Source organism: Oncorhynchus mykiss, chromosome 3, assembly GCF_013265735.2.
Source record: "Oncorhynchus mykiss isolate Arlee chromosome 3, USDA_OmykA_1.1, whole genome shotgun sequence".
NCBI classification, from domain to species: Eukaryota; Metazoa; Chordata; class Actinopteri; order Salmoniformes; family Salmonidae; genus Oncorhynchus; species Oncorhynchus mykiss.
The window spans coordinates 32,223,741-32,501,922 of NC_048567.1; the positions used below are offsets into that span (position 1 = coordinate 32,223,741).

A 278,182-nucleotide genomic window follows, 5' to 3' on the forward strand; every position below is an offset into this window, starting at 1 on the left:
TGTTCTCAGAGGAAGCCTGGATGTTATCGAACCCCGACGCCAACGCTATCCGCTAACCTCGGCTAACTCAATCCCCCGCGCGGGTCAGGTTCGGCTAGGGTAGCTCGGGTGGCGCGTTCTCCTCGCCCAAATGAAGTCTTAATGCTTCTGCCTGAATAACTCAATCAAAACAGGGCCAAATTGCTCCACTGCTGCTCTGATGGACTTTGTTGTTGGTCTCGGATCAGTCTTTATCAGAATTGAACGTTGACAAGCTCTTTAACCTTTTGGGTGCCTACTGCCTTGGCGTCCATTTCAGGCACGTTACAGTAGCTTAACCTAACAGCAGCCTTTAATCCAAACCTCACGGTTCACTTGGTTCTGTGTTCTAATTTCATGAACAACTGACAAACATGGTTTATTCAAAGCTTGAAATTTAATTACATGGCATTGCAGTCCCTCTGCTGTGCACTTTGGGCCCTTTCAGAGGTGCCTGGTAGCTCCTCCCTGAGATGAGGGAAGTCTTTTTAATGACTGTTTATGCCGACAGAGAGAGTACCTTGGAGAGCTCTCTCTATACACTTGTTCAGTAGGGCCACACCCCGAAGGGAAAGCTGCTTCTTCCCTGATGTATTGTAGCAGAGAGATTAGAGAGCCCAACCCAAGCCAGTTCCAGAGATACATCCATCTGTTGTCCGTCCGTCCGTAGAAACATGGTTCGACGTGTACTCCCCACCGCACAAACACATAGGAAGTACTGCAGCAGGATAATTATAGAGGTGGGTAGGAGCAATGGCTGCTTCATTGACACACTATATTTCCATACTACCTCCTCTCCTTCTCCAAACACTGAGTACATTTACATGCACAGTAATAATTTGATTCTAAAATCGATTATGGCAGTAGGGCGATTATGGTAATAGTCGTGTATAAGCGGCGTACAGTCAACATCGAAGTAAGCATACGCCGATTATAAAACACCTGGTCTTCTGAGTAATCTTTAAAAATTATCGGGACATGGAAACAGCTTCATTGGCGTTCCAACCCGTGTATTTGATCTGCACGTGCCAGCATCAGTAGCGCAAGCCTCCCTCTTACGCGCGAGTGAAGTGAGTTTGGAGAAACCGAAAGTACATTTTCTACATACAAACTTCATATGTCCAAACTCAGAATCAAAAAGGCTTCTCTGCGGTTTAAAGGTTCATTTTGATTGCTGATTCTCTACACTGTGTCCCATCGGGTAGCCGAAATTCAGATGTGTCCATGTCAACAGGGTTATTAGGGAAATCGTTGTTCTTGCAAAATGTGTAAACGTTTTAAACAAACTATTATATTCCCCTGACCATGCACAATCATCATATTATTGTGTGCATGTAACCGCACTGATTGTAGGAGAAAATCAAATGATCCTCCCCTCTTAAGGAGGCGAGGAGAGAGGAGGTGAGAAACCAAGGATCCCAATTGAGATTCACCCTCTGTCACTCTCACACCTTCAGAAAATGAGCTGTCAACCAGGCTGACAGCTATGGCTGTGGGTTGGATGTGATTAGAGGCACTTGAGCTAATAAAGTATGATGCTATTATTTCTCTGGCGCGGATTGTGTTGTTTTGCATGAGTGGAATATGTTCAGTTGAATTTTCCACTGTTTCTGTTGATTCAACAAAGGACTTCTCCCACTTATAGCTTTCCATGCATCAGAAACAGGAACCTAAAAAGTTTCCAACGCTGTTGAGAAGCTGGTCAAACAGGTTGGATTTACATGACAATAGTAGAGTTTTGATCCAAGGAGAGTCACACATTAACGTCTGTAGTGGTTGCGATAATATTGCATTAATATTATCGTAACCTAAATTAATAGGACTTTACGTAATATAACTACATTTGATACTGACTGCCTATCTAACGAAGATTCATATTATCATGTGCATGAAGTTTGATCGTTGGTCTTGTTTTGTCAGTTGGGCATATTTGGTAGGATCTTACTCAGTCTATGAGGAGACATTGCAGACTTGCACTAACTCATAAGGTTGTGCAATACCTTGAACTGCCTTGATTTATAGCAACATTTTACTGGGTTTTTGTGCTTGTCTCCTTCATATGGGAGAGAGTGAGGTGGATGGGGGGAGTGAAGTGAGTGAAGCACTCTCATCTGGGTTAGTGTTGCGTCACGGAAGACGAATGCAGTGAGAGGACCTAGGCCGACCTCTGACCCCTTTTCCCTTCTTTCTTCACCTCAGAAGAATGTGTTTCTCCTTAAGTACTAGGCAGGGTGGACTAGGGTACAGTACTTTGTCATGTCCATCAGGTGCCAAATGGAAGAAAACTGCCTGAAATAGGGAGGGACTACCTTTACTCGTCCAATGAGAAACGTTGATTTTTTTGTTTGAAACCATTTCCATGAACATGATCCAGGACTTGAAGCCTTAACCTTGATACTAGCCTACAACTTAGGACAGTCCCTACCTAGTAACACGTGCACATCATTTGAGACAGACTTCATAAATGAATAATGCAATGACGTTTTACATAACATCTTATGAGGATCTCTAAGCACAGTAAAACACCAAACACGAATACAAACTAATTTGTCCCTGGTCAGTCAATTGTTTTGAGGCCTACCTAAGAATGATTATTTTCTCCTTGAGACACAGATAACTGACGGCATTAGCTAGTTATAAATAACTGTTTGTGATAGTTGTGTGGTGTAACAGTTAGCCACATCCTGTTTCGGTCGCTTGCTGAACGTCAACAGGGCTCCGATAGGAGGCCATCAGTCAAAGGTAGTCCCTGTACAAATGAGATTTTTTTTTTTTTTAGCACCATGGAAAATCCTGCGCTTCGAAAATGGAAAATATTAGTTGATAAAGAATAGAAAAACAACACTGTGGTTAATGCGTGGGTGTTGAGATGGCAGTGTTTTTACCCTGACTGACAAGAAGAGAGGAAGCTACTGCTTTTCTCTCAGAGAAAAGGTACATTTGTGGCATACTCTGCTGAGGTGTTGGATTTTCCCTCCCTCGACAACACTTCTCTGCCCCAAGCTATTTTATTGTTTCTCACACGACGATGGAATTGAAGACTGGCATTAAAGTTTGATCATTTAATTGTAACATGCTTGTTTGCCGTTTTTTTTTTTTTTTTTTGTCCCACGGAGGCGTAACTAAAAATAACCTCAACGTGTAAAAGCCTGTTTAGCCCGGAGCGGAATCACTGGTAAAAACAGCCGGCTTAGGTTGACTTTTTTCCAGTAGGAGTTCCTCATGAAAGGGAGGTGAGCCCCAACTCTGTGCATGTGCGCATGCGTGCATACGTCCGAGCATTCTATTCAGAATTATTCTTTATGTTTTTACCTGTACCGAGCTGTTTAAGTCAATCATAATTCACACACTGAACTCGTTTATCACAGCTCATATCCATAAACATTCATATTCATAGAAACACCGGAAAAATACACTATTTAATCTTGTACACACTTCCACTGCCACCATAAATGAAAGGATGCCCTCATTAGTTAAGCCCCCGCCCCCTCCTCTCTCCCTGTGTGTAGGGTGGGGATGTCTGTGTCTGTGTGTTTGGGGGGTTGCGATATCTGTGTGGGTAGGCTGTCTCCACTGTATGCCTGTTTATCCAATGGGCTAGTAGCTGATAAAGTAGGCCCAGTCTGCCCAGGTCTGTGAGTGCAGAGTGGATATGAGGAGGTGGTTGACTTCCTTTCCCACCTCCAGTGATGTAAATAGTGACCTCACTGAGTTCCAGACTGAGTGGCCCTCCTCTCTCTCTCTCTCTCTCTCTCTCTCTCTCTCTCTCTCTCTCTCTCTGTCTCTGCTTTACATTGGGGTGCCCTGAGGAGCCTCTTGTTTGCTACCAGTCCTAGGGCCCTGGTCAGTCACTTCCCCCCAATGTGCCAAAACACACAGCAGATAAAGAGAGGGGACTGCTCTCTGTCTGCCCAACTGTGGGAAACACGCGGGCACAGGATCTAGAACGGGAAAGACAAAAAAGAGAATAAGGGTGTGTGTGAGTGTGTAATTGTATCTAAATTCCAGAGTGGTGATTCACTGAAGACTCGTAAGAAAAGTATATTTATTGCTGTGTCAAAAGAGATTTAGAATGAGTTATATCTTTTTCACCTTGCAGTTGTGCTGCTGTTGAGAAAGTGGAGATATTACTCTTACATGAACCCGCAGAAATCACAGTGACAAACTTTTAACCACCAAATATCATGTGGTACAGCCACAGAAAATGGTGATGATGATGATGTTGATGAAGATGATGAAGATTACTATTGTGACGATGATGATATAATGAGAGGTATGTTTTGGGGGGTTTTCGAGTAACAATATCTCTCCTTTTATCTCCACAGTCAATGAGATCATCCGAAACGACCTGTCCAGCATCTCAGTGCATCTCAGTACATAAACTCTCTGCAGATACAAAAAGGGACAGAGGCAAAAGGACCCCAAACCAAAGCTCCTATATCCACATGAGGAACCCCTTAACAGAGAGCTTTCACATTACCACTTCCTCATTGCTACATTTCCCAGATGCCTGATTCGCTTGCCCCTCATGACGCTGCAGAACGATTGGCCGACTGGTGGTCATTAACAGGAAACTGCAAAGCTCCATATGAACGAATGTTATAATATAATGTGAGACGGCCTTAGATATAATAGGTGGGACTGTGAGAATTACTACACTTGCCTTAAATGACAACTCTTGCTCTTCCATGGACCAAACAGCTCAGTAAGACTGAATACTTGTTTCTTTACTGATTGCCTCTTCTTTATGTGTGTTGGAATCTAATATGCGGACAAGCCAATGGGTGTGTCATATGTTGGTCAGAGCGTCCTGGCAAACCACAGCAACCCAAGCGGTGCCTTACAACATCACTCACTGACTAGAATGCAATGTCACTTCGATCACGTCAATCATTCGTTTACAGGGAAACAAAAAATGGCTGAAAAATATGTAGGGACGTGTGTATAGGTTAGATTTGTGTATTAGTTTTTTTTTTATTATGTCCTTGTCCATTTATACTGAATGTTGTGTATGATATTCTTTGTATAAACATGTATTTGAAATGTACTTATGCCTTAGCTCGTCGTTTTTTTTTTTTCAATGCCTTCCTCTTTCTGATGATCCAATGTGTACCACCTCGTTGCTAGCATCTGTCTTGACACCTCGTGCCTCTTCTTTCCTTCTGCTCTGGCCTCCCTCTTCCCTTCTTTCTAAAATATGCACAAATGCTTAGACAATCAGGAAAGAGCCTACTGTACACTTTGCAGGAGAACGACTGGGGTTTGCATGTACATACCATATGATGATAAGGACCATCTAAGACAAAATATGTCCCTTGCCTGTATAATAAAGCTAGAGAAGGATGGAGGCTTCAGCTTGGGAATAATTGATTTCTTCATATCAAAGGATTTTTACCTTGGAAATTATTGTTCAAGCTTCTTCTTTGCTATTAGAGACAGTGGCTCAGTAGGCTTCAATCAGTATGTAATGCACTTTGCCATAGTAGCAGTAACGGGTTTCTCTTCCATCATGACCAAATGTTATAGGATCTAGATTCCTATACTTGGTGTGATAGGACAGACATCCCTTACTGAGCCACGGGGTCTCTTCTTATAAAGGTTGACAGGTCTGCAATCTTTTTCTACGTCGTCGAGTACAATGTCTTTCTTCAGCATGCAGAGAATACTAATGATATATATGATTTCGCTTCACGACACCGTTAACTAGCTTCATGAATAAATGTGGACTGTAGGATAGCATGGCTCTATGTAACAGATTGACGTATCGTGCCTTATTCTCCATTGTCTCTCTGCTACAACATGATTGTAACTCTTAATCATTTTCTATCCAGGCACAAAGGTGAAACATATTTCCTCCCTAATATGAAATATTTATGGAAATTCAAATGGTGTTTTATGTACACTCAATGTGTTCTATAAAAAATAAAATGAATTAATAAATGACATAATGTTGACCATACTGACATGTGCATTGCTGTTATTAGGATTTTAGTTTGATTTTTATGTTGAGTATTTTACACACACACACACACACACATGCAGTGATACTCTAGCTGTTTTATATTGCAGTCTTTACCAGATGGCATTGTCCCTGAATTTATGTGTGTGCTATAAAAAAAATCCTTTCCCTTTTGGCACTAATCATTACCAGAAATCATACATGGTGTTTTATCCCTCCGACTGTCTGGAATGACATAACATTTTAACATATCTAATTCACCCTCAACGTTGAAACAATATTTTCCATACAGCGACACAGAATCAATAACTTACCAATTGCATCTTTCTAAGCACATTGAACTCGTTCCCTCCCTTATCCGCCCATGCTCCATATGGCTAAGCTTTAGTTTCAGACTTTCTCTATAACTCAACAGCTTTGTGTTATACTATTTTTGACCAATGTCAACCTTGGATGGTTCCAACCTGTCCCCATATGCCTAATAAAGCTTGACATGGACACAGCAGGACCTTGACGTGTATGGGCTATATTCAATTATCTTACCATGGCTTTATGCAGAGATTTAAACTCTGGTGATTTATTTATCTCTCTCTCTTACAAGGCACAATACAGTAGCATGGCCTATGTATTAACAAAATGGTGAAATACAATTCAAATCTATGGACAATATTTTTGAATTTTTACATAGGCCGTTCTTTTTTTTGGGGGGGGGGGGGGGGGGGGGGGGGTTGGAGATGCAAAAAGGTAGTTACATAAATGAACTGCGAATGGCAGGCGTTGTTCGACATCATTCTTCTTCTTATGCAACTCAAGCCTTTGACCCAGGATTCAAGCCTTTACCTTAATTCAGACTGACCTGACGAGCCTGGCGAGCCTGGCGAGCCTGGCGAGCTGCGGTACTCGATCAAACATGCACTTCCTTCAGGTGTGTGTGTGTGTGTGTCTTTGCAAGGACGTGTATAGCCTCCGGTACGGTATTGCGTGTGTGGAGTGGGTGGTTATGGGAGTGGCATGGTGTTTCTCACCAAGGGAGCTGTACCACGCTCCTGTGTACCACCTGCCAGTCCTCCAGACTTTTTCCATCCAGCAGCAAAGTTTGGAATGGCCCATTGTCATAGTGACAGAAGTCAGGCGGGCAGGTCTGGGCGGTGCTCCCCTGTACACCCACGGCAGTCCCAAAATAGCCCCTCTATTTCCAGACGCAGTCACGCCTCTTTTTCCTGGCGCCCGCTCTCACCTAGATCTTCCTCTGCCGGAGCCAGCTCCCCTTTGACACAGTTGAGAAATCATTGCAATCGCTATCATTTTATTGGAGGACCCATATAGTTGATTTAAAAGAAGAATCGAACTGACAAACTAATAGCAATGGTCCTATCGTGTTCACGTTGTGAGGCATTTATTGATGAAGTGGCCTTAGACAGCGTGAGATAAATCAACAGATTTCACCGCACCTTACGTGGCTTGATTCCGTGTGCTTCCTTTGTCAGTGAAAAAAGAAAATCGTCATGATTCTAGCTCGTGCCATTTGGTTCCTGGGGTGCTCGTGCACCCTTCACCGGGCACGGGGCACTGCCTAGAAGTTCCAGAGGGTAGATTTACAGGTTATTTTACAGCTCTGCTTCCTCTCTTATTGTATTCCTCACCTAGCCCTTGATTTCGGCTTTCATAAAGTGAATGCATAGCTAGGAACGGTGGTTCGGCTCTTGCCCTCTCTTCTCCTCTCCTTTCCTCCAGCCCAGCCATCTGCAGATCGTAAATCCGGGATATAACTTACCTCTGTTATGAAGGGCATGTTGAGAGAACCATGAGGGCGACGTTAAGAGATGCTTTAAGAGATGATTGCTTGACCATGCATACAGTTGGTCTTTGATATTCTGTCATTCTAACCAATAGAGATGTTTTTGATGTTTTTCTATTTTGGTTAAAGGGGACAACTGCATGGATATTTGTTCCATGATCACAGTTAGAGACATAAGGGTATGTCGCTATGCAAATTTAGCAGGATAGTGGCGATATTAATGCTGGTCTCTGATCAGCATCTACTGCCCATGAAGAGGATGAATGATTATATTGCCCCTTATAGGAGTGGGGAAGGAGGGGCTGAGGGTAGATAGGGACTGCCTGTGTGTGTGTGTGTGTGTGTGTGTGTGTGTGTGTGTGTGTGTGTGTGTGTGTGTGTGTGTGTGTGTGTGTGTGTGTGTGTGTGTGTGTGTGTGTGTGTGTGTGTGTGTGTGTGTGTGTGTGTGTGTGTGTGTGTGTGTGTGTGTGTGTGTGTATGTGTGTGTGTGTGTGTGGTTGTGTGTGTGTGTGCGTGTGTCTGGGTGGAGGGGGTATCCACAGGTGCACTCTCTTTCCACATGGGCCCTCTGGACACGTGACAGGCCCAACAAATGACCAACTGACATGGTCACATCAGTACGGTCGCAAAGACGAATCCATTTTTAAAAGAGACTTTAAGAGACACTTAAAAAGACAGAGCCAGATGGACTGGGGGAAAAAAAACGTGTGTATGTCTTTTCTTCACCTGCAATCATTCAACTTGACTCACTATTTCTCTCTTTTGCGATGCCTGAAATGTCATGCAAGGGTTTATACAATTCTGATGCGGACATACTGTTGTGCTTGAGGAGACTTGAATCGAAAATCACTCAAAAAGAGTTCATTTATTGATATTATCATAAGGTTTCAGTGTGTCAATCGATCCAATAAATGTCATTCTGATATCCCTCCTGATTCATTTGTGATGCTCTAAATTCATGTGGATAAAAACGCTGAAACACTCACACACACTGTACCGTCATCGACCCTGCCATTTGCACATTAGCTTGTCTACCGTGCAGTTCTGTATACACTATGTACAGTGCCTTGCGAAAGTATTCGGCCCCCTTGAACTTTGCGACCTTTTGCCACATTTCAGTTTTCAAACATAAAGATATAAAACTGTATTTTTTTGTGAAGAATCAACAACAAGTGGGACACAATCATGAAGTGGAACGACATTTATTGGATATTTCAAACTTTTTTAACAAATCAAAAACTGAAAAATTGGGCGTGCAAAATTATTCAGCACCCTTAAGTTAATACTTTGTAGCGCCACCTTTTGCTGCGATTACAGCTGTAAGTCGCTTGGCGTATGTCTCTATCAGTTTTGCACATCGAGAGACTGACATTTTTTCCCATTCCTCCTTGCAAAACAGCTCGAGCTCAGTGAGGTTGGATGGAGAGCATTTGTGAACAGCAGTTTTCAGTTCTTTCCACAGATTCTCGATTGGATTCAGGTCTGGACTTTGACTTGGCCATTCTAACACCTGGATATGTTTATTTTTGAACCATTCCATTGTAGATTTTGCTTTATGTTTTGGATCATTGTCTTGTTGGAAGACAAATCTCTGTCCCAGTCTCAGGTCTTTTACAGACTCCATCAGGTTTTCTTCCAGAATGGTCCTGTATTTGGCTCCATCCATCTTCCCATCAATTTTAACTATCTTCCCTGTCCCTGCTGAAGAAAAGCAGGCCCAAACCATGATGCTGCCACCACCATGTTTGACAGTGGGGATGGTGTGTTCAGCTGTGTTGCTTTTACGCCAAACATAACGTTTTGCATTGTTGCCAAAAAGTTAAATTTTGGTTTCATCTGACCAGAGCACCTTCTTCCACATGTTTGGTGTGTCTCCCAGGTGGCTTGTGGCAAACTTTAAACGACACTTTTTATGGATATCTTTAAGAAATGGCTTTCTTCTTGCCACTCTTCCATAAAGGCCAGATATGTGCAATATACGACTGATTGTTGTCCTATGGACAGAGTCTCCCACCTCAGCTGTAGATCTCTGCAGTTCATCCAGAGTGATCATGGGCCTCTTGGCTGCATCTCTGATCAGTCTTCTCCTTATATGAGCTGAAAGTTTAGAGGGACGGCCAGGTCTTGGTAGATTTGCAGTGGTCTGATACTCCTTCCATTTCAATATTATCGCTTGCACAGTGCTCCTTGGGATGTTTAAAGCTTGGGAAATCTTTTTGTATCCAAATCCGGCTTTAAACTTGTTCACAACAGTATCTCGGACCTGCCTGGTGTGTTCCTTGTTCTTCATGATGCTCTCTGCGCTTTTAACGGACCTCTGAGACTATCACAGTGCAGGTGCATTTATACAGAGACTTGATTACACACAGGTGGATTGTATTTATCATCATTAGTCATTTAGGTCAACATTGGATCATTCAGAGATCCTCACTGAACTTCTGGAGAGAGTTTGCTGCACTGAAAGTAAAGGGGCTGAATAATTTTGCACGCCCAATTTTTCAGTTTTTGATTTGTTAAAAAAGTTTGAAATATCCAATAAATGTCGTTCCACTTCATGATTGTGTCCCACTTGTTGTTGATTCTTCACAAAAAAAATACAGTTTTCTATCTTTATGTTTGAAGCCTGAAATGTGGCAAAAGGTCGCAAAGTTCAAGGGGGCCGAATACTTTCGCAAGGCACTGTAGTTGTGTTGAGCTTACAGTAGCAGCAGACACGTGGGCTGCTCTTAATGGGGCTAGTCAGAGTTCAGGTGGGTGCTTAAGACTCTCTCACTCCCTCTATGTCTCTCTCTCTCTCTCTCTCTCTCTCTCTCTCTCTCTCTCTCTCTCAGCAATGGGCTCTCGGATTGAGAGGACTTCATGTCAATCACTGGAGGCTTTTAGACGCCTTCTCTAAGCTCAATCTTCGTTTCCCCCTGACACTGATCTCACATTGAGGATCCGGAGGAAAGGGGAATGTCCAGCTATTCATTTTAATGATCCCTCTATATTGATTGTTAGCAGGGTGGGGGCGGGGAGGAAGGGTAATGATTCTTTGCCTTAGCAGGCCGATCACTCCTCTTAACGGAGTAATCCACTAAATAAGCACTCTAATGGATGCCCAGCATGACCTCAGGGTGACCTGCTGGCACACCCCTGGTGGATTGGCTTCCTGACAGAGAGGAGACTATAGGATTTCTCAATAGGAGGTTTTAGTCTGGGTCACTGTCAGAATACAGTAAATGAGATGGACAGCACACCAAAAAAACAATCTTTAATTAATCCAAATTGCTCTGCACGGACACATTTCGGCCGCAGCATTATTCAGCATATAGAGAATCAACATAGCCAGATTAGCTCAAGACGCCTGTTAGACATGGAAATAAAATGCGTAGTGAACGGCTCGGGCTCTATTCAATATGTATCGCTGAAACAATAGAAATGTAAAGGTCATTTCTGATTGAGCCCACGTATGCATTGTTTATGCAGTCTCGGCAAACACGGGAACTTGCCTTTAAATGCCATTCACCCTGTAGCGCTGAACTTTCGCGATACAGATTGAATAGTGCCCCTAGTCTTACCTTCACAAAAATGTATCACAAAGAGAAAAACAATTAGGTAACTTAAGAAAATAGTGTCTTCCATCACTACTAACCTTTGCCATCAATAACTGTTCACTTGTCCTCCCATTCTGTGGTCCAACAAGGTTTTCCTCACCTGATACCATTTGGGATCCAGTAATTCCCCTCACATGAGACATTTTGTGATCCATCTCAAATCGGTTTTGAATGCCCTGCTTCTTGGCCTTCAGCAGACGACTCGCAGAGGACTCACAAGGAAGTGCCTCCGCGTTTTAGAGAGCCAGTAAACACAGAGGTATTTCCTCCTCTGTCCGCAGCTCAGACATTCTGTTTCATAGTCCCTACTGTGTGTATTGTAGCACAGAAAACAGTCAGAATTTCTCAAAACAGCCGACTATTATGTTAACAGAAGCCCCTGTACTCTCTGTGATGGGACTGTGTGTGTGTGTGTGTGTGTGTGTGTGTGTGTGTGTGTGTGTGTGTGTGTGTGTGTGTGTGTGTGTGTGTGTGCGTGGTTGTCTGTGTGTGTGTGTGTGTGTGTGTGTGTGTGCGTGTGTGTCTGTTTGTGCACGCGTGTGAATGGTGTGTGTGTGTGTGTGTGTGTGTGTGTGTGTGTATGTGTGTGTGTGTGTGTGTGTCTGTTTGTGCACGCGTGTGAATGGTGTGTTTGTGTGTGTGTGTGGTTGTATGTGTGTGTGTGTGGGTGTGTGTCTGTTTGTGCACGCGTGTGAATGGTGTGTGTGTGTGGTTTTGTGTCTGTGTGTGTCTGTTTGTGCACGCGTGTGAATGGTGTGTGTGTGTGTGTGTGTGTGTGTGTGTATGTGTGTGTGTGTCTGTTTGTGCACGCGTATGAATGGTGTGTTTGTGTGTGTGTGTGGTTTTGTGTGTGTGTGTGTCTGTTTGTGCACGCGTGTGAATGGTGTGTGTGTGTGGTTGTGTGTGTGTGTGTGTGTATGTTTGTGCACGTGTGTGAATGGTGTGTGTGTGTGTGTGTGTGTGTGTGTGTGTGTCTGTTTGTGCACGCGTGTGAATGGTGTGTGTGTGTGGTTGTGTGTGTGTGTGTGTGTCTGTTTGTGCACACGTGTGAATGGTGTGTGTGTGTGTGGTTGTGTGTGTGTGTGTGTGTGTGTGTGTGTGTGTGTGTGTGTGTATGTGTGTGTGTGTGTGTGTGTGTGTGTGTCTGTTTGTGCACGCGTGTGTGTGGTTGTGTGTGTGTGTCTGTTTGTGCACGCGTGTGAATGGTGTGTGTCTGTGGTTGTGTGTGTGTGTGTGTGTGTGTGTGTGTGTGTGTGTATATGTGTCTGTTTGTGCACGCGTGTGAATGGTGTGTGTGTGTGTGTGTGTGTGTGTGTGTGTGTGTGTGTGTGTGTGTGTCTGTTTGTGCACGCGTGTGAATGGTGTGTGTGTGTAGTTGTGTGTGTGTGTGTGTGTCTGTTTGTGCACGCGTGTGAATGGTGTGTGTGGCCTCATGGTTCACGAATGGTAGAGCAGTGAAGCTTGTCACTCACAGATCTTCATTGTAAAGGGTTTAAAAACTGTTTCCCATGCTTGTTCAATGAACCATAAACAATTAATGAACATGCACCTGTGGAACGGTCGTTAAGACACGAACAGCTTACAGACGGTAGGCAATTAAGGTCACAGTTATGAAAATTTAGGACAATAAAGATGGCCTTCTACTGACTCTGAAAAACACCAAAAGAAAGATGAAATAATAATAAATAACGAAAAAACAACTGCCTGAGTTACACCGGGAACGCACAATCCCTCCATCAGACTGTCCGCAATAGGCTGAGAGTGGCTGGACAGGCTTGTAGGCCTGTTGTAAGGCAGGTCTTCACCAGTCATCACCAGAAACAACGTCGCCTGTGGGTACAAACCCACCGTCGCTGGACCAGACAGGACTGGCAAAAAGTGCTCTTCACTGACGAGCCGCGGTTTTGTCTCACCAGGGGTGATGGTCGGATTTGCGTTTATCGTTGAAGGAATGACTGTTACACCGAGGCCTGTCCTCTGGAGCGGGAGCTTGTTGTCATTGCAGACAATCTCAACGCTGTGCGTTACAGGGATGACATCCTCCTCCCTAATGTGGTACCCTTCCTGCAGGCTCGTCCTGACATGACAATGCCACCAGCCATACTGCTCGTTCTGTGCGTGATTTCCTGCAAGACAAGAATATCAGTGTTCTGCCATGGCCAGCAAAGAGCCCGGATCTCAATCCCATTGAGCACATCTGGGACCTGTTGGATCGGAGGGTGAGGGCTAGGGCCATTCCCCCCAGAAATGTCCGGGAACTTGCAGGTGCCTTGGTGGAAGAGTGGGGTAACATCTCACAGCAAGAACTGGTAAATCTGGTGCTTTTGATTTTGACCCACCTTTGTACAGGGACACATTATTCAATTTATGTTAGTCACATGTCTGTGGAACTTGTTCAGTTTATGTCTCAGTTGTTGGATCTTGTTGTGTTCATGCAAATATTTACACATGTTAAGTTTGCTGAAAATAAACGCAGTTGACAGGGAGAGGACGTTTCTTTTTTTGCTAAGTTTAGTACACTCTGATAGTACACTCCTGACGTACGTAGGTTAGAGTGTCTGTCAGCTACAATTGGTTGATAAGGGGTGGGAGAAAGATGACATTAGAAGTAGCCATCTACTTTGTAAACCCATACTGCACTTAACCGCGAGGCAACCCTGTCATCTCCAAAGATTGTTATTTAATATAGCCCATATGAATGTCTTACCATAAAAGCCTTGCTTTTTTTGCTAGGTGCCTACCTCAAGCGTTGCTTTTAACTTTTGACGACCGTGTACATTGTTGCACAAAAAGAGTAGCCAAGGTCAAGACAACTGTGTAATGGGCTAAATGGAAAACAAAAGTCTCTAGCCTTCCACAAAGGGCCCAAAATGATACTATGAAGTTGCACTCAAAGTGTTTTTGATGAGTTTGGACAAAGTGGTAATTTTAATGCCTGGGAGTAAGCCGACCTTTGAGCATAAGACTTTCAAATGCAGCCAAGCAGGTGGAAAGAGTAGAACGAAAACAGACATGACATAATCATATAAATAATTGTGCATAGCAGGATTCCCATAAGAACCATATGTTTCCGTCCGTCAGGAAATATAGTATGTCAAGCATCACAGTGTTAAAAAAAAGAAGAAGAATTTAGCAATATTAAAAGTCAGTCGCCTCCAGAGTCTGGAGGTGAATCAAATCTCATTTGGCTCCTCTGATCGCTCAGCATTCCTTTAATATTGTCTTGAATCATTTAGAGAAATCCCTTTTTGGTCTCGTCCAGACATCGGCTTTCCAGTCCTCCCTCTCAGGCTTTTACCAGACGTGGCGTAAGGAGGGGAGTATGGTCGATTGCATAACGCCAGGCGAGACCTGATTGTCCCTAGCCTTAACACAAAATTCAATCATTCTCAGCATTCTCCTATCCCACGTCGGCCCATTAAAGAGCAGTGGGAGCTAGGATTTCCCCTCATATGTTTTCAATTGAAATTAGGATCACAATGTATGCTGTACGCAATAATCAAAGGGAGCCAATAGAGGGAAACGGAATGTGTGAGATTTGGGTCAAGAGCGGGCGACTGAATGAGAGAATTGGTTCGAGAGACAATAGGAGAGAGAGAGAGAGATATGGCTACTGCTACTGCAATGACGAGAGAGATGGCCACTGCTACACCAATGACGAGAGAGATGGCCACTGCTACTCCAATGACAAGAGAGATGGCCACTGCTACTCCAATGATGAGAGAGATGGCCACTGTTTCACCAAAGCACCCACCTTCACGTAGGTCAGGCAGTCCACCTGCATTACAGTTTGCACATTCACAGAAGGAATAGCATTCCTAGAAGCAATGGCATTCACAGAAGCAATAGCGTTCACAGAAAAAGCATCCTAATTTGCCAGGGCTCTCTCTCGACAAATAGTGGATAAATAAAATGAATCACTTCACATATTACTTAGCACCTAAAGTTATCTAACCTCTGCTATTGATGGGCCCCTGCACACTTAAACCACTAAAGCCACAAAGAGACATAAGAGCATATGTATGGTAGGAGACAACAGGAGATGATGAACCCAGATGTCCATTGGGGATCCTTGGGGGCCGCTGGGGTCTGAATCAGGCAATGACTTAGTTCCTCAGTGCTCTCTATCTTTAGGGCCTGTAGAGAAAAAAAAAGCACACACCTGCACCCGCTCTCACTCTCACTAAGTTACTGTGAGTGGGTGGGATTCGGAAAATGATCGAGACGTGACTCTAGCGGCATGGGGCAATACCCAAGAGACATGCACAACTCCTACGGTACTTTGAGCAATTTCAAGATGCATTCAAAAAGCAGAAGGAAGGGCAAATCGAAAATGAGTAATGTAAAAAATAACAGAAGTATGGTCTCCGGAAATATATATATATTTCCGGAAATTAGGATCACAATTTATAGACAATTATCCTTCATCATTATCAATTTGATCTAGTGCTATTAATACAATTATCTTGAATATGGCTTATTATGAAAGGGCTATTTTCATGGTACAGTTGAAGTCAGAAGTTTTCATACACTTAGGTTGGAGTCATTAACACAAATTTCTTGTTAACAAACGATAGTTTTGGCAAGTCGGTTAGGACAACTTATTTTTTTTTAAGTTGTATTCATAGCTAAATACTTTCCCATTAGATCTTGCTGGCAGATTGAAGGCGTATGTGATATCCATAGGTCTGAGCTGTATTCCAGGAAGTGGACCCCTGCTCTGTTCAGGTCTCGCATCTCACTCTCAGTTTGTGTTACCATTACCTTAGCCTGACATCTACTGGTCAAAGTATTTACAGTTGAAGTCGGACGTTTACATATACACTTAGGTTGGAGTCATTAAAACTCGTTTTTCAATCACTCCACAAATTTCTTGATAACAAGCTAAAGTTTTGGCAAGTTGGTTAGGACATCTACTTTGTGCAAGACACAAGTCATTTTTCCAACAATTGTTTACAAACAAATTATTTCACTTATAATTCACTGTATCACAATTCCAGTTGGTCAGAAGTTTATATACACTAAGTTGACTGTGCCTTTAAACAGCTTGGAAAATTCCAGAAAAGGATATCATGGCTTTAGAAGCTTCTGATAGGCTAATTTACATAATTTGAGTCAATTGGAGGTGTACCTGTGGATGTATTTCAAGGCATACCTTCAAACTCTGTGCCTCTTTGCTTGACATCATGGGAAAATCAAAAGAAATCAGCCAAGACCTCAGAACAAAATTGTGGACCTCCACAAGTCTGTTTCATCCTTGGGAGCAATTTCCAAACGCCTGAAGGTACCATGTTCATCTGTACAAACAATAGTACTCAAGTATAAACACCATGGGACCACGCAGCTGTCATACCGCTCAGGAGGGAGACGTGTTCTGTCTCCTAGAGATTAATGTAATTTGATGTGAAAAGTGCAAATCAATACCAGAACAACAGCAAAGGACATTGTGAAGATGCTGGAGGAAACAGGTACAAAAGTATCTATATCCAGAGTAAAACGAGTCCTATATCAACATAACCTGAAAGGCCGCTCAGCAAGGAAGAAGTCACTGCTCCAAAACCGCCATCAAAAAGCCAGACTACGGTTTGCAACTGCACATGGGGACAACGATTGTACTTTTTGGAGAAATGCCCTCTGGTCTGATGAAACAAAACTAGAACTGTTTGGCCATAATGACCATCGTTATGCTTGAAGGAAAAAGCGGGAGGCTTGCAAGTCGAAGAACACCATCCCAACCGTGAAGCAAGGGGGTGACAGCATCATGTTGTGGGGGTGCTTTGCTGCAGGAGGGACTGGTGCACTTCACAAAATAGATGGCATCATGAGGTAGGAAAATTATGTGGATATATTAAAGCAACATCTCAAGACATCAGTCAAGAAGTCAAAGCTTGGTCGCAAATGGGTCTTCCAAATGGACAATGACCCCAAGCATCCTTCCAAAGTTGTGGCAAAATGGCTTAAGGATAACAAAGTCCAGGTATTGGAGTGGCCATCACAAAGTCCTGACCTCAATCCTATAGAAAATTTGTGGGCAGAACTGAAAAAGCTTGTGCGAGCAAGAAGGCCTACAAACCTGTGTCCGTTACACGAGCTCTGTCAGGAGGAATGGGCCAAAATTCTCCCAACTTATTGTGGGAAGCTTGTGGAAGGCTACCCAAAACGTTTGACCCAAGTTAAACAATTTAAAGGTTATGCTACCAAATACTAATTGAGTTATTGTAAACTTCTGACCCACTGGGAATGTGATGAAAGAAATAAAAGCTGAAATAAATCATTCTCTCTACTATTATTCTGTCATTTCACATTCTTAAAATAAAGTTCCTAACTAATAAAGATCCTAACTGACCTAAGACAGGAAATTTTTACTAGGATTAGATGTCAGGAATTGTGAAAACTGAGTTTAAATGTTTTTGGCTAAGGTGTATGTAAACTTTCCGACTTCAACTGTAAGTATGATTAGGATTACAGTGATGCTTTATATCCATGCTGGTGAAAAATAAACCACAGAAAGTTGATAATGAGGTCAGCAATTAGTGCAGAAATACAAAACATGTACATACTGTAAGTATACATTTTAATTGACATGAGCCATACATAATTACAGTACATTACATTATAACTGCAGTAAGGTCGTATACAAAATAATGTAACACAAACGTTGGTAAAGAATAAACATAAATTATCTTTTGGTTGACATTTGCAGTTCTAGAAACTCAAAAATGAAGACACTGTTTTGTCCCAGTAACACATTCCAATCATCACTATTATATCACTGTACTTAATTACCCTTCAAGCAAAAAAAGGCATTCATCTTCTTTAAAGAAGATTTGTAAAAAGCTTAGCAATACAATTTGATCATCTTTGTGGTCTTTGTAACAATAGAAGTCTAGCCTGAGACATCAATACACTGGCCTCCCACGGTGTTTACCTCAATATAGGCAAACTGAGTCGTATTCATTAGGGCACACTGTATAGATTTCGTATCTTAATTTTAGCCAGTTTGCTACAGCAGGAAAATAATCCTGCAACAACAGGCAATTTGAATTATTATTTGGATTATAATTAATGGGCATTTTTGTAGGGGATGATATTTTTTTCATAAGGGAAAATTAAGTCTGAAATGTCAAAGTGGAAATTGCAAACTTCAGAAGCCTTTTAAACCTTTTAAACCTTTTAAGTTACTGCATTGCAGAAAAATCTATCTTGCAACAGGGTGATCAAATTAAGGCCCTACATCTGAGGCAAAACGTTTTGAAACTTAACTCAACAGTAAATAAACACAAGCGATTTGGTACCATTTAGTTCCTAATCTGAGGATGTGCTTCAAAGAGATCCTTCCGCAACCATAGGGAGATGTTTCATTGCTTACGCAACAGACGAGATACCTCAAAATCAGTTTAAAGAGGCAAACTCACATGATGAAAGATATATTTCCAGTGTCAACCATTTTTGTTTTCTACAGTGAGTTTCAACAGTAAGCCATGTCTTGATCCCTACTTTGTGCACTTGGTGTTACAAGGGTCCCCTGATTTGAAGAGTCCATAGACACTGACCAAGGGAAACATGGACAGGGCACCCAGCATGGAGCCAAGCTGCACTACCGCTCCACACCAGACGAGGGCGCTGTGACCCTCATCCCGAAGGATCACCCCAATGATCACCTTTACATAGGAGAGGGTCAGGACAAACAACATCCAGGCTATGACCTACAACAGAGTGTAGATAGACATTACAAACAAAACATTATAATTGTGTTAATATTCACAGTACATTATAGGATCATCATTTAAAAATATAAAAAAATAACCTTTATTTAACCAGATAGGCCAGTTGAGAACAAGTTCTCATTTACAACTGCGACCTGGTCGTTGTAACTGCATATTGAACAACATGGACATGAGTTTGAATGTTTACTGTCGTTTAGGAAGCCTTTGTTTGACCTCAAACGTCCCATTTTCACTCAGAAACACGTCGTTCTCAATGGCCCAATGAAATCAAATCGAAGTCATGTTGTGTTCAGATCATATCAGCAATCTTACAACTTAACACATGTATTTTCTCTATTCCATGATGTAATAACAGAAAGAGCCTTACTATGAGTGCGGTGCCTGAGACGCTGTGGACCAGTAGAGGACACGGGCTCAGTGCAGCCATGGCCATGATGTAAGTACCAAACCCTGTCCCAACTATTGTCAGAATCCCAATCAGCACCAACGACCTAAAAAAGAACAAGGAAGAGCTACACGGTCAGTTGAGGAAGTGGGTTGGAAAATTCAAGGCGTTCAAGGATTGTGTAAATTATCCGCTGAAGTATTGCATGTTTTAGGATGAGACAGTGCAATGTTATTTAATGCTGTTTATTCTGTATTTTCTTATAGAAATCAACTTGATTCAGTGACTGACAGTCATTCTGTTCCAGCCATTACAATGAATCCTCCCCATGTCTACCTTCAACAGCCTTCACTGGTGACTGCATAGATCTGAGATTCTGTGTTCAGCAAATGATTCATCAGTCAGTTATGCTAATCCAATGTCGGGCTTACCTTAAGGGCAGGAACATGGCAATGAAGCAGGCCACGGGGTTGGCCACGGCTGCCATGGTGGCCGCCAGATGGTAGGCCTGGTTCCCGTAGGGCAGACAGGAGTAAGACTGCACTGAGGGCAGCACTGCATTGGTCAGGGCATTGACCCAAGCCAGAACCACAAAGATGAACGCCAGCTCCGGCCCACTGTAGAAGCCCGTCCCGAAGGAGCTCTGCCGGGCTCTCTGCTGGCTCTCCGGAGAACTGATCATGGCCTTCTCCTCTTGAGGTCTGTGAGACAGGGACAGGGCTTGGTCGCTCTTCTCCTCTGCCAGGCCTCCGTTGAAGTATAGCTCGCACTTCCTCTCCCTGGCCACGGCCGGGTGGTGGTTGAGCAGGAGGAAGGCGGCCAGACACACCACCATCATGGCACTGAGGAAGAGGAAGAAGACCTGGGCCGAGAAGTTAGCGGGCTGGTATTCAGCCTGGAGCTCTCCATTGGCCCCTACAGTGGTGTTAACCCCTAAGGTCCCATTGGCTAGGCTAGCCACTGTAGCATTCCGACAGTGAACCACACCCACCCCCTGCACCAGAGCCACTACGGCAGGCACCAAGCCACTAACGCCCTCCCCTACAAAGTACGTAGTGAGGTACTGGGGACCGAGGCGCATCATGAAGGGCAGGAAGGTGACCGAGGAGGTGCAGTCCACCACAGAGATTAGGAAACAGAGCACTAGAAGGGGGACACTATGCGTAGCGCCCGCTAAGGGCACCGTGTGCTTCCAGAAGAAGGCCAGGAGGAAGGTGGCGACCACTCCCAGGCCCACTATGGAGTAGATGACGGGTCGCTCGTCCAGCTTGCCCGGGCGGAAGCGGTGCATGAGGGTGACGAAAAGGGGCCCCACATTGGCCATCTGGATGAGCACAGTGAGGTAAGAGGGCAGGTACCAACCCTCTGGGATTTCTGGCACGATGAGGGGCAGCTCCACCCATATCCCGTTGATGGCCACCCAGGAGCCCATGCCAAAAAGGCATGCCAGCACGTGGGTTAGGAGAGTCATGGTGAAGGGCAGGGGCACAGCCAGTAAACAACTTGCATAAAGGACCTGAAACACACGAACAATGCACATTATTAAAAAGCATACCCAATGTATGCATGTGGATCATGTACTGATATATTATTTTATTTCGTTTATTTTTTATTTTTAGGGTGTAGATCAGCTTTAATATTGCAGATAGATTGTAGCTTCCATCAATGTAATTGTCTGCATCACTTCCAATCCCACATTTTTTTTGTGCAAATATATATATATATTTGCACAAAAAAAATGTGGGATTGGAAGTGATGCAGACAATTACATTGTATATATATATACATACACACACATACACATATAAATATATACATACTTTATCTTTATTTCCTTTATTACCCTCCAACCCTCCCCCATTTGGAGCAAACTAGTGAACAACATGAAGTGATATTTGTTGGGGTGTTGAAAGGCATAATTACCAGCACACTATTCCTTGTACCAGAACACAGAACTAAATCAATGTGCTGCTAAAATCCCTATTCTCAGCTCTGCAACATCAGCGCAAAGACAACATTATATGAACACATTTCCCTAGTTTCCTTGGTTCTCCTCAAGGTTAACCTACATGTAAATGTTGGTGGGGTCACACACGTTGTCATTGGTTACAAAAGCCAGCCTGTCTGCTATACAGTATGTGACCATAAGACTCAGACTCAGCAGCCTTCCCTCCCCCGTCCCCCCTGAATGTTGAGTCTGGCACAGAGTACCTGACCTTTCACACACAAACCCACTGGTCTCAGAACAGCCCATACAGACAGGCTGAACCTACACTTCATCCTTTTCTGTGGAAGTACACCATGGTAAGAGGGTGTTACTGTGACTTCTGTGGATTCATAGTTCCCTGTAATTCAACGTCTGTAACTGAATAGTTGATGAGTCACCTCACTCAGTGTATGGAGAGAAACACTGTTTTTATTTACATACATACCGATACACACACACACACACACACACACACATAAACTCAGAGTTTACAGAACTACTGTATGCTCACGGGAACTCAACCCTAGTTCCTCTCGTCCTGGTTCTTCTTCAGCTTGAATCCATCCTACACGGAAGAGATCATCATTCCACAAGCCTCTTTTAAGTCCATCTGTTCCACCCTGTAGCTGAGACATTTTGATAATTAGGCAATATGGGATGTGAGTGATGAGGAAATAGTCAAAGCAATAATACCACTGGTTAGACTATTTCCACAACCCATGTTGCCTAATTAACAAACTGGCTCAGCTTCAGTGTGGAGCAGATGGACTTACAGAGGCTTGTGGAATTACTTTCCAATCATGATCTTACCTTGTGATGGAGTGGGACTGCCTATTATATCTCCTTCTCTCTTGGGTAACTTCTCACTCCGTTGTGATCAGAGCATTATTTTTATTACATCAGCCAGCATGTGTGCCCATTCAGTTCATATTCCCTCCCCCCGTCTTTATCTCTCTTACACACACTCTCACATACACGCACACACACACACTCACGTGACTTCTGTGTCTCCCATTCAACTGACAGAACAGGCAGTGCGCAGGCTCCTCATCTCTATGACACTCTAATCCCCCGGGTTTGAAAGGAGCCTCTTTCGAAAATGATTTATCCATGTGCCCTGTCGCTCTGCCTCCCTGCGGCCCCAAGAGCACTAGAGCAAGCTGCAGTAGCAGTGGGGAGGGGGGGTCAATTACTGTACCCTCCCCCTCGCCTCCACCCCTAGAAAATATGACCTTGGCTCTGCCCCCACTGAACAGAAAATGTTGGCTGTAGTGTGAGAGAAAGAGAGAGAGAGAGAGAGAGAGAGAGAGAGAGAGAGAGAGAGAGAAAGAGAGAGAGAGGGCGAGAGAGAGAGAGAGAGAGAGAGAGAGAGAGAGGGCGAGAGAGCGAGAGAGAGAGAGAGAGAGAGAGAGAGAGGGCGAGAGAGAGAGAGAGAGAGAGAGCGAGAGAGAGAGAGAGAGAGAGGGCGAGAGAGCGAGAGAGAGAGAGAGAGAGAGCGAGAGAGCGAGAGAGGCAGCTGCCTGGTACACTACTACACACTAGTCATAAGAAGCTGTGTATTTATAATTGATTGTTGGAGGGCAGCTCAGACTACTCCAGATTGGTTTTAGGAGAATGTTGCAGTGACCTAAAGGGGTGATGATGAAACAGGTTGTTACTTTGCCCCCTGAGTAACCTATTCAAAGGAAATGCTACTTTGACCACTTTGTGTATCTGTAATGTCGATGACCTTACTGTAATACAACACACCCAAAACACACGAAAAGGCAGGATTGACTCGTTTGCTCAATCTTCTTCCCATCCCATGTTCTCTCCAACAGCCTCGAGTCCTTGGAGAGTCATTAAACGTGTCTGCCCCATAGAGATTGATCCATTGTGTTTATCTCTATGTTCCACCCTCTAGTATGGTGCCTATATAATGTTGTCACAATCATATTGTGCTGTTGATCTTTTTCAAATTGTTCATTTGACACAACACCATTTTGTCTGGGGTTCAATCCGAAACCATATTACAGCGAGATTGACATTTAAAGGTGATTTCCAATTGAGCTGGCATCTGTTTACCTGGAACGTTGTCGACAAGGCTTTGTTTGGAGTACATCATGCCTCAAACCTTTTCTCACAGTGGGATTCAGTCAGCTAACATTTGCTTTCGTTTGCTCTGGTTTAACAATTGTCTCCTGATTCAGATGAGTGTCGGGCTGTGGAAATTGGACCCAACACTGCATTATCTAGCTGGAGCATATGAACCAGTCTAATGAGAAAAAAAATGATTATTACCTAATTGTTCTTCCATTGTCCCCGAACAAAAACAGCAGCTATTTCCTCAATCTCTTACAACTTGTTTTTTTTTGTGTTTTTTTTGTGTGCCAAAAACCAGATGGGTGCAGCCTATAGTGAACATGTGTTTCTTCACAGTGAAGAAATGGCCGTGAAGTGCACTTTTGGTAAAATACAAACGTTTATAAAAATCACACATCAGTGTAGCAAACTCTTGTTCTGTGAAACAAGTAATTAAACTAAGTCATTTTTTTGTTTAACCATTCACAATAAATCTTCAGTAGAAAATCAACATATGGTGCTACTAAAACGCTATTGAATATACGGCACATCGCCAGTAGACCAGTAGATGGTGCTAAAAGCATCTGATTTCGTTTTTCTTCCTTCACCTCACATTGGAAGTAGCCCAGACAGTTATACAAGAGAAGGACAAAGTGATATGAAGACTGATGAGAATGTACATTCATCTGCATTTTACATGACCATGCAATGCAATGGCAATTGTATTTCAACTACCCCATGTAATTCCAAGGAAAAGCGATAACAACACCCATACTGTATTTCACCCATTTCAATTCGTTTGGTATTGTATAGCTGTAGCCAATCCCCAGCCATAATCACGGTGACAAAGAGACCATTCGTCTTTTCCTTCCTTGTGCAACCCTTGGTAAAGTTTCCGTATGTTGTTGACTGTAAAAAAAAGACATGGAAATAAGTGCAGTCAAGTTGGTTTCACACAGGCTACTCGCTAGAAGAAGGAAAACCAAAGAACACCAAACTTCATATTGGATGTACTGCACTGTACCACTAATTGCTAGAAAAGGGGGTATACAACTTAATTCATGTGAATTGGCATTTAAATCCTATGAGGTAGGTCATCTTAGGTAAGATGGGGTTAGTTTGGGACACCTGCAAATACATACAGTGCAGCGTGGTAAAGGAAGAAACATAGAAAAGTCCTCAATTATCTTTGAAGAGACCTGATTAACTTGTTGCAGCTCTCAATCCAAAATGTTACGTCATTTCTCCTCCAAACACAGTCAAATATGCTTCTGTTAGTCCATCCCAATTACCGTGGGAACTTGATAAATGATAGTAATGCACACCTGAAAAGTAATTGTCATGGGTCAAATCAAATCTAGAGAAAGACAGTACAATAAAAGTGAGGATTTTATAGCTCAATAAGCAACCAGGAAATATACCGCCCCCATTATATACCTATACCAGTGATCCCTCAACCTCAGATGGCAATGTATCATGATGGGAGTCAACACCTAACGCAACTATTTTCAAAACATGATATAGTAGCTCTTGACCTACACATTTCCAAACCTGACCGAAACACCTAACAGGAAGCGCCTACCTGACTCTGTAAGCTTCTTCTCAGTCAGACAGAGTTGGATGCAGTTGATCCGGTGTTTGAGTCCCACAGCTCGATGTGATGGTTCTCTGACAGAGTATGTGTGTGTGTGTGTGTGAGGTTGCCATGCTGATACACTACGGTCTGGAGCGACCTTGTGCAGGTTGCTGATGTGTCTGTCTGTTAAAATAACAGTGGGATGGTGCTGTGTATGTATAACTACTGTATCAGAATGTCACGTGACACTGGAGGGCTTCGCTGCACTTTGGGAGCCAATGTCCTGGGCTACAGAGGCTGGAGAGGGGTAGAGGAGTTGGGTGGCTGTGGAAGTGAGGTAGGGTGGAGTAGCAGGGTTATGCCCTCCCTAATGGTTGGAAGGCTGGGTGTGTAGCACAGCTTAGCCAACCATTCAACGGCTTCAGACAGCGGCTTGTGATGTTTGACTTCAGAAGGAGGGGGGCTGCAGGGTAGCTTTTGTTGGGCCTGGTTGGCCTGGAGCTTGATTAGATGGGAGTTGATTTGAGTGCAGAGAACGAGCACCCCTCCACCTTCTATCTCAACCCCCCTCCTCTACTAAATTAAGGCCAGATAATTATTCTCCTGAACATTTCCTAAAATAATTTTCACCCTGATTTGAGGCTTCTTCATTAAAACTTGAGCATGCTCGAGCATGCAGATGCATTTTACTGAGTGTCTATCATCTGAACCTGCCACCAAGGAGAAAACATTTGTAACAATCTTTGAAAGAGGGTTAACACCCACACTACCAAACTTATCACATTTTTGGTGTTGGGAGTTACTGACCCCAAAATCAACATTGTAGAAAAAATGTAAAAAGAATCCTGCACACATCCGTTACCTCTGCACATTTGTTGTCAACATTCTTTGTCACATTTATATTTCACAAGTTTTTATTGCAGGGCGTATACTTTTAATTGTTCTCTGCTGATGTTATGAAAACATACTGTTTATTATTTTACTATTTTATTTTATTAGTTTTTAGCATGTGCTGTGAATTCCCCAAAACAAAAAAAGTGACAAATAAACTAACAACCACGTTTGTTCTCTGAGCCCTCCCCATTCATCCTACATACCTAGGTTAGCCTAGGGTAGCCTAGTGGTTAGAGTGTTGACTAGTAACCAGAAGGTTGCAAGTTCAAATCCCTGAGCTGACAAGGTACAAATCTGTTGTTCTGCCCCTGAACAGGCAGTCATTGAAAATAAGAATTTGTTATTAACTGACTTACCCTGCCACCCACAGGACTTATACTTCTTGTCTGATAAAGTTCTAGCGTTACAAAATGCCTATTTACTTACTATTTGCAATCCAGGCTGGTTTTGTCAGATTCATGTGCCATGGGATTAAGGTGGATGTCAGGCAGCTGTGAATCGTGAACCATCCTCAGTAACACAGTTCACTGGTCTCTCATTAAGTTAGCTCTTTCCTGTCGTTGGGAAGGGATCCAAGCTGCAAGGCATTGTTCGGACTGTTCTTTACTTCATTACCAGCACAGTGAGAGTGTTGAGTCTGCCAAGTAGGACAAAAAAACTCACACTCGACTGTGCAGACGAAGGAGCCCATGATTGGCCTGGAGGAATTTGCTCTCATCGCTCTTTACGTTTTTTAATTTATTTATTTATTTCACCTTTATTTAACCAGGTAGGCCAGTTGAGAACAAGTTCTCATTTACAATTGCGACCTGGCCAAGATAAAGCAAAGCAGTTCGACAGATATAACGACACAGAGTTACACATGGAGTAAAACAAACATACAGTCAATAATACAGTATAAACAAGTCTATATACGATGTGAGCAAATGAGGTGAGAAGGGAGGTAAAGGCAAAAAAAAGGCCATGGTGGCAAAGTAAATACAATATAGCAAGTAAAACACTGGAATGGTAGATTTGCAATGGAAGAATGTGCAAAGTAGAAATAAAAATAATGGGGTGCAAAGGAGCAAAATAAATAAATTAATTAAATACAGTAGGGAAAGAGGTAGTTGTTTGGGCTAAATTATAGGTGGACTATGTACAGGTGCAGTAATCTGTGAGCTGCTCTGACAGTTGGTGCTTAAAGCTAGTGAGGGAGATAAGTGTTTCCAGTTTCGGAGATTTTTGTAGTTCGTTCCAGTCATTGGCAGCAGAGAACTGGAAGGAGAGGCGGCCAAAGAAATAATTGGTTTTGTGTGTGTGCTACAGGTGGGAGATGCTATGGTGACCAGCGAGCTGAGATAAGGGGGGACTTTACCTAGCAGGGTCTTGTAGATGACATGGAGCCAGTGGGTTTGGCGACGAGTATGAAGTGAGGGCCAGCCAACGAGAGCGTACAGTGTCCCCCCCTTTGAAGAGGGGGATGACTGCAGCTGCTTTCCAATCTTTGGGAATCTTTGGGAAATAGAGGTTGAACAGGCAAGTAATAGGGTTGGCAACAATTTCGGCAGATAATTTTAGAAAGAAAGGGTCCAGATTGTCTAGCCCGGCTGATTTGTAGGGGTCCAGATTTTGCAGCTCTTTCAGAACATCAGCTGAACGGATATGGGAGAAGGAGAAATGGGGAAGGCTTGGGCGAGTTGCTGTGGGGGGTGCAGTGCTGTTGACCGGGGTAGGAGTAGCCAGGTGGAAAGCATGGCCAGCCGTAGAAAAATGCTTATTGAAATTCTCAATTATGGTGGATTTATCAGTGGTGACAGTGTTTCCTATCTTCAGTGCAGTGGGCAGCTGGGAGGAGGTGTTCTTATTCTCCATGGACTTTACAGTGTCCCAGAACTTTTTTGAGTTAGTGTTGCAGGAAGCAAATTTCTGCTTGAAAAAGCTAGCCTTGGCTTTTCTAACTGCCTGTGTATAATGGTTTCTAGCTTCCCTGAACAGCTGCATATCACGGGGGCTGTTCGATGCTAATGCAGAACGCCATAGGATGTTTTTGTGTTGGTTAAGGGCAGTCAGGTCTGGGGAGAACCAAGGGCTATATCTGTTCCTGGTTCTACATTTCTTGAATGGGGCATGTTTATTTAAGATGGTTAGGAAGGCATTTAAAAAAAATATCCAGGCATCCTCTACTGACGGGATGAGATCAATATCCTTCCAGGATACCCCGGCCAGGTCGATTAGAAAGGCCTGCTCGCTGAAGTGTTTCAGGGAGCGTTTTACAGTGATGAGTGGAGGTCGTTTGACCGCTGACCCATTACGGATGCAGGCAATGAGGCAGTGATCGCTGAGATCTTGGTTGAAGACAGCAGAGGTGTATTTAGAGGGGAAGTTGGTTAGGATGATATCTATGAGGGTGCCCGTGTTTAAGGCTTTGGGGAGGTACCTGGTAGGTTCATTGATAATTTGTGTGAGATTGAGGGCATCAAGTTTAGATTGTAGGATGGCTGGGGTGTTAAGCATGTTCCAGTTTAGGTCGCCTAGCAGCACGAGCTCTGAAGATAGATGGGGGGCAATCAGTTCACATATGGTGTCCAGAGCACAGCTGGGGGCAGAGGGTGGTCTATAGCAGGCGGCAACGGTGAGAGACTTGTTTTTAGAGAGGTGGATTTTCAAAAGTAGAAGTTCAAATTGTTTGGGTACAGACCTGGATAGTAGGACAGAACTCTGCAGGCTATCTTTGCAGTAGATCGCAACACCGCCCCCTTTGGCAGTTCTATCTTGTCTGAAAATGTTGTAGTTTGGAATTAAAATTTCTGAATTTTTGGTGGTCTTCCTAAGCCAGGATTCAGACACAACTAGAACATCTGGGTTGGCAGAGTGTGCTAAAGCAGTGAATAGAACAAACTTAGGGAGGAGGCTTCTAATGTTAACATGCATGAAACCAAGGCTATTACGGTTACAGAAGTCGTCAAAAGAGAGCGCCTGGGGAATAGGAGTGGAGCTAGGCACTGCAGGGCCTGGATTCACCTCTACATCGCCAGAGGAACATAGGAGGAGTAGAATAAGAATGTCTGGAACAGAGAGTAAAAGGAGGTTTCTGGGGGCAATAAAATAGCATCACGGTATAATGTACAGACAAAGGTATGGTAGGATGTGAATACAGTGGAGGGAAACCTAGGTATTGAGTGATGAAGAGAGAGATATTGTCTCTAGAAACATCATTGAAACCAGGAGATGTCATTGCATGTGTGGGTGGTGGAACTAATAGGTTGGATAAGGTATAGTGAGCAGGACTAGAGGCTCTACAGTGAAATAAGCCAATAAACACTAGGGGATTAATCCAAACAACAAAAATAAAAACAATAGATATAGTTATAGAGGCCCAAGAAGAAAACATAATAATAATAATAATAAAAATAAATAAATAAATTGTCCGATTGTCTATTCAGATAGCAGCCGATAAGACAGCTAACGGTTAGCAGGCCGCAGATGGGCGTTCAGGTAACGTCGCGACGGAGGAGCCAGCCGGATAACTCCTTCGGGTAGATAACGTCGGCAGTCCAGTTGTGAAGGCCCGGTGGGGCTCCGCGTAGGCAGTAAAACGGGTCCGGATAGGTGACTGCAGCCCAGGAGTGATTGATGGAACTCAGGAGTGATTGACGGAGCTGGCTAGCTCCGGAATGATTGATGTTTGCTCCAGAATCGACGAAAGCCGATAGTCACACGGATAGCAGCTAGCTAGCTGTGAGATCCAGGTATGAATGTCCTGAGTTAGCGGTTGAAATCCAGGGACATGGAGAGAAAAATCGGTCCGATATGTTCCGTTCCAAGCCGCGCTGCGCTGCGCCGTACAAAACTGGCGATAGATTTTCGAGCTAAAGGATAGCTGATGACCACAAACCGTGGTTAGCAGAATACTAATGATTTGCCAGTAAAGAAGCTAACTAGCTTCTGAACTAGCTTCTGGATTAGCTTCTGGCTAGTTTCTGGCTAGCTTCTTGGAGTTTCTGGCTAGCTTCTTGGAGGATTACAGATTTGAGGTAAATAATACTTTTTTTTATAAATATAAATTGGTGAGGCGGGTTGCAGGAGAGTGTTTTGAAGATGAGTTGATGGAAAATGTAAAAAATTTATGTGAAAAAAGTTGTAAATATATATATATACGGGACACGACAAGACGAGGACAAAAGATGTCTGAACTGCTATGCCATCTTGGAGAGAACATTGGAACGCTTCAGCTTTACAGATTGAATAGAACCCTAGATCAAAGTGTTTGAGAGAAAACAACTACTATTTGAACCCAGGCCTGGTGGGCACTCGCGAGCTGGACACAAGTCCAGCCACAGAACACAAGTCCAGCCACAGGGCACCATGGTGGTTTCACTTCAGGCCAAGCCGGTCAAGCAGGTCACTCTCATGACCTGAGTTGGTGCTGGCTGTGTGTGTGTGGAAACACAATTTACCGTTTTCTTCCCCTTCTCTCTTTCTGCCGGGTCTTGTGGCTCCATTTTGCACAATACATATTAGTGCGTTTTGCCTGACATGCATTAATAGGACGTTGGACATGAAGGGTCTGAGTTTGGAGAAAGCCAAAAACAAAGGTTACAGAGTAAGACGACCACCTGGGTATTATGTTAGATGTCGCTCTTTCTACACTCGTATTAGGTACAGGAACAAAAGACATGATAATTTGAGACTAAGGATAGCTTCTTCCTCGATTTTATGTGTGCATCGTGACCCAGCATCCTTCAGTACCCGGTTCATGCTAGCCGATGCCATCAGGATGTTTTCCTGTCTCTAAATTATTTCACAGAGTACTAACATAGAGTACACTATGCATACACTTATGAGCCTCCATGTCACTTCTCTGTAACATTTAAATATGAGAACATGGGCACATTTGAATTAAAAAGGAGGTTTTGAACCCCATGTGTTTAAATGTAGCAGTGATGATGTCTCATGGTCAGAAATAAATTATAGGAAATCAACGCTAAAAAGTAAGTGTGCAATAAAATATGAAACATTATCTTAATTTCATTACAAATGGTTTATTTTACAATGGACTTAAAACATTATTAGTTTCATTCTTCTACAGTGTTCCTAAATTAGATACCAGAACAAGCGCTGGGTATAGAAATTGACATGTACAGTACAGAAAGATAGGGGTGCATAGCAGTAGAGGAATCTGGATATTGTGTTTTACAGTACATTGAGATTCTGTATTGCCCAACATTCTCACATTGAAGCGTAAAATGACAATGGAATGAATCGGAAACAAAGGAGTTCGACATTTTGTTTTTTGTTTTTCTTAATCATAACTGCATAAGCCCAAACCTTATTGTGTACACACATGTAAAGTACACAATCCACTGCTTTTGTCATGTAAGATTGTACCTTTCTTGGACCAGTCTCAATAAAAAAACGAAAACCCATACTTAACACATGCCCACACACACACTTGCTAACAGTGGTAACACACACACACTTGCTTACAGTGGTACAATTTACCAGATATACAGTAAACCATAGAGAAGGCAAGCGCAGTACAAGATTAAGCAGGGACAAGTCCAGATGCCACCTATAGACAAAATATTTGTACGTTGTCCATTTTAGGACATCGTCAGCCTCACACCTCATCTGTCTGAGGTAGAGTTGAGGGTGTAGACTTTCACAAGCGGGTCACATGATATACAGTTTTCTTTGGGTAGCACCGGCACAGTCATGGTGAGCGGCATCAATCCTCTGTCTGACAGTTGTTGTATGCAGAGGTGTAATTGTTTGAGACACACGTGGGGAACGTTTGCTATAGGTGGGACATTTTGCTTTTATGCCTAGGCTCAAAAGGAGGAAAGAGACATAAATTAATGTGTTGCTTTGCCTAAAATAGTCAGAATTAAGACCGAATGGAGGAAAGAAAGCCAAGATCTCATTGAGAACTACACCTTTGTATTTTGGGAGGGCCACACCCTGTAAAACCCTACAGTTGTTCATCAGAAATCAAATAAACTCCCGTCTATTTCTCTAGTCCTAAACACTGAAACTAAGTGAATTAAATCACAAAAAGTGACACACACATACAGAACCAAACCAAAGAAAAAGTGCATTCCATGGGGAGAAGGTAATGTGTGAAGAACACAACTTGCCCTTCAAATGTCCCGCCATATAAAACCTCCAGTGGCTTCTCAGCGGTGACATAAAAAGTACATCTACAATCTCACAGTAATGTTCCACGTAAACATTCAACCCTTAAACATCAAAAGGCAAAACCAAACCTGAGAAAATAATCTCAACAAAACAATGACCCATGCCCATCTTCATACACGTTTTGACCTTAAAATGTAGCATTTAAAACAATACTTACAGGACGTTAAAAAGAAACCTTTACACTGACAGTGTAGCGTCTGTTCAGGTTGAAGTTGTAACATGAAACAGCAATGTGGCCCCGCCAGCAGTGTTTCCTTAGCCTGGTCCCAGATCTGTTTGTGCTGGCTTGCAAACTCCTATGGACGCTGTTGGCGAAACAGTACAAGCAGATCTGGGACCAGGCTAGTGTTTCCTATTATGTCATGGGGAAATAATTACAATGGTGAAAGATGATGGAGCCATTGGCTCTGTAGGCTTTGGCATCATCCTTTGGACGGCCTGTGTCTTGTTACTAAATACAGCGTCTACTAGCACACCTTCACGTACTTGCATTTGAGCGCATTTTACAGACCCACTTACTTCAAAGGAGAAATGCAGTACACACAGTAACATAAGGGAACTAATTATGACGGTCGCTGATGAAACCCTGACTTCATGTAGCTTAGAAAACGATGATCCAGTTGCTGCTAATACACGCGTTTGTTCTTGCAGAGTTTTGAGACTTAGCTTCAGGCCACACCATTGCTTGATCACAGCTTGCCCTGACATCGTTATAAGGGCACAGGGGTAAAACAAATGTTGTAGATTGTAAGCTTTGTCGATAGCCGTCATGCGATTCGTATCCATGCAGACTGTTCCAATATCTTTATCCTCGGATACTGTCATATTCGGAAAGCCAGTATCGAAGTTGTTCAGATGATCGAAATGATGACTATATCAATATAACGACTCGGAGAGGAGAGTAGTGGGTTATGTCCAGGTTTAGGTCAGAGGTCATGTCCAGATCCCTAGCTGACCAATCGAAGGCTCTCCAGAGAGCCTGCAAACACAATGTCCAATAGTGTATCTGGCCCTTTTGTATCACTTTCTGAAGGTTGTGGAGTTTGTGACTGAGGCCTTGTCTTGTTGGTCTCTCGCTCTCTCTCTGGACCCCAAGGCGGTAGTGGAGCTCTTCACTGTAGCGTTCACATGATGCGCGTTGTGGACATACCTTCCTCATCATGTGGGCAGTCTTTCAGCTTCCTCTGAAAAATACAAAAGTCATAATTTGTATTTCTTTCTTTCACCTTTATTTAACCAGGTAGGTCAGTTGAGAACAAGTTCTCATTTACAACTGCGACCTGGCCAAGATAAAGCAAAGCAGTGTGACATCAACAACAACACAGAGTTACACATAAACAAACGTAAAATCAATAACTCATAAGAAAATAAAAATAGAAAAATCTATGTACACTGTGTGCAAATGTAGAAGAGTAGGGAGCTAGGCAATAAATAGGCCCTAGAGGTGAAAATAATTACAATTTATCATTAATACTGGAGTGATAGATGTGCAGATGATGATGTGCAAGTAGAGATACTGGGGTGCAAAAGAGCAAGAGGGTAAGTAATAATACGGGGATGAGGTAGTCGGGTGTGCTATTTACAGATTGGCTGTGTACAGGTACAGTGATCGGTATGCTGCTCTGACAACTGATGCTTAAAGTTAGAGAGGGAGATAAAAGACTCCACCGTCAGAGATTTTTGCAATTTGTTCCAGTCATTGGCAGTAGAGAACCGGAAGGAAAGGCGGCCAAAGGAAGTGTTGGCTTTGGGGATGACCAGTGCAATATACCTGCTGGAGCGCATGCGGGTGGGTGTTGCTATGGTGACCAGTGACCAGTGAGCTAAGATAAGGTGGGGCTTTACCTAGCAAAGACTTAAAGATGACCTAGAGCCAGTGGGTTTGGTGACGGATATGTAGTGAGGGCCAGCCAACGAGAGCATACAGGTCGCAGTGGTGGTTAGTATATGGGGCTTTGGTGATAAAACGGATGGCACTGTGATAGACTACATCCAGTTTGCTGAGTAGAGTGTTGGGGGCTATTTTGTAAATGACATCGCCGAAGTCAAGGATAGGTAGGATAGTCAGTTTTATGAGGGTATGTTTGGCGGCATGAGTGAAGGAGGCTTTGTTGCGAAATGGGAAGCCGATTTGAGATTTAATTTTGGATTGGAGATGCTTAATGTGAGTCTGGAAGGAAAGTTTACAGTCACCAGACACCTAGGTATTTGTAGATGTCCACATATTCTAGGTCAGAACCGTCCAGAGTTGTGATGCTAGTCGGGAGGAAGGGTGCGGACAGCAATTGGTTGATGACCATGCACTTAGTTTTACTGTCATTTAAAAGCAGTTGGAGGCCACGGAAGGAGAGTTGTATGGCATGATGCTCATCTGGAGGGGTTTTAACACAGTGTCCAAAGAAGGGCCAGAAGTATTCAGAGAATCACCAGCAGCAAGAACAACATCATTGATATATATTCAGAGAAAAGAGTCGGCTCAAGAATTGAACCCTGTGGCACCCCCATAGAGACTGCCAGAGGTCCGGACAACAGGCCCTCCAATTTGACATACTGAACTCTATCTGAGAAGTAGTTGGTGAAACAGGCGAGGCAGTACTTTGAGAAGCCAAGGCTATTGAGTCTGCCGATAAGAATGCGGTGATTGGCAGAATCGAAAGCCTTGGCCAGGTCGATGAAGACGGCTGCACAGTACTGACTTTTATCGATGGCGGTTATGATATTGTTTAGAACCTTGAGCGTGGCTAAGATGCACCCATGACCAGCTCGGAGACCAGATTGCATAGTGGAGAAGGTACGGTGGAGAAGGTATGGCTTTCGAAGATTTTAGAAAGGCAGGGCAGGATGGATATAGGTCTATAACAGTTTAGAGTGTCTCCCCCTTTGAAGAGCTGGATAACCGCGGCAGCTTTCCAATCTTTGGGGATCTCAGAAGGTATAAAAGAGAGGTTGAATAGGGTAGTAATAGGGGTTGCAACAATTTTGGCAGATCATTTTAGAAAGAGAGGGTCCAGATTGTCTAGCTGTCTAGCCCAGCTGATTTGTAGGGATCCAGATTTGAATCCCCATCATGTCAGTTGAGGAGCTATCATGTTGAACTCATTTGAACTTCACTATAATTGCAAGTCCATTTCCATTCACAGAGGGTTTATTTACTGTACACACCTGATGGTGAAAGAGAATCGTCATCCCCCGCAGTGGAGAACTGTAGATCTGACCCCAGAGCAGCTATGGAGCTCCTGGGCCGGATGCAGCGGTCACCTGAGAGACTCCTCCGCAGTAAGGCCTGGAACATGGGCTTAGAGATGAGTTAACCATGATACTAGCCATCTCAATGACATGAATAGGTGAGCTTACCTTATTGCTTTGAGGACTACCATACTACTACAAAGGAGAGTGTGTTGTTTTTATCTATTTATTTGACCTTTATTTAACTAGGCAAGTCAGTTAAGAACAAATTCTTATTTACAATGATGGCATAGGAACAGTGGGTTAACTGCCTTGTTCAGGGGCAGAACGACAGATTCTTACCTCGTCAGCTCAGGGATTCAAGCTAGCAACCTTTCAGTTACTGGCCCAACGCTCTAACCACTAGGCTACCTGATGCCCCAACAGAGTGTGTTGGTTTAGGGCTAGTACAAAGTTACAGCGGCAAGCTTACCTTGTTGGTTTGTAGGCTTATACACAGTTAGTGATGTGACTGTTTCTGGGTCTGGTAGTACACTACGATGGAGGAGATCTTACCTTGCGTGTTAGGGGGCTGCTAGGAGCCGAGGCACTGCTGTAGAGACTCAGGCTGGAGTTGGACCTGCTGACCGTCAGGGTTTTAGATGAGCCTCCTCTCCGAGAGTTGTCGAACAAGTACTTCTCCTTTATCTTTAGGTTCGTCCGACCTTTCACTGTGACATAAGTAACAGATGTCAATGGTCATTATGAATCTGGCTTCATTTTTGGAGGATGTAGTGGATGCAATGCTAGTGGAAATTGATTGTATTAAAAGCATGGGGAAAGAGCTCTTACAGAGTTCTTCTTAGGTCCCCACGGCCTCTGTCCCCATGCTTTCTGGACGTTGCTAAATAACCAGCTAACAAACTTCAAAACGGTTTGGATGAAATGCCAACATCCAAGATAAGTTAAAACCTTATTTTTGAGAATTATACGGTCCTACTGCACTTTAAGTCTCCACTAACCTCTACAAGGGTCGTTCTTGACCAGGAATTCATCAAGTGCTGTCCAGCCTCCTCCCACCCGTACCATCAGGGTACTGCGCAGGATACGCACCATCCGCAACTGTTGGGAATCCCCAAACTACAGCAGAGACCAACAAAAAACATAACTGGTTTTAATAGTCTGGCATTAATCAAGGCATTAACAACCCTATAACCAACATTTTCACTGGGTTCAGTTAAACACATGTTCCTTGTTCCAATGACCTACATACAATCAAAAGGTCAAAGGTTAAAGGTCCCTCACCCTGTAGCGGTTGGCACTGATCTGCTCCACCTGGAACCTCTTGGGGCAGTTGCACTGAGACACCTGTCGACCCACCTGAGGGAGATACGGGAGTCAGTCAGTCAGACAACTTTCATCAAACCCAACTGTGGTTAGGTGTGTTACGTTGAACTGTATTCTGTTACACCATTGAAGATCATGGGCATGAAAACAACTCTGAGAGACATTTCACCTCCTCGTTGATCTGATCTGCATCTAGCGTCCTCCTGTAGGGATCCCGGCTGGGATGGAGGGCACTCACAAACTCATAGTAGTCAATGAAGCCGTCCCCATTCATGTCAAAGATATTGGCCACTGCATTCATCTCCAGGGAGTTGGTGGGGAATTCTAAAAAGGTAATATGTGGATTTGTTCATGTGGATTTGTTTAAGTTTTCGACTTTCAATCAGTGATAGAAGTTCAAATTTCAATAACATTTTAATAACAGACTGATCAAAGTTTTATGCTGATTTAGTAAGGCCATTGTTCTCTTGTTTTATACATGAATCAAATCAATAATGAATGGGCGTTGAGTAAATGAACGTAGGGCTTGAGGGACAGATGCTGAGAGGCTGGGAGTGGGGATGGGGGCAGGGCTTACTGGATGCCAGGACGTTGTCGATTAACTCCTTCTTGCTGATTCGTCCGTCCTGGTCCCTGTCGATGTTTCGGAACACATCTAGGATCCGAGACTTGAGGTGGCTGATCCACTGCATGTAGCGCTTTCGCCAGACGTTGAAGTCGAAATTCGCAAATTCCTCCATCTGTTTGTTGAGAATCAATAATATTAGCGACAAATGACATTAACACTGTACAACGAGTAATTTATGTCCGGTTTTGAAGCTATTGAAAGGGAAACTAACGAACTAGAGCTAACACATCGGTGGCAGTATGTTGTGCCAGTCACCTCTTGGAGTCCCTGCTCGTGCTGCTCCAGGCGGCCCTGTCTGGCCAGAGCCAGGAGCCAGAGTTTCTGCCAGTGGCTGACCAGCTGACACAGCTGAGGGGTCTGAGGGTCCAGGTTCTCCAGGGGGAGAGGGATTACTGTAGGCTGGAGTTTCAGAGTGGTCCTCCTCTCTGGAGCAAACACAGAAGATGAATACCTCAATTAGCTTAGTAGATACAAACTTCAAGGGACATTTTACATTAACATACATATATACATATTTTTTTTATCTCAATATAAAATAATTTCTGGGTAAAAAAAATATACAAAAATAGCAAAGAACAATTTCTCAAGCAAGAATTTATCAAGGACTGTCTAGGAGTGGTCTGATTGGGGGGAGGGGGACTGAAAACAAGCAGTTATTGACCGAGAGGTTTGGAACTCTCTTTAGTCTTTTCAGTAATTTACTGCCTGGTGATGTCAATAGGCAGGCCAAAACTCTTACACGAGAAGGGCATTATCATAATTTTCACAATTTCACAGTATTATTCCAACTTCATAGCGTGGAAATATATATAAAACACAGGACAATTACGTGTTTGACTGCATTGGGCCTTTAATGTAAAATTAGTCCATATTTCACATTATCCCTCAAAAAAACATGCACGTCAACATTTTAATATGGCTCAGATTAGAGCTGTGAGTAAAACAGTTATTCAATAAAATACAAAGTCCCGAAGCCAAGTGGTTGCTAACCCTAACCTTTCACTTACTTGTCAGTGCCTTGCGGCACGGTGAAGCCTGCTGTTTGGGGATCAGCTTCTCTTTGCAGGATTTTGTGGCATGTTCAACCTCTGGTAGTTTTCGGTTCAGCTCCTCCATGAATACCTGGAGGTATGAATGGTGAGTTATTAACAGTCTTAACAACAACAAAAATTGAGTCTGTAAAAAAAATTAAGTAGTATTTTGTGAACTAATACTCGCACTTGACTTTTTCCCCCCTTAATAGCTCTGACTTCGCTGATAGCTACTTTATTGTGGGAAATATATGTGGTTGTCCCACCTAGCTCTTAAGATGAATGCACAAACTAACTGTATGTCGCCCTGGATAAGAGTGTCTGCTAAATGACAAAAATGTCAAATGTAAATTTATTTGGTAATTGTATACTGTGTGAATTGGAACTGTTTAGCTGTGTTTGTTAGTTCTGTGCTCTGCATGGTTTGAGACTGTGTGTTAATATGGTTTGAGACTGTGTGTTTATGCACAATACCATGTGTTGGGCGATGAGTTCCTGGTTGTGTTCTATGCTCTCAGCCGGTGGCTCCTGGTCTCTGAGGTTGAGGGCCTCCTCGGCGGATGAGATCCAGTCCAGTAGGCGCTGTAGCTTCTCCCGCTCAGCCTCCAGAGCAGACAGGCTGGCCTGGATCCTCTGGCCCTGCTGCTGGGCCCAAGTCTGCACCTGAATCAGAGAGAGAGAGAGAGAGAGAGAGAGAGAGAGAGAGAGAGAGAGAGAGAGAGAGAGAGAGAGAGAGAGAGAGAGAGAGAGAGGGGGGGAACACCAGCAAAAAGTCTCACCTGGATTCTGTGTTGTCTACAGGGAATCAGCGAGACCACCTAACAGAAAATGACTAACTGCAGACTGACTGCAGATTGACTGACAGGCTGCTAAAGCAGCAACAAAAACATACATTTTCTTCAAAATGGATCAAACATTCACTGTTTTTTTTGGGGGGGGGGGGGGGGGGGGGGTAAATGTAAATATAACCTAGTGTAGCAGGCGTAGAAAGATGCCTGAGCAGAGTTCCCACTTCAGTTTTTAGGGGAACTCCGCAAAGGCTAATTTAAATACCTACGAGAAATAAGGCTACAACGTTCAAGTCATAGTTATTATATTTTTGTCCTACGTAAAGTCCCAAGTAGGTAAGAGTGGACGCACCTCTTCGTAGCGGGTCTTGGTGACACTGATCCAGGACTTGAGTGTGATGATGGAGTCTGGGTGACAGGAGGACAGGATTTCCTCATTCAGACACCGGATGCTCTCTAGCTCCATCTCCTGGGAGCGCAGGGAAGTGATTGACTCCTAGACACAGGGCATAAACACAGAGCTCATTACACCCCCTGTCTACTGGGTAATGCCATCAAAATATACTATGAGTAAATACAAAATGCTTGGTATCTTGAAAGTCAGTAAAACTGTAAAGGTAAACACAAAACTGAAACCACCTTCCTCCAGCCATCTGAGTCCATCACCATCTTTCAGTCTAGCCCTACCGCTTCAGCATGGCTTACCCTTAACCCCACTATCCTCACACACTCTTCTCAAGCACCCGCTATTTTCCACATACTCACACACACACACACACACACACACACACAACACCTGCTCGCTCAGTCATGCACCGACACATCACACCTTTTCCCTTCCTTGAGCCCAGACCCTACTCTTTATTCCATGTTTTTGTCCCTTTCTTTAGTTTGGCATTGTTTTGTTTTGATTTCAGTTTCTAGTTTTTCATGTCTACAATTTTAAAGCAACTTTGGGTTCTTGAAAAATGCTTTGAAATTTCCATGACCTATTATTATTTTTATTATTACTATAATTATTAATATAAAAAGCTAGATAAAGTATCAGGCTTTTATAACTTGTATCTTGCAATCGCTACAAGCCCTGATGTTAATTGTTATTATGCTATTTATACACCTTAATAATGGAGGCTACAGTCATATTAGGCCTACATGTCTACCTACCTCATGCTGTTTGCGGAAGGCCAGCAGAGCTTCCTCCTCCTCAGGGATGACCCCGTACCTCAGCACCCTCTCTGCCTCCGCCAGATGCTCCAGGAAGGAGTGGACCAACCTGTCAAACTTCTCAGCCTGACAGAGACACACATATGAAAGGACAATTGAGACAAACCATCCTTCAGAGAAAGACATAAAGCCTCAAGCACGTTTATAACAAGTCATAAATCATTATACCTGCAAAGCTTTAAGTAAAGTGTTTAGGAAGGATAGGCTTTATTGTCCAAGAGGTGGGAAATTGTCTCGGACGATTTTTGGGGGCTCATGCGAGATGTGAACTTTGATATACCCTGTCCACACGAGACAATTACATAACAAGATAAGTCAGTGTTATCATAAAATGTGAATAAGACAGTATGGTGAGTTACCTGTTGAAGGGCTGCCTCCAGCCTGGCCTGCTTGGATACGGACAGTTTACACACGTCCTCCCAGCGTGCCTCCAATTCGTCCATCTGTTCCTGCAACCAATGGGCATCAGCAGTGCTGCTCCTGGTCAGGTCCCTCACCGAGCGCTTCAGGGTCCTAATGCACCCGGCTCGCTTCCCCAACTCCTTCTGGAACACCTGAGAAACAAGAGAGTCCAAGAGAGTGTCAGCTGTCCGCTGTCTGCTGTCACACAGTTTACAGGTGAAGCCTCAAAGAAAGGCATTTTTATGGTGTCCATAGGAAAGCCTCAATATCGTATCGGATCACATACACAGAATGTCTAAAAAATGACCTTGTGCTTGTCGATCAGATTGTTGACCATGTCTTTTTCCCCACCGACAGGTACGTCTTCAGCCAGCTGTGGCTCTGCTCTGTATAACCAGTCATTCAAGGCTTGAAGGGCGTCTGTGAATCTGCCTGAAAACAGCAGTGCTTCCTCCAGTTTGTGTTGCCTGAGGAAAATGTCATTGGATTATATACTCTGTCAAAGTTGCCATGTTGCCCAAACTGATTCCGATCACAATCCACTCTCTATCCCTACCCTTGGCTTTGATGTTTGCAGATCCCTTCAATGTTTGCGAATCTATGATGTGGAAGCAAAATTGTGGATAGTCCACAACTATTTGGATTGAACGTATCCTATCACTTCAGGTCTACAGATATCAAAGGCCTAGGGGAAGAGCGAATTGGGACCAGTGTTTGAAATCATTTTAGGTGTGTGGAAATGCTATTTCCCTCATCAGTGCATTGTGTCCCTCACCTTTCCATGGATTTGCCACTGATGGTATCCCATGAGTCCCGGAGCTCAGAGAGCAGGTTCTCCAGGTGCTGTCTGTCCTGGGCGCTCTGAGACCTCTCATGAAGGCCCCGCCCACTCTTTAGAGTGGCCTCGTACATGGGTCGCTTCGAGCGCAGAAGCTTCTGGAAGTCCTAGGAGCACACATACAGAAAAATACAGGAATGAAAGGGATAGTTCAGTGAAATATGTAATTTTAAAAGTAAAAACTATGGATTTAAATTATACATTCCAAGCTAGAAAAATATTCACAAGAGCTATAATTATTTCTATAATTTCTTTAGGCCTACCTTCTGTTCGGTGAGCTGCAGTTTAATTTCCTCGTGGTCCACAGCAATCTCTTTATGTGTGTCCAGCGTCTGCTCCACCTCAGTCATCCAGTCCACTAGGAGGCGCCAAGATTCACTGAACTGAAATATTAGCGGTTTACACCCGCTTGTTATCATGAGAGCCCTTCTAAATTGGACTATTGAAACTGAGGCATTAGCTGTTTGGAGGGTTATTATGAGTTACTAGATAGAGGATGTTGGAAAAAATGACTATGTGGGGTGGAAAATACAGAATAGTTAATAATGACAAAAAAAACGACATTTCAGAGAATATCTGATGGTTCTGTATCGCTACCTGTTTTGCATTCTTCTTGACGTCCTCTAGTGTTCGGCCCCTCTCTGTGGCTCGCTGGTGAAGTTTCCTGTAGCGGTCGTGTACGGTCATGATCAGGTTGTGAACCACGTCACAGTCCTCCTTCCTGCTCAACTCGGTCAGCCTGGAGCCTGCACTCTCCACCACTGTCTTCTTCTCACCGTAGCAGTTCACCTCACTCACCAGAGTCTGAGGGGGTGGTGGGGGGGGGGTGGGGGTACACTATGATTTATCATATACATGCAGACATAATTCGCACATGCACACCCATATGCACAAACATACACTGTACTCTCACACACATAGACACACAAATGCATGTGCATATGCATGCTAATATGCACAAATACAAACTCACGTGCAGGCACAGACACACACACACACAAACCCACCCGATGGTCTTGAAGCTGGCCACAGACTGTGTCCAGGACAAAGCTGGGGACAGGAAGGACTCCTATGGCCTCCTCACACTTGGCCATCCTGGTCAGCAGCTCCTGGACATTACAGTGGAACTCCTTCGCCAGGCTCAACCCTTCGGTTAGCTTAGCCTACGAACAGAACAGATACCACACTTTTACTCAGGTCATTCACAAACATACTGTAGTTAATCATCCTGTTCTTAGGCCCCTAGTCGGTGTCACTTAGCCTGGTCCCAGATCTGGGTTGGAAGTAAACTGACTGAAAAAGGGAGGGACTACCTGAACTTATCCAGTAAGAAAGGCTCCTTTTCGTTTTCTGTAGCCAAAACATTGCTGCCTGCATGTGATGCCTGTATGTGATGTTAACAATGGCCAGAGGAGTTGGCTAAAGCACGTAGATCCGAGAGCAAGATAAGTCTCACTCTCACCTTGCGGTCCTGTACTTTCCCGTAGACGGTAGTCCACTTCTGCTCCAGGATACAGAGGCTGTGTTCCGTGCTGGAGCCCCGGGTCACGTTGCTGCTCTCCAACATCCTGCGGATGGCGTTCCTCACGTCTGTGTAGGCATGGAGCTTGGAGTCCATCTCATTACACAGTTCCTGGTGGGAGGGGGGGGGGGGGGGGGGGGGGGTACAGAGAGGGAAAGGGAAAGGTGGGATACCTAGTCAGTGGTACAACTGAAGGCCTTCAACTGTAATGTGTCTTCCGCATTTAACCCAACCCCTGAGAGGGGCGTTGCAAAGAGACACTAAAAGAGACTCTAACACATGTTAGAGTTTGGCATAGGCCTTGTGGTTGACGCAGCGGACTCTGGACCACATCCCCTTGCAATGGGGGATTGAACCCTGCTCAGCATCCACTATGTCCACTCATATACAGTACGTCTCCCACTTTCCTTTCAAACTGATATATATATATATTTTTTATGTACAAAATATTATTCTTTATGTATGCAGTCAAACGGTAATCTACTCACTAGTTTACTGTCCACTATAACTATGTAACACAGGAGAGAAATAGCCTATTGACTAATTGTCATCTTTTTGCAAATCGGTTGATATGAGGCTGCAATAAATGTGACACCGTTCTACTCTATTGATAACAATATTGAATATGCTCTCGGAGCCATCGCCATCAAGACCTTCCGTCTCCCCAGAGTCTGTGCAGCAGGGAGGAGCTCTACAGCACAGTGGCATTGTGACATTGAACAAAGAGGATGAGGGTATTTTGGGACAGGCACTGAGCATTAGCACCCGGTCCTCTCTCAGGATCCTCTGGGGAGTGCCAGTGTTGTAGTACTAAAGTCCAGTTTAGCGACTTGACTACAACACTAGGCCCAGCACACTGACACTGTGCTGTCAGCTCAAGAGGAAGATCATATTTTGGTACAGGCACTGGGCTCTAGCACCCTCTCCTGTCCCAAGGACCCTCGGGGAAGTGCAAACCACACTGACACTCTGTACTGTCAGCTCCGTAACACCCTGAGAGTGGTGTGAGACTGGTGGAGTGGTCTTGATGCACCCCAGAAGGCATCTGTCACTGAGACTAGTCCCAGGGAGAATAGTAAGAGAGAACACTATGTCAAACTGCCTAAGCTCATTAGAACCTAGGGGGATTGACAGCCATCCTCAGCCCTAATAAGGCTCCTAGCTTCCTGGCTGCCTGGGAGGAAGAACATCGGACAGTGTGAGATAAGTAATTCATCACTAAGCCTGTGTCCATCGCATTGCCTGCCTGCCGCTCCATCTTAAAGAAAGAGAGAGAGAGAGAGAGATGGCAGACAATAACATTTAGTTGAAGCTCTTAGAGCTGCTTGCTAATAAGATGAAAGCATACCTTGGGACAGGTTTACTCTGACTGGGATTCACGGTGACTTTTCTCCACCAGATTTTAAAGGTAAAATGTTACATACTGTACTACAACAGTCTCAATGGTGACCATGGCTTTATGTTTACACCGTTTTAAGCAATACCCTCATCATTTCCATGTCTTCACCATGTCTGGAACTTACTGACATCTAGTGGTAAAGAGGTGTGCTCACATAGGCAAAAGTTCTCACCAAATGTCGTTTTTTTTTTGTTGTTTATGTCTAATAGTTTGTACAATATTTTGCCTTTGCTAATTGTTTGCCATATTGCTATAATCATAAAGAGTTGACATTATTTTCCAAGACTGAGTTTCTGCACGGAGGCAGAGTGAGTTTGGTTTCTGTTATGTTTCTTGGTAACTCGTGGGAGGAGTCCATTTCAATCATATTAACATGCCCTTTGATCCAGCCACAGCTCACATCGACGAGGAAGGAATAGCACAGACGATCCCTGTGTGTGAAAAAGAATGGCTGCCAGTTTGTCTCTCTTGGAGGAGCACCTCTCTTGTCCCGTGTGCTGTGACATCTTCAGGAACCCTGTGGTCCTGAAATGTAGCCACAGCTTCTGTGAGGAGTGTCTGCAGAAATACTGGAAGGATATGGAGAATCCGCTGTGTCCTGCATGCAGGGCAGAGTGTTCATCTGAGGAGCAGGGTTTAAGCCTCGCCTTAAAGAGTCTCTGTGATTCCTTACAGAAGGGGGGTGAAAAGATCAGATCTGATACCTGCCGGCTGCATGGAGAGAAAATGAAAATCTTCTGTTTCGATGATAAACAGCCCATCTGTGTTGTCTGCTACACATCAAAAAAACATAAAGGTCATACCTGTTATCCCATTGAGGAGGCTGTGCCGGATTTGAAGGTGAGACCATTTTGTAAAGTTTCTGTTTACTTTGCTTTCATTTACCTGCCAATGTATCTCCCTCGGTGACGGAATAAAGGTCTTAATCAGCGTTATTTTGTGAGTTCAGTGGACTTTGAGTTCAATTTGAAAAGGCTTGTTGGGTAAAATGACAAATTCATGTTTGCCTGTGGAAGGCAATGACAAAAGACTTTGCACAAACGCACTTTCATCTTGGAAGTTGACAAAGAGAGCACATCACCAGAGAGGAAACCACAATCTACTCTCTTTGGCAACACGATTTCCCAATGGGGTCTTGTCCTGAACCCGTATTGAAAAAGCGTCTCAGAGTAGGTGCCTGGCTCCCAAGTGGATGGGCCTATGCCCTCCCAGGCTGGAGAAAATCCATAGATTAGGGCCTAATTAATTGACTTCCATTAACCGATTTCCTTATATGAACTGTAACTCAGTAAAATTGTTGAAATTGTTGCATGTTGTGTTCATATATTTGTTCCGTTTAAATTATACACCAGATAGGTGCGATGAAATAGTAGTACGGCTTGGGTATTCGAACCAGCGACCTTTCAGTTACTGGCCCAGGGGGTAACCTCCTGGTTCTATGTACATATACTGTTCCCCGAGGGGTTCAGTCCTTAACACCACCTTTCCAACTGTTTATCCCACTATCCCTTATTCTGCATCTGTCTGAATAAAGTACAAAACCCTTTAAAAATATATATATATATATATTTTTAAATATATCAGGGGAGAGCCCAGCAGGAGGTTAGAGGGCTTCAGATCATTCAACACAGGCAACCAACCAGCTGCACTACGATTTCTCGTTACATTTGTTGGTTGAGCTAATATGCCTAAATGTTGAGAAAACTAAAACCGGTACTGCAGCTGGTTGCCGAGATCAACACGTTCTTGTTTTTTTACAGTGTGACAGAGTTGTGTAACTAAAAAAAAAGACGTGTTCCAATTATCACTTCCAATCTAGAGTGAAATTCAGGCTGTGGTTTCCACTTTGAAGAACAAACTAGCAAACAGGAATGCAGCCAAGATGGGCCATCAAAGCTGGGAGGAGCACATCAAGGTAGCTATCGCAATACAATTTAAGCAACATGCGAATTGGAGTGAGCACTTGAGCAGTGTTGAAAAGTGAGCCGAATGTTTTCTACTGTAGGGCCAGGCCCAACGTGCAGAGGAGCAGATAAGGAGGGAGTTTAAGAAACTCCAGCAGTTCCTAGAAGAGGAAGAGACGGCCAGGATAGCTACCCTGCGAGAGGAAGAACAGAAGAAATCTGAAGTGATGCGAGAAAGAGCCGAGACATTAGCCAGAGAGATCACAATCCTTTCAGAGACAGTTGTAGCTGTCGATAAGGAAATGGAAGTGGACAACATCACATTCCTCAAGGTAAGGGGTCTGTCAAAATGTTTCAAATCCCATTGCTGTGAAACTATTTCTCTCACAGTTACCTAATAACAAAAGTGACGTTTGTCCTCATTATTTTTTTTATAGAACTACAAGGCCATACTTAACAGGTAAATCAATAAAAAATATATCTAAATATCTATATTTTTTTCCATTTCACTGACGCCATCCTTTTTTTACCATAGAGCCGACTGCACATTCCCAGATACTGCAGATACTGAGGTAGTATCAGGAGCACTGATTGACATGGCCAAACATGTAGGATCTCTCAAGTTCAAAGTTTGGGAGAAGATGCTTGAGTTTGTTGACTACAGTGAGTGCATTCCCCTCCCCCCCCCCAAAAAATGTGTTTCTCTACTGTCTCCCCCACCAATATAGTTCAATATTAATATACAACATCTCTGCACACATCCCTATAGCTCCTGTGATCATGGATCCGAACACGATGTCCTCTAAGTTCACCCTCTCTGATGACCTCACCACTATGACATACTGTGACGAGAGGCAGAGTCTCCCAGACAATCCCGAAAGGTTTCTTAACGTAGGAGTGTTGGGTTCTGAAGGGTACAGTAAAGGCACCCATTACTGGGACGTGGACGTCGGAGATAATGATAACTGGATCTTAGGAGTAGCCAAAGAGTCCATTCCACGCAAGACTCAGGTCAAAATGGAGCCTCGGAGTGGGTTGTGGATCATCAAATACATCTGTGGGAAATACAAAGCAGGTATAAAATCATACGTCCAGATCGTGGTAGACGAGAGCCCACGAGTGATCCGAGTACAACTGGACTGTAACAGAGGGGAGGTGAAATTCTTTGACCTCACCAAGAACACGACCCTGTGCACCTTCAAAGACAAATTCACTGAAAAGATGTTCCCATACTTTAACAGTGGAAGTGGGATTTGCCCACTACGCCTTTTAGGAAAGGCAAAAACTGGCTAAATTGCCAGGGTCAAGTGAGGACAAAATGTACTAACATAGGAAATTATGTAATGACTTCATGTACTGACTAGCTGGAGGGTTGTGAAGATAGTTAATGACTCAAACTCCATGTAATTAACAGTAAAACTCGCCTTTGATATAAGACACACTGCCATCTCAGAAGTAATGAACAAGTGTTTCAAGCAGTTGATACAGTATATTAAAAAATGCAATGTCAGTAACACAAATAAATAATATATGTAATTTTCCATTGCACCTTTCAATTCACCCTTGAATTTACAGATTCAAAGAACAAGTTTGAATTAAAGAGATCTACTAGTTGGGGTTATCCAGGTATGTAGATATCACTGTTGCTCGATGCCACACTGTAAATGTGCACACTCAAAGATTAGGTTCCTCTGAGCTGAGGCAAAACCTTGTAGAAATCATACAATTACAATACACATTGGGTTTTAATGAGATGCAGTTGGATGGGGAAAGTGTTCTCACCCTATATTATTATGAATCTCTGAACTTGGATATCGTTTTTTCATCAAGGCACAGGACAGTTTCAGCGGGCAGTTACTAGATAGGTTACTGCGGTGGGGTACAGTTGGTGTGAGGTGTTGGGTTGGCCTTACCAGATGTGCGTTGAGCCTCTCGCTGGCAGAGTCAGGCATCCCCCACACTGTCTTACTGGAGGACAGTCTCAGGTCTGTGTTCTCCAACCACTGAAGAAGGTCCTGGATCTCCATGGTAACATCTTGGACCTAGGGTAGAAAAGAATAAAGATGAATACATTTCTGAAAACCACATTTATAAATATTTAACAATCAATTAGTAATCTGTTACGACTGCAATATTTCTTATTAGTCGGATTCAGACACTGGCCCCTAGAGGGCACCACAGAGCAGATGATCATTCAGTACTGTGGACTAACGATATCGCAATGTTGGGCGAAAACCTACTAAGTAGCTAGACCTAAGACTTCTAATAAGTTTGCCATCTCTTTGCGATAGTGAATGAGAAAGAGAGATGGAGGGACCATGAAAAAATAACCTTTAACTTGCCTCTTGGTCTATTCCCCCATTCCCAATCTCTCCCCACCTGACTGAGGTTGTTCTCCAGCTGTAGCTGTCTGCGCTCTGTCTCACAGCGGACAAACTCCCAGCGTTCGTTCAGCTGCTCCAGCCGCAGGTGCAGACCATGAGGGCTGTCCCCAGTCCCCACCTCCAACAGGCACCGCCCCGCCTGGTTCAAAGACTCCACCGTACGCACGTGGGACATGACGTCATTACGCAGCACCTAGAGTGGGGAGAACATAGTACATGCATATCCAATATATCCAATTAGTATCATCCTTCCTCAAACACCCATAGGTGTCAGAAGCATTAAAATAGCATTGATCCCAATAAACTGTGTTGATTCATTTAAGTCACGAACCTTGTGTTTGGCCAGCTCTATCTCGCATGCCTGCAGGTCGATGCTGATTGGGCGGCTGCCCTGGAGGAGATCGGCTGTGTGGGAGAGCCAGGTGTGCAGCTCGTCCAGAGTGTTCTGGAACTGACCCAGACCCAGCAGAGCACACTCCAACTGATGCTGCAACCACAAGTAGTGAAAACACATTAACGCATTGTCCGACCTCTTCAATAACATAACCCTTAAAAAAACACTGAACAGGCTTCGGTTTCCTGAACACAGGCTAAGCATTATCCTAGACCAAAAAAACATCCTCAATGGAACTTCTCCATGGAAAGTGCTTCTTAATCCAGGACTCGGGTTGATCTGTGTCTGGGAAACCAGTCCCAGCCAATTGGATCCCACATATTGATGAGTGATTGAGTGGAGTCTGACCTGTCTGCTGACAGTCTCTGCCTCCAGGCTGTCCCAGCGCTGTCTGAAGTCACACAGGGGAGAGACGGATCCGGGACGCTCAGAGCCTGGAGACAGCCTGCACACGAAGCGGTGGTTCAGGCTCTCCACCTCGATCTTCTTCTGGTACAGCTCCCGTTTAAACTCCTGAGGAGAAAGGGGCACCTGGTTTCATATACTTTACAGAGCTGGCAACGTGGAAAGACCTGTCAAAGACTCAAAGGCTTAAAGTGACAATTATGGAATGTCTTGCTTCTCGCTCCCATGATAGACGATTGGTTTGAGTTTAGAAAAGAGTGGAAGCTCTTCAGTATGTTCTGTTTGCGTAGAGTAGACTGACCTTGAGATCACACAGTTGCTCTTTGACTGACTCCAGGTCAGTTCCTACCAAGAACTCCTCTGTGGATCTCAGCTCTGCTGACTTGAGCCACTCGAAAAGCCCCTGTGGAAAAAGGAACGGATTGTTTTTATTTGATTAAAAACATCATTCATTCATATACGCACATGTTTGTGTCACAGGAGACTATGAATAGTTGCTATGTATTTTGAAGTGGTGAAATAACTTCCATATTTAACAATGAAACATGCGATCCTGCGGACTTGCATAAGTGGTGACACTGAGGCTGGCTTCCCAGACCTCGGGTATAGACGGGTGTCTCTCACAGTTAATAGCATCAACACCATTTGTTTCCCACTGGCAGGGAAGTGCACAGTCTGTCAGTCACTCATCACCAACATTACAGGGAGCTAGAGTCTGGTTTCTGCCATTGCAATGGACATAAAAGACTAGTGGAGGTCTTTGTTGGCTGATTTCCACCGCACTGGGGGGAGTTAAGAGGAGAAGCGGCAGCCAAGCAAAGCTATGTGACAATACGGATATGTTAGTGACCGGCTCCCACACACAGACACGCACAAACGCATTCACGAATGCACGCACGCACTACACATGCACGCACACACACCGTACACACGCACCTGTATGGTGTCCTGGTAGTGTAGAGCCATCTGTAAAGATTCCTCCAGCGTTTTGTGACACTCACTCCAGAGTTTACTCAGGTTGTTCCATGTGCAGTAGAGCTATGGAGTCAGTGACGAAGTTGTTTCAAAAACACATTGGAAAATGATTGTCTGACGGAAAATGAATGTTAAAATGAATGTTACGGCCTCTCACTCCTCACCTCATCTAGGCTCTTGGTGACATCAGGTTTGTCTGTATCCCCACATGCTGACATCAGGTCCATTCCCAGAATGCCAAGCGTGTCCAGCTCCCCCTGTAGACTGTCAATGTCCTTCCTGAGTGTCTGTAAGGCGATATCGTCAGGGGTGAGAGGCCCCACAATGCAATTGGTAAGAAGGGAGATAAATAGAAGCAGGCAGCATAAAGTACATTAGTTGAAATACATCGTCTTGGATCGTCTTAGTACCTGGCAGAGGACGAAACAAACACATGACAGAAGATGAAAAAAAACACATTCACTGGAAATCTTAAGATCAAACCAACAGCTCCACCGGCCGCAGTTACCTGCATGGTCTCCAGGCTCTGGCGGATGGTCTCTGAGTCTGTCCTACTGGCGTTCAGGTCCAGGACAGCCTGTTGGGCATCGTTCAGGCCGGCCGCCACGTCACTAACATCGCTCCAGAACTTGAGAGCCAGGTCCAGCAGATTGAGCAGCCAGCCATCTCTCTCCTGAGCCTGCGTCTGAGCCTCCTCCCACAGCTGGGTCAGGCTGGACACCTGCTCCTGGATCGCTAGGGAGAACACAGAACACAGTCAATATAATACATTGTGTTTTAGTCGTTTAGCACACATGGCATACACATGTCAACCACATATAACAAACATTGCAAGTCACAGTGACATCTCTGCCTTTTCTCTCAAATTACGTTCTCTACACACTCCAAAAAAAATGGAACCCATTGTAGGTAACCTATGCAGCATCTCTGTCAAAGGTGTTTCAAGATAAATTCATGACACACAGGCAAGCAAGAAAAACACCTGCTATGTATTCCCCCTCTCCAGATGTCTGCTGCTAAACAAGAAAAGCTCCCTATTGATGGAAACAACTCACACAAAAGAAAGTTACACACCCTTTACACTCCCAACCGTTCAATGCAAAGAACCAACATGGGTGTACCTGTACCGATGGAGGCGTCCCCAGCTGCCAGCGTGTTGGCCAGGAGCTCGTCAGCCTGGGTCCGGACACTCCCCAGCCCCAACTCCAGCTTGGAGAGCTCAGCCAGGGTGTGCTTGTTGTCCTGTAGCTGCTCCTGGATGCGAGGGGTCTGGCCCTGCAGAGAGACTGGGGACTGCATATGGCCAAGCAGACGATCCAGACTCTCTCTAATCAGCGTCATCCTCTCATTCAACTACAGAGACAAGACACCATTGTGTTACTGTGTGTGTGTGATGGTCAAACGTTTACATGTGTATAGTCTATTCTCACAGTATGTGTTCTGGCAACACTGCTGTGTGTTCTGTATTTAAATATAAATGTACCATGTGTGTGTCTTCATGTGTGTCTATGCATGAGTGTGTGTGTGGGTGCGTGTGCTTCGGGTGTGTGTGTGTTTGTGTTGCACGTGTGTCTTTTTTAAAATGTTAACCCTTATTTTACCAGGTAACTTGACTGAGAACACATTCTCACTTACAGCAACAACCTGGGAAATAGTTACCGGGGAGAGGAGGGGGGATGAATGAGCCAATTGTAAGATGGGGATGATTAGGTGGCCATGATGGTATGAGGACCAGATTGTGAATTTAGCCAGGACACCGGGGATAACACCCCTACTCACGATAAGTGTCATGGGATCTTTAGTGACCACAGAGAGTCCGAAAGACAGTCTTCGTGCATGCTTGCGTGCGCATGTGTTCATGCAGCAGTGCGTGTTTAACTGTCACCTGTGTGTATCTTGGCAGGGACTCTTCCAGCAGATTGGCAGCCTCTCTGACCCTGTCCCTGATGGCCCTGTGCTGCTCCTCAGCCTCTGTGGCGCTATGACAGAACTCCTCCCCCTGGGCGGGACTAAGCTCTGACAGACGCTTCCCCAGCGAGCACAGCCGTGCTATCAGAGGTCTATGCTCTGCTATGGACTCCCTTAGGCCCTAGGTGAGAAACAGTTAGGTGTCATAGAAATAGATCCCGAGACACATAGATCTGGGTTGTATTCATTAGGGCACACAGTAGTAAAAAGTTTTAAAACTGAAAACTAAAAGGACAGTTTCTTATTGGACAAATTCAGGTAATTCCTACACGTTTTCTTCCGTTTGGTACCTAATGAATATGACCCAGATAACTTTTTGGGCATGGTAAAGGCATTGTAGAGTGCACTTAAATGTTTGAAAAACGAGGAGTCTCAATTCTATCCCTGAGAACTGTTGAAGAGGAAAGGTAAAACGGGTCACCTTGTCTCACTTTCCATGAACTACCTAGGAGAATAGAGATGTCTTTATGTACCTGTGGGAATGTTCAATGTTATCCTTTCAGGAAGTAGATTAAAGTACACTAATGAACGGAGCCAAACAATCTACAAGGGAAGAACAGTAGAACAGCACATTCGAGCAGAAAACGGAGGGGGAGCTATGAAGTCTAAAAGGGCACCATTGTTGAACGGGGAGAAAAAAAGACGACAAAAAAAGAATTGTCCCTCCACTCAAAGGCAGGTCTCTGGTACAGTACCTGTAAGAGGTCCTGTTGTTCTCGGAATGCCTTGTAGCTAATGGTGCTCAGGGAGAGCTGGCCAATGAGCGCTTGGGTTTCCTGTAGCCATGGTGACACCTCAGCAAAGCCCTCAGTGAACTGAACCAAGAGGGAGTGGGCATGCTCCAGCTGCAGGACCACATGGGAGTTGGTGGCGGATGTGGTGTTGCATTGTTCCTGTAAGGCATCCAACGGGGTCTGGGGAGATCGGATGACAACAGCTTTAACCTGTATGCTAGTAGCTTGTCTCATTTGTCTCATTTGTTTGAACGTTTTCTATTCAGATGATATCACGGGTAAGATGGTACAGTATGTACCTGCAGATCCCTTATTTCCCCTTCATCGCCGTATGTCTGCAAGATTTCAGCGATCTTCACCATCTTCTCAATGTTGAACTTGTGTTGCAGAATCTCCACCGCAAGGATCTTCATGCACACAACAACACAAAAGCAGGGCATTTTAAAATGAAGGTAATGTAAAATACTGGGCAAACGCACAAGCCTTTGCAAACCAATAAATATTTTCTATCTTCACACATCATCAGACCTCTACACAAATCTACATAGCTGGTTGTGAAACAAAACATGGCATACGTAGAGGTGGCTGAACAGGCTTGTATAGGGTGGCCCTAAGGGACAAAGTAGCTTTTAAAATGTTGTTCCAATGGGTCTCTTCACCTTCTGTTCATAGAGTTGGGCAGAGATAAGCTCAGGCTCCAGAGTAATGGCTTTGAGTTGCTCCAGGCCTAGGGCAGTGTCTCTGAACCAGGCCATCTCCTTCACCACAGCCTGCTCCAACTGACAATAAATAACACACACATGCAGACAGGTTAACAGAAGGTTAACACAAGTACACATTGCTGTCTAGTTGAAGTGTGTGCAGAGTTCCTACTACTTCATCCTTATCAGAAGACTATCAAAATGGACTAAATGCACAGGACCCGATGAGTAGTCATGACTGGTGAGTAAGCAATCCATCAACCTCATATCAATTATTGTACACAGGCAATATTGCTAAGCCCCGCTGCTTACCCTCTGTCTCTCTGCAGCACAGAGCGCCGTGTCTCCACCCCCAGTCTGCCCCCCAGCAGGCCCCAGCAGTTCCCTCTCGATGCGGCCCAGCCACAGGTGGAGGTCTTCCTGGCTGGAGGTGCAGCGGCTGGATGCCTCCAGGGCCTGCTCCAGTCTCTGCAGCACGTCACCACTGGTCAGGCTCAACACCGAGCAGCGTATCCTCAGGCTGTCCACACGCTCTTGCACCTGCTGGGCTTCCTCTTCTGTGGGGACCACACCAACACAAAGACGTGTAGGATTAGCATGTTGCTACCCTTAGCATGTGGATAATCTTAGCATGTTAGTACTCTTAGCATGTTGGTACTCTTAGCATGTTGGTACTCTTAGCATGTTAGTACTCTTAGCATGTTAGTACTCTTAACATGTTAGTAGTCTTAACATGTCGGTACTCTTAGCATGTTAGTGCTCTTAGCATGTTATTACTATTAGTATGTAGCACAGGAGGTGGGTGGCACCTTCATTGGGGAGAACAGGCTCGTGGTAATGACTGGAGCGGAATGGGTGGAATAGTATCAAATACATCAACCACATGGTTTCCATGTGTTTAATGCCATTCCATTTGCTCCGTTCCGGCCATTATTATGTGTTGTTCTCCCTCCTGTGGCATGTCGCTTATCATGTTGTTTCTCTATGTAAGTCATCTGTTGATGGATTTTGTGTATTGGTAAGGGTAAACACTTACAAACGCATTGATTTTGCAACATTCATTTATGTACCTGAAATCTTCTCCTTGAGGTCATGACCGCTCTGTTGAATTTTCACCAAGTCAGCGTTTTTCGCCTTGATCTCTTCCACCACAGCCTGAGGGGTATTCCAAAAATATGTCAGCCATTTTGTGTTAGATGATTTCTGCGCCCACCAGCCTCCACTGGTATATAAACATGCAGTATATGGCACAGGGTATAGGTCTGCATACAGAAGAAACTTATACATAGATGATGTCCTACCTTGGCTTCCTCCGTACCCTCGGGGAGGTGTAGCATTTCCCTCTCAGCATTGCGTAGCTTGGCCAAGTCCTGCTCCACAGAGATGAGCCATTGCTGCAGGCTGTCCACCCTCTCCTGGAAGAGCTTGGCCCTGGGCAGGATGAGCTCCAGATTTCCCCGCCTGTCAACACCAATACACAACACCCATTACATTACAGCTCAGCCACGCTGCCAACAGCATGATAGCATAGCATAGCATAGCATAACATAGCAAAGCAAAGCAAAATAAAACATAACATGACATAGCATAGCAAAGCATAGCATAGCTTAACATGAAGGGAGAGCACCACAGTTCAATGAGCTGACCTGTTCACCGCATCTACCAGTAAGGCCTCCCATTTGTGTCTGAGCGCGGAGAGCTGGACCCTGGCCTGCTCCCCCTCCTCCCCTGGGAAGGCCTCGGCCATATGAGGGCCCTCCAGCATCATGGTCTCCATACTATGCCTCCGGTCCTCCAGGAGACGCTGCAGGAGCTGTGAGATGATAATGGATACTCAGCCATTGCCTTATTGTTGTTATGACCAGGAGTTTTACCTGACCACAGTACCTGACCAGGGAAAACGCCAATTCTTACTTGTTGTCTTTCTGATGGTGAGACTCATAGATATTTTCTCAGTGATAAAAAAGTCAAAACCTGTGATAAGTCGGGGATGGGCTACTTTGGAACATTCCGTGTAATCTTACAAATGCTTGAAAATAGGCTACAACTATTGAGAAGTGAAGTGTAAAGCCAGAGATTACCTCAAATAGACGTATTAGGAGTTAGGACAACCCCAGCTCAGACGACTCCGGTCTTAGCTGCAGAGAGTCATTGCTACTTGCTAGCCCTGAGAATTTACATTTGGGTATACAGTATGTGCCTTTTCTTGTCTCTCCTGCCTTTGTGTGAGTGCAGTGAAAGCACCATCTCAAGTGTCAGGCCTGCATTGTGAGGAGCCAGGCAGGTTTCACCTCACCCACTGTACTCACAATGGGCGCCGGTTCACACTGAAAGGTGAATGGCTTAAAAAAAATAAAAAATCCTCCCAGGAATTGTACGAGTGAACCTTCCCTATTCAGCCCTGAATACAAGGGATTTAATAGAATAAAGGGAGCATTTTACTATTTCCATGATCTCAGTGCCATTTTCCATAGATAAAGTGTCCTCATGCGATTGATCAAACATTATAGTTACTTAGCCGTGGGTGCTGTGTGTAAGTTTAGATATTTTGTGTACCGTGTTGTAAATTAAAGTACCAGTCAAATGTTTGGACCCACCTACTCATTCAAGGGTTTTTCTTTATTTTTACTATTTTCTACTTTGTAGAATAAAAACGAGGAAGTAACACATATGGGATGATGTAGTAGACAAAAAAGTGTCAAACAAATCAAAATATATTTGAGATTCTTCAAAGTAGCCACCCTTTGCCTTGGCGACAGCTTTGCACACTCTTGGCGTTCTCTCAACCTGCTTCCTTGAGGAAGGCTTTTCCAACAGTCTTGAAGGAGTTCCCACATATGCTGAGCACTCGTTGGCTGCTTTTCCTTCACTCTGTGGTCCAATTCATCCCAAACCATCTCAATTGGGTTGAGGTCAGGTGATTGTGGAGGCCAGGTCATCTGACGCAGCACTCCATCACTCTAATTCTTGGTCAAATAGCCCTTACACAGCCTGGAGGGGTGTTGGGTCATTGTCCTGTGGAAAAACAAATGATAGTCCCACTAAGCACAAACCAGATGGGATGGCGTATCGCTGCAGAATGCTGTGGTAGCCATGCTGGTTAAGTGTTCCTTGAATTCTAAATAAATCACTGACAGTGTCACCAGCAATGCACCCCCATACCATCACCCTTCCTCCTCCATGCTTCATGGTGGGAACCACATATGCGGAGATCATCCGTTCACCTACTCTGGTTCTCACAAAGACACAGCGGTTGGAACAGAAAATATCAAATTTGTCCTCACTAGACCAACGGACAGATTTCCACCAGTCTAATGTCCATTGCTTGTGTTTCTTGGCCCAAGCAAGTCTCGTATTATTATTGGTGTCCTTTAGTAGTGGTTTATTTTAATATATTTGACCATGAAGGCCTGATTCACACAGTCTCCTCTGACCAGATGATGTTGAGATGTGTCTGTTACTTGAACTCTGTGAAGCATTCATTTGGGCTGCAATCTGAGGAGCAGTTAACTTTAATGAACTTATCCTTTCCTGTGGCGGTCCTTATGAGAGCCAATTTCATCATAGCGCTTTATGGTTTTTGCGACTGCACTTGAAGAAACTTTCAAAGTTCTTGACATTTTCCTGATTGACGGACCTTCATGTCTTAAAGTAATGATGGACTGTCATTTGTCTTTGCTTATTTGAGCTGTTCTTGCCATAATATGGACTTGGTCTTTTAGCAAATAGGGCTATCTTCTGTATGTCACCCTACTTTGTCACAATACAACTGATTGGCTCAAACGCATTAAGAGGAAAGAAATTCCACAAATGAACTTTTAACAAGGCACACATGTTAATTGAAATGCATTCCATGTGACTACCTCATGAAGCTGGTTAAGAGAATTCCAAGAGTGTGCAAAGCTGTCATCAATGCAAAGGGTGGCTACTTTGAAGATGTCTTCACTATTATTCTACAATGTAGAAAATAGTAAAAATCAAGAAAAACCCTTGAATGAGTAGGTGTGTCCAAACGTTTGACTGGTACTGTACCTTCTGCTCTTGCAGCTGTGCTTTCACTACTTTGACCTCTGAAGATGGAGGCTTCTGATTGGCTGTCAGCTCCTCTATCTCACAGACCCAGGTCAACAGTGCTTCCAGGGATTGATGGAACGTTTCAGAATCTGCAAAATCATCTCTCAGAGTCAAGACAGATCTCGTTCCCTGAGGAAAAAGAGAGCATGACACAGCATTAACACTGTTTATAGTAACTCAACCATATGAAAACATGGACACCATGGAACCATTCTGTAATAGCAGTGTTACCTTCATACTGTGCAGAGGCAATTGAGATAATGCTAAACAGTAAATCACATAAAAAAAACAGACCAATGCACTGGATATCTTACCCTCCAACGATCCAAGCTGGAATCTTGGTCTGAACTAGAATGTCCATCACTTTGCAGCTGGGATAGAAATATAAACGTCAACACAACAGCCGACTTCATTGCGCAATCTACTTTTCTGAAAAAGAGCACCGTCCTGACAAAAATATAACACATTCTTGTAGCACATGCTGCTGAAGAGATGTTAAGGAAATTGCAGAGCGGTAAAGATGAAAAGGTGAAGTTCAGGCGTTTAATGAAAGAATGGAATGGAAAGGGGGGAAAAAGGAAAGTCAAATCCTAGTCTACTGTACTGAATAATAATAGACACTTTAGAGAGGCTGTTTGCTGTTGAAGTTATATTGACCTCAGCGAGTTCCTCAGCTGCTCCAGTCAGAACCCTAACAGTCCTGGTGACTATGGGGTCTCCGCCCTTCTCTCCAGACGGGTACTCCGTCACCTCCACAATCTCTGTCACAACTGTCTCTGTCACTTCCGTCACCTCCGTGACCTCGCGGGAGGCCAAGGTCTTCCAGGACCAGGGGCTGCCCTCTCTAGAGTCTCTCCTTTGGAGGCTTCCTTCTCTGGAGTCTTTCCTCTGGAGGCTGGCCCTCCTCTCCGCTGAGCCTGGGACTGAGCCAGGCTGGGCTAGAGGGGATCTCCCATAGGGGATCTCTTGGACCACGGCCTTCCTAGTCAGGGTGCTGTTCCTGGAAGTCTTGATGGGGGAGGGGGTGCCTTGCCAGGCATTGTCCAGAGTACTGGTGGTGGTGACCGTGGGGGCGGGGGAGGGGTTGGTCCTTAGGGGTTTGTCCGAGGGAGGGGTGTTGCTGTGAGATACCTCATCCTCTACCTCATCCTCCTTCGTCCTGTCTGTCACCCTCTCCTCCTCCTCCTCCTCCTCCCTCTCTCTGACCACCTCCTCCCGCCTGGTCTCCCCGTGGTGCGTCAGGGGCGGAGCTTGCCATTCGCGCCGCCGCTGGTAGCACTCTTTCAGGAAGTCCTCGTCGGACCTCACCTGCTTGGACTTCTGGCCCAGGCAGCTGGGCCGGCTGATCAGATTACCCATAACCTTTCAGCCCAGGGGATAGTGAGGTAATAGGCAAGAGTGGGCCCCTCTGCCATGCATGCAGGAGATCCTTCAGATGCCTAGAGTGAGACAAGGGGGCTTAACTGTAAAATCATTCCTCTTTGACCCCCCAAAACAGTTTGATTTATATTATATGTTTTGTTGATCTCTGATGTTATTGCACCAACTTTGGATAATGGTAAATATCATTATTTGCAATGTGCACGACTTGTGAAAGCAATCATTAACTAAAATATGGTGAAAACTACTACAACTGCAGAAACATATCCATCTCTAACCACGTGCCACTACAGCCACAACCCATTTGTTGAGAGAGAGAAAGAGTAGTACAGTAAAATCAACTGAAGCACAGCAGAGCCAGGGACTCCTGGCTGGCTTACTGTGCAGACAAGCCTAGTTCTTTGTCATACATGCACGGATCTGGGCTCTCTTGGTCTTGGATGGTCTGCACCAGGCACCAGCTAAGACACTCTGGCTATTGAAATGTGTGTGACAGGCCTGTCCACTGAAAACAGAATGTTCAAGGATACCCACTGTTAGCAAACCCACTGTTGAGCTCTGGCAGGCAGGACCACTATTTAGGAAACTATTTAGCCCATAATCAAATATGACAGGCATAAAAACGCCCCCTCAGTGATGCATAGTCGGGGAATCACAGATAAAAGATGTCTATGATGACACAGGACACCGTTCCGCTTTCTGATCTTCTTGTGATGACCTGACATAACTGCAGAGACACTGGGCTCACGAAGCATTGTGAACAGGTTGTACTGTACATAATTGTGAATGGTAATAGCAGCAAGATTGCTGCCGTGACTGATCACTAACAAATCACATCATCACAACAATTTGGACTGTAAGCCACAGTACAGTCCACCATTTTCAAGTATTAAACATCTTTGCGTGGCTTACAGTGCATCCTTTTCCAAGAGTTCATTGGCTAATTCCAACATAACTGCCATGAGTTTTACCCATGACTAGGGACTCAAAGGGTTCAAAGGTGAGGGTATTTGTCCTGGCCTATAGGGGCTGAGGTGGGCCCATCAGGGGCTACCAGGGAGGGGCTCTGCTATACTCGGCTGCGACTGCTTCCTCTGAGGTCAGAGTGGATTAGTGCCTCTGGATCGACAACAGGTCATTCCAGGTCACGGCTGGTCGCAACTAGTCTCGGCTGGTCGGGTCAGATAAATTGAGGAAGTTGGCTCCAAAAAACCTGCCAAGAGGGTTTTCTGTTTTACTGGCTCGCTGAACCAGAAGACACCAAATTTTACAGTGCCATCTTTGCTGGCTGTATCCGCTCTTTGTTCTTTGGTTACAATGAATATTCAGTACTCACAGGTTAGGAGCTCGAAACAGTTAGCTGCATGACTAGATTCGGCTGCTCCCTTTGCTGGAGAGAAAACAGCTTGTTCGGCTTGTAGCAGAACACAAACCCCATTGTGCCTCTGTCAGCAGTTTCATGTCATACTGGAATTCTATTCTATTCTATTCATAATTCATAATTCTATTCCGTTCATTCTGCTTCACAGCCATGATCCCCATTATAAACCAGGACGTATCTGTCCTCTATGATATAATAAGAGTGTAGCTGAACTGAACATTTTGATTAGGCCGCTCTCTGTGCATTATTGTAACCACAGTAGTACTATGCACATGTCTGCAACGCAGATGATTTAGGCCATAGCATGGATCCCAGGGGGAACTCTGTGAATACACAGGATCAGAGAGGAGAGTGGCTCACAGACAAAGCCCCAGCCCAAGATCAATGATTACCCTGTTAGCCTTAATCACATCCTCGTATTCTCCAGAGGAGAGTGTCTGTGGCCAGGCGGCTGTGTCCATGTTCAGTAGGTTAACAAACCAAGGCAAAAAGGGTGAGGGTGTGCCATGTCTGACTGGCTATTGCACCTGATGTGCTCCCAAGTGGCGCAGCGGTCTAAGGCACTGCATCTCAGTGCAAAAGGCATCCATACAGACCCTGGTTCGATTCCAGGCTGTATCACAACCTGCCGTGATTGGAAGTCCCATAGAGTGGCGCACATTTGGCCCAGCGTCATCCGGGTTAGGGTTTGGCCAGGGTAGGCCTCCGTTGTAAATAAAGCGTGTAGCCTGGAATTCAAACTGAGACATCCTGTTTGCTCATTGTTTCACTTCAAAATAGCAGACAATGGAAACCGAGCATATCAGGTTGGATCCCAGGCTACCTGAGTGCGCTATCGTAAACTATTCCCATGAGACATACTGTATGTAGCGTGAAGATGCTGTGTGACATCCTGCTGACACACTTACTACATTAACAGTGAGATGCCATCTGAAAACAAACACAGAGGATGCTAATTACCGCATCAATCCAATCAAATAAAATCGAATTGTATTTGTCACATGCTTCGTAAACAACAAGGGTGGACTGACAGTGAAACGCTTACTTACGGCCCTTCCCAACAATGCAGAGAGGAAAACGTGAAAAATGACAACACAAAGAATAAATACACAATGAGTAACGCTAACCTTGCGATTTGCAGGGGTATGAGGTCATTGAGGTAGACATGTACATATAGGTATGAGTAAAGGGACTAAGCAACAGGATAGACAATAAACAGTGGCGGCAGCGTATGTGAAGTGTCAAAAGTTAGTGCAAAAAGTGTCAATACAGATAGTCCGGGGTAGCTATTTGGTCAACTATTATAGCGACCAAACTATCAGTTATGTATATCAACTCTACTGTACGAGGTAATTGGGTCATTCTAAGAGCCCATCTTCCAGGTCCATCAAAATCTCAAATAATCTGCAAGGACATACTGCAATTTAACTAAGAATTCAAACCACCCAGGCAATCAATCTACAACAGGTTAAATGATACTGTTTTGACACATTTTATTAAGGCCATATTGCTATATGATACAATTGTGCACAGTAGCTTGTTCTGCGCTGAAGCTGAATCCAGGCAACCATTTCACCGAACCCATATCTCAGATGACCTGGTCCAATCCACCACTTAACCTCTCTAGAAATGACCCTCGATTTAGACTCTGCCCTTTGTGTGCTCTCAAGGTCCGTCCCTGCAAGACCATTTCCCGATTAATCAAATTTAGAGTCGCAATAAAGGGCTACTCTGCAATATATGGAACATGCAATGAGACCTGAAAGGGCAGTGAAATGTCTGATACTGTTATCTCCATCATTACAAATGGAAATCTATGTATCCTATCACTGATGGACACTAGACAGTTTGAACGTGTGTGCGTTTCTTTTTCGGTGAGTGTCTGTGAGAAACCCACACCTACACCGACATACACTCACACACAAAAGAGAATCTGGTGTTTTTGGCACCATTGTCCCAGAGTGTATCCCAAACCAAAAAAATGCATCCATTGACGGGCAAAACCAGACCCTTGATTCCATTAACCACAGAATAATAATCATGAATTACAATCTTGGAGCCGCACAAAGACAGGCCAGTCCCAATTCACGGAGGGTCTCTATGTGGTAATCAAGATAGCGGTCTTCTAATTAAAGCCGACAGCTGTGCGTTCACAGATATTTTTTTTTTTTAAAAGGTCATCCGTTCGAGACTAAAACACAAACAATTGTATCAAACTGTTTTGTTGATTTAAACACCTCACATTGCACCTAGGAAATAATATGAAATATCTAATACATTAAACCCAAGATGAAAATTGTCTATGGTAAGACAACATGTGACGGTTGCATCCAATGGTGAAATTGTTTGATATTTTGGTGAATTGCATTTAAAACTGCACATGTTGGTTCTAGCACCACAATGCTATTTTTTTTTTATCATTCTGATCATGACAAAATGTAGCAAGGGTCCATAGAATTGTCCCAATTTCACATATCAAACTCACTACTTTCTTCCCGAATCAAATCTGTAAATTAGAATATTCTATCTTGCACATTACCATTATCATGAAGACATTATACTTACAACTGTGTGAAACAATCAAAAAGACATATTTCCTACGTGGGGAGTAAAAATAAAAACATACTTCTAGCTTCACATTCACTGTTCAGACTCGGAACTGTCCCTTTGAGCCAATGTGGACCAGTGAACCAATGGCCATAGCCACGTTGCATCATCACATGCTCTTCCAAGCTACAATCACAGAACAGTAAACTCCTACTCAACTTTTCTTACAAGCCAATCCAGGCCTGGTGGCAGTTTTGGCGGTTTGAGATTTAGGTGACGCACACTTACCCTGGAGCAGAGACGAGCACAACGGCTAGAGCAAAGGAATTCAGCTAGTCCTCAGTCACCATTCAAAAAGGAAAGAAAAAAAATCCTGCCTTGTTTGAGCATCCTTTGAATTGGCCTCCCTCCCTTCCCAAGAAGTCTCCTCACGCACATACACTCACAACTCACTCAGACATCCTCACATCAAAACACACTCTCTAAACAAAAACACACAAGCCCTGATAACCCATGCTTTCCGTTGCTCACAGCCACAGGCAAACAATGTCCTCCTCTCCCCTCTCACAGCACCCCCTCCTCCCCTCCCACCAGCTCCGCTCCTCTCCCTCTCTCCTTTGTTGTTGGAGCTCCGCTAGAGGAATTCCTTCCTTGTTCACACCACCAATAGGATGATGGTGCACCCGGATCAAGACAATGTATTTTCAACGGCTCAACTAGATTCCCTCGGGTTCCCAGCCAGAAAATGGTTATTGCATTGTGATCACACTCTGGTAGATCCATATGACCGCAGGCCAGAGGCACAATCTACTCCGCTTGTGCTCCTGTGCCAGACAGTTAGACAGCAAAGTGCTTCCCTTACCTTCCTCCTTTCTAACCCCCCCCCCCCCCCCCCCCCCCCCCCTCGATAGCCCCTCCCTTAGAAGGTTTTATTTGGGCTCTGAAACTCCATGCTGCTTGTGGTGGAAAAAAAAGAGAGAGTGAGAAAAAAGCTTTGTAAAGAGCTCCGGGTCGCCCTCCTGGAAACATTCACATGCCTCCAGCTGCCTCCAGCCCCTTCTCCTCTGCCTCTAGCTCACACAGCGCCGGCAGGGGCAAGCAACGCAAGGCCACAATAGGAGGGACCTTCACCCACCCACACCCATTCCCCCCCATCTCCATTCAGTCAGTGCAGCAGCCTTCACAGCAGCAACAAAGACAGCAAATTACTGTAAAAACATCTCTGATTACTTTTCTCAACTCACTTCCAGACCCATACAACTCCTATGAAAAACAAAGAAGGTAAATGAAGACGAAATTGAGAAAATTGGATGTTGGCAAAATAGACCTCTCTGACTCCTGGGAAAGCTATGACGGAACCCTGTGGAGGTCATTTATCAAACTACATTTGCATCTAACTACATCTCAACTATACAATAGCATCTACATGTGATTTGTCTTTTTACATTAACACTTGTTTTACTTCCTATTATATCTATTATAGGGAGACTAAGACTAGGGAAACCAACACCCCTGTTGAATGAAACCAGCTAATCACACACTCATGTGATCACCTGGAGATGATGTGTGTCGTGATCTCCCCTGGGATAAGAGCTGGGAGTACTACTAGCTGTGAGTAAGTGGACAGGTGCAGGGCAGCAGGTGCACTGGAAGCCCTGGAGGACAGGTGCATTTTAGGTCACTCCCTTCAAAGAGGTGTTTATTCCCTGAAGCCCTGAGCAACCTAATTTAACATCTCTGTCTGTCTGTCTGTCTCTCTCTCTCTCTCTCTCTCTCTCCTTATCTTTCTCTCTCCCTCCTCCAATATTCTCCCTCTCTCTCACACACACTCTCGGTCTCTCTCTCATGTACACGTGCAAGCCCCCTCCCTCTTCTATAATCTACAGTCTTTCAAAATCAAATCAAACTTTATTTGCCACATGCGCCGAATACAAAAAGTGTAGACTTTACCGTGAAATGCTTACTTACAAGCCCTTAACCAACAGTGAAATTCAAGAAGAAGAAAATATTTACCATCTAGGCTAAAATAAAAAGTTATAATAAAAAGTAACACAATAAGAATAACGAGGCTATATACAGGGGGCACCGGTACCGAGTCAGTGTGCAGGCTAGTTGAGGTAATCTGTACATGTAGGTGGTGGCGAAGTGACATTGGAATCAATGTCTCTAGAATGATTAGTCAGAGGAGAAAGTGCATGGCAGATTGAACAGGGGGCGAAATATGGACTCTTTCTGTGCAAAGACAGAAGGGGACACGAAATCACATGTCCCTCCCTTGTCACTGTGCCAGGATTAGCTGATTACCAATACACCATCTTTCTGTAGTGTAAACACAACATGTTTCACACTGATGCCAAGATACTGTCATACCAGTATTGCACGTCTTCATGTGAGATTTAACCTTGCTTAGGCTTATTTTCTCAGGCGTGAATGTTTGTTTATGACAGTGTACTTGACACTTTGAAAACAATGAGGGACAAGGAGTAACTGGGAAGGGGGTGATAGCATGAATCACAAAGGAGACTGAAAATGCCCTGGCTGCGAAGGAAAAGTGAATTCAATAGCGTGACCCCCACGGGGTCAAGTTATTTAACCCTGTGACTACTCCATCCCTGTGTGTCCTAAGTTAAACTAGCCTCACATATTAGGACCTCCCATACTTTACCTTCTCCGTCCCAGAGATCTGAACCTGCAGGCAATGACAGAAATGCACGGACATCTGCAACCGACAGTTCAGAGAGATTTATACTCTCGGCAGACAAGATCAAGCTTTCGAAATAATAGCAATACTCCAAGACAAGGGCTTGGTTGGTCCCATAAGAGAGCAGCAGTGTCTTCAGCTGTTGAACGAAGAGCAAGTGTGCCGGCCCTCCTCCTTCTTCCTGAGTGGGTCTGGCATGGATGAGACCCCGGTATGCCAGTGCCACTGTTCTAAACCCACAACACCTGATCCTGGTTTTCAGCTAGCTCCAAATCCTCTTCGAAATAATTGAATCGTTTCACCAAACCCGCTCTCCCTTTCCATCTCACACCATGGCCTTAACCACACGTAACCCCCGTTCCAAAAGACTGGCTGGTGTACAGTAGTTGAAGAAGCACTGGAACACTGGCTATCAATGGGGCTACGAAGCAACACACCATCAACAGGCTGGGCAGCCAGGCAATTGATAATTTCCCAGTTTCTCTACCATTAACCTCCCATCTGCCCCCTATGTTGTATGTAAGACTGGGAAGTGTAGGTTCTGATATGGGGGATATAGGGGCCTGACAGAACACGATTCCAAATTGGTTGCAAATGGGGCCAAATTTGATCACAGACCCCATGTGCTAGAAGACCTGAGAGCACTAAAGTAGATTAATCCTGCTGGCTGCCTGGCATGTCCCCCCTTCTCCTCCACAACCTTCCTTCTCTTCCCTCTCTGCTCTGCCTTCAAATTAAACAAGACCTCAGTGGATCCTCTATGGCTCCAGTAGCCTATGTGGTAATTAGCACTTTGGCAGCCACACCCACCCCTCAGATAGGGAGCCCTCTTCATGAGGAAATGAAAAAGGGGTCCCTTTTATGGGTCAAAACTAAAGCACCATTCAACACCATTACACACACACACACACTCACGCATGCACGCAGGCAGGCAGGCACACACACACACACACACACACACACACACACACACACACACACACACACACACACACACACACACACACACACACACACACACTTCCATGAAATGTGTGGGTTTTGGTGAAAAAGGAGTTAGGGGCTTCCCTGGGGTGCCTGGATACTGGAAATCTTAGTCACAGGGTGGAGGGATTCAACCACAAAATCAACGACCCAACCCCCTTATGTGATTGGTCTGTTCACAGGAAGATTCGATTGAAAGCTTCCACAACAAGTAAAGAGTCAGAACATAAAAGAAGCCGCTACATTGTCAATAACCTTTCAGCATTCCGACGCAAAGGTTGATGACAACAATTGTAAAAGAAACACAAAAACACAAACAATCCCAGGACCTGAAAGAAGTGGATAACCACAATTCAAAACATGATGAAAACACGCACACACACACACACATACACACATACACACCACCACACACACATACACACATACACACATACACACATACACACCACCACACACACATACACACATACACACATACACACATACACACATACACACCACCACACACACAATCCCTCCCCTCCTTAACTTTACCACTCGGTGATTCACAGCAATCAACACCAACCTATCTTCCCAAGTCATTATCTGCCGTCATCAGAGAGAGGGGCTTCTGTTTTCCCACTGTCATCAAGACAGAGGAGAGGAGAATAGGCTGCTATCTCTCACCCCTCTTCCTGGTCTGTTTACAGGTTATGTATGCAGGGCGTATTTGAGATGCAGACTCTGCAGTGGACCAAGGGAAATTAGAGACCTTTAGAGACAGAGGGACACAGACACTCTTTATCCAGCAGTTCCTCAATAGCGGGGGGACGGAACAAAGAAGAGGGGAACTTTTGGCCTTAATACGTCCCTCTGAATGGAGAGATCGCTTTTCTGAGTTTTGAATGACGCAAACGCAGCACTTCCTACACAGTGCCATCACTTCAAGTCATTTTCACCAGGTGGAACATTCAGCGTACACTTCTAGGCCGACTTTTTATTTTAAACAAATCAAATTTCTGCTTCACAGCTGTTTATGAATCGCCTTCACTTGGTTTATGGAGGCTGCTAGGCTGTACGGAGAAACAAGGTGCCGTTCAACAGCCACGGAATGGAATAAAATGTCCCGAAGTGGAGTGAAACAGTGAAGTACTATCTGATATTGTCGTTCAAAAGTCAAATGTCAAATTTTCCATTGCAAAACATTTTGCTACAGTATGTTCTAATGAACATGGCTCCACTGTCAGAGCATGTGTAAAGGAGCAGGTGTGTCTCTCTCCTGTGTATTGTTGGCGTGTTGGGGGAAGTTGTGTTGTGTCTCATTCATGCAGTTCACCGAGCTAACGAACGAGTTCCCACAGACCAGACTGAAAGCAGCAGTGGTGCAGACTAGCAGCATTAACATGACAAAAGGCTTATGGAGGGGTGCACTGTGATAAAGGCACAGTGCTGATAAAAGACTACCTGCATTTAACCCCCTGCCTACTGGGAGAGGCACAGGACCCCCCCCCCCCCCCCCCCCCCACACACACACACACCCTCAGCTCACCACTGAACATAGGGGTCTACCTTATAGCTCATTTAAAAAAAAAATTGAACACTGACTCCTTTAAGTTGAGTCATGCATGTGTCATACACACATTTTTGAGTCACACAAACAAAACAAAGCGTGACGATGGCATCATAATGCAAAAATGTTTTGCAATTGAATAGAGAAAAACTAGAGAAAAACAATTGGCTTTGGCTTGATGGATAAGTTCACCCGAAGGTCATGTGTATTTATCCAGTTTAAACCCTGATTATAAAATGAAATAATTCAGTTGTTACGCCAGTTAGCGTTGTAATCAATGAATCAATCAAACAAACTGTCACGACTTCCGCCGAAGTTGGCTCCCCTGCCTGTTCGGGCGGTGCTCGGCGGTCGTCGTCACCGACCTACTAGCCGCCACCAATCCATTTTTCGTTTGTCTGTTTGTTTTGTCTTATTAGTTTCACCTGTGTTTCTGTTTGGTTGAATTAGCTTCCCTATATTTAGTAGGTAGACCCGCCCTTGTTTTGTGCGGGATTGTCTTTATGTTACGTGTGTGTGCATTTTAGGTAGTGGTGGATTTTCTTTACTTTAACTTGGCACCCTGTGGTTTTTGGGTTGTCTCGTTGTGTGTCCCGCGCCCTGTATTTGTTGGGCTTATTATTTTGTTGTGCCTGAGTAAAGCACTTAACCTCAGTGGAACTCTCTCTGCGTCTGATTCCTGCACCCACCCAGTCCCGCGTGACACAATGGAACTTTTAGTAACACTAAATGTACCAAAACCTATCAATCACAATAAGGTCCTCCTTTCCCCCTGAGGTAACACAGTGCTCACAACCACACAAAAAAATAAACACAAAGAAGACAAAAAGGCTAAAGGAATGCAGAGAGGAGCGACATGATGCTGAAACACACAGTATGGCGATTGATTCAATCAGTGTTCATGTTGTAAAGAGTCTTGGTGTGCTCTTCAGTCTGGTCATATTGATGTTTCATGCTAGTCCGCTTTAAATCTGTGGATTAGGCTAGTTATCGGAGTCGAGGCCCTTGTTCATTATCCTAAGTCTAAAAGAACACTGTTACTGTTTGTGATATAAAATATCACCCTTCAAGACACACTAATTATTGTGCAACGCTGAGATGTCATTGTCCGCCACTAACAGCTAAAAAAGACTAATGGCTGGGGGAAACACAACAAATGCCTTTATGGCCAGACCACAGGACTCGGTAAGATCCTGTTTTTCTTTCCTTCTTTTCTCTCCATCCTCATCCTCCCATCTGAGTCTAATGTCCTTTTCAGTCTGTTCGCTCATGTGTGCAGTGGGCCTCCACTGCTGAGCGTCTCTCCAGCCTCCCTGTCCCAGCACAGCACAAAAGAGCTTGCCTGCCTGCCCCTCTCCCCAAAGGAAACTTGCTGCAGGACACGGAGGAGCTAAGACCACCACCTCGATCTCCGCTTGAGTCCGCCTGGCTCGAGATTCTTCTCTCTCACTGATTCCCTTGCTCTTTTTCCTTCTGTCTGAAGTCATACGCCTGTATGTGTAATGTGTCTCCCTCTTCGGACTCTTGCTCTGTTGTTTGTACAGTTTTTCTCTCGTTCTCTGTTTAGTGGTCTCATGCCAGCCCCCTGGGTGGGAGAGCATTTATTTCTCTGGGGCTTAGGGCATATTATTCGATAGTGATGCTCAGCCCAGCGCCATGGCGTATAATAGGGGCCAGTCTCAAATCACTGTTTTTCTTTGAAATCTTCTTTGGATTTCTCCCAGCCCACACGATTACCGTTAGACCAACAAGTTGCATCATGGGGGATGGGTATTGTCCAGTCTTCTAGCATCCTGTGAATGGATGATATATCAACATTGTTCACTCATTCTTCTCCTTCACTTAATATCCAGCCGCCTCTCCATCAGTGTATTTTACTCTGGGTAATTGGATGCGCAGCAACAGAGGATGGAGGACGATGTACGTCTTTAATGGTTCAGTGGATATCCATTGATGATGATGGCAATAGATTGATAGCCTCATTCAGCAGATCTCACTACAAGGATGTTGCTTTACTAAATATGCCAAGGCCCTGTTCATTCTACTGTTAACTGCGTAATGTGCACTAAACCTCTGAGAATAAATTTACGGGGGGAAAAGACTGATGTTTAGCAATGTTGACATAAAATGTATTTTTAATATATATAAAACAAATTACATTCAAGCTGTAGGTTAAATAGGTGAATGAGAGAAAGGTAAGAAAACGAGCAACACAACAACCCAACTGACCGTATGGTCCAGAGGAGGTAGCCTCATCTCCATGCTCTTCAGCCAGTGTCGCAGGGCTCGGATTTGACCTCTGAACTCCCCCTGCCATTGGCTCCACTCCTCTGACTCCCTCCTGGAAGCATACAAGCCCCACAAAGCTTGTGTCAATATCACTATTCATCTCATACATTTGAAGTCGGAAGTTTACATACACTTAGGTTGGACTTATTAAAACTTGTTGCGTACAAATGCATACAAAAAGGAAAATTCACCAATATGTGAATTGTTGAAGTTGTGATGGCTAGGTCTTGAATTTAGCCGTGGCCACCTTGTAGTTGCATTTACTAGGGATGCACGATATATCGGTGAACATATCGGAATCGGAAAAATGCCAATATTGATATTGGCCCGATGTCAAGTTTAACGGTGATGTGATGTCAAAGCTGACGTGCATACCTATATAACGCACACTGCCGTTCAAAAGTTTGGGGTCACTTAGAAATGTCCTTGTTTTTGAAAGAAAAGCACATTTTATGTCCATTAAAATAACATCAAATTGATCAGAAATACCGTGTAGACATTGTTAATGTTGTAAAATACACATAGGTTGACAATAAATGTGGCTCAATTCACAGTTGTTTCAGAGTCCCGCAATAAGAGCTACGACACTAATGTTCTCTGACTGTCACTGAGTAGACTGATACCCCATGTCATTGATCCACAATCCATAGGTAAGGCTGTACAGTGAAATAAGTATGCCCCCAATGCAATTCTAAAGTATAATACCTTCAGTGTGATTTCAACAGATTTTTGTCAAATTAACAAATGATTGTCTTTTGTTGATTTTATTTAACAACATTCCAACCTCGTTTAGCATGATCTATTCAATTATGGTATAATTCTACTATTTGTATTCACTTGCGTCACTGTCAATGACATACGTTTATTTTGAGGGCTAACCGCAAAGTCCACTATTGTGCCTAATCCTTATTGTGGCTAGCTTCACATAGATGGGTCCGACCACCATTAATTAAATAACAACTGTTTTATAAATTTGTGTTATTTTAGATGATGACACCTAGCTATATAGTTAGCTAGATAATGATTGCTACTGAAACAGATGATGTAGTTTTGCTATGTTTTTGGAGAAGAATATTGTTTGCATCCATGAGCTAGCTAGCTTTTTTTTTATGACCAGCACTGTAGGTGCGCGAGACTTTACCAGCATCATAGCATACGTATCGATGAATCGTTGTGACACATGAAATACGAGTGATAGCGTAATCAATGTGTAATAACTACACACAAAAAAGTATGGACGCGATAAATTATTATGTGACGTGCAGTCACATTCAAGTCCTGATTGGTCAACAAGCATTTTGACACGTCAAATAGTGTTATGTGACGTGTATCTTTTTTGACATGCAAAAAGACCCAAACGGCGTTCCATAGAAATCCTGGTTGAGAATGAAACGACTGAACAAATGAACAATGAAACAGCACAGCAAGTAAGTGAAATAAATATGTTTTGATTATGTTTTACAGGTAATGGGGACATACGTAAATACCAACAAAATAACTTTTTGGGCAGTAACCTTTATTTAACTAGGCAAATCAGTTAAGAACAAATTCTTATTTACAATGAAGGCCTACCCCGGCCAAACCCGGACGACGCCTGGCCAATTGTGCGCAGCCCTATTGGACTCCAAAGCATGGCCGGATGTGATACAGACTGGATAGGAAACCAGGGACTGTAGTGATGCCTTTTGCACTGTGCTGCAGTGCCTTAGACTGCTGCGTCCATACTGTATGTGTGTGTTAACTATGTAACTGTACTAGAATGCTTTAAAGGCCGCAAACATTTTAAATATTGGTTATCAGTAACAAGTTTTTTTGGCAAGGAAAATATTGGATATCGGTATCTGCCAAAAATGCTATATCGGTGCATCCCTAGCATTTACCCATACCCAGAGCTTGGTTCCTTGGATGTGGGCGTTGCCAATCCATACACACTTTCCTCCTGAAACAGACAACAAAAATAAGAATACATCAGAGATGATTAATTTGTGTATGCTTTCACTCAATATACAGTATAATACAATGAATTAGTGCAGCTGAATTGGTAGGGATCAGGACACTGAGTTTGCTCTCATCGATACATTAGTATAGTACTACCAAAGTTCAAATTCAGGTATTTCGTTTTACTGCTCCGTACTGGTAGGTCTGTTACAGCCCTGTCTTCCCAAAGCACTGCCTCACCCCATTCTCGGATGTCTTACCTCCTCGTCACCTCTCTCTGGGAGGGGTGGGAGGGACAGGGTCAGTGAAGGGTAGTCAAGGCAGTCATTAGAGGTATTCTGGCAGGTAGACGGCCCATCTCTCATATTGGCTGGATCTTCCATCAATGTCAAAGGCTAACATTAGTATAGAAAGAAACACACGTAGACATATAGATAGTCCAATAGAGCACAACTTCCACACAGACTGTATATCTAAGTCTCTATTAACATTCTCCAAGTCGCTGACAGAAAATGTATCCATGAAATTAAGTTGGTAGCTAAATCGTGATTGAGGGGATGAGGGTTCATTGTTTGCTTGTATTCCAAGACCTCTGATTCCAAGAGTACATGAGTTGAAATTACTTGTAAGTCAAACTAATAGTGCTCTCATAATGGTGAAATTAAATAATGCAGACAGTAGTGCTTGTAGACAGCAAGTAGAGGGCATTGAAGACACTACTTCATTCACCTATAATGATTCTACTATGGTATACTGTAACAGTGGTGTAAAGTACTTATATTGGTTCTGTACTCTAGCACTTTGAGTTTGAAAGGATACAATAAGGGTGAAGTGCAGACGGTCAGCTTTCATTTGAGGGTATTTTCATACATATCGGATGAACCGTTCAGAAATTATAGAAGCTTTTGTACATAGTCCCTCCCATTTTCGGGCATCAAAAACATTGGACAGTTTAACAATGCAGAAAAAAGTAATCATTGTTAATATTTGGTTGCATATCCTTTTCATGCAATGACTGCTTGAAGTCTGCGATGCATCGACATCACCAGACGCTGGGTATCTTCCCTGGTGATGCTATGCCAGGCCTGTACTGCAGCCATCTTCAGTTCCTGCTTGTTTCGGGGACTTATTGCCTTCAGTGTCCTCTTCAGCATGTAAAATGCATTTTCAATTGGATTCAGATGCGGTGAGTGACTCGGCCAGTCAAGGATTTTCCACTTTTTGGCCATCAAAAACCCCTTCGTTGCTCTAGCAGTATGTTTAGGGTAATTGTCTTTTTGAATGATGAAGTGCCATCCAATGAGTTTGGAGGCATTTGGTTTTATCTGAGCAGATAAAATATTTCTGTAGACTTCTAAATTCATTGTTCTACTTCTGTCTGCAGTCACATCATCGATGAAGACAAGTGAGCCTGTTCCACTGGCAGCCATACAGGCCCAAGCCATAACACCCCCTCCACCATGTTCCACCGATGAGGTGGTATGCTTTGGATCATGGGCATGTCTTTTTTTCTCCACACTTTCCTCTTTCCATCACTCTTGTATATGTTAATCTTTGTCTCATCTGTCCACAATACTTTTTTTCCAGAACTCTTTGGGGCTCTTTTAGGTGCTTTTTAGCAAACTGTAATCTGGCCTTTCTGTTCTTCAGGCTCATCAGTGGTTTGCATCTTGTAGTGTATCCTCTGTAGTCCTGCTGGTGTAGTCTTCTACGTATGGTAGACTTTGACACATCTACACCTGCATCCAGGAGAGTGTTTTTGATCTGTTGGGCTGTTGTCAGGCGTGTTTTCCTCACCATAGAGAGTATTCTCCGGTCATCCACTACAGTGATCTTCCTCAGTCTACCGGGTCTTTTGACATAATTGAGTTCACCGGTTGTTTTTTTTCTTGTTAAGGACGAACCAAACAGTTGACTTGGGCATTCCCAGGGTTCTTGCAATGTTCCTGATTGATTGATTTTCATTTCTGAGCCTTATGACGGCCAGCTTCATTTGCATGAACACTGCGGTCTTCCTCATGTTGTCACACCCCAACAACAACCTCCAAAGGCAATAGCAAAGTCTAGAATCAATACTATTCATCAACAGCTCCCCTGCATTCACTAACGACACAAATGAATACACCTGCCTAACGACACACATCTGTGAAGCCAATTCAACAAATACTTGCAGTACCTTAAAATGGGGGGGACCATGTACAAAAGGTGCTGTCATTTCTGTATGTATGAAAATACCCTCAAATTAAAGCGGACAGTCTGCACTTCACCATCATTGTCATTGTACCCTTTCAAACTTAAATTGCTAGAGTACAGAACCAATATAACAAAAAAAAATGTCACTGTCCAGTGAATGATGGTGCTCACTGTAAGTATAATACTTTAAAGTAATACTTATGTCGTTTTTGGTGGTATATGTACTTTACTATTTATATTTTTGACAACTTTTACCTTACTACAGAAAACAATGTACTTTTTACTCCATACATTTTCCCTGACACCCAAAAGTACTAGTTATATTTTGAAAGTATAGCAGGACAGGACAATGGTCAAATTCATACACTTAAGTATACTTTATCAATTACATTTACTTCTGATACCTAAGTACAGTATATTTAAAACCAAATACTTTGTCTTGTACTCAAGTATTATTTTACTGGGTGACCTTCACCTTTGTCATTTTTTATTAAGGTATTTTTTACTTAAGTATGACAATTGTGTCATTTTTCCTCCACTGTACAGAACAATGCTTTTAAGCTTAAGTATAAGCATACCACAATAAAATTACTAAACTAAAGTATAAGGCCTACCACAAAAAACAATGGCTTAAACTGAAGTCATATGAATCTTATTTGCACTCACTGTATATAGACTTTTTCTTTTTTTCTACTCTATTATTGACTGTATGTTTGTTTATTCCATGTGTAACTCTGTGTTGTTGTATGTGTCGAACTGCTATGCTTTATCTTGGCCAGGTCGCAGTTGCAAATGAGAACTTGTTCTCAACTAGCTTACCTGGTTAAATAAAGGTGAAATATATATATTTTTAAATGGAGCAATTTTGCATGAAAAACAGAGTATATCAGATGCTGCTACCAATACATTGGTTTATAGCCTTTAGTGTGAATATCTATACTGTGCCTACAGGTACACACAATGTAATCTTATGTGTTATGCTGAAAACAGTGATATGTTCTGTATGCTGTACGGTCACTGTGTAGATAATTCCATGGTCAGTGTGATTTACCTGGATATTGAAATGTAGTTGACAAGATTACCTTTTTAAAGCACATTTATTTACATTAAAGTGTTATCATCAAAACATACACCAGATTCCACTCACCATGCCACTCAACACAAAAATATGTTAATGAGCAAAACCAACCAGTTAGTTTTGATTAAATATCTTGTTACCACTTAAATCTGCATTTAACAAAACAAGTTTTGCAGAGCAGATTCATGTCCTATTCTCTTCTTCTTACAATATTTTTTTTCCCCAAAAATATTTATTACCAAGTTAATAAAACATGCAAAGCAAAAATGTATTATATAAGATATGAAAAATATGATGAAAAATGAAAACGAAGATTTACAGAAGTAAAACACTTCCTAGAAGCAGAACAGAAAACAAACATACTTGGTATGGAAAACATACCAATACTGGTTGAAAAGCGACATATGACAAAGCTTCAAAATCATTTTTGCAAAGGAAATATGTAAAATGTCAGAAAATGTCTTGAAATGTATTCATCCTATAAAATATGTACATTCATTCAATGTATTGTCGTATCAGATCAAATATTGCAATGTCATCTCAGCAACTATTTACTTTGGTTCTGACTGATGTTACATTGATGTTGCTTACAGAAAATTAAGATTACATTGCATTTCATCTTTATGGCGCTGACCATGTGAAAGCCCATAAACATAGTCATGTGTAAGAGGTGTAAATCCAAAATAGGGGGATTATGATCAATATTCAAGTACGAACGTTGGACAAAACAAAAAATTCATGGAGTTTGTTCCTAGTATGGTATCCCAGGGAGACTTCAGGGGTCACAAGCCTCAACTGTCTTCAAAAATGAGGGAGGTGCAATGGAAGCAAGGTACTCAATGGCAGATCTAAAAACAAAACAAAAATTATAATTTGAGACAACAAAACCAACAGTAAAAAAATATATTTAAAAAAATCTGAAATAATTGTAATGCAAACAAATAAATACATTCCAAATGTATTTGATGATTTAATGCTTTACATGGTGGATGATGAATTTACCTGAATTTCTGGATGGTGAAGCTGTTGAATTGGGATATCGTCCCTGTTAAGAGACTCATCAGCCATGCCCATCTGAGTCTCTGCAAATCCCCATCGAATTCTGATGGAATGAGACATCTGCCAAAAAAAAGGGAATCAATCATCTTAAAATACTGAGGTGAAAAAGGCATGATCCTAATCATCCAACTGATAAAAATGTTTGATAGCGCTTTCTTCCAAACTAGAATTGAAATGCTAGCGATAAAGGGGGAAGAGAAAAAAACAGAATCAGAGGAGAGTAGAGAAGGTGTATGGCTGTGATGAAAGGGATAAAAGGAAAGTATTTTACATTACTACATTACTACATTACTAAAATGACAAAATCAGAAAACTGATTTCAACTTACAAGAACCAAAGTAACATCCAGGATGCAGATCTTTGCCTCTAATGTCAGAGGAAGCATGGTGAAGCCTGACATCTTCTTAGGACAGTCTACCAGGAACACTTGACAAGAGGTACATGGTGGGTATAGTAGTCCGTAATGATGGGTATAATAGTTCATAACTTTGGAGTGGGCGATTAAAGAATAAGGTGATGACTTGGTACATGGGCCTGTCCACTGAGCAGAAAGGGCAATGTTGTCTGGGATGTAGGACACGGAAGCAGTTCATTAAACGTTGAATGTTGCAGTCGTCGTCCACTGTTTAAGTAGTGTTTTTTTTATTCTGCTCTGCGACTATTGGTTTTACTGTGCCAGATAACTAATTTCACTTTAAAATGTTAAAAAAAAACTCTGGGTCAAACTCTATACAGACATTCAGAAATATGAAAACATCTAAAAGTGTCACTATAATATCTATGTTGGCATATTTCATAGGATATTGGCAAACAGATAAAAGAAAGAGGACAAAAATATTCTTAAGTTCAAAAAGAAAAAGAAAACTGGAAAAATATATCTGTTCGAAGTACATATATTCGTTTCGGAAAGCTTAAGTATACAAGTTGTGTTAACGCGAACTATAAAATCAGTTGTGATCACTTTATATGAAGTAAAAACTAAATCCGATACTTTGCAATTAAAATATAAATTGACTTACTAATCAATAAAAATTGCAATAAAATGGAACAAAACATTACATTTATCTAATAGTTATAAGAAATTTTAGGCTGGAGAGATAAGGCATTGTTTTGGACATCTATATGAGGACCTGCATTTAATTACTTCCAGCCATTTCCGAATGTGACCACATGAGCAGAATAAATTAATTATTTGTTTTTCAAATGTCGATTTCTTTTCCTGTAAATTATGCGACTGTGGTATGCATTGGTATCATCATTGGGAAGGCTCGTTGTTCTTCTGAGCTGCATGGCCTGATCATTGCTAGAGCCATAAGGGCTTGGGCTAGCTCATCCATGTTGAGCCCATTATGAGGTCCTGCATTATATCTGCGGCCACCGTAACTGCTGGAGCTGGTGAAGGAGGAGGATGAGAAGTTCATACTGAAACCGGAACCTGTGGCATCAAAGCTGCCTCTTCTGGATCCTGTTCTGGATCCAGTCCTGGACCCGGACCGGGAGCCAGCGGCAGACCCGGAATTGCTGGCATTGTATGGGCTGTACAGCCCCTTGCTTGACTGTGAGGAGGCCTCCAGCAGTCGCAGGCCAGATCCTTCCTCAACCATGCTTCTGTCCATGGCATCTTTGTAAGATATTTTTAGTTTGGTTTTGGGACATGTCAGGTATTTGGAGTAAGCGCTCACATCTCTCAGCTTCTGAGCAGTTCGAGCATCAATTGTGCCCTTTCTGATGGATTCATCCAGTGAGACTCTACCCTCAACATCCGGTTCAATCAGCCCCCCCGTAAGGTATTGGACTTCCAGAAAACGTTGCCCAGCTTCATAATACAGCCAGCCTTTCTTCAGAGCTTGGGAGGCAGACATCTTCACTTTAGTTCTTGGGTCCTCAAATCCATTAAAAGCTTTGTGAGCCAGGGTGATACGGTCCACCATCACCTTGTCCACAAGCCCTTTCTCGGTTGCCTCAGTAACAGCGAATCGTTCACCAGTAGTTGGGTCGATTATGCCCCCTGTGCAGGCTTGTGCCTCAAGTAGTCTTTGGCCTGTGATATTGTCCACAAGGTTCCTGTGCATGGCCTCTGTGACTGACACCTTCTCCAAAGTGTCTGTATCCAGGATTCCGGCTACAGGGCCAGTCTCCTCCGTGGGGTCATTCCACATGATTGCAGGGGGTCTAATGGAGGGTATGGGGCTCATGGGATTGTATGATGATGAGGTGGAACCAGAGGTGGAACCAAAAGAGGATGACCGGGAGCGGAAGCCACCCATGTTTCCAGACAGCATGTCAGCAAACTCAGTGATGGACAGGTTTCCGGAGCGGTAGGTACTAAGTGAAGTCTGGTCAATGAGGCCTCGTGCGAGGGCATCATCAATGTCATACTGTCTTCCTGACCGTCTGTCGATGATCATTGACTTGACAACGCCATCAGAGGATGTCTGTGTGATCTCTTCCCACTCACACTCCTGCTCAGAAAGCTCCAGGTAGGTCTGATGGTCAATGAGCTGCTTTCTAAATGCCTCATAGACAGTCATCTCTTTGCCTGACTCTGGGTCCACGATGACCACTCGGCGTTTGCGGACAGAGGATTTGGAGGAGGTCTTTCTCTCGCGCTTCTTCTCCTTCAGGAGCAGGAGGACAAGGCCAGTAGCTGGGTCAGTGATGCACCTCTCCATTAGCCCAAGGTAGGTCAGGTTCTCCTCAGTGTTGGGATCGAAGAAACCCTTGGTGTCATCTGATGGATCTGTGAGAATCTCATTCATCTCCTCGTCGAAGAGGCCACGGTTGTAGGCCACCTCCACTGGCAAGCGATGACTCTCCTCTGGGTCAATGATTCCACCAGTGGCAATCTGAGCCTCAAGGAGACGTATTCCATGGTCTTTTAAGATGAGCCCCTTCTTCATGGCCTGGAACAGAGAGATTGTCTTTCCGGAATAGGGGTCTCTGTAACCTGTCACGGCACGCTCAGCAGAGAGAAGCTTGTCTTTGAATTCTGCCCCCACTATTCCCATCTTGATAGATTCATTGACCGTAAGTTTGAGATTTTTGATTGGGTCAATTACATAGCCTGTGGCAGCCTGAGCCTCCAGCAGTTCAAAGGCAGTTCCTGGCCTGATCATGTTCTTTTTCATGGCTTGGTAGACTGATAGACGGTCATTAGTTCCCTCTACATAAACACCAGCGATACAGCTTGTGCCCTCAAGGTATTTTTGGAGTCTGCGGCTAACTTCTTCCACTGAAATCAGACCTTCATTCAGCTCATTGACCGTCTGTTGGTCGATGATCTGAGAGCGTAACATCTCCTCTATGGTGATCTGTTTTCTAAGACCTTTGAACGTCAGTCTCTTGTCTCCCAGTGACAGCAAGCGCATCCCATTGGTAGGGTCAATCTTGCATCTCCTGAGTAATTGGGCATAAGAAAGTTTCTCCTCAGTGACAGGGTCAACAAATCCCTTTACGTCATCAGCAAGCCTTTCATTTGTTTCCTTGTTGATGTATCCTCTCTGTGTGGCAATGTCCGCTGGGAGGTGGAAGTAGAATTCAGGATCCATAATGCCTCCTGTGGCAGTCTGAGCCTCCAACATTTTCAGAGCATAATCCTCTTGAACAAGGTCCTTTTTCATTGCTTGGAAGAGAGATATTATTTTGCCACTGTAAGGGTCCTTGTAGCCTGTGACCGCTCTCTCAGCTGACAGAAGTCTGTCATGGATCTCAGGGCCGACCACACCCTTGCGGACAGCCTCATCAACAGTGAGTGTCTCGTTTCTCACAGGATCAATTATGAATCCTGTTGCTGCTTGTGCTTCCAAGAGACTAAGGGCAATTTCAGGCTTCAAGAACCCTCTCTTCATCGCTGAATAAATGCTCATCCTGGAAGTGGAGTCAGATATGACACCAGCAACGCAGCCCGTGCCAAACAGATACTGCTTCACACTCTGCATCTCCATAATGTCACGGATGTTTCTTTTGTCTTGCTTCAGCAGGTTGAATGTCTCCAGGTCAATGATACGGGAATTGTAGAGCTCCTCAATAGTGACCCTACGTCTGATTGTGTTGCAGGACTTAACAGTTTCACCTCGGATGATCTCTCTCTGCTCCATAATCTCAATAATGATGATGATCATGCGCTCTTTAGTGATACTGCCAGAACGATACTCCTCCATCAGCTTCTTCCTCTCTTGCTCAGGAAGTAGATTTGAGTTCATGATATCCCAGAGACTTTTTGACCCTCCAGCAAGGGACTCAAGTGAACTGGGGAGGTCAATTTGTGTTGTGGCCAGGTCATTCTGCGTCTGTTCCTCCGTGTAGAGGTATGTCTTCTCCACCACAATAGGGGCCTGTGGCTTGGAAAGTGGTAGAAGGTTCATGCCTGAATCAGGATCTCTAGTGCACTTCTCTTTAAGCTGTTTGTATGTTACTTTATCATCTGAATTGGGGTCTGAGAAAGCTTTGTTATCGTCAGATGGTTTCGAGAAGCTGTGTGTCATTTCTTTGCTGAAAAGGCTCTTCTGATAGGCAACGTCAATAGGAACGCGGTGGCTGTTTACAGGATCAATGATTCCTCCTGAACTCAGTTGGGCCTCCAAGAGTGGCATGACATGGTCTTTAATGATTAGATCTTTTTCCATTGCTTGGAAGAGAGAGATTGTTTTGCCCGTGAAGGGATCTTTGTAACCAGTGACTGCTTTTTCAGCAGCAAGCAGTTTCTCATGTAGCTCAGGGCCGACAATGCCTGCTTTAACTGCATCATCCACTGACAGGTACTGGTTCATCACTGGATCTATAATGAACCCTGTGGCAGCTTGGGCCTCTAGAAGTGACAGGCCTGTGTTGTGTCTCAGAAGATTTTTCTTCATTGCTTGATAGATGCTGATCTTCTCCTTTGTTGGTTCAAGGTAGACACCAGCAATACTGTCAGAGCCCTGTAGGTACTTGCTTACATTGACATTTTCGCTGACCTGTGTAGGTGTCTTTTTGCCTTGTTGGAGCATGTCAAACGTAGCTTTGTCAATGATTTTGGAATCAAACAGTGACTTGGCAGAGACAGGTGCTCTAAGCCCTTTGAAGCTGTCTTGCTCTTGTTTCTTAGCCTCTTTCTCATTTACAATGGTGATCACAATCGTGATGATCTTTTCTATTGTAATCTTTCCAGACCTATACTGCCTCATCAGGTCAATTCTCTGTTCCTCTGTAATATATTCAGAGTGGATCATTTCCCAGATAGTGAGTTTTTTCCCTTTGAATGGACCAGACTGCAGCTCCATTGTTGCTTGGCTCATGGCCTCTTTGGTTTGGACGTCTGTGTATGTATGCTCTTCCTTTGCATTGATTGCTTTCTCAGACAGAGGAAGAAGCTGAAGGCCAGATTTATTGTCAGTGACACATCTCTTGTATAGCTGTGAGTATGTGACATTTTCCTGTGTGTTGGGGTCAAAGTAGCCTTTAACATCATCAGTTGGATTATTCAGAATATGCTTCATTTCATCATCAAAGAAGCCTCGTTTACAGGCAACATCATGTGGGATGCGGTGGCTTTTCACTGGATCAATGATGCCTCCTGTTGCAAGCTGCGCATCTAGGAGTCTGATGCCCTGATCTTTTGGAATGAGTTCTTTCTTCATTGCTTCGAACAAAGACACAGTCTTTCCTGTGTAAGGATCTTTGTAGCCTGTAACACCTCTTTCAGCTGACAGTAGTTTTTCATGCAGCTCAGGACCAATGACAGTTGCTTTCACAGCTTCATCGACAGTGAACTTCTGATTCTTTATAGGATCAACAACAAATCCTGTTCCTGCTTGTGCTTCCAGCAGAGTTAAAGCAGGCCCTACCCTCATCATATCCTTCTTCATGGCTTGATAGAAAGACATAGTCTCCTTAGTTGAATCAATAACTACACCTGCAATGCAGTTTGTACCCTTCAAGGATTTGTGAACAGGCTCCATTTCAGACACCTCTTTGATTGTTTTATTGCCTGTGTGCAGCTTGTTGTAGAGGTCTTTGTCGATTACCTTGGACTCCAGTAGTTCAGTAGCAAGGACAGGTCCCCTCAGACCCTCAAAAGCGATTTCATTCTTTTTTTCCTTTTCCTCTGCCATGGTGATAACAATCTTGATGATTTTTTCCACTGTGATCTTTCCTGTCTTGTACTGACGAATAAGATCCTTTCTCTGGTCCTCGGTAAAGTACTCCGAATTGATGATTTCCCAGATAGTTACAGTCTTTCCTTTGAATTTTCCAAATGGCACAGAGACGGTCGTCTTGCTGAACACATCCTTGGTCTCCTCCTCTGTGTAGGTTGACGTGCTCAGAGCAGCCTTCTCAGTGATGGGCAGGAGCAGCAGTCCTGTCTCCGGATCTGTGCTGCATCTCTGCATTAGTTGATGGTATGTTAAGTTCTCCTGGGTGTTAGGATCAAAGAATCCCTTGGTGTCATCCGAAGGGTCCTCCAGTATCTTGTTCATCTCAGCATCAAACTGCCCCTGTTTGTATGCAGTCTCGATGGGCACACGGTGGCTGTTTATGGGATCAATGAGTCCACCAGTAGCTATCTGAGCCTCAAGCTGCCTAATGGCATGGTCTCTGTCAATCAAGCCCTTCTTCATAGCTTCAAAGAGTGAGATCTTGTTACTGGTGTAAGGGTCTTTGTAACCAATGACAGCTCTCTCAGCAGACAGCATTTTGTTGTGCAGCTCAGGTCCGATCAGGCCTTCCTTCACAGCCTCACTGACAGAGAGTTTCTTGTTTCTAACTGGGTCGACTACATAGCCAGAGGCTGCCTGTGCCTCCAGGAGGATCAAAGCACAACCAGGAGTCAGTTTCTTTTCTTTCATAGCTTGATATATTGCCATTTTCTGATTAGACTGTGTCAAGACACCCCCTATACAGTTCTTGCCCTGCAGAATTGTTCTTAACTTATCAGTCTGGCTGAGGTCTTGCACGGTAGCTTTGCCATTCTTCAGCTTATCAAACTCCTTTTTCGTCAAAAGGCCAACTTCATAAAGTCTGCTTGCAGGTACTTTCTCGCGGATGCCATCAAAAGACAATGTATCCTTCTTACTGTCAACCTCATCCCCAACACTTTGGCCATTGATAACCTGCTTTGATGTCTCCACCATGGTCATATGGATCAGTTCATCCTCAGGCACATTGTCAGTCTGGATATCGATTTCTCTGGTGTGGGAGATTGGCTCTTTATGGGCGACCTCGAGCTGCTGCAGTTTCTCGCGAAGTTTCTTGTTCTCCTCGCCAAGCAGCTTTTCCTGTTCAAGTCGTTTCCTTTCAAGCTCCTGCATCTCTTTTTGCTTGTTGAGCATTTCTTTCTCAGCCTCTTTTTGTTTGTTGAGGGCAGCATCCATGGTAGCCTGAAGTTGATTCTTCTCCTCCTCCATTTGCTTCCTCTGCCGTTCCTGTTCTTCTTTGAGGGCCTTGGCCTTCTTGACCTCTTCCTCAAACTGGCTCTCCAGCTTCTTCTTCTCCTCTTCAATTTGTTTCTCCTTCTTCAACAGCGCCGCCTTCTCTGTGGTGAATGTCTGCTGGAGTACTGTCTTCTCGTGTTGGATTTGTTTCTGCTGAGCATTGACCATCTAATTGAGAAAAAGGGAAAACAAGAACATAATTAGAACAATATGAGTTTCATTTATTTTTTAAATACTCCGTAAAAAACTCCATCAATCCACATACTGTGCAATATAGCAAAGGAATTACTACATTTTAGTACCATGCACCCCACTTATAAGAATCAGTCCCAAATAGTTAAAAAATATAGATATTAGATTGAATTATTCCTATGTTACATAATAGTATATACACTCTTCTCAGTAAGGGGATAACATTATGGGGAACACCACCAATAATCTACACTTTTATCCTGGAAAACTGAAAATCTCTGGAAGGGATATTATCTTTTTAAGCTTAGTGTACCGTAATAGAAATATAACTCAAAACAATACAACTGTGTAAGTGGTTATTTTTAGGAAAGGAATAGATAAAGAAATGTAATTAAATAATTTAAGATTGTTCATTTTCAGAGAGAGGGTTAACAATGACATAAGCTGCACTACTATGCCATCTCTAACAATACCTCTTTAGAGTTATTCTGTAGGTCTTCGGCCTCCTTTTTCAGTTTGTCCTTCTCCTTTTCTAGATCAGCGATGGCTTTGCGTAACTCATCAGCCTCTTTGTTGCTGCTCAGTCGCTGCACTTCAAGTTTCTCTACAACAGTCAATTTCTCTTTAGTTGCTAGCTCTGTCTGATGAAGACGGGCACTGATCTCATCTGCTTGCTTCTTGAATTTCTTGGCCTCATTCTCTGCTTTGGACTGAGCATCACTTAGTTGGGACACTTTGACTTTGAGGTTTTCAGCTTCGGCGGTGATCTCCAGCTGTCTCCTGCGCTCAGCTTCCAAGGATTTCTGGAAGCCCTCAGTCTCTTCCTCAAGACGCTGCTGCATCAGTTGTTTATCCTCAAGCAGCTTCTGGGCCTGCTCTTGAGCCAGGTCCTTCTGTCTTTGGAGCATCTCAGCCTCTGCTTTCAGTTTACATGCTTCCTGAATGGCAAGCATCTTCTCCTTTAGCATCTTCTCTGCAAGTGCCCTCTGTTGGGAGAGGTCAGATTCAGCGATCTGTCTCATGTGTGCAGCCTCCTGGGCTTCCACACTGAGTCTGGCAGCTTCTTCTGCAAGCTTCTTCATGTTCTCAGCTTCCTCGGCCAGGAATTTCTGAGTGTTATCCTTGTCCTTTTTGATAAGACGCTGGTTCTCCTGCTCAATTCTGAGTTTCAGTTTGACCAGCTCCTCCATCTGAATCTTGACTTTGAATAACTCCTCTTCCACCTGGGCCTTCTGCTTGACCGCATCACCGACTTCGTCCTTTAAGCGCTGCAGCTCCTCATCTAAGACAGATTTTTGCTTGTCAGTTTCATCCAGCTGAAGCCTGACCTTTGTGAGCTCTTTCTCTACCTGAGACTTTTGACTCACTGTTTTCTCTGCAAGCCTTTTGTGCTTTTCCATCTCAGCATCTGCTTGTTGTTTCTGTTTGATTGCATCAGCCTCAGCCTGCGCTCGCTTGGCAGCTTCGAACTCTGCCTCCTTTCTCAATTTCACGGCTTCCTCTTGAGCTTTGGCTTGGTTGGAAGCTTCGAGTTCAGCGGCCTGTTTTTGGCGTTCTGCATCCTCAGCTTGTTGCCGGAGAAGAGCAGCCTCCTTCTCTGCCTTTTCCTTGGCAAGCTCCGCCTGTTTCGCAAGCATCTTGGCTTTCTCATACTCTTCCTTGAGCTGTTTCTGCGTGAGGTTGTCCTCCTTCTGTTGGACAAGGACACTCTGAACTTGCTGTTCTGCTGCATTGCATTTTTGTGCTGCTTGTTTGGCTACGAGGATCTGTCTTTCTGCTTCCTTGTCAGCATCCTCTTTCTGCTTTTTGGCTTCATCTGCTTTCTTTTTGAGGCGCTCCACTTCCTCCTGCGCATTTCTGCACTGTCTGCCTGCTTCTTCCTCTGCAGCAGTGATCTTTTTGACCTTTTCCTCTGCTTCGCGCCTGCGTTTCTCCTCCTCCAGGGCAAGTTTCCTGTGTTTCTCAGCCTCTTTTTCAGCTTGGAGTTTACTCTGTTGTGTTTCCTCTGCAATGTTTTTCAGTTTATTCAACTCCAGCTCCAAATCAAGCTTGCCAGATGAGGCTTTCTCAAAGTTTAGCTTGAGAATGCGAATTTCCTCCTCAACCACTCGTCTCTGCTTGAGAGTTTCATCTACAAGTGTCTTTTGTCTTCCCAACTCATTCTCAGATGACTTCTTGAGTTGATTGATCTTTTCTTCAATATCTTGCTTGTGCTGGCTGGCTTGGTCCTCCAGAGCTTTCCTCTGGTAAGCTTCATCCTCAGCTTGTCGTCTGAGTCGCTCATTCTCAGCCTCTTTTTCTTTGAGGGCAATCTCTGCTTCAGTCTTCATGCGAGTTGCCTCGTTAATGGCAGCAAGCTTCTCTTTGAGGATCCTTTCAGCTTCAACCCTTTGACGAGCTGCTTCTTGCTCAGCAACTTGCCTTTGTCGCTTGGCTTCCTCAGCGATGGATCTAAGTTTGCCGGCCTCCTCAGCAAGGTCCCTCATTTTTGCAGCTTCAGATTCAAGGAGCTGTTTGCTCTTCTCAGTGTTGGACATGCTCTCCTTTTCTGCCTTGGACTTTAGCTGCAGGAGTATATTCATTTCACTCCTCACTTTGGCCAGTTCATCTTCGAGCTGTTTCCTTTGCTGCTCAGCTGCACTGACTTCATTCTTCAGGCGGTACAGCTCGTCATCAAGCAGGGATCTCTGTTGCTCAGCATGGTCGAAGTCTGCCCTTAGCCGGATTAACTCCTGTTCTGCTGAGAGTTTCTGCTGAGCAGTTCCCTCAGCTATCCTCCTCTGCCTCTCCAGCTCTTGCTCTGCCATATCTTTCTGTTTGAGTGCCGACTCCTCAGCTTTAGCCCTCTTCCTGGCCTCACGCTCAGCATCCTCCTTCTGTTTCTCGGCATCCTCCTGGGCACAACTCTTTTTGTGAGCTTCTTCCTCAGCCTGGAGCCTTAAGCGGAGTGCCTCATTGGCCTTCTGCCTCCATTTCTCTAACTCCTTCTCCGCCTCCTCCCTGGCCATATCAGCCTCTTCCTGTTGCTTCTTGAGACGAGCTGCCTCCTCCTGCAGCTGGATGACGGTGACATGCTCTAGTTTGAGTGATTCCTCCAGCTTTGATGTCTTTTCAACATAGGACATGCGTTTGCTCTGGAGTTCGGTGGCAGCACTCTTCTGTGCCACCTCCTGGGCAACCTTGATCTGCCTCTCCTTCTCCACTTCAGCTTGCTTCATGCGTCTCTCCGCCTCCTCTGCCTGCATCTTCAGCTTCTCAAGGTCTTCCAGAGCCTTCTGCTTCTGCTTGGCTGCCTCCTTCTCAGCCTCAGACTTTAACTTGAGCTCTTCCTCTGCCTTGCGTTTTTTCTGGGTCTCCTCGTTGACCTGTTTGCGGAGCTTCTCAGCCTCCTCCTGTGCAAGCTTCCTCAGCCTCTCGGCTTCAGACGCTTTTTCCCGGAGCTGCTTGAGCTCATCCTCAGCTGTAAACTTCTGTTTGACAGTGGTCTCCAGCTGGATCCTGATGATACGAATTTCCTCCTCAATCTTGACTCTGCTCTGATTGGCTTCTTCTACCTGTTGACTCTTGGACTTGATCTGCTGCTCTGAGAGATTTTTGAGCTCATGTAGTTCCAGCTGGATATTGTGCTTTTGCTTTTCTGCATCTACAGACACAACTTGTCTCCTGCTGACTTCCTCCTGCATCATGAGCTTCAGCTCTTGAGCTTCTTGCTCGGCCTTGGCAATGGCCTTTGCATGAGATTCAGCTAGCTGCTTCTGTTTGTTTAACTCAGCCTGCATCTCTGCCATTTTTTTCCTGTCTTCCGCTTTCATTTTCTCAGCAGCTTTCTGTATTAGTGGAAGCAAATGGTAAAGAAAATATAAAAAATTAAGCATGACAGGTTAAATGTTAATAGGTAGCTTAAAGATAGATATATGCTCAGATGTAAATTCATTCAGGAAGATGCTGTTAAAGCAAGATATCTTCGACAAAGACAATTCAAGGGAGAAACAAGTAAGATGGAAAATGGTTATGTAACAATTAATGTATGGAGACAAGACATCACAACACAACAAAGTGAGGAACTCATGTGGCATGCAACTGTATCTTTTTCAATATCGGTGTCCTTAAGGCAATTATTTTGTGATAAACCATTTTGCATAAGTGAAATAGTAAAGTGAATCTTTTTTTTTTTATAATCTATTTTCAGCTTGAAATTACTCAAAGTTGTTATTCAAAAATGACATCACAATCAACCAGCAACTAGTTAGTTGAAATGAATCTATTCACACGGTTAAACAACCTGTTATGATTTCTTGCACAACAATGCAATGTATTCTTTAGATCCCTATTATCAAGGAACTGGGCAGAATATGTGCAAAGGGGAAAGCAGGGATAGTACAAGGATTGTCTGAAAATGTAATAAAGAAAATAGCACCTAAAGCCCATGCGAACACAGAATAAACGAGACACGGAAGTAAGTGAATGTAAGGTAAATATGAAAATGTTTGACAGTTTAGGTGATGAATTGAAGCCTGAGGGTATGGAAGGTAAGGCACATAATGAGAGAATAGTGACTGGAGCGTAGTGGATTATTTACCTCTTTTAGCGCCCAAACAAGATAAGCATTCATCATGACAAAGCACTGGCAAGCAGTTAAGAGAAGCAAAGAAACAAACAAAAACATTAGGGTTAGAAAAGAACGGGAGACGGGGAAGTGTGTGTTCATCTGAAAAAAGAAAAGTTGAAGGACATGGCAGTCGGCCTGAAGCATACAGTGGGAGAGCTTAGATTGACATCTAAGAAAGAGTGGCCAATGAGAAAAATAGACATAGTGAAAGAAAGAACGCCCTTTAAAAAAAATATATTACGGCACACCTCAATAAATGACATGAAAATGAATAGGCCAAAATTCAAAATGCGTAAACCCCTATGAGTTGCTTCTCCTAACCCACTGGAATTTCCTCTCGTGGTCTCTTAATCGTTTGAGGATGCTCTCTTTCTTTTGCTTCAGGCTGAACATAAACGTGTCATCAATTCATTGAATTTTGTGACAAGGCCACTACTGCTTACCAAAACAGTATGCAATTGACATTGGTGTTCATATAATAGATCAGTATCTACTTGGCCCTGGATATTTTAAGGCACCATAAGAAATTAATATGATGAAGAAACTAATCTAATTGATAGTCCCTGTTTCCCATCTGAGAACCATGACACTTAGCACTAGGCTGATTTTTGGTAGAGCGTTCATATTTGCCGAATAGCACCGCATGGCCATCATTCTAAGAGATAGGACTTCCTGTCTGCTAGGTGCCCTAACATCCTGCGGCTACAGCACAGCATGCCAATGCCAACGTTCCAAACCATACTTTACCTCAAAATGAAAGAATATCATCCATACATTAATGAGTGTGTATGCATTTGTGCGTGCAAAAGAGTGGTCGTGCATTTGTTTTTCATTGGTTGTCAATGGGTTAGGGTTCGGATTTCCCAGTGTGTTGTCACGCACCTCCTCGTCCTCTAGGCGGCGCTGTGTGTCGGTGATAAACTTGATGTACTGACTGGTCAGAGTCATCAGCTCGCTGTAGCGGGTTCTTAGCGTCACGTACTGATGGAGAAGAAATGAAACAGGAAACCTTTGATTAGGTGCGGGGTTTTGTCTTAAACTACCGATCTAAACGTTTCTCCTAGCATTGCAAATGGTTGTCAGAGAATGACAATCTGCGCTCAGATTACACAAGTGGCACAGACCTCTTGAATGATGTTATCTGAGGCCGAATCCATTTTGGTTTTCTTCAGGGGTGAGAGAGGGTCCACCTGTGCTTTGTAGGCCACCAACTGGAGTTCATAATCCTAATAAAAAAAGAAACAGGATGTTTCAACACTGAAACCTTTATGAAGTGAAGACAATGGATGGATATGAATGTAATAATATGCTTTCCTCACTAATGTTGTGCATGCTTACCTTGATAGTGTCGATATATGCCTTAGCATATTTCTGACACTCGTCAACTTTCTCTTTGTTTTGCTCAATCTCTTCCAGAAGTTTCTATGTCGGGGGAAATAATCAGAATTAGTCTGGATGGGATTTCACGGTGTGCCTGTGTATGTTCAATGAGGAGAACTACACAACACACACCTTTTATAACATTCCTCGTCTCAGAAGTAGCATACAAAATAAGTCGGAAAAAAGGTGTCAATGATTTATTTTCACAAAGTTCCAGAACGTTCAGTTGATCAGCTAAGCACCTGGAGCCATGCAGTGATGTAACGGACCCCTAATATTCCCCCATCAGTACCTTCTCCTGGGCCAGTTGCTCCTTCAGAGTCTTGCTGTCGCTGATGGACACGGCCTGGATCTTCTCCTGCCTCTGCTTGGCCTCACCGGTCCACTGGATGAGCCAGTCGTAGCTCTCTCTGTAGTAACCCAGCTGGCGACCCAGCTGCTCCAGCTCCCGCTGACGCAGGTCCATCTGGGAGAACACAGCCTGCCAGCGGTCCTGGAGACCGGACAGGAGATGACGGTAGTGGTCCAACTCAGCGTCACGCTCACTGTGCACACGAGACATCTTCTCGCTCACGGCTGTTGCCTTTCTGAGCTCGCCCTCCAGAGAATCGAATGCAGGCTTTTCACCCTCCGCTTCAGCGCGCATTTTCTACAGGGAAGGAGACGGGAGGGAAGAGCAACAGTTAGATTGTTAAATAAGCTGTCAATAAGTGCAGCTTACGTCAACAACAAAAAATCTTTGAAAAAGTTAAATTTTTTCACAGAACAAGTTATGCATGTCTTGTTTCATCGCGTAAATAGTTTCTCTCTCTTTGTAAACCTGCCTTGTTTCCATGTTCATAATCCAATGATACATATATAAAACGCAAAAATACACGAGCGTTGGCTGTCAACAAACCCGTAATGAATCCCACACAGTTCATTAATGTCCCAAAGCGCATGTGTTTTTAATGTAATAAACATCACAACCTATCTACTGAGTAGCGTTTATGCAAAAGCCTCTCCAGCTCCCATGGCTTGGAAAAAGCGGACCAACTGTGTCATACAAAGAGGAGGTAAGTGTTCAGAGAACCGGGAACAAAAGCCTGGTTGTTCAGTGGAAACATATCACAAGAATAAAGGCTGAGGCTGTGCCCAGAGCTGCCCAGTCAGTTCACCTTGAGCTGGGTGCGGTACATCTCCACCTCCTTGACGTCATTGGGCACCGTTTGGACCTCGCGCAGTCGCTGCTCGTACTTCTTCAGAACGCCCTCGGCCCCCTGCGTGTTGCGGATGACCACGTCCACCGTCTTCAGCCTGAGGCAAGGAAGAGGAAATGTCAGTGGAGGAGGGATGGGGAGGGAAGTGGCGTGAGAGATTTAATGCTGCTTAAATAGAATGTTGTATTTTTCACTTGCTTGTTTGTTGCTTTTGTCAGGGCAATAAGAACCCCAAAAATGGAAACTGGCTACAGAAAGAAAACCGACAAGTCAACTCACTTCTCTAGATAGACAGAGGAGAGGATGTAGGCGTGGTCCATCTTCTTCAGGGTGAAGTCCAGTTCAGAGCGCAGGACAGGGGCAGTGCTGGACTGCTGAGGAGTGGTACTCAGGACCTCCTCGGTCTTCACGGCCACCTGGTCCAGGTTCTTCTTGATCCCCTCAAGCTCCACTTGGACTTTCTGAAACAGGAGAGAAACAAAAACGATTAAGATAAAGAAAAGGACAAATAGCAAAACAAAGAGAGAAAATCTCCTCAGATTACGAACTTCCACCGAGTGTCATAATGCTGAACGAGTCCCTCCTATCAGGACCAAGGAAGCAGTGTGTTCCTGAGCCTGACCTGTTTGTGGACTCTCCGGGGGATGAGCTGCCAGGGGTCTTGGTGGAGTAGCATAGAAAGGATCCCCACTAGGCCCACAGCCAGCAGAGTCCAGAGGAGCTGGATCAGCAGGCTGGGCAGTGGGCCTTCCAGCCAGTCACCCTCAGTCTCCATAGAGAAACACAGCCCAGGGACTTACTGAACACACTGAGCATATACACTACTCTATTTTCCCTTTCTCTCTCTCTTGCGCTCTCCGTCTTACTCTCATGACTCGCCTTCTCCTCTCTCCCTCTTCCCCCCTGAGAGGCAGCGCAGAAGGCGGCAACCATGCCATTCCACTCCCTCCCTCCCTCTCTATCTACCTCTGCCCCGCCTATCCTCCCGTCTACCGAGTCACCGTTCCTCTCTTTCCCGCGGCACTTGGCTCCCGTACAGTATGTATATCTCCTTTCCCAAGCCCCCTTCTTTCTCACATTTCTCTCCCCCACCGCAGAAAGCCCTATCCATAGCTGCAATCTGCTGTAATTAGGCCTCGCCGTCTCCTCTCTCGGTATTTCATTCCCTCTCTTTCTACCCCTCCCTCATTCTCTCTCTCTCTCTCCTTTTCTGTGTGGTGCTTTGTCCTGTTTCTGGTGCCAGTCTGTAGCTTGGTATCAGGGTTGGGGAGTAACGGATTACAACAACAAAAAATAGCTGTACGTTACGTTACCAGCTAAAATATTGTGATCCGATTACAGACACTTTCGAAAAAACTAGATTATTCTCAATGACATTCAAATCAGCATAGAAAAAAGGAACAAGTTCATGTTTGTTCCTCCTGAGCGAATCTGACCACAAGGCAGAGACAACTAGGATGACACACCAAATGCATGTGAAGGATGCAAAAACAGCAGGAATAGGCTTCTGTAGGCTCCAGTTCAAGCTACAGTACGTCTTCCAATGGTGCGAGTGCTGTCGGCATCCAAAGATGATCCAACTTGGGGGGAAAAAACGCTTGGACGTTAAGGACAGCAGATACCACTTCCTATTGGTGTCTACATGGCGCACTGATTTGAATCACACCGGTTCTCTCTCATTTAGCTATGTGCACCTTACGGATTGTGGTGGTTGTGGATGGCTGTTCACAAATGGACATGTGTATTTGAACACAATAATGGTTGAGTGAAATAAGTTTAAGCTGCCAATCAAATCATTGTTTTTTTGTGACAAGTAGACAGCCAGTGAAAATGTTGATCTTGCAAACAGCTGCAGAGTGCAGATCCCAGCCTTGAGAAAAAAAAGTTGGAGGGAGTTCCTTCCTTCTCAACTCCTCTGTGATATTGTGTTGTCAAAAACAAGTTGAATTTAAGAAGACCACAAGCGGGGCTTGTATTGCTGGATCTAATGTGTGCAAATTCAGGAAAATGCCCATAGGCCTAATGGACACATGGCTCAAACTCGCACACTTTTGATAGACTTAAACCTCTGCAAATTATAGAGGTATCAAAGTGTCACCAAAGAAAAATTGAAAACAATAAGCCTATAGCAAATACAGAATATGGTATACATTTTTCATATGCAAGTTGCACTTTTCAGTAGTGCTCATAGAACGCCATTCAACGAGAGCAGGATTTATTTTTAAACTCAAAGCAATGAGCCTGCATGACAACAAAACCATAAACAACAGAGTAGGCTAGTAAGTCCTTTGTTTTTGGGTTATGCTCAGGTAAAACATTTTGGCTAATCTATATTTCCATATTTACAAGTCCTATTCTTGAAGATCAAGGGGTATTCAATTAATTGGAGTGACTGGAAATCTGAAAGACTTGTGTTTTTAATGTAAAGATATAGCCTAATCAGATTGTTATCTGTAGTAGAAAGCAATGGGTTAGAAGAAGCCTACATAACCAACCCATAAAGTAAAATGCAACATACATTTATGGCCAGCGATGTAAATGCTAACATTGATTTATCCTGTAATAGATGTTGGTAAATTGGTAATATAAAGGTTTCCCGCCTTCTAACGCAATCTTAAGGGGAAAGTAATCTATTACAATTGTGGCCATGTAACTAACAGATTACATTTAGAAAGTAACCTACCAAACCCTGCTTGGCATCACATTTTAGGTGCGTCCCCCTCCATAACAGTTTTATAGTAGCTCCTAAAAACACAGTCAGGGTTCTTTATGACGTTATTCCCAGTGTCCAAATAAAACATCATTGTTTTTTGGTGATTAACTTCGGTATCTGTTGTCCCATGGACACGAGCACTGAGGTGCCCCTCCCCCACCGCTACCTTCACCTGTATAGATGTTATACTTTATTATCCTTTATTTATACAGGTTGATCCCACTGAGCGTCTTTTACAGAGGAGACCTGTTCAATAAATAGGTTAGACCTAAGTCACAACGCATTCTTTAGTTAGTACAGTCTAGGTACAGCACCTTTTGGTCAGTGGTCTTCTGGGCACAGTCTTGGATGGGGTCCTTGTCCACAGGCTTGCGGATGCGGGCCACGGTACGAGCCTCGCAGTCCTCTATCCGTAGACGCAGGTCCTTGATCTGGGTGATGTAGGTCACACACATCGACTCGTCCTGCTCACCTGTGTGCAGCGTGGACATTGTGGAGATCGGTTAGGGTGGTAAGAGTGTGGCACTAGTAGCTCCAAGGCTGTGGGTTCAATACCCACAGGGATCACATACTCAATATGTATGCGCTCACTGTACTGTAAATCATTTCAGATAGAAGCGCCTGCAGAGTGGCAATAATAATACAATTATTATATTATCATGGTGAGGAGCTTAGGGCAGGATGGGTGTGTGGTTACTGTAGGTGTGGTAAGATAGAGGGTTGACTGTAGTGTGGTGAAACCTTTCCCATGTTTTCTTCCATGTACGTTCTTTACCTTGCAATACCTTAGTAATTTGAATGGAATTACAATTGCTGATTATATAAATAAATAAATAAATAAATAAATACACACACACACACACACACACACACACACACACACACACACACACACACACAAAAACACACTTGAAGTCAGAAGTTTACCTACACTTAGGTCCACAAATTTCTTGTAAAAAAATATGGTTTTGGCAAGTCGGTTAAGACATCTACTTTCTGCATGACAAGTAATGTATTTATTTCACTGACAGATTATTTCACGGTATCACAATTCCAGTCGGTCAGAAGTTTACATACACTAAGTTGACTGTGCATTTAAACAGCTTGGAAAATTCCAGAAAATTATGTCAAGGCTTTAGAGGCTTCTGATAGGCTAATTGACATCATTTGAGTCAATTGTAGGTGTGCCTGTGGATGTATTTCAAGGCCAACCTTCAAACTCAGTGCCTCTTTGTTTGACATCATGGGAAAATCAAAAGAAATCAGCCAAGACCTCAGAAAAAAAATTGTCCTCCACAAGTCTGGTTCACCCTTGGGAGCAATTTCCAAATGCCTGAAGGCACCACCTTCATCTGTACAAATAATAATACGCAAGTATAAACACCATGGGACCACGCAGTCATACCACTCCGGAAGGAGACGCGTTCTGTCTCCTAGAGAAGAATGTACTTTGGTGCAAAAGGTGCAAATCAATCCCAGATCAACAGCAAAGGACCTTGTGAAGATGCTGGAGGAACCAGGTACAAAAGTATCTATATCCACAGTAAAATGAGTCCTATATCGACATAACCTGAAAGGCCCCTCAGCAAGGAAGAAGCCACTGCTCCAAAACCGCCATAAAAAAGGCAGACTACGGTTTGCAACTGCACATGGGGACAAATATCATACTTTTTGGAGGAAAGTCCTCTGATGAAACAAAAATAGAACTGTTTGGCCATAATGACCATTGTTATGTTTGGAGGATAAAGGGGGAGGCTTGCAAGCTGAAGAACAATATCCCAACCGTGAAGCACCATGTTGTGGGGGTGCTTTGCTGCAGGAGGGACTGGTGCACTTCACAAAATAAATGGCATCATGAGGGAGGAAAATTATGTGCATATATTGAAGCAACATCTCAAGACATCAGTCAGGAAGTTAAAGCTTGGTCGCAAATGGGTCTTCCAAATGGACAATGACCCCAAGCATACTTCCAAAGTTGTGGCAAAATGGCTTTAGGACAACAAAGTCAGGGTATTGGAGTGGCCATCACAAAGCCCTGACCTCAATCCCATAGAAAACTTGTGGGCAGAACTGAAAAAGTGTGTGCGAGCAAGGAGGCCAACAAACCTAACTCAGTTACACCAGCTCTGTCAGGAAAAAAGGGCCAAAATTCACCCAAGCTTGTGGAAGGCTACCCGAAACGTTTGACCCAAGTTAAACAATTTAAAGGCAATGCTACCAAATACTAATTCATTGTATGTAAACTTCTGACTCACTGGGTATGTGATGAAAGAAATAAAAGCTGAAATAAATCATTCTCTCTACTATTATTCTGACATTTCACATTCTTAAAATAAAGTGGTGATCTAACTGACCTAAGGCAGGATCCTAACTGACCTTACTAGGATTAAATGTCAGGAATTGTGAAAACTGAGTTTAAATGTATTTGGCTAAGGTGTATGTAAACGTCCGACTTCAACTGTACATACACACACACACTAGTGCAGTGTATTCATATGGTTCATGATCAGACATGCATGTGTTCACATGTAGTGTCACACACACACACACACACACACACTGATATGCATTCAAACAAAGCATATTTCATTACAAATTACCCACTGTGCAGTGGTATCTCTACACACAGCAAAACACAGCTTGACCACTACCTGAATGTATTTTTCTAAAGCACTATATTGCACAACAAAACAACAAACCAAGCCACATTGGAAATTGACAACAACAAAAAATACAAAATATCATGCACTCAATCAAAAGCTGGAAGAGCTAGCGAAAGCATTGCTATCAATGGGAACACTAAGTTGATGGGGTTGGAGTGACGGAAACAACAAATTGTTAATTTTTGAACGTGCCAACCATCCATAGTTCAAAAGCCTGGCGGTTCACTGTTCACACTCACCTTTGGTTTTAACCACTGGTCCTGAAAGTTGAATTTGACAGTTACCCAATGTTTCTGAACTGGTGTACAGTAACACGCCTTTCACCCCTGACTACACACATCCACTGTATAAAAAAATGTCTGCTAGTGGTACTCAGAGAAGGAGAGTAGATGCCACCCTTACCGAGATCAAAACTTTATTTTACAGCCCGCTGTTGATTAGGTCATTACTTATACATTATTTGTCAAACCAGGTAGTCGCCAAACCAGAAAGTACCCACTAATACCCCATTAGTTTCTTAGTTAACACCATGTAAACACCAGGTAAGTCCCAGGCTGTAAACATAAAGGCATACAGAGGTTTGTTGTGTTTGTTCATGAGCATGTAGGTGGAACGGACCTTTCTCCACAGAGCGCAGAAGGTTGTCGTAGTACTGTGTGGTCTTAGAGTAGTCGCCCTCGATCTGCATGCGGTCGTGCGGCCCAAACAGCTGGGAATCCTGACTGTCACGCATGAAGTCCTGATAGTGAAGCTCCAGGTTCCTCATAATCAGCCTGTACTCCTCCACCTTCATGGTCTTAAACTATAGAGGGAAGAGAGGGGAGGGGGAGAAAGGAGAGAGACAGAGAGGGAAAAAATAGAGTGAAAAGGAGAGAAGGAAGACAAAGAGAGAAGAAGAGGCAGGAGAGAGGGGGGAAAAAAGAGGGAGAGTCAATGGTCAATCTAAAACATGTTCATCTTAAATCGTTATAATCCTTCAAAACCTCCTCCGTGTGAGAGGAACCGATCCGAATTGCCTGTCAATTTGTCCCTGTCATTCTGTCCATGTGCCCTGCCTGCAACACAACCTGTTATAGGTGGTTAAAAAAAAAAAAAACTACTTTGTCACATAATACAAACAGGCTTTGGTAGACACCGCTCCTTACTGTGGTAACGGTATGAGAACTTCCCCCGCCGATAATTCCATTTGGAAACCCATGAGCTTTTCTAACTCAATAAAACACTCGTCCATGTTTACATGGTCTGCTCTATAAATAACAGAGCTCGAGACTCAACCTCACCGTTAAAGCAACAAAGGCATGGGAAATCTCCCCGTTCCATTCAGTACACTTGCAGTGACCCAAACGGGGTGACCACTTGACTCCCTCACAGGGTCACTGATTGGCTGTCTGTGAGGATCACGTTTTACTTCAAATAGTCTAAGCGTCAAACAGTTAACTGATGTCAAACTATTTCAATTACTATAAATCTTTCTCCGTTGTTTTTAAAGATAATAAATAAAAAAAATTGCAGATGACCAGCGTTTACCATGGTGATGTTCCAGGTACGTATCTGTGTGATGTCTCTCGTCAGGTACTGCCAGGACAGCATGCTCTTCATGTCCACATGCATTCTCTGCCACAGGAGCAGCATCGACTGGTGACCAGAGTCCAGACTGGGGTAGGAGACAGAAGGAAGTGTTACTGTACTGTAAAACAAATATAACTAGGGCCCAGAGGTTTTTTTCTCCATGGCTAGGTCACGAAAAACCAGCCTGGTCCCAGATCTGTTTGTGTCATCTTGCCAACTCCTAGGGTCATTGTGACGGGAGACAGCGCAAACAGATGTGGGACGTGGCAACAAAAGAAAAACGGACTCCGCGTGATCCATTGACGGAGAGCGCTGTGTATTGATGTAAGAGTCTCACCTGGACACACTGTCCATAGCCTCCTTGTTGACAGGTGGAACCAGGAGGCAGACTGAAGGCACCACCGCCTCAATGCCTGAGCGGTTCAGGACCTTCCACTTGTTGGGCTGTGGTGAGTTGTTGATGAGGGCACACTCCTCTCCCTTATGGACGGTGATCTGCACAGAGAGACGGAGTATATGAGACGTTACAGTCCATGGATGGATGGTGGATGGCTAGACCAGCATGAATGAACGAACCAGGAAGAATGAATGAATGAACGGGGGGGGGGGGGGGGGGGGGGGGGGTGATGAACGAACAAACAAATTAACGAACAAACGAACAAAAAGTAAGTATCTACTTCCTCTCTCTACTGCCGTTATTCCTACACCAGATGCCTTCAAAAGGTGATAAGGATGATATGCTCACCTCCATCTGTTTGAAGTCGCACACGGCCTGGATGGGCAGTTTGCCCTTGATGGACTTGGTGGGGTTACGGGGCTTCAGCTGGATTATGGTCTTGGCCCTCTTGTTCAGGCCGGCCACGTGAGTCTTAAACTCGTTCAGCTGTTCTTTCTCCTCCTGGTGAAGAAGGGAAATAATTCAACAATCAGGAAAAAGATGGAACACAAAGATAAAGAGAGTTTCCTGGTTTGCTTTCTCTGCATTTGAGCAACTAAAGTCCTGCCTATGAGACGAGGGCCCATACTCATAGAGTATCTCAGAGTAAGAGTACTGATCTAGGATCGTGTACCCCCTTTCCATTCATCATATATTAAAAGCAGACCTGATACTAGATGCGCAGTCCTACTCTCACGATTTATGAATACGGGTCCAGAGCTAGGTGACCTCAGGTTTTATGTGAGCACAAGCACCCGTACACAGTCCAACTGTGTATTAGGCTACGTACCATAGCATCCTGCAGCAGGTCCTCCAGTCGCGTGGCCGTAGTGGTGCGATCGCAGCTGTACTTCTTCTTCATCGTCTCCTGCATCTTCTTCATCGTCTCCTCTGCTTCTTTCACGTCCGAAAAGAACTGCGAAGAAGCACAAGACGATAAGGGCATGTGTATTGAACAATAACACGAGAACGTCAACAATTGGGTTTGGAACTATCACTTATGGAACCATGCAGGTTTATGAGCCATTCTCTATTTAGAAAATTATTCGGAGCATCCAAACCTGGTAGTACGCTGTGTTCTCTTTGAGGTGAGCCTCGATGCAACAACACAGCTGCAGGATCCAGCTCCACTGAGTCTGCAGGGCTGCTGTGAAGGCCTGGAAATTAAAGGGGAACATGAAGAGTTGGGCAAAACAGGGTGGTGTTCATTAGGCACCAAGCGGAGGAATACTGACTGAAACAGAGAGGGACTACCTGAACTTGTCCAATAAGACATGCTTGTTTGCAAAATAATCTACTACGGTATGCAGTTCTGTGTACTAACGCATACTTCCAGGTTAACCCTGCTATTGCACATGGAGACCACTAGGGGGTAGTGTAGTGCTCACCTCCACTGTTTTCTTGCCAGGGTGGCCCTCCTTCAGCATCTTGTCTCCTGTGCCCTGGATGTCGTTGACCTTTTTCTCTCTCAGCTCCAGCTCACGCATCAGACCCTTCAGAATGAAGATGAGCTATCATTGAGCTATCAACAGGCTTACATTCAGCTGAGCACTACTCCAGAGTTTGGAAATACTGTATGATCTATTCAATCTTTTTCTAGGCTTCAGAAAATGTGCAGTTGAACAACCAAGCTGTCTTAACAGCATTTCTGATATATTTTTCAAGTTATGTATATGGTTTTCTGGGTGGGCGGTCGGGACCTACCGAGTAGTTGTCTTTCTTGGCGGTCATGTTGGTGTTGCGGTCGCTCCAGTCGTAGTTGACCTCCTCCTCCTCTTTGTCGTTGAGCCACATCAGCTCCTTGGTTGCCGCGCTGACAAACACATAGAGCGAGTCCAGGTTACGCAGACGAGACTTGGAGGAGTTCTGGGAGAGAGCGGTGAAAGAGGGAAGATATAGATTAGATTACATTTATGAGAATACAAGTATTACTAATCCTGGTGGTTGTTGACTAGAACAGCATCTTTACCCAAAAATATTACATTTAACACTAAATAACGCTTCTGAATAAAGATCTTACCAGCAGCTTGGCATACTGAAGGTCCAGTTTGCCCAGGTATTGACTGTACATCCCCTTACTGACTGGGGATAGCTGGCTCTGAGGGACACAAGAGACACACAGGCAACATCAATGTAATGTCACAGTCAGAGAGGATCTAGCATTTGACGATGGTAATGAATGTGTATCATGTCTCCATTCCCTCGGATCGAATACATAGTACATGATATGAACTCGTTCAAAGTGTAATGGAACTATATGGAGATATAGAGAGTCTATGAAACAAAGTTATTATAACACCCCACTAAAACATATTTCACCTTTGCCCCTTTAAGGTCTAGTACCTCGTCAGCCTTGGCCCGTTCGATCTTGGCGCGGAAGTCCTCCACGGTCTGGTGCAGGCCCCGGTGGCTGCCCAGCTGAGACTCCACGGTGGGCAGGTCCGAGCCCCACTCGGCCTCGTCAATCCGCCTCTGACTCTCCTCCACCCAGGTCAGCAGGTCCTGGGCGTAACGCAGGGTCACCTCGTCCAGCTCGGGACGCACCCTGGAGGACGACTGCTGGATGGTCTGGGTCTGGATCATCTGGGTGGTCGTCACCTGCGACTTGAGACGCAGGTTGTAATCGGTGCGCAGGTTCACAAGACGCTCGTGAAGGCGGTATACCCTGTGGGAACGACACGCATTTGACAGGTAAGTGTTCTGTCCTGCAATACATTTCTTCAATTAAATGACTATGGTTATGCAACAAGCTTATGTCTCAATCAGCGTTCATGACTACAGGGGGAGGGGATATCATTTATAATTTAGAGAAAATTGTTATCATAACAAAGCAAATCGCTGTAATCGATCAATGTATGTAATATAATCGAATAGAAAATAGAAACTTTATCATCCATTTTGTGAGAAACTGAAACGGCCAACTCACCTGCGGTACATCTGCTCGGCCTGCAGGTGGCGCCCATCTTTGAGCAGCTGCACGTCGTTGAAGAGCAGGCGGATCATGCCGTCTGCCTTGTCCAGGTCCCGCGCCACCTCGGCAGTGTGCTGAGCCGGCTTCCCTGCACTCAGGAGACGGATGTCCTAGAGGGAGGAGGGCATACCAATATTAAATGTAATTAACCTATGAGCGTTCGAAAGAGAGAAGGTAAAGGGTTTCTATGGTTGACAGACAAGTCATGCATCCTCCACTTTAAGGATTCCATGGCTTTCCAAACTTGTTGGGAGATCAGTTCAGATCTTCATTTTGTTATGTGAGACTGTATCCAGCCCACCTCACGCTGTTGTATGACAGAAGAGGGAATACCATTCTGATTGGAGCATTTTCACTGGTGATGACTGGACACATTGTTTGCTACCTCATTCAAAACCAGACAGCTAATGATTTTCTAACTGGAGCATATGACTTACCCGGTATGAGTCATTTGACCCAATCACTGGCCTATAGCAACTTCACATAATTGAGGACAATGACTATCCTTAGTTTCCCCCAGCTCTAGCCACAGCCTGTCCCGGCTCCAGCCTCATTCCCAGCCCTAATCCCAGCTCAAACCTCAGCCCCAGTCCCAGCCTCAGCCTCAGTCTCATTCGCAGGTCCAGTCCCAGCCTCGGGCCTCACTGTATAGTCAGAGTGTTAGTGGTCCAAGACTCACCGTCTGCAGCAGGGTCTCCAGCTGGTTGAGCTGCTCCTCACACACACCGGACTCCATCTGGACTTTACTGACGATCCTCTGGAGTCTCTCTAGCCTGAGGGAAGAGAAGAGGAGCGTTAACACTGATCTGGTCAAAACATTTTTGTTTTCAAATGGTTTTTAGCAAACATACCCGGTCAGGGTCAACACGGGCCTGGGTATAGGATTTCACTTCTGTACAATGCTAAAAGTGAATGAATCAATAGAAAAACAAACAAACCAAAAGTGTTTTATGTCACGATTAAGAATATCAAGTATCAAATACAACATATTCCTTGCTTGGCCACAGCTAAAAACGTCATAACATCATAACACAATAACCACGACAGCACAATCGCTGAAAGTCCGGAACAAGACACTTACGGCCTCTTCGAATGCAGAAGGTACTCTACCCTATAAGGGTCGGTCACAAATGCCATACTCCCTTGTCCCTATGCCCTCCCTTTTTAAGTCCCAGGCAGAGCGGTGGCTCTTCTTTAACACAGCCCCGTCGTGTCATGGGAATTCTCTCCCAACCTTGGCAGGGACAACAAGTGTCTGCTGCGTTGTGTAAGGCCAAATTCTGTTGCGCTTGTCCAGCCATTCCTCCTCCCTGTTCATGAATAAGGCTGCCCAGACAGAGCGCTGCTCAGTCTGATGAACTTCGTCGAAACTAGCAAACAAACGATGACTGCCCATTACACTGAACACGGACCAGGCAAACAAGGCTGTCTCATGACAGTGGACCAGCCCATTTGAAGACCGCTTGCAGCGCAACACCCCTCTAGCTACCTAGGCCTTATGATATTGATAACATTGGCATTTGATGTCTTCTGACAGATAATCACATCTGATTAAGTTGACAAGAAGACATTATGTAAAAAATTAATTTAAAAAAATCGCTCCGTGTGTACAGAGGATGTCTTTCTTCACAATCCCTTCATCGTAAAGGGAAAACCTGATTCAATCATAACATCTTGATATGGAGTATCCTAATGAGGGGAGATGGGTAATAGAATTACTGTGCATTACTAGGCTTCAGAGGTTGTTCTTGCAGCTGTTGAAAACGGCACATGTAACCACAAGGAAATGGTTCGGTGAATAGAATCGGCTTGATAAGAATCCATCTGTCACTCTCTGTGGTTTTAATATGAACCATGATTCATTCGCTGTAAGTAAATTGCACTCGTCAACGGTCTGATATTCTAACCTACGCTTTGTGGCGCTACTCAATACAAAATAAACTAGTGGAAACGTCCATCTAAAGTCAAGACGCGTGAAGTCATCCCTGAAGACCTTAGAGAAACCAGGCAGGACAGTGTCCAAGCCCCTTACGGCATCCTAGATAGCGAACCTCGGGCGTGCCAATGGTATTACTGTTCAAGAGGAGCTGGCTCGAGACAAACCACAGCCTAAACACGGTCCCAGAGCAGTGCAACTAAGGTAAAACTGGGTTTAATAGACTAATGGAGTTAGTTATCCAGGATGCTCTCACACAGACCAACAACAACATATTCTTCCCATTTTGTAAAATGAAGGATTTCTTTCTAACAAAACAGGCAGAAACTAACAAGGTCACTTGAAGAGAGTAGCTATATAGTAAACAAAAATATAAACGCAACAAGGAACAATTTAATTCATTTTGCTGAGTTCACATGAGGAAATCAGGCTATTGAAATAATAAATTCATTAGGCCCTAATATATAGATTTCACATGACTGGGAGTATAGATACGCATCTGTTGGTCATAGATACCTTTATAAAATGGACCTTACAATGGGCCTTAGTATCTCTTCATGATATGTTTGTGCATTCAAACTGCCATCGATAAAATGCAATTGTGTTCGTTGTCCGTAGCTTATGCCTGCCCATACCATAACCCCACTTTGGGGCACTCTGTTCACAACGTTGACATCAGCAAATCGCTATCCCACACGGCGGCATACACGTGGTCTGTGGTTGTGAGGCCGGTTGGGCGCACTGCCAAATTCTCTAAAACGACGTTGGAGGCGGCTTATAAATAAATTAACATTAAATTATCTGGCAACAGCTCTGGTGGAAAGTCAGCAGGCCAATTGCACGCTCCCTCAAAACTTTAGACATCTGTGGTATTGAGATTTGTGACAAAACTGCACATTTTAGAGTGGCCTTTTATTGTCCACAGCACAAGGTGCACCTGTGTAATGATCATGGTGTTTAACCAGATTATTAATATGCCACACCTGTCAAGTAGATGGATTATCTTGGCATCCCCGCTAACAGGGATGTAAACTCATTTGTGCACAGAATTTGAGAGAAATACGCTTTTTTGTGCGTATGTAACATTTCTGGGATCTTTTATTTCAGCTCACGAAACATGAGACCAAGACTTTACATGTTGCGTTTGTATTTTTGGTCAGTGTAGATCCAGATGAGGATTGATGGAATCATGGAATAATACGGCCAGACATTGATATCCACCACACAGCTTCACTCACTCACCTCTCAAACTCTGTCCTGAGCAGTCGTTCTCTCTCAAGGATGGACACGTGCAGACGGCCCCATTCCTTCTCCACATCAATGGGATGGTAGCCTGGAGGAACCTTGACCTGACCAGCATGCACTGCACTCTGTAGAGGGAGTGATGTAAAATAATAGGTGTCAGACCTCTAGCCACAAATCAGACAACCACTTTTATCTATCTATATCAATCTATCCAACAATCTATCAATCTATCCAACAGCCAACACCTCATTTGGCCGCCTTTCGTTCCAGTTCTCTGCTGCCTGTGACTGGAACGAATTGCAAAAATCGCTGAAGTTGGAGACTTTTATCTCCCTCACCAACTTCAAACATCTGCTATCCGAGCAGCTAACCGATCGCTGCAGCTGTACATAGTCTATTGGTAAATAGCCCACCCATTTTCACCTACCTCATCCCCATACTGTTTTTATTTATTTATTTTTATTTTTCTGCTCTTTTGCACACCAATCTCTACCTGTACATAACCATCTGATCATTTATCACTCCAGTGTTAATCTGCATAATTGTAATTATTTGCCTACCTTCTCATGCCTTTTGCACACAATGTATATATAGACTCCCCTTTTTTCTACTGTGTTATTGACTTGTTAATTGTTTACTCCATGTGTAACTCTGTGTTGTCTGTTCACACTGCTATGCCTTATCTTGGCCAGGTCGCAGTTGCAAATGAGAACTTGTTCTCAACTAGCCTACCTGGTTAAATAAAGGTGAAATAAAAAAATAAAAAAAAAAAAATATCAAAAAAAATGGGATATAGTAGAGTATATTGGAATTGGATACAATTAAAATAGAATCGAAAAACACTAGAATGCAAATAGAATAGAAAATAACAGAATAGAAGCTCTGTGCGCATGGCTAACCTCAAAGGACTGGTAGATGAGTTTGGAACGGTGCTTGTCGGCCTCCTTTGCAGGCAGTTCTGTCTCTTTGAACTTCAAGAACTGACGCCACAGGATCTGAAAGAGAGAGAGAGAGACAGGATGAAGGAGACATTTTTTTACCGTTCTTGAACGGTCACAAAAGGGAAATTGACGTAGGAAAAAAAAATCTATGTGTGGTGAAGTGTTGTATCCTTGCTCAAGGATACATCGGCAGATTTTTCACAGGCTCAGGTATGCGAACCAGCGACATTTCGGTTCCTGGCCCAACACTCTAACCGCTAGGCTACCCACCTTATTATCTTGTGACTCAATCCATCCTACTCTTGCTTCCTTTTTAAAATGCTACATGACACTGAACAGGGTTAATGACAATTCTATTTCAAGACAGAAAGTAAACTGAAATTCCATTTGAAATGGAATTGACCCCAACCACGACAGCAGTACTTATTCAAACTGCTTCCATTGACTCTAGTCTAGGAGATGATTCTGCTTCCACTGACTCTAGTCTAGGAGATGATTCTGCTTCCACTGACTCTAGTCTAGGAGATGATTCTGCTTCCACTGACTCTAGTCTAGGAGATGATTATGCTTCCATTGACTCTAGTCTAGGAGATGATTCTGCTTCCACTGACTCTAGTCTAGGAGATGATTCTGCTTCCACTGACTCTAGTCTAGGAGATGATTCTGCTTCCACTGACTCTAGTCTAGGAGATGATTCTGCTTCCATTGACTCTAGTCTAGGAGATGATTCTGCTTCCACTGACTCTAGTCTAGGAGATGATTCTGCTTCCATTGACTCTAGTCTAGGAGATGATTCTGCTTCCACTGACTCTAGTCTAGGAGATGATTCTGCTTCCATTGACTCTAGTCTAGGAGATGATTCTGCTTCCATTGACTCTAGTCTAGGAGATGATTCTGCTTCCATTGACTCTAGTCTAGGAGATGATTCTGCTTCCATTGACTCTAGTCTAGGAGATGATTCTGCTTCCATTGACTCTAGTCTAGGAGATGATTCTGCTTCCACTGACTCTAGTCTAGGAGATGATTCTGCTTCCATTGACTCTAGTCTAGGTGATGATTCTGCTTCCATTGACTCTAGTCTAGGAGATGATTCTGCTTCCACTGACTCTAGTCTAGGAGATGATTCTGCTTCCATTGACTCTAGTCTAGGAGATGATTCTGCTTCCATTGACTCTAGTCTAGGAGATGATTCTGCTTCCATTGACTCTAGTCTAGGAGATGATTCTGCTTCCACTGACTCTAGTCTAGGAGATGATTCTGCTTCCATTGACTCTAGTCTAGGTGATGATTCTGCTTCCATTGACTCTAGTCTAGGAGATGATTCTGCTTCCACTGACTCTAGTCTAGGAGATGATTCTGCTTCCACTGACTCTAGTCTAGGAGATGATTATGCTTCCACTGACTCTAGTCTAGGAGATGATTCTGCTTCCACTGACTCTAGTCTAGGAGATGATTATGCTTCCACTGACTCTAGTCTAGGAGATGATTATGCTTCCACTGACTCTAGTCTAGGAGATGATTATGCTTCCACTGACTCTAGTCTAGGAGATGATTATGCTTCCATTGACTCTAGTCTAGGAGATGATTATGCTTCCACTGACTCTAGTCTAGGAGATGATTCTGCTTCAATTGACTTTAGTCTAGGTGATGATTCTGCTTCCATTGACTCTAGTCTAGGTGATGATTCTGCTTCTGTGGTGTAAAACTACAGCTCTTGAGGAGTTAGTTGACATGTTTACATTCTCACAGTGGGCGTTACTTGAGAAAGGATTGCAACCTTGTAGGTTTATAGCATGTTCCCATGTCCTTAATTCACATACATACACACAGAGCTTGACCTTTTCAAATGTCCATCAAACATGGGATTACCTAAATCCAACATGGTAACCAGATCAATAATGTGGCTAACCCGATTATTCAGACACCTTCCCAAATAAAAACTCAAGCTAACAAAGATAAGGGGCGTTGAAAAGTATACATAGAAAAGTCAGATGCCTTATTAGAAGACGCAGACGGTGTATCAACACAAATAGAAACACATAGAGACTATCGATACGGCTTTCGTCCGTATTTGGGAACCATTTTATAGGAAAAGAGTTCTTGGAACGAGACTACCTTGAAGCACAATATCCCCAGACTTGTACTGCTCATTCTGATAATGCCATTTTAAGCCACATAATAGGTGTTCGAGTTGATAAAGGAAATTTGACACAGAGGTGCGCCCTCCTCTATTTTACCGTACAATTCCTTTGACTCTACTGTACAAGATTTGGAAACGGATTACAGCAACTGATAGGGTTAATGAATGTTTTATACATTATCCAATAGGAGAACTTAGCTGACCTAGCCTTTTGTCTGACAGTCCCCTTTGTCTCCACAGAGAAAGTTGCAGGCACGCTAGCCAGGGAATGGGGAGGGGCAGTACGGAAGATTCCACCGAGGATTAGGTAGAATAATGTGTGGCTTCAGGTCTGCTTTTCTCAGCTCCAGTGCCACCCAGCCAGATGCCACACAATGCAACCACACGAGACAATGCAATCTCAAGACTGTAATTGCTCTGTTTGATGTGGGATCGAATGGCAGAGCTAGCTGCTTGTTCATATCTGTTTTTTTTATACCTTGATTTAACGAGGCAAGTCAGTTAAGAACAAATTCTTTGTTTTCAATGACAGCCTACCAGGGAACAGTGGTTTAACTGCCTTGTTCAGGGGCAGAACGACAGATGTTTTACCTCGTCAGCTCGGGGATTCAATCTTGCAACCTTTCAACTAGTCCAACACTCGAACCACTAGGCTACTCTGCCGCCCAATAACGACTTCACTATTTAACGACCATGCGACTCACGAGCGCTGACAATGTACGTACGCATCCATATCAGTAAGAGCTCAGAGAAATGCATTTCCAGAACAATTTGATCATGTCAGGCATCTCTGAATAGGCATAGTGATGGCAACAGAAAATGTGAGTGGAGAAATGTTAGAATCATAATTCACAGCCCCCAAAAAATGCCCCGATATATAGACACAGAAACACATATAGTATTTTCATTATCCAAGTTACAGTATACACGCTCCCATTTCGAACAATAATGCATTACGTGACCAGCCACCGGTAGCATTCCAATCCCACTCACAACAGCCCTACTAGTAACTGTCCAGGTAGGAGACTCACCTCTATCTCCTCATAGCTGCCTGGGAACCTCCTCTCCCCGAAGATAACGACATGGTGGCTTATCCACTGCCGAATGATAGTGACCAGCTCATAGTACTCTGTCCAGCGCAGCTCCAGCTCCTGTGGTGCAGAGAACACAGCAGGCAACGACGGGGTTTAACGACAGACAGCCAAGAGCCTTCTCCTGGAGAGCCACGATGACTCGCCTGCTCACACACCACCCTCACTCAATTAGGTGTCAACAGGCCCAGCCTTGTGTGGCTGGACAGGGAGCAGAGTGTGAGTGAGTGAGTGAATGTTGTTACTGATTGTCCCGTTGACAATATTGATTATTATTACGCTTTGGCCATATGTACAGTACATTGTTACATCAAGCCAATTAAAGCAGGTTAAATTGAAAGAGAGAGAGCGAGAATGATAATGTAGTGTGTGTGTACGTGCATTAGTACACACGTGTGCAATAAACAAAAGTTCCCTCCTTTACAAAAGTCCCCTACTTTACCTTTACCCAGTACATCTTTAGTTAGCATTGGAGTACAAATGGCACTCTAAAATCTGTTTTGGCAATACAGTACACCATTCTGCTTTCCCAACAGCTCTCTTCTGTGTGCTGTGATCATGCTGTGGTGTGAGAGGGGTGTTTATTGGGTAGAAAGTCCTTCGAGGTAAACACAGAAGGTTGCTAATTTCCTGCAGCTCCATTTAGAATTGCAGGACTTCTACTGTAGTTCCAAACTGAAGCGGCTCTTGCTGTCAAGTGTCATAAATTAAGCAATTACATGTTCTGACTGTCACAAGCCATAATCCAGGAGTTTCCCTGAATGAACTCTCCTTGAAAGTAGGTGTTTGAATGCAATAACAGTGGCTTTATTGCGTGTCCTTTTTTAAAATTGATCAAATTGAGTCTCGGGACATGAGGTGTCCAGTTTGTGAGTATATCAGGTTTAGGGACAATCTTGTAAAAATAATGATGAAGTGATCAGAGATCAGCGGCGGTCAGAAGTGCACTCACGTTAGCCTGGATTCCATCCTGGACATCCCGGGGCATGGCGTCATACAGGGACGACACGTAGGTGATGATGGACTTCTCATCAGGGTGTGGCACGTCAACATCTGGGGAAATCATTTGTGTGTTTATAGATGGGGTTTTTTCACAGCGAAAGAGGAATGGAGATGCCGCAAATACCAAAAACGGGATTAAGTACTTTGAGGTGTTATTAGTTACTTTGTACATTTTTTTAGGATGAGGACCTTTCACTGTATAACAAAAAGTGAAGTGCACCCAATCATTGGTTGGTATGTGAAGATGTGTGTAAACATTAGTTTTACACCTAGATCATGTTCATGGTGGATTTGGAGAAGGGAGTAAGCTATCAAGATATTTGATTGGACACGGCTCATACAGTACATCAGCACTGAAGGGTAAGGGGGGGAGTCTCCCACCCCTGACTCTCCTTCCATTAAATAGCAAGAGTACAAAGTTAGGTGGGACGTGGTTGGAGAACCTGGGGTGCATTCACTAGGAACAAACCAGAAGCAAACGACAAAATGGGGAGGGAATTTGCCGAATAGAAGCTATTGTTTTCATTGGAAAAAACGTTTTCCGTTTGCGAAACATTTTGCAACTCTTTGCTACAGTGTGCACTTATGATTCCACCCCTGGTGTTGAGGTCAGCCATCATCGCATGTGCATGCAGTGGAGCATCTCCGTGCAGTCTTACCCTCTGGATCCAACAGGCGTGTCACGCCCAGGTCCGTCTCTGCCACGTTGAAGGCGTACTCAAGGTTCTGCACGTTGGTCTGGCGGTACACCTTACTCATGTCAATGAGCCTAGGCCTGAGGAGACAGAACCATGGGACATCCGTCACGATTGGTGTAAAGGCAGTGTAGACAGATGAGGGTATAAGGTCTGGCCGGGCAGACACGGATAATTCCTACCTACATATCGCTTGTCCTAAATAAAAAAGCCACGTCTGTATGTCAGAAATCTGTAAGTAAACACCTGCCTTCCCTGGGGTGCTTGGCATCTATAAATGAACGGAATGTTACATGGGGCTGCAGCAGACAACAAGGGCAGCCATGTTTCAAATTAGATTAACACCTAGACTCGCACCCCGTTACCATCCTCTCCGTGGTGCAGATGAGTGGAAGTGAACAGAAAATCACCATAGGGAAACATTCAAAGCATGCTGTTACTCAAATTCAATTATTGGCCAATGTAAACATTACAAAAACAAATCTGTAACAAAAGTTCCCTCTCGATTTCATTTTTCATTGCATCCTATGAGAACCAGAAGGCACTGTTAAGAACGTATTCTATTTTTTTAATGGCACAGTGTACTCATTCTCTCTTTACAATACGTTCACATTATTCTGATATACTACAAAAGTAAAGCCCAAGACAAATAAGAGAGAAGCTTAGAGCAGACCCGTACAGCGATTTGACGTGAAGGGTGGAGCGAACAGTGTAGTAGTCCCCAGGGCTTGGGTCCGATTCCAGGCACTGCACATCCCTAAAAGAGAGCTGCTTCCGTGGCCTGGGGGGCCTCCCTTCTAACCTACTGGGGCTGACTAGCCTCCCCTCCCCTCCCTGGAGGCTGTGGGGGCTGCAGTCATGTCCCAGCCCTGTCCCCTGGCCCAGTTCCTGGTCCCCTGAGTGGGAGTCGCAGCTGGAGTGGGCTACTGAGCAGTGGGATCCCTGGCCCGAGTCCCAGGAGGAGCCTTCTGAGGGGATATTGTCACACTGCATGACCACGCGGTCTTCCAATGAGCTGACCAAGCCTGTGACCCTGCTGGACGAGCGGCCAGTCCTCTTCCTGGACTTTGTGGACAGCTTCCTCTTCAGACTCGACATCATGGTGCCTTCTGGGAGTTGTAGTCTCCCCAAAACAGAGAGCTAGCTGGCTCGATGTTTCGTACTCATCCAGTGGCAAGTGAAAACGTTGCACTTAACGGTGAAATTCCAATTCCAAAAGGCGTGCTGCTCCAACCATTTTAACAAGGTGATGGTTTGGTGTTTGTTCGGGAAACAGTCGGATCCATGTCTGCAGAATGTGCAGGTAAATCCCACCCGAGCATATACGTCTTCAATAGGACGTCTTCACAATCGTCACGTCGAGGTTACAAAGAGTGCTCAACCCTCTCCGTGAGAGAAGAAACATCTCTGAACCACTAGGAGGCTAACTGCTGTCATCCCCTCTGACCTGACCTCCCAACCTCAGCCCGGTCTATCCAAAACAGCTCCCCCGATATCAACTGTAACTTTCACCAGTTAGGTCCTTAGTTCCCAGGGTGACAACAACATTCAAACCTGCAAATAAGCTGTTGAAAAAAAAAGGGCCGCAAATTGACGGATAGTGCAGACTGCAGGCTGTGCAAAAAGTAACTCTGCAGTGTTCGTCGTTTGAGTAGGAGTGTTACAGTGACACACCTCTCTCTTTATGAAAATAAGCTACTAAATAGACTGCCTTGGGTGACACTCAAAATCGTAAAAAAAATGTTTTTAAAAGTGTTCTCTCTCTCTCTCGCTCTCTGTTAGAGGGAGCAGGGTGTAGCTGAACTTTGCAGGTACACGCACAGCTTTGATTGTACCTGCCCCGTGGGCCTCTCTTTCTTCCTTCCTTTTGTGCCACGCCTGGCTGGGTATTCACCCAAGTTTCCCTCAACACATGGCCCTCTTTTCAGTCGCTCTCATGTTTCATTCAGACTCCCTGGGGATGTGCAGGGTGCTGCTTTCATTACATGTTAGGTGCTGGAAGACACCTATTATTTACAGATAATGAGCCCCGTCTCTGTGGCTTTTTAGGACTCCGCCTCCCACTTTGAGAGACCACAGACATGTCTCCACTCATCCGCTCTCATATTCATGTCTATATACGTAACTGTATGCTTCAGCAGAGACTAAAGCAGCTCTAAGGCCATTGTAGTATTAACAGAAGGAGTGGTTCACTGAGAACTCAACTGGTCACTCCTCTAGTCCAAGGCTCCCAAGAAAAATCGATTATTATGAAAGGGCAAGTAAACAAACCCCATCTTTCCCAATTCTACACCACCCAGGTGCCTCAGGCAGCACCCTCTCCATCTGAATGGGCATTAGTGAGTCTAATAACGTAATAATAACAGCATATACAGTAAGTGCTCAAACCAGTGCCAGTACCTGTATCCATCTGAGACAACACCCACCTGTGGTATTCCAAGCCCAGGGCAATGACAGGTTCAAATGAATGTCTTATTAGAGCTGCCTGAAACCTGTACGATCAAGTATGGCCAGGAGAGGAGATTGAACAACTACAGAGTTAGATGTAAAAACGTAATTTACCTCAGGACAAGTCAGAACTGAGAAATAAAACACGAAGTGGATACACAACCTTCTTTTATAAGACATGGAAAACTTCTCTCTCGCTTGTTAAAACTGAAAGCCGTGTCTGATTGATTATGTGCCTGATAGTCTACATTTGTACTCATATTCACTACATGACTAAAATGATGTGGACACCTGCTCGTTGGACATCTCATTCCAAAATCATGGACATTAATATGGAGTTGGTCCCCCCTTTGCTGCTATAACAGCCTCCACTCTTCTGGGAAGGCTTTCAACTAGATTTTGGAACGTTGGTGCAGGGACTTGCTTCCATCCAGCCACAAGAGCATTAGTGAGGTCGGGCACTGATGTTGGGCGATTAGGCCTGGCTCACAGTCGGCGTTCCAATTCATCCCAAAGGTGTCCAATTGGGTTGAGGTTATGGCTCTGTGTAGGCCAGTCAAGTTCTTCCATACCGATCTCGACGAACCAATTCTGTATGGACCTCGCTTTGTGCACCGGGGAATTGTCATGCTGAAACAAGAAAGGGCCTTTCCCAAACTGTTGCCACAAAGTTGAAAGCTGTAGCCTTAAGATTTCCCTTCACTGGAACTAAGGGGACTAGCCGATGAAAAACAGCCCCAGAACATTATTCCTCCTCCACCAAACTTTACAGTTTGCACTATGCATTGGGGCAGGTAGCGTTCTCCTGGCATCCGCCAAACTCAGATTCGTCCCCCGGACTGCCAGATGGTGAAGCGTGATTCATCACTCCAAAGAACGTGTTTCCACTGCTCCAGAGTTCAATGGCGGTGAGCTTTACACCACTTTAGCTGTGTAAAGCTTTACACCACTCCAGCCGATGCTTGGCATCGTACATGGTGAACTTAGGCTTGTGTGTGGCTGCTTGGCCATGGAAACCCATTTCATGATGGTCCCGACAAACAGTTTTGTGCTGACGTTGCTTCCAGAGGCAGTTTGGAACTTCGTAGATAGTGCTGAAACTGAGGACAGGCAATTTTTACATGCTACACGCTTTAGCACCCCCCACGGTCCTGTTCTGTGAGCTTGTGTGGCCTACCACTTTACGGCTGAGCCGTTGTTGCTCCTAGACGTTTCCACTTCACAATAAAAGCACTTACAATTGACCGGGGCAACTCTAGCAGGGCAGAAATTTGAAGAACTGCCCTGTTGGAAAGGTGGCATCCTATGACAGTACCAGGTTGAAAGTCACTGAACTCTTCAGTAAGGCCATTCTACTGCCAATGTTTGTCTATGGAGATTGCATGGGCGTGCGAGTGATTTTACACACCTGTCAGCAACGGGTATGGTTGAAATAGCCTAATCCAATAATTTGACGTGGTGTCCACATACTTTGTATATATGGTGTATATTATATATGATGTGAGCATCAACATGAGGATGCAAAGGAAATCAATCAATTAAATAAATATTGCCTGGGGTGGATGGGGAGGGATTTGGACACATGGTGTAAAAGAGAAAAATACTACAATGAATTACTTGGTCATTTAGATACGAATGGTCAAGCAGCTAGCTATATATATTGTACATTTGAAGCAGCTCTTCTACCAAGCATACCTACCAATGATTGTACCTATATATGACCTAATGTATGACCTTGTGATAAAATAATAATAATAATAATAATAATAATTTGAAGGACTAGTCAGAACCAGCATGGCACACACTACAATTTGACATTTGACAATATGTTCCATTCCTGCCCCATCTGCTTCACATCGAATAAAACGAATGTGTGGTGATGTGTCACGACAACCCCATTGCATACAGCTTAGCACTACCGGAGACGCTAGGACAAGACATATTAACACCTATCAGTGTCACTTACTGTGGGTAAGAGCATGAGTGGGTACATTTGGGGTACTATTTTTGGGGTTAATCTCACCTTTTAAGAATAAACCTGAAATGGCTGGAGGTGAGGTTACATTTTTGGTTCTGGGTACAGAGATGAAATAGTGTAAATGTTACACTACGTATTGTGGCTTGAGGTGTCGACCGCCAAAGTAATATACTAAAAATAATAAAAAACATATGCCATTTAGCAGGCCCTTTTTTCCAATCATACATTTTCCGTACAGTTGGTCCCGGGAATCGAACCCAGTATCCTGGCATTACAAGCAGCATGTTTCTACCAACTGAGCTACAGAGGACCACGTACTGGTGTTTGTGGATGACGGCGCTGAAGAGCTTGCCGTCCCTCCAGCTGGTGGTGAAGTTGTCACAGCGGATGCCCTGGTAGCCATCCACCATGCGCTGGGACCACATCAGCAGCTTCTCCTTGGCCGACATGTCATCTGATTGGCCATTCACCTGGATGTCCGAGATCTAACAGGGGAGGACAGATACCGGAGGTTAGACAGGGGAGGAGGCCACACGCCACCAGGGTTGGGGTCAATTCCATTTACATTTTGGTCAATGCAAGAAGTTAACTAAAATTGGATGAAAATGCCTTCTCAGTGACGAGATTTGGAATAGAAAACAGAGTTTCAGTTCACTTCCTGGATTGACTGTATTGATATGGAATTGACCCCAAACCCTGCTTGTCATGGTGGCAGAAGGAGATAGTTGGAAACAATAAAGATATAATCTATTTGAGAAAGATCGATGATGCATTGTAAGGATGGGGTTTGATTCAATCATATGATATTCTGGCTCAATCTGAATCAGGTTTGTCCCCCTCAATGATCTGTGGTGGAAAACAAGAAAAAAACAGTGTTTTTCAGCCAGGGGAGGCAACTCCTGTCATCAATAGCACATATGTGACATTAAAGGGAACCGCCAACTAGATCTCAATTCCTAGGTCATTGGGTAGGTGGGAGGAATGTCCAGTGGAGACTGCTCCTGCTTTGGGTCTCCAGACACAACTTAAGCACTATCTGGTCCATTGGCTAATGTGGCAGGACTGTTTTTTTTTAAATCTTTTTATTTGAGCCGGAAGGGAAATGAAATGAGTCACAGTCGCCAGAGGCTCAGAGGGTACTCTCTGTTCTTGCCAAAAAGACTGCGCAATTACCAAAATCTTCGCCTAATGGTCTCTTTCTGTAGTCGGTGTGTGTGGGTATGCTGTAAGTGTGTGTGTCTGTGTGTTCTCCTCGGGATCCAATCCACCCCTCGATGGCCCCACCCTAAACCTCTCCCCTCTAAAGAAGAGTAGAATGCCGATCATGACTCACCAGGCTTCGGCCCTGCTGTTTTCCCCCCTCCTTCTGAGAAATGAGAGATACGCTTCTCTAGCCAACACAGTGCACGGAGTGCAGTAAACCAATGAAAATGTAAATCAAAACTAGAAGTCGAACTGATGTCTGTGCCCAGGGGGTATTACACCAGTCTTACTGCAGAACCAACATCTCTTCCTGTGCCCTGCTCAACCATGGCTGCCACTTGGGCTTACTGCTCCATCTTACCTGGCAGTGCCACGCATTCTTTAATCAAATAATGTAGTGTTATAGAAAGCCCATGTGTTATTTCACAAAGGTTTTACAGCATAACATAGCAAGTAAGGGAGGTATCAGACCTGGTTTCAAATACTATTTGAAATAATTTCAAATACTATAGCCTGGCTTAATGGAACCAATAGTCAATGCTACCGTGGGGAATAGTTTGCAGGACACAATGTTCTTTTATTTCCTCTGCCTTCATCGGAACATGGGTCCCTCACAGACCTGGGTTCAAATACTACTTGACATCTTTCAAATACTTTTCATGTTTACTTAAGCCCACCTGGGGTGCCGGATGGGCAGGGTTTGACTATTGTATTGGTTCCTTTAAGCCAGGCAAATTCGATCAAGTCTAGCTAAAGTATTTGAAATGATTATTGAAATTGTCCAGTAAGACTGGGCACAGAGGTCAGTTCAATGTCTAGTGTTGATTTACAATTGTTGTCAACTAACGTGAACTCAATGTGAAATCAACAAAAAATGTCACCACGTCATTCGATTTTGGTTCAAAGTTGTGTGAAAAAAAAGCAGTGGTGTGAAGTACTTAAGTAAAAATACTTAAGTCGTTTTTGGGGGTATCTGTACTTTACTATTTATATTTTTGACAACTTTTACTTCACTACATTCCTATGAAAAAATATTGTACTTTTTACTTTATACATTTTCCCTGACAACAAATAGTACTAGTTACATTATGAATGCTTAGTTAGCAGGACAGGAAAATGGTCCAATTCAAGCACTTATCAAGAGAACACCTGGTCATCCCTTCTGCCTCTGATCTAGCAGACTCACTAAACACAAATGCATCTTTTGTAAATAATGTCTGAGTGTGGTAGTGTGCCCCTTGCTGTCCACACATTTTAAAAACAAGAAAATGGTGCCGTCTGCTTTGCTTAATATAAGGAATTTTATACGACTTCTACTTTTGATACTTAAGTATATTTTAGCAATTACATTTACTATTGATACTTAAGTATATTCAAAAACTAAATACTTTTAGACTTTTACTAAAGTTGTATTTTACCGGATGACTTCCACTTTTACTTGAGTAACTTTCTATTAAGGTATCTATACTTTTACTCAAGTATGACAATTGGGTACTTTTTACACCTCTGAAAAAAAGACTAAATTCCCTTACGTTGATGACTTTCTGCAAATCCAATTCAGTTTTCCACGTTGATTCAATGTCATAACAGAGTTTTCCACGTTGATTCAACGTCATAACAGAGTTTTCCACGTTGATTCAACGTCATAACAGATTTTTTTGGGTTGAAAATATGTGGAAAAAACGTTGATTCAACCAGTTTTTGTCCAGCGGGTCAAAGTTATGCCACTCCTTTCCCTTGGGAAGCATGGAGAGAGTGATTCAAACACACACACACCCACACACACACACTGATGCTATTGTATTGTAACACTTCATAAGTATGTTAAGGCTATTTAAGTGGCAGGGAAAGCTACATCATAAGATCACTTCCTTATTCTTTCCATGTTTCAAAATAACTCAATTAAAGCATGATCATTAATTATCAGGAAGGGTTAGCATGGCCTACAGTACATTAGCCTACTATGAAGAGGCTGGAGTTTAATCTGTTATAATAATTATAATTATTCAACTGTAATAATACTACGATTGAAATATATTTGAGAATAATTTGATAACAGATTTGATGTGATTTTATGAACGCGATGTGGTAACATCTCGAATGATTGAGATAATGGATTAAAGGTGATTGGATTGAGTTCAATTTGTGATTGTTACTGATTGGCTTGGATCAGAGCCAAGGAGATAGGAGGATGAGGAGCTATATGGTAATGGAACACAACACTGACAGAGTAGGACACCTGGAAGTGAAGGATGATGGTCCATATCAGCCCAAGGGTCAGCTTGGGGTTGCCATCCGCAATGTCATCGTTTCTGATGTTCACCAGCTTGACCTGTGATTGGACGACAGAGAAGAGCGAGACTTAACAATTATAGTAGTTCACATCATAGTAGATACATTATTACCCTGCTCTAATGCATTGAGATAGTCCTCAGTCATGTCACTTGCAGTAAGTCATCTTAATACAGTGCAAGAGGGTAACTAATTTGTTACATCATCTCCATTATTACATTTCAATTGCTGTTTCTCTTACCTGTCGGTGTTTGAGGAAGTCCAGTGCAATCTGTACATTCTGCAGCTTGTGGAATCTCATGCGGCCTTTCTCTCTGGGCTGGAGAGAGAGAGAGGAGCGAGAGAGAGAGCGAGAGAGAGAGAGAGAGAGAGAGAGAGAGGGGTTAGAAACAGACTGGACAGGAGTTAATGCTACCTTCGAAGAGACTTTCGAGAAATGCGAGTGAGACTACGTCGGAAGAGAAAAATGTGATGCAGCTACGACAATATCCAACAAAACGGGAAAAGAGAAATTGGGAACAAAAATTGTAGACTCAATGACAAGAGTACACATGGTTTTCCTCCAAAAGAAAAAGATGAATGACAAAGAATACGACGAATAACTGATGCATCTCACAGATCTCCAAGTACAACTTCCCTCATTGTAAACCCACATTAATGACATCATTCATTAGTCTACCTACCTGTTCTTCACCTTCGAAAGACAAACACAGAGGTAAATAGGATATATATTTGGAGTGAAAGAGGCTGAGCCAATACCATGATTAGTTATTAGGTACAGGAATCTTTGGATGGTTTTGAATTGTGTCACCACTTCGGTCATGTGTTCTGACAGGAGAACAATGAATCGAAGACTTCCACTTCCAAAGAATACTGTATTTGTGCTATGCAATAAGCATTGGTAATTGAGAAAAACAGAAACAATAAAGCTATTTTCAAATGGATCATTTCCAATGCTTAAGTAGTGTTATAGGGTCAATGACTAGAGTCAATGAAGTAGTTAGACAATCATGTCCTTCCTTCATTCAGCCATGGCACCTATCAATTTTACGAGGGTTTTTTGTTTATAGCCAGCAGCGAAATGGTTAATGCACATCAGTCTTTGCAAGCTTGTCAATGATAAATAATTGACGGAGAAAGGAAAAATAATTAATGGAATCATAAGCACAGGAAGTGACATCATGCACAGCTGAACCACTGGGTAACGGATGACTCAAGCCACATGAAGTAGAAGAAGAAAATGGCGGCCGAGTTATAGAAAACCCCACTCACCAACCGCAAGTTCCTGACCACGTCTCTCTCCCTTGCCTAGCCCCAGCAAAGAGCAGTGCAAAGAGAGGAGGCATCGGCCAAAGGTCAGCATACAGGAAAGGGGGGAAAGTGTAGGGGGGTAAAGAGGGGGACATGAGGAGAGGGGGGGGGAATAGAAAGGTCAGACAGGATCACACAGTACAAAAAGAGAAGCCAAAGTGGGGTTATTGTGTTAGGACCATTGAGACGTCTGGTAGATGAGCAGAGACCATTAGAGCGATGAGCTACTGTAGCAGAGACAGAGTGCAAGGATTCCCGAGAGATCTGCAGTAACCTAGAACGCATCATCATAATGTGCAAGCGTCCAGTGTTGACTTACTGACTTGTTTTAAAAAATCTAAACAACTACAAATAGTTCATATTTCCAGCGACTGGAATGAGAGGGAGGTATAAATAAGGGCTAGACTTTTGTTACTTAGGGCCAGGCCTTGGTTCAGCGTGGGGGGTTTGGATCGAGGTCCGTTACAGATGCAGAGGTCAGTCCATTTGCCAATCAGAAGTCAGGATCAGAGGTACAGGCCAGTCCGTTCGCCAATCAGAAGTCAGGAGTACTCACCAGTGTCTCCCCAGAGAGGACCTCCAGGAGGGAGATCAGGTTGTGTCCATCTCTCAGGTCTTCATACAGATCAGTCACCTGACTCTGTGACTGTGGAACAGAAAGAGAAGGTTTTCATTTCTTTGTGCAACACCTAAGACAAAATACCTACAAACTATGCATTGTATTTGTGTAATAACATTTTAATATTCCGGATCTGGTTATGAGTCTGAGTTGATAGGGCACCTAGACATGGGGGATCATCCTCTTACAGTAAACCTTGGAAAGAATAACCAATCTTTCCTGTATACAATTATACAAAATGTTCAAGCTCCTCTCAATCAGTCCACACAGCTCATGCTAGGAGCCTGCAGCTCTCACTCTCCGCCAGTACATCTGTACAAAGGACAGGAATGCACGGCTGCAGGCAACCAATCGGCCTGCGTTGGACACCCAAGACACCTGTGGCAGCTGCCAGATCTACTGAGAGATGATGGATGGAAGCCAGGGGGTCTTCATAAAATAAAATAAAATGACAGTCAAAAACAACTAAGTAAACAGTACGAACGTAGGCAAACGGATACGTGCAAATGCAAACAGATAGTCCAGTGAGTCTTGGGACTGGGCGCATGCTATAATCAATTCCAGTAAGAAAGATAAACGGTCATCGTGAGCAGAAGAGGGTGAAAGCTTACGGAGCGTAGGGAACAACTGAAACTGAAAGATTTAAAACTAGTTTTCATCCAAAATGCGAAGGGACTGCATGCCTCAAAAGTATGTACTTCATTGTGAAACACATAGTCCTAACACTTGAGGTCTGTGCACGTAACCTGGACAAACCTCCCATTGGCATAAGCGCGTGATTTACGTGACCAAGCCCTAGTTACTCGCACATATCTCAAGTTAGGGTTTGGCCCACGGTCCACAAGGCATAGGCCTATTTCTGTGTGACAGCGTCAGTGTAATTCCTCATACTTTCACAGTGATGGCAAAGGTGTGGGGAGTGGATAGTGTTGAGGTGCGCTACATGCTCATCAGAATGTGTCCCACATACAGTGCCCTCCTGCTGGGGCTTGCCGGCACCTACCTCTGCTGCCCCATGCTGGACGGAGGAGGAAGCGCGGACGAGGGATGAGATGGAGAGAACAAGGAAATAGAGAGGGAGAATGACAGAAAGAGGAAGAGAATATGATCATGAGTCACGTTCCGTTAAAGGTCCCCAAAACACACACATCCCCGGGTCGCTCGTCTTTCCAGTTCGCTGCAGCTGGCGACGAACGAGGGGCAACAAAACACTCAAACTGGACAGTTTTCTCTCAATCTCTTCATTCAAAGACTCAATCATGGACACTCTTACTGGCAGTTGTGGCTGCTTTGCGTGATGTATTGTTGTCTCTACCTTCTTGCCCTTTGTGCTGTTGTCGGTGCCCAATAATGTTTGTACCCTCCTTTGTGCTGCTACCATGCTATGTCGTCATCTTAGGGCTCTATGTAGTGTTGTGTAGTCTTTCTTGCCGTGATGTGTGTTTTGTCCTATATTTTTCTAAAATGTTTATGAAATCTTTAATCCCAGCCCCCGTCCTCGCAGGAGTCCTTTTGCCTTTTGGTAGGCCGTCATTGTAAACAAGAATTTGTTCTTAACGGACTTGCCTAGTTAAATAAAGGTTAAATCAAGAAAAGAAAAGGAATGAGCCTGAGATTATATAAAATGATTAAAAAGGATGAAAGAAAATGAAAAAAGTTAGATGAATAGAATAAAAGAGTGTGGTCAAAATAGTTCCTAATATTAGTGCTTAAACACATGGTTACTATTGGGAGATTGCATGTAATGCTGTTCTACTGTGTCAGTGTGTTTGATCTTGTGAAAAACATGTACTGGCCTCACACAGGTATGTATGCAAGTCTCGTCCCTGCAAGTTGTAACACTCACTACCTTGATTTATTACTGGCATCTGGTAAATGGTAAGTACTTATGTAATACTGTGTGTTATAAGTAGTTATATAACCCTGTGTGTGAACACAGTAACTCACTCCTGCCCACCTGTGGCGTACACACTCCATCCATGGAGGTTTGAAATGCAGTGAGGGATGATGGCCACTAGGGACCACTGTTAACACATTAATCACGTAAGAGTCTCCAACTTCAACAACATTATACAAGTTGTATGTCTGGAACTGATGGGACAAGATCGCATAACATTCAAGTGTTTCTATTCAGTTCAACTGCTTGGGGCTACAATATGACAGTTTGTGACTATAGGCCAAATTACCTCAAAATCAGTCAATATCCAACTTAAATTCTAAGGCATTCTACAGTCCCAGAATTATTGTTGGAAAAATTATTGTTGTCTATCAACATTGACAAGCCACCGGGGTCTGACAATCTGGATGGAAAATTACTGAGGATAATAGAGGACGATATTGCCACATCTTCAATTTAAGCCTACTAGAAAGTGTGTGCACTCATGGCCTGGAGGGAAGCTAAAGTCATTCCGCTACCAAAGAATAGTAAAGCCCCTTTTACTGGCTCAAATAGTCGACCAATCAGTCTGTTACCAACCCGTAGTAAACTTCTACAAAAAAATTGTGTTTGACCAGATACAATGCTATTTGACAGTAAACAAATTGACAACAGACTTTCAGCACGCATGTAGGGAAGGACACTCAACAAGCACGGCACTTACACAAACGACTGATGAGTGTCTGAAAGAAATGGATGATAAAATGATTGTATGGGCGGTCTTGTTAGACTTCAGTGCAGCTTTCGACATTATCGATCATAGTCTGCTGCTGGAAAAACTTGTGTGTTATGGCTTTACACCCCCTGCTATAATGTGGATAAATCGTTACTTGTCTAACAGAACACACAGGGTGTTCTTTAATGGAAGCCTCTTAAACATAATCCAGGTAGAAGCAGGAATTCCCCAGGGTAGCTGTTTAGGCCCCTTACTTTTTTAAATATTTACTAACGACATGCCACTGGCTTTGAGTAAGGCCAGTGTGTCTCTGTATGCGACTCAACACTATACATGAGTGAGCTACTACAGCGACTGAAATGACTGAAACGCTTAACAAAGAGCTGCAGTTAGTTTTGCAATGGGTAGCAAGGAATAAGTTGGTACTAAATGTTTCCAAAACTAAAAGCATTGTATTTGGGACAAGTCATTTACTAAAACCTAAACTTCAGCTACATCTCGTAATGAACAATGTGGAAATTGAGCAAGTTGAGGAGACGAAACTGCTTGGAGTAACCCTGGAATATAAACTGTCATGGTCAAAACATATTGATACAACAGTAGCTAAGATGGGGAGAAGTCTGTCCATAATAAAGTGATGCTCTGCCTTCTTAACATCACTATCAACAAGGCAGGTCCTACAGGCCTTGGTTTTGTCGCACCTGGACTACTGTTGAGTAGTGTGGTCAGATGCCACAAAGAGGGACTTGGGAAAATTGTGGTTGGCTCAGAACATGGCAGCATGGCTGACCCTTAAAAGTACACAGAAAGCTAACATTAATGACATGCATGTCAATCTCTCACGGCTCAAAGTAGAGGAGAGATTGACTTCCTCATTACTTGTTTTTGTAAGAGGTGTTGGTACCGAGCTGTCTCTTTAAAATACTAGCACACAGCTCAGACACCCATGCATACCCCACAAGACATGCCACCAGAGGTCTCTTCACAGTCCCCAAGTCCAGAACATACTATGGGAGGCGGACAGTACTACATAGAGCCAAGACTACATGGAACTCTATTCCACATCAGGTAACTGATGCAAGCGGTAGAATCAGATTTAAAGATCAGGTAAAAATACACCTTAAGGAACAGCGGGGACTGTGAAGCAACACAAACACAGGCGCAGACACATGCACACACACATGATAACATACGCACTATACACACACGTACACATGGATTTTGCGTTGTAGATATGTGGCAGGGGAGTATGGGCCTGAGGGCACACAGAGTGTTGTGAATTCTGTAAATATTATACTGTAATGTTTTTAAAATTGTATAACTGCCTTAATTTTGCAGGACCCCAGGAAGAGTAGCTGCTGCCTTGGCAATGGGGCTCCATAATAAATACAGTATAATTGCAGTTGGTGTGAAATGCTTCACTCTCATTGGTTCCTCTATGGTAGCTACAACAGTCTCTCTCTGCAATCCTGCAACATATGTTTAAACCCTGTCTGTCATCAAAACACAATAGCCCATGTTGAAGAAGCTCAGACTGAGTCAACGCGATCAGCTGGTGTCATGGTACAAATTGTGCACTGCAGATTGTGAGGACATCAAGGTTAAAACCATTAGGCCAGTCAACACAGAACCTGACAACACCTCATCCGCCACGTCACTTTCCCATTACAAAACACCCTTTAGGTGATGTGTCCTTCATTAACTCAGGGTCACGTGTGTTATTATAAAATGTTGAGCGCCTATAAAAAAAAAAAATCACACGTCATTGAATAAGCAAATAGTGATAGTGTCTGGTCTGTACACTTCATTAAAAGTGACTGGGGCATTACATCGACAGAACGATGTAAGCTTACAGTGGATTCTCCTTTTACAAAACACTGCATAATAATGGTTGAGAAACGCTCCATTCGGTCTTCCCACCCGTGTCGACACACAACCAGATTTATGCTCGAGTGGAAGTTATTCCTTCTCCTTTTTACAACCCCTCATGGCCCACCCCGGGGACGTGCCCATTGGAAACGCATTAAAAACATTTAGTTCAACGTCGGCTTGCCATCACAAGGGCGGACTAACCCTTTCGTTCTACCGCAAAATGCTATATTGAAAAATCTCCTGCATGATGTTTCCCATTACGTTTTTCAAGCCTGGCTCGGGTTGCTATTTCATTTGAATGACTCGGCTAGTTCTGTAACAATGCATTGCATAGCACACACTGCGTATGGTATGAAACGGTTTCTAAGAAGACAGTTCTCTCTGAGAAAGCGCTTAATTAAACATTTGTCTACTTCATGTCAATATATAGCCTCCTTCATTTAAAAAAAAAAAATTTAAGGAAAAAATGTACAGTCATCCCAGTCCGTCGAACATTAAACGAGGTGCAAATCTTGTCATACCAATTTGTCATAATGGCAGTGGGATGACAAGGGACACAGATTGATTCCTCTGATAGTACCTGTAAGGAGCACTTAAGGACCTTGCCTAGCAAAGAGCTAAGGGCGGGCAGTCAGCCACCCAGAACCAGCAGTCAGTCTGTGTAGCACATGTGCTACTGTTGGCCCAGCTAGCAGCCACCGGGCCTTGGGCCCAGAACAGAATGCGGTGCTTCAGAGGCAAAGAGCAAAACGTATCCAGATGTCTGGGACTCACATAAAACACTTAAAGAAAAAGACTGCTCGCTTGTGTGTTATATCAGGAACAGAGTATGTTAGCACCGCATGGTTTTCAGCCCTAAGGGAAGGGGCAGTGGTGAGGTAGGTGAAACGAAAAGGGTGACAACAGCCCAATTGACAAACTCACTCAGTCGAAGAGAGACTGGTCTTCGGGTAAACCTTCCCTCAAAACACCAAGCTAGAAACCAAACACTCATGATTTCCAGTAACCTTGTCTGTGTGTGTGTGTGTGTGTGTGTGTGTGTGTGTGTGTGTGTGTGTGTGTGTGTGTGTGTGTGTGTGTGTGTGTGTGTGTGTGTGTGTGTGTGTGTGTGTGTGTGTGTGTGTGTGTGTGTGTGTGTGTGTGTGTCACGTCTGTGTATGACCAATGCATGTCACTTTCAATGAAGCCCTTCCAAAGGGGTTGGTCTGTTTGACTGTATTGATGTAGTAGGTTGAGATGGGATCATGACTTCAATAGCACCTGCATGTTCAGCATGGCTGGACCAGAATGGACCCCAGCTCCACTCATAGTGATGCAGTAACGGTTAAATCAGACGTTCACATCTCATCTACTAACATACCAACACAGATATCCCCTACACCAAAATAATTATTGTAAACATAAAAGGTGAGAACATAGTTTCTGTATCAGAGGAAGACTATCTGGGCCTGTGTTCATAAAGTGTCCCAGAGTAGAAGTGCTGATCTGGGATCAGGTCACCCCATGGCCATTCATTACAATGCAAAAGGTCAAACTGATCCTAGACCAGCACTCCTACTCTGAGACACTTTATGAATGCGGGCCCTGGTGTTTGTTAAGATTCGTCCCCGTTTTAAAATTTGAGAAACGGAACTACACATCTAAAACACAGCAATAAGGTATCTGGCCGGTGTTGCTACGATTCACACCAACGATTCTAGCCTACTCCTGTCATTAGTGGCAAAATGACTTCTGAAGCAATAGATCCATTTTTTACACAGCTCAGCCTCCATGTGGTTGGTTGGCCAATTATGAGGCATGATTCACCAAGGAAATATCTGCCATTTGCCTCCACTTGTGGACCAGTTGTGATCCAACTCACCATAAATCCTACTTTGACAACTGCTGCGGTTGTTCTGCAAGTGTCCACTTCAGTCATTTTCATTTGTTTTATGACATTTGACTGATATTTGATGAAGGGGCGGCAGGTAGCCTAGTGGTTAGAGCGTTGGGCCAGTAACCGAAAGGTTGCTAGATCGAATCCCCGAGCTGACATGGTAAAAATCTGTCGTTCTGCCCCAGAACAAGACAGTTAACCAACTGTTGCTAGGCCGTCATTGTAAATAAGAATTTGATCTTAACTGACTTGCCTAGTTAAATAAAAGTTAAGAAATACTTTTTTTTAAATGGATAATAACACAGGAATACTGATTTTGAAAATGTTGTACGAGTCATTGTGAGAACTCAAATAAAGCTCAGAAACAAAATTGAAACAAATCTATTGAAATCAAACTGATGTTGGTTAAAAATAAGTCGGTGTGTGTGTGTGTGCATGTGATTGTCTTTGTGTATAAACTATTGATACCAGTGATGAGCACATTAACGTAAGTAAGGCAGGGAGAGTGAGTTAGGTATTGAGTTATTGAGCACATTAAAAAAACACTCTGGCAGTGTGTTACCATACCTTTATCAAGTGTTTGTTCACCCATTTTGTGAAGGTCTTTTTCTGTACCCGATCCCGTTCATCTGCAAGACACAACAAAGAGCAAACGTCAGACATGGTTAAAAAGAAATGAAAATAAAGATTTGATACACCCTCTGAGTACATACAGTCATATTGAGGTGCTGAGGTATTCTAACGGGGGTTGAGATCAGGTCAAAATGTAAAACATGTCGCAGGGTATTCGGGATACGGAGAAGATCAAAGGATTTAAAAAACATCTAACATGAACAACAAGAGCTGAAAAACGTACAAATATCCCAGATGCCGCCATCGTTTTGAACATCCCCGAGACAAAGAGAAGTCATTGGATGGGGTTAGTCTTGCCTAGTGAGACATGATACCAGAGCGTCTGGACTAAACATGTCTGACTTACGAGAAATCATCAAAGCACAGTCGGTGCCTAGATATACACCGTCATCGCCTAGTTGTGTCTGCGAATGCTTTTCACTATGGTATGACTACAGGCAGGGCCTGAGGCTTAGTGGAAGGATTACACTGTGTACAGGTGTTCCGTGGTCTCTATAGGCTACATACTGTAACGGGCACGGTCGCGCATGTTGAACCTGCCAAGATACGGTAGCTCTCAGAGAGTAGAGACAACGGTGCCTTAACGGGCAGACAACCACATCTAGCAGATAGATACGGTTTCCGCCTCACCATACTGAGTGGAATGGACACACCCTCAGTCAAATACCTGGACACACCCCACTACCCTGGGGTGCTGGAAAACATACTGCAGAGCACAGACAACCAAGAGGCATATCGCCAACTGTTATTCATCATGCCAGACCACTTCACTGAAAGATTGGTTAAATAACGGACACAAAAAAAATAAACAAAGAAGTCCCATTGAGATGTAGTATTTGGGCTCACTTTTTCAAGTGGGCCCATCAGTTTTATCACGTGAGATAGTACTGATGGCCAATCCAATAGCAATTCCAATTGGTCTGTTTTGAAAGTCATACGTCGCATTGAAGATAGGCAATGCCTACTACTCATACTAGGTTCAAATCACACGATGCACACCAATGATGTCATTGGAAACACTTATCTTCCTCACAATTTTTTTTATTTTTTAAATGGCCATTTTCACATATGTTGATGTTGGGTTGGTGCTGGAGATTATTAATTTGAAGTTGCATTTTGGGGGGAATTTTCCCTTAAAGTGGCCGACCTGACCAAGTCACATAGAATTGTGAGTTATAGATCTATCATTCTACTTGAGAGCAAGTCTAAGAAACTGTATTTCTATGCTTCCCATTTTGAGTCTTTTATTTTTGCTTTCGTACACCAGCTTCAAACAGCTGAAACAACAATATTCATGGTTATGGAAAATATATTTCACAGAAAGTTTAGATGGTACAATGATTCTCTACACTAAAAACTAGCTTATTTTGTCACATCAAGTGAAATTAGGTGAACTATTAGAGTTTTAGCAACCAGGAAATGGCAGAGCGTTTACTGCATAGTGCAACGCCCTGCCGAACCAAAGTACAACGTTGAAGGCAGTGCTGATTCACTGCGACCGCAAACTGAACCCGCAGGCTACGTTTTAGTATTTTAAGGTGTGCCATGTTGCTATTGTGTTATGAAAACACGTTGCCATGGAAACACGTTGCCGTGGCAACCACCAGGTGTTTCTGTGTGCCTGGAGACTGACGCAACTTTGACCTCTGTCATTCTCTGTCGTTCATCGATAAAGCGACAATACAAGGGCAATCTTGATTGGTCGATTGCTGGCATAAACACTCATCAAATATATGGACGTTTTCCAAAGGTCCCATAATCCTGGACAAACCCCGCACCTTGACCTATGGTCATTCAACTAATGTAAATTCCAAATACTTGTGTTAGCGCAGCAGTAGTGTCCAGCTTGCAATCAGCGTACACACTGCCGCAGTCATGACTCAGGCTAAAACAAACTATTTAAACTCCATTGTACAATGCCAAAGATAAACACAGTGATCGCAAAGGTCAAAGGGGCGAAGGTCCTACCTCCTTTACCCTGAGCCATCTCCTTGATTCACCACAGGACAAAGGAGTGTTTCAGCCCATCGTAAAAAGTGGTAGACTAATAGGTCCTCCCGAGTGAGTGACTATCGGCACTTGATATATAATTGACCATTAACCAATTTGCATATGACTATTACTCTACTGTTCTATAACATAACCAGAAGTGAATGAGCAAGTAAGAAAATGTCATTCAATAAGAAAAAAGGTATATACCCAAACGTGCTTCAGCCCAGCTTAAACGAAAAAAGGGAGTTAGGTGCTCGACTGAGGGGCTTGAAATTCCCCCAAAAAGCAATCTTTACACCAGGACATTTCAATGGGTGACTATCCAGGACAATAAAGAAAACAAAACATATATACATTTACGGGACACAAACAAGCTCCCGTTTCGGCGTAAAACACCTCCACTAGAGTCTTGAAGGCGGTTTACACCGAAACGGAAGCGGTGTCCCGTAAATAACTATTTCAGATCTATGCAGAAACAGAGTGCTCCTTTTTCTTTGTTCAACCGTTGAAGTGCCCTGGGTTAAGGAATGTTTTTTTGGTCCATTCTATAGGACTTGTATCAACAATGTATAGACATGCTGAGAGGTCATCCCCTCCATTTCTCCCCCACATTTTGTGAATGGGGTTCGCTGACCAATAGGGTGGGAGGGAGTGGCTGATGAGTTAGATTAGTGGGAGTGTCCACTCCTGGTCACTATGTGGACCACTGGAGAAACAGAAAACATTACAGCAACAACAACTTCCTTTTAAATCTAAATGTATCCTGACACTTAAGAGAAGGGGAATCCCCATAGACGATGATTAGAGAAAGCTCAAACTGTAATTGAGAGTGCACTAAAGGAGCCTGAGGGTGCACGGTGTGTTGTGAAATCTGTGAATGTATTGTAATGTTTCTAAAAAAAAAAATATGAACTGCCTTAATTTTGCTGGACCCCAGGAAGAGTCATCTTTCAATTTAAATTGACACTGACAGTTGGTATGCATCTTAGCATCATGAAGGGGCTCATTATTTCACAGACTAGCCAATCAGGCACCGACTTGAACCTCTGAATAGACTTGTCTGTGCAGGGATATGAAAATGGTCCAAACCTGTAACTACAGCAGTAAAACTTTTCCTTTCACAGGAAAAAAAACACCCAGGATTTTAACTCTCTCCCTTACGCAAACATGAACCACAGCATCAGAGGCAAACTGTTCATATGAACCTATTTGACACAGAAAGTCTAGGTGTCTATGACACACTGTCTAAGTGATCACTGTCATCCTCGTACTGTTAACGTCTATGACACACAGCTTCCTAGGTGAACGCTGTCGTACTGGTGGTACCTTTCCTGTCGTCCGTAGACTTCAGCATCCCCTGGTAGTAGCTTTCGTCTGAGGGCACCCTGTCCCTTCCATCCCTGCCACCACTGTTATCTGTCGAGAAGTTCCTGTATCTCTGTTGCTGACCGCTCATGATGCCACTCAACTCCGAATGAATGAATCAAACGTGCCCTCTAACGCGCTCTGTGACCGCTTTTTGTCTTCACACGGTTTCCGTCGGTAGCTTATAACGCTTCTCTCTCCTGCTCTTGTTCCTCTTAAAAAATTCCTCAGTGCTCCTTTCACTCGTGCAGTCGGGTGGCTAAGATCCAGTCCTACGATTTGTTCCTCTCGCTCTATCACCGTATGAGCTCTTATTTTCTTTCCTTCCCGTTGTGTTTTTTACTTCCTCTCCTCCTTTCGCAATAAGTTATGCCTTTGGGGTACGGTGTCTGGGCCTGTCCTTGTGCTGATCTGCACATTATGATACCTGCCTGTGTGTTTGGAGGACATTGTGGTGGGTAAGGCTCGGCCACACCTCTTCCTCTGCCCCGTCATATTGGTATGGGCTGGTGTGAGCGGGAAGGGTGGGCAGGGACAGAGTGAGTGATCGGACGAGGTGTGGTGGCCAGCAGGCCCGTTGTGCCATAAAACACACCACCTGCATACACTTTTACTCGTCATCAGACCTTCGTTTACACAAGAGTGCACAGTACACAGCCTGAATCATTCCACTTCGTTGCGATGGCTGTATAAGCAATAACGAAGAATGGCACCGGAATAAATAACGCAACATTGTTTTACGGTTTGATATATTATTTTAGAACCCTGTTCAATGTCTCCATCGATTTCTAATTACTTTTTAACACACACACACACACACACCAATATGAATCATTGCCTACTCATGGCATTCCTGAGAGAGCTGCGGGTGTTACTCAGTGTGATGAGGAAGAGGGGGAGGCTGAAGGAAGGGCTACTTTGGCACCCACACACAGAGAGAGATCAGCCATGACCCAACCCTCAACAAGACTATACAGTACCAGCTATGCCCTCGTCTAAGGACATGTACATTCTCGAACTAGACAATTAGTGAAGGAGTACTTATTCCTTCTGCTCTGCTGAAGACCTAACAGTGTGTGTGTGTGTGTGTATGTGTGTGTGTGTGCGTGCGCGCGCGCTTTTTGTTTTCCCTTTAACTACACCAGCATGACCACTCATGTACGCTCACAGACCTGATTTCCTCAAACTCTACACTCACATGTAAAGACATTACAGAAACATTCCAGCACAACTCCACGACAACCAGCTAGCATCCTTAAGCCAGCGGTTATGATGATGAGTCCTTTATTAGCCTCTAACCCAGAGACGACCATTCAGATAACTGGTAAGACACCATATCAGTGAAGACATCAGTGTGGACTTGTTTTGGTGTCTATGTCCCTAGTAATAACATGGGAAGACACAAAATACACTGAAGACAGACCCAGATAAGAACACGGGGGGTATACTACGAAGTAGGATCAAGGAGTTAGCCAGCTGACTTTGATGAACAAAGTAAGCTGGCTTCATTAAAAACGCTCAACTAAAATATGCATTTTTGATTATTGAATCAGTTAGAGTAGACCATTCTAAGATCTTTCAAACATTTTTATTTTGACTTCTATGACAATATATAACTAGCTCCTTGAGTCTGCTTCGTAGTATACCCATCAGGGTTCCTAGTCCTGTTTATTTTGGGGCTTCACTAAGGTCCCCTTCACTGAGGTCTAACCCCCTATTAGAACTGTAGGGTGCTGACACCCAAACCAATGCCACAGGGTGTGAGCAACAGGACCTGGTAAATCCTAGCCCTCTAAAAAATGAAGAGGGTAGGAGGTATGCATCTCATTTCCACACCCTGTCTGACATAACATTAAGAAGGATATTAAAACATTTTTGAATAACTTTTCTTTCCAATGTGAGGTTATTAAGGTTATTAAGGCATCTTGTTTGAACATGAAGCAGTTGATTTGTCAGGATGTGTGTGTTTGTTTTATTTAAACACTAAGTTCACAAAATTAGCAAATTGTGGAGAGGCACACCTTAAATAGTAGCTTTGTGTACTTCCACACGTCTAGGCAAGAACAGGAATTAAGGAGGGCAAGCAAATACCATGATACTGTACAGTCCAAAACAGAGAAGGGAAGAGTACAGTGTTAACAACACACACATAATCACACACTCGACAGTGCTGGAGGCTAAACATAAAAACATTGAGGATTCATATGATCACCTCTCACAGGGGAGTTTGGATAGTGTAGCATGTGAAAGAAAGGATTAATATATGACGTGAATTGATTTCTATGTGCTTAGCAGAGAGAAAAAAAGAAGAAGGAACCCGCACACTACTCTTGATAGTATCACTGATCGTTAATAAGCTTTACGTATCGGCCTCACAACATTTGTAAAAGGTTTTCTGAGTTTAAAAAAAAAATTGCACCCAAAGGTAGACCTAGCCCCACCCACAATGGGGCTGGAGGCGAAGGAAAAACAAATAAGTGCCACCAAATATAACAATATGCATTTCTTAAATATTCTAATAAAGTGTACATAAAACGTATTAAACACGCCTGTAAAACCACAATGAGGACATCGACCTACCAAGCAAGTTTTCATGAATCATTGGGTACATCGTACGAAAAACGTCAGAGTAATCTGAAATAGGGGCATAATTTCTGTTCACATTTACAACATAACATACGTAGGCATTTCATCATTAAGACCTTCAGGAAATAATGTCTGGAGGGTGAAAATCCCCAAACATTCCCTTTTACTCTGAGTATTATTTTATATCTTTACCTTCCCTATGCCACAACATCTAAAAAAGGTAGACATGTCATGTTTTAGGTCATTAAAATGTTCTGTGACTGGATAATCCCTGTCATTTATCCTGATTGAATTTATGTTCACTGGTTCTCTGTTTGAGAGAACGAGAGGTTTTACCGACATAGCACAGGCCACATGGACATTTAATAATGTCGATAAAATGGGTGGTGGAGCACGTAATAATGTCATTTACTTGGATCCGTTTTCCTGTGTGTGGGTGCAAGAAATATTCACACTTCATCATATTGTTGCACTCTGCATTTATACAGTTGAAGTCGGAAGTTTACATACACTTAGGTTGGAGTCATTAAAACTAGTTTTTCAACTACTCCACAAATGTCTTGTCAACAAACTATAGTTTTGGCAAGTCGGTTAAGGACATCTACTTTTAAGTCATTTTTCCAACAATTGTTTACAGACAGATTATTTCACTTATAATTCACTGTATCACAATTCCAGTGGGTTAGAAGTTTACATACACTAAATTGACTGTGCCTTTAAACAGCTTGGAAAATTCCAGAAAATTATGTCAAGTCTTTAGAAGCTTTTGATAGGCTAATTGACATAATTTGAGTCAATTGGAGGTGTACCTGTGGATGTATTTCAAGGCTTATCTTCGAACTCAGTGCCTCTTTGCTTGACATCATGGGAAAATCAAAAGAAATCAGCCAAGACCTCAGAAAAAAAATGTAGACCTCCACAGGTCTGGTTCATCCTCTTAGAGAAATGCCCAAATGCCTGAAGGTACTATGTGCATCTGCACAAACAAGTATAAACACCATGGGACAACACAGCCGTCATACCGCTCAGGAAGGAGACGTGTTCTGTCTCCTAGAGATGAATGTACTTTAGTGCAAAAAGTGCAAATCAATCCCAGAACAACAGCAAAGGACCTTGTGAAGATGCTGGAGGAAACAGGTGCAAAAATATCTATATCCACAGTAAAACGAGTCCTATATCAACATAACCTGAAAGGCAAGGATGAAGCCAATGCTCCAAAACAGCCATAAAAAAGCCAGACTACAGTTTTCAACTACACATGGGGACAAAGATCATACTTTTTGGAGAAACGTCCTCTGGTCTGATGAAACAAAAATAGAACTGTTTGGCCATAATGACCATTGTTATGTTTGGAGGAAAAAGGGGGAGGCTTGCAAGCCGAAGAACACCATCCCAACCGTGAAGCAGCATCATGTTGGGGTGGCAGCATCATGTTGTGGGGGTGCTTTGCTGCAGGAGGGACTGGTGCCCTTCACAAAATAGATGGCATCTTCTAATGCCATCTTAATCATCATAATTATGTGGATATATTGAAGCAACATCTCAAGACATCAGTCCGGAGGTTAAAGCGTGGTGGCAAAGTTGTGGCAAAAATGGCTTAAGGACAACAAAGTCAAGGTATTGGAGTAGCCATCAAAAGCCCTGACCTCAATCCCGGAGCAAATTTGTGGGCAGAACTGAAAAGGTCTGTGCGAGCAAGGAGGCCTACAAACCTGACTTAGTTACACCAGCTAAGTCAGGAGGAATGGGCCAAAATGTGGGAAGCTTGAGGAAGGCTACCTAAAACGTTTCACCCAAGTTAAACAATTTAAAGGCAATGCTATCAAATACTAATTGAGTGTATGTAAACTTCCGACCCACTGGGAATGTGATGAAAGAAATTGTTGTCCTGAAGCCACTCCTGCATTGTCTTGGCTGTGTGCTTAGGGTCGTTGTCCTGTTTTAAGGTGAACCTTCACCACAGTCTGAGGTCCTGAGCACTCTGGAGCAGATTTTTATCAAGGATCTCTTTGTACTTTGCTCCATTCATCTTTGCCTCAATCCTGACTAGTCTCCCATTCCCTGAAAAACATCCCCACAGCATGATGCTGCCACCACCATGCTTCACCGTAGGGATGGTGTCAGGTTTCCTTCAGACATGATGCTTGGAATTCAGGCCAAAGAGTTCAATCTTGGTTTCATCAGACCAGAGAATCTTGTTTCTCATGGTCTAAGAGTCCTTTAGGTGCCTTTTGGCAAACTCCAAATGGGCTGTCATGTGCCTTTTATAGAGGAGTGGCTTCCGTCTGGCCACTCTACCATAAAGAGCTGATTGGTGGAGTGATGGAGAGATGGTTGTCCTTCTGGAAGGTTATCCCATCCCAACAGGAACTCTAGAGCTCTGTCAGAGTGACCATAGGGTTATTGGTCACCTCCCTGACCAAAGCCCTTCTCCCCCGATTGTTCAGTTTAGCCGGGCAGCCAGCTCTGGGAAGAGTCTTGGTGTTTCCAAACTTCTTCCATTTAAGAAGGATGGAAACCACTGTGTTCTTGGGGACCTTCAATGCTGTAGAAATGTTTACCCTTCCACAGATCTGTGCCCCGACACAATCATATCTCAGAGCTTTACGGACAATTCCTTCGACCTCATGGCTTGGTTTTTGCTCTAACATGCACTGTCAACTGTGGGACCTTATATAGACAGGTGTGCACCTTTTCAAATGATGCCCAATCAATTGAATGTACCACAGGTGGACTCCAATCAAGTTGTAGAAACATCTCAAGGATGACCAATGGAAACAGGATTCACCTGAGCTCAATTTCGAGTCTCATAGCAAAGGGTCTGAATACTTACAATATGTAAATAAGATATGTTTTGTATCTTTAATAAATCGCAAAGATTTCTTAAAACCTGTTTTCGCTTGAACATGATGGGTTATTGTGTATAGATTGCTGAGGATTTGTTTGTATTTAATCCATTTTAGAATAAGGTTAACGTAACAAAAAGTGGAAAAAGTCAAGGGGTCTGAATATTTCCCGAAGGCACTGTACCAACACCAGGGTGTTAGGTACTTCACACATAACAATACAAAGCCCAGGGGGGCATAACAACGGGAAATGTGGAATGTCACAGGAAGGCCCAAACTGAAAAGAGCAGCCAACATCAGAGATACCGTGGAAAATCTTACTCATGAAACTGTATTCGCCAACGACGCTCCAAAGAAAGGATGTATCATTGAGGTGCACATGCTTATAACCCTGCTCACTCATTTTCCATCATCTAAACCAGATGGAACGCTTGGCCTTTTAAAAACAAGACTGTTGAAAACATGAAGAGGTGTTTTCCTCTCTCTCGAAATGGCATGCTTGAGGTTCTCTCATTGCTAGAACGGGACATATTAAAGTAGAGTGTCTTGGGGGTTATCCTCAATGTTTCTCACACTGACTGGGCTTCATATGTGGACACCCTTAGCAGAGTTCCCAACAACCAGATGCATCCAGTCTTCAGGGATAAAGCTACTTCAACCAAGCCAGAGGTGGAAACTCCGCTCAGGCGTTTCTTTTACGCCTACTACGTTAGGTTATATGTGGATGATGTGGATGGATCATTCTGGTGGAGAGAAGACAGGGAAACCCCCGGGATCCACCCCTCTAATTTGTACGCCCAATGTTTAGTTTCAAGGCTCATGTATATTCAAAGAACTTAGAGACTCTTCAAAGCCAAACTTTGTCAGATGTTTGTCCGATGTCGAAACGAGTCAGCATCCCACACGATCAGTAGTGTATTCATCTCCATACTAGATAGAAAAGAATTATGCCCGCAAGCCTACGCATCAGTAGAAAGTCCCAGATGAAAACACCAAACACGTCTATATCACTGTGAATCCTCTGAACAGTTCCATTAATACTACGTCCTTGTTTCTGAAAGATCTACCAAATTGGGTTGACGGAAATTGTGATTTTTATCCAAAATCAACAGTGGTACAGTAGTTGTTTTCCATTTCAAATAGAAAACAACTAGGTTCAATTTCAAATAGAAAACAACTAGGTTCAATTTCAAATAGAAAACAACTAGGTTATATTTCAAATAGAAAACAACTAGGTTCCATTTCAAATAGAAAACAACTAGGTTATATTTAAAATAGAAAACAACTAGGTTCCATTTCAAATAGAAAACAACTAGGTTATATTTCAAATAGAAAACAACTAGGTTCCATTTCAAATAGAAAACAACTAGGTTATATTTCAAATAGAAAACAACTAGGTTATATTTCAAATAGAAAATAACTGGGTTCCATTTCAAATAGAAAACAACTAGGTTCCATTTCAAATAGAAAACAACTAGGTTCCATTTCAAATAGAAAACAACTAGGTTCCATTTCAAATAGAAAACAACTAGGTTATATTTCAAATAGAAAACAACTAGGTTCCATTTCAAATAGAAAACAACTAGGTTATATTTCAAATAGAAAACAACTAGGTTCCATTTCAAATAGAAAACAACTAGGTTCCATTTCAAATAGAAAACAACTAGGTTATATTTCAAATAGAAAACAACTAGGTTATATTTCAAATAGAAAACAACTAGGTTCCATTTCAAATAGAAAACAACTAGGTTCCATTTCAAATAGAAAACAACTAGGTTCCATTTCAAATAGAAAACAACTAGGTTCCATTTCAAATAGAAAACAACTAGGTTCCATTTCAAATAGAAAACAACTAGGTTCCATTTCAAATAGAAAACAACTAGGTTCCATTTCAAATAGAAAACAACTAGGTTATATTTCAAATAGAAAACAACTAGGTTCCATTTCAAATAGAAAACAACTAGGTTCCATTTCAAATAGAAAACAACTAGGTTATATTTCAAATAGAAAACAACTAGGTTATATTTCAAATAGAAAACAACTAGGTTCCATTTCAAATAGAAAACAACTAGGTTATATTTCAAATAGAAAACAACTAGGTTCCATTTCAAATAGAAAACAACTAGGTTCCATTTCAAATAGAAAACAACTAGGTTATATTTCAAATAGAAAACAACTAGGTTATATTTCAAATAGAAAACAACTAGGTTCCATTTCAAATAGAAAACAACTAGGTTATATTTCAAATAGAAAACAACTAGGTTATATTTCAAATAGAAAACAACTAGGTTCCATTTCAAATAGAAAACAACTAGGTTCCATTTCAAATAGAAAACAACTAGGTTATATTTCAAATAGAAAACAACTAGGTTCCATTTCAAATAGAAAACAACTAGGTTCCATTTCAAATAGAAAACAACTAGGTTATATTTCAAATAGAAAACAACTAGGTTCCATTTCAAATAGAAAATAACTAGGTTCCATTTCAAATAGAAAACAACTAGGTTCCATTTAAAATAGAAAACAACTAGGTTCCATTTAAAATAGAAAATAACTAGGTTCCATTTCAAATAGAAAACAACTAGGTTCCATTTCAAATAGAAAATAACTAGGTTCCATTTCAAATAGAAAATAACTAGGTTCCATTTCAAATAGAAAATAACTAGGTTCCATTTCAAATAAAAAATAACTAGGTTCCATTTCAAATAGAAAATAACTAGGTTCCATTTCAAATAGAAAACAACTAGGTTCCATTTCAAATAGAAAATAACTAGGTTCCATTTCAAATAGAAAACAACTAGGTTCCATTTCAAATAGAAAACAACTAGGTTCCATTTCAAATAGAAAACAACTAGGTTCCATTTCAAATAGAAAACAACTAGGTTCCATTTCAAATAGAAAACAACTAGGTTCCATTTCAAATAGAAAACAACTAGGTTATATTTCAAATAGAAAACAACTAGGTTCCATTTCAAATAGAAAACAACTAGGTTCCATTTCAAATAGAAAACAACTAGGTTCCATTTCAAATAGAAAACAACTAGGTTATATTTCAAATAGAAAACAACTAGGTTCCATTTCAAATAGAAAACAACTAGGTTACATTTCAAATAGAAAACAACTAGGTTATATTTCAAATAGAAAACAACTAGGTTCCATTTCAAATAGAAAACAACTAGGTTCCATTTCAAATAGAAAACAAGTAGGTTATATTTCAAATAGAAAACAACTAGGTTCCATTTCAAATAGAAAACAACTAGGTTATATTTCAAATAGAAAACAACTAGGTTCCATTTCAAATAGAAAACAACTAGGTTATATTTCAAATAGAAAACAACTAGGTTCCATTTCAAATAGAAAACAACTAGGTTATATTTCAAATAGAAAACAACTAGGTTATATTTCAAATAGAAAATAACTAGGTTATATTTCAAATAGAAAACAACTGGGTTATATTTCAAATAGAAAACAACTAGGTTATATTTCAAATAGAAAACAACTAGGTTATATTTCAAATAGAAAACAACTAGGTTATATTTCAAATAGAAAACAACTAGGTTATATTTCAAATAGAAAATAACTAGGTTATATTTCAAATAGAAAACAACTAGGTTATATTTCAAATAGAAAACAACTAGGTTCCATTTCAAATAGAAAACAACTAGGTTATATTTCAAATAGAAAACAACTAGGTTCCATTTCAAATAGAAAACAACTAGGTTATATTTCAAATAGAAAACAACTAGGTTATATTTCAAATAGAAAACAACTAGGTTCCATTTCAAATAGAAAACAACTAGGTTCCATTTCAAATAGAAAACAACTAGGTTATATTTCAAATAGAAAACAACTAGGTTCCATTTCAAATAGAAAACAACTAGGTTCCATTTCAAATAGAAAACAACTAGGTTCCATTTCAAATAGAAAACAACTAGGTTATATTTCAAATAGAAAACAACTAGGTTCCATTTCAAATAGAAAACAACTAGGTTATATTTCAAATAGAAAACAACTAGGTTCCATTTCAAATAGAAAACAACTAGGTTATATTTCAAATAGAAAACAACTAGGTTATATTTCAAATAGAAAACAACTAGGTTCCATTTCAAATAGAAAACAACTAGTTTCCATTTCAAATAGCTTCTCATGGTACTCAACCCTACTCAACTCACTCCGCTATCTCAACTCAGCAGAGAGAAGCATCACAGTCATAACCAACCAGGGTCGTGTTCATGAGGCACAAAAGGACTGAAACATGGAGTGACCTTCTGAACTTATCCATTAAGAAAGGTTTGTTTCCGTTTTCCATTGCAAAAACCTCCGGAGAGGTAGGCCTACTCCTGCAGCGATAGAAAAGAGTCCCCTGCAGACACTCTAACCCAGAGTTCAAGAGGAGAGGAATGGAGAACCATCCGAAGATAACAGAAGATAACGTAAGATAATCACAACACTATTCCGGCCACACCCTTTCTGTTTGTACTCGTTCACAACTGTAAACGGTCACATAAATGCCATGCTATTGCCTGACCCTTCAAAGTTGGAATGTCAAAGCCATTATGCTCTCCATATGAACATTTGTACAGTATATGGCTCATGTCAAGTACATCTGTAAAAATCATCAGGTCAGGCATCGTTGACTGAGACAATCGGACTTGTAGTCACAGGGAACGTTAGGAAAACAGAGATTAAACAAAACAGCAATCCGCCGTCATGACTTAAAAAGTCTTGAGCTCACGGAGAGAGAAAAGTTGAGAAGAGGGGAGGAAGAGGAGGGTAGGGTTTAACGCCCCTCATTCCAGAGAAGGGAACAGCCTCACCCCTCCCTTAGAGGGACATCCACCTCCCTCAGGATGCCTAGCGCTCACTGACTCTCCCTCCCACTGTCCTGTCACTCCAGCCCAATGCAAGTGGGAGCGTGTACTCGGAATGTTAATAAAATAAAACCAAGAGGAACAGGTGGGATACACCTTGTTCCTGACTGTGTGTGTGTGTGTGTGTGTGCGCGCGTGTGTGTGTGTGTGTGTGTGTGTGTGTGTGTGTGTGTGTGTGTGTGTGTGTGTGTGTGTGTGTGTGTGTGTGTGTGTGTGTGTGTGTGTGTGTGTGTGTGTGTGTGTGTGTGTGTGTGTGTGTGTGTGTGTGTGTGTGTGTGTGTGTGAGCACACCCAGTTTGGGTCAGCTGCGTCTCACAAAGAAATAGAAATCAAAGGAACTTCAGCACAGTGTACCTTTGAAATATTCATAAAGATCAACAGACATATTGTCCAGTCTTTGTTGCACTTTTATTGTCTGTATAACAGGGCAAGAGGGGATTGCTGCCGCTGCTATGGAATGACTCACTCGCTGTCCGACATTATCTTCACAGATCTAAATCCCTGCAGCAGGATGAGACGTCATAGTCAGAACTAGATCGAAAGATGAAGCTGTAAGCCCAATTTAACTCCGACTCAGCACCGAATGGATTAGCCCTGACAGCTGAGGTTAAAAATGGCTAATTAGTCTACCGCTCCTGGAGCCATGGTGGAAAGCCCCACATCTGTGAATTAACGCTCACTCTCATGGACTTTCCTTGAGTAAACTTACACAAAGAGAAAAGGGAGTCTGTTTAATCAAGGTGTAGGTACGGTACCTGTACAATACAACACCCAGTCTCCCTCTATTGGAGATGGTATCATACTACACCAGCCGATGCACTCATTACAAACAATACTTTTCGACTGAGGGCAACAGACGCTTTATTTAAAGTATGCAAAAATGGAAATTACATATTGCTACTGAGAAATACCTGTCAAAACATCACTCTCACTTCATTCCCTATTCCTTCAAAAATCATTATTACTGGTTTCCATATTTGATTAACATTAGTGGAGGGCTGAATCGAGAATTATCTGACCGACGGTACATTTGAATGTGGAAAAAGGGGAACCTGAGAGGGGTTGCTGTGGCAACTTCTCCAAACAGACGGTAGCTTTTTGCGCCTGTGGCTGGGTTATTTTTTACTTATATTACTCATGGCTATATTTTTAGACGGGGAGCTGTGTCTTCCATGATTGACTAACTTCAGAGAGAAAGGAAAAAAGTGGTTCTCCTCTGGAGGGAGAAAATAATAGAAAGTTCACGGAGTGAACACTAGATGACAACAAAGCACAACAAAGTGACTTTTCCTGGCCTTGTTATTACGTTGCTATATTTTTTTTTTCTGTGGCCATGACCTAACCAGGAGAATTATAGTCAAGTTACATGGTGAGAAGAAAAACTCCTGGATCTAGTTATTATGAAAAATGAACAACAACAAAAAAAGTCTTGAAAACCTACCAATCCTGCATACGGTAGACATTTCAAATCACACAAAAGGAAATGTATGAAAAAGCTAATATAATGATGGTGCCATTCAGACCCTCTCAGGGTTCATTTATGGACTAGACTCCATACACACGGAATACTCTAAAATGGGGTTATAGATAGTTACATGGAACTGGAAGTGTTTCTTAAGACACGACTCGTCATCAGTGTCTCTAAAACAGTAATATTTATAATAGCTGAATGACACCCTTGTTCCTAACTGTCCTTAATCCAGTCAGGGTGAGTTATCCACAGCGCACTATCCCTACCCAATGAAACCCCTCCCTCAGTCACTCAATCTGCATATTACCCAGCTGCCATGTCACACCCGGAGCGCAATAACAACCTGTGAACTTTGTTACAGAGGAATAAAAAGTGCGTTGTTATTTGTACACTTATATGGAGTAGTTATTAATTACTATAGACTAATACTAAACTGTTAACAGTTTGACCTGTAGGCAGTTCCCATGCATAGAGAACAAATAGTTGGTTGCCTAATTCATGTGTATATTCGTGTGGGATTCTGAGTCAAGAAGACCCACCCCATTGGAAAGGCTTGCCAAAGCCCATGATGGTAGTCATTTGTGATTCGAGTGAGAGCTGGGGAGTAAGAGCTCCTTCAGTGTTCTACTTTAAACACATATGGAAGTGAGTTGGACATGAGACAGCTGGAGGCAATCAGCAAAACATTCACCATTATATAACTGGAATCCAGGACTAGTTTAACTGTAACACTAAAAAGAGACAGCTAATCAAGTCTCGTACGCTTTCACCCCCATTCACAAATCTCACATGCTAATATGTATCTAATATGTATTTACTATTATGTATTTATTTGAGAATTATACCATACATTCTGAATCCATTCAGTTGCCCAAGATTGAAATGGCCATTCATTGAAAGAAAGGGTAGCCTAATCAACAACACACTTGAGGTATCAACATTTTCACTTGGAAATGGAAACTATCAAGTGAAAATAATAGTATATTAACTTTCATGTTCTAGGGCCCTGTGTTTTGCTCTATTATGTTACACGCCTGGGTTTTAACACTTTTCTATATGATGGTCCAGCACCATCCTTAGACAATTGTTTGCATTTTTTGGTGTATTTCTCATTTCTGGATTAGGTTTAATATACAGGAACAAATCTTGCTATGTCAAATGATTGCGCAAAACACAGGGCCCTATACCATAGATTTAATATCAACTATAAACTTCAATTATTACCAGAAACTACATTTGTATTACATGTGATCATATTTACTACTGTAGGACTAGAACCAGCGTGGGGAACGCCTACTTTGCCCTTTCCCCGTGTCATAATTTCTATTTCTACCACTCACCTACACAACACATTTTGCTGTACAAATATCTGCTTCTTTCTGCATAGCTCATCTCGGGCAGGTGATCTTCCCGTTCATAAACTATTCCCAGATGAAATAACGAAATTGCTACAGTTGGAACTTCGGGGCTCCCCTGCGTTGCTATAACTTCAAAAGAGTTCTCAAGAAGCGCTCACCTACCTTCCGGAGCGCAAGAATGCAAACACACTCGCTTTTCATGGTGCGACAGTCGAAGGAGAGAAAAAATGCTTTCTAATGGATGGGTGAAAGTTTCACTTTCACAACAGCCCTGCCCATCTCATGTGGGTCCTTTTATTTCTCAAAGGTATATGGATTTCTACTCTGTTCTATATCAATTGATATATACAGTATATAGGTCTATCCATTCAAAATAGAAGTGAAATGTAAAAAAATTAAAAATAAAATAAAAATGATGATGAAATGTTACACTTTGTTAGAAATTATTTTAATATTCTTGGGATAAAGTTAAATTACAATTGCAATATTTATATTTATATGAGAGAATTAAAGCAAATATTTGATCAGTTAATTTGATATTCAATAAAATTGTAATTTGATAAAACTGTCATCAGGTCACCTATGAGGCTCCCTTGGTATTGCATTCCACCGTGGAACTCACATTACTTCAAGTCTACAACCCTTCTACCACTGTTTGGGCTGAATTCTCATTATGAAAGTAAAAGGGGGAAAAGCAGACGACTTTCTCTTTCTAACAGGACTGTAAATTTACGACAGGTCACAACTGACCTGATCCTAGGTCAGATTAAAGAGTGGGCAGATGGCCTGAATATGAGACTTCTCTTACAGACGACTGACCTCTGCTCCACAAACATACAACTGCACTTGTCTTCAGGCACTAAGGACTGGTTTCCCGTACCCCTTCTAAACAATCCTACTTCTGGACTAAAAAGCATAAGGTCAACGGAGAATCTTCGTTGAAAGTGATTTTTAGCCCATGGATAAGCTTAATCTTTGTCTGGGAAACTGGACCTAGGATTCTAACTTCTAACCTTGAAGCAATATTATGTGACCCGTTTCAGGAAGTTAGGTGTATGTTGCTACTCCACAGGAGAGGCATTTGCGTCTTTTGGCAGAAATGGCAGAAATGCCTTCTAAACAAACTTGTATGCCGTCTGTAAATAGGAATACAGTTGTTAAAACTTCGAGCCGAGTTGGTTCGGCCACGGAAAAAGCTGAGATGATGGATGAGCTGGACATGCCGAGAGATGAGTTCGGATTGGTCTGCCATGTAGCACACATCTATCTGTCTATAACATGAGCTGCTCAGTATGTGTAGATAATCCTTGCTACTGCAGCTTTTTTTGAAAGATGTAACGTTGGCCATGGAGAACTGCAAAAGTGTTCCTACTGCTCTCAACAACATTGCTGCCAAAATTTATCAGGCGCTATTGACAAAGATCAGTGGGGGAAGAGTTGTGATGGACTACTTTCTGAACATGGTCAGTGTGAACCGGAGTGACTTGACACAATGTGGGTCAAACAAGCTGTACAAACAAAACAGAGTTAAAAGGGGTTCCAGTCTGCCGTGAAGCCTTCATCTATGTATACGGGTAAGAGTCTAGCTACATTTTCAGATATTATGTTTCTAATTTCAGAAAGTCATTTTCATTGTAAGTTAAAGCGTACTATTATCTAGCTAGAGAACAATAGCTTGCTGGATCGCTAGCTAACGCCACGTGTATGATCTGTGTAGTAATATTATTAGCATCTCAGAAAGCTATTTGCATTGCTAGTTACCAGTACCCCCGTACATAGCCTCGCTACTGTTATTTTATTGTTGCTCTTTAATTATTAGTTATTTTTCTATTTTCTTCTTTATGTAAAATGTATTCTTTACTTCAGTTTATTTTAGTAAATACTTTAACACTTATTTATCTTAAAACTGCACAGTTGGTTAAGGGCTTGTAAGTAAGCATTTCACTGTAACCTGTTGTATTCGGCGCATGTGACAAATAAAATTTGATTTGATTTAGTTGTAGCCTAGTTTTAGCGAGCTAGCTAACATTGAACCTAGTTGGCTAGTTTTAGCTACCTGGCTAGCTATGACAATCTGTTTGCATTGCTAGTAGTATGGGGGTTAGGATTATGGTTCATTGTTTAGCTCGCTAGCTACATGTCTAAACAAAATGCTCCACTTCACCAGATAATTACATGACTCATCAAGTTAGCTAGGTGTGTCTGGGGGTGATTAAGGCAATCTATTGTATTTCATGAACATGTGTACATGTCTAGACAATAGGGACCCATCCACTTCGCTAGATGTGGCTAGGGGGGTGGTGGTTATAGCATTTCCTTTCACAGGACCCATACATTTAGAGAAGTGTGTCTGGGTAAGCATCATCTAATAATTAGAAATATTTATCAAATATTTTTTTATCCGGACACAATTTTTTTATATTGCTGCTATGCAAATACGCAAGTAACCATTTCACTGTACAGTTTCCACCTTCTATATCCTGTGCATGTGACAAATAAACATACACATTATTTGATAGAGTGTGTGTTTACCAGAGACGAACAACATGACCTGCACCAAAGTCAGATTAGGATATAGGCCAAGGATTAGATAAAGTGTATTTTTACCTGGAGTTTTTCCTTATTGTAGTCTATTATACTTTCACCACTTTTAGTCTGTTTATCCTTACTCCCTCTGTTTAGCACATGGCCTCAAATGTGAATCCTTAAAGATATGGGTGGGGCTAAGGCTTAAGAGGGTGTGCACTATGCTAAATAGGTGGAGACAAAGAAGAGCTCTCCAGAAGTTGTACCGAAACATTCAAGGGCCACGTTTATCAACTTTCAAAGTCGAATTACTCACCCATTGTTCCCCAACTGCAGTACATTATATACCATTTTGTAGCTCCCTACTTTAGACCGAATCGATGGGGTCGGTCACATATCCTAATCGAATTCTAATTCCTAACTCTATGATCCTACTAACCAATTAATTTCCCGCAGTACAAGCGAAAAACTAAAAAGAGATCTTCTGGGTGGCAGGTAGGCTAGCGGTTGGGCCAGTAATCAAAAGGTTGCTGGTTTGAATCCCAGAGCCGACTAGGTGAAAATAAGAGTGTCTGCTTAATGACTAAAATGTAAATGGTAATACCAAAGCATCGCCGTTGTGTCATGAATCACCAGCCTCAACAGACAACAACTGACAACATTGTTACATCCATTTAGCAAGTAAACCGATATTCGTTAAAAAGGGCTATGGCTTTATTATTCACACAGGTGAAGAGGTGTGTGTGTGTGTGTGTGTGCATGTCTAGGGTTAAGCGGGTGTCTCAGTGTGAATGTACTGTACAATCGGGATTCATCAGGTCTTTCTTCTCAACCAGACGCAGATATCACATTGTCAAGAGAGAAGACTAATTTGTATTTGATTTGCATCAGGCTTTACAAAGAGGGGGCTTTGAACATCATAGGTAGTAATGATGATGGTAACCTAAGAGGTGAAGTGAAGGGCTGTTAGATGGGCTGTCCAAAGATGCTCTATCGGGTTGAGGTCAGGTGACTGACCAGGCCACTCAGGTAAACTGAACTCACTGTCATGTTCCAAGTGATGTTTCTCCACTCCTCAATTGTCCAGCGTTGGTGATCGCGTGCCAACTGGAACCGCTTGTTCTTGTTTTTAGCTGATAGGAGTGGAACCGGTGTTGTTGTCTGCTGCAATAGCCCACCCGTGACAAGGCATGATGAGTTGTGCGTTCCGAGATGCCATTCTGCACACCACTGTTGTACTGCGCTGTTACTTGTCTGTTTGTGGCCTGTCATTCTCCTTCGAATCGCTCTAATCAACAAGCTGTTTTCGACCACAGGACTACCACTGACTGGATGTTTTGTTTGTTTGTCGCATCCTTCTCGCGTGAAAAGCACAGGAGGGGGGCCGTTTCTGAGACACTGGATCTGGCGTGCCTGGCACCGACAATCACACCACACTCAAAGTCACTTAAGGCACTGGTTTTTCCCATTCTAACGGGTATACACAGAAAAATCACTAGCGTTTACTGCTGATGAGTATTGAGGGAAACAGAGAGGTTTGGGAAGGTTTAGGAATGTGCACCGAGGAGAGATAAAAGTATGGTTTTCCAATGCCTCGCAAAGAAGGGCACCTATTGGTAGATGTGTAAAAAATAAATGATATGCAGACATTGAATATCCCTTTGAGCATGGTGAAGTTACTAATAACACTTTGGATGGTGGATCAATACACCCAGTCACTACAAAGATACAGACGTCCTTCTTAACTCAGTATCCTGGAGAGGAATTAAACCGTTCAGGGATTTCACCACGAGACCAATGGTGACTTTAAAACAGTTACAGAGTTTAATGGCTGTGATAGCAGAAAACTGAGGATGGATCAACATTGACAGAGTGAAAATAAGGAATTCTGTACAGAAACATAAATCCTGTTTGCAACAAGGCACTAAAGTAATAATGCAAAAAGTGCGGCAAAGCAATTAACTTTTTTTCTTGAATACAAAATGTTATATTTGGGGCAAATTCAATACAACACATTACTGAGTCCACTCTGTATTTTCAAGCATAGTGGTGGCTGCATCATGTTATGGATATGCTTGTCATCATTAAGGACTAGGAAGTTTTTCAGGATAAAAAAGAAAAGGAATTGCACTAAGCAAAGGCAAAAACCTAGAGGACAACCTGGTTCAGTCTGCTTTCTAACAGACACTGGGAGATGAATTCACATTTCAGCAGGACAATAACCTAAAACACAAGGCCAAATCTACACTGGAGCTGCTTAACAAGAAGACAGTGAATGTTCCTGTATGGCCGAGTTACAGTTTTGGCTTAAATCGGCTTGAAAATCTATAGCAAGACTTGAAAATGGTTTTCGAGCAATGATCAACAACCAATTTGACAGAGCTTGAAGAATTTTGAAAATAATAGACGGGCAAATGTGAAACAATCCCGGTGTGCAAATCTCACAGCTGTAATCACTGCCAAGATGATTATAACATGGTATTGACTCAGGGGTGTGAATACTTATGTAAATGAGATATTCATTTTCAATACATCTGTAAAAATGTCTAAAAACATTTTTTTAACTGTATCATTATGGGGTGTTGTGTGTAGATAGGTTAGAGAAAAAAGAAAATATGAATCCATTTTGAATTCAGGCTGTAACACAACAAATGTGGAATAAGTCCATGGGTTTGAATACTTTGTGAATGTAGTGTGTAAAGTACCCCTAAAAGAGTATAGAGGCCTATACAACAAGATATTCATTTTATACACGAAAGAGACCAGGGTCCAGTTGACCAATAAATTCATAGAATTTTTACATTGACACGTCTTCAGGTATCTGGGAAGATTAGGGGGAAAGGATAGTAAAAAGGGGTCAAATATTGTATAGAAATCACCTTCCTTGTTCCTAAATATAGCACTGATTTTCACACTTTAAAGATCTCACAGTACCCCTGAATTATTGTTGGTGGCTCGTCTTTCATCCGGTTAAGGAAAATGCAGTTGCAGGCCACAAATAGTCATTTTTGAAGAAGATTGAGCTGTGCTAAGGTAAGTGAGGGCCTATTCCCGACGACACCTAGTCCAAAGAGCCACAGGTCCATTCTTATAGGACATATGAACATGCTCCACAGCTTCATTTTGAAATTTTCCCCGAAAATTCTAATTCATGGGCAAGTCCAAAAAAAGATGGCCATGAGATGGCCTTTTTCCTTCTTATACTTACAACAGGTGTCAGAGAATTCTGCTTTAATTTATAACATATAAAAGGAGTCCTATGAGCCGCTTGCATAATCTTGTATGGGATCTTGCACCTTGTTGCAGGTGAACAGTTGTCTTGTGTGTTTAGGTCTTTCAGCTTTAAAACAGGAGATTGTCCACTAACCAGTATTCTTTAGTGGGAAATCCCATAGCTTTGATAAGGGTTTAAGGGCTTCACAGATAATGGGAGATACTTCCCCTAGATTAAATATCACTTAGAAAGAAATTCTCGGAATTTACAGTATGATGCTTATGTATACTAACTAGGGTGTGTTGTTGAGAAATCCCCTGATGAGGGCAGTGAGGTATAAATAAACTCTTAGCCTAGGACCGGATGTGTTTCCATGGTCCCAGAGCAACTCATAAATACAGCCTCAATGACTGGGACTCATGAGGTCCACATGAGGTCTGTACGTTGTTCCTCTGTGTTTTGGCAGGGTCAATTGCTCTGCCCTCTCCCCTCCTCTCAGAGGACACTGAACAGCATCCAAAGGCAACAATCTGAACCAAACTACATGTCTGATTTATAACTCTGCTCCCCATGTGTCCCCTGTTGCACATGTTGCATATGTCCACTGTTTATCTTGAAATTCTGGAACTTTCTGTTATGAATACCGTACCACACCAACACAGCTTTACAGGCAGAGTGTTGGTGTTAGGGGGATATGTGTTACTTCATACACACTCATGGTTCCTGGAATGATAAAAAGCACACAAGTGAATCAAATTGAATCACTCCCTCCCGGCCGGAATGTCGGTAGCAGCCTCCAGAGTAGGTGTGGGAGTTGTGATTGTTTCCAGGAAACACTGTGGAGCTTTCCTCCACACCAGAGACTCGGTGCCAAGCCAATCACCCCAGTCCTTTTATAGCATCAGCCTACTACAGAATTATGAGTGTTTGTGTCATCTCTTGGACAACAGAGAATTATTTGTGTGTGTACAAATGTAAGAAAAGATCCATTCAAATAAAAATGTAGCAACTCTTGAGTTACTGTAAAAGTAGGGTGACAGATAGGGCAGATGGCGCCGACATGTAGGGCAGCCGTGCTTCTAGTTCCTAGGCAACTTTTCAGGATTTTTTATTTGTTTTGTGTTATTTCTTACATTATTACTACATACAGCTGGGAAGAACTAGAGAGGACTTCTAGTCCGACTCAGGAGGCGTGCACACCACCCACCACTTCCGAGTATATTACTCGCTAATGTTCAGTCTCTGGATAATAAAGTTGACGAGCTCAGGGCGAGGATTTCCTTCCAGAGAGACATCGGGGATTGGTACGTACTCTGTTTCACGGAGACATGGCTCTCTCGGGATATACTGTCTGAGTCCGTACAGCCAGTTGGCTTCTTAGTTCATCGCTCAGACCGGAATAAATATCTCTCTGGTGGGGGTGTATGTTTCAAGATTAACTACTCAAGGTGTGATTGTGATAGCATACAGGAACTCAAGTCCTTTTTTTTACCCGACTGAGAATACCTCACAATCAAATGGCGATCGTATTACCTCCCAAGAGAATTCTCTTCGGTTATAGTCACAGCCGTGTATATTCCCCCTCAAGCCGATACCACGACGGCCCTCAAACAACTTGACTGGACTTTATGCAAACTGGAAACCATATATCCTGAGGCCGCATTTATTGTAGCTGGGGATTTTAACAAATCAAATTTGAGGAAGACTCTGCCGAAGTTCTTTCAACATACTGACAGCCGTACTCACGCTGCTAAAACACTTGACCACTGCTCCAACTTCCGGGATGACTACAAGGCCCTCCCCCGCCCTCCCTTCGGCAAATCTGATCACGACTCCATTTTGCTCCTCCTTTCCTATATGCAGAAACTCAAACAGAACTATTCAACGCTGGTCTTACCAATCGGAATCCACATTTCAAGATTTTTTTGATTACACGGACTGGGATATGATCCGGGTAGCCTCCGAGAAAAACATTGACGAATACACTGATACGATGACTGAGTTTATTAGGAAGTGTATAGCAGATGTTGTACCCACTATGGCTATTAAAACCTACCCTAACCAGAAATCGTGGATAGATGGCAGCATTCGCGCAAACTGAAAACGCAAAGAATCGCATTTAACCATGGCATTCCCTCCGTAAGGCAATCAAACAGGAAAAACGTTAGTAGAGAGACAAAGTGGAGTAGCAATTCAACGGCTCAGACACGAGACGTATGTGGCAAGGTCTACAGACAATCAGGGACTACAAAGGGAAAACCAGCCACGTCGGAGACACTGACATCTTGCTTCCGAACAAGCTTAATACCTTCATCGCCCGCTTTGAGGATAACACAGTGCAACCGACACGGTCCACGGTTTAAGCGTGTTGACCCTCGCAAGGCTGCCGGCTCAGAGCATGCGCAGACCAGCTGGCTGGAGTGTTTACGGACATATTCTATCTCTCCCTATCCCAGTCTGCTGTCCCCAATTGCTTCAAGATGTCCACCATTGTTCCTGTACCCAAGAAAGCAAAGGTAACTGAACAAAATGACTGTCACCCCGTAGCACTTAACTTCTGTCATCATGAAGTGCTTTGAGAAACTAGTCAAGGACCTCCACCTTACCTGACACCCTAGACCCACTTCAATTTGCCTACCGCCCCAATAGATCCACAGACTATGCAATCGCCATCGCACTGCACTAGCCCATCTGGACAAAAGGAATACATATGTAAGAATTATGTTCATTGACTATAGGTCAGCATTCAACACCATAGTACCCTTCAAGCTCATCACTAAGCTTGAGACACTGGGTCTGAACCCCGCCCTGTGCAACTGGGCCCTGGACATCCTGACGGGCCGCCCCCAGGTGGTGAAGGTAAACAACACTTCCACTTTGCTGATCCTCAACACTGGGGCCCCACAAGGATGCGTGCTCAGCCCCCTCCTGTACTCCCTGTTCACCCATGACTGCGTGGCCACACACGCCTCCAACTCAATCATCAAGTTTGCAGTGACAACAGTAGTAGGCCTGATTACCAACAATGACAAGACAGCCTACAGAGAGGAGGTGAGAGCCCTGGGTGTGTGGTGACAGGAAAATAACCTCTCACTCAATGTCAACAAAACAAAAGGAGCTGATCGTAGAAAAAGCAGAGGGAGCACCCCGTATCCACATCGACGGGACCGCAGTGGAGTTGGTGGAAAGCTTCAAGTTCCTCGGCATACACATCACTGACAAACTGAAATGGTCCACCCACACAGACAGAGTGGTGAATAACAGCACCTCTTCAAACTCAGGAGGATGAAGAAAGTTGGCTTGGCACCTAAAACCCTCAAACTTTTACAGACACACAATTGATGGCAACCTGTCATGCTGTATCATCGCCTGGTACGGCAACTGCACCACCCACAACCACAGGGCTCTCCAGAGGGTGCCCAACGCATAAACGGCAAACTACCTGCTCTCCAGGACACCTACAGAACTTGATGTCACAGGAAGGCCAAAAAAATCTTCACGGACAACAACCACCCGGGCCACTGCCTGTTCACCCTGCTATCATCCAGAAGGCAAGGACAGTACAGGTGCATCAAAGCTGGGACCGAGAGACTGAAAAACAGCTTCTATCTCAAGGTCATCAGACTGTTAAAAAGCCATCACTAGCACATTAGAGGCTGCTGCCCTATATACATAGACTTGAAATAACTGGCCACTTTAATAATGGAACACTAGTCACTTTAATAATGTTTACATATTTTGCATTACTCATCTCATATGTATATACTGTATTATATTCTATTCTACTGCATCTTAGTCTATGCCGCTCTGATGTTACTCGTCCCAAAATGTATATATTCTTAATTCCATTCCTTTACTTTAGATTTCTGTGTATTGTGTCAATTGTTGTGAAATTGTTAGATATTGCTTGTTAGATATTACTGCACTGTTGGAGCTAGAGACAAGCATTTCGCTACAGACCACAATAACATCTGCTAAACACATGTTTATGACCAATAACATTTGATTTGATTGGATTATCTTTGTTGTATTTGCAACCTCTATATCGATCTACATGAGAAAGGATTGCCATTAACCTGGATTAAACTGTAAACCACATGTAAAACATGTTCTGCCTGAGAACTAGACTGATGAAGTCAGTATGTACCAATTATGCAAAACACTTCCAACACTTTCAACCGTCTGGGAAACACCCTCTCAAAACTAACCAGCCTCTGAATATCACACACCTACTAGATACACACTATGCATAATAGGTGTAGAAAGAAAGAAAAATCCTTCAAAAAAAGGTAGAATTTACATGAACAACAGTTTAAATATTTGCATGACCCCCTAAGGAAGGATTTGCTAGGTATGGTTGCCTAGGGCGATGGTAAACAAACACAAATGGAAAGGTTAAAGTTCAGAGAGAACGAAAGGTGATGCACCTTGTGCATGAAAGAGAGAGTTTTAATGGTTTTACTTAGCCACGCCCACTTCCAGTGACACTGACCCTGTATATAGCTTCCTCTCTTATTTTGTATTTCTCATGTTTTCTTTACTATACACTATACAGTATATATATATATATATATATATATATATATATATATATATATATATATATATATATATATATATATATATATATATATATATATATGCCCAATCTGCAAGCTCCACCTAACAGTGCAGCAATCAACATAAAAATATCACAACCAATATTTGTTCAGATTTTTCATTATTGGTTGTGATATTTTTATGTTGATTGCTGCACTGTTGGGTGGAGCTTGTAGGTTGGGCATTTCACTGTACTTTAAACTTTAACTTTACAATTAAACTTGAACTAGGTCAGGTCATGATAGCCTCTTCCCGTTCCAGTGGGATCGTATTCATTACCTGTTTCAGTCCGTTTGGTGCCAAATGAATGTGACCTAGTACAACAGAGCCAAACTACCTATCCAATACAGAAGCAGGGGAATTGGACACTGTATAATATACCTGCTATTATAAACTGGGTGATTTGAGCCATGAATTCTGATTGGCTGAAAGCCATGGTATATCAGACAGTATACCACAGGTATGACAAAATGTTCAGTTTTACGTTGGTAACCAGTTAAATAGCAATAAGCCTCCTCTTGGGTTTGTGATATATAGCCAATATACCGTGGGTAAAGGTATGTGATCCTCACTACTCTCATCATCACTCTGTATATTAAGGATGTGATCCACCTAAGGAGCCATTGAGTGGGGTTGGGGGACAGACCTGTCATCATGCAGGCCGCTTACAGTGACAGAGGACAGTTGGAGAACAGATACCCTTGATACCACCTGGTCACTGTCACTGCACAGGAAGAGCATCAATCACCAAGAGTACCCAAATGTACTTAACCCTTTTACTGACTCTGATGAGACTTCCTCCCGCTGCATTCCCCCAGCTACTTAACCCTTTTACATCCTCCTGCTGCATTCCCCCAGCTACTTAACCCTTTTACTTCCTCCTGCTGCATTCCCCCAGCTACTTAACCCTTTAACTTCCTCCTGCTGCATTCCCCCAGCTACTTAACCATTTTACTTCCTCCTGCTGCATTCCCCCAGCTACTTAACCCTTTTACTTCCTCCTGCTGCATTCCCCCAGCTACTTAACCCTTTTACTTCCTCCCGCTGCATTCCCCCAGCTACTTAACTCTTTTACTTCCTCCCGCTGCATTCCCCCAGATACTTAACTATTTTACTTCCTCCCGCCGCATTCCCTCAACTACTTAACCCTTTTACTTCCTCCCGCTGCATTCCCCCAGACACTTAACTCTTTTACTTCCTCCCGCTGCATTCCCCCAGCTACTTAACTCCTTTACTTCCTCCCGCTGCATTCCCCCAGCTGCTTAAGTCCTTTACTTCCTCCCGCTGCATTCCCCCAGCTACTTAACTCTTTTACTTCCTCCCGCTGCATTCCCCCAGCTACTTAACCATTTTACTTCCTCCTGCTGCATTCCCCCAGCTACTTAACCCTTTTACTTCCTCCCGCTGCATTCCCCCAGCTACTTAACCCTTTTACTTCCTCCTGCTGCATTCCCCCAAATACTTAACCCTTGTACTTCCTCCTGCTGCATTCCCCCAGCTACTTAACCATTTTACTTCCTCTTGCTGCATTCCCCCAGCTACTTAACTATTTTACTTCCTCCTGCTGCATTCCCCCAGCTACTTAACTCTTTTACTTCCTCCTGCTGCATTCCCCCAGCTACTTAACTATTTTACTTCCTCCTGCTGCATTCCCCCAGCTACTTAACCCTTTTACTTCCTCCTGCTGCATTCCCCCAGCTACTTAACTCTTTTACTTCCTCCTGTTGCGTTCCCCCAGCTACTTAACCCTTTTACTTCCTCCTGCTTCATTCCCCCAGCTACTTAACCTTTGATGATGCTTCTCTGCTGTGTTCCACTTGCTGCATGTGTGTGTGTGTGTGTGTGTGTGTGTGTGTGTGTGTGTGTGTGTGTGTGTGTGTGTGTGTGTGTGTGTGTGTGTGTGTGTGTGTGTGTGTGTGTGTGTGTGTGTGTGTGTGCGTGTGTTCACAACATACATGACATAGTGGATGTTATTCTACCTAGATGCCAGGTCATGATATTATTGTGGTTTTTCTCTGTAGGAGCCAAACATTGATGCTCTTCCTGTTCAGTGACAATCACTTAGTGGAGCCCCCAGCTACGTAGACCTTTACCAACTCTGAAAGGTTAACAGAACGTTATCATTTTGGGTGTGGTGGATGTTATTCTAGCTAATTACTGGGTCATATTCTAGCAGCCTGACATGTAAACAACAGTTAGCCTACCCATGTGTGGGGTTACACAGAACCCTTCATGCGTTTAACCTATCGTCTGTGTCATTCCATATGACATTACCCATCACAGATCTGATGTTGATTCAGGCTAGCACCTTGAAGACATCAAAGTGTTCCTGTTGAATGGCTGGCCCTATGGATTTCTACATCTCTCTGTAACTCTATCTGTCTGTCCGCAGGGTGGGGACATCCCTTCCCTGTCTCCAACCTGACAGGTGCATTAAACCATGACCCTAGTAACAGTGCTTAATCCCACCTAAAAGGATACAAGGCAACTTTCAACTCTCACAGGTGGGCACACACACACCAGCCCGACACCGACGCCGACAGGCATAGCCTTATACATGACTGAAACAGGTTTGGGAGCTTACACATTGTTCACATCTGACAGGCCCTCATCAACTACCTTACAACAATAAGCATAGCTAAGTCTCGCTGGGGTGGAGGTGGGGTGGTCAGGCGGAGCGCCTCAAGCTTTCTCAGTGCTGTGACTTGTCAAGATGGCTCTGGTGGGTCTAACGGATCACAGGAAAACCTGCACCACGAGACAAGGTGATGGGCTTCCCATGTTACCATGCACTTACTGAGTAATGAGAGCTTAGCCCTTTGCTGCTGCAGTAAGGTCACTTCAATCACGTACCGGGTGCTGACGTGCTATCAGCACGGAAAGACCCCGCAACCTTCACGGCTTGCCACGGGTTATGCCCTCCGACCACAGAGGTCAAGCATGAAAGTGACCGCCTTAACACGCAACCTTTTCATAAAGGTGAAGCTGGTGTAAGCATGCAGGCCGAAATTAGCATGTTGTAAGCCGATTCAATCACAGCAAATCAAATCAATGTTGGAAGTACTGGAAGGCACTTATGACCCTCATATTAATTTCAATCTGAATCTAACGGATAAACGGCCTGTTCTTTGCTAATGCCAAGATGATATAATATTGTAAATACTGTAGCTGCTATTTATTCAGAGAGGCTTGATAGATTTTCAATTCCTAGATTTGTGATATAAGTAATGACCTTTCAAACCTTGGACACTGATTCAGATCCAAAGAATAACAACTAGCGTGATATTAACAGATTAGCTATGCCCCCCCCCCCCCCCCCCCCCAATGCCTCTCTTACCACATGCCACGACTGCTAACATGACTAGGATAGTAGCCAGCATTTAGAGGGTTAACTTCCAACAGAAGAGGGCTGAAGAGAGTAAAGCAAAAACGAGAGAGAGACAGAGAGTTACTGTAGGAAGAGAGAGGGCTGGTGAGAGAGAGAAGTAGAGGAAAAAGGAGACCTACTGAATGGTACAGCCGGCTACTCTATGACTTTGACTCTCCTTTACTTAAGGTTAGTGTGTCTCCTTAGTGGGAGACTACGACTGAAAAGCCCTTTCCCCTTTTCTCCCTATCTCCTGAAGTTCTCTTACCTTGCCTCTTCAGTCTCGTCAATCGCCAGACTGCGATCAGGGTCACTATGTGCCCCAAAACCACCAGGGCAGGGAACATGGGTCCTGGGGGGCTCGCCACAGCCAGCAATAGGACAGAGATAAGCCCAGGACAACTTTGGCAGCACTGACAGACAGGTGGTAGGGCATGGAGTGGGAGGGGAGTGGGGCCGTGTGGGTGTGCCAGAGGAGAAGAGAAGGTGGGAGTGTGGTTTAAAAAATAATGACAGGCAGTTTCAACCTTTCCTGGCCAACACAGTGAACCCCTAGCTTTCTCTCACTCGCTGCTACGCCCTCAACACTTCTTCTGTCCCTCATCTAGGCTTCTCTCTGTTTACAACACACTCTCTCTCTCTTTCTCTTTTCTTCCTCGCTCTACATTCTGAACGTATGTTCCCATAATGTATGTGTCTGTTCTGTAATAACCAGCGCACTCTGTGTGTTTACAGTGTCTGCTTTCACTGCAAAGGGCTGTCTAAGCTAAAGTGGATCTAGTCACACTGGGCATTTAACTAGACTCTGTTCATTAAACGTACAGACACACACACACGCAGTCAAAAAAGGCAAGATAGACTTCAAATGAAGGAACAGTTTTTAAATAACTACCACTGTAAAATGATGTCAAAATCCTATTGTCCCTCTTGAAACAATCTGATAATATGGTAATAATTTAAGTAAACGTTAACAGTAGGTGGGCGTTTACATTGAGAGTATTGTGTTCTTCCCACGTTGAATTGAACCCCCTCTCTGACTGATTCCATCCTAGAGTATCAATGTTAATTTTGTTCCCCTTTTCTCTCTCTCACTGCAGCCTAATCGCTCCCATATGTTCCCCAATGAATGCCCCCCCCCCCTCTTTTCCAACCTCTACACATACAGTACATCGTAGTTCAACTGAACAAGGATTTAGTTCTACAAAATTTCGCAGTGAAGTAGGTGATGCAAATCCCTTTGTTAGGTTAATTACAGCGGGACTGGCTGGTCTGGAAGCGTTATCTAAGTAGGTCCTGTCACGGAGCCATTCCAAAAGGAGAAAGCCCAGCCCGATTGGAAGAATGGTAATCACAAGTAAGGCCAGTCATCCCAGGGTAAAGGTCTCACTGTGATTTCAACATCTAACAACGGCATGTTTAACCCTACTAGCCCATCAATCACGCCTTCACACACGCCCCATGTACAGTATCACCTCCATCTTGCAAAAACAAATGCCCTTCGAGAATAAGAGTGAACTAAGCGCAGACAATTTAAAGAGTCCTGCCTTCTAAATCTCTACGAAAGAAACAGATAGACCACCAGTTAACTTGCTTACATACAACAACAACAATCCCAAATGGCCTGGCGACACTGGTGGCTTGAGCAAGGCTTGTGCAAGACACGAAAATAGATAGCCCAAACAGACACAGAGGAGTTTCAAATGGAGCAATACTATCCTTCTAGCCAGTCACAACACTCTTTTTCTGGACGCACGTCTGTCCAACTCAAAGGACCAGACAGTCCCCTTCAGGTGGCTTCTGTTTTCCTTTTTTTTAAACAGTCAGCAGACATGATTCACAATTCAAGTCTGCCATAGTGACAACAGGTTTAAATATGGAATAAAATCCGTACTTCGGTAGCTGAAGGTTGCGGTTAAGCGGCCGTGAGTGTGTGCGTGTGTGTGTGTGGTGAATGTGCGTCTGTGTGTAGTACGGATGTGCGTTCCCCCCTCTCAGCAACACAACAACATTTCACACACCGCGTTTGCCAAAAACACACAGTAGGACAGCCGACAGAGAGACAGATGGACATTGACCCCAACAACAGCCACCCCAGTCGGTTGACCTACCAGGTATGATCTTCATCTATGTTGTCAGGAAAAGAGAGAGGAAGAGGAAGTAGGAGGAACAGAGAGAGCCGAATCAGGGAAATGAGGGGAAAGAGGAGGACTCCTGTTTGTTTGCTCTCCGCTGCCCGTTTCTCCTCCTTCTTAATTTTGACAGCCCCGTGCCTGCTGCTAGGATTTGTCAGCCTGTTCTCTAGTGGCCTCACAATTAGAAGGGGGGCAAGGGGGAACCGACAGGGCCGGGGGGGGGGGGGGGGCGTGGAGGGGGAAGGAGTGGAGGGGGAGGCAAGGGGCGGTATAGAAGCTTACTGTTGGGCTATAAATACCAGACAGGAACAGATGATCACACCATCACAGTTTAGAAGCTGATGGAACCACCCTGGCGGCCATTTTTTTGCTGCAGTAGCCACTACGCCAGGCTACTTCCCTTCTCAGATGAGATCTTTATTCAGTGAGATTATGTCACACATTTCAGCCAGGCCAGGAAAGAGACCTGACCCATTTAAGAGGAATCTGATGACGTATACAGTTTGCCTGAGCACATACTGTACCTACATACACAAAGTAAGTCCTTCAGCTAATACTGTCATCAAATATCCTACTATATAGCCATCATCTAATACCACTACTGTCAGTTGAGCTTTCTGTCAAAAGCCTATCATCTATGTGGCATGAAGACACAAATGAAGAATCAACAGGTGAAGCAGGACAAGTGGTTCTCAATTAAGCACCGTGTCAATTACAATGTACTCTAACATAAACCTGATTTCTCATATCCAGAACTGGAACTAATCTGGCTCAGGCTGGCTTGGTGGTCTTCTTTGGAATGTCAAACTTAACTGTCTAAATGCCAGGGAACACACTCCTATTTCGTGAGAGAAAGATTGGCATGACCTAATCTCCAAGCCTCTCTAACTAATGATCCACTGTTGCTTTGGGGACCCATGCAATGTATAACGTTAGCTAAATATAGCATTTCTTTTAAATTGGTGGCTATGTATCTAAGTGTGCTTGTGGCATTGTGAATTACAGTACTGACAATGTATGTTCCATTCGCAACAATACCATACCTACTTTCTGAGACCGTTTTTCTGAAACTGAGAATCAGTTACAGAGATTGAAGGTTTCAATAATTTGTCTGCTAGGAACTGATGTTCTTATAGGATTAGTTCCTAGTAAGATTGATATGGAATATTTCCACCAAATGAACCCATAAAGAGGTGCAGTCATTTCTGTAACAGAGCTATACTACGACACCCCTTGGAGGCTCAGAGTAGTCCATAGACATGACTTTGTAAGGATCTGGGTGTAGCTGGTGCAGAGGAGTCAGGCGCAGGACAGCAGAGATGAGTAACACAAGGAACTTTACTCAGAATGACAAAATACATTAAGTAGCACCAAGCCCACAAGCATCGGACCGAGCTTACAATAAACAAACACGCACAAAAACCATGGGGAAAACAGAGGGTTAAATAATGAACATGCAATCGGGGAATAGGAACCAGGCGTGTAAAACAAAGTCAAAACAAATGGAAAATGAAAAGTGGATCGGAGATGGCTAGAAGGCCGGTGACGTCGACCGCCGAACGCCGCCCGAACAAGGAGAGGGACCGATTTCGGCGGAAGTCATGACGGACTTCCTGTTGGCATTTCTATATGTCAACAGATAGATAGTTCACCCCTATAGTTCACCATTGTGGTATCCATACACACATCACTCACATTTCTGGAGTGATGAAAAGTTCCTAAAAAGTGCCTAAAAAGGCTTTGAACATTGAAGAACTGAGAAATAGTGCCATATTTATCTCCCTTAAACCTTTTTTAATTACATTATTTCTACAGAATTTTTTTTCTTTGTATTTGTTATGGCCAGTCTTTCTGTTGAAAAATATATTTTTTTAAACAGAAACACTGGCCATAACAAATACAAGAACAAAGTCCAAAAAAAGCCACAACATTGAAAAACACATAATTGTTCCATTTAACTGACCATAAGTCCATTTTCGACCAAGCCATAAAGGGGCCCCATATATACAGTGGGGCAAAAAAGTATTTAGTCAGCCACCAATTGTGCAAGTTCTCCCACTTAAAAAGATGAGACAGTGACTTTTTAGAATCCATTCCCTTCCCTCCTCTCAACACCCAGGGGAGGATAGTCATACCTGAGCCACGTACAGTGCCTTCAGAGATTATTCATACCCCTTCACTTACAGTATTCAACATTTGTGTTGTGTTACAACCTGAATTCAACATTGATTTCTCACCCATCTACACACAACACCCCATAATGACAAAGTTAAAAGATGTTTGTATTTATTTTTGAAAATATATTGAAAATGGAATACAGATATATCTTATTTACATACATATTCACACCCCTGTTAGACTCACCTTTGTTAGACTCACCTTTGGCAGTGATTACAACTGTGAGTCTTTCTGGGTAAGTCTCTAAGAGCCTTGCACACCTGGATTGTACAATATTTGCACATTATTATTTTTTTAAATCTTCAAGCTCTGTCAAGTTGGTTGTTGATCATTGCTAGACAGCCATGTTCATGTCTTGCCATATATTTTCAAGCCGATTTAAGTCAAAACTGAGACTACGCCACTCAAAAACATTCAATGTTGTCTTGGTAAGCAACTCCAGTGTAGATTTGGCCTTGTGGTTTAGGTTGATGTCCTGATGAAAGGTGAATGTGTCTCCCAGTGTCTGTTGGAAAGCAGACTGTCCCAGGTTTTCTTCTAGGATTTTGCCTGTGGTTAGCTCTATTCCATTTGTTATTATCCTAAAAACTCCATATTCCTTGCCGATGACAAGCATAACCATAACATGATGCAGCCACCACCCATGCTTGAAAATATGAATAGTGGTACTCAGTGATATGTTGTGTTGGAATTGCCCCAAACATAACACTTGATATTCAGGGAAAAAAGTTACATTCTTTGCCACATTTTTTGCAGTTTTCCTTTACTGCCTTATTGCAAACAGTATGCATGTTTTGGAATATTTTTTATTCTGTACAGGTTTTCTTCTGTAATTTAGGTTAGTATTATGGAGTAACTACGTTGTTGATCCAATCTCAGTTTCCTATCACAGCCATTAAACTCTAACTGTTTTAAAGTCACCATTGTCCTCATGGTAAAATCCCTGAGTGGTTTCCTTCCTCTCCGACAACTGAGTTAGGAAGACGTCTGTATCTTTGTAGTGACTGGGTGTATTGATCCACCATCCAAAGTGTTATTAATAACTTCATCATGCTCAAAGGGATTATTCAATGTCTGCATTTTCTTTTCACCCATCAACCAATAGGTGCCCTTCTTTGCGAGACATTAGAAAAACTCTCTGGTCTTTGTGGTTGAATCTGTGTTTGAAACCCACTGCTCGACTGAGGGACCTTAGAGATAATTGTATGTGTGGGGTACAAAGACGTGGTAGTCCTTCAAAAATCATTACAACGTGATTTGCGAAGCACATTTTTACTCCTAAACTTATTTAGGCTTGCCATAGCAAACGGATTGAATAGTCATTGACTCAAGACATTCCAGGTTTTCATTTTGGATTAATTTGTAAACATTTCTAAAAACATAATTCCACTTTGACATTATGGGGTATTATGTGTAGGCCAGTGACACAACATCTTATTTTAAATTCAGGCTGTAACACAACACAATTTATAAAAAGTCAAGGGGTGTGAATACTTCCTGAAGGCACTGTAGCTTCTAATGTATGTTGTTGACCAAGGACCAAAATCCAATATGTACCATGGGAAATACCTAACATCAACTCATCTTGGCCTACTACTCATTATAGGAACATATGCTATTGATTTGTGTGTTTGTTCCATAGTTTAGACTACAGTGAGTTAACTGTTATGTGGATCTCCCAGTCACTCTGACATGAGCCAGCCAGGCTGCACTCATTACATTGTATTACAAACTATAATTAACGCTGGTTGTTCCAGCAGCCTTTTTCCTCCATGTGAGCCAACACTGCTCCAACTGGCAACCCCTCTGCCTGCCTACGCTGGGAGACAATACCCTGCAGGCTCCTGTGAGAGGACTATGTTACACAACCTCGATATACTGCAGCGATACACTATACTATTATCTACATTGTTTCATTGTTTGATACACGTTCCTACAATTGGATCAGACTCGTGTGACGTCAAGCATGTGACGGCAAATCAGAGAGATAAGATAAGTACATATCTCCCATTTCATCTCGTTATTTCAGAAATATGGAGCCACGCGTGTTTTCCTCATCAGCCGGCCTGTAAACACACAGGTGCCGTCCCAGCCCAGGAGACATGCCTGGTGGTGTCAGTGGAAAGACATAGGAGCAGCCGAGCTACCCAACCTTGTTTTGAGCACAACAGCAAAGCCCAGATTCACAGCCTTACACTGTACTCAATATGCGCATAGCTGCGATGTCACACCGCGGGCTACTGATAGCGTGACGGCTAACAGTGCTCGACCCCCATGTTTTTTCACTCACGGAAGGTTAGGCTCACACACTCACATACGCCACACCACAATCGTGAGCCATTTAGTATGAGAAGGGACAGAGGAGAATCCTGAGAGTTGCTGGTAATGTCATATATTACACAAATATGTGGGAATGCCGTGAACCAAAGTAGAGAGAAGCCTAGCAGAACAACATGGCCTGTCAGAAATATGAGTTGGGGTTGGGGTAATGGCCTGTTGTGTCCCACGTGTGGGCAGATTTTTGAATGGCGCCAGCAGGCAGCCCCACTTATCGAAAACACTGCAGCTTTTGTTTGAACATGCAGTGCTATTCATTCATCACACACAATTGCAAATGTCACAGACACAGAGTAAGTGTATTCCTGGGATTTCCCAGATCAAGAGTCACTGTCGGCTTGGCCTGATGTATAAAGAGCGTTAAAGTGACAAGATCTAAAGATCCCTGTTTTGATTTCCACACATGAACGTATTCTATTGATCTGTGTGTTTGTTCCATAGTTTAGACTACAGTGAGTTAACTGTTTTAATGGAGGCAGTAGATCTCCCAGTCACTCTAAGCCAGCTCCCGAGTGGCGCAGCGGTCTAAGGCACAGATCCTGGTTCGATTCCAGGCTGTATCATAACAGGCCGTGATTGGGAGTCCCAATGGGCGGTGCAACAATTAGCCCAGGGTCGCCCGGGTCAGGCCATCATTGTGAATGAGAGTTTGTTCTTAACTGGCTTGCCTTTTTAAATCAAAACAGCCACATTGACAGAAGTCTAAGAAAGGGTTGAATGAGTCCTAAGAGTCTCAGACAGTGTTACAGTAGCAGGATAAAAGTAGGTGCAGTGTATCTGAGGGTATTACTAAATCCAACAGCGATATAATTAGATTGCATACCATGAATACTAGCTGCTCTAGGATCTTCAGACATGAAGAGACACCCTCGTACCAATGTGGTGTCTGCTAAACATCTCCATTTGAAGTCATTATCAATGTATTCCTTCACATAGATACTGTTTCTAACGTATCTTACGGTATGATTGATAAAACTACATGATTGGTCACATGACATGCATTCAAAAATTCATAAAAAAAATTCCCCATAGAAAGACACTGCGCTTTTACAGTGGTATTTCTGGGGTAATGAGCATGGCTATTATGGATCATCCACTGTAGGTGGCAGCAGTGAGTTAGCAAACATTGGTGTTATCTACGGTTAGGATGGCACTCTGAAGCATGATGGGCTTCCCTGCCAGATCAGTTATACAGTCTTTTTTATCCCATGACATTCACATAAAGACCAAGGAACCTTATTTCTTTACATTTCACACTGATGACAAAACAGAAATGGAATGCAATGCCCTAACATACAGTATAACAGTATGCTACTGGACATTTTGAAGAAGATTTTGCCTCCAGATTTGTTATTCGATCCATATCTCATACGCTCTAAACGCTGTTGACTAGGTGATCTGTTCACACACACTAACTTTAAATTGCTGAAAGTGGAGTCATTCCCCTGATGACAAACACAGCTTGACCACTGCCTGTCATGTGAGCAACGCTGCTAATTCACTCGAGACCTGCAGAAAGCAGTGTGACGTGCGGCACCGAGGAAACACACCCAGAATAGTACGGCTATGGTATGAGCAAACTATTCCAATTTCCTGTCCGTTCTGTCGCTCACACAACAGCACAGACAACGCCCATGTGTACTGCTCTCTCACCACTCTGTGCAAGGGTTATATTCTACAGTATATACTCATCAACACCCACGTAATACATCTCAAAACCCACAATCCATAAATCTCAAAACCAAATTGTCACCAACGTGCATCTTGCTTTAATAACAACAAACAACAGCAGAGAAACAGAGATTTATACTTTTAGTTCAGTCAAAGCCAACAACATGGGATAGCATTATCAACATTTTTACGCACATTCCAGCAATTTCTGTGAGCCAATGTGGGGTGGAGAGCTGGGAGCTGCCAGCAGGTATGATAACATACTGTTCACAAGCCCCATATCGCTAGCCAGTTGTTCGATAACGCACACAAAGGCACACTATTATCACACCCGAGAGGGGAAACCAGGAACCAGAGACCACAGTTCAAAAATCACAGTGCCAAGAACACAACCTTCCTGACAACAACAAAAAACACAGAGAAGAGCGAGAGAGAGATTCTCAAAAGCACCACACCCCCTTCTCTCATTCATTCTCTTCCTCACTTTATAGCGCAGGTCATCTCCACAGAGAAAAGACAAGAGGGGAGTAAGCTAGGCGTTGCACATAGCCACACCACAGGAATTACTGCAGGTCTGAATAATTTCTGGCAGGGAGACAGTGAGTGTGCATTGCTTAAGTCCGCATTGCTTAAGTCTAAACTCAAGGTCAGGTGGCTCTGCTGTTTGTATGGCAAAAAGACACGTTTCAACATGCTTTGTATGCTACAATATGCTGTTATGCATGAACATCTATGACATTGTTGACTTTGTGGTGTGTATAGGATTGAGTTATCTTCCCTGCCAGTGAAACAGATAGGATGTGAATATACATTAGGGTGTGAACTACTATAGAGGCATGCGCTCTCATAGATAAATCACAGCTTCATGGTAGTTGGTTTGTACTCATTCATCATCTCACTGAAACTATTCCTAAAGCGCAACCGGTTTTATAATAGAATATAAATCAAAACACTGAAACTAAGGCCCGGGACTATAATACAGATTTTTTGCTGACCAAACTAATACCATCGTTTGAACTTCAAAGGATATACTCTGAAGGGAAAGATGCACAAACCAACAAGTATAATAACCTAAACACTGTTTATACCACTATGCAACTAGAACATAATAGCACATGGTAAAAGACATGGTAGTGCCATCACCACAACGCCCACCTAAGATTTCCCACAGTACATACAAGGGAGGAAACCTCAGCAACAGTGACATCACACAATAAACACACAGGACAGGAAGTAAATAGGGGGAAACAAGAAATTCTCGCAAACCTTCTATGAAGTTGGGGAAGGTCTTCTCCTCGGGTACGTCCAGAGAGTGGTCCCAGTCATCGTCGGAGATGGTGCTCTGGGCGGACTCGACCACCGCTCCCCCGGCCAGGAGAGCCCGTTCGATGGCCAGTGCGTGCAGGACATCAAAGTCCAGTTCTTGCCCTGCTATCTCAGGTACAACAGGAGGAGGAACCTCTCCTCCAGCCACTGCCTGTGGGCTATTTATGTGCTGCACCTCAATCACCTCCTCCACCACTACTATCTTCTTCCTCATGTTGGCCTCGTCTACAGACTGGTCACTGGTGTCCTCCAGGTGAGGCTGTGCTGGCAGAGGGGCTGAGGCTGCAGTGGTAGCAGGGGTCTGTGGGGGTTCCTTGTCCTTCTCCAAGGCCTTGGGAGGAACAGATAGACTTTTCTTCTTCTCCTCCTCTGTGCTCTGTGCTGCTGCTAGAGCGGCTGAGTGTTGTGCAACAACTCTGGGAAGCTCCCCCTGCTCAGTGTGGAGGCTGGCCCGTGCCTCGGCTCTGGCTGACGCTGTCTCTCGGGCTGCAACGGGTGCTTCCCTCGCAGAGGAGGTTTTTGGTTTCGGGTCCTCCCGTTTGATTTTTTCAGCAGAGAGCTGGGCAGGCTCCGCCTCCCCTTTGTCTAAAGCAGGGGACCCAGCCTGCACAGCTGCTGCCACACTGGTTTCCTCAGACCACATTCTTTCCGGAGGCATCTTTGGACAGCAGTCCATTACTTTTGCCCCGGGGGTGTTTGGGAGGTCACCCTTGACGGTGGCCCTGGTCAGTGGCACCTCTGTTGCTGATAACGTTTCAGCTGCAGGTGGGGATAACGGTTTTGTGGTTTCAAGGTCTGGGGAAGAAACCTGCTTTTTCTTTTTAGCTTTTTTTGCCTTTGATGAATCAACCACAGCTGTTACTATAGGGGCTTTAGCCTCCGGCACTATGGCAGGTTGAGGTGGTTGCAGTGGCAGTGTAAAAGTCATCTCCACAGGTTTGAGGGCTTCCTGTGTCATCTCCATCTTTATGGTCTTCGGCACTGTCACCATTTCCACTTTAGTGACACTCATCTTTGACCTGTGGGATATTTTTCCAGATGAGCCTAAGGTCACTTTATTGGTTGTCTCAGCCTTCTCCTGCACTTGGACAGTGATTGGAGGCTCAGCTGGAGGGGCTGCAATGGGATGGGGTGCATCTTGTAATACTACAGATTTCGTGTTGCTCTGTTCCACTACTGGTTTGGAGGTCTGACGATCAGCCTCATTTGGTTTTTGAACCTCAGCCTTAGTTTCTCTTCGAACCTCAGCCTTAGTTTCTTTCGTGGATTCTGGTCCCTTGGGCTTTATTGACGACGTCATAGCTGGTGGGGGTTTGGCAGGCTCCTGTGTCTCTTCCTCTGGGGTCTTCAGTCCTTTTTCTGGGGACACCTTTGTGACAGGTGGTTCAGCAATCACAGCCTTCACTGTTGCTTTTTTCTTCTTTGATTTGGAGCCATCTTCAATCATCACTTTCTTAGTTTCGATAACCTTCTCAATAACAACACTGTCATTGCCATTGACCGCTGGTAAGTGAGCAGTGATGTCAACTTTGAATGATTTGGTGGGTTCGGCTGAGAGCTTCGGGGTCTCTTGGGGGACAGTCATTTCTGATGCTTTCTTGGGTTCTGGAATTACCTTCACTTCTGTTTTTTTCTCCTCCTTAACCTTTTTAGTAGGGGGCAGGGGTGCTGGGATGGCTGGCTTACTGGGGACAGGTTCAGCAGAGACTTTGGGGGTCTCCTCAGGGACGGTCGCTGCTGCAGCTTTCTTGGGCTTCTCTTCACCCGCTTCATTGAAAGAGAATTCAGCTGAGACCTTCACTGCTGCAGCCCCAGCTACTGCAGCACTAGTCATTGCAGTAACAGCTAATGGGAGGGCTGTTTTGGAGGAGACTGACTTGATGCTGACCTGTGATTCATGTGTCGAAGTAGAATTTTTCTGAACCGGAAACACCTGGGGCCTTTCTGCATGGACCTTAGTGATGATCTTCTCCTGGGAGGACATCACTGCTTTTCTGCTACTAGCCTCAGTGGTCTGAGAGAAGGTAACTGTGGATGCCCTCTTCCCCTGGCTTTCCTCCATCATTGAAGCCTCAGTGTGGAAGCCCCGTGCCTTCCTTAGGGGAGGCTGGGCCTGGGCCTCAGATACCCATGGTGCTCTTGGTCTGACCGGCTCGGTGGCCATGGGGCGACCTCTGAACCTTGGCGTTCGGTCAGAGGGGCCTTCCTCCTCAGCTGCGTCCAGCCTCCTGTGTCGGTAAACCTGGCGCTCAGCCATCGCCTCCTGACTCTCTTCCCTGCCAGGTTTGGGGACATAAGATGTGGGGCCGTCCACTGACTGGACCCCACGCGCTGCCCTTTGGGCAACGGCCAAGGTGGCTGTTGGACGGCGAACCCTTTGCAGGGAAGAGGGGACGATCTCAGCAGGCAGACGGAGGTAGTCGCGCAGGTAAACAATGCCCTCGTTGGTCAGGTACCAATAGAAGTGCCTCCAGGCGAACGTCTCCCTCAAGTAGCCCCTGGACTTGAGGGAGGCCATGGCGCGGATCACCTGCAGGTTTCCCACGCTGGGGATCTCTGGGTGCTTGGTCTGGGGCCGCTTGTCCTTCTTGGCTACCATGACGCCATCGCGAAACAGGAGCTCGTAGATGACCCTCAAGTCCACCAAGGGCATCACCATTCCGGCCACCATTGTTGCTCTGTGTGTGTGTGTGTGTGTGTGTGTGTATTTGTGTGTGAGTGTGTGTGTGTGTGTGTGTGGGTTTGTCCCTTCAAAGTACGACTAACAAAGCTGGAGCCACTCCGCCAAGGGAGAATGAATTTCAGGATGACCTCACTTCTCAGTCTGTGAAAGAGTCCAGTGGCTAAAACCGCGTGCCAAGTGCTTTTCAATCCAATCACAAAAAGTATGAATAAATCCTCTGATTCTCTCTTATTGCTTCTTCACTCTCTTCTTGTTGCCTTTGAGCACGTGAGGAAACAGAGGAAACTTAAAGAAAACTCCAAAAACTAAGTCAAAAGAGTACTGTTCCACCCTTTAGTCAGACTTGCTTGGAAGTGAACAGACTCCGTCTGACGCATGTAGCGGCAGTGTCAGAAAGCGAGAGAGAGAGAGAGAGAGAGAGTGTGTGTGTGTGTGTGTGTGTGTGTGAGAGAGAAAGAGAGAGAGAGGCACACTGCTCCAAACGGCTCCTCCTACCTTCTCTCTACAGTTGAGGAAAAGTTGGCATGGGAAGAAAAAAAACTTCAGAGGAAACAAACTTAAACAACGGCAGAAGGCCGAAAATGACTGACGAGCGGGTGAATAAACGTGCACAATCGAGAATAGACCAGGATATGCGAGTGAAAGAAAGAAAAGTCAAATGAATGGAAGCTACTAACAGACCTCTGTAGTACTTGAGCACATGCAGGGCTGTTGCTAAAAGAAGACGCCCACCCACACACGTGTGCTCACAGTCACACACTGGGTTGGACCAGGAGAGATTGGCTAGCGGCAGTAAAGGGAGACAGCCTTTAGGCATGCCATCCTACACGGAAGAGACACACTAGACATTTACTTACGGGAGGCTTGTTACCCCCCAACCACCCTGGTTTACACATTTCAGATCCAGTATCACTGGCTGCCTGACTTTTGCCCTACACACAGAGGATCTGCATGTAAACTGCATGTCTCCAGACCCCATGCCTAAGAGAGTAAACACACTTTCTCCTTGTATATAGTATGACACATATAGATCATGTGAGAGATAAAAGAGAGATAGGCTATAGCCACAGCTACGGTGACATGGACAGAGGCTTTGATGTGACCGACTAAAATTAGAATGCTGTAACTTGATAGTTAGACAAGTCAGGGTGGAAAGCACAAATAGCCCTATGGGACTGAACTTATTTCACTAATCCATCTTGTTCACAAGCCAAAGAGGTATAGCCAGATCGCACGCATATAACTAACCAAACCATCGATTTCATTCAACTCTATTCATGTCAGTGTTTTGTTAGGGCACCAGGTGAAGAGGAAATAAAAGAATCTCACCAACTTCTCCCAACCCATTAAAGTGATGCAACAGGCTGTAAGAACCACTATTCCCACTGTCCAAACGGCACACATGGAGGCTTCATGCCCTGATATAGCCAGTGAACTTGTATTGCCTGACTCAACTATATAAAGAGCCTGTACATTATAGCTAACCTTTCACAGCACCCAGGAACATGATATCAGATTACCCTCCCCGAGATTTTCTCTCTCTCTCTCTCTCTCTCTCTCTCTCTCTCTCTCTCTCTCTCTCTCTCTCTCTCTCTCTCTCTCTCTCTCTCTCTCTCTCTCTCTCTCTCTCTCTCTCTCTCTCTCTCTCTCTCTCTCTCTCTCTCTCTCTCTCTCTCTCTCTCTCTCTCTCTCTCTCTCTCTCTCTCTCTCTCTCTCTCTCTCTCTCTCTCTCTCTCTCTCTCTCTCTCTCTCTCTCTCTCTCTCTCTCTCTCTCTCTCTCTCTCTCTCTCTCTCTCTCTCTCTCAGAGGGAGTCTCCAGTGCATTCATGTGTGTAAGAGAGGAAAGCTAGAAAGTACCCTTAGGGGAAGAGAGATCGAGGCAGAACATTTCATTAGTCTGAATTATATTCCGTTCACACACTTATCAGGTACAACAAACACGTGGGTCTGAAACTCACTGATAGATAGATAGTATGTGAGTAATGCCTGTGGCGACAACGCAAAGAATGCCACGAGGAAACGCATAGGCTACTATTTCCAACCACAAAAAAAGGTTTTCTTTTACATCGCCATGGCGACAGACATACAAGACAGTGTTCCAGTTCAGAGCAAGTCAAATAGAGCTCACCAGCTTGTAGTCCTAAAACCCGGAAATGAGTTACCTCTGGTTCGTTCAGCCATTCCTATGGGGAAAATTAATGGGGAAAGAATGGGGTTTTGGGATAAATGGCAAAAATAAGGTCTGAGGTTAACACAGGCTTAGGAAATCTTAGGAAATACGTTTTGTTCTATGAGATAATATCAGTCAGTTAACCTGACCTTTATAAATTATGAAGCCTTTATGTGCTTTGTGCATTTTAGGATTACGTAAACGCTATAGAAATTCACAAAAAGTGACATTAGCTGTCGAAGATTATCTCATAGAACAAAACATATAAGATCTCCTAAGCCTGTATTTACCACAAACCTTATTTTCGTCGTTTATCCAGAAACCCTACAAAACCACCATTAATTTCCCCATAGGCCTTGTCCAAGGAACCATGGCGGAGTTAGTGTCTACAAAAATAAACCATTACTATTTCTCTCTATATCCTCTTTCAGGGCTGCAGTGGGCCATAAATATGTTGTTCAGGGCAGCTTGACTCCACTGTCACTTCACAGACAGCTGTCTGCAACAGTTAGCATTGCGCTCTCAGCCAAACTATACAATAGGCGCAAGTCAGCGTTCAATCACCAATCAAGCCATCCTAAATAATCACCTGATGTAATTGCACTCTTTAGGTCTATATTTTAGAATACAGACAGCTCCTTAAAACTAACTGCATGCAATTAGATCTAAGGCGTTCATTTAAAAAAGTACATACTGCCACAATAATAGCCTCGTTCATGAACACTGAAGACTTGTTTTTATGCATTATATAGCGACAAATGTAAATAATTCCAACAGAGGAATTATAAAAAGCATATGCATGACCAGGGTAGCAATTGAAAGAAAATACGTTGGAAATGATGGGGAAATTGTCAGACCTGACACAAGACTGAATCCAAACATTACAATGTGGATTTCATGTGCATTTTACTTTGACCGTACTTTTCACAGCATTTGTCAATGACAACATCTGAAAATACTCTGGATGCATTCAACATAATACGAATATTCACTGTCATTTTGGAGTAGGGGCAAGATAAGAAAAAGAAAAAACAATTACGGGTTTGAGTGAGAGGACTAACTGGTGTCTCCAAGTGGCCACACACCTGTCCAAACTTGAAAGTAGTTTCAATGCACTTTTATGACTCACGAAAAGAGCTTTCAACAGCACGGTGCTTTGTTTTCATTTTATTTTTAGCTCTCCTAGCTTTGCCACTGAGGAACTGAAGCAAGCGCACTTGCACAGGCCTGTGTCCCCACCATCACACAATTACTGTTGTTGTTTACATAATCCAAAAACGTTCCATTATAAATCACAATCTGGGTCAGGTGGGTAACATTTGAAAGCTTATTCTATTGCCAACATGATAACTAAATGATAAAACACCATCACCTTTGAACCTTTCACACTCAAGACTAGCAACTCTTTCACAAGAAGGGTCAGTGGCCAGATTTAATAGCGTAAAAGCACAAGGAATACTGAAGGTAATGTACTGCAAACACAAGAAATGGATTATCATTGGCATGATACAGTCTGCCTAATCACAGAAAGGAAGGTTGCGCAGGTATGCGTTTGTACTCCTACACGATTCATATTAAGTTGCAATATGCAGAAATCGCCCCGCCATTTCCTGGTTGCAGAAAATGTGAATAGTTCACCTAATTTCAGTTTGTGACAAAACAACTGTAGAGAATCATTGTACCTAAACCGCTGTGAAATATATTTTCAATAACCAAAAAGATTGGATTTTCAGCTGTTTGAAGCTGGTGTACAAAACCGAAAATAAAATAAAATAAAAACTAAACAACTAAAAACTAAGCAAGGGAAGCATAGAAATAGAGCACATAGAACAGATCTCCCGCTGCTTAGACTTGCTTTCAGTGACAGCTCTATAACTCACTATAAATCACTATTTTATATTTTGCTTTAAAAGGAAATGTCTCCAATTAATCATCCATTTCAAAAGGACCATGATCTATCAGTTTATAATGAAAAGAGATGACCCTATTACTTCCTTAAGAAAATGTGCTCCTGGTTAAAAACTATACAATAGGCACCTTAATAACATCGCCCAATTTCACTGTGCCATGCCATGTCCCCTAGTTGTGCCTTCTGCCCATGACAGCACTCCTAATTAGGGATAATTTGCATTCACATGCCCAGTGCCCTCCTCTTAGAACTGCCCATCAGTGGGATTTCATGCGCTGTTTGTGCATAAAGTGCTAACTGAACAATGACCTATGAACTGGTTAAATGCCGAGACCCACTTATAACCCCTTCCTTCAAACCATGACACTCTATAACACAGCTAACCATCGATTCAGTGTTTCAACAGGTCGTAATGGTTGCAATTGCTTTATGATTGCTGATACTGTATGTTTGCATTATCAGCCAAATGAATGGTCAGAAATAGAAGTCTAAGAGAGAGGGAATTGTTTCCACTGTACTGAATAAGCTGTTCATTATCTCTGGACTGCTGAAGTTGGCAGTGGGACGTCAGGCCAGGGAATGGAAGTCAACATTGATAATAGATAGAGGGAGATGAAAAACGAGATAATAAGAAACGAGAGAGAGAGAAAGAGAGAGAGAGAGAGAGAGAGAGAGAGAGAGAGAGAGAGAGGCGAGATCGTAGGAGAGTCCACTCCAGCCAGATCCTGTTCCTGGTAAGTCTGCTTAGATGTGTCAGAAAACCCACTCTGCCCAGAATAGACATGTCAGCACCCACACCAGGGACGCTGACTGGGCTCCATGCCCACTGTAAAGGCTCTGTGCTCTGGGGCTCAATGGTCCGTCCAAGACACGTGCCTACGGCCTGCCCACTCTGATATCAGACCCCAAGCCATTCCAGCCACTCCCAGGGAAAAACAAAGGTCATCAGGATATGTCTTAGAGACCAGATGTGTGTATCTGTTGCGTTGAGAGTAATATGTCCAGGAATCAAATGAAGCTCAAATTCATGTGGCTGGTAGATGTAATTACAGCTGCTAATAAACGACTGAGACCCCCACAATCTGTCTCTGGGAGGAGGAACGTAAGAGAGAAAATAAAGAGAGCAAGTCAACAGGATGCTTGACAGCTGAGTTTGCCAGCAAAACATTCAAGTGCTCTCCTACGGATAATGGCACAAACCACATCCAGGTAGTAAGTTCCCAACAGTACTGCAGGTAGTCTAACTGACCTATGATAGGTCTTTAGATGACTAAACACACCACAGATCATTACGAGCCCACATGCTCCGAGTGTCACGTCCTGACCATAGAGAGCTGTTTATTTTCTATGTTGGTTGGGGCGTGACAGTGACTAGGGTGGGTTATCTAGGTGATTAATGATTTATGTTGGCCTGGTATGGTTCCCAATCAGAGGCAGCTGTTTATCGTTGTCTCTGACTGGGGATCATATTTAGGCAGCCATTTCCCCATTGTGCTTGGTGGGATCTTGACTATGGATAGTTGCCTGTTAGCACTATTGTTTAGCTTCACGTTTCATTTGAGATTTATTGTTTTGTTTTGTTTTGCTGTGAGTTTCACTTAGTAATACCAACAACGGACCAAGCAGCGTGCTCAGGAGGAAAGCCAGGAGTGGAGGACATCCTGGATGTGGGAAGAGATTATGGCAGGAGACAGAAGCCTGCCATGGAAGCAGGCAGAGGCAGCGAGGGCACAACAGCGACGACGCCAGGGTTCGCGGCCACGGCGCAAGCCCAAAGACAGCCTGAAAAATGTTTGGGGGTGGCACACGGAGTGGTCGGCGACGGTGAGGGTGAGTCAGAGACCGAGGAGGAATATTGGAACAGAATGAGCGAAGAGTGGGCAGCGAAAGTTGAGGGGAGTGAACCAGAGCCAACTCCCCGTACTCACCGTGGGGAGCGTGTGACCAGTCAGGCACTATGTTTTGTGGTGATATGCACTGTGTCTCCAGTGCGCATTCACAGCCCAGTGCGTTCTGTGCCAGCTCCTCGCACTTGTCGTGCTAAAGTGGGTATCTGTCCAGGACGGGTTGTGCCGGCTCAGCGCGCCTGGTCTCCAGTGCGCCTCCTCGGTCCAGGATATCCTGCACCGGCTCTACGCGCTGTATCACCAGTGCGCCTTCACAGCCCAGTGCGTCTTATACCTCCTCCCCGCACTTGCCCTGAGGTGCATGTCACCAACCCGGTGCCACCTGTACCGGTCCCACGGATCAGGTGGGGTACTGTCACGCACTGACCATAGAGAGCTGTTTATTCTCTATGTTGGTTGAGGCGTGACAGTGACTATGGTCGGTTATCTAGGTGATTAATGATTTATGTTGGCATGGTATGTTTCCCATTCAGAGGCAGCTGTTTATCGTTGTCTCTGATTGGGGATCATATTTAGGCAGCCATTTCCCTATTGTGCTTGGTGGGATCTTGACTATGGATAGTTGCCTGTTAGCACTATTGTTTAGCTTCACATTTCATTTGAGATTTATTGTTTTGTTTTGCTGTGAGTTTCACTTAGTAATGAAAACATGTGGAACCCAGATCATGCTGCGCTTTGGTCCACTTATTATGACGAACGTGACACTGAGTTAAAGCTAAGACTTACAACTATTGCTGCGGGGACTTGCTTCCATTCAGCCACAATCGCATTAGTGAGGTCGGGCACTGATGTTGGGCGATTAGGCCTGGCTCGCAGTCTGCGTTCCAATTCATCTTAAAGGTGTTCGATGGGGTCAGGGCTCTGTGCAGGCCAGTCAAATTCTTCCACACCTATCTCAACAAACCATTTCTGTATCACCTTGTGGGCCTTCCACAACTATTGCCACAAAGTTGGAAGCACAGAACTGTCTACAATGTCATTGTTTGCTGTAGCCTTAAGATTTCCCTAGCCCGAACCATGAAAAACAGCCCCAGACCATTATTCCTCCTCCATCAAACTTTACAGTTGGCACTACACATTGGGGCAGGTAGCGTTCTCCTGGCATCCACCAAACCCAGATTCGTCCGCCGGACTGCCAGATGGAAGCGTGATTCATCACTCCAGAGAATACGTTTACACTGCTCTGAAATCCAATGGTGGCGAACTTTACAGCACTGCAGCCAACGCTTGGCATTGCGCATGGTGATCTTAGGCTTGAAGCGCCCAAAGAACAGTTTGTGATGACGTTGTTTCCAGAGACACTTTGGAACTCAGTAGTGAGTGTTGCAACCGAGGACAGACGATTTTTATGCACTCACCGGCTTTAGCACTCACCGGCCTCATTCTGTGAGCTGTGTGGCCTACCACTTCGTGGCTGAGCCTTTGTTGCTTCGAGACGTTTCCACTTCACAATATCAGTTCGAGCCACAAATGCTGATTGGCTGACAGCCGTGATATATTACACCGTATACCACGGCTATGACAAAACATGTATTTTTATAATTACGTTGGTAACCAGTTTATAATAGCTATAAGGGGTTTATGATATATGGCCAATATACCAATGGCTGCATCCAGGCACTCCACCTTGCGTTGTGTATAAGAACAGCCCTTAGCCATGGTATATTCGCCATACAACACCCCCTCAGGCCTTATTTCTTAAGTAACTTACTTGAAGTCCGTTACAGTATGCTTCCCTCCACTAGATCAGCCAATGCTGGGGAGGCTATGGAGCTTTCGACTGTTGAAGAATGAACTGGAATGAATTACAGTGCATTTGGAAAGTATTCAGACCCCTTGACTTTTTCCACATTTCGTTACGTTACAGCCTTATTTTAACATTTATTTTAATTTTTTAATCCCTCTTCAATCTACACACAATACCCCATAATGATAAAGCAAAAACTGTTTTTTAGACTTTTTTGCCAAATTTATTAAAAACAAAACACTGAAATATCACATTTACATAGGCATTCAGACCCTTTACTCAGTACTTTGTTGAAGCACCTTTGGCAGCAATTACAGCATCAAGTCTTCTTGGGTAAGACGCTACAAGCTTGGCACACCTGTATTTGGGAAGTTTCTCCCATTCTTCTCTACAGATCCTCTCAAGCTCTGTCAGGTTGGATGGGGACCGTCGATGCACAGCTATTTTCAGGACTCTCTAGAGATATGCGATCGTGTTCAAGTCTGGGCCACTCAGACAGCGGCCTTAACCACTGCGCCACCCAGGAGGCTGGACTAAGCACTTTCAAGGTAAATCCTCCATTGATCATTCTTTTTAGTCCAGGATTAAGGTTCATCTGTCTGGGAAACCGGCCCCTAGTGTTCAGAGGCTGGAAGTGTGCACTTATTGGTTATACATTCGTGACATCCGTGTTTGGTGTCTTTTGAGAGAATTTGCCCACAAAATATGTTTTTTTTCCCCAGTCAGCGACGGTTGGTCAATTCCCTGCATACTGGGTCACCAATTAGGGTAACATGGTTTTGGGAGCTTCAGCAACTTGACAGATGGGACCTAGTTTTAGAAAGCACCTCTTTTGACCCCTTCTCTGTACGGTAACGGTTAAAAGTACCATCCAGGTGACTGACAGCTTTCAACATAGCAAAGGTCAACAGGTTGACTGGTCACTTGTTATAAAATGGTTTATGACCCGAGTGGCAACAAGCAGCATCAAGCGACATTAAGGGCCAGAGAGCTCATTCACTGAGGTGACCTTAATCTACAGCGTGTCTTGCTTCACGGGCCGTGCCAATCAGCACCTTGGCCAGCCTTGAGTGGCACCTTTGAAATGCAAGAGGGCCAGAGCAGCATAGATTAACCCCTGGCACGAAGCGGGCGACTAAATTGGGATGATTTAGTGAGATCCAAAATGGATGGCTTCAGCGTTCCTGGTGTGACTTGTCATGAAATTCTAAACCAGAGGAAAATAAAAGAGAGGTGTGGTGGGTGAGTTGGCATCGCAATGGACAGCCTCTGTCGGTAAACCACCAAAGGCCACCATAAGGAAAGACTGGAAAACCACAAAGGACTGTTGCAGACAAAAGAGCAGTGTTTTTTTTCATGAGCTGGCTGAAAGAGGGAAGGAGAAGGAGAGAAAAAGAGGTGCCATTGGCATTCCACATATTGAGAGGAAAATAAACAAGTTGACTGTTCTCGGCTAATTGAAATTAAACATCAACTTCGACTGCAAGGGGAGAAAGTTATGGCATGTTGACACAGAGGGTGTTGAGTCCATGAGAGGTGAACAGAGAGAGAGAGAGAGAGAGAGAGAGAGCGAGAGAAACACACATATTGTGCAGAGATCAATGGCAAACTCCAGGAGCTGTTCTGTAAACTCGGCCAAGCTAGAACTGTCTCCAGATGCTGCCTAATAAATGAAATAGTTTTGGAATCAAGTAAAGCAGGTCCGAATGATTAAGTGGTAAAAACTAAGCTTTTACATAAGATGTGGGTGTGCCATGACCTTTTCTCTTGGGCAGAGTTCACCTATATAAAAAAAATAATATTGCTGATGTCACATCTGAAGAACAGGCTATTGTGTGTGTTACGCAAGAGGAAGTTTCAAGTTGTATTTGTCACATGCGCAAGGACAGTGAAATGCTTAACTTGTGAGCCCTTCCAATCAGCGCAGTATTCAATATCAACCTAGTATGACAATACATTTAAATGAAATAAATAGGAGAATGTAAGCTAAATACAGGGTCAGTGCCAGTGTAATGTGCAGGCATACTGGAGTAGTTGAGGTAGATATGTGCATGTGGGCACGGCTTAGGAGAAAGTGACTGGTAGCAAGATAAATTATAAGAACATGAATAACAGTAAACAGCACGTCAGCAGAATAAGTGGTGGGTGGGTGTGTGCGTGATGGTGAACGTGTGTATAGGTGTTAGTGTGTGTGCGCAAGACTGTCAGTGTAGGCGTGACAGGTGGATATACATGTTAACAGGGCTGAAAAGTGACTCGAAGCAAGAATATACATAGAAATACTTATGGTAATACGCTACCGGTAAAATAAACAGGAGTAAGTGATCAGTAGCAGGATAAATAGATACTAATAATGGCAATCAATAATCAATGAACAGCAGCGTAGTGGTAGTAATACAAATCGAATCAATAATCATTTTAGCAGCAGCGTAGGTGTTAAGGGAGAGCAGCTTGGCTGAGTTCTCAGAGGCACGAAACACACATGGAAAACCTATAAATTGGGTGCAGAGCTTGAGGTGAAAAATATTAACTCCATGAGTCATGGATCACAACGACTTCTCCTTTCCCAGAGTGGAAAGAAATACGAAGTCAGAGATTACCTTTCACCCGCCGAAAATAAGCACCTCTCCCACTTCCAGTGTTGCTACTTGTCTAGTCTAATGAGCCGAGATTCGGCGGGGGACAGTGGTGCGCTCCCTGACCAACCAAACTGTAACTGCGCCCCCTGCAGATCCTGGCGGAGGAGCCCAGTGGGACTCACTATGGGCGAGGGCTGAAATCGTGGGCCTGTAACGGAGTCTGACAGATTTACAGTGTATTACATTAAGGTGTAATGTTTATCAACTCCAACATTATTACTGTAAAACCTGTCAGACCATCGAGCAATGCTTCATTTCACATCAATGTTTCAATTCTGAAGAGAAAAAGGAAGATGTATGCCAAAAATCCCACTTTGCATTTCGTAATGAAAATCAGGTTTGAAAGTTGTGGTGGTACATTGTGTTCACCAAGGCTTTGTGTGCGGTAAACAAGTTCCAGCAGACTCGGGGATCTGATGTCCGCAGGGAATGTGAAACAGTCCTCCTCATTCCCAGATCCCCTGTGGGAGCCATAGATTTCCACACAGCACAGCTCTGCAGCAGCCAAAACATCAGGATGATTACCTCACTTTTGCACCAGTCAGGATTAACCATTGACGGGCAGACCGTGGTGGTCCAATAATCTCTCATATCAATCCCTCAATCTCGCCACTACAGCCCCTCTGGATGACAGACTACGTAGAACGGAAAGCAGGGCATGTCATATTTCAGTCACACTTGGAACGTAAAAGAAAGTAGCCACAAACTCTGTCGTATTTATAATTGAACCAAAATAAATACACCTCAGTCGCACCCCTGGCTGGTGGCAGTACCTGCGGAACTTATGCCCCCAAAACGTATGCAAATGCGCAATAGAAGGTATGTGGGAAACTCAAAAGCAACTGGAAAAAAAGAATGTGGGAGAGGGAGGAATGCTCTGACCAAGACCTCAAGGCATGCACCTCAACCATCCACCTGTCAAAAGGAAAGATAAACAGCTAGCTGGCTTCCATCCACGCACCCACCATGTCTTTCACCCCCCCCCCCATGTCTATTCTCACCTCTACCTCTGAGGAATGTCGCATCAGTCTGGTTTGTCACCTACCATTCCTAGTAATGTCTCGTCAGTCTGGTTTGTCTCCTACCATTCCTAGGAATGTCTTCTCAGTCTGGTTTGTCACCTACCTTTCTTAGTGCCGCGCCAGAAGCGATCTCCCAGTGGGTCGCCCATTGAACACTCAGCCATGTCCATGGCGCTTTGACCTCTCAGTGTCACCTCAGGTTCTCCTGGGTCCATCCACTCTAACCTTCTAGACCATATAGACTATACTAAACCTTCCACCACCTCCACTGCCTTAGGCCAGAATTGAACCACTCCTCTCCCCCATGTGAAACATATTGCCCGTCTTGTCTTGTAGATCCACACTGCATGCAAGATGTGACAAGGAAGAGAAGGAGGGGGTCAATGGAACAAGAGCTTCTTTTCATCTTATGTCCAATGTGCCCATAAAGACAAAGCAGCATCTGAGTAGGCCTACACCATAAATCTAAGGCCTTGCCAGGAATCAATGTGTCCTCCTCCGGCTCCTGCCCGCCCGCACCTCTCTCTCTCTCTCTCTCTCTGTCTCTCTCGTTACCCCGTACCCCATACATCTAAGAGCACCCACAGATTGTTCCAGAACCACTCTGTCAGGTCAGACACACAAACACACACACACACAGGGCTCCTTGTCCCTGGAGGCCTCACAAATTTCAGCCTTGCTGACTAAGACGAAGGTCGGACATTGCCATGGAGCGATAGAGAGGCAAAGAGAAAACTAGAGGAGGGACAAAAGCAAGGAGTGAATCTGGCCTTCTTCTCTTATACCCAGTCTTATTCAATAAAGCTGCAATACAGTACGGCATTGTTACCCAAGTTCACCCCACAGTCAATCTTCGCCTCTCTTCTACTCTCTCCTACTCATCCCTGAGTTCATGGAGGTGAGCGGTTAGGCCTTGTCCAAAGAAACGTTCTTCTGCAGACAGTTGGAGGCGTGTTGAGGCCCAGGGAGAAAGTGACAAGAGATCCAGATATCCTCCCTTACTCAAGCCTCCATAACAGTTCAAACCTGTATTAATAATCAATACTTTCTTTGTTTTGAGTGGCTGAGGAAGGATTACCCAAATTGTTAACATGTTTGGAGGGGCCATGGGCTGGAAGATAACATTCGCAACGCATTTGGGACACACAGATATGAGTCAGTGCACTTGGCTAGGTGCCTTCATAGTGGATTTAACAACGCACTTTTGAAGGATACGATCAAGATAGGAGAGATAACAGTAAAACACCATTGTGCAAATTTCAACAATAAAATAATTGTGCAGGCATCAGACCTGTCTCTACTTGCTTTCCCAGACAGCACTGCTGATGACTCTCTTATAAGGTTTTCCAACTCCGGGTCTCATTTGAACATGTAGAAACACCTGTAGCATTATTGCCATTTTTTTATCAAAAGAGCAGTGTGGAATTGCTGAAGATAGCACGAAAACTGTTCACTAAGAGCTGCATCAACATTGTCTGCATAGGACACACTACAACCAATACCTTATCATGAACTTCTTCTTACACTATTCACAAGGCCGTCTGGAGGGATAACTGTTGTTGATTTTTTTTCCCCTGCACTTCCTGTCGGAGTTTGAATTGGAACTAAGATGGAGGAGCAGGGAGGAAATGTCCGTCGGGCCCGGGAGTGCCAGCCAACACCGGGCTCGGCCCGTTTGCGCCACCCAGAGCCCGGCGGCTGCTCCAGACCAGAGGGAAGCATTCATTCCACAGTGTCGATATGATTAATGAAGTTAAACTACACAGCGGGGGAAAGCCACAGTAGAGGACTAAGTCTCACACTCAAACGTGTCCCACAGTAAAACGAAAGGGCAGCAGCTAAGTCGGTGTTGAGGAAGCAAAAGCACAATAAAAACCTTGGGAATGTTTGTGCTATGACTCAGCGACGTTCAGCGACTACAAAACCACACATGGGAGTGGTCATGCTGATCCACGCGTTGCCATAGAGACGCCGCCTGTAAATGGGACACAGACTAGGCAAATACAGTACTGTCTGTGGCTGAGGTCGAAAGAACGTGGCTGTTGCCCCAGCAACCGTCACAGAAACAAAACTGACACAAGATACCCTTCCTTACTGGCAGTGACTTGGTCAGAATTTGCATTGCGACCTGAAGAGGCTTGGTTGTATTATATTTTTAGCCAGGCATCCTGAAAATCAACTTAGTCAACATTTAAACCAGCAAACACACACATGCAAAATGATGCACACAGGCACAGAGGGCACCGCACAAATGAACACACACAATAAGGTGATTTATTATCCACATTTTGCCCATAAAAACCTCTCCATCTGGAGAGAATAAATCAGTCGCATTCTTTCCTCTGAGCGGAACAGGGGGGGGGGGGGGGGGGGAGAATTCCTGGAAGAACTGCCATTCGTAAAAGCAGCCTGCTGTAATTTATTTCGTTTGTTTGTGGCTGAGAAAAGAAAGGGTCCTTTCTCTAACAGCTCTGGACATCAACATCAGCCGTAACTTTCCAACATTGTCGTTTCTCTCTAGCTATCATCAAATGAACCGTCTCTGAGCTGATCTCGCCACAAGGGAGCTCTTTGTGATTCCAGGGACACGGTAGTCAGAGACAGCAACATAGCAGGGTCTGTCCATTCCACAGGCTTTAGCTGGAGAACCAGAAAGGGAACTATCCCTAAGCTCTTTAACTGAATCCTTATACCAACTATCATGTGTGTAGTACCCATCTTAATGACCTACTATAACCTACAGTACATCTCTACCAGCAGTCCATGTATGTTGTTAGGTTTGAGCAGATGTGTGAATAGCAGCCTATTAGAGAATATATAAAGATATATTCAAGAGTTTAAACATTTTGAAAAATGAGGTATGCGGGCCAATAAAATCCATAAGGTAGACCCTCTGGTTGAAATACTACAGCAACCCCAGTTCAATAGCAACCCTATAGCAACCCTAGTTCAATAGCAACCCTATAGCAACCCTAGTTCAATAGCAACCCTATAGCAACCCTAGTTCAATAGCAACCCTATAGCAACCCTAGTTCAATAGCAACCCTATAGCAACCCTAGTTCAATAGCAACCCTATAGCAACCCTAGTTCAATAGCAACCCTATAGCAACTCTATAGCAACCCTGGTTTAATAGCAACCCTATAGCAACCCTAGTTTAATAGCAACCCTATAGCAACCCTAGTTCAATAGCAACCCTATAGCAACCCTAGTTTAATAGCAACCCTATAGCAACCCTAGTTTAATAGCAACCATATAGCAACCCTAGTTCAATAGCAACCCTATGGTATAGTAGTAACCCTAGTTCAATAGCAACCCTATAGCAACCTTACAGCAACCCTAGTTCAATAGCAACCCTATAGCAACCCTATAACAACCCTAGTTCAATAGCAACCCTATATAAAAACCCTAGTTCAATAGCAACCCTATAGCAACCCTAGTTCAATAGCAACCCTATAGCAACTCTATAGCAACCCTGGTTTAATAGCAACCCTATAGCAACCCTAGTTTAATAGCAACCATATAGCAACCCTAGTTCAATAGCAACCCTATAGCAACTCTATAGCAACCCTGGTTTAATAGCAACCCTATAGCAACCCTAGTTTAATAGCAACCCTATAGCAACCCTAGTTTAATAGCAACCATATAGCAACCCTAGTTCAATAGCAACCCTATAGTATAGTAGTAATCCTAGTTCAATAGCAACCCTATAGCAACCTTACAGCAACCCTAGTTCAATAGCAACCCTATAGCAACCCTATAACAACCCTAGTTCAATAGCAACCCTATAGCAACCCTAGTTCAATAGCAACCCTATAGCAACCCTAGTTCAATAGCAACCCTATAGCAACCTTACAGCAACCCTAGTTCAATAGCAACCCTATAGCAACCCTATAGCAACCCTAGTTCAATAGCAACCCTATAGCAACCCTAGTTCAATAGTAACCCTATAGCAACCCTAGTTCAATAGTAACCCTATAGCAACCCTAGTTCAATAGTAACCCTATAGCAACCCTAGTTCAATAGTAACCCTATAGCAACCCTAGTTCAATAGCAACCCTATAGCAACCCTAGTTCAATAGCAACCCTATAACAACCCTAGTTCAATAGCAACCCTATAACAACCCTAGTTCAATAGCAACCCTATAACAACCCTAGTTCAATAGCAACCCTATAACAACCCTAGTTCAATAGCAACCCTATAACAACCCTAGTTCAATAGCAACCCTATAACAACCCTAGTTCAATAGCAACCCTATAGCAACCCTATTATAGCAACCCTAGTTCAATAGCAACCCTATAGCAACCCTAGTTCAATAGCAACCCTATAGCAACTCTATAGCAACCCTAGTTCAATAGCAACCCTATAGCAACCCTACAGCAACCATAGTTCAATAGCAACCCTATAGCAACCCTAGTTCAATAGCAACACCATAGCAACCCTAGTTCAATAGCAACCATATAGCAACCCTAGTTCAATAGCAACCCTATAGCAACTCTATAGCAACCCTAGGTCAATAGCAACCCTACAGCAACCCTAGTTCAATAGCAACCCTATTGCAACCCTACAGCAACCCTAGTTCAATAGCAACCCTATAACAACCCTAGTTCAATAGCAACCCTATAGCAACCCTAGTTCAATAGCAACCCTATAGCAACCCTAGTTCAATAGCAACCCTATAGCAACCCTACATCAACCCTAGTTCAATAGAAACCCTATAGCAACCCTAGTTCAATAGCAACCCTATAGCAACTCTACAGCAACCCTAGTTCAATAGCAACCCTAGTTCAATAGCAACCCTATAGCAACCCTAGTTCAATAGCAACCCTATAGAAACCCTATAGCAACCATAGTTCAATACCAACCCTATAGCAACCCTAGTTCAATAGCAACCCTATAGCAACCCTAGTTCAATAGCAACCATATAGCAACCCTAGTTCAATAGCAACCCTATAGCAACCCTAGTTCAATAGCAACCCTATAGCAACCCTAGTTCAATAGCAACCCTATAGAAACCCTATAGCAACCATAGTTCAATACCAACCCTATAGCAACCCTAGTTCAATAGCAACCCTATAGCAACCCTAGTTCAAAAGCAACACTATAGCAATCCTAGTTCAATAGCAACCCTATAGCAACCCTGGGGCGGCACGGTAGCCTAGTGGTTAGAGCGTTGGACTAGTAACCAGAAGGTTGCAAGTTCAAACCCCCGAGCTGACAAGGAACAAATCTGTCGTTCCCCTGAACCCACTGTTCCTAGGCCGTCATTGAAAATAAGATTTTTTTCTTAACTTACTTGCCTAGTTAAATAAAGTTTAAAAAAAATACTCTAGTTCAATAGCAACCCTATAGCAACCGTAGAGGGATAGATTAGCCATATTCCAAATGGAAGTAGTGTATCTCTTAACTGGAAGTGTGAGAACATTCTTTTTGCTCTACGACTGCAATATTTCAGTACAATTCTTGTACTTTTTGAGGAATGTAAAGAGGGCCATTCCTTAAACATTGAATAACGTGTATTCTAAGTGTATGCTCTGAGGGAGGGAAAATTAGCAGTTCCTGAAATCCTCTCATACCATCTTTATGGCGCAGACAGGCGATGCCCAATGGCAGTGACTGACAGCTATGAAGTCAACCATGAAGTGAAGTCAAACCACCAATACAGATGTGCTGGAGGGAGAGATTAATGGTAAAGGTGTACATTTATGAATGCAAAGGCTGAACGCAAGGACACTATAGGAAGTTACAATGCCAAGAAAAATCACCAGAAACTCAAGTGAAGCAATATAAATTAGTGGATTCGGCTATTTCAGCCACACCTGTTGCTGACAAGTGTATAAAATCAAGCCACAGCCATGCAATCTCCATAGACAAACACGGGCATTAAAATGGCCTTACCGAAGAGCTCAGTGACTTTCAACGTGGCACCGTCATAGGACAACTGACTAACTGACTACAAGTCAGTTTGTCAAATTTCTGCCCTGCTAGAGCTGCCCCGGTCAACTGTAAGTGCTCTTATTGTGAAGTGGAAATGTTTAGGCGCAACAACCACTCAGCCACGAAGTGGTAGGCCACACAAGCTCAAAGAACGGGACCGCCTAGTGCTGAAGCTGATGGTTTGGCAGATGCCAGGAGAATGCTACCTGCCCCAATGCATAGTCCCAACTGTAACGTTTGGTGGAGGCTGTTTTTCGGGCGAGGCCCCTTAGTTCCAGTGAAGGGAAATCTTAACACAACAGCATACAATGACATTTTAGACAATTCTGTGGTTCCAACTTTATGGCAACAGTTTGGTGAAGGCCCGTTCCTGTTTCAGCATGACAATGCCACCATGCAAAGTGAGGTCCATACAGAAATGGTTTGTCGAGAGTGGGGAAGAACTTGACTGGCCTGCACAGAGCCCTAACCTCAACCCCATCAAACACCTTTGGGATGAATTGGAACGCCGACTGCGAGCCAACATCAGTGCCCGACCTCACTAATGCTCATGGCTGAATGGAAGCAAGTCCCCGCAGCAATGTTCCAACATCTAGTGGAAAGCCTTCCCTGAAAAGAGTGGAGGCTGTAACAAAAGCTAAGGGGGGGACCAACTCCATATTATTGCCCATGATTTTGGAAAGAGATGATGGACAAGCAGGTGTTCACGTACTTCTGGTCATGTAGTGTATTTGCAGAGACGAAGAAACTTCCGAGACCTTTCCCATGACCTAACTAGGCTTTTATATAGTGTAAGTTGAGCCCTTAGAAATAGAATTACTGGAATTCTATTTCTACAGTTCAGCTCCTTCTCTGCGTGTTTCCTCTTATGAGAAGAGCAGGTGGGTCCTCCACTAGCAGTCTATAAATGTTGGAGTCCTAAATGTAGGACTCCTACATTTAGGACTCATTTCCTACCACATTTAGGACTCATTTCCTACCACATTTAGGCTCGCAAGAGATCTACATGTATAGTTTGGTCTTTAAATGTAGCAGTCTCTAACTTCTGTCCGCAACACAGTTGAACTGAGTTATTACACAACATAAACTCAAGACAACATGCCAAATAGATAGAGGTGGCTATTAGAACTCATATTACTCTCATAAAAAAAAGTCAACATCACTATCATTTGGTGTCATTGGCTGTTGTAAGTCCAGGATCCGTCACCAAGATAATCGTGCAACGATTAGGAAGATATTGATCAAATGCTACGCAATAATCCAAGAGCACCATCTGATAGCGCGTGTTTGTTTTCATTTTCTCACGTGGCGTCTTCGGGAGACACCTCTGGCCCGGCCACAGGGCCCGCTGAACACAACATATTCTCCACACCCGAGGTTACAGCGCAGCAGAGCAATTACAATATCACACGGCGGTGATGGTTGGGAATGATCGCAGAGGGGAGCGGTTCAGTGGTGGTTGAGATGCTAAGCCTTTAGCCCACATCAACTCAATCGCATTAGGATTCACTGTGTAAGAAAAGGTTTGAGTCCTCCTGCATTAGGCTACTTCTATAACCAAACATATCATGAACAAAATGATCGAGCCTCAACCTGCGCACCAATTCGTTTTAATGCAGGACATGACATTTTCTGGGCTCGTAATATCTAGCATCTTCTAATGTCACCAGTCACCATCGCTGCAAGAGGTGACATTTACTTTGCCTTTGCTTATCAGCACAGCTGGACTGGGTCTCGCCCTATCCTGTTTTGCACTATGAGTACCTAGCAAAGCAAACACGCTCCTTCTAACAGAGAAAGAGCCAGTTCAAACAACAGGCAGATTATACTTGCTCTTCACTCCTTCATTTCAGCGCTGGTCATATAAAAAAAAAGCCTACAGTATGTGGGCCTCTCAGACCCCTCCCAGAAGAGGCTAAGGGCCACAGTGTGAGTTGCAGTGTGTTCACATTTTGTCCTTCAGAGAGTGTGGACTTGTGGGGGGGGGGAGAGAGAGACAGCGAGAGAGTGAGAGAAAAATAGTGTGAGAGAGAGAGAGAGTGAGAGAGAGAGAGAGAGATAAGCACGGTATAGTACATCTATGGCCAGCAGCCTATCATGTTTCTCCCCTGACAACTCTGAGCTCCCCAGGGAGTAGTGGTACAGTAACCTATCAGGGCCACCAGAGACAACACATCAAAGTCAACAAACATACTTTGATCTCACGGAGGATTTCATTTGTGATTAGAAACAGACTAAAAATCTGTAATATAATCCTGCGGCTCTGCGTTCACATAGACATTTATACTATATGGGCAAATGTTATCCTGTGGTGGAAGGTGGAGGTAGTCTCTCCCAGAGAGCTCCATAGCTCGCTTAAGATTTGATAATGGCTCGCAAGAATAAAGACGAGCGGGCATACTGTCATAACACTGGTGGATGGAAAGTGATACCAGCCTCCCTAGAGAGGAATTGAATGCCAACCAGATGGATTTACTTTCAAAATAACCTCCCTTCCATTGTCTCGCAGAAAGAGGACACATGCATGGTGTGCCCAGGTTGTTGCATGATAAATTGCATGCCCTCAGGTGCAAAAATGACACCGACACACTCCGTGTGCTTTCTAGAATCTAAAAGGGTTCGTCGACTGTTCCCACAGCAGAACCCTTTTTGGGTTCTCCTTTGGGTTCTCCTTTTTGGGTTCTCCTTTGGGTTCTCCTTTTTGGGTTCTCTTTTGGACTACCTCCTTTGGTTCCAGGTAGAATCCTTTTTGGGTTCTCCTTTGGGTTCTCCTTTTTGGTTTCTCCTTTGGGTTCTCCTTTTTGGGTTCTCCTTTGGACTACCTCCTTTTGGTTCCAGGTAGAATCATTTTGGGTTCCACGTAGAACCTTTACCACAGAGGGTTCTACATAAAACCCTTAAAAGGGTTTTTACCTGGAACCAAAAACGGTTCTCCTAACGGCGACAGCAGAAGAACCCTTTTGGAACCATTCTTTCTAACAGTGTACTCTAGCCTAGCTAGCAAGAGGGCTGCAGTCCTTGGCCTGCTCAACGATGCACCTCCACTGCTACTTTATCAGCATGCTGTCTCTGACTATACTTTCATTCTACATGTTTTTGTAGACCGCCTGCTGCTTTCTGGAGGTCTGCAAAAGACGTGTAAACACATATACAGTCATGAGTCTGTTGATTCCAGATACTCGAAAGTAAATTGCTAAACACACACGCATTCTTCACATACTGATTTCACAAAACTGGATGCTCTACCAATACTGCACCATGGTGGTGACCTCTCCCAGTCTCCCGTTTTGAACAAGTCCTCTCACTCCGGTGTTGCTCATCTACAGTAGGTGTTACATCACCTACACAGGTCAGAAGGGGCGTGAAGCATTCCAGCCAGTTTTAAGATGCTAGTATAAGTGGTCTGGGAAACAGGGCAAGTCACAACAAAGCCCTTCAACTTCACTGGAGGGGCCCTTTTTTTTTTACACGGTTACAGGGATGTTTCAGTATGATTAACACATGTTGTGTGTGCGTGTTCCTGCATGCGCATGTAAGGAATTTCATATCTACATGCCAGTGATTCCATTTCCCAAAATGAGCCACCTTGGAGACAATTGTTATTCCCGCACTGTCCATCGCTGTTCACCTGGAAACACTTGATTATCCCCTAACTATTTGATACAAGGCAGCTCCCTGCACAACTACACTGGCCTGAAACTCAATGCATCATTGTGATGGATTTGGCAAAGAAATTGAAAGGCTACACGCCTACATCTGTACACATTGTCCTGTCATCTCGTATACAAATCCCAGCAAATGCAAATGCAAATGCAAAACAGCACCACCGCTCAACCTGCCTGAGAACACATCGTTTCCAACATGATCTGTCCCACATGTTCTCCGACATTTAGCTACGCCTTTATGTGGATTCCTTTTGTCCCTTATGGTACGATATAATATAATGGTTATGTTCATGTTATTAGAGTATTGTTCTTCTACTGAGACAGATGGCAGCAGACCCCTGTGTCCCACCCTTCCTTCTGATGAGTCAAACAACGGAAGAAGAACTCATTAGTTAATTGCATATTATTTGAACACATTTTTTTTTGGTACTAATTAGGTATAGGCAATGTAAATCTTCAATATGTTCGCATATGAACCCATCCCTGTGAGAGGCTGTCACACTTCCCGTACTTAGCAGGAGTAAACCTCCGGGGTAAACCTTGAGCCTTTCTTCCTACCGTTAAAAGAGAACAATGGGATCAGTCAACAACTGAACTGTTTCAATGTTTCGTTCACATCTGAGTTTTGCAAACACAATAATTGAATAGTAGAGTAAGCAAGAAGCATTGAGCTTTCAGAGGGGATTTGTGATACTGAGGAGTCCAGGCTATAGCTTAGTAGTAGATGTTTCAGTGATAGGTTTATGGTCGCTGTAGGAGTGTGCACTGTGTATAATCCTCCTTGACACATCAACCTAGTTTGCACTGAGAGACCTCACACCATGGCAAGGCCTGGTTGACTTGCCAACATTGCCACCTGCTGGGATTAAAGAGTAGAGCCATGTGTTCAAAATGTGACATTATGCTTTGGCCATTAAAAACAAAAGGCTTACTTTTCACCACCCCCCCCCCCCCCCCCCCCCCCCCCTCCCCCCCAAATGGAAGTATAATTATACTGGTATAATCTAATACTAAATGTATATCAATGTAGAAATGATCTACTAATGCAAGTTTAATATAAGTTCCCTACTAGACACAAAGGCTACTAGGTCTACTTCAAATACTGACACCTAGCCTTTTACTGACATCACACTGTATAATTTACCTGTGCATCTACCTTTTAAAACGCAGCAAGTGCCCATATACCATATTGTTGTCTACTTCAGCCTTTAAACCTAGAAAAGTAACGCCTTTGTAGCTTGTCATAACACGATGCGTTTATTTGGGAATGTTCCTCAACGAGATAGTGACTTTATTAACTTCAACTTCAACTCCAACTAGGCTACCATGAAATAACATCCACTACAGCCGGCCTGAAACTGAGGTCGCTCCAACCTGCCCGGTGTATTTACCAGCCACAAAGCCCTGCTGCCATTTCCAGTGCATAACCATCACTACGTTAAATCACCACCTTGGTGACGCCTCTGAACCAGAGGACCTCTATAGAGTAGCCTTAAAATAGGCCTCGTCTAAAAGAGGCAACGGTTTACAAGAGCCGGCATCTTTGAATAACGGACTACTCTTTGGACTACTCATCTACTCTTTGATTTACGGACTCATCTACTCATCAGTTATCTATTAGGAGGGTGGTATCTTCAGGGGAACTAACACCCAAGATTCCATGATTCAAGATGTTTAACGGTGATGTAGGCCTTGTCCCAGAGCTGTTTGTGCCGTCTTGCCAGCTCCTATAGGAGTTGACAAGACAGAACAGACAGATCTGGTAACAGGCAAGTGAGTGACGATTGTGTGGGTGGGCGGGGAAAAAACGGGCTGTTCTGTGCACTTTGGAGATGGACAACAATCAGAGAGCACAATGAGAATCTGGGAGGGAAACAATCTGAACTCTTAACTACTTCTACTCTCTGAACTCTTAACTACTCCTACTCTGGAACATTCCAGGATAGTCACATCTCCTGGTAGGACACAAACCAGCTGCACAAGGGCCAGAAAGACTCAAGTCTGTCAAGCCTCAAGGGAGCATGTAAAAAATAAAAATAAAAACATTGTAATTCTGTTTTACTGTAATCGGCTATATTCAAGGTTGACACCATGACTTAAATAAACCCTACTTTATTGGGAAAGGTTCTTCTCTGGGGACTCTGGAGGGACTTGGTGGAGAAAAACACACCATTGGCCATTGTCATCCAACAATGCCCAAACGCAACACACACACACACACGCACACACACACACACACGCACACGCACGCAGGCAAACACACACACACACACACACACACACACACACACACACACACACACACACACACACACACACACCGAGCACTCAACTCTCTCCCTTTCTCCCTCTCTCTGAATACAGGCCAATGCATTCTGCCTCGACCAGCCAAACTGCAACCTCCGTCAGAGTGCAGTTTTAGGCTTTTCCTAAACTCAACTGGCATTCACAGCCATAAAAGAAAATCACAGACAGACAGACTCGCTCCTCATTCCATTCCCATGGGAGGTCTCGATGGAGACACGTCTCGATGGACACAGAGGGACCTTTCACCCTTAGACAGACGCACACAGACACACTCTCCATTAAAATACTCTTCATGAGAAGGAGCCTTGCCAGTGGGCACTAGACTAGAAATCAGCTGCAGCCTCAGATTCAGTAGGACAGACGGGCTGATCTGGAGAGGTCACTGTGCTGCTTAGTGTTTGGAAGTGGAGCCAGTAATGGTGGTCTAAATAGCTCACTTAACCTCCACAGTACAGAACTGATGCCAGCTGTTCCCGTAAAGCACTGGTCTGGTCTGGATTAGTTTGAAGCGAATCTCAAGTCTTTCATCCTTTTCATTGCGTCTTCCCCCAGGACCTTTTCATACAATGAGAGGGAGGGCTATTGACAAAATAGTTTTAATGATGGGGGTGTTATTGAGAAAGGCAGAGTGTGAGAGGGAGAAGAGTATAGAGAAAGCAGTATGTGTCCGTGTGTTACTGTAGGCCATGTTCAGACAAACTTTATATTCGTCAAAAAACAGATTGAAACAACAGGTGTATTGTACCTTTGACAGTCAAGCGGGTGTGTACTGTATACAGTTGAAGTTGGAAGTTTATATACACTTAGGTTGGAGTCATTAAAACTCGTTTTTCAACCACTCCACAAATTTCTTGTCAACAAACTATAGTTTTGGCAAGTCGTTTAGTACTAACTGACCTAAGACAGGAAATGTTTACTAGGATTAAATGTCAGGAATTGTGAAAAACTGAGTTTAAATGTATTTGGCAAAGGTGTATGTAAACTTCCGACTTCAACTGTATGTGTGTGTTTGAGGTAGACAGATTAGTAAGTAGTAGAGGGAAAACAGAGGGCAGGCGGGTACTGTTGCTTAATCCTGCAAAACAGCAAACAGAGTCACTCACATCAACGATTAGGCTCGGGATTCTTATGATATTTAAACAACCCTTTTTAGCTTGTTGGGGCAGTCAAGAAATAGAACATCAATCAACACATCATACCATTTGACTAGGCTACACATACAGGACCACGGCAGAGGTATAAGGACAACAAAAACAAGACCCCTAATTACTAAAAGGTATACACAACCATTACCAGCACTCAAGCTTGTGGTCTCGTCTACCCTGCAAACACAGACCGAAGGAGCACACAGTAAACGAGCTGTCCTGTAGCGTGCACAGCCCATTAGCAGTCAGCCAGGCTGAACTTTAAGAACCAGGCTCAATACATTATGTTTGTTGATGTCATCAAGTTTTATGCACTAATCCCTGTAGATGTGCCGAGAAACCACACACTCATCTCCCCATATCTCATCCCCATACACGTGGGCGCACACACACACACACCCACACACACCTTATGCCTTTGTAACCGTGAAGTAAATACGGTGCAGAAGGATCTGAATTCCCCTGGACAACAGTATGCAGCCCCTGGATACAGACAGACAGACACCGGTTGTGTGTTGGCTGTAGTCTGCTATGGTGTCTATACTCCCCGGCTAGTCCAGAGGGTCTGTCATGCATACTCTGCACCTGCGTTTGTTTCCTCCACCACTCTTTGGTTTCTTCAATTTCAGCGTTCCACATTTGTACCCGCTAACACAATCCGCTGTCTTACCTTTGGTCGAGGAGTAGGGAGAAGACATGCCTTAGCAGCTACTGAGACCTTTGGAACTGCTGAAACTAGGTCCCTTGAGATTCCTTGCTGAACCCTTTTCTTTTCTCCCCGTCTCTTGATCTCAGTTTGTGCAGCCTGGTCTCTGTCTTTCTCGGGCGGTCGTCCTCTTCCCTTTTCTAACACGTAACGCCTCGTAGTTCCACAGAACAGGAGTCCCCCTCCCCCCTTCACAGGTTGGAGCCTCCCTCAATCATAAGGCCCATGTAAAGCACCGCTTGTGTAAGAGTGTGTGTGTGTGAGAGAGAGAGTGTGTGTGTGTGTGTGTGTGTGTGTCAATGCAGCGCTCAAGTGCTTTGAGAGAGTCGAGGTATTCACATCAGCAACAAAGGCCAGCGGGGAATAAAACAACTTCAAAAGAACAGGACAAGAATGCAGAATGAGGAAATAGTTCTGCATTCGATTCGGTGACAAATGCAAACCAGCCAACCACTGACACTGTGCACTTGAGACGTGAGACGCAGGCTCATGATTCATTATAAGGAGACAAGTGCAATGCTTTGATGACATCCCCAGCTGCCACCCTCTACTGCACGGTGCATGGCTTAGCTAGCAGTGTTAAAACAGTTTGCACCTCCTGAGAGATCCTGTGGTAGAGTGAAGTATATATCCTGACTGACAGCCAGACGGACAGATAGCCAGACATGCAGAGAGAGATACAGACGGATGGACAGACAGAGAACGCCTTGATGAAAGCAGCAGGGGGGGGACTATCACCACAGAGTTCCATGGAGGCGGGGGGGTCGAGGTGGTTAAGTGTTCTGGCACAGTGACAGAGTGGTTCAGTGGCATGGCCCTCTGCCAGCCCTACTGACGGAGCGGGGGGGGGGGGGGGGGGATATGGTTAATAGCTCCACCTTGCCCTCGAGTAAAACTAAAAGGATACTTTACCCCATATTGCTTGTGCCCACCCAATTATTTAGGATCTATACAAGTCTACGTAAGTCCAAGGGGTTGGGGCTAGATCTTGTTTCTTGACCTTTGTGCAGCATTTATATTGAGTAAGTACAAAGCAGAGAGGTGTAGTGCGCGTCAGCATCAGCAGTGATAAGTCGCTGTAACACTAAAGAACGTGTGGCAGACGTGGCGCAGGTGTGCCGTGTGTGTGTGTGTGTGTGTGTGTGTGTGTGTGTGTGTGTGTGTGTGCGCCTTGCGTTGCTACACGTGTAGCTTATCGGTGGTGGGTGTAGTTCAAAAAGGTGCAGTGTTGAGCAGCTAGAGACGCTATGTGCACACAGTTAACCATTTACAGTTATCACGGCCTAATGGTACACTGTGTGTATGCACAACACAAGCTAAGTATGACTGCAGCCGTACGCAAACGCTGACCTCAAATGAGGTGACCATCGAGCTGAGTGAAACTGTATCTCCACACCAAGACAACGGAGACACATCTTTTTTGCTAATCTTAGTAACACCAGCTAGGAGTGGGGGGGTTAACGGAGACGAGGGATGTGATTGTTATGGAGGTGAGGGACGTGACTGTTTGTTTTGTGGGCGATTTAAAAAGAAAAGCGCGGAGAATGTTTGTCGTTTTTGTCCAATTCCATTTATTGTAATCTCCCATTAAAAAAAAAAAATGTTTTTGCAAAATACCAAACAAATCTCTCCCTTTTCCGTGGCAAAACATTTTGCTACGGTGTGCACTAATGAGTAAAACCCAGCTGCACCCTGTTTCTGCTTCTGTCCTGATCACATATTAACCACCAGCAGAGGGACACTTCACCCAGGGAAAGCCCTAACCTGCAGCTGTGGAGGGACATGCCTTATGTTTATCTACTGTACTGTCTACTGCTCCCCTGGGCCTCACAATCACTGGGAGTAGCTGGACAACAGAGGTGGAAACCAGTCCTGTTATGCATTTCCTACCAGTGATGACCATGTTAAAGGAATGTCCTGCTTTGAGGAAGCTTGTAGCGCTGGTGTGGCAGAGTGGTTGTGGGAAATTGGAAATTGACGTGAAACCACAGGAATTCAGGTCTAATTCCATGTGGGGACATTTTGGAAATGTTGAGTTGAACTAATAAAGCTCTATGAGTGCATGAGTCAGCATTGTTTGTTCAACAGTAATAGGATATTGCTGACAATGGCTATATTCACTTAACAGTTTCTTATTACCAACTAGTTCAAGGGTTCTCAACCTTATCTGTTCAGGCCAACTGAAATGCTTTTAAAATCCCCCTACATAAGAGATCATTCAATAGAAGCTATCCTTGAGAGGTTATCCAGGGACAGTGTTATGATATCTAAGGCAGAATTTCCATATCCCACCCACCCACCCACCCACACACACACACCCACACACACACACACACACACCAACATCGCCCTCGGAATCAAGGCCAGAGTGTTTGATGTGATCCCCAGATGAAGTAACTGGGATAAACTGGGAAGGACAACCGTCGGATGGGATATCCCATTCACCGCCCCACCAAAACAAGCAGACGTAAACAATACCAGACAATGGGACCAGCAGCCACCCAGCCATCGTTCTACACACCAAAATACTGTAGCCACCTCTGCTAGTATACAGTAGCCAGCCGACTAGAGTATGATAGCAATCATCAGTGATAAATCACAGGGTGACTGTCGTGGTTCCAGGACTCTCAGACTAGACATAGGAATGGATCAGATAAAACTGAACAGGGCGTTCCGGTTCACCCTGATAGAGCAGGCAGTGACGCTTCCCCCCTCCTGACACTGACAGCTGAGCGGAGGAATCGATGGGCTCTTCTGTCTGCCTGTCTGTCTGCTCACTGATTATTAACCATTCCCAGTGAGTCAAGCATCTACCAAAGCGCTATTGTTACATTCTGACTGCCACCACACCATCAGTGATCAATGGGAAAGCCAAACACTTGGGTAAATAACTTAAGAGTAATGAGATGTCGATCAGGGCCACTGCCCTGCAAAGGGTGTTGCCTTCGGATAGAACATTACAGTAAATCAATGTCCTGTTCATGAGCTGTTAATCCCGAGCTGTCCTGGCTCAAACAACAAACTTGGCCCCCTCATTCTGTACTAACCTGACCACCTAGTCCTAGGCTAATCTCCCCTTCCAGTTGGCTCATTTGAACCCTCTGCTCTCCAATGCAACTCTTCCCCAATCCCCATCTTATTTAGAGCGACATATCGGTTCACCTATATTATTGGCCGATATTGGCCTTTTACCAAGATATCTGTATATGGAAATTACAAAGCTCAATATAATTAACAATCAATTGCCAAAACATTGAAAACATTTCATTCTCTCTGTCAGGTCCACTGTCACGCCCTGACCGTAGAGAGCGTTTTATGTCTCTATTTTGGTTTGGTCATGTTCTATGTTATATGTTCTATGATTTTCTATTTCTATGTGTTTGGCCGGGTGGGGTTCTCAATCAGAGGCGTGACAGTGGACCTGACAGAAGCCTTTTGAAACCTTGAATACACTACACGTTTGCATTTCTTGCAACACCAAGATGATCAAATTAAGATACAGCATCTGTAAATCTTTAGTTAAAGGAGTAAGCTCCAGACTATCCATGTCTTCCTGTAGAATTCCTTTCATTCTGCCCAGACTGAGGCAGGCTCATACTAATCAAGCAAACAGCCACTTCACACACAAGGGGGCATGTAGCTTTACAGTAGCTCCCATGTACAGAATACTTCCCTTTCATCTGATATCAGATTTCATAAAAGCAGCTACAATTTCCAATTTCTTCAACAACAACAAAAACTCTTGCGGCTTTTCCTTCCTGTCTTTGTTGTGTCTCCTCCTTCAAAACTCTCACCAGAATCTGATTCACTGAGTCCATGAACACGCGCGCACACACACACACACACACACACACACACACAAGCACACACACACAGAGAGTGCCTTTAGGAAGTATTGACAAACCTTGTCTTTTTCCACATTTTGTTGCATTACCGTTTAAATATAAAATTGATTAAATTCAAAGGTTGTGTCACTGGGTCACTGGCCTACACACACATACACACACAATGCCCATTATGTTTTAAGACGTTTTTACAAATGAAAAAATAAATAAAATGCTGAAATGTCTTGAGTCAATAAGTATTCGACCCCTTTGTAATGACAAGCCTAAATAAGTTCAGGAGTAAAATGTTACTAACAGGTCACATAATAAGTTGCATGGACTCACTCCGTGTGCAATAATTATTATTTTTTTAATGTCTACCTCATCTCTGTACCCCACACATACCTGTAAGGTCCCTCAGTCGAGCAATGAATTTCAAACACAGATTCAACCACAAAGATCAGGGAGGTTTTCCAATGCCTCACAAAGACATAGAATATCTCTTTGAGCATGGTCAAGTTATTAATTACACCCTGGATGATGTATCAATACACCCAGTCACTACAAAAGATACAGGCGTCCTTCCTAACTCAGTGGCTGGAGAGGAAGGAAACTGCTAAGGGATTTCACTATTAGGCCAATGGTGACTTTAAAACAGTTACAGAGTTTAATGGCTGTGATAGAAGAAAACTTAGGGTGGATCAACAGCATTGTAGTTATTCAGAGGTTTAAGGCACTGCATCTCAGTGCTTGAGGCGTCACTATAGACACCCTGGTACGATTCCAGGCTGTATCACAACCGGCCGTGATTGGGAGTCTCATAGGGCGGCGCACAATTGGTCCAGCGTCGTCCGTGTTTGGCCGGTGTAGGCCGTCATTGTAAATAAGAATGTGTTCTTAACTGACTTTCCTATTTAAATAAATGTTTTTAAAAAATCAAAAGAAGGAAGCCTGTACATAACAAAAATAATATTCCAAAACATGCATCCTGTTTGCAATAAGGCACTAAAATAAAACTGCAAAAAAATTGGGAAAAAAAAACAACTTTATGTTCTGAATGTTTGGGGCAAATCCAACACAACACAGAACCACTCTTCATATTTTCAAGCATGGTAGTGGCTGCATCATGTTATGGGTATGCTTGTCATTGGCAAGGACTAGGGAGTTTTGGGGGGGATAAAAAAAACTGAATAGAGCTAAGCACAGGCAATATCCTAGAGGAAAACCTGGTTCAGTCTGCTTTCCAACAGACACTGAAGGACAAATTCACAATTTAAGCAAGACAATGAACTAAAACACAAGGCCAAATATACACAGGAGTTGCTGACCAAGACAACATTGAATGTTCATGAGTGGCCTAGTTACAGTTTTGACTTAAATCAGCTTGAAAATCTATGGCAAGAACTGAAAATGGCTGTCTACAGCATGAATAATAAAAATTATTTTAAAAATGTGCACGTTGTACAATCCAGGTGTGGAAAGCTCTTAGAGAGATTTACCAAGAAAGATTCAGCTATAGTCACTGCCAAAGGTGACTCTAACATATATTGACTCAGGGGTGTGAATACTTATGTAAATTAGACATTTATGTATTTAATTTTCAATACATTTGCATACAATAACAAAACAAACGTATTCACTTCGTCATTATGGGATATTGTGTGTGAGAAAGAAAATTGATTTGAATCCATTTTGAATTCAGGCTGTAACAACAAGATATAGAACAGATCAAGTGATAAGAATACTTTCTGATGGCACTGCACATGTATATACACAGACACATAGTAGACACAGCATAGTACTGTATTCACAGCAGCACACACACAGGCGCATCCCCACCACGTTTAGCAAGCTAGCTGCTCCACTAACTTCCACTAATTGTGATTGCTGATTCCACAATTACAGCAACGAGTGAGATCAATGACGTCAAGTTAATCTGTACTTTGCATTCCTGAGTATGAAGAATGTTGCAGGAGGAGTCCTACAGCATCTCAACACTGATGAAACTGAAGAAGACACAGGGAAATCAAGAAAGAAGACTTATTGAAGAGATATAGCAGACAATTGGAACAAACAAACAAACTGTGCGGTCAGCATGGACCACCAGTAAGGTCATGTGAACCCCAGTCCCCTGGCCAAAGGCCAATCAGAACATGCCTTGCTGGTAAGCTGTCTGTCCTCGCACCTTTGTGTCTTTCCTAATGAGTCAGGAGGTGTGTGGAGGAGACAGCTGACTCATCTGTAAAATAACACTGTCAAACATAGTCACACACACACACACACACACACACCCCTCTCTCACTCTATTGTCAGAGTGGCGCAGTGGTCTAAGGCATAGCATCTCAGTGCTAGAGGTGTCACTACAGACCCTGGATTGATTCCAGGCTGTATCACAACTGGCTGTGATTAGGGGTGGCAGGTAGCCTAGTTGTTAAGAGTGTTGGACCAGTAAACAAAAGTTTGCTAGATTGAATCCCTGAGCTGACAAGGAAAACATCTGTCGTTCTGCCCCAAAACAAGGCTGTTAACCCACTGTTCCTAGGCCGTCGTTGTAAATAAGAATTTGTTCTTAACTGACTTGCCTAGTTAATAAAGGAAATAAAAATGCAAAAATGAGCCAACATTCCTCAAATATCCTACTGTGGTGCATCTTGAAGTCTGACTGAAAAGTCAAACTTGTAGTGTAAGACCGATGTCTAACAGTGCCCTGTAATCATCATCATCAGACTGGTGGTAATTTGACCAGGGTCAGTTTGTTATTGACATGGCACTCTGTTCACGTGGTCTCTGATGAAGTTTGACACATTAAAGATCATAGGCTACACTCAACTCTACTGAAGTTGAATAACATCTGTGAGGGGGAAATAACCATCCCAAACTCCTTGCATATTGATACTTGTCTGTACATTTTGTTATGGCTTTACACACGTTACACAAGTAACACCCATTCAAGGCCTATGCTCAGTAAAGTATATGACTTCAACTAACTCAAACATATTGTTTCAACCAATGTGTTTGATTGATTTTAAAAGTCGAGTCAAATGGCATTATGAGTAGTTTAGACTCATACAATAGCGAGAGGGGGTTAGGCACGCCAACATCTTTCAGCAAAACTAGGTCAAGTCTCAGCACTTGGATTCTGAAAGAGGCTGAGGTATTTGATGCCACCCTGCTTGCCATTCAGGGACTAGTCCAGCACAGTGAGAGGGGACAACACAGCGCAAACACTCCCCACAATCACATGGAGCTAACAGTACTGTTACTGACTGTGGGCCTGTGTGGCTCAGTTGGTAATAGTGTGGCACTAGCAACACCAGGGTTGTTGGTTGAATTCCCACTGAGACCATAACATGTATAGCCTCACTGCACTGTATTTTGGACAAAAGTGTCTGCTAAATAGCATATATTATTATGAAGGCAGTTAGAGCTTCACGGCTAAGAAGAAACATAATTTCAAAATAGCTAATCAAAGAGCTTAACCTTTATCATTATAATGACCAATTAGGGGAATGTCGAATAATCTCTGACAAGGGGGTATGGGGAGGTAAGGGGGAGGCCCTCCAGCAGGGTCTCCCCAACTCGTCCTTGTATCACACCTGGCGGGGTTGGGTCAAAATGTCTTTGGCAGGTTAGTGCGAGGAGGTAAGGAAGGGGCCCTCTAGTAGGGCCTCTTCAGCCCCTCCTGGTAGGATGCCTGGTAAGGACTCATTGCGCCATCTCGAGCAGGCTAGTGTGGGGAGGTAGGGAGGGGGCCCTCTAGTAGGGCCTCCGTTCCCTTCTTTCATGAAATCTGGTTCATTGGAATATATCAAATCATAAACAATAACATCCAGACTTCTCAGTCATGGGCACACGTACTGTACCTACATGATAGTGTATACACTAGGTAAGTACAAGCGAAATAACACACTTGTTGTTTATGTTTTCTGTTGTTACCAGGAGTTCAGCATTGCAGTTCTTGGTCTGACTGACCTCGGCGCCAAGGAAATGAGAGTGCAGGAACTTCAGGAAGTCAGGGTATGTGGAGTACCTCCCTGCATGCCACTCACGCAAGGCCCAGGGATTCCCCCTCACATAGGGTTGCAAAACTACCAGTAATTTACCAAAAATCCAGCAGTGTCATTAGATCTGGGCTTCAGGGGCCTCAGTCTTGGATGTTTTTGGTCCAGCCCCAAACCTTTAAAAAAATACTTGCAGTATTTAAAACAAAATGTTTTATTGATAAAAAATAAACTGACAAAAAAATAAACAATACAATATACTGCGCAAGGCAGTAGCAGGCACTGCAAGAAACCCCTTGTGTGACGCCATGGCCCCTTGAGTTGCCGTAATGCCCCCTAAATAAAATCTGGCCGTTGTGCCCTCGAGCTGAATATAATAATTATAATTCCCTTCTCCTGGCTGCCAATCACCATGCTCCAAAGCACCTCTCACTCACGTGGCTCTCTCAGATATCTCAATTGTTATTAGTCAATGCCTGTCAAGTAGGGGGAAACGGTTCACAAAATTCACGGTTCGGTACGATACGGTACAGTGGTGTCACGGTTCGGTACGATACGGTACAGTGGTGTCACGGTTCGGTACGATACGGTACAGTGGTGTCACGGTTCGGTACGATATGGTACAGTGGTGTCACGGTTCGGTACGATATGGTACAGTGGTGTCGCGGTTCGGTACGATACGGTACAGTGGTGTCACGGTTCGGTACGATATGGTACAGTGGTGTCACGGTTCGGTACGATATGGTACAGTGGTGTCGCGGTTCGGTACGATACGGTACAGTGGTGTCACGGTTCGGTACGATACGGTACAGTGGTGTCGCGGTTCGGTACGGTTTCGGTACATCGACAAAATAAATGCCTGAGAAATATGTAATTTGTATTTAGATTTTCCATTTATTATAATAGTAAACATTGGTAGCTTGAGTTCCCAGGAGCATATGGAAACAAAGGGACATCAAAAACAGCAGTGCCTGCCTTATAACATGAAATAAAATAGTCATTTAAAACAGAACTTCAACAAGAGTGCATAGTCCAGCAGCATATATCAAAATTAAGTCACATAGCAGTGTCTTAAACAAAGATAATATGCACCTGAGAAAATGTATTTTCTATTTCCCATGTATAACAATAAATAACATTGGTTGGCTTGGTTTTTAGCAGCATAGGGAAACATACAAAAAACAGCAGTGCCTTATATCATAAAACAATACAATTGTAATTTAAAAAACAACAAAAGAGTGTATAGTCCAGCAACATATTGAAAAATTGAGTCACATAGCAGTACCCTAAACAAAATAGGACCACTTGAGACTGGTTAATTATAATAATAATAATTTTTTAAATCAGATTTTCAAGTTTTTCTTTAAGATTTGTCTATCCACATTATCTGCAGTGAGCACAGATAATGCTTGCTGTAACAATGTCAGCCGCTGTGGAGGAAACCCTCTCGCTAGGGACAGAGGTCTCAGACACAGCCAGGTAGCGCCTTGCTAACATGGCAACATGAGGGTATACTAACCCTTTAGTCTTCCACAATGTAAGTGGATCATCATCCGGAGGAATACAGTCCACTTCCCTGTATGAGGTCACCTCCTCCTCTATGACCTTGACCTTTGACTTGGTTCCCTGCTCCTGGGTCGTGAACAACTCCCCAAAAAAGCTCAGTCATGGCAGACTTATTTTCTGGAGGAGAACCCCTGTCGTCTGTCGTCTCTGGAGAGGGGTTGGCTCCTGCGGTATCTGTGGCTTGACCCTGCAGAATTAAATTAGATGAAAATTACTATCTTTGAAGTGGCTTTAAAAATGTGATTTGTTGTTTGAAATACATAATCAGACACTATTATGACAATTACAATTATTACTTTATAATGAATTGTTAAATCACTCATTAAAAAAATAAATACATTACCTGTTGTATATTGATCACTATCTCCTCTGTTAGTTCATTGTAGACTCTCAGACAAGCCGCAGCATCCAGGTGCAGCAGGGACTTGAACCGGGGATCCATATCTAGGCTCCAGGTCAACTCTGATAGCAGTCTTCACATCCCTTACTGCGGGTTCATCTTCATCAGATGCCACCATTGATTTCAGGATCATTGTCTTTCATAGGCAGGACCATGGAAACTGATGGAAAGTCTTGTGACTGTTTTGAGAGGTTTGCACACTTTGATAACTTCCTCTGCTAGTCTTATGTCATTTTCAGACAAAGTCACAATATCTTTGACATTCTTCCTCACAGCTTGATCAGACAGTGTAGAAAACACCGCAACTTTCTGCTCAAGGTATCTCTCAACCATGTCATGGCTTGAACTCCATCTAGTAAGGACATCTTGGATTAGTTTGTGGTTTGGCAGCTCCAGCATCTCCTGTTCTGTCTTGAAAACATGTGCAGCAGTTGTGCTTTTATGAAAGAAGGATACCACCTTCCTGATCTTTGCTTGGAGGCGAGAGATTGGAATCACTGACATTGCTTTTTGAGATGCTAGATTATTAACGTGAGCAAAGCATCCTATCTGTGGCACCAATCCAGCTAGTGCAACTGCATTTACAATATTTCTAGCGTTGTCAGTGGTCACAGGAATCGTTTCGTTATCCCCCTCCAACTTCCACACTGCAACTACTTCCCTTAGCTCTTCCCCCAAGTTTACACTGGTGTAACGACTCTCAAGGAGACGTGTTTGAAGAGCAACAGACCACGTTTCTGACAACTCGCTCTCAAGTTGTTATTTTTTGTATAAGGCAGGTATTAATGTCTGGGCCAAATGTGTACGCGAAGGAATAGTGAAGCGCGGCTCGACCACTTTAAACATGTTTCTGAACCCCTCATCCTCAACCACAGAGAAGGGTCTCATATCTGCTGCTATGAATTTTGCTATCGCTGCGTTGATGTCTTTAGCCCTATCGGAGTCAGACGCATGTTGTTGCCTGAAGGCTGTGTGGAGAAGTGGTTGCCGATTGGTTGTCGTTTGGGGTGATGTCAGCGCAAATGAGTAGTCCTCTTACTCGTATAGGCTATTGGCAATGAACAGAGCCTACATGTTGTAGAGGTTTTATCCACCCCTCGTTGGCCATCCCCGTTATAGTTTACGGGGAAACTGAAATGTTCCCAGATGGCAGACCGGAATGATACTGGGGCGTCTTCTAGTTCTGGCTCGCTAATGCCTGCCATGTTGCTCCTCTGCATTTAGCTAACTGCTAATTCCGTCATAAGCTAATTGCTGCTAAGACGGTCTCTCAGCTCTGTTCTCGCTGGAGTGAAATAATTAAGGAGCTGTCTCCAATTTCCAATGCCTTCTGAAGCTATAAAAGCCAGTGTTCTGTTGTTCAGGGGAGAGATTGAATGTGATATAGATCATTGCTGAGAGAGGAGGGTGATGGCTGAGGGTCGTAGCATGTTGGTCGTAGCATGTTGGTCGTAGCATGTTGGTCGTAGCATGTTGGTCGTAGCATGTTGGTCGTAGCATGTTGGTCGTAGCATGTTGGTATGTACTGTGTTAGTTGTTGCTGGGAGCAGTTGGTATGTTCTGTGTGAGTTTGTTGCTCAGATAGCGCTTATTTGATGTCCTTTGTTTCTTAGTTTGTTTGAGAAATTGTTTGTTCTCCTGTTTCATTTGTTCCCAGGGGGGAAGGGGATGGCACCTAGGGAGTGCTTAGGCAATAGGCCCGCGGGCATACACATACCCGTAATATATTCACTGTCTAAGCACACTAGGTAAGACCTGGGCGGCTCACCCCCTGTATTTTGGTTAGGGCACCAGGTGGTGCAAAATTAGCTAAGTAGTGGGTAAGCAGGTAAGTTAGGAGAGGGGGCTTTGAGATCCTTTCTTTGCTTTGAGTAAAATTCATTAGAAATCCTACAATGTGATTTTTCAGGATTTTTTTTCTCATTTTGTCTGTCATAGTTGGTGGTGGCTGACTAAATACTTTTTTGCCCCACTGTATTTTATACAGTACCAGTCAAACGTTTGGACACCTGCTCATTCAAGGGTTGTTCTTTGTTTTTACTATTTTCTACATTGTAGAATAATAGTGAAGACATCAACTATGAAATTACATGGAATCATGTAATATGAGATTATGAGATCATGTAATATGATCACGTTTGCGTATCAGTGTGTCTATAGATCGATAGATCGATCGATAGATCGATCTATCGATCTATCGATCTATCGAATGGCTGAGCTGACAATTACGGTAATTAAGAATTTGTTCTTAACGGACTTGCCTAGCTAAATACATTTTAAATATATATATTTTACACAGGGGGGCCAAAGATAATTACAAACACCCGTGATAATCTGAAGTACCCAAAAGAGGTAGTTAAATATGTGATAAAATTGCATAAAAGTTACAAAAATGCTGGTAATTTACTGGTAAAAATTCCAGTTATACCCCCCCCCCCCCCCCCCCCCCCCCCCCCCCATGCAGCCTTACCCATACACTAATTGCAGCTTGTGAGAGGTTCAGTGTGCCAAGGCTACTTGGAAGCAATGCAGATAAGCCATTTTGCTCAACTTAGGGTAAAGGCAAGAGTTTATACATGTTTTATTTATGATTCCTAATACTCCCATTAGATCCAAAAAGGACTGTTTGCCTCAGGCACAGAGGAAATCTCAGTTCATTTATGGTACGACATAAATAAAACTGCTTGTTAGGCAGAAATCGGAGGGATTCCAGGATATTTCCTGGAGTCAAACCTGATTTACTGTAGTTCTCTCTCTCTAATAGACCTAATCTTTGAGAGGCATATTAACCTTGTTTTTAAAAAAAAACCTTTTAACAGTATTCTTCTCCATTACTTCTTCTTGACACACACAGTAGATGGGAGGTAAAGTACACACACATGCAGTTGGAACATTTCCTGTGTAATCAGAGGTGTTTCCTTTAGACAGCAACACCCTTTGTTCAGTGTGTGCGCGTGCGTTCATTCATTTCGGTTGTGTTTGGGTCTCACCAGCTCTATGCTCCGCTGCGTTGCAGTGGCTTAATGGCCTGAGTTTGGGTCTCACCAGCTCTATGCTCCGCTGCGTTGCAGTGGCTTAATGGCCTGAGTTTGGGTCTCACCAGCTCTATGCTCCGCTGCGTTGCAGTGGCTTAATGGCCTGAGTTTGGGTCTCACCAGCTCTCTGCTCCGCTGCGTTGCAGTGGCTTAATGGCCTGAGTTTGGGTCTCACCAGCTCTCTGCTCCGCTGCGTTGCAGTGGCTTAATGGCCTGAGTTTGGGTCTCACCAGCTCTATGCTCCGCTGCGTTGCAGTGGCTTAATGGCCTGAGTTTGGGTCTCACCAGCTCTCTGCTCCGCTGCGTTGCAGTGGCTTAATGGCCTGAGTTTGGGTCTCACCAGCTCTCTGCTCCGCTGCGTTGCAGTGGCTTAATGGCCTGAGTTTGGGTCTCACCAGCTCTATGCTCCGCTGCGTTGCAGTGGCTTAATGGCCTGAGTTTGGGTCTCACCAGCTCTATGCTCCGCTGCGTTGCAGTGGCTTAATGGCCTGAGTTTGGGTCTCACCAGCTCTCTGCTCCGCTGCGTTGCAGTGGCTTAATGGCCTGTGTTTGGGTCTCACCAGCTCTATGCTCCGCTGCGTTGCAGTGGCTTAATGGCCTGTGTTTGGGTCTCACCAGCTCTATGCTCCGCTGCGTTGCAGTGGCTTAATGGCCTGAGTTTGGGTCTCACCAGCTCTCTGCTCCGCTGCGTTGCAGTGGCTTAATGGCCTGAGTTTGGGTCTCACCAGCTCTCTGCTCCGCTGCGTTGCAGTGGCTTAATGGCCTGAGTTTGGGTCTCACCAGCTCTATGCTCCGCTGCGTTGCAGTGGCTTAATGGCCTGAGTTTGGGTCTCACCAGCTCTATGCTCCGCTGCGTTGCAGTGGCTTAATGGCCTGAGTTTGGGTCTCACCAGCTCTCTGCTCCGCTGCGTTGCAGTGGCTTAATGGCCTGTGTTTGGGTCTCACCAGCTCTATGCTCCGCTGCGTTGCAGTGGCTTAATGGCCTGTGTTTGGGTCTCACCAGCTCTATGCTCCGCTGCGTTGCAGTGGCTTAATGGCCTGAGTTTGGGTCTCACCAGCTCTCTGCTCCGCTGCGTTGCAGTGGCTTAATGGCCTGAGTTTGGGTCTCACCAGCTCTCTGCTCCGCTGCGTTGCAGTGGCTTAATGGCCTGAGTTTGGGTCTCACCAGCTCTATGCTCTGCTGTGTTGCAGTGGCTTAATGGCCTGTGTTTGGGTCTCACCAGCTCTATGCTCCGCTGCGTTGCAGTGGCTTAATGGCCTGTGTTTGGGTCTCACCAGCTCTATGCTCCGCTGCGTTGCAGTGGCTTAATGGCCTGTGTTTGGGTCTCACCAGCTCTATGCTCCGCTGCGTTGCAGTGGCTTAATGGCCTGAGTTTGGGTCTCACCAGCTCTATGCTCCGCTGCGTTGCAGTGGCTTAATGGCCTGTGTTTGGGTCTCACCAGCTCTATGCTCCGCTGTGTTGCAGTGGCTTAATGGCCTGTGTTTGGGTCTCACCAGCTCTATGCTCCGCTGCGTTGCAGTGGCTTAATGGCCTGTGTTTGGGTCTCACCAGCTCTATGCTCCGCTGCGTTGCAGTGGCTTAATGGCCTGTGTTTGGGTCTCACCAGCTCTATGCTCCGCTGCGTTGCAGTGGCTTAATGGCCTGAGTTTGGGTCTCACCAGCTCTCTGCTCTGCTGCGTTGCAGTGGCTTAATGGCCTGAGTTTGGGTCTCACCAGCTCTATGCTCTGCTGCATTGCAGTGGCTTAATGGCCTGAGTTTGGGTCTCACCAGCTCTCTGCTCTGCTGCGTTGCAGTGGCTTAATGGCCTGAGTTTGGGTCTCACCAGCTCTATGCTCCGCTGCGTTGCAGTGGCTTAATGGCCTGTGTTTGGGTCTCACCAGCTCTCTGCTCCGCTGCGTTGCAGTGGCTTAATGGCCTGAGTTTGGACAGTTTAAATCTAAACCTATCCCATACCGCTGAAGGCTTTTTTTTTTCTTCAGAAATTCACAGCCTATCAAATAGTGGAGTGGCTCATCCAGCACATGAGCTGATCATCCTTCCTCAAGCAAATGCTTTACCTTGCAGTCCGCCGCTCACTTGGTATTGACCCAGAAATGTGGGGAGTTTTTTTTTAGACAGTCCAAAGCATCAATACTCTATTTTAGGTTCCAAGATACCCTGGCATTTTTAACACTCAAACACACACTGGCATCATCCCTCATGGGGAGTCTATATATTCTACAAGATACTATGACAGCATCAGATTAAGACCAGAGGGAGAATCTGTATATTCTCTCCCTCTTCCCCAGGCCAACCATAAAGCTCCTATTCATCATACGGTACAGTGCAGAGCTATATATTTAGATGGCTCTGGTACAGTGGTGTGGTTCACCGTGCAGCAGGGCTACAGTGGGTTTATATGGTTGTAGATCTCCACCAGGAACTCCAGCTCAGACTGAAATCGATCGGAGGTCTGGAGAGCTGATATACGAGAGGCTGCTGGGTTGGTGGTCAAGTGGGAGATGAGATGAATCCCCTGTCTAGGAGCCACTTCCTGGCAACGCACCCTCTTCCAGCACTCACTGATGCACATGTTATATACAATGTAACATACACAAACACACCCACCAATGTATTCGTGCAGGCACACACACACGCAGTAAACGCACACAAACACACAAGTAAGGATATAGGCTTAAGACTGATCAAGATCGCGTATCACTAACTCGCCCTGGATCTCTATCCCAGTGCTGAACGAGAACTAGCCACTCCTACCTGCTTCTTCGCCATGACTGCGAATTCCTCCATCTGACCGATGGGCATTGATGACAAGGTGTCATCTAAAATGTATCAGTAGGCCTTGTCCAAATGTAGCACCGTGGCGAGACACAATGTGTTCTATTAGCGCGTCAGTGTTAACAGGCTTGCCTAGGGACGGGGCGTCAGAGAGAGTGAGTGACATGTCTGGAATTATACAGAGCGATTGATCCGGGACTTCCGACGAACACAGTGGCTGAGAGGAGTGCTTACGCCAGACTCTTTGCTCTCACACTCCCTGGTGATATGTCATCTCAGCTCTGCTGGCCGGGTAGCAGGGTCAAGGAGTGCCCGTCATGACATCATTAAGTCACACCACTGTCTGGTGCTCAACAGGATTATTACTGAATGACTTGGACGTGGACAACACCATCCTCATCGTCATCCTCATCAAAACAATCGTAATTTAGGCTATGGTCATGCTAAATTCTCCCGCAGTTTTCCCTGTTCAAAATATTAAAAATAAATGGTGGTAGATAGATGTTGGTCTACATGGTCGACAGCCTTAGCATTGTTTTGCTGATGAAGTCACATGTCCGTCATTACATCATGACAGCAGAAACTGTAGTGGCATGATTTAGAAGCCAAAACTTGACTGGCTACTCCAAGCATGTTTAGAAAAGACAATACAAATCTCTAAAATGCTTCATTCATAGGTTTTGAGTAGCTGTGGTAGTACTAACTGCTGGAAACGTGCAGGTCAGATTTGCCTGATGGGTGTGCATAGGAAATATGAAGTCGAGATGTTAGTGCTACCATGGCACACGTCAGCACACTACTCCATACTCTACACAACTCCTCTAGGACTGCAGCTGTCTGTCAGGTGACAGGTCAGTCGAAGCAAAGACATTGTAGCTTTCCTATACAAACAATGCAGACTTAAGAGACACAGACAGACACTCTTGCCTTGAATCTTTTCTCTCTCGCACACGCACACACACACGCACGCACAAACACATACTCTCTTTCTCTCTCTGAAACACACATGCAAGGGCTCAGTGTAAATGTCTGAGCTGGGAGATATTCTTCCCCCACTGCTCTGAAAACAATGGCATTGCCGGACACCCCTTCCTCACAGACAGCCTAAAAAACAAAATCAATGTTGCTTTGGGGCAATTCCACAGTAACAGAGTGATGGGCAATTGTGACAACTGTGACAACTGTGACAACTGAGACAGATTTTTCACTTATAAAATGTATGTCAAACAAAAGACAAATGATTGTAAAGTTAAACAAACCATACAACTCCATGCACAAGGACTATTTTTAACAATTTCCACAGAAAATGTTAAGAACAGTGCAGATGCAAAGTTTGGTAACAGATTGCCGGTTTGTGCTGTTTGTGTCGTCATTCTGTTACCAAACTTTGTATCTGGAATGTACCTGAAATTTTCTGTGGAAATTGTTAAAAGTAGTCCTTGTGCATGGAGTTGTATGGTATGGTATGGTATGGTATGGTATGTCTGTCTGGTCTGGTCTGGTCTGGTCTGGTCTGGTCTGGTCTGGTCTGGTCTGTACAGTCTGTCTCTGTCCCTGGTTAAGTACAATGAAGAACACACAGAGAGTTCCTCTGTAAACTCCCCCGTTACAAGTATACTGTAACTCTGCAGTGACAGTACAAAGTAAAGTCTGCCCGCAGTCCAGACAGAAAGTACCTTTGAGAGAAATGATCTCCTGCTGAATGGACCTGTAGCCTTCCATTCTGACTCTCTGGCCTGCTGTTGATGGTTGATGACAGTTCTCTGTGATGTTGATGACAGTGATGATGTTGATGCCAGTTCTCGGTTCAGCTCCTACTGTGTACCTCTTGCCTCAAGTTGACTTTGCAAGTGTCTGTGAGTCCTGGCTACTCCTCTGCAGGCTTAAGAACTGCCCAATTTCTGTCTCCCTCTTTTTGCCCTCTTTCTTTCGGTCTCTGTAGTGCTGCTTGCCGGGAGAGGCTGCTGTGTTTGAGTCCCCTCTCAAATACACATGCACACACACACACACACCTTGTGTGTACAGGAATATCCTTCTGTGGGAAGCCCCTCCCTTCTTCCCTCCTCCTCCGCCTAAAGCCAGCTTTTCACTGAGGACTGTGCCTCTGCAAATCACTGCACTGCACAGTCCTCTCATTCACCATGACTCAGCCAATGGTTGCAGGGCACTGGCATCCGCTTCATTATAGCGCAACCAATCACAGTGTAACTCTGCCATTCAGACTCATTACTGTAACAAGTAGAGTTTGAATGATGGTGAGTTGGCGGCAGAGAGAGAGCTAGAGAGGGGGGGATAGAGTAATAGACATACAGAGCAATCCCAGAAATCCCAAGTCATGTGGAAATGGAAGATAAAACTAAGGAAGGAAGATCCCTTATCGACACACAGAAATGTATAGGCTAGATGCCATCTCGCACACCCGTATAAGAGCTATCCCCGGTCAGGCTTGGGGGGAATAGTGGGAGGACACGAAAACAGTAACCCACTCTAAATTTGGGCTGTGACAATGGAGAAAACAGCCTTCTCTATCAGTGTTCATCTCTGCTATATCACAACAGGGTGAATAGGTACAATCGGGACCAATCACATTAATAAAATCCCATTTCCCCTGCAGCAGCACAGGTGTACTGTGTCACACCTGGTGTTGTATAATATTTCAACTCATCAGGCACTGCTTGACAGATCTGATTACAAAAACATGATCACTGCAGAACTATTGACCCAGTAAAAGTAATTTAATTAAGACCTCCATCAGCATGACTTTACTTTAGCATCTACTCTAATTCATACAGTAACTGTCCACAGTAGCAACTAACCAATGCTCAAATATCACTGTTTAGCTGCTGATCTGACATTGAAATGCCACTGGAAAAACTGCCAGGTCTTTGTCAAATGTTCCAGTTACGGTCCATGTTCAATTTCAACATAACCCAACCCCATCCCATCTTTAGAGTCCCCTGGGTTCCTTCAATATTACACAGAGCCCCCAGGCTACACTGAAGACAGAGAGGCACAAAATCTGAGCATATTTCACAGCAACCTCTGCTCCACTCTCATGGACAGAGACAACTCTCCCTTAAACCACACAATAACTAATGATAGTAATGAGATCCTCATGTAAATGATTGAATATGGGCGATTCCATGGAAAAACAATGATGCTGAGACTCACTTTAAAACGTATGCCAAACAAAAACAAGCTAGTTTCATAACAGAATGACAGTAAAATCCCCCTCAGTTTTTTATGTTATGAAGTTTTCCAAAATCTTTGTTAAATATCTACTCTGAATGAAGATTCAAAGATGTTTGCGAAAATAATGGGGTGTCAAATATGATGACACCTTGAGTTTGAAAAAAAAATATTTTGCTTATTGAACTACAGTAAGAGAAGTGGATTAACACCTGACTGTTTGGGTATTATTCAACACATTGACTATTATTCTTCCCCAAACCCAAACAAGACCAAATTTGGTTGGTACGGACCAGACCAAATCTGAACCAATCATAGACGTACGTCTATGTTACACAAGTTTAGACATCACAGTAGAGCACAATAGAGTACAGTACAGCACAGCAGAGTTCAGTACAGTAAATTATACTGTACTCTACTGTAGTGTGCTCTACTGTACTAAACTCTAGAGTACTGTACTGACCTATACTCTACTCAACTATTCAGTAAGAGCCGGAAGAGGTGACATTAACTTGAGAGGAGAAGGAGTGCGAGAGCGAGACAGAGAGAAGAGACAGAGACAGAGAAAAGAGTGATGGAGAAAAGAGAGAGAGAGAGCGAGCGGTTGTCCAGATTGTTTTCACAATTATGAGCTGAACATAACAGTATGCCAGTGGAAGGACAGTAACATGTGAACCAACTGTGTGTGACTACTATATTTTCCTATTTCAGCCAATTTAATTGCAGTCATTCTGTTAAAGATTTTACGGATTTTGTAACAGAATAACACATTTTACACCAGCCAAACCAGGATGAAGCTGGGCCAATTGTGTGACGCCCTATGGGACTCCCAATCACGGCCGGCTGTGATACAGCCTGGATTCAAACCAGGGTGTCTGTAGTGACGCCTCTAGCACTGAGATACAGTGCCTTAGACCGCTGCGCCACTCGGGAGCCCATCATAAACAAAATTGCTATCAGTAAAAGCACTAATTGGTAGGTCTACCTTTATTTGTTACTTCTGTGAACTTTCATTTTCCGTCCTCATGATAATATATATATTTTTAAATACTGTATCTTAAAGATAGAGTAGGTGAGGTTTTTCTAACATAGTTTCACGACACTAGGCAATAAAACAGAAGGCAGGTCATTCAGGCAAAATTAAATAGAAGTGTTGATATTAGTTCGCAAGGGACTTAACTTCAATATTATTGAAGTTTTGATGTATTTAGAATACCTTTTAAGACTTTTTCTATATATGTTTTCTAAGACCCCTTTTCCATCTGTTTGACCAGAAATCAAAGCCTTTGCTTTATTCCTAATTTGAGGGTGAAAAATGTATGTAGGTCTTCATTTATAAAAAATGTAAAAAATGAAAAAGCTCTTGGCTTTCATTTGACACCATTTGAAATTTGAAGTCTTTTGTCTATTTGAGCTGTGTTGGTAATACTGTCGAACGTGGAGCTAGTAGTGGAGCTGCATAGCTAAGTGTTGCTCTGCACTCTCTGGAGGATCAAGTTTTGAAATCATTGGAATTAGATTATGATAGCTAAAGAAATGGAAAAAACACCTGTCTCCAGATTACATCTTCAAACTAAGGGCAACTGTGGCATGGTATCCATGACATGGAAACGAGTCCATCATGCATGATGATGTAAACGGGTAAGATAGTGTAGCGTTAGCTAGCTAAATTTTCAGATATTACATTTTTTTTGGTGTAATATCTTGACAAAAAGTGGTTTAATTTCAAGCTAAAGTATACTGTTAGCTAGCTAACAGCTGGCTGACTCCCTAGCTGACGTTATTATTGGCATCCCACAGCTGTTTGCTTCGCTAGTTAGCGCCTAATGTTAGCTAGCTAACAATGAACCTGAATGGTTAGCTCCCAGCTTATGCATGCAGGGTAGTAACGACATGATTTGGCACTATCTTCCTTGTTGTTTAACTAGCTAACATTAGCACGCTGCCTCGTTAGCTAACATACATGTGTGATCTTACACTTTGTTTACCTAGTTAGGCTCACTGTTTACCTAGCTAGCTACATGTCTTAAGATAAAGTGTACATCACACATTGGATATGGCCGGTGTCAGTAAACGTCTGCAAAGAAGCATTATGAAATTGTTGCCAGCAGAGCTGGTTAGGCTGTTTTCATGTTATCCATAGGTAAACAAATCATCGGTCAGAGCATCAAGTGTGCGCTCTGAACACTCCGAGGGCGAAACAAGATGGGTGTGGCTAAAGCTTAAGAGGGTGTGAACAATGCTGAATGAGTGTAGACAAAGATACCACTAGATACCAAAACAATCAAAGGCCATTTTCTCAAAATTGCATTTTCCGAGTTTATCAACTTTCAAAGCAGAATAACTTTCCCATTGTTCCTCAACAATGAAGTATGATATACCATTTTGTAGCTCTGAGTCTCTACTTTTATACAATGTAAAAAAAACACAATTTCAAATGCTGCTACACAAGACCGAATCCAGGTGGTGAGCCACATATAAAGTCCCACAGTTGACAGTGCATGTCAGAGCAAAAACCATGAGGTCGAAGGAATTATCTGTAGAGCTCCGAGACAGGATTGTGACGAGGCACATATCTGGGGATGGGTACCAAAAAATGTCAGCAACATTAAAGGTCCCCAAGAACACAGTGGCCTCCATCATTCTTAAATGGAAGAAGTTTGGAACCGCCAAAACACTTCCTTGAGCAAGGTGGCCAAGAACCCAATGCTCACTCTGACAGAGCTCCAGAGTTCCGCTGTGGAGATGGGAGAACCTTCCAGAAGGACAACCATCTCGGCAGCACTCCACCAATCAGGTATTTATGGTAGAGTGGCCAGGCAGAAGCCACTCCTCAGGAAAAGGCACATTCATTTTCTAAAAAGGTACCTAAAGACTTTCAGACCATAAAAAACAAGATTCTCTGGTCTGATGAAACCAAGATTGAAATCTTTGGCCTGAATGCCAAACATCACATCTGGAGGAAACCTGGCACCATCCCTACAGTGAAGCATGGTGGTGGCAGCATCATGCTGTGGGGATGTTTTTCACTGGCAGGGACTGCGAGACTAGTCAGGAGAGGGAAAGATGAACGGCGCAAAGTACAGAGAGATCCTTGATGAAAACCTGCTCCAGAGTGCTCAGGACATCAAACTGGGGTGAAGGTTCACCTTCCAACAGGACAACAACCCTAAGCACACAGCCAAGACAACACAGGAGTGGCTTCAGGACAAGTGTCTGAATGTCCTTAAGTGGCCCAGCCAGAGCCCGGACTTGAACCCGATCGAACATCTCTGGAGAGACCTGAAAATAGTTGTGCAGCGATGCTCCCCATTCAACCTGACAGAGCTTGAGAGGATCTGCAGAGAAGAATGGGAGAAACTCCCCAAATACAGGTGTGCCAAGTTTGTAGCGTCATACCCAAGAAGACTCCAGGCTGTAATCACTGCCAAAAGTGCTTCAACAAAGTACTGAGTAAAGGGTCGGAATGGTTATGCAAATGTGATGTCAGTTTCTTATTTTTAATAACTTTTCCAAAATGTCAAAAAAACTGTTTTTGCTTTGTCATTATTGGGTATTGTGTGTAGATTGATGAGGGGGGGGGGGGGGGGGGGACAATTGAACCCATTTTAGAATAAGGCTGTAATGTAACAAAATGTGGAAAAAATCAAGGGGTCTGAATACTTTCCGAATGCACTGTACATAGAAATGACCCTATAATTCTGAAGCATCGGTCTGATTCAGAGTACACAACCCTGAAGCTGTCTTCCTGTAATGAATGGTGCTATTATTTGAGTCACAATCAGTATTGCTTTCTCTCTCTCTCATATAATAAAGGAAGAGGGGAGGAAACGAGTGACATACTGTTGGCCGCAAAGGAACTGGCAGTCTAGCCATTCTGTAATATCAAGGAAAAATACATACAAAATAGTGTGTGTGTGTGTGTGTGTGTGTGTGTGTGTGTGTGTGTGTGTGTGTGTGTGTGTCCATGGCTGGGGTCCCTGACTATTTCCTTATGGATGTGTTCCCTGCTATCCCAGTATTCCACAGCACCAGAGAGACTAAACAGCCAACAAAAGACACAGAGATGGCACAGCTGTGTATGGGGTGACTGTTGTTTGGATTGGCTCATACCAGCATCCCTTTGGACCTGTGCCTCCCTCTCTTCCTGTACCTCCCGCTTTGTCAGTGTGACAGGTTGAATGAATACTAACCAGCATGTAACCAACAGAAGGCAATAGGCAAGAACTGTAATGAATTAGATGTGACAATAGCAACAACACTCCCCAATAACTTCCAGATGGGTGAGCTGACTAACAGAGAAGTGGATCCAGATTAAAACTGGACTACTTTGAACTGGACTGCTCACATGTCACTCATAGGTGCAACATGATGAAACAGGATAGAAGGTGTGGAGAGATGAATATGTCTGGCCAATGTAATTTTGTCGTATCGCATTGCATGTGATTAAATGCTGCATGCATTTTTCCACACCGGACACACAGGAGTGCCTCATTGTTCATCATGAGAATCTCTACAGCATGTGTTAATGAGTTTGAGAAGAGAATAGCAGAGCTATAGTATATTCCCTCTACCCAACTTAGATCAGATGATCTGTATCCCTAGTCCTTATCCAATAGGTACTAGAGGTCGACCGATTAATCAGAATGGCCGATTAATTAGGGCCGATTTCATAACAATCGGAAAATCGCTAATTTTGGACGCCGATTTTGCCGATTTAAAATATATATTTTTTTACACCTTTATTTCATCTTTATTGAACTAGGCAAGTCAGTTAAGAACACATTCTTATTTTCAATGACGTCCTAGAAACTGTAGGTTAACTGCCTTGTTCAGGGGCAGAACGGCAGATTTTTACCTTGTCAGCTCATGGATTCAATCTTGCAACCTTACGGTTAACTAGTCCAACGCTCTAACCACCTGCCTCACGAGGAGCCCGCCTGTTATGCGAATGCAGTAAGAAGCCAAGGTAAGTTGCTAGCTAGCATTAAACTTAATCAATCATAATCACTAGTTAGAACTACACATGGTTGATGATATTACTAGTTTATCTAGCGTGTCCTGTGATGCATATAATCGATGCAGTGCGCATTCGCGAAAAAGGACTGTCGTTGCTCCAACGTGTACCTAACCATAAACACCAATGCCTTTCTTAAAATCAATACACAGAAGTATATATTTTTAAACCTGCATATTTAGCTAAAAGAAATCCAGGTTAGCAGGCAATATTAACCAGGTGAAATTGTGTCATTGCACACAGAGTCAGGGTATTTGCAACAGTTTGGGCCGCCTGGCTCATTGCAAACTAATTTGCCAGAATTTTACGTAATTATGACATATTATTGAAGGTTGTGCAATGTAACAGGAATATTTAGACTGATGGATGACACCCGTTAGATAAAATACGGAACAGTTCCGTATTTCACTGAAAGAATAAACGTCTTGTTTTCGAGATGATAGTTTCCGGATTCGACCATATTAATGACCTAAGGCTTGTATTTCTGTGTGTTATTGTGTTATAATTAAGTCTATGATTTGATAGAGCAGTCTGACTGAGCGATGGTAGGCAGCAGCAGGCTCATAAGCATTCATTCAAACAGCACTTTCGTGCATTTTGCCAGCAGCTCTGCTGTTTATGACTTCAAGCCTATCAACTCCCGAGATTAGGCTGGTGTAACGATGTGATGTGAAATGGCTAGCTAGTTTGCGGGGTGCGCGCTAATAGCGTTTCAAACGTCACTCGCTCTGAGACTTGGAGTAGTTGTTCCCCTTGCTCTGCATGGGTAACGCTGCTTCGAGGGTGGCTGTTGTCATTGTGTTCCTGGTTCGAGCCCAGGTAGGAGCGAGGAGAGGTACGAAAGCTATACTGTTAAAGGTATATGAAATACAAATGGTATTGAGAGAAATAGTCCTATAATTCCTATAATAACTACAACCTAAAACGTCTTACCTGGGAATATTGAAGACTCATGTTAAAAAGGAACCACCAGCTTTCATTTGTTCTCATGTACTGAGCAATGAACTTAAACGTTAGCTTTCTTACATGGCACATATTGCACTTTTACTTTCTTCTCCAACACTTTGTTTTTGCATTATTTAAACCAAATTGAACATGTTTCAGTATTTATTTGAGGCTAAATTGATTTTATTGATGTATTATATTAAGTTAAAATAAGTGTTCATTCAGTATTGTTGTAATTGTCATTATTACAAATACATTTTAAAAATCGGCCGATTAATCGGTATCGGCTTTTTCTGTCCTCCAATAATCGGTATCGGTATTGAAAAATCATAATCGGTCGACCTCTAATAGGTACTATAGATAAACCACTGATACTAGGAGGTTTAAAGGATAAGGATCATGTCAAAACAGCATTCCACTCAGAGAGATTTGTGCGCGTTTGAATAAGCCTATCACCCCGTTGAATGTATTTGTTGTCACACAGTAAACATGGTCTCCCAGATTAAATATGTCCAGATGTGAATCATCCCTATGAGACACTATGTTTTGTCCAACTGAAGAGACCAGATAGAGCCCATAAGTCTATTTATTAGCATGCTTGATTAGTGTGTTTACTGTTTGTGTTCAGTCATTAGCTTATTTGGTTGTCTGCTTGAATAGGCATTGAGCAAATTCAAAACATGGCTGCAGGCGGCAGGAATGGAAACCGAATTCATCAGATGCGTATTGCAACTGCAGCCTGCTGTATGAGTCAGCAAATGTTTGGCCAGAGGGAGGGAGGGAGGTTTAATGGTAGTTCTCAAACGTAGTTCACCAGCATCACTGCATGTTTGAGTGAGCCTTAGTGACTGACTGACTGAAATTTAGGTACAGCAGACCTGGGTTCACATAGCATTTGGCATCTGTCAAATACTTCAGCTGTGATTGATTGAGCTTGATATTCCCAAAAGTGCAAACCCCGCCCATCTTGGACTCCAGCAAGGCTCGAGCACACATTCAAAGTATTTGAAAGATGTCAAATGCCATTTCAAGACAAGTCTGAGCCTCAGTACTCAACGGGTGTACTCAAGATAACAAACAGTTGTGACTACTAAGGTTTTCTTTTGTTGTCCCAGTAATAGTAATCTTGGTCACATATGGTCAAGGATACAGAGATGGAACTTTGTGTCATTAGCAGTAGCGGGCATTTGTTAGTGACAAAGAGCCTCCGTGGAATGAAGTTATGAGGCAGAGGCCTTTAGTCGTAAACAGTAGGGCCTGTGTTGGAGCTATGTGCTTGTCTGCAGTTTATATGCAGAGTGCAGACGTATGGGGGAACATGTCAATCTCCACAGCCGTTTATTAGTGGTCCGGGTTACAAAGTGTTAAGGCCTGCTAAAGGAATCCTCTTTTCTCCTCTCGCCAAAACCATGACGAATCCCACGGCCCGTTTCGCTCTCCCAGTGATGTCTCTATGGCTCCGTGCACCTCTCTAAGCACTGGTTTTCACACGTAGCTTCAGTCGAGATATTATTCCCGTGGAGGGTTAAGGGGAGGACTCTGTACGTTTGCTGAGAGGAACAGTAGTGTAGATTGTGCTAGCGTGTGGATGCGGATCGAACGTGGGATGTAGGATAGAACGCTTTCCAGTGCTCCCTTTCTTTCAATCTGCCACAGAAAGGCGGTGTGGGACAGTGTAGCACCTAGTATCGGAGTGGACACTCCCTCACAGTCCTGTCCATTTCAGAGCTGTCTCCATTTCAGAGCCTTATATCCTTTCACCCCTGACTGTGTGGGCCATGAATGTGTTTGCAGCCCCTGTCCAGTTTACGCCGGTAGCCCCGCTGTGAATGTCCAGACAAAACATTCCATCTCCCTGAGGTCACACAGCCACACAAATCTCCAGTCCAATGTGACAGCTTAGAGCGCAGGGCAGCGGCCAGGCCGGACAGATTTCCCGCAGCACTGAGTGAAAAGCTTTCCACAGAGCCCATATCTGGTGATAAAACTGTTAGTCAATGGACAGGCCAAGGCCAACACACAACAGGTCCCAGTCTATTGATCACACACTACAAAGAGGACACATACACTCACACACTTAGCAAATACTCCTGTGAAACATCACTCACTGTCTACTTCATTAAAGTCACAGGTGATGCTGGTAACTGAGGATCCCTTGCAGGTGCAGTTGAATAATCTCAAGGTTAAATACCACGCATAGAGTGTTAGACACACACGGCTGCATTAAATGCACAAGCACACACACACACAAACGTGCACACACACACGCACGGACGTGTACACACATACACCCAGACACACACACACACACACACACGGGAGATATAATCCCCTGTAAGAGTGTGCTGAGAGGGCAGGGTGCTTTGGCACACATTCTGCCCGACACACCTCCACCATTGTATCCTGCTACTAAAGGCGGTCCACCACAGGATCATACTGCCTTATCTTCCACCTCACCGGACATTCACTTCTCGAGATAAGAAGAAGATCATGTCAACACACTGCAAGAGAACCCAGAGTTTCAACCTCATGCCCTCTGGAGGATATGGCTGAATACACTTTCGAAAAGCCAAATCCCCCACGCAATAACTGGAGCTTATCAACTTCCATAACTTTCATTCGATATTCAAAAGTCTCTAATAAGATCTGAACATGTATTTCAAACAACTGCTACTTAAGTCATTATTTATACCATGACATTTTATTGACATTACAATCTTGATTCTGTCTATACGCTGACCAATACATGATGTGTGTGGCGAGAGAACGAGTGGGTACTGTCACTGTGGATCTGCTTCTCTACGTCTGCTTGCCTACAGTATGTTGACTGGCATACAGCATGCAGCTGCTCTAACTCTGCCCGGGGAGATGGTTTCCGACCCAAAAGGCTGGGCGGCTGGCGGGGTAGCGTGCGTTGGCCTGGTGCAGGAATGCTGGGAATGGGGCTGGAGGGTAACGAAGCACAGAAAGTGATGAATGTCCCAGACCAGGGACCAGACCAGACCAGGCCCCAGGGTTTAAGGCACACACCCATGCTCAAAGCGAACGGACAGGGAACTCAAGGTCAGAGGGCTGGAGCTGGACCATGAGCCCCGCTGGACACTGGAGAGATGCTGTCATCTCAGTAGCTAAAGGCAGACCTAATTCTGTGTGTTTGAGATGATCAAAACACGCGTGTCCTTCTGTAAAAATCCATGTTCAAATTCAAACTTAAAAAAATAAATAAAAATGGAGTACTCATTGCAATATTTGATCGTTAATAACCGCAGTACTTATTTGCTTGGCTGTAGTATTTCAGAGGTACCTTTATCTGAAGCCTGACACAATCTCCTCTTTCAAACAAGTGAACAGTGGGTCCAAAAGTTATACGTTGTTATGTGTACTATGTTCCACTAGGGGCTGTGCTTACACTGTACAACCAAACGATCCCCAACTCTCTGAGTCAGGACTCTCAGTGGAGAAAGGGTGAAAAGACAACTATTTGTTTTCTAGGAAACAGTTTGTTAAATTACAGGAAACAAGACAGCAGTTACTGTCAAGACGGCAAGCAAATAGCAAACTGCTATTTTGGTTTGTTGAAGAAAACGAGTCACAAACAGATGGAATCACAATCACATATGTGCTTGGGCATGGGGGGGGAATGGAGTAGCTTTACCATATTTCTTACATAAATGTATACGAAACAGCATATTCATTATTGATGCTACCCTCAGTAACATGCATTTTTAATGGGTTGCATACATGTCCTACGTCGGTAGAGAACTGCTGAGTCCGCATGTTATAGTTTCACAGGGAGTATAGCAGGTTGCCATGGGAGCTGTAAACTGGATGCTCACATATGGCTCAAAATGTTGCCCTTGCCAAAGGGCTGTCTCCTTGGGGGGGGGGGGGGGGGGGGGGTGAGTGAGTGAGTGCGTCTCTTCTGGCTTGCCTAGATATCGTTGCAGCGAATCAGCAGAAACAGACAGCCGTTTCAGGGCTGAACATGAGTCCCACGGTGACAGGGCTGTACTGTCACCTTACACATGTCTAATAATCGAAACAAACTGCTGAGTGGAAGCCAACCACACAGCTGATCAATACGGTAGCACTGAGAGACTAATAGCCTCACTCTCCCTCCTGTGTCTCTCTTTCTCCCTCTCTGTGTTTTCCTCCCTTCCGTACTCTCCCATCTCTCTCCCTCTCTGTCTGTATATGCCTGGAATATGTAAGGATGCGGGGAGTTTTTGATTGAAGGCGCCGGCTCGGCTACTTTGTGTTCCCCCGGGTGCCTGGCCAGACTCATCCAAGATGTCTGTCTCTGCCTGGACCTGGGTACTGTTGCACTGATTCTGTTACAGGAGCCTCAGCATCTCCAGAATAAACATACTCTCCTCTCTTTTTAACTGCTGCCTCACAAGGGCCACATCCAGCAGGCCCTGGGGGAATCTATCGTCTGCAACCACACCAGGTACAATACATAAAAATGACCACAGCTTGACGAGCTCGGTAAAACCAGACCTAACGCTGTGCTCAGTTAGTGAGAGCAGCATTCACTCTGGTTTAACTAGGTGAACAACTTACAGCCCCTCAAGGAGTCCTTTCCTTTATGAGACATCTAAAACTGTCATAGCTAGAGTTTCCCACGTCATCCCATTCACATACGATACAATGTATTAGGATTATGCGTTATTCAAATCCAAATGATTGGTGACATACACATCCTAGCTCCAACAGCGCAGTAGTATCTAACAATTCACAACAATACACACATCTCTAAAAGTACAAAAATGGAATGGAGAAATATATAAATACTAGGATGAACAATGTCCGAGTGGCATTGACTAAAATACAGTAGAATAGAATACAGTATATATACACATGAGACGAGTAAAGATTACTGCACAACAGTACTATCAGAAGCAAAAACAAGTACTTCAAAACAAACACATTCACACACACAAGACATTAACCCTAGCGGTGACACAACAAGCAGTTGTCATGGCATATCCATGTACACAAACCTTTGAGCTACAGATTCCTAACATGACAATAGAACTGCAGAGTGACGATGCCAGCCAGAGGACATGACATTTACACTATACACCATTTACACTATGCACATTTACACAAAACATTAAGAACACCTTCCTAATATTTTGTTGTACCCCCCCCCCCCCCCCCCCCCCCCCCCCCCCCCCACCCCTTTTGCCTTCAGAACAGCCTCATTTAGTCGTCATGGACTCTACAAGGTGTCGAAAGCGTTCCACAGGGATTCTGACCCATGTTGACTCCAATAGCTTCCCACGGTTGTGTCAATTTGGCTGAATGTCATTTGGGTGGTGGACCATTCTAGATGCACACGGGAAACTATTGAGTGTGAGAAACCCAGCAGCGTTGCAGTTCTTGACACACCGCCACCCGGCACCTGCAACCATAACCTTTTCAAAAACATATTAAATATTTTGTCTTGCCCACATGTACACATGTACACAATCCATGTCTCAACTGTCTCGAGGCTTAAAAATACGGGTTTAACCCGTCTCCTCCCCTTCATCTACACTGATTTTAAGTGGATTCAACCAGTGACATCAACAAGGGATCCTTCACCTGGATTCATCTGGTCAGTCCATGTCGTGGAAAGAGCGTGTGATGTTCTAAACGTTTTGTGCACTCAGTGTATTATATATACTGTTGATGGGCGGTACTGTATGTCCTCTTTTATCATACATAAAACACGGTAAAGCGCTCCTACAGTGAAATGCTGATGCAGTGAACAGTGAAGCAGACTGAAACGGAAAAGATATTGAGCAACTCCTGGAAAGACAATGTCAAAGCAAACTTCCATTGTCCAGCCAAGGGTTGCTGAATATCTTTTCATATTAGATTTTTTTCACGCTGCTTTTGTGAGCACTGATAAGCGAGCTCAGATAGGACCTTGCTTTGCTACTGTTGAGAAATGCTGAACGACCTTGACCCCCGTTTGCTCTGACTGATTAAAAATGTCCACAGGAGGGGCTACAACAGGAAAACCCAGAATTAGCTGCGCTCTTAGCGCTTTGATAAAAATAAAAACTGTTTTCCAGTGTGGCCATTCTTCCCCACAGGAGAAGGGGTACACCCGTCTGGGCTGGAGAGGTCAGAGACCAACGTTACATTTTATTTAACCTTTATTTCTGCAGGGAGTCATATTGAGACCCAGGTCTCATTTTCAAATGAGAATACCCTTCAAAAAAATTGTGGTGAAATACAAAACACAATCAATAGCAGTCAAAAAGAGTTACCACAAGAGTTTCCCCACATTCAGGTATCTGAGACCTTGTTCACACATCTGATAGATAAGTTGGTATTCCTTATACAAGAAGTTTGGGTAATGGCAACTTCTGTCACTCAGTGTTTTGCTTGGTATTGTTGAGGCTGGGGAATAACATCTTGCTAGGTATTTGTCTCTGCCTCCAGGCATCACTTCTCCAAAGTCTTTAGCGTGTCAATGTGCGGCAAACCAAGCAGCCTGCTACCAGGGTAGAATGTGGCAAGTGATACCTCAAGGACAGTCTGTATTACCCCAGGGTTTTCTACGAGTATGGGTGTGTGTGTGTTTGTGTGCACTCACGTGCATGCATGTGTGCACGCATTCTTGTGTCGGCATGTGTGTGTGTGTGTGCGGCAGCTGTGCAGGATGACCTGCTGTGACATTACCGGCCCTCGTGGTGACTCTGTCATGCCGGCTCGAGTTGCGCAACGTGCCTGGAAGCAGCAATGTGCTAGAGAATGACATGGCAGACCACTGACACACACACACACACACACACAGACCGATCTAAATCTCTTCTGCACAGAAGCACCCTCATTTCTCACTGATTGCTCACAGTAATAAACATATGACCTTTTAGGGACTTTGTTAGAGTAGTTACCCGCTAGAAGAATGCTCAACTGTTTCAAGTCCATTTCCATCCATACCCTCTCTGGAGCGGAAAACATGTTTCCGTCAGCCCATTGCTCCTCTCTCAGTAAGAAGGACCATCTTTCATTTGAATATAAATACAAGTGTTATCAAACAGAGCTTGTTCTCTCGTACAGTCCTCCTTCACAGAGCATACAGACAGACACGTCCGTTTAAAAGACTCCACATTAAAGAAGAGGTCCAATTAGGGCCATGGAAAACAACACACACTGTGGCCATTCACACTAAATCCATTCCATCCCGATACCTTTATCTTCTATGCATTCTGTGCTGTGTGTGTATGTGTGTGTGTGTGTGTGTGTGTGTATGTGTGTGCGCGCACGCATCAGCAGGAGCAATTAGATTACTCCTATATGTTTTCATTGCTTACTGAAGCCTTGGGGCAGCCGTCCCAGACACATAGAGCAGTCAATAAAGCCTAACCCTGGTAGCCCTAGACAGAGGAACAGAGGAACAGGGAGAGATGGAGGAAGAAAGAGAGGCATAGTGTCAAACACAGTCCAGGTGCAAACAGTGTTTTTCCACATAATTCCCGACAACAGTTGAAAGTCATGTGTCTCCATGAAAAGCTTAAAGGAACTGCTGCACACAAATGATGCGGGGACTCCTGCTTGTACGAAGCATATAATCGACCCGAGGTTGAAACTAAAGCAGGGGTGAAGGAGATCTGAAAAGTTTTCTGGTACGCTGAGCTCTCACTCCATCAAACGCTGACACCTGTCACTCAGCTAAACTGTCAATCATGCCGCTTTCAAACAAAGATGGCTGAGAAACATCAAATAAAGATGTCACGTCGTGTAGTTTGAGGAGAAGAGATGAGGTGGACAAAAACCATGACTGTAAGCGAATGGGACGGCTCAGCATTTCACCGACTTTATCAGCAGACTGCAGATCGGTCTGTTCAGCATGTTCAGAGGCTCAGATGGTGTGTGTGTGTGTGTGTGTGTGTGTGTGTGTGTGTGTGTGTGTGTGTGTGTGTGTGTGTGTGTGTGTGTGTGTGTGTGTGTGTGTGTGTGTGTGTGTGTGTGTGTGTGTGTGTGTGTGTGTGTGTGTGTGCGCGCACTCCCTCACGTGTAATGTTTGACAACATTTAAAAAAACTGAATTTCAACAGAAACATTACGTGCGAGGAAGTTCACACACAGACAGAGACACAGACAGAGACACAGACAGAGACACAGAAAGAGACACAGACAGAGACACAGACAAACACAGACAGAGATACAGACAGACAGACAGAGACACAGACAGAGACACAGACAGAGACACAGAGATCAGATTTTACTGTGGAATTAAAGCTATTTGATGAATAAGCCCGTATGTGATTCTGGACTTGCTGTAATCCAAGCAAACAGAACAGTAGCTTCTGCACGGCTATGCCTCTCTGACAGGAAACGGACAGTAAATAATTGGGAAGGCTCCCAGTGGACTCTGCAAAGTCCATATAAGGCCGGAGGAATCTCTGTAAAGCATCTATTATCATCCCTCCTGGCCGGTCATAGCTGGAAGGGTCTAGCCATGACCGGCCAAGACGTATTCCAGCTTTTGTCAAATTAAAGTCCAAAGGTGAATTTTTTGTGGCATTTTAGCTAACCTTAACCCTTTTCCTAACCTTAACCTACTTTTCCTAACCTGATACGTTAATTATCCTAAGGTGCTGCATAAGTTCTCCTAACCTGCTACGAAAAGTCAAATCTGACGTTCATTTGACAAAAGCTGGATCCCGGCTAGCCATGACCCTCCTGGCCTTGAAGTGACCTCCCACCTGAGCTGTGTGTCAGTGCTGATCTATCCCGGGCTGCTGCCACCGGCCCTAAGGATGCTGACATGACAGGAATACAGAAACACATAGAGGCCGGGAAAAGACCCGGAATAACCCGCCGTCTTTCCCTCAGCATGGTTCAGACGCCTCTCAGAGTTAAGTCCGACGGAACAAAGGACTCTCTCTCTCTCCCACTCACACTTTCCCCGTCTCTCTCCCCCGCTCTCTCTCTCCCCCCTCTCTTTCTCTAACACACACTCCCTCGCTCGCTCTCTTTTTTTCACTCTCACACACTCTGAGCCCGCTGCATTTCTGCTGCAACGACTTCACAGACATACTGTACAGAACATTTCCATTACTGAGATTTTCCTTTTCAATTTTTGCTCCGGAAAACTGCCAGCTTAAGCTCTTTGAAAGGGACCATTTTGGTAGCCACTCAATTAAGGAAAACGTCCTCATAATGTCACACATTTTACACAGCAGACAGCACACACACTTAGATTTTCTACCTAGGTACAATAGTTCATGACTTCCTTTAGCATTCACGTCATTTGCGGTGCCTGGTTGACCTCTGCGTCAGTTCAGTGTGTGTGTGTGTGTGTGTGTGTGTGTGTGTGTGTGTGTGTGTGTGTGTGTTTCACAGAGCTACAGCCATAGGGGCCACTGTAGGGCAATGCTTCAGAGGGTGAGGGGCGATTTTCGAGTAGACACAAGCACTGAGGGTACTACTGTAAAATCACAGGTATGTTGTCAGCAATGCAATTTAAGACAGCACAGTAGGCCACAACACCTGATGACAATGCACCTGTGTTGGAGTCAATGAGGAGAGGGACAATGCTTACCTGTGAGATAGAACACAAGACAGACAGAGACACGTGATCAGCATGGTTCTCAAATATATGTATTATTCCATTTCAGTACTTCTGCGGCAAGCTAAATGCAAGTGGTATGTGAATAGCTTCATACACACTGCATATGTATGGATTTCCATTTCAAGTGGTTACACTAAAAACACAAAAAAAAGGGTATATTTAAAGTAACACTTTTGAGAGTCCTTAATTCAGCCGGTCGACGGGAGACGGACATGCATGGAGAGTCTTAGAGAAAAAGAGAGGGGGAGTGATAGAGAGAGAGAGAGAGAGAGAGAGAGAGAGAGAGATCTGACGTGTCACTGACTCTGATCCTTAGAATCCCCATCACTTCAGCCTATCAGCCACAAGAAGCTCCTCGGATCCACCACACACACATCACTCACTAGCCTGTCCATTGGGGAAACCTGATCTGCCAGCTCATATACACACTGAACAATAATATAAACGCAACGTGCAACAATTTCAATGCTTTTACTGAGTTACAGTTCATGTAAGGAAATCAAGCAATTTAAATAAATTCAGTAGGCTCTTAATCCAGGGATCATCAACTAGATTCAGCTACGGGACGATTCCTTTTGAGAGGATGGTCGGGGGGACGGAACATAATTACAAATCATTTGTAGAGTGCAAATTGACCACAAGAAGCCGAATAGATATAATATTTGACCAAAACATAATGATTTCAAACCTTGCTTACACTTGTATATGATCACATCTCTCTATTATGCGTGGAAAAACTTGGGAACAGATTTTCTAAACTAAAATCACTTGGAGCTGATTTCCTTGTGTTTTTACAGTTTTTTTTATGTCTAACAATGACAATAAAATATATATCTATATTTTTTTTCAGAAAACTTGGGGGGCCGAATAAAACCAACCAGTCGGGTAACCCTGCACTAATCTATGGATTTCACATGACTAAGCAAGTGCGTGGCATTGGCTGCGCCCCTGCCCAGTCATGTGAAATCCATAGATTAGGGCAGGGTTCCCCAACTGGCGGCCCGCGAGCTGAATTTGACCCACGAGTGGCTTTATTTGGCCCCCCAAAAACATTTTAAAAACTATAAAAACACCAGGAAATCAGCTCCAAGTGATTTTAATTAGGGAAATCTGTAGTCTGTGGTTGTGAGGCCGGTTGGATGCACTGCCAAGATCTCTAAAACGACATTGGAGGCGGCTTATGGTTGAGAAATTAACATTTAATTATCTGGAAACAGCTATGTTGGACATTCCTGCTGGCAGCATACCAACTGCACACAACCTCAAATCTTGAGAAATCTGTAGGATTGTGTAGTGTGACAACTGATCATGTGTTGTGCAGCTGTGTAATGATCATGCTGTTTGATATGCCACACCTGTCAGGGGGATGGATTATCTTGACAAAGGAGAAAATTTCAAAGGAATAAGCTTTTTGTGCATACAGAAAATGTCTGGGATCTTCTACTTCAGCTCATGAAACATGGGACCAACACTTTACATTTTGCGTTCATATTTCTGTTCAGTATATACAGTATACGCACTCACTCACCGCTTTAAAGCAGACAAAGTCACTACAGTCGCACATTACATAGCAACAGTAGAATAGACACCACTGGTTTTAAATAGTTTGTTCATTCATAAAGCTGGGTGACTGACCACTTCCCAAAGGACTTTACACAAGACCCCTAAATATAACTTAAGTCATCCACTGACAGATTCTTCATTGATCTACGGAGATTCATCAAGTTCGGCTTGTCACAACTCACCACAGTCTTTTCTTGTGAGTGCACCCCTCACTTTCTGAAACCTGAAACCTTTGTTTTTAGCATGAGTAATGATTCCATCATTCCATAGCATAAGCACATTTATATCAAATCAAACTATTAACCACAGTCCATATATGTATGTGTTTAATAACCCAGAATAAGATGGTACAATCAAAGTCTGCCCTCGAGCCAAAAATAACTATTTAATTGGCTGGCCGAACAAGGCTGAGGTTATATTTGGGGGTTATTTTAAGCCCCCGCGGGGCGGCGTAGGAAGGCGCCATGGAAGTTGGCGATGGGGGAGAGTGTGGATGCCAACCGTAGTCCGCCCGTCCGCCCGGCACGTCCATCCAGACTGGGGCAATCCCCCTCACCGGCGGCCCAGTGACGACCCGTCTACATCACCTGCCGTCACAAATTGCATTAGAGGACGCTGGGAAGCCGGCCAGCCACAGTAGCCCGCCTGCCTCCCTCACTCCCTTCGCCATGCTGGGACAGTGAGACAGCACAAGTGAATGAAATAGGTAGAGCACAGGCTGACTAACTTCCAAGGAGGGATATGTTCTATACACAAACTCTAGCGAACGTAAGACAGTAGTAGTGTCATGTTGTCTCCCGAGCTGCAAATGAACCAAAGAGAAATGTTTGACTAACTCCTACAGAGGAACACATATATATATAAACACTTACAAATGTATTACAGTATTGTTATCCATTAATGTTGTCCGTCCTCCTGATATGACAGTGAATCAAAGAACACAGGCTGAGTGACTCCTAGAGAGGGACACATTGTCACGACTCCGACCGAAGGTGGCTCCCCTTCCCATTCGGGTGGCGCTCGGCGGTCGTCGTCGCCGGCCTACTAGCTGCCACTGATTCTTTCCTCCCCCTCCTTATGTGTTTATTGGTTACACCTGTTTTGAGTTGGTTGTAATTAGTTGGGCTTTATTAGTCAGCCGGCCCGCCCGTTGTTTTGTGCAGGATTCATTATTGTAACCTTTGTGTTTGGTGTAGACGAACGTGTTGGTTTATGTTCGTGGAGTTTGCTGGACAGTTTTCGTCCCCCGTGACTGGGGCGTTTGTTTTGAGCACCCGTTGTTCACCGTGTGTGCAATGAAAGAGCACCATATTGAATTCTCTGTTTCCTGCGCCTGACTTCCCACTCACGACACCCAGAACGTTACACACATTCTATATACTGTACATACTGTGATGAATGTAAGACCCAAGTGTCATGTTGTCCATCTGGCGGTATGACAGAATGGGGGACGGATGGTGAGAATTTTCAAATAGTTAGTTTCATCACCCAGGGGGATACGTCTTCTACCGTGGATAAACTCTGTGCAATGGAGGAGCATCAGTACAAAGTACCAGAGCAATGGTTTAGCATTCTATTCAGACATATTTACCTCATCTCACATAATATGCATCACCAACTTTCTTCTCTCATTGAATATAATCATTTCTGAATCATCTGGCTGACAACTCCACCCCAGACTTCGAGCGAGGTCATTCAAGTGTTCCCTAATCTGGCACTTCTATGGCAACCACTCCTCCTCCTAACAGTGAGGCGAGAAGCACACTACAGCTAAAAAAAAAATGGGGAATTCTCCGGTGAGTGGTGAGTGTGGACAATGAAATGAAATCTCCCAGTGAAACTCCCAACACTGTCACGGTATGCTGCCATGGCTAAAGACGCCTAGCGGAAGAACAAACTAGACATGTGAACTGCGAGCCACCTGGCAATGTTTACAGACTAAATACTTTCTATTATCGGACATCAGCAAGCACACTAGGTCCTACTATATGCCGAGAGATACACAGAGAAGAACAATAACAAGAGTTGAAGGCAAAAGGGGGTTTACAAGAAGTCTGATGAGTCATGACCTGAGATTCACCTGTGCATGATAGTGAGGAAACACCACTGAAAGGAACACAGGTTCAAATTAAAACAATTAACTCAAGAAATCAAGAGACAGAGAATGAGACACACTGGGAGAGATGGCGAAAGACGGAGAAAGAAAGAGAGAGAGAGACAGAGATACTGGGAGGGATGGCGAGAGCCAGAGAAAGAAAGAGAGAGAGACAGAGATGCTGGGAGGGATGGCGAGAGACAGAGAGTGGGGGTGATACAGAGAGAGACAGAGACTGGGAGGAATGGAGAGAGAGAAAGAGAGAACGGGGTCTGAGACAGAGAGAGACTGGGAGAGATGGAGAGAGACAGATGAGCAGCTCATTGCCTCCCTGACTCCTGTGCCTTAATAAGGAGAGCAGAGCAGGACAGTCTTGCCTGTTTTACGTTCCTTGCCTGTAGGACAGATACTGTGAATACAGAACACAGAGGAACGTCTCAAATATAAACACCTGCCTGGCTGCCACCGTCCTTGGCCATGCGTTCTATAACACCCCCCCCCCCCCCCACACACACACACACACACACACACACACACACACGGTGAATTCAGCTTGAAATAAAACAAAACACACGTGTATGCATGCCCCCCCCCAAATAGTTCACAAACAGAAACCCAGAAACGTGCAGATCCACCCAGCAACAGCTAAATTGATTCAGCACCGGGGCTCATTCTCCAGATTCTCTCGGGGGGAAGAAAAAAAACTGGGGCGATATTTATAGATGAGCTCTCTGTTTTCTGAAGGAAGGACTGGCTGGAAGGACTACTTCCTCGGGGAAAGCAGAACGGGGATACATAAAGGGGAGCAAAATGCAGGGAGAAGGAGAGAGAAGGGACACCAGGATGAGAGAGATGGAGGGAGTTAGAGCTTTGATATCCAGAACAGTAAAGGAATAAGGAAAGACATGCAGAGAGATGGGGATATGGAGAGGAGTTATGGGTACAAAGACACACCAATGCTGGTGTGTGAAATAGCAATGGAGGAGTTTCGGGGCGTGTGGACGAGGTTTTCTGCTGATGAGGATAGTGGAATGAGGCCTGATCGTCAATGGACGCAGTATGAAATGATTGAGGTAGTGCATAATCACCTGTGCATCCCAAAACCCACTTCTGACTGGGGGCTCAATTCAATCAAGTCCACATTGCAGTATTGCATTTACCCATTAGCTCTTTTTCCCCATGGTGATATAAAATCACAGACTGGTCTGGGGTTGCTGTATAGAGCCCTATACAGACTACCAGGTAGACTCCCCACACGGGTACGCCTTCACTTTTCAGACGTGCGGAAGCAGGGTGACATTTTTAAACAAAGCCTCTGCGCTGAATTCCAGCCTATATACCATATGAACATCATGAGCCAAAAGGAGATGATTGACACTCCAACCAGTGGATGTGACAGACTACGAACGACAGAGCATTCTTTAACAGGAACATTAGCCAAGTGGCTCAAAAGAGGCCATTAAAGAGAACATTCATTGTATTAATTGTGGTAGACGACACTTAATGTGATAATAATTGACGGACAGTACGTTTCATCGTAGAGAAACAACTCCTGTCCACGTCCCATGAACTGCAGCTGGGCAAAAGATAACACAATCAGATGAGCACCTACAGTACACGTAAGACCCTCTCCGCTCCATTTCATTAAGGTCAAAGGTTAGAATGGTAGACCTAGTTGGCTATGGCCACATGTCAAAGTAGAGCAGTGGAGTAAATCAACAGTGAACTTTGACAACCTCCACTGAGAGAGACCGGCAGAGTGGCAGCAAAACGTGGTCCAATCAACACTTCACTCAGCACTCTGGAGGAGCAGTGTGTGGCTGGCCGCCTGCACTCCCTGTTGCGCACACACACACGCACACACACACACACGCACACGCACACACACACACACACACGCACACACACGCACCCGCACACGCACACACACACACACGCACACACACACACACACACTTGACGTGAAGAAAGACACATGAAGGTACACAGGCTTATACAAACACGTGCTGTTAACACCCCAGTGCAGAGCTACCGATATCACACACTCTCCCTCTCCCCCACACCTCCTCACACACACGCACTCAATCCTGTCATCACCGGCAGCAGTAGCAGCAGTCACCCCTCTATGTGAGTGTGTGGGCCCTAGCTGGCATGTACCTTTGTACTTCTCCCTGACGTTCTCATACGCCTGGATGAAGTCCTGCTCCTCTGCATTGGGGGGCAGGCATGCGGGTTCGTACATGGCCATGGCCGGCGCTGTCTGTCAACGGGGCACGTCACCCTCTGCTCCTCTTTTTGTTGTTCTCCTCTGCCTTCTTCTCCTTTTGAGGTCAGCGGGCTCCCTCTCGCTCGTTCCCTGTTCATGCGACAACCCCTGCTGTCTGTCTGCCTGCTCTGTAGTTCTCTCAGTAGGTTATGAGCTCTCCCCAGCTCTCAACTTCATTCCAGTGGTCAGCACCCCCCACCCCCCCCACCCCCTCGTAACAGAGAAATACTCAATATGAATGCCAGGCTCCTCCTCTTAAGCTCTTAAAGACACATGGCAGGGGAAGCACAGAGAGAGAGAGAGAGAGAGAGAGAGAGAGAGAGAGAGAGAGAGAGAGAGAGAGAGAGAGAGAGAGAGAGAGAGAGAGAGAGAGAGAGAGAGAGAGAGAGAGAGAGAGAGAGAGAGAGAGAGAGAGAGAGAGAGAGAGAGAGAGAGAGAGAGAGGAGAGAGAGAGAGAGAGAGAGAGAGAGAGAGAGAGAGAGAGAGAGAGAGAGAGAGAGAGAGAGAGAGAGAGAGAGAGAGAGAGAGAGAGCACCATCAAACCATTGCATAGTAGTAAAGCCCCACATGGGTTTAGCATGTACTTTCCTAACCAAACTCACAGTCACACCCAGTAACAACTCCTACACAAATGAACAGACAAGCTGCTACAGCATTTCTACAGCGGGCCCAATTCCTGACTTAGGGTTAAAAAAAGGAATAACAAATTCTCAATATAAGATGCAAGACCCAAACACAAACATTGAAAAATATATATATATATATATATATATATATACTCAAATGTACAGTATATGCAATCCTAATCACAGAAACAAAATAAAAGCTCAATTGAATTATAAAAAACAAACCAAATAAAAACAATTCTCATGATCAAGGATATTTTTCCCTCCCTTCCACAGATTATGCCAATGCACTATGCTGTTGCTGCCTAGCTGGCGTGTCCGGGTCATTCACCAGGCAGTGGAAGTCAATGTTTTGATGCTGCTGCCTCTCAATTGATGAATACGTTTAAAAACTAGTTACAATGCAGATATGCCCTTGTCATCCTCTGGGAACAAGCTCCTTCGAAAGCAGGCAACATTGAATATTCAGCAGCTCCTCTACTTGACAATCCAGGGATAACTATTATTTATTTTTTATGTCATGACTTCATCAATTTAATATCACACCTGATTTGGCAGCCTCACTACAGTACCCATACAAGCCACATAAAAGGTTTGGTGAATCATCTGTATCGGTGCGAAAGCAATAAAACAACTAACAATGCTGACATTTGACAATGCTGACATCTTCCAACAGTTGAAAGTGCCATGCCCAGTTGATAATCACTCTGATACTTGCCTCGAAACGTAACCTAAACTATACTGAAACTAATTTCACACATGTAACAACAGATGAAATAAATTACGTAAAAGCATGATGGGGAGAAAGGGGGAGAACGGGTGAGTTGATGAACGAGGGGATGCGAACAATACATAATTATGTAATCCGCCATTGTGAATGAAGAACAGGGAGGCCCATTCTATTGTATTGATCCACTCTCATTCTAATCTTAAAACTGTATGTACCTGACATCAGTCCTTCAAATCAAAGCAGTCCTATCAGTGTTGCAGAATGTGGTGAGTGTTGCAGAATGTGGTGAGTGTTGCAGAATGTGGTGATGAGGCAAGGGGAGAAATGTCACTATGGCCAAGTTGCTTGCAAAGAAAACAAGTCTGGCTGGCACCGTGAACAAAGCTCCCTCCCTCTGCGCAAAATAAGGCCCCTATAAAGAGAAAACCGGAGACCATTACGCACTACAACCAAACAAAGGTATGTCAAAGTGTGTCAACGAGTGAAAGTTACAAACACTTTGTCAACTGTTAGGACAAGGGATAACAGCTAAATGAAATCCAACTAACTCCGTTGCGTGTAGACGCACACAAGCACATGCTGATAATAATTGACTATTTTTGACTGCTGCTATATTGACACTTATATTCATTATAATGTCATTATTGTTTTTGTGCTGAGTTTCACTATTTATCAAGGCCACTTGGTGCATATAATGATGTTTAGGCTACCGATGTTTTCATCAGTTGACCGCGCATCTTGACCCTGCATCTTGGTGGTTGGGCTATTTTTAGTCTATTTTGTTGTTATAAAACGAAGCTGTTACCGTGTTCAGACACATTTCTGCTTCATAGTTGTAAGAAACACTAATAAAATTGATTGAAAGCGTATTTCTTTTACATGGAGCCTACAGTAACATAAACCGATAACAATTAGATTTTGATATAAAATATTATATTATAAAATAATATAATATAAAATAATCTAACGTTACCCACAGCCTTCATAAACACTACCAAATTATTATTTTTGCAAAAGCATATATGAAATGTATTAATTACACTGTTAGAATGTTGCAGTCAGAATGACTGCTCATTAGCTTGAAGGGGGGTCCCTCGAGGCCCAACGGTTCTAGTGTTAACTCCTCCAAGTATTGTTATATTTCAGTGTCTTTAAACGTCAGATCCCCTCAGCAGCACAATGACAGGGAGTAGAGGCAGTACCGTAGGAAAATCTCCCCTCGTTGTTTCATTGCTGTCCTGGCCGTTCTATCAGCGAGTTTCTCATGACCAAGGCCAGTCCCTGACATCAGCCAGGGGGCTTTCCTGTGAGGAAACAGGATAAGTCCAAACGCCTCACTCGCCACTGGAAAAGGAGCCGTTGTTGCCGTTCCAGACAAACGCCCACACTTCGACAGGAAATGGAAACTGTTTCACTACTGGCACAGGATAGGACTAGGACTACACAGACCTGATCTAACCTGGTCCCAGATCTGTTGATGCTGTCTTGCCAACTCCTATGAACATTGTTGGTCATTCCTCTGATCACTGTCCCTTTCCATCTTTGGAGGATGCACGCACTCAAAGACTTGGCCTCTACTGGTTTACCTGACTATAGCTAGGCTACTCATAATGATGTGTTGCTTGTTTTTTTGTTTCTTTTTGAAGCACTTTCAGCCTGTTATGAAAAGCACAAAATAAAAACATGTATTAATTATTATTATTATCAAGCCAAACATTGGCGACTCAGTGACCATAGGAGTTGGCAAGCCAACACAAACAGATACGAGACCAAGCTTGCATCCATACTTTACTGCACTAAACAGTGCTGAAGCTAACTCTAGTATTCTATCGTTGCCATGTGCCATAACAATAGAAAACTCGAGTAGCCTTCGGCATACGGTAGATGCGGTAAAGAGGCCAATCAAACTTGACTAAAATAATGAAATTGCCATGGAAACGCGCGGGGGAAAGGGCCATGGGGGAAAGAGTCTCCTCATTTCCCCCTTGCAAAATTAGCCTACATTTGGGTTATTGTTTGTATGTGTATTTAACACTATGTTGAGGTAGAAATCTGAGTATAATTGTTGTATGGATGTTAACCCCAACACATGTTCATGTCATCGTTACCAATCAACTGCATTACAGTTAAAAAAACGACGACTTCTATGCTAGCTATGCTTAAACAAACGGGAGTTAGCATTCACTTCTTCTAAACCTGAAAAGGGAAAGACCTAGGCAATTGTACAACTGAATGCTTGAACTGAAAAGTGTCTTCCGCAAATAACCCAAGCCCTCTGAATCAGAGAGGTACGGGGAGCTACCTTTGTTGACATCCACTGCCCTGTTCAGGGGTAGAACAACTTTTTTTTTTTTACCTTGTCAGCTCAAGGCTTTGAGCTTGCAACCGCTCGGTTACTAGTCCAACGCTCTAACCACTAGGCTAAAGGGCTGAGGGTATTAGAAGACTGTACTGTGGCTTAACAGATGGGAGTGGAGTGGTGTGTTCCTGTATAAACCCATTTACACCATTTCTCTACACCTCACCTGGAGATGAACACACACATAGATGTACACACACACACACATCACGTCACACATTCATACTTGTTACTGGTGTTTCAGCAACAGGCCCTTTAGAAATATTTACATTTACACTTACTTCTTTCCGTGCCTCGACACTTCGTCTAGCCCCCTAAAAATAGGTGAGTTGTGAGTTGTTAACAAGATACAAGTTAATGACATCTTTGAGGACTCTCCAGTTGTCTATATGAGGTGAAAGATGACCATTGTGTGTGTGTGTGTGTGTGTGCGTGCGTGCGTGTGTGTGTGTGTTTGAATGTGCATCTATGTATACCTAACTTTGTGTCAACACAATCTGAGATGATTGTTTGCAGTTTCCCAGATCCCAATGCAGACAACAGGTGTGCTACGCTGTGTGCTTAGGCATGTGGCAGTTTGCATGTGGCTTGAGATACTCACACACGCTGTGTGCATGTCTATTACATTTACATTGTAGTCATTTAGCAGACGCTGTTATCCAGAGCGACTTATAGTTAGTGCATTCTTCCTAAGATCGATAGGTGACACAACCACATATCACAGTCATAGTAAGTACATTTTCCTCAATAAAGAAAGTATCAGCAAAGTCTGGTAGGAAAGTCAAGAGCAAGATTATTTTTTGTGTGGGGTTGGGGGTGTAGTGTGTAGTAGTGATGAAGTTGGTTGCGGTTATTAACTATGAGAACTATGAAACTGAACTATGAAACTGTCTCTAACCACAATAGAAAGAGGAGTGGGAGGCCCAGGTGCACAACTGAGACAGAGAACAAATACATTATAGTGTCTAGTTTGAGAAACACAAGTCCTCAACTCGCAGCTTATTAAATAGTACCCGCAAAACACCAGTCTCAATGTCAACAGTGAAAAGGCGATTCCGGGATGCTGGCCTTCTAGGCAGATTTGCAAAGAAAAAGCCATATCTCAGACTGGCCAATCAAAAGAAAATATTAAGATGGGCAAAAGAACACAGACACTGGACAGAGGAATTCTGCCTAGAAGGCCAGCATCCCGGAGTAGCCTCTTCACTGTTGACGTTGAGACTGGTGTTTGCGGGTACTATTTCATGAAGCTGCCAGTTGAGGATATGTGAGGCGTCTGTTTCTCAAACTAGACACTAATGTACTTGTCCTCTTCCACACTTGTGCCCCGGGGCCTCCCACCCTTTCTATTCTGGTTATAGCCAGTTTGCACTGTTCTGTGAAGGGAGTAGTGCACAGTGTTGTACGAGATCTTCAGTTTCTTGGCAATTTCTCGCATGGGATAGCCTTAATTTCTAAGAACAAGAATAGACTGACGAGTTTCAGAAGAAAGTCTTTGTTTCTGGCCATTTTGAGCCTGTAATCGAACCCACAAATGCTGATGCTCCAGATACACAACTAGTCTAAAGAAGGCCAGTTTTATTCCCTCATTAATCAATTTGCCTTTAAAATGATAAACTGGATTAGCTAACACAACGTGACATTGGAACACAGGAGTGATGGTTGCTGATAATGGGCCTCTCTACACCTATGTAGATATTCCATTAAAAATCAGCCATTTCCAGCTACAATAGTAATTTACAACATTAACAACATCTACACTGTATTTCTGATCAATTTGATGTTATTTTAATGGACAAAAAATGTGATTTTCTTTCAAAAACAAGGACATTTCTAAGTGACCCCAAACTTTTGAAAGTAGTGTATACAGTTGAAGTCAGAGTCATTAAAACTCGTTTTTCAACCACTCCACAAATTTATTGTAAACAAACTATAGTTTTGGCAAGACAGTTAGGACATCTACTTTGTGCATGACACAAGTAATTTTTCCAACAATTGTTTACAGACAGATTATTTCACTGTATCTAAATTCCAGTAGGTCAGAAGTTTACATACACTAAGTTTAAACAACTTGGAAAATTCCAGAAAATGATATCATGGCTTTAGAAGCTTCTGTTTGTCTAATTGACATAATTTGAGTCAATTGGAGGTGTACCTGTGGATGTATTTCAAGGTCCACCTTCAAACTCAGTGCCTCTGCTTGATATCATGGGAAAATCAAAAGAAATCAGCCAAGACCTCCACAAGAAAATTGTAGACCTTCACAAGTCTGGTTCATCCTTGAGAGAAATTTCCAAACGCCTGAAGGTACCACCCTCATCTCAGTTACACCAGCTCTGTAAGGAGGAATGGGCGAAAATTCACCCAACTTATTGTGGGAAGCTTGTGGAAGGCTACCCGAAATGTTTCACCCAAGTTAAACAATTTAAAGACAATGCTACCAAATACTAATTGAGTGTAGGTAAACGTCTGACTCACTGGGAATGTGAGGAAAGAAATAAAAGTTGAAATAAATCATTCTCTCTATGATTATTCTGACATTTCACATTCTTAAAATAAAGTGGTGATCCTAACTGACCTAAGACAGGGAATTTTTACTAGGATTAAATGTCAGGAATGGTGAAAAACTGAGTTTAAATGTATTTGGCTAAGGTGTATGTAAACTTCCGACTTCAACTGTAGATATCAATAATAAGTGATATCCGTAAAGCCGTAGAATACACCTCTACTGTCATCCTTACCTCCAAGCGTTTATTCAAGTTGGATAGTCTTTGGATGCAGACAGCAGTTGTACCATTGGACTGTAGCCTACAAAAGCCTATTCCTGCTCTTTTCCCACAATCCATCAAACCCATTTGGTGTGTCATCATAGTGTTCTCTGACTTGTGGTCAGACTCGCTCAGGTGGAACAAACTGAAACTTGCACGTCATTGAGAAAACAGAGAAGTATCAAAGATTTTTTTTGCAAACCTCCTTTCTGAATTTAAAAGTAATCCTCAAAGTAATCATCTAGTTTTTCAAAAATATCTGTAATCTGATTACAATATTTTTGCTGGTAACGGATTACAGTTACCAATTTTTTTGTAATCCCTTTCATGTAACAGATTACAAATAATCAGTTACTCCCCAACCCTGCGTGTGTGTGTGTGTGTATGTCTGTGTGTACAGTTGGTGAGATGTCCATTTTAGCAATCAAATAACTATAGCTATGCTAGGTGATGGTTTGGTTTATCATGTAAATGTCTATGTAGAAGAAAACTGTAGGAGTAAGTGGAGAGGACTCAGGGACAGGTATCAGAAAGAGAGAGAAGACAGAGAGAGAAGGGCAGAGAAAGAGAAAAAGAGATCAGGGTCAGCATCTTCAGGCCATTTATTGTGCCTAGGGCAACGGGTGGCAATTTTACAGCCAGATCCTCTACGTCTTTCACAAGTGAGGGCGCCACCGGTGCATCAAGACCTTCTACGTCATCTATAAGTGCAACGACCACCGGTGCAGCGAGACCCTCTACGACGTCTATGTCATCCACAAGTATGACCACAACCGGCACCGGTGCATCAAGAACCTCTACATCATCCACAAGTGTGACCTCCACTGCAGCAAGACCCTTTACGTTGCCTACGTCATCCACAAGCGTGACCACCACCTCCAACGGTGCATCAAGAACCTCTACGTCATCCACAAGCGTGACCTCCACTGCAGCAAGACCCTTTACGTTGCCTACGTCATCCACAAGCGTGACCACCACCTCCAACGGTGCATCAAGAACCTCTACGTCATCCACAAGTGCTACCACCACTGCCACCGGTGCAGCGATGGAAGATGCTGAAATGGAGGAAGCACCTCTGGATATGGGAGCCGGTGAGATTATTATGACCCTCACGGAAGTGACCACCGAGGACCTTGTTGAACAGGATGTGGCCATTGAGACAAATGAGGAGAGAAACAGGGAGAGAAACTAAGATTAACAACGTCACACCAGGCGTCATCGGAAGTACCAGTCCCCAGATCCGCTCAACTCATTTCAGCAGAGGCTCCTCCAAGCAACAGTGCGATCAAGACCACCTTCCTCAACGTTGGTCTCATTGTTGAAAGAACCTATTCTCTACTATCTTGACTATTTATTATTGCAATTATTGCAAAAATATATTATAGGCTATCACAAGGGCCTTGGTCAGGGAGGTGACCAAGAACCTGATGGTCATTCTGAAAGAGCTCCAGAGATCCTCTGTGGATATGGGAGAACATTCCAGAAGGACAACAATCTATGCAGAACTCCACCAATCAGGCCTTTATTGTAGAGTGACCAAATGGAAGCCACTCCTCAGTAAAAGGCAGATGACAGCCCGCTTGGAGTTTGCCAAAAGTCACCTAATGACTTTCAGACCATGAGAAACTAGACTCTCTGGTCTGACGAAACCAAGATTGAACTCATTGGCCTGAATGCCAAGCATCACGTCTGGAGGAAAGCTGGCACCATCCCTACGGTGAAGCATGGTGGTGGCAGCATCATGCTGTGGGGATGTTTTTCAGCAGTAGGGACTGGGAGACTTGTCAGGATCGAGGGAAAGATGAACGTAGCAAAGTACAGAGAGATCCTTGATGAAAACCTGCTCCAGAGCGCTCAGGACCTCAGACTGGGGCAAAGGTTCACTTTCCAACAGGACATCTACCCTAAGCACACAGCCAAGACAACGCAAGATTGGCTTCGGGACAAGTCTCTGAATGTCCTTGAGTGGCCCAGCCGGACTTGAACCCGATCAAACAACTCTGGAGAGACCTGAAAATAGCTGTGCAGCGACGCTCCCCATCCAACCTGACAGAGCTTGAGAGGATTTGCAGAGAAGAATGAGAGAAACTCCCCAAATACAGGTGTGCCAAGCTTGTAGCGTCATACCCTAAAAGACTTGAGGCTGTAGTCGCTGCCAAAGGTGCTTCAACAAAGTACTGAGTAAAGGGTCTGAATACTTATGTAAATGTGATATCATTTTTAAAAATCTGAATACTTTCCAAATGCACTCTATCCAGCTCAGGGCTAAAGCTATCCATTTGGTTTGCTAACTTGCTAGCTATGTGGCTAAATGTTAAGAACAAGCTTCTTGTTAACATCTTAGATTTCTTATAGTTCAATTCCCTCCTGGATATATATTTTTTTAAATAGCGCCTCTTGTGTGCACTTTCGGTAATACCATATGCCCCGGAACGGTACAGAAACGGTATGGTGGTATGATTGTTGGATGTCTATGAACACACTGTCATACATCCCTGCAACGAGCCATTGAAGAGAAGTGGGACATGAAGTCCTATGTACTGACCACTGAGAAAATGGAGGAGAGGCACACAGCTGAGAACCTAAAAAATGTGATTTACTACCCTCGTTGCTGAGTGGGTGGGGGACAGTAATAAGGTGAGCGCCGTATGGTAGCCAAGACTGAGGTAGATTGAACTGAATGGCCCCCTAGTGGTCATATGCAGCACCATATCTGCATTATGAATTCACATGTACATTTTTTTTTGTTGTTATTGTTTAAACTGTAAAAACAAAATGCAGTTTAAACGTTAAGAACATTTTTACATTTGTCACATCCCTAGTGTGCATGTGTGTGATGTTTGATGCTGTGTGTGCTGACAGCACCTGGGGATGTATTACCCTGTACAAACCCATGTACACAACTAACATGGGAGTGAATATGTCCACTTCGGCCTATGAGGTGAGTGATATGACACTGCATGAACACGTTAACATGTAAACACAGCTGGCACAAACACGGAATTAAACATGCCCAACTTGACCTGTGACCTGTGCCTTTTACTTTGACTCAGGTGGCTTGTGAGTCCTTCATAGCTTTCCCATGTGTGTAATGCCATTGATGAAGCCAGACAGGCTTGAAACATGCCCCCTCAGTAACCTCACACCTCTAGGTCCCTGCACTCTCCGTTCTTCTGCAGGAAGTAGGTCTATACTTAGAGAAAAAGGTGCTTCCTAGAACCATAAAGGGTTCTTGGACTGTCCCTGTAGGGAGAGCCCCGTTTGGTTCCAGGTAGAACTCTTTTTTGGTTCCAGGTAGAACCTTTTGTTTGAGGTTTCTTGACTGGGTGAAAGGGTTCTACATGGAAGCAAAAAAAGTGTCCTCCAACCGGGACAGTTCTCCTACAGGAACAGCCGTAGAACCCTTTATGATCCGTTTGTTGTTTTAAGAATGTATGGCTCAAACCGCCGGTGTGCTTTAAGCATCCATCAGAGTTTGTTAATCTCGGCGTTGTACATCCCGAGAGTGAAGTGTCATTAATCCCAGGGCCCGCGCCAACCTCAGCAGCTTTTATAAATGTATGTCTAAGTTATTAATGAATACTCTGCTGGAGGATGGTGGCGATGAGCGCATTTACTGTAAGCAGAGCGGGTACAGGGACGCTGCAGATTGCAAGCAAAGGCACACACACACACACAAAGACACAAGTATGCACGCACGTACACGCGTGTACACACAGATGCGCGTGCACATGCACACACAGTTAAGCACAAACACACGCGCAAGAAGGAGCTCATTTTGGCAGTAAAGGCGGGCCAGAGATAACAGACTCCTGAGCTGTAATTCTAAAGCCATAACTACAACTGCGTGTGTGTGGCTCTTGGTTTATGCACGCTATGATTTATAGTCCTTTGCAACGGGGAGGAAATGAATATGGCAAGTGAGAAATGAAACTGGAATTGAAGGGTGTAGAGAAATACTGTCCTACAGGGCTAATATTCCAATGTTCTATTGAAACAATATCAGCTTTTTTGGCACTTGCGTTTGCACTGGGTTAGGCACTCTTGCTTGTTTCAAATTAGATTCGTTTTGCAACCAATCAAATCTGTGTCACAGACTAACATCTATGACCAAGATGGCTGACACAAATAATATTACTCATGTCAGGCTACTACGTCACCCACATACTGTAAATGTGTCACCGTTCTGTGTGTGTTTCAAAGTGACCTTCCTGCCAGCTGTCCCTTAATGCCTTGAGTGTGTGTGTGTGGGGGGGGGGGGGGGGGGCTACAGAGACCCATCTCTCAGTTTATCGATCGCTCCCTCTCTCACTCCTACCTCTTGACAACATATCTCCATGCTAATCAGTTACAGCCAGGACAGGAGTCTCTAAACATGTCTCGGGTTCATGTATAATTACATAAAGAATCCCTATAAGCCTCCAGCTTATATGGCGTATTCTGAGCAGTGTACTACTTGTGTAACGAGTGTGTGCGGACTGTGCAATGATGTTGACAGTACAGGAGAATGCCATGGAAACAGGCTGGTGCCACCCTCTGGTTACTGACAAGTCATTCAGTCTGACATTCTTATCTTGGTGACATCAGGGACATGCCTATCTAGTCTATCCCATGCTCTACCTTACCTTGCCTCTAACTAGTCACCATCAGGCACCACTGTAATACCCCAACTTCTACTCTTCATACTAGTAACGCGTCTTAGTCATTCATTTGCGTGAGCATGCAATGGGGCTTCGTCAGTGAGCCATTTTATGCTGTGTCCAAAAAGTCCTTTACCACACATAAAAAGGAAATTGAACCCCTCTGACTGACTTTTCAGTAAGTATAAAACTTGTCCTCTGTGAAATGAAAGGAGAGCCATTGTGGCCAATAAGATCGGCCGCAACAAATATGTAACACATTCTATTGAAAACGATAGAGAATGAGGCACATTTTCCAGAGGCTCAAAGGGTTTCCAGGGCTACTCCAGGACCGGGAAACGTTCCCATGCGGACTGACACCTGGTGGTGAATACGGCTACTGCAGCCTGGAGGCTTCTGGAGGGATGGAGAAAAGGGTCCACTGACACACGACAGGCCTCTGTTGAGCAAATGCCTAAGATGTTTTGGAGATCTGCGAGAGACAAATAAGACGCATGCTGTACCACAGTGTGGAATGACAGACAGCCTGTTCTTTTTAGTGCTTCTACTGATGGCAGCCCTCAGGCATGGCTTCAACCCAAAGTCCCTCAGTGACTGAGACAGTACCAATGCGTGTGAATGGTGGATTATTTATTACACTGACTGAAGAGACTCTCTTTCACTCTGTTTACAGCACAGTGAACACACTCTGAGAGAAACAGAGAGGACGCATGACTCATCCAGTCATCAATATGCAGTCAGTGCAGAATCACACGGCCCTGTGAATCAAATGGCTCTTTCCTACATTAAAATCTGCTCTCTGTGTGTGTGTGTGTGTGTGTCTGTGTGTGTGTGTGTGTGTGTGTGTGTGTGTGTGTGTGAGTGTGTGTGTGTGTGTGTGTGTGTGTGTGTGTGTGTGTTTGTGTGAGTGTGTGTGTGTGTGTGTGTGTGTGTGTGTGTGTGTGTGTGTGTGTGTGTGTGTGTGTGTGTGTGTGTGTGTGTGTGTGTGTGTGTTTGTGTGAGTGTGTGTGTGTGTGTGTGTGTGTGTGTGTGTCTGTGTACGCGGCGCCGTGACTTTGACAGCTTTAGATCATAGCAGCTCTGTTATGAATAATAGACAGCCACTCAGTAGGGATGTTAGCCGGTTAAGTAAAGCCTTACCCCAGAGGAGGGCCCTGTCAGAAACAGACACCGTTCACACACATTACAGCTCTGAACACAACAAGGCCGTCAAAGTGTGCAACTAGCATGGCACCAGATGTTGTAATACATTTTTTTTAATGTGTCAACAGTGTCAACATATTTATTCATGACTCCTGTCTGAGGTGAAATCATTGAATGATTCTCTTCAGCCCTCTAAAATCAAAGCTAGCATATCTAGCGGCGTTGGATGGCGTTCAAAACACCTATTGTATTGTAATCCACAGTGAATTCTCTGGTAGGGGTATACACTAGTTCTACCAAGGCTGTACACTGTGAATGGTGAATCTTCCCTCAACCACTGGGTGGCTGTCCTGAGTCTCTTTCTCTCCCTTGACCTTTTGGTGTGAGTGACTGAAAAGCGGGGACACTGCTCTGGAGTTCAGGTCCCAGGGGACACATTAAGGATGACACACATTCTTCGGCCCTGGCGCTTACACGACCTTTCACCTCCCGGGTTCCCTAGTTTGACCTCACTTTTCACCCTTTTCAAGAACACTGGTAGAGGAGCTGAGAAGAACTCCCTCTGGGAGAATTGAGTTGAACTCAACAAGAGCCTTTTGACACTGGAGTGTAAATGACACAGATTGAACCATTCCCAACTGTTCCAAGTGTGCCAAAGGAGAGTGCTATATGACAAATAGCCATACCCCACATGTCACTGCTAGGGGATGCAGCTTCATGGTATTTCATTTATAACCTGAATACATGAAGGAAGAGCCCAACAACTCCCCTGCTCCTCTGAGCCAGAGAGCTCCCGTAAGTGATTCAAATCAGCCTCGATGAAGTAATTAGAGACATAGTAGTACATTTTAAAACCTGTCTGTCTAAGACCCGCCACGCGAGGGAGACATTAGTGGATACATGTGTTTAAGGGAGAACTATCTGCAGAAGGCACCGTTCTCCGGTTCCTGCCAGTATGCACATACACACCTGCCTCTAGGGAACACTGCTGCACTCAGAGCAAAGCCTACTAATTAGCGCCTGTCCCACACCGCACAGGAGGCTGGTGGCACCTTAATTGGGGAGGACGGGCTCGTGGTAAATGACTGGAGGGGAACGGGTGGAATGGTATCAAAATACATCACCAACATGGTTTCCATGTGTTTGACGCCGTTCCAATTGCGTCATTCCGGACATTATTACGAGCCGTTGTTCCCTCAGCAGCATCCTGTGCCACACATACATGGCTTTAATTGGTGCCATACACCTGTGACTGACAAACATGACTGATGTGGGTCCCAATTCTCCACACTTTTCCCAAATGTGAGCATTAGCACTAACTACCATCGTTAAAGCCATGATATGGAATGTGCAAGTGCACACTTTGGGAGAAGAGTAGCAAATTCGGACGCACCCCAGCAAAGGATTCCCACGTAGTGTACACACATCCAAGTACCTGTGCAGTGCACACACACAGATGCAGCCGCAGAGGCAGTCCACTTGCCATTTGAAATGTGCACACCCCAGACCTATCTTAATGCCCCGGCTGGCTGTTGGAGAGCTAGAGGCTGAGATATATGCATGATTCCCCGTACTGTCAGGGTTTATAGCCTTCTCTGGGCAGCATGTCAGCAGAGAATAGAACAAAGGCTGCCCCATGTGTGCTGACACAGCCCCACCAGGTCCTATGGCAGAGGAAGAGCATAGGAGATAGGAGACAGGAGACAACCCCCCCACAAAAAAAAATAATCATACAGTATATAATGAAAAAGACTAGGCTATAACTTAGACTTATTTTCAATCTCAGCAGTTGCAATAGACGTGTTTAGGCCTCAAAGCCATCCGCAAATGCTGGGTAGATCTAACCCTACTTTAACCAGAGAGGAGACCAGCAAAACACGGAATAGTTTCATTGAAATGAGCTAGATGTCGATAATGATCCTGATGTATTAATGTTTGTTTGTGTTTGATGTCAAAAATGTTATAGTGAAGCAAAGGCACATTTTCACATCCATGGTGTGTGGACAATGACGTTGTTCTTATTCCAATTATGCTACAGAATGAGGGGAAGGAACGTGAATTTCCTCCGAGCATCTAATGAAGACGATTTGTAATGAGCAGGGGTGATTTTAGCACTGTTAATTGCGACCAGATATGGGACTCGGGAGAAGGTGTAGGCACTCCAACGTGCACCTGAGGTAGTAAACTCAAACTCCACGTTGCCGTGGCAACACAATGGTGAAATGTAATCTGATTGGGCCCTTGATGTCCATTACACTGCCATCAGGGACTTCAATAGTACAGACCGACTGAGTGAATATGGTGTCAGTATACTGTAAGGATAGTACAACCGTCCCCACGGTAGGATGTTCTCGGCTACCAGTTGAGGGACGCAGTTGTCACAAATATGTCACATAGATTATTTAATGTCTCTGAAACTGTTCTGTTGTCTCGCTGCACAACCACCCAACGAATTACAGTGTTATGGGTGGAGCAGCTAATAAGAAGGCAACATCAACGTTACGTGCCCCAACTATCTAAATAAATCATGTGAATTAGATATCCCTCTATTGACTGAGCCCTGTAAGGACAATCACACCTAACACTTGGCTATAGCCCCACACTCTGTGGACCCACACATCCTGTTCAGTTGGTGAAACTTAGTCCAAAGACACCTGCCCGACACAGCACTCGTACACACACACACACACACACACACACACACACACACACACACACACACACACACACACACACACTCGGCTACTGCCAATGAAAACAGTCAACAAAATTCTACAGAAATCAACTACTTCAATGGCTGGTATGATAAACACACTCATACACATAACGTGTCATTAGCCCCATTCAGGCAAAGCTAGTTCAGACCCATTTTTCTAGCATGAGGCCTGTTGGGAACAGTAGCATGGCAAAGTAGCATGTGTGAGAGGTGGCAGGAGGAGTGTCCTGTGGCTGCAGACAGCAGACTGCCTACCTGCGATGCGGATGACGGCCCGCTCAGCCGGGTCCAGGACGTCCCCGGCGCCTGAGGCAGACTTAGAGCGTTTGACCCTCTGGTGTTTAGCCAGGTTCCATGGGAGTGTGTCCCCAGGGAAGGGGGCAGGGAAGCTCCTCTCTCCATAGCTGTCTAGCAGGGCCCTCTCCCTCTGCCGGTCCCTGTCCTTCTGTCTGTCCTTACGCCCCGACGCCATCACCTATATTACAGTACTGTACAACAACATGGAGGAGAGCAGCAGTCAGACATGGCACGTGTATAGGCCTATGCATATTTGAAACATACAGTACCAGTCAAAAGTTTGGACACACCTACTCATTCAAGGGTTTTTCTTTATTTGGACTATTTTCTACATTGTAGAAAAATAGAGAAGTCATCAAAACGACTATGTAATAAACATGTGTTAAACATATCAAAATATATTTTAGATTTTAGATTCGTCAAAGTAGCCACCCTTTTCCTTGATGGCAGCTTTGCACACTCTTGGCATTCTCTCAGCCAGCTTCATGAGGTAGTCACCTAGAGTGCATTTCAATTAACAGGTGTGCCGTGCTAAAAAGTTAATTTGTGGAATTCCTTTCCTTCTTAATGCGTTTGAGCCAATCAGTTGTGTTGTGACAAGGTAGGGGTCCATATTATGACAAGAACAGCTCAAATAAGCAGAGAAACGACAGTCCTTCATTACTTTAAGACATGAAGGTCAGTCAATGCGTATCATTTCAAGAACTTCGAAAGTTTCTTCAAGTGCAGTCGCATAAACCATCAAGCGCTATGATGAAACTCGCTCTCAAGAGGACCGCCACAGTAAAGGAAGACCCAGAGTTACCTCTGCTGCAAAGGATAAGTTCAGTAGAGTTTCCAGCCTCAAAAATTGCAGCCCAAAGAAATGCTTCACAGAGTTCAAGTTACAGACACATCTCAACATCAACTGTTCACGGGGGCCTGTGTGAATCAGGCCTTCGTGGTCGAATTGCTGCAAAGAAACCATTACTAAAGGACACCAATAAGAAGAAGAGACTTGCTTTGGCCAAGAAACATGAGCAATGGACATTCGACTGGTGGAAATCTGTCCTTTGACACCAAATGTGAGATTCTTGGTTCCAACCGCTGTGTCTTTGTGAGACGCACAGTAGGTAAACGGATGAGCTCCACATGTGTGGTTCCCACCGTGAAGAATGGAGGAGGAGGTGTGATGGTGTGGTGGTGCTTTGCTGGTGACACTGTCTGTGATTTATTTAGAATTCATGGCACACTTAACTAGCATGGCTCCCTACAGCATTCTGCAGTGATTCGCCATCCCATCTGGTTTGTGCTTAATGGGACTATCATTTGTTTTTCAACAGGACAATGACCAAACACACCTCCATGCTGTGTAAGGGCTATTTGACCAATAAGGAGAGTGATGGAGTGCTGCATTAGATGACCTGGCCTCCACAATCACCCAACCCAATTGAGATGGTTTGGGATGAGTTGGACCGCAGAGTGAAGGAAAAGCAGCCAACAAGTGCACAGCATATGTGGGAACTCCTTCAAGACTGTTGGAAAAGTATTCCAGGTGAAGCTGGTTCAGTGAATGCAAAGCTGTCACAAAGCTGTCACAAAGGCAAATGGTGGCTACTTTGAAGAGTATAGATATATAGAATATAGAATATATTTTGATTTGTTTAACAATGCAGAAAATAGTACAAATAAAGAAAAACCCTTGAATGAGTAGGTGTGTCCAAACTTTTGACTGGTACTGTACATTGTTCATATTTGAACACTTTGAGATCCACAATTTAATACTGGATACAGTCCACGTGATACAAATATACACAGCCACAGGTACACACACGGGCAATGTCCATAACATGTTCAGTTGGAAGCCTTCCCTAACATGGGTCAAGTGGATACACTGGAACTACTGTGGTTTACAGTACGACTCTCTGGAATCGCCTGGCATGTCAGGCGGCATGGGAAAAATTGTCCACCAATGACAGAGCATGCATCCATGTTAGTTGAAAAGATAGTCCAGACTGGTATTCAGATATCAGTAGGATAATGACGACAACATTCTATGATCTACTTGCCACATGATAAATGGCAAGCCTTAGCCAACACAGTAGGATATCATCCAGCTGCTGCCAGTCAAGGTGTCTAAAAAGCACCCAACATTTATAAAGGAGGGACACTTTCGCTGTGACCCAACTCCCAGTTGATGATTAACCACCATGAAAATATGCAGCCAAGATAAATGTTAAGAAAAGATATTTCCATATTACAGTCATAGAGTGGAACAAAGTGCAAACTACCATTTGCATCCCTTACTGTCCGTAGACTTGGGCACTTGATAGGAAAACGAGACGAGGCTGACTATGAACTATTGAGTTTCCTGGAAAAAGTCTGACTAAGTGGCAACTATCGGTAAGTGATGGACCTTAAGCTCTGATCGGAATGCAAAAACCCGCTCTGCTAATGTTACCCAATGACAATGCACGAATGTCGTTTTTGGGGGGTAAAAACATGTAAGCGGTGCCAAATCTGTTAATATTTGTAATCAAAGTATTTGATTATACTGTAACTAGATGAAGACAAAAGCATAAGGCATAGATTTTTAGATGACACATTGGTCACACTTTCTTTGGATAGCCTGTAGATGCTCTACAGACGGTCATACTATCAGCAAACTATCTGTTGATAAGCAGCTGCATGCTAAGATTACGGTTAGGGTTAGGTTTAGAATAAGGGTTAGGGTAACGGTTAGCATCTAGAAATGACTATGGCATTTGCTTCCCAATACGGTCCTTTTGGAAATGTTGTAAATCCCCAAATTAAAGGGACCTGAAGGACTTGCGACTCCAAAATCGATATGTAAAATGGAGAAACGCAGAGCAAAGAAAACAGCCACATATATGCAAAGTCGTTCCTGTACGACTTCCTGTACGTTCCAATTAGCATTTTGAAGCCAGCCGTAAGGCAAACCGCCACACCATTGAAGTCGTGATGAAATTGAAAAATTTGCTCTAGTATTCTGAAACTGAAACTACCCATCACATGACCAATCACCTTCAGTGCATAGTTTTATCAACTTGTTCAGATTTCAACCCCTCCTGACCCCGGACATATTTACTTGCTTCCCATGTAATCCTTGGTTGGCATGGTGACAGACAGAGAGGCTCTCTGGCAGTGGAATGTAGGTCTGACTGATACCAAACTCGAAGTCCCCCTGACTTCTGGAAAAGGCTGGAAAGGCTATTTTGATGTTGTCGGCACGATGTGTTGATAAAGAAGGCGGGTGTGCTTTTACTGGTTGGTTCTCCTCTGTGTCGTTCTCACTCAAACACTCACAGGCACAGCCACACACAGCCCCAGAGCGATGCCCCCTTCAATTACAACTGTTGGATTTTCACATGCAAACAACCTCCCCAGAAAGAAAGAAAAAAAAAACATTGGAGATAATCAATCAACGTGGCCACTCAATTTCTGAGCAAATATTGCATTAGCAAACAACCTCCTTTTCAGACCAGTGAGTCACAGCTCTTCTGTGTGATCACTAGTAAAATGTCACACCACGCAACACATGATGTCATACCCAGCTAGACTAGACCCCTCCCCATCAGCCCCTAACCCTAACCCCCCCCCCCCCCCCCCACACACACACAGATGCACACACCCTCACATACTATGCACGCTATGCACACACACACAGGGTGGCTACTAGCTATTAGTGATGACATTTTATGCCATTCCCACACACACACACACACACTGGCGATACAGTGAAGCCAGTAAAATATATAGGGGTACAGTGAAATTAACCTCAGCTATGAGGATGTGGGTCAGACTAGGCCTCATTATAGCCAATGGAGCAAGAGGGATTTTTGTTTATTCAACTGTGTTTCCTGAAAGGGTTACCAAAGAGATGGATAGCATGATAAGTTCACTAGTGTCTCACTGTCACCTCGTGAAACGTGGCAATCAGCAATGTGGTGTGAGGTCAATGCCACAAAGACCAACTGTAGCTGATGTAGAGAAGAACCGTGGTATCTTCATAGGCATGCATGTTGCATATTTGAGTTGCAAATGATTAGTACCAATGGCACAGTGACACGCCTACCGTGACACATAGCATATGGGTGTAAAGCAGTCCTGTGGCTCCAAGGTCCTAGACAGTGAAGCACTATCCCAGAGACATGCTACTGTGACGTGTCAACCTGGACTGAGTGCAAATGAGTCCTTCATAGAGACATAGTGCATCTGGTGGCAGTAGATAGCCCAGATGTTAGAAAAACAGACCAGTAGCTGGAAGGTTGCTGGTTTCAGTTCCTCTGTACCATCTCCGGCTGTTTTGCCCTCGAGAAAGGAACCTAACACCAACATATCTCCAGGGGCACTGCACTGCGGATGCCCTGTGCTCCATTCAACGTGTGTTGTGTGTTGTCTGGTGGGCAGTTGTTAGCAGAGTAGAAGTATTCCCCTTTCGGATAGATTAATAAAGTACAATTCTATTCTATTCCATTCAGCCCAGTATGTCTAGGTTTCCCAGAGAAATATGTAGTTCATTTTTACTGATATTCTTACTGTATGCTACGATCTTTTAGAGAGGGATAGGACCAAGGTGCAGCGTGGTAGGCGTACATTTTACTTTTATTTAAATGACATCGAAAAAACAACAAAAATACAAAAACGAACGTAAAGCTACATGCAGTGCAGAAAGCAACTACACACAAACAAGATCCCACAAACTAAAGGTGGAAAAAAGGCTGCCTAAGTATGATCCCCAATCAGAGACAACAATAGACAGCTGCCTCTGATTGGGACCCATACCCGGCCAACAAAGAAATAGAAAATCTAGAATCCACTCCCAAATCACACCCTGACCTAACCAAATAGAGAAATAAAAAGGCTCTCTAAAGTCAAGGCATGACAGTACTCCCCCCCCCCAAAGGTGCGGACTCTGGCCGCAAAACCTGACTCCATGGGGGAGGGTCCGGATGGGCATCTAGCCTCGGTGGCGGCATCTTGCCTCGGTGGCGACGTAGACCCCGCTCCGCTCGCTGATCCCTCCGCTTCTGTGGAACCAGACCGTGGATCGTCGCCGTAGGAACCAGACCGTGGATTGTCGCTGGAGGCTCCGGACTGTGGATCGTCGCCGGAGGCTCCGGACCGTGGATCGTCGCCGGGGACTACGGACCGTAGATCGTCGCCGGGGACTCCGGACCGTAGATCGTCGCCGGGGACTCCGGACCGTAGATCGTCGCCGGGGACTCCGGACCGTAGATCGTCGCCGGGACTCGGGACTGTAGATTATTGCCGGGGACTCGGGACCGTAGATCATCGCCGGGGATTCCGGACCGTAGATCGTTGCCGGGGACTCCGGACCGTAGATTGTCGCCGGGGACTCCGGAACATAGATCGTTGCAGGAGGCTCCGGACCGTAGATCATTGCAGGAGGCTCCGGACTGGGAAGTAGTCCCCGGCGTTTAGAGATGGATTGGACCAAGGTGCAGCGTGGTAGGCGTACATTTTACTTTAATTTATATGTCACCGAAAAGCTACATGCAGTGCAGAAAGCAACTACACACAAACAAGATCCCACAAACTAAAGGTGGAAAAAAGGCTGCCTATGTATGATCCCCAATCAGAGACAATGATAGACAGCTGCCTCTGATTAGGAACCATACCCGGCCAACAAAGAAATAGAAAATCTAGAATGCCCACCCAAATCACACCCGACCTAACCAAATAGAGAAATAAAAAGGCGTGACACTGTACCTTTGACCCCTGGAAATGAGTATGTACAATGTACTGTACAGATGCTGGATCTAAATTTGACCTATTTTGTCACAGGAGGAAAATAATCCTACAGCAGGAGGATTTGAATATCTGAATAAATATTTAGAATCACTGCCAGGAGGGCAGCTGGAAGCAGTATTTGTATACCATGCAGTACCATACCTACATTGTAGGCTACCTTATGTAGGCTATGGTGACAATGATGTAGACCGTGTGTAGCGGTTAGCGGTGAGCAGGAGCTCACCAGAGCTGAGTACTGGCACCTCAAGTTTTCTGTTGCTTGAACTCCTGTTCCTCTTATAGAATATTAGCTCAAGAGTATTGTGGAGCTCCTGCACCTAAATATAATCAGTACCAGCACCCAAAATGAGTACTGGCACCTATTTCAGTCAACCACTGGCGGTTATGGTATGTAGGTTTGGTTTGGAAAGTTTTTTTTGCCTGGTCACGGACAGCTGTTGTGTTATGCACCAAAGTCCATTAGGGAAGGGAAAAGGTGAGTGGAGTGGAGCGTGAAGATGCAAGAAGGAATTATACAACGAGCAAAGTGATGATGCTGTTTGTATGTGGCTGCTATGAAAGTGAACTGTGTGCGCGGTTGATCAGGGGTGTATTAATTCTGCCGATTCTGTAGAGTTTCTTAAAAGGAAGCAAACAGAACGAAGCGGTCATAAACCTACCTGAATTTGTCCAATAGAAACTCCTGTTTGGACAAATGATTACACCCTAGATCAGCTACATGCAGACAAGATGTGTCACTATTTGCCACCTCCAAATTGTCTCTCGACCTGTGCACCTACGTTATAAAACTTTTATTCATAGGATAGGTTGTAGCATGATGGGTATAGGGGAAATGTCTGTACTATGTAGTAGTCTAAACCTATCGATGTTACATTGAACTGGGTGAATGGAATATGAATGATATCCAATATCCTTTCAAAGAAATAAGGCCATGCTCATTATAAAAAGCACCCTCCCTAATCTTAAAACAGCAACAACTGCCACTGATGGGTTCCTACCAAACTATTGACCAATCATTGTCCCTTACATGAAGGCAATGATGCTATGTAAAAGTATAATTGTGTTGCACCTTTAGGCCTAAGCTTCAAATTCTTGTGCGCAATTCAAAGTGACCGAACATCTCATGGAACTACCACTTTACTATTGAAAAAAGTCAATGATGTTTCATAATGAAAGTATTAATAAGCACCTGCTGCAAATGGAGCCCATAATTCCCCCCCAGTGGATAAGTGAATCGACCATGGAACCTACAGTATTGATACACTCTGTAGTCTAGGCTACTCGACATTGCATTAAATAGTGATACACAAACTGAATATTAAAGTACAGTACTGTGTAGTTGTTGTGAGTGACAAAATAGCCTTACCGTAGCCTATGTTGGTTCAGCTTGCTGCTTTACGGGCTCCTGTCAAATAGCCATGAATGCGGGTGTCCATACAACTTCGCTGCAACCGAAACAAATGCACTTGCTCCCTGTCAACGACCGTGCTTGCATGTGTAACGTTTCAATAGCCACTCCTTTTCAGGAGGCAGGGTATGAGACGAGCCGAATTGCAGAATCTGCAGTCCTCTAACGGTACTATGTACCCTCGGCGCATTTATGAATGTGAACGTCTCCTTCGCTCTCACTCACCATCCCCTTCCGCGTCTGTTGTTGGATTTAAACGTTAACCGATAGAGAATATTACAAATATATACCCCTTTCATCATTTAGAGATGGAGGCAGAAGATTAGACTTCATTGCGAGGTACGACACGCTCGGGAGCAATTGACGGTACCTTCACGGGCTGGGTCTGCTGGGAGAATCTGATGCAGTGAATTTAACCCAGAGCCCGTGCTTCGTTGTTCGATTAGTTATCCTGGTCCTGAGGAGAGCTAGAGCCCAGTCGAGGTTAGAGAGATGCTCTTGACGCATGTTTCTGAAATCAGAAGACTAACCTGAAATACGGATTAATCTAATAGAGTGATAGCCCAGTTGTCTTCGTCACTACCATCATCATCTTCCTCAGCATCAGTAGCATGCCTGTTATTGCGTGGCTGGGATTATATGTTCGAAATTATTACATGCAAATGACTATCCCATATAATACTTACTTTTTATTTTTCTAATTCCAAAAACATTTATTGTGGGTTAGGCTATGATTTAGAAGATTCGGGTGGAAACAATTCATAATGGAATGATTGATTTCTCCCTATTTCTGTGCTCAGGTCCTCTGCCATGGAAACAGAGGTAAGTGAGAGTAGTATACAGAAGAGAGTGTAGCTGCAAGAGCTGAGCCCACAAGCATCAACCACTAGGTCCCCCAAGCACAAGTATCATAATATCACCCTGCACAGCTGTGAAATGGAGAAGAAATCTAGTGAACATGCCATCCTTTTAATGAACATAAAGTACAGTATTAAACTGGGAAAACCATAAGCCTGCAGTAGCATTTCACTGAATCCATGGCTGTATTCTCATCGAGAAATTGAGACACAGGGGAGAAGTCTCATACTGCACTGCAGTGATGAATACGTAGGCTCTGTGGGTAATAGGAGTTCTTGACAGAGCCAGATGTCTTGTGCCACTGAGTCATCCGGAGATTATGTAGAATGTATTGCTGACTAAATGATTTTGCTGTCAAGGTGTTGGAGAGCTCTGAATTATTCCTCAAGAAAGCACTCCTTTAAACACACAGCCCAACCAGATTATACATCACTATCACACACTGGCAATAAACTTCCCAAATCATTCTGTCTAACGAACAGGACAAAATGTGCTAGGCTACAACCTAGCCCAAGATCTACTGTTAAAGGGTCCAATGGAGCCATTTTTATCTCAATATCAACTAATTTCTGAGTAACAATTATGTACCTTACCGTGATTGTTTTCAATTAAAATGGCCAACAAAAAACAAAAACAGCTTCTTAGCCAAGAACAATTTCTCAAGCAAGAATTTTGCTAGGATTGTCTGTGGGGTGTGGGAAATGGAAAACTAGCTGTTATTGGCAGAGAGGTTTGGAACTCTCTTTCTTATTGGTCTATTAACTAATTTACTGACTGGTGATGTCACCAAAACAGGCAGAAATTTCAGGCAGGATTTCCAAACAGCTCTTCCACTAAAAAGGCATTATCAAATTTTTCACAATTTCACCGTATTATTACAAATCTCATTTTGTGGAAATATATATAAGACAAAGGAAAATCACATTTTTGACTGCACTGGGCTTTGAAGAGACAATTTACGATTGATCCAAAATTGTGGTTTGAGGCTTTGTATGGAGAGGCCAAATTTATGTATTCATTTTTTCACCCGTTTATAACAATGCCCAGGGCTCCGTATAGCTCAGCATTGACATGATTGGTTGATGGTAGGTGGGGGCATGAGGTCCTGTAGAAACACAAAATCACTTCAGCTCTGCACTGCTCCGCGAAGTGCTGGCGTCTGGAAATGCCGCATCACTGTAAATGCTGGACCACTGCAGACGCAGATTGACCATACAGGTCCTTTAAGGAGTCTAGGCTAGCCTACTCTTTTCACGTCCAAGGACGTGTTATGTTTTGTTTAGAGGTAAACTGGCTCTGGCAGCCAAAACATCTAAATTCTCCATCAAAACTTGAATCGATTCTCAGTTGCAATATGGTTGTAGAAACATAAAGCCTTCTCCTTTCATATCACATCCAAATAATTTTACAACTACAAAATATACACTTACTGTACACTGTTTCAACACATTTATATCAGACAGTATTTCTCAGTTACAACACTTTCCTGGCGTCCTTCACCTGTTATACACAGGTGTTTGGAGAGCTAGATAGCTAATTAGAACAGGTGGTCATCTCTCTCTTCTGTAAACAAGCTGTAACATGGAAATAAGGCCGTGTCGAATCATGTTTCAAGGGCGTGTAATAATGTACCTTTTGTTTTATGAAATGTGTTTTTCTCGATCATAAGAAAATAACATTCGAAAGGTTGCCAAAAACCTATCGCAAGCGAGTATTATTTACATGTAGACAGAGCGTTGAGACTGTTGATAACATTCCTGTGCCTTCATTAATGCTTCAACTGAGAACCAAAGACAAAGCCCACTTTGGTTGAGCGAGAGCTAGGCTACACCCAACGAGACCGCAGCTGATTTTCACTCACACTAACTCTCAGACACTGACAGGGTTGACTTTCATTGTGTCTGACTATCATCATGTTGATTGACCTTGTGTTTGACTCACTGCAATTGATATGATCCAAACTCAGTCATAAACAGTGCACAGACGTGACTCTGACTTCCTAAAGACTTGGACACTTTTTTTTGTCACTGGGCCGACTCACCTCTGCTTGACAAGAGGACAACTCGATTATGTTACATTTCCACAGGCAGGATTTGCACCGCTGTTTGGCCCAAAGGTACAGTCATTTTTGTTTCCACTTCTACAGTATTGTAGCGACCCTGTGTATATAACCGCTTGATCTACTCTTCCACATGAGCAGGCTTTTGTGGCACAGTCAATGGCACACTGGGCTACGGGCCAGAAGGTTGGGGGTTCAAATACCAGTGTGGACAAGCACGCTTCCTAGCCTGGCTGATGCAACCCATGTGACTCAGAGCGCAAGGAGAGCTGTGACCACACTGGTCTGTAAAGGAGGCTGTTAATGCAGCATTCGCTCCAAAATTCGTTGATTGGTTCTCTCAACAACAACTACAAATATTGGGGGTTGAGACCTGTCGTTGTCTGTATTTGAAAATCCAACCATTGTGTTGGAAGAGGGGCGGTGCTCGGGGACTGTGTGTGGCTGTGTGTGGCAGTGTGTGGCAGTGTGTGGCTGTGCGTATGAGTGTTTGAGTGAGAAAGACCCCTTCATTATTGACACATTGTGCAGACAACAACAAAGAACCATTCCAAACTCAGAAGCCAGAAGCTCTTCTAGAGCTTATTAGGTGTTAGCCAGAGTACACGCTCCCTGCCTGTTTCATCACACTGGTGTCGGAAGTGATCGGCCCTTGCATCCACCAACATGCGTGTGCTTGGCCGTAAGAGCGTGTTACTGTAAGGCGTGGTTCTGTTACGGCTAGTGCGAGGAAGCGCTCTTTGAAAAGAGGGAGTTGTGCAGCAACCCAGTGTTTATAAGCACGGATACCCCACCTGTTTTCTTTAAAACATAAAAGGTGGGCTTCCCGGGTGGCACAGTGGCCACCAGAGACTCTGGGTTCGCGCCCAGGCTCTGTCATAACCGGCCTTGACCGGGAGGTCCGTGGGGCGACACACAATTGGCATAGCGTCATCCGGGTTAGGGAGGGGTTGACCGGTAGGGATATCTTTGTCTCATCGCGCACCAGTGACTCCTGTGGCGGGCCAGGAGCAGTGCACGCTAACCAAGGTTGCCAGGTGCGCAGTGTTTCCTCCGACACATTGGTGCGGTTGGCATTGTGAAGCTAGCGGCATTAAGGTCAAATGATCATATAACTAATAAAAAAGTAAAAGTCCTCCTGAAATGTTTTTATTTGACCATCACTGGAGGTTTTTCTGTTTAAAAATCACCAAAATTATAGTTTAAAGTTACTGATATTTAAGTAATATAAAAAAACGGACTAACGATGAAAATCTTCATGATATGACAAATTATCCTATCAGTAGAGGGTCTGAGGATTACAATCCCACCTCTTTACGGATGATAACTTCTATAGTTCAAATGGTACTGTGGCAAATGTGTGTAGAGAGCTCTAAATAAGGCCTTTATTGAGAATGTCAATTTTTGTTAGTGGTGACAGCTTTCTCAAAAAAGATACAGGAGATTGCACGCCAGTGATTTAGCTGATCTTACGTTCATACCAGACAGCTGCAACTTTCACTGTCTAGGTTCTCTTTTCCCACACTCAATGAAATAACTGTCACGATCGTCGTAAGAAGCGGACCAAAGCGCAGAGTGGTGTGAATGCATCATTTAATAGATGACAAAAAACACCAAGTAAACTGTACAAAAACAATAAACAAATAACGACCGTGAAGCTATCATAAGCACTGTGCTGACACAAGCAACTAACATAGACAATCACCCACAACTCACAATGACAAAACAGGCTACCTAAATATGGTTCCCAATCAAAGACAACGACTAACACCTGCCTCTGATTGAGAACCATATCAGGCCAAACACAGAAACAGACAAACTAGACATCCAACATAGAATGCCCACCCAAAACACAAAATAACTATGGTCAGAACGTGACAATACCCCCCCCCCCCCCCCCCCCCCCCCCCCCCCCCCCCACCCCCCCGGAATCTGACCGCACAACCTAAACCTATAGGGGAGGGTCTGGGTGGGCATCTGTCCGCGGTGGCGGCTCTGGCGCTGGACGTGGACCCCACTCCATCATTGTCTTTGTCCACCTCCTTAGCGTCCTTTGTGTGGCGACCCACTCAAAGTCAGCATGGAGCCGCCAGAGCCGCCAGTCAGCCAGGATCTGCCAGAGCCGCCAGTCAGCCAGGATCTGCCAGAGCCGTCAGTCAGCCAGGATCTGCCAGAGTCGTCAGCCAGTCCGGAGCTGCCCTTCAGTCCTGATCTACCCCTCAGTCCGGAGCTACCCCTCAGTACTGAGCTGCCCCTCAGTCCCGAGCTGCCCCTCGGTCCCGAGCTGCCCTTCGGTCCCGAGCTACCCCTCGGTCCGGAGCTACCTCTCAGTACTGAGCTGCACCTCAGTCCGGAGCTGCCCCTCAGTACTGAGCTGCCCCTCAGTCCAGTGGGGCCATTTAGCAGGGTCGGCGTGTTTAGGAGGCCACGGAGGCGGACAATGAGGCGGAGAAAGACTGTGGTGAAGTGGGGTCCACGTCCCGCGCCAGAGCGGACAGACGCCCACCCAGACCCTCCCCTATAGGTTAAGGTTTTGCGGCCAGAGTCCGCACCTTTGGGGGGGTGACTGTCACGTTCTGACCTTTATTTCCTTTGTTTTGTCATTATTTAGTATGGTCAGGGAGTGAGTTGGGGTGGGCAGTCTATGTTTGTTTTTCTATGATTTGGGGATTTCTATGTTTCGGCCTAGTATGGTTCTCAATCAGAGGCAGGTGTCATTAGTTGTCTCTGATTGAGAATCATACTTAGGTAGCCTGGGATTCACTGTTTGTTTGTGGGTGTTTGTTTCCGTGTCTGTGTTTTTCACCACACGGTACTGTTTTGGGTTTCGTTCGTTTCACGTTTATTGTTTTTGTATCAGTTGTGTTCATGTTGAGTATTTCTTATTAAAAGAACCATGGACACTTACCACGCCGCATATTGGTCCTCCGATCCTTCTCGCCTCCCCTCTTCGGACGAAGAGGAGGAAAACCTTCACAATAACAATCTATCAGGAGTATAAGATACCATAAAGCTGATGTATGTAAAATAGTTATTATAAGAACCGTAGTAGGGCTATACTTCATTCAAACATTTCAGCATAAATGTCAAAATATGTGCCATTTGAAACAACTATGTTAGACTACAAATTAATTTGACAGAAATTATAGATTATTTAACTCACGATTGACTTGATTTAGTTACACATTTCACATGCACAGTGTAGGGAGAGTTTGGCAGCAATCAGGAATACAAGCTGACTACTACATCCGCTTTAAGGTGCGGTCAATTAAGCCTTGTTCACATTGGCAGTTTGAGAACTCAAATCCTATTTGCATTTCAGATTACAATCTGTTATTTTTCCTGCAGTCTGAACAGCTTAAAGGCACATGAACCGGCTATTTCAAGCCACAAAGGTGGTTTGAAGTCAGATACAAATCTGATTCCAGGCATGTAACTTGTGTCTGAATGGTCACATCGGATTTATTTGCCCTCAAGGGGTTTTTAGACTGTTATTAGGCATATCTTGTCGCTTGCTAGCTACTCTGTTGACAGATTGACAATAACATGTGTTAGATAACTAGCTTGTTAATTGTTTACAAATAAATGAGTGCATGTGCTAGAAAGCTAAACATCTAGCTAGCTAGCTAGCTGGTTGACTGCTTTGGCTAGCCAAAAATGACTTGCTTGGAAAGTTGGATGCATCACATCAGGCCGTGATTGGGAGTCCCATAGGGCGGCGTACAAATGGCCCAGCGTCGTCCGGGTCTGGCCAGGGTAGGCCGTCATTGTAAATAAGAATTTGATCTTAACTGACTTGCCTAGTTAAATAAAGGTTACATTTAAAATATATGTAATAATAAAAAAATAAAGTGTCACAGGACTCGTCTGAAGGTAACCCACACAAATGAATGGAAGTACGGAGGAACAAAATAGGGGTTAAATATGTGTCCAAAAAAATAACAATTTTCCTGAGCTTTCTTATATCTCTTAGATATAGGACATGATATGATTTATTTTTTGACTGTCATTTAGGAATGTGTTAAATCAAATAGCTAGATGATCCATGGTATGACCATCTTAAAACAATTCCATATTTATTTATTTATTTCATTTTTATTTAACCTTTATTTAACCAGGTAGGCAAGTTTAGAAAAAGTTCTCATTTACAATTGCGACCTGAAATGAAACATGTTAGCTTTTTTTTACGCCAGGATTATGCAATTGAGATTTTCCATTGGTGTCCTGTGGAGTTGTCTTCCTTGTGCTTTAGTAGAGAGTAAAGATCGTGGATAAATGAAGAGAGTTCACTCAAGCCTTTTACCATTGAAAAAAAATGTTCAGTTCTGGTCAACTGTGTGTTTCTCCCAGAGACACTAACGCAATAGCAGCTGGGTCTGGTCTACTTAGTTCATTGACCTTCATTGAACCAGAAAAAAAAAAAAATAAATCCAGCGAGTGGGGTGTCTCGCTTCCTCTTCTGTCTCTGGTAGAGAACACCTTTTTAATTACAAAATGGCTGCCACAGCAGTTTCCTGAGCTGCAGCCAGGAATTGTGGGACAAATTAGTTCTGGACAAGAAAGACCATTGGCAACCTTTATTCATGAATCAAAAACAAAATCCTTATTAGTAGGATGTATTTATTTGATAAGGATTCAGAGAAACAATGACTTATGCGATAAGGATAACACAGCAACAATGAATGGCTGATGCAGATGTTTCCTGTAATAGAGGGGTTATGAAGAGGTGCAGCCAGCCATCCTGAAATGAAACTCACCCGGAGATATAATTATCTATGGCTGATGTTAATGATACTTATAGAACCAGAGAGAGGGTCAACCCCAAGATGAGTGTAAGCTATTAGCCAGGGGCCTCAGTGGAGCCCTATCACAAGTTACAGCAGTAAATATATTTTCCCCTTTGTTTTAAAGATGAGATGTTCTGTTGATAACCTCAGTTTTCCAATGATCACTTCTCTGCCTTCTGCCCTACTGATTTGGAGAGAAACTGAGCGTTTGAGAGATCAGATAATGTACCTCTCAACCGATGTTTCATCACTATAGCTCCATGAAGCACAGCTATTTGATCGTCTCTTGGATAATGTATTTTAGGGCCATGGTTTCAATAGTAACAGATTGCATGTATGCCATCATTCAGAGCAGATCTCAATAAAGTCATGGCAATCAGACTATATCCTCAGTAATTTCCGACAAACTTCTCTCTTTCTTTGGGCTAATCTAACATTCAGCTCACTCAGTCCTCTCATCAGTCTCTCTGAAGTCTTTGTTTGGATCCAAACCATCACTATAAAACTCCTAGATTTGGCCATGCAGCCAAAAGCATCAGAATGACTGAACAAAGCTGTGCTCTGTGAGCGGTTAGGCTGCCTCTGCACTTCTGCTTGTGTGGTGGTGCTGCTATTGAGACAGTTCATTCAGTAGCACAGACCCTGTGTAACGGACTGTCTGGAGCCTCACTCATCCAGCCGTCTCTCTCCCCACTCTGGCTGGGCTCTTCAGTGTGGGCTTCAGAGAAACAGCACTGACACTAACTCTCTGTACCTTAAGACCAATCTAGAAATAGCCCACTTGTCAGGAGTCCAAGCAGGCCCACTTTCACAGGGAGCTGAGTCATTGTAATGTGCTTGGCTTGTCCAGCAAGGCTGTCCCAAGAGCCAAGAGGAGTCAGTCCAGTCCAAAAGTCCCCAGGCCTGGCCTAAATCCCCTCCATACCACTCTGAAATAGGTTGACTATTCAATATTCACTGAACACCATATTATTTAATTACTTAGCTAATAATTTGACATAGGTGTTTGAGCTCATGCTTTATTTTTCTTTCACATATACTGTAATATTTATAGTTGTCTCTCACATATTTCCATAGGATATTTACATTTCGTAATCAAAAGTGTAACATCATATTTTGAGGAGACATTTGAGTGGTCAGGACAGGAGTGGTCATTATCTTGGAGAGGGAAGGGTTAAGGCAGTGGGATACACACAAAGGATCTTGGAAACCGACGGGGAGATGATCGCAGACCCATGTAATTTGTTATTATCAGACTTACGCTGTCCTCCAGAGGACAGAAGAGGAAATGCGTTACACAGAGCTGTTCCGTGCTCTCCCGTCTTGTTATTGTCTAACATTCCACCTGTACATCAAGTCATGATAACACATATGATGCATATGATTGGACAAAGAGCCGTGACACCCTTGTTGTGGTCGCATTTTAGTCACGAAGATGGAGCCAAAAAGTGGCAGCAATGGATGGTCATGGCCACAAGACAAAGCGGTAATGTGGCATTTTGCTCTGACATTCCCAAAGTCGTCCCCAATCACAATTTACACATCAGCCGGAGCATTTTGAAATTAGATCTGTTTGACAAGTAGCACACTCTCAAGGCATTTACTTCCATAGCCAATACCTAATGTCACTCTTGCTTCTCAACGTCTTTTTTTATATTTAAAACATTATGAGTGAGTGTGGAAATATACTTATTGTAGCTTCAGAGAGTAATCGCGCCAACACGACCACATTTGACATAATGCACGGATGGAAACCTGGCAAAATGGGGAAAAGTAGTGTTTTGGAACGGATAGTAAGACTGATATGGTAGGGTACATTAGCATGTGGGCCCTGGAGGGCAGCAGAGTGCTTTATTTGGATTCTATTCACTGAGAGGAATGTTTAGTTGGAGATACCCCTCCCACAACCACACACGTATACTGTATACGTGCACGCTTAGGAGAAAAAAGGTGCTATCTGGAACCTTACAGGGTTCTTTGGCTGTTCCCATAGGAGAACCGTTTGAATACACTTTTTTGCAGGTAGAACCTTTTGTGGTTCCATTCCTAGAAAAGGGTTCCTTCCTTAGAAAAGGGTCCTACCTAGAACCAAAAAGGGTTATCCTATGGGGACAGCCGAAGAACCCTTTTGGAACCCTTTTTACACAAACACACACACACACACACACACACACACACACACACACACACACACACACACACACACACACACACACACACACACACACACACACACACACACACACACACACACACACACACACACCAGAAACATCCTCCCTCTGTGTTGCAGACCCAGACACCGTGTACTCGTGCACCTCACACAGGGAGCCACAGGCAGCAGGGACAGTAGCAGTAGCGGCAACAGATGGGCACCAGCTGTATGCATCAGAGCCCTAAGTACACAGCTACTGAATGACACACACAAACACACGCATAGTCCACGGGTCCTGGAGGGCCTAAGTTCCGGTTCGTTATACCTAGTTAATTGATTGGCCAGAGAGTCCACTTACCTGGTGTCTCAGGTCTGAATCAGTCCCTGATTAGATGGAATGAATGAAAGCCAGATAAGAAGTGTGTCTGCCCTCCAGGCCTGAAGTTGAATACCCCTTCGCACAAAAGTAGGTGCTCCCGTGTCACACTCACCGTGTACTAGCCACTGCTTATGAGCGTATTGCCATCCAGGGGGATGAACGGTTTACATACTACAGTGCACTGACCAGAACAGGTCTCAGTTGGGATATCGTTAGATTTACCATACTTCCTGTAAGTCACAGCTTAGGAAATTGATTTATAATGACTAGTATAACTCAGTCTGGTGAAGAACGGTCAGCAAAAACATTTTCACGGGTTGTCTCTCTAACCAAGGGCCTACAGTACATTCCCTGATCCCTCAAACAACCCAGGCTTAGTGAGGGGGGTGGATTCCGGAGGTGTTTTTCTTGACTTGCCCTCACCAACCCTGTGCTTTCTGATCCAACCAAAGCCGTTGACTTATTTACTATGTATCAGCTGAACTGGGTCCTTAACATATTTCTAAAACACGACCTTGTGAAAACCTAAGCCCTCGTTCTCTGCTTACTGCTAATGTCCCAAATTCTGTTGTGCCCCCCCCCCCCCCCCCCCCCCCCCCCGAATGTCATTAGCTTCGTGTCTCAGTTACACTGCTGTTCCCTCTTATTAGATTGACTTTGAACACAAGCTGTCTCGTTAAGTAGATATACGGCATTGTGTAAAGTATACTTAGGGTGCAATTCATCAGTGCTTAAGATTCTGCTGTGACCACTGTGTCCTTCATCCCTGTGGGGCTGTTCCGTTGCAATAAAACCTGACATTAAGGATGACAGGACGTCACGGGTTCTGACTGGCTGATGTCAACGTCACGGGTCTTACGGTTGCCTTGCGGTCTCAAGTGGTAAAGAGGACTGAGCACGAGTGGGAGGAAAAAGAACCCAATGGAAACGGTATTGTGAGCGTGGCTGCCACGGTCGTCCTATGATTTCACCCCTCAGCCCCTGATGTGGTGGGCCCAGTGTGGGTTTAGAGGGCACTCTTCTGGAGCAGGAGTTTCATTGGGCCTGCCTCTCTGTGGTCACACAGGATGCCTTGTTGACCACAGTGTATTTGAACTGTCACATCTCACCATGTTACAGGTCAACCGTACTCACTGGCACATGCACAACATGAAAAGGAATGTGCAGAGTTAAATAAGAAAAATATGAAAGCTTGAAATTAAATCCGGGAAATGTAGTCGCTGTTAAAAAGACCACAACTGTCTGACAATAACAATAAAGAATGCCTTTAGTTGTGTATTCTTAAACCTGGTTTTAATCCCATACACAGGCATGAGGCCTTCCTGAATGTTAGATCTAAATTTAGAGGCATCTAATCTAGAGAACCGTTCTCATCATACGGTAACTTTGATGTGACCTCAGACAAAGGTTATGGACCAAACAATAGTAACAGTTTATTCCTGTGGTACCTGTCTATATAAGGTCCCACAGTTTACAATGCATGTCAGAGAAAAAACCAAGCCATGAGGTCGAAGGAATTTTCCGTAGAGCTCAGACACAGGATTGTGTCACGGTACAGATCTGGGGAAGGGTACCAACACATTTCTGCAGCATTGAAGGTCCCCGTTTTGTGTGCAGTTTGTTCTATACAAGACCAAGGTCATGTTGTTTAGAATTGTCTTTACTTAAGCATCACTCGGTAGCATGCATACAGCTCCATTCAGTGCATAGTAAGTAATGCTTAACTTGGCTTGCTAGTCCCAAAGAACACAGTGACCTCCATCATTCTTAAATGGAAGAAGTTTGGGACCACCAAGACTCTTCCTAGAACTTGCCGCCTGGCCAAACTGAGCAATTGCTGGAGAAGGGCCTTGGTCATGAGGTGACCAAGAACCCGGTGGTCATTCTGACAGAGCTCCAGAGTTCCTCTGTGGAGATGGGAGAACCTTCCAGAAGGACATCCCTACGGTGAAGCATGGTGGTGGCAGTATCATGCTGGGGGGGGGGGTTGTTTTCAGGGACTGGGAGACTTGTCAGGATAGTGGGAAGGTTGAACGGATGAAAGTACAGAGAGATCTTTGATGAAAACCTGCTGAGGACCTCAGATTGAGGCGGAGGTTCAATGTCCAACAGGACAACGACTCTAAGCACACAGCCAAGACAACACAGGAATGGCTTCTGGACAAGTGTAACGTCCGCCGTTCGAATGAGACCAAGATGCAGCTTGGGGTAGGTTCAATCATATTCTTTAATGATAACCACAAAAACAAGAAAGCGAGAACCAACGAAACAGCCTTGTAGGGCTCAACAGCAACAATACAAGGACAAGATCCCACAACATAGGTGGGAAAAAAGGCTACCTAAGTATGACTCCCAATCAGAGACAACAATAGACAGCTGCCTCTGATTGGGAACCACACTCGGCCAAACGCAAAGAAATACAACACATAGAATGCCCACCCAAATCACACCCTGACCAAACCAAATAGAGACATAAAAAGGCTCTCTAAGGTCAGGGCGTGACATTTTGCTTTGTCATTATGGGGTATTGTGTGTAGATTGATCAATTTTAGAATAATGCCTGAACGTAACAAAATGTGGAAAAAGCCAAGGGGTCTCAATACTTTCCAAATGCACTGTAAATTCACATTTGTAGAGCATGAGGTTACCTACTACAGTATGTCCACAAGATGGGGTCACTGGTATGAGCATGTAGGAGCGTGAACCATAATGCCTGACTCTTGTGGCAGCCAGAAATAGAAAACAATATGACCCCATTATGTGGTGATGGTTCAGTGACCGCAAGTGTTGATATGGCGCATACTGTTTCCATTTCTCCGAATTGTTGTTCAAGACCATGCGATAGGAAACTCAAAACATTTTCTACCCAAGTTTGATCTTGTGGGCTCTTGTGAAACTGGAAATGAACAGTGATTAGATATGATAAACTACAGGGTGTCATGTGAAATGTTGAGTGTTTTCTCAATTGATATTACTGGTGATTACAACATATTTCCAGGATATAAACTGAGTATACCAGACATTAGAAACACCTTCCTAATATTGAGTTGCAGCACAGCACAGCACAGCCTCAAACCCAGCAGCATTGCAGTTCTTGACACAAACCGCCCGGCACCTACAACCATACCCTGTTCAAAGGAAATTAAATATTTTGCTATTCCCATTCACCCTCTGAATGGCACACAACCACGATAAATGTCTCAATCGTCTCAAGGCTTAAAAATCCTTCTTTAACCTGTCTCCTCATAGCTTTCACCTGGATTCACCTGGCCAGTCTATGTCATGGAAAGAGCAGGTGTCCCTAATGTTTTGTATACCCAGTGTATATGTTTCCTTGTTGAAAGCATAGATGTTTTCAGTACTATGTGTATGTTGCCATGTGCACTGTGGGCCAAGGTGTATGCAGTCACATGACACCACGTTCTATTTTCTTACTGACAAATTCATGGCCATTTAGTACCTCTAACTTCCCAGCCTCCGTGTTGATATGCGTTGCAGTGGGAGATTGCGTTCTGGGGAGTGTTAGAGGGATATGGCTGTGATTAAAGCAGGCACTAAAGCAAAGGTGGTAATTGAGACCAATAAACACTCACTTTCCGTTCACCCCTCTAATGAAGCGCTCATGTTTATTTTGAGCGCGCAGATTCATCAAAAATACTGCCGCCACTTAACTTCTCTTTAAGACGTTTTTGTTGTTGTTGTACCACCAATACGATTTGATCAGTGGAACTTGTAACACCTCTCACCTTATACCGTTCCTGAACAGTTGCACACACATGCACATGCCAGGATGCATATCACACACAATTCCCCCGTGCATGCAGGAAAACACATGCATGCAGGCACGCACGCACGCACGCACACACACACACACACACACACACACACACACACACACACACACACACACGCACACACACACACACACACACACACACACACACACAAACACACACACACACACACACACACAGAGTGTGAGAAGCAGACGAAGAAACACTGCTGGGACCTAGATCAGAACATCTGCTGCCTGGGACTGCTCCTTATTTTTCACGTGGGAAATTGAGACCATAAAACAGAGGTCTTTACAGCAGTGAGGATGAGATACAGTAGCACTGTGGCTCAGAAGGCACGAGGGGTCAAACCCCGGCCATAACTCCTTGGCATAGCACTCATTTTCATCCTTTTTCTCTCCTAACATCCGAAAGGACAGCAGCGTAGCTAACAGACGATGGAGCTGTCAAGCGTGGCAGTGCAGAGTTAGTTTACTGCAGATGTGGGGCCTGGCTGGCCTTCCTGACACCCCGAGTGTTTAGCTGAGACACAGCCATTGGGGTAGATAGCCCAGGAACTGGAATCTCATAATAATCATAAATATTAGGAGGATATTTACTTAGTTGCTTTTCTCATCAGTGCAGAAGTGTTTTCCATCAAGACAGAAGAGTAAAAGTCATAGCTTGTTCTATTGAGGCATGACACGGAGAGCTGTTGGACGGAGCCATAGTCACTGTCACTCTGTGTGATATTGATTTTAATAACGTACGTGTATTCCCCTCGCAGAATAGAGACATCCAAGATGTCAGAGAGGCTGAGTTAGGGACAACAACAAGAGTTTATGTTCACTGTTTTGACAGAGTCTTTATTATCATTGGAAGTCTTTAACTAAATATCACGTTTGCCACCTGGCTGCCTAGACTGAAATCTATAAAACATGACCTTTGCTTTACCCTTCACCGCAACATATATCTATTATGGATCGTCTGCCGTTGAAGTTCAACCGAAAAAGTCAACCTCGACTTTTCCATTGTTAACGTGATTCCTTTTGGACTTTAACCGCGCGCCCAGAATCTAGGCACGTTAATTCATGGTAATCCTTTGAAGCTTCGACCTGGAGGAAGCACACTCACAGTGTTCCCCTCGTTGTTCCAACTCTAAATGCTTTGTGGCATGTTTGACATAGGGAATGAAACAAATAACGCAGGTTGTCAGGTAAGGAAGGAGCTGGGCGGCTACGAGGCCACAGCAATTAGGAAAACTCTGTCCTGCGTTAGGCACGACTTCAATAAAATACCTCCAGCACCGCTTTTAAAAGCATTAGTCCAAGGCAAATTAAAAAGTCGAGCGCAATTAAAAGAAATCACTGTATAAATGTTAGCATGTGGAAGTTTTTTTATTTTCCTTTCTCTTCTCTTCTCTTTAGTGAAAAACAAAGAATGCCCTGGGGGCAGGGTTGCACAGCTGTTGAATATTACTACGTACATGTGTATTAAATAAGGCGCCGTTATAATCAAAACACAACGTTCATGTATTTGTGTCGATTTTTTTAGTAGTTCATCGAATGACTTCGAGGAAAACAGCTCGAGCAGCAGTCGTAAGTACAAGGTAATGTATAATCTAAAGTACATAAAGGGTGTACATTTTGTGAGCCTTATTCTTATCTGGGGATAGATGATTCTTGCACTTGAGTGCGCCTTGTTTTTGTGCTCAGTTTTCGCAGTTTAGATAGACCTTTTCCGAATCAAACCTTGGGATTTCAGAACATCATGTAACAAACAGTTGGCAATAACATACCAAGGAGAAAAGAAAACAATCCTGTGTAGGAAATTGATCTCCACATGAGAAGTTCTTACACAGGCTCTTATCCAAAACAACTTTTAATCAGTAAATTCAACTTAAATCTAGAAGTAGGGCCTTATTAAATCCAAACAGGTAACCGGATATACACTACATGGCCAAAATGTATGTGGATACCTGCTCGTCGAACATCTCCTTCCAAAATCATGGGCATTAATATGGAGTTGGTCCCCCCCCTTTGCTGCTATAACAGCCTCCGCTCTTCTGGGAAGGATTTCCACTAGATGTTGGAACATTGCTGCTGGGACTTGCTTCCATTCAGCCACAAGAGCATTAGTGAGGTCGGGCACTGATGTCGGGCGATTAGCTCTGGCTCACAGTCGGCATTCCAATTCATCCCAAATGGGTTTGATGGGGTTGAGGTCAGGGCTAAGTGCAGGCCATTCAAGTTCTTCCACACCAATCTCGGCAAACCATTTGTCATGCTGAAACAGGAAAGGGCCTTCCCAAACTGTTGCCACAAAGTTGGAAGCACAGAATCGTCTCGAATGTCAGTATGCTATAGAGTTAAGATTTCCCTTGACTGGAACTAAGGGACCAAGCACGGACCATGGAAAATAGCTCCAGACCATTATTCCTCCCCCACCAAACTTTACAGTTGGCACTATGCATTCGGGCAGGTAGCATTCTCATGGCATCCGCCAAACCCATAAAAGTCCTTCCAACTGCCAGATGGTGAAGCGTGATTCATCACTCCAGAGTCCAATGGCGGCGAGCTTTACACCACAGACGATTTTTACACGCTACGCGCTTCGGCACTCAGCGGTACCATTCTGTGAGCTTGTGTGGCGTACCACTTCGCTTTAAAACAGTTACAGAGTTTAATGGCTGTCATAGGATAAAACCTAGGATGGATCAACAACATGGCTGAGCCCTTGTTGCTCCTAGACGTTTCCACTTCACAATAACAGCACTTACAGTTGACCAGGGCACCTCTAGCAGGGCAGAAATTTGACGAACTGATTTGTTGGAAAGATATACTATGAATACTATGAAGATGCCACGGTGAAAGTCACTGAGCTCTTCAGTACGGGCCATTCTACTGCCAATGTTTGTCTGTCGATTTTACACACCTGTCAGCAATAGTGCGGCTGAAATTTGCCAAATCCACTAATTTTAAGGGGTGTCCACATACCTTTGGCAATGTAGTGTAAGTAGAACATTACATTTCACATCTGCATTCTTACAGTGTACAGATTCTAATCCCAGGAACTCAGAGTTTGATTAAATAAAGACCAGTATAGAGGGAAATACGTTTAGAAGGTGCACGTCAGAGCAGGACAGTGTAGAATGGCTGTGAAAAGACGAGCCACTCAAACCTTCCTCTCAAACCAATGTCTCTAGCTCCCTCTATGCCCTCTGACCCAAACCCTAAAGTCACTGGGTGTCGCCTCACATCAGCGAGAGACGAGAGTCGGGACAGATGAGTTTCCACATGAAGAACAAAACTGTCTGGCCAAATCCACTTTTCCCCCATATTAAAATGGATATTTCCGAGCTGTCAGAGGGTCTGGGTTTTGAGAGTGTCTCTCCGGTGAAAGAGGACTTCGTTTCCCTATCGGTTCTCTCTATCCCTCGCAACTCCCTCCCTCTCATAACATGTGGGCAGTGGGCTCCCCACGGATCACAAACCAGCGCGGCGCTTGGCTGGCAAGCGGCTCACTTTTCACTTAACTGCACGCACTAATTTACTGAGACCCGAGACTGCTCCGTGTCCGCGGTGCAATTCCTACGTTCCAGCTGAGAAAATATATCATTAGTCCCTTACCATGTAATACTTGCCACATTACGTTATAAAAGCTGGGTGTAAAGCAACATAGATTTAAAAAAAAGGAGCGATTTCCAATGTGCCTCATTTTGACAGCATGCTGGAAGAAATGGTGGGCGAGAAACCAACGAAAGGAGGACATAACGTGGTGTTGAAAAAGCCCATTTTGCTTACTAAATGGTCCTGGGCGGCTGCAAGACAAGACTAAGCATTTCCATTGCGAATGTCTCCATAATGTGATACAAGTGCTAGTGTATGTCTTTACGAGTATGTTTTCAGAGTTCCTTTGCAAGCAAATTAAGATTTCCCGGCTAATTGCAGTCTAGTCTAGTAGGTAGGCTAGGCTTACAAGTAGTAAACTAATGAGATGTAGACAGAGGATGGAGATTCCACCACAAGCTATTTCCACCACTGGAGAGACATTGAATGAATATAGGATGTTAATTGGCTTGCCTGAGGTTTAGCGTCTTACTTTACAGTACTGTTTTGTAGACATGGTTTTTAGGCGCTTTAGTAGTGAAAAGGTTTAATACTTGTGTTCACTGACAGCTAAAATAAGAACAGGTTTGTGTGTAATTCCCTTGGGTAGATAGACAGCTGAAGAAACTTGAGGGCTGCTCTGGCTTCACTTAGCTGACATCCATGGGACCTATGATGACTGACTGTGACCTGTGGATTCGTTTCGCTCTTTCATTACGCCCTACTATATGTGTGTGAAGACCCTTTTTCGGCATGAGCACCACAGCTCCGAGAGGTTTTCACTTCACAAACATTTTTACAACTTCAACTGTAATCTCCAACCGAGAAGGCCACGGGGCACAGCAACCTCCTTTAAACAACCACCCCGCGGTGCCACAATAGACGGCTAAATATATCTGCCTCCATCAGGAAAGGAAGATATAGAACAGTTGAGCCTGACGACGGTACAGGACCAGTGTTGGGGAAGCTACTCTCAAAATATAGTTTACAAGCTACCAATTACTTCACACTAGAAGAAGTTAAGCTATACTAAAGCTACCCATAATAAAAATGCAGTTTACTTAACTAAAGCTACTTTTATAAAGTAGTTCACTACATCCAAACTACTTCATGAAAAATAATCACAGAAATCGGAAATGTCATAGAATACAATTTGCAAGAACAGATCACTATGTCATCAGATGTTAATATAATGTGTCATTTATAATCATTTACAACATAATGTGTTCCAGTAACGTGGTAAAAAAAAAAAAATTAACTACTGAAAACACTACCAATATTTGAATTTAGTTCAGCTACCACCAAGCTACTGCAAAATGTAGTTAAATGACTAGTTGAACTACGTATAGTTCACTACTCCCCAACACTGCACAGGACATAGTAAATAAGAGACCAACACAACTTGAGTAACTGGATGGATTCACATGGTGGCCAGGATGTGATCAGCTCCTCTCACATCCCTCACCCTCCCTCTCCCACGCTCAGAGCCCCTTACTTAGATGATTGTGTTGTGTCGACACACTGGTCATCCCTCAGGCTTGGATTGTGTAGATGCTAAAGATGCGTTCAAGTTTGGCCGTGTCCCTTTAGGGCTCAATTATGCACCATAGGAACCTATTTTCAACCTTTTTTCCCCCTTCGTTTCCCAATCACAAGTGCACAAGGCGTTCATGTGGCAGCAATTTGGCCGGCTGACACCCAGTGGAGAGCGAGCCTGACCCCCTCCCTGCCTCCTCCAAACCCCCTGACACCCTCTGAAAAACCACATCTATAGGGCAGGAACCAGCAAAGCACTAACTGGCAGCCCCCGGCCCATTAAAGGAGGGCCGTCTGCTGTGTGCGCAGGTTCTAACCAGAGGTTCTGGGCAAGCTGTTCCTAACCAGTACAGCCGTCTCCTCAGTAATGAGCAAGGCAGCCTATTGTAACAGTATTAAACCAGAAACATGTCACCCTGCTCAGTACCTC

At 43.9% G+C, this 278,182-nt stretch overlaps 5 protein-coding genes across 29 annotated transcripts in view; 2 read left to right on the top strand and 3 right to left on the bottom strand.

The window, feature by feature from the left end:
* The window catches only part of LOC110518416 (nuclear factor of activated T-cells, cytoplasmic 1), a 79,099-nt gene extending 73,122 nt beyond the window's left edge, over window positions 1–5,977 (top strand). For both annotated transcript variants that reach the window (XM_021596024.2, XM_021596031.2), the window contains exon 10: window positions 4,344–5,977. In XM_021596024.2, coding sequence (XP_021451699.2) covers window positions 4,344–4,399 — 56 coding nt within the window. In that variant the 3' untranslated portion in view covers window positions 4,400–5,977. The remainder of the gene's footprint in view (window positions 1–4,343) is intronic.
* Window positions 5,978–17,926: 11,949 nt separating this feature from the next.
* Window positions 17,927–22,662, bottom strand: LOC110518433 (riboflavin transporter 2). Of its 2 annotated transcripts, XM_036973845.1 has the most exons (5): window positions 22,281–22,662; window positions 21,982–22,090; window positions 19,915–20,999; window positions 19,466–19,589; window positions 17,927–19,077 (listed from the first exon to the last, which is right to left on the bottom strand). In XM_036973845.1, the coding sequence occupies exons 3-5, from the start codon at window positions 20,952–20,954 to the stop codon at window positions 18,865–18,867; spliced, it is 1,377 nt and encodes a 458-aa protein (XP_036829740.1). In that variant the 5' UTR covers window positions 20,955–20,999; window positions 21,982–22,090; window positions 22,281–22,662; the 3' UTR covers window positions 17,927–18,864. The 2 variants fall into 2 exon arrangements, with proteins under 2 accessions (XP_036829740.1, XP_021451712.2); XM_021596037.2 differs by lacking the exon at window positions 21,982–22,090 and having other exon boundaries at window positions 22,281–22,659.
* Window positions 22,663–31,005: 8,343 nt separating this feature from the next.
* macf1b (microtubule actin crosslinking factor 1b) lies at window positions 31,006–73,241 on the bottom strand. Of its 5 annotated transcripts, XM_036973881.1 has the most exons (41): window positions 73,097–73,241; window positions 72,785–72,837; window positions 70,839–70,950; window positions 58,379–58,435; window positions 58,023–58,193; window positions 55,637–55,803; window positions 55,292–55,451; window positions 55,061–55,145; window positions 54,303–54,547; window positions 53,949–54,068; window positions 53,589–53,696; window positions 53,251–53,469; window positions 52,473–52,676; window positions 51,709–51,940; window positions 51,096–51,322; window positions 50,752–50,874; window positions 50,549–50,650; window positions 49,914–50,015; window positions 49,556–49,720; window positions 49,145–49,300; window positions 48,809–49,006; window positions 48,343–48,471; window positions 43,067–43,237; window positions 42,612–42,767; window positions 42,202–42,408; window positions 41,868–41,987; window positions 41,542–41,711; window positions 41,074–41,233; window positions 40,724–40,918; window positions 40,305–40,430; window positions 39,493–39,636; window positions 38,827–39,015; window positions 38,329–38,443; window positions 37,577–37,746; window positions 37,271–37,433; window positions 36,863–37,017; window positions 36,652–36,726; window positions 36,369–36,486; window positions 35,923–36,077; window positions 35,344–35,464; window positions 31,006–33,365 (listed from the first exon to the last, which is right to left on the bottom strand). In XM_036973881.1, exons 1-41 carry the CDS (start codon window positions 73,217–73,219, stop codon window positions 33,340–33,342), a joined length of 5,994 nt encoding a protein of 1,997 aa, XP_036829776.1. In that variant the 5' UTR covers window positions 73,220–73,241; the 3' UTR covers window positions 31,006–33,339. The 5 variants fall into 5 exon arrangements, with proteins under 5 accessions (XP_036829776.1, XP_036829774.1, XP_036829775.1 ...); XM_036973879.1 differs by lacking the exons at window positions 72,785–72,837; window positions 73,097–73,241 and adding an exon at window positions 58,722–59,503 and having other exon boundaries at window positions 70,839–70,858; XM_036973880.1 differs by lacking the exons at window positions 70,839–70,950; window positions 72,785–72,837; window positions 73,097–73,241 and adding exons at window positions 58,722–59,503; window positions 63,661–64,251 and having other exon boundaries at window positions 51,715–51,940.
* LOC110518684 (nuclear factor 7, brain) lies at window positions 44,909–47,965 on the top strand. The gene is made up of 6 exons (XM_021596135.2): window positions 44,909–45,365; window positions 46,345–46,440; window positions 46,531–46,761; window positions 46,867–46,889; window positions 46,965–47,092; window positions 47,199–47,965. The coding sequence occupies exons 1-6, from the start codon at window positions 44,973–44,975 to the stop codon at window positions 47,720–47,722; spliced, it is 1,395 nt and encodes a 464-aa protein (XP_021451810.2). The 5' UTR covers window positions 44,909–44,972; the 3' UTR covers window positions 47,723–47,965.
* Window positions 73,242–76,107: 2,866 nt separating the features above from the next.
* On the bottom strand, window positions 76,108–236,275 carry LOC110518458 (plectin). 19 transcript variants are annotated; one of them, XM_021596088.2, is made up of 37 exons: window positions 236,027–236,275; window positions 128,139–128,200; window positions 122,215–122,229; window positions 121,149–121,238; window positions 120,554–120,589; window positions 119,523–119,600; window positions 119,229–119,321; window positions 116,105–116,271; window positions 111,325–111,440; window positions 110,616–110,716; window positions 109,604–109,723; window positions 106,391–106,486; window positions 105,489–105,616; window positions 102,990–103,083; window positions 102,266–102,420; window positions 101,659–102,004; window positions 101,360–101,437; window positions 101,044–101,205; window positions 100,728–100,832; window positions 100,401–100,496; window positions 100,130–100,255; window positions 99,649–99,801; window positions 99,241–99,398; window positions 98,862–98,988; window positions 97,953–98,136; window positions 97,574–97,594; window positions 94,986–95,143; window positions 92,238–92,419; window positions 91,917–92,055; window positions 91,052–91,408; window positions 90,718–90,801; window positions 90,504–90,605; window positions 90,262–90,360; window positions 85,244–88,597; window positions 77,495–84,746; window positions 77,110–77,226; window positions 76,108–76,955 (listed from the first exon to the last, which is right to left on the bottom strand). In XM_021596088.2, the coding sequence occupies exons 1-35, from the start codon at window positions 236,115–236,117 to the stop codon at window positions 78,393–78,395; spliced, it is 13,827 nt and encodes a 4,608-aa protein (XP_021451763.2). In that variant the 5' UTR covers window positions 236,118–236,275; the 3' UTR covers window positions 76,108–76,955; window positions 77,110–77,226; window positions 77,495–78,392. The 19 variants fall into 19 exon arrangements, with proteins under 19 accessions (XP_021451763.2, XP_021451777.2, XP_021451724.2 ...); XM_021596102.2 differs by lacking the exon at window positions 236,027–236,275 and adding an exon at window positions 213,161–213,465; XM_021596049.2 differs by lacking the exon at window positions 236,027–236,275 and adding an exon at window positions 167,984–171,285 and having other exon boundaries at window positions 101,683–102,004.
* Window positions 236,276–278,182: the final 41,907 nt, after the last annotated feature.

Excerpts from the sequence above, each read along its gene's own strand:
- LOC110518433 (XM_036973845.1), bottom strand. The coding sequence starts at position 20,954 with ATGACTCTCCTAACCCACGTGCTGGCATGCCTTTTTGGCATGGGCTCC. Across the intron at positions 19,590-19,914 it reads GCCATGTTCCTGCCCTTAAG|GTCGTTGGTGCTGATTGGGA; the intron begins GTAAGCCCGACA and ends GTTCTTTTTTAG. Across the intron at positions 19,078-19,465 it reads TCTCAGGCACCGCACTCATA|GTCATAGCCTGGATGTTGTT; the intron begins GTAAGGCTCTTT and ends ACTCTGTTGTAG.
- LOC110518458 (XM_021596039.2), bottom strand. The coding sequence starts at position 170,714 with ATGGTGGCCGGAATGGTGATGCCCTTGGTGGACTTGAGGGTCATCTAC. Across the intron at positions 119,601-120,553 it reads TGGTCAGGAACTTGCGGTTG|CCCAGAGAGAAAGGCCGCAT; the intron begins GTGAGTGGGGTT and ends CTCTCTCTCCAG. Across the intron at positions 100,497-100,727 it reads CTGGCAAGAAAACAGTGGAG|GCCTTCACAGCAGCCCTGCA; the intron begins GTGAGCACTACA and ends TTTAATTTCCAG.
- LOC110518684 (XM_021596135.2), top strand. The coding sequence starts at position 44,973 with ATGGCTGCCAGTTTGTCTCTCTTGGAGGAGCACCTCTCTTGTCCCGTG. Across the intron at positions 46,762-46,866 it reads ACAACATCACATTCCTCAAG|AACTACAAGGCCATACTTAA; the intron begins GTAAGGGGTCTG and ends TTTTTTTTATAG. Across the intron at positions 46,890-46,964 it reads TACAAGGCCATACTTAACAG|AGCCGACTGCACATTCCCAG; the intron begins GTAAATCAATAA and ends TTTTTACCATAG.
- macf1b (XM_036973879.1), bottom strand. The coding sequence starts at position 59,423 with ATGGGTAATCTGATCAGCCGGCCCAGCTGCCTGGGCCAGAAGTCCAAG. Across the intron at positions 42,409-42,611 it reads GCCAGCTTCAAGACCATCGG|ACTCTGGTGAGTGAGGTGAA; the intron begins GTGGGTTTGTGT and ends CCACCCCCTCAG. Across the intron at positions 40,919-41,073 it reads ATCTGATCGACAAGCACAAG|GTGTTCCAGAAGGAGTTGGG; the intron begins GTCATTTTTTAG and ends CTTGTTTCTCAG.